The 288,358-nt window shown below is 39.7% G+C and overlaps 4 protein-coding genes, 1 long non-coding RNA gene, 1 other non-coding gene and 1 pseudogene across 7 annotated transcripts; 4 read left to right on the forward strand and 3 right to left on the reverse strand.

Annotated features, from left to right (window-relative positions):
• Positions 1-571: 571 nt before the first annotated feature.
• C5H12orf66 (chromosome 5 C12orf66 homolog) lies at positions 572-25,956 on the reverse strand. The gene is made up of 3 exons (XM_027542432.1): positions 25,698-25,956; positions 16,289-16,574; positions 572-4,288 (listed from the first exon to the last, which is right to left on the reverse strand). The coding sequence occupies exons 1-3, from the start codon at positions 25,930-25,932 to the stop codon at positions 3,472-3,474; spliced, it is 1,338 nt and encodes a 445-aa protein (XP_027398233.1). The 5' UTR covers positions 25,933-25,956; the 3' UTR covers positions 572-3,471.
• TRNAF-AAA lies at positions 5,454-5,525 on the forward strand. Its single transcript has one exon. It is a non-coding gene; the product is annotated as a tRNA-Phe (tRNA).
• A 180-nt stretch (positions 25,957-26,136) lies between the features above and the next one.
• On the forward strand, positions 26,137-55,250 carry LOC113892922. The gene is made up of 3 exons (XR_003511174.1): positions 26,137-26,233; positions 46,749-46,810; positions 55,198-55,250. It is a non-coding gene; the product is annotated as an uncharacterized LOC113892922 (long non-coding RNA).
• A 5,973-nt stretch (positions 55,251-61,223) lies between these two features.
• On the reverse strand, positions 61,224-137,892 carry C5H12orf56 (chromosome 5 C12orf56 homolog). Its single transcript, XM_027542436.1, has 13 exons — positions 137,453-137,892; positions 108,692-108,854; positions 102,285-102,357; positions 94,303-94,705; positions 90,547-90,620; positions 81,803-81,947; positions 76,348-76,454; positions 75,639-75,728; positions 70,855-70,978; positions 68,578-68,652; positions 67,975-68,049; positions 65,100-65,278; positions 61,224-61,987 (listed from the first exon to the last, which is right to left on the reverse strand). Exons 1-13 carry the CDS (start codon positions 137,702-137,704, stop codon positions 61,861-61,863), a joined length of 1,887 nt encoding a protein of 628 aa, XP_027398237.1. The 5' UTR covers positions 137,705-137,892; the 3' UTR covers positions 61,224-61,860.
• LOC113893023 lies at positions 82,120-82,646 on the reverse strand (annotated as a pseudogene).
• A 15,738-nt stretch (positions 137,893-153,630) lies between the features above and the next one.
• Positions 153,631-194,219, forward strand: XPOT (exportin for tRNA). 2 transcript variants are annotated; one of them, XM_027542434.1, is made up of 25 exons: positions 153,631-154,043; positions 156,770-156,903; positions 160,481-160,563; positions 162,637-162,693; positions 163,519-163,588; positions 164,265-164,483; positions 165,330-165,514; positions 165,616-165,784; positions 167,356-167,592; positions 168,691-168,729; positions 168,861-168,923; positions 169,921-170,045; positions 170,425-170,569; positions 170,727-170,846; positions 171,193-171,287; positions 171,861-171,930; positions 174,020-174,258; positions 175,175-175,460; positions 176,727-176,916; positions 183,357-183,473; positions 183,912-184,027; positions 184,732-184,779; positions 189,075-189,146; positions 191,458-191,514; positions 193,888-194,012. In XM_027542434.1, the coding sequence occupies exons 2-25, from the start codon at positions 156,844-156,846 to the stop codon at positions 193,912-193,914; spliced, it is 2,889 nt and encodes a 962-aa protein (XP_027398235.1). In that variant the 5' UTR covers positions 153,631-154,043; positions 156,770-156,843; the 3' UTR covers positions 193,915-194,012. The 2 variants fall into 2 exon arrangements, with proteins under 2 accessions (XP_027398235.1, XP_027398236.1); XM_027542435.1 differs by lacking the exon at positions 163,519-163,588 and having other exon boundaries at positions 153,636-154,043; positions 193,888-194,219.
• Positions 194,220-198,993: 4,774 nt separating this feature from the next.
• On the forward strand, positions 198,994-243,089 carry TBK1 (TANK binding kinase 1). The gene is made up of 21 exons (XM_027542437.1): positions 198,994-199,099; positions 201,791-201,908; positions 205,980-206,120; positions 209,203-209,332; positions 211,244-211,425; positions 216,171-216,331; positions 219,180-219,290; positions 222,043-222,222; positions 224,696-224,892; positions 225,753-225,811; positions 226,208-226,299; positions 227,788-227,889; positions 229,166-229,244; positions 233,337-233,458; positions 233,557-233,633; positions 234,234-234,273; positions 235,078-235,179; positions 235,308-235,404; positions 236,308-236,414; positions 236,638-236,709; positions 241,529-243,089. Exons 2-21 carry the CDS (start codon positions 201,822-201,824, stop codon positions 241,578-241,580), a joined length of 2,190 nt encoding a protein of 729 aa, XP_027398238.1. The 5' UTR covers positions 198,994-199,099; positions 201,791-201,821; the 3' UTR covers positions 241,581-243,089.
• The last annotated feature ends 45,269 nt before the right edge of the window (positions 243,090-288,358 follow it).

Raw genomic sequence — 288,358 nt, forward strand, 5'->3', positions numbered from 1 at the left:
TTGATACATGAGAAAGAAAAACTATAAATGTGTATGGGCACAATAAAATGATTTAAAAATGCAGAAAACTGACAAATATAAAGAAATCCACAGTCACAACTGGAGATTTTAATTCACCCTTCTCAATAATTGATAGAGCAACCAGACTAAGAAATATCAGTAAGAAAACAGAAATGAAATGATGCTTTCACCAATGATAAAAATTTGGGAAGAACCACAAAGATTCTAAGGGCTTCCCTGGTGGCTCAATTGGTAAAGAATCCACCTGCAATGTGGGAGACCTGGGTTCGATCCCTGGGTTGGGAAGATCCCCTGGAGAAGGGAAAGGCTACCCACTCCAGTATTCTGGCCTGGAGAATTCCATGGACTATATGGTCCATGGGGTCACAAAGAGTCGGATACGACTGAGCGACTTTCACTTTCACTTCACAAAGATTCTAAAATAAGTAGAGCAGGTGGGTTGATTAGACATTTATCTGCCACCTCTTCTAAACTAGTTCTTTAAGTACCAAACTTAATGTCGAAGTACAGGTTTGTCACCAATCTGAAGAGAAAGATGAGAACAGCAAAGTTTAAAGAAACAGTGGTTCATCTTTTATTTTGACAGCATTCAAATTCAAGTAAGTTTGCAAAGCATTTTTACATGCGTGATCTCAGTTCATTCTTACACATCCTTTGGAAAAAGCAGACCATGTTTCCTTATTCCCATTTTACAGATAAGGAAGTCAAACTCAGAGGCCAACTTGCCAAAGAAAATTGCAAGTTGGCTGTTAGATCAAAGGGTGAACTTATTTGGACAATCACCTGAGTGACTCTACTGGGAGTGAGGTTGAAATAACAACTATTTTCTCTAGTATCTTCAAATGTACAGAGCAATTATAAACAGGATATTGGCTCCTGGGTTAAGAATTTAGCTTTACTGTCACACTCCCTAAGATGACACAATCAGACACACCAGGTTGGACCCAAAGAACAAAGTCATAATGTTCACCCTCTGTCCATACAGCGTTCTGAAATGAACACTCGTTGATGGGCTTGTTGGCAAACTTGATAAGTGTTCACTACACTTCTGATTACCCATAAACATTGATCAAGTTGTGGTTTAGAAACATATTTCAAAGCAAATGGTCTACAGAAAATGAGCATTTATTCTTCCCATTAGCAAAGCATGGGGCTTCCCTGATAGCTCAGTTTGGTAAAGAATCTGCCTTTAATGCAGGAGACCCCAGTTCAATTCCTAGGTCAGGAAGATCCCCTGGAGAAGGGATAGGCTACCATCTCCAGTTTTTTTGGGCTTTCCTTGTGGTTCAGCTGGTAAAGAGTCCGCCTGCAATGTGGGAGACCTGGGTTCGATCCCTAGGTTGGGAAGATCCCCTGGAGAAGAGAAAGGCTACCCACTCCAGTATTCTGGCCTGGAGAATGGGGTCACAAAAAGTCAGACACGACTAAGCAACTTTCACTTCACTTCACATTAGCAAAGAATAGACTTTATAGATCATTTCATTACTGATTTCAAAGGACAAATCTCAGGAGTAAAATGACTTTTTTTCCTAGCTTGAACCAAAATAGGTTTAAAAATAAATATACAATTCAAATATTTTCTAGGCGAGGACTCAGTATTTAAATATTGTATATATGTTGTATTTACACTCTCTGCCATGCTCCACTGAGGCCTATTTCTTTTAGGTAAATGGGACACCATATCATTAAGGCTAATGGTGGTTTCATCTAGGGGGAAAAAAAAATTCATGAACACCAAGGAATATTTTTCAGCTTCTTGGAAAAACACGGAAAGGAAGAAAAATTATTTGACTAATTAGCTCCAATTGTTTTCAATTTTTTATGTAAGTTAAATGTTGTGAAATCGGCCCAGATTTTTATTAAACCTTAGTGAATAAAATGCAGAAGTAAATCTCTACTTCCTATGTAAAGCAAACTGGCTTTTCACAAATCATATTTTTATTTTTTTAAAAAAAGTTAAAACAAAAGAAAAACACATGTTCTCCACAGAAAACAGGCCAGTGGGCTCTTCTACCAGGGAGTCCAGTCTGAGATAGGCAGGCCTCCTACATGGATTCAAGAGACTCTCTGGTCTCGGCCAATGCTGCCAGCTTGCCTGCTGTGGCCACCCCGTAAAAAACCGTGACTCCGTGCAATCATGAGAAATGCTCTGATCATTATGCTGCACACAAGCTTTGAAGGAACTATCAAATAGTAACAACTCAATTACTCTTTGTGGCTTATTTTTATTCTGAATCAATAACCTAGAAAGGGAAGGTCTCCACAGTCCATTATGGCTTCACTCATCTGTCTCCTTCCCCATGAACATCTACTGAAAGGAAGCGTTAAGGAAGCACGTGTTAAGATGTATCACTGCTTCTAAAAACAATGTGGAGGAGAGAGGAATGAAACCCAGGTTGAGATGTGCTTAACTGTAGGTGGATTACTCAACTACGAAGAGGTCTTTTGAATGCACAATAGATTTTTAGCAAGTAAAAGATATCAAGACCTCCATTTTGACTTTATAGAAGTAGGTTAAGTTGCATAAAAGTGGCTGAAAAATCAAGACTGCCTGCTTTTTCAGCCTAAAGATAACCAGGGAGGAGCCAAACATGAGCATGCATTTCAACAGAAAGGTGATAAACAGAGAGCCAAATCGCTCCTTTCCTGAAGAAGGAAGGAACGACCACTTAATGGCTTACACTGACTTTAAAACAGTGAAAAATTCAAACTTTGTAAGGGTAAAAACAAATGCAGCTAGATGTGCAGGTCATCCCCAAAGCAACCTTGGCTATTAAAGTTGCCCTGAGAATCTTCGGAATTGTTAAAAAAAAAAAAACCAGATGCTATTGCTACCATTCTGAATCACTGTCAATTTCAAAAATTGATAGAACTTTCTCATCAAGACCCTAATTGTGGCATCAAAAATATTAATTTGCTTATCACAAAACTTAAAGTTTCATGTTAATTTGCTAATTCATGAGCAGAAAATATTCCTTGATTTTAAAAAAGCTGTTTTACATAGAATCTCAGTTACTCATCCAGGAAGGAGGGGAGGGAAAGACAGGGCGTTTGAAATTACATTGGAATACAATGTTTGGGACAATATAAAACATCTGGAAAGAAGAATCAAAGGCCAATAAATATTAGTCTACATGAAATACAGGAAAATAGAAGAAAACGCCAAAAAAAAATACCTTGCTGTACTGCAGAGACCAGCATCCATGACCACCTCCTAGACTACTCTTTGGATATGTAATTCAGTTGGCCATAATTGCTTATAAAGGGCGCAATGCAATCAGGCAGGGTTTGTCCTGAATTTAGAAATGCAAGAAGCATGGGGTAGGGGAGGGGTGGGGAGGGGTGTGGAGTTGGGGTGGGGTGGAACCTCTAATCATAGACCACTGTAGATCGTTAGAGCAATTAAGAACACAACACCCAGTCTTGAATACCTTTCACACAAACCACCTGCTAACCTTTGGATCCAGGTTTTAGACTTGCAAAAACCTTGGGGTTCTTAAGGGCAAGTGAGATCTCACTAAGGAAAGAAATAAAGTGGGAGTCTCTCTCCGATTTCTTTGACTCAAAAATGACAACAATGGTAAAGTGAGGTTCTGGGCGGGTGAGGAAGTAGGTGCTCTGAACTTTGTCATCATAGAAGTGGACCACTTTCTCCAAGCTGTTCAGGTCAGACGTGCGGTCCGTCATGATCATGATGACATTGGGCCAGTGCATGACAGGCCGGTCGCTGGGCAAAGACACCACAGCCGGATATTGATCCACTCCCTTGGGGGCCTCTCTGTAGGAATGGGGGTGGTGATAGCCGTGACCCTGAAAGCTCTCAGAACCTCGGTTGTCGAAGATTAAGGACACGTTGGCAGCGTCATATTTCCTGATGAAGCTGGAAATCTTTCCAAAGAGGTCGGGGCTGGCTTTTGCAGTCAGCGCTTTCATTTCTGAAGCAGTCGTTTGTCGGCTCAGCGCCTCGTGAAAGTAGAAGCTAAATTTGGCAAGAAGCATGTTTTTGAGTTTCATCAGCCAAAGGAAAAGGTGTGGGGGCTGAACGGCCTTCTGAGACTGCCCTCCAAACAGATGTTTCTTGGTCTCCCGTTGCTTTTCAAAGATCTGGCCCCAAGTCTGCAGCTTGGTGTGAGCGCTGTGCAAGTTCACCAGGGACGGGAGGAACTTCCACTCGGAGACCTGGGCCTGGGCCTTCAGGAGGTGACTCAGGACGTCGACCTCCAGCTGGAAACTGCTCTCCAGAGGACTGAGGATGGGGTGGTGAAATCTAAAGTGGGAAGGGAAATGAACACGTTAAGTGGAAATGTGACCCCACGGTGACACTTTCTATCCTCAAAAAAAAAAAACCCAGTGTGGTCAGACAAACAATGTTATGTTTGAGAGCAGGGAAGGGAAAGACAGAAAGATTCCATGTTGATTTATTTAAACAATCGTTCTGACAACTTCACCATCTCAGGATTATATCAGTGTTATAATCTCCCATGGGAAGAGCCTGATGTTACAAAAAGAAATTGAGAATAGATGCTACTTTCTTTTCAAATAAAAACTGAATTAGCTGTAAGTCTTTCTCAGCTTTTGTTTGTTTCATTTTGTTTGTTTTGGGGCATGCCACACAGATTGTGGGATTTTAATTCCCTGATCAGGGTTGAACTCGGGCAGTGAAAGCACTGAGTCTTAAACACTGGACTGCCAGGTAATTTCTGTTATAAGTCTGTCTGAAGTTTATTTATTCCAGGAATTGTATGACAAAACACGACATTCTATTTCAGCCTTAGATCCTAAAGAGGCAAAGAAAAGGTCACTGAAATATCTCTTAAATGTGCACATAACACATATCACCTTATTTAATGTTCACAGTAACTCCAAAAGGATTATAAAACCTATTTTGCAGATGGGAGTAGAGACGATAAACCAATATCTGAAACATAGTATGTAATCAATAAGTGTTTATTAAAGGAATAGGACACTTACCAGAAAGCCCTTATTCAATCCTAGTTCCCAAATTCCCTTCATAATTTAATCACAGTTACAAACAAAATGGTGCCTAAATTTAAAAAATTTTATACTTCAATCACTTTCCATTTATCTCAGGATAAAATCTAAAATCCTTAACAAAGGCTTACAAGGCCTTTTAATAACCTGTGCAAGTTCACCTTCCTTGAACTTAAAGACCCTCCTCAGTTTGATCCACATTCCCATCCTCCTCAGTTTCCCCAGAAATTACATAACTAGAAATGAGGCGATATCACAAAGAAAGTCAAGGTAATACTGTGATTCCATTCCTTTTTGTCCTAGACAAAATGTTTTTTAAAAATTTTAGCCATGATCTACAGTAAGAAATACAGTTTATGCTGTGACTTAGTACTGTGACTATACTATACTTTATACATATACCTATAGATAAATTTCATATTTACACTTACTATGGGACTTCCCTGGTAGCTCAGACGGTAAAGCGTCTGCCTAAAACGCGGGAGATCCAGGTTCGATCCCTGGGTAGGGAAGATCCCCTGGAGAAGGAAATGGCAACCCACTCCAGTACTCTTGCCTGGAAAATCCCATGGACCGAGGAGCCTGGTAGGCTACAGTCCATGGGGTTGCAAAGAGTTGGACACGACTGAGCTACTTCACTTTACTTCACTTCACACTTACTATGCACAATGTACTCTTGATATTTATTATACATATATATTTGTAATTAGGTTGCTGCTGCTGCTAAGTCACTTCAGTCGTGTCCGACTCTGTGCGACCCCATAGACGGCAGCCCACCAGGCTCCCCCATCCCTGGGATTCTCCAGGCAAGAACACTGGAGTGGGTTGCCATTTCCTTCTCCAATGCATGAAAGTGAAAAGTGAAAGTGAAGTCGTTCAGTCATATCCAACTCGTAGTGACCCCATGGACTGCAACCTACCAGGCTCCTCTGTCCATGGGATTTTCCAGGCAAGAGTACTGGAGTGGGGTGCCATTGGTTACTACTCACTAAATTGGCTTAAAGCTCAACATTCAGAAAACGAAGATCATGGCATCCGGTCCCATCATTTCATGGCAAATAGATGGGGAAACAGTGGAAACAGTGTCAGACTTTATTTTGGGGGGCTCCAAAATCACTGCAGATGGTGATTGCAGCCATGAAATTAAAAGACGCTTACTCCTTGGAAGGAAAGTTATGACCAACCTAGATAGCATATTCAAAAGCAGAGACATTACTTTACCAACAAAAGTCCATCTAGTCAAGGCTATGGTTTTTCCAGTGGTCATGTATGGATGTGAGAGTTGGACTGTAAAGAAAGCTGAGCAAGGAAAAATTGATGCTTTGGAGCTGTGGTGGTGGAGAAGACTCTTGAGAGTCCCTTGGACTGCAAGGAGATCCAACCAGTCCATTCTAAAGGAGATCAGTCCTGGGTGTTCTTTGGAAAGACTGATACTAAAGCTGAAACTCCAATATTTTGGCCACCTCATGCAAAGAGTTGACTCATTGGAAAAAACTCTGATGCTGGGAGGGATTGGGGGCAGGAGGAGAAGGGGATGACAGAGAATGAGATGGCTGGATGGTATCACTGACTCGATGGACAAGAGTTTGGGGGAACTCCGGGAGTTGGTGATGGACAGGGAGGCCTGGCGTGCTGCGATTCATGGGGTCACAAAGAGTCAGACACAACTGAGCGACTGAACTGAACTGAACTCACTAAATTAATTTGATGACTCCAGTATGCTCCAGTCACCATGGGATATGATTTACAGGCTTGACCCTATGTAATTTAATTGCTACACTTCCAGTAGTCAAGTACGGATGTGAGAGTCGGATCATAAAGAAGGCCGAGTGCCAAAGAATTGCAGTGCTGGAGAAGACGCTTGAGAGTCCCATGGATTGCAAGATCAAACCAGTCAATCCTAAAGGAAATCATCCCTAGTATTCATTGGAAGGACTGATGATGAAGCTGAAGCTTGAATACTTTGCCACCTGATATGAAGAGCCAACTCACTGGAGAAGATCCTGATGCTGGGAAAGATTGAGGGCAGGAAGAGAAGGGGACGACAGAGGATGAGATGGCTGGATGGCATCACTGACTCAATGGACATGAATTTGAGTAAATTCAAATAGTGGAAGACAGAGGAGCCTGGCGTGCTGCAGTCCATGGGGTTGCAAAGAGTCAGACGTGACTTAGTGACTGAACAACAGCAACAACATACTGTCAAAGAGACAGAAGATTCATACATACCTGTTTTGGCCCTGGTTGAAGAGGACAATTTTGGTTATCAATTAAACAATTCGGAAAAAAATCATCACAAATATATCTAGAGTTTTTAAAACCCTAAAAAAATGAGATGATTACGAGATCCCAAACTAGGTTGAATATTATAAGATAGAAACTGATTATCATGTGATAGATAGGATGCAGTTATTCACATAACAATAATACATTGTTTTTTGTATTACTGGCATTTTATAGTCAACATCCTCTAGGAAAGGGAAGCTAAAACATGGATGGAGGGTGTAGTCTAATAAGGCACTGAAAGAATCAGAAGGATAAATTCAGTTCAGTCGCTCAGTCATGTCCAACTCTTTGAGACCCCGTGGACTGCAGCACGCCAGGCCTCCCTGTCCATTACCAACTCCTGGAGTTTACTCAAGCTCATGTCCATTGAGTGAGTGATGCCATCCAACCATCTCATCCTCTGTTGTCCCCTCCTCCTCCCATCTTCAATCTTTCCCAGCATCAGGGTCTTTTCCAATGAGTCAGTTCTTTGCATCAGGTGGCCAAAGTATTGGAGTTTCAGCTTCAGCATCAGTCCTTCCAATGAATATTCAGGACTGATTTCCTCTAGGATGGACTAGTTGGATCTCCTTGCAGTCCAAGGAACTCTCAAGAGTCTTCTCCAACACCACAGTTCAAAAGCATCACTTCTTCGGCGCTCAGCTTTCTTTACAGTCCAACTCTCACATCCATACATGACTACTGGAAAATAAACCGGATCTCAAATCCTCTAGCTCAGGGACTTCCCTGGTGGTCCAGTGGCTACAACTCCGTGCTCCCAATGCAGAAGCGGTCCAATCCCTAGTCAGGAAACTAGACCCCACACACGCCAACTAAGAGTTCACGTGCCGCAATGAAAGACCTGGTGCAGAAAAATAAATAAAAGTGTCTTTTAAAAATCCTCTGGCTCAAGTACTCAATTAACTAATTTGGACTCTTCAAACATTACATGCTTCGAAATAAACACTAGGAAAGTCTAACACACACAGACACACACACATACACTATAGCATGTCTCAAAATCTTTGCATTCTAGGAAATGCTCCTACCACCTTATCCTTTAGGCAACTTGACACTTAACAAGCCTTAAGCATCACAATATTCTGTAATCATGGGTAACAAGAAAAATCTGCCAAGGAACTATGAACACAGTAAGACTGTTAATAATGGGAAAATGGTATCATTCTATCACAAGTAACAGTACTCAAAGTGATTTTTCTGCTTCCAATTGGAAATCATTTATATCCAATATTCTCCTTGAAAGAAAATGAATTCTCTGTACCAACCTTTAGAATTCCACACAAGCTTTTCCATAAACATATTAAAAGTGTTTAAATGTTCAATGTTGATTAGGATGAATGTGAATGGCAAAGCTACTTTTCATCTTTTCAAGAAGAGCTAAAAATTTATATTGATGTTATTCTGCCAAGACTTTGAGATTAGCATTACGTTGTATCATCTTTCCATTCCTGCTCTGTGCCTTATACCTATTCACATCTCAGGCCATGGGGTGGGTGGTGGTGGTGGTCTGTTAAATCGTAATCCAAAAACACACACCTCAGCTATGGCAGCAAGTTTGAAAGAGTCTGAATACAGAATACACTGACAACTATTTGCAGAGAACATCTGCTCCAAAAAAAAAAAGAGAGAGAAGACAGAAACAGAGAGAGAGAACTCAAGCATGCACTGCTTCCTTCACAGATCCCCATCAAGCAGCTCCTTCCAAAAGAAGTATGGAGGTCCACGCATGTGAGAAGTCAGAAGTCTGATGAAAAATAAAGCTGTAGCACAATGTGAATATAGGATATGTCACAGAACTGTACACCTAAAAATGATTAAAGCAGTAAATTTTATGTTACGTAAATTTCACCACATTAAAAAAATCTATAATCCCACTTAAAACAACTATTTTACTAGTTTTTAGATATAAACACATTGACGAAATGAAGATGAATTAGCCAAAGGTTTGCCCTACAAGACTTAACCTGGTGGAAGGAGGCGTTTATAATGGGTACAGGTATCTCTTAGGATGGGTACAGATCAAGTTACTGTTTAGAAAAAGGAACAATTCGTTTTGGTTGAAAGGTTGTGCAGGCCATGGAGGAGACAAGTTTAAATTGACCCACAAAGCTCAAAGAACTAGTAGGAGTTAGCCATGTGAAGATAAGGGCTTAAATTTCAGGCCCCAAATTCCTAACTATCCCAACTCCACCTCCTTTGCTGTGTGATTTTGCAGCCCTCCCACCAGAGGTGGCACACTTTCCCACCCTGAACCATGGACTGGTTATGTGATTTCCTTTAGCCAAAGGGATGTTAACAGATCTGATGCAGGCAAAAGCTTAACATGAGCTTGACTGGGCTTGTTCTTTTGCACTTGGGGCCTCACCACTAGGTAGCTGCTTCCTCTCTAACCTTGGGCTCAGAATGAACACACATGTAGCTGACTAAGCCCACAGCTCACAACAAAAAGCCAAGCCCACTGAGAGCTGTGTGTTCAGCACCGCTACCCAGCTGAGTCCAGCCTACATCAAACAACTCCCAGTAGACCTGTCTGCCTGAAAGTGTGACTTTGGGGATGGTCTGTTATACAGAATGATTGTGGCAACAGCTGATACAAGATAGAACTCTATGGCATCCTGGTATATTGACTATTTTAAGCTGAATGAATCTGACCAATGACAAGTGCAGGAAGGAGTTTCTGGCCCTTTCCTGAAGCAGGTAATAAAACCCTCAAGTAAGAGGGCCCCTCCTTGTACCCTGAGGAAAGGAACATTCTTATCTCCAAAGACAAAAGGTCACAGAGAGAAATCTGAGCTAACAGGCCTTGCTGTTTCTCCCAGTTCAGGAAACTTGGCTCATACCACTTTTTCCCACAACTCCCACTCATCATCAAGTCTAGCATAAAGACACAGATTTAACAACTTATTTGGGTCTTCATTTCATTAAGAAGACTCCAGGTCACATTGTTGTTTGGTTGCTAAGTCGTGCCTGACTCTTTGCGACCCCATGGACTGTAGCCCACCAGGCTCTTCTGTCCATTTCCCCGGGCAAGAATACTGGAATGGGCTGCCATTTCCTTCTCCAGGGGATCTTCCTGACCCAGGGATTGAACCAGTGTCTCCTGCATTGGCAGGTGGATTCTTTACATCTGAGCCATGAGGGAAGCCCCCAGGCCACATTAAAACTATATTAAATACATTTGTATGCTTTTTTCTCATTAATCTGTCTTTTGCTAAAGGGTCCCCAGCTAGAAAAAGGGTAAAGGGAAGAGGCAGTATTTCCTCTGATACAAATTCAAGCACATTCTAAGCGAACTAAGTAACAGGCTAAGGTAGGAAATAGCAAATACTTATGGGGAATGCATTAGATTGTGGACTGTTGGTTTTTTTAGGGGGGGGACTTCTGCTTAAAATCCTGTTTTCTCTTTGAAGCTGCTTTCCTTTCACTCAGAGTTTGAATGCAATTTAAAGCATTTGATGGGTCTTAGATAATTTGAGAAGTTGGGTTGGGGCAAGATCACAGGAAAGCCTCGAGTCTTCACTGTTAAGATCTAGGCATGTCAATTAACAAGAATAGAATGTGTCCCACATAAATCGCACTGTTGTTGGTTTTGCTTATGAAAATTTCAGTAGGCAATAGTTAACCTTACTGAACTACACACATGCAACCAACTGTTTCATTAACAGTGTTATCATTACAAATCTTTTTTGAAGGAAAAAGGGCATCAGTTCAGTTCAGTTGCTCAGTCGTGTCCGACTCTTTGCAACCCCGTGAATCGCAGCACGCCAGGCCTCCCTGTCCATCACCAACTCCCGGAGTTCACTCAGACTCACGTCCATTGAGTCAGTGATGCCATCCAGCCATCTCATCCTCCGTCGTCCCCTTCTCCTCCTGCCCCAATCCCTCCCAGCATCAGAGTCTTTTCCAATGAGTCAACTCTTCACATGAGGTGGCCAAAGTACTGGAGTTTCAGCTTTAGCATCATTCCTTCTAATGAACACCCAGGACCGATCTCCTTTAGAATGGACTGGTTGGATCTCCTTGCAGTCCAAGGGACTCTCAAGAGTCTTCTCCAACACCACAGTTCAAAAGCATCAATTCTTCGGCGCTCAGCTTTCTTCACATAAAGCCTAATAAATCAAATCACAGTTCTGCCTATGGTGAGAATTCTGTCATTTGAAGCATTCAGATTAAAAAACAAAATGGGCTTCCTAAAATGCAAACAGGAAACACATAGTTTTTCCAGGCAGAAGAAGCCTGGTGTGTCTATCTTTGCCTGGCAAAGGTTTAAAGCTATCCTTCTCTACTTTAACCCTCCCCCCCAAAGGCAAATAAACTTATGTAACTCAATTTTTTAAAATGTCCTTTAAATACTAGCTATAAAATTATGATTAAAGAATAAAAATCATTTAATAGAATATTATTGCTATACCAGATGGACTTTAAAAAGCTGTCTAGAATGAATAATTGCAGATCCCTGGTTGGGGAACTAAGATCTTGCATCCTGCATGGCGTGGCATCAAAAGGACACATGGCACCACACAAGGAATACAGCCAATATTTTATAATAACTATAAAAGGGACGTATCATTTAAAAATTGTGAATCACTGCATTGTATATCTATAACATAAAATACTGCACTTCAATTAAAAGCTCTTGCTTTAGGAGAGTATATATTAATTTGCATTTATAATCAATATTCTAGTTTTGCTTTAACCATGAAACAGAAGGATTAGCCAGATTTTTCTCTTATGCCCATTGTACATAACAGGTAAATAAATTCAAAACAAATTCTACAGAATCAAAAAATGTTCCACTGATGCTTCCTTGGGGGAAAAAACCCAAGTTCTACTTCCCTTTAAAAGTATTCAAGGAATAGTAGACACCCTGACCCTGAACTCAACATTCAAAAAACAAAAATCATGGCATCCGGTCCCATCACTTCACCACAAATAGATGGAAAACAATGGAAACAGTGACAGATTTTATTTTCTTGGGCTCCGAAATCACTGCAGATAGTGACTGCAGCCATGAAATTAAAAGACTCTTACTCCTTGGAAGAAAAGCTATGACCAATTTAGATAGCCGACAAAGGTCCGTCTAGTCAAAGCTATGGTTTTTCCAGTAGTCATGCACAGATGTGAGAGTTGGACCATAAAGAAAGCTGAGCGCCAAAGAATTGATGCTTTTAAATTGTGGTGTTGAAGAAGACTCTTGAGAGTCCCTTGGACTGTAAGGAGATCCAACCAAGTCTATCCTAAAGGATATCAGTTCTGAATATTCATTGGAAGGACTGATGCTGAAACTCCAGTACCTGATGCAAAGAACTGACTCACTGGAAAAGACCCTGATGCTGGGAAAGACTGAAGGCAGGAGGAGAAGGGAACAACAGAGGATAAGATGATTAGATGGCATCACCAACTTGATGGACATGAGTTTGAGTAAGGTCCAGGAGTTGGTGATGGACAGGGAAGCCTGGTATGCTGCAGTCCACGGGCAGTCAAAGAGTCAGATATGACTGAGTGACTGAACTGTACTGACCCTGAAAGAATTAAATCTGTATTATTCTTTCTATAGGGCACACAGAATGATTAATGTTAATGATTAATCAAATGATTAGTATTAATTGTTCAATTTGAAATGCAGCATCACAAATGACTATGATTCTTAAACAAGAATTTGTATTTGCTTAACAATGTAGTAAGTTTGCCAAAAGAGGAAACCTTTAGCACCATTCTACTCTGAGCACAACTGGCTTCCAGGGGAAAAAAACAAAACATGCTTCCTCTTCAACTCTGAAAGCAGAGAGTAAATCATGTTACTTTGTATCTAAAATAATTCCACTTTCTCCCCCGAAATCAATATATTATACAAAATTTCAACTTTTCAGTAATTCTAAAGAATTTATATTGCTCAAATTAACCCAAAGCATCTAAATGTAGGTCATTTTTGGACTAGGTTGTGTCTGTGATCAGTAATTCCCTATCAAGCAGACAAAGGTAGTATTGGTGGAGAATGTCTATAGCTGAAAATACTTACTGATCATGTGTTATCTTACAGCCCAACTCCATCAGTGTCCACTCAGCAGGATGAGGGGTACAGACAAGTGCCCTAAGATCTCCAACAATGAAATCTGGGCTTTTGCTACTGCAGTGGAAGAAACTCCCAGGGCTTTGAGAAGTTGGGGTGTTTCAAAGAAGATTCAAGGTTGATATATCACAATTCTAACAAAAACAGTTAAATAGTAATAACCTTTCATTACTATGGGGAATTTCTGGAACTCAGTGGTAAAGAATCCACCTGCAATGTAGGAGATGTGGGTTCTATCCCTGGGTTGGGAAGATCCCATGGAGAAACAAATGGCAACCTACTCCAGTATTCTTGCCTGGGAGATCCCAGGGACAAAGAAGACTGGCAGGCTACAGTCCATAGGGTCTCAAGAGTTGGATACAACTGAAGTGACTAAACCACTACTACCTTCATTACTATGATACAACAAACACACAGGCACTTGCACACACACTGATAAGGCTCCATACCCCATATATCCAGTATCGGCATCATTCTCCTACTTATTCAATTTTTCTTGCCGACTTATGTATCAGTATCACAGGAATCTTTTAAAACAGACAGGTGTCTGGATACCCAATCCAGAATTGCTAGATCTTACTCTCTTGGGAAAGAAGGGCCCCGATATAAGTATTTTTCTTAAGCTCCTGAAATGGTTCAACAAAACCACTTTCACATTAGCATTTGGGAATCACCACATAAGATCCTTCATCCTAAGAATCATATCTCCAGTTATACTATGGTTTTGGCTTATAAAAATTATTAAGAGACAACATATACTAATCAGATTTGAGGGAGAAATAAAACAATACTTCCAAACATAAAAAATTTGAAAACATGTAAAATTTGTTTAAAAAAAGAAAATATGTGTATTGATATGCATAGACTATCTCTTGAGAACGACAGAAAAAAGTTGTTAACATTCACTGACTCTCAGGAAGGGAATTTACCTGAGGAACAGGGGCAGAAGGTGAATTTTCACTACTGTATTCTTTTGCACTTTTATAAATTTTGAGCCATGTTAATATATTGGAAAAGACCCTGATGCTGAGGAAAATTGAGGGCAAGAGGAGGAGTGGGCAACAGAGAATGAGATGGCTGGATGGTATCACTGACTTAATCAACATGAGTCTGAGCAAACTCAGGGAGACTGTGATGGACAGAGAAGCCTGGTGTGCTGCAGTTCATGGGGCTGCAAAGAGTCAGACACAACTTAATGACTGAACAGCAACAATATATTACCTATTAAAAGTAAATAAAAAGATAATTTAGAATACAGTTTACCCTTGGATGACATGAGTTTGAACTGCACAGGTCCACTTACGCGCAGATTTTTTTCAACAGTAAATACTTTGCATCCTTGGATATGGAGTCACAAATAGGGAGAAACCACAGATGTGAAGAAACCTTTCTACCAACCTTTGCTTTCAAAATCCTACCTGCCCTTAAAAATCTTCTCAGAGAGGGACAGATTGGGAGTTTGGGATTGACATCTATATATCTATTTTAAATATAGCAGTGTGTATCAGAGAAAACCATAATCCGAAAGGATACATGCATCCCAACGTTCATTACAGCACTATTTACAATAGCCAAGACATGGAAGCGACCTAAATGTCCATCAACAAAGGAATAAAGAAGATGTGGTACACATATGCAATGGAACATCACTCGGTATAAAAAAGAAAATAATGCCATTTGCAGCAACATGGATAGACCCAGAGGCTATCATGTTAAGTGAAGTAAGTCAGAGAAGGACAAGTATCACGTGATATCACTCATATGTGGAATCTAATTTTTAAAAAGATACAAATGAGCTTATTTACAAAATAAAAGCAGACTTAGAGGTATCAAAAACAAACTTACGGTTACCAAAGGGGAAAGATGGGCAGAAGGGATAAATCAGGACCTTGAGATGAGCATACACACAAAACTACAAATATAAGATAAATAATCAACAAGGACCTAGTATAGAGCACAAGGAACTCTACTCAATATTCTGTGAAAACCTATAAGGAAAAAGAATCTAAAAAAGAATAAATACATGTATGTGTATAACTGAATCGCTTTGCTATACACCTGAAACTAACACAAAACTGTAAATAACTATACACCAATAAAATTAAAATATTTAAAAAATAATAAATAAATAAAATAAAATAGATAACCAACAAGGACCTACTGTACAACACAGGGAACGGTGCTCAATATTCTGTAATAATCTAAATGAGAAAAGAATTTGAAAAAGCATAGACAACATATATATGTGTAACTGAAACACTTTGCTGCACACCTGAGACTAATACAACATTGTTCATCAACTATGCGCCAATATAAAATTAAAAAAAAATTTTAAGTCTCCTCAGATTCTACCTCCTCCATATAGTCTCTTTTAATCTCTGTACTTTGCCCACTACTCATCTGTTAATCAGATGAGCATTAATTAGCCTTCATTTGGGAATATAAATTAATATATCTGCCTTTCTTTTTTAAGCAAACATATCTGAACTCATTATGTTCAAAGGAGTGGTATCCTTCAAAGTCATCACTTTCCATTTAGCTCATCATAAAATTACTGAGCACCTACTATGTGCAAGGGTCTATGCCAGGTTCCAAGGACCCCAAATAAAACTGAGTCATTCACAGTCAATGATGTCCACAGCACCATTCAAATTCTTTTGGAATTGCTTTTTGGATCTGACAGTAAGTAATACATTACAACCAATCTCACTTCTTTATAGGTAGCTTGTGTCTCCTGCACTGGCAGGCAGATTCTTTACCACTGAGCCAGCAAGGAAGCCCTGCTTAATGTATACCTGTTGACTAATTAACATATATAAAATGTAATACAGCCATTTTTCCTTCACAGTTATTCCATGAGACTCTGCATGGAATTGCAAGGTTGCCACATCCCATCCCTCCCTCCTCACCTACACTGACCTGGAGCTGTATTTCTTGAGGATGGTGTCCAAAAGGCCAACAAGCTCTTCAGCATTGATGAACTTCTGTGTGCTGAGAGTGTACATCTTCTCATAGAAGTCTGCAATCTCTGTGCGAGCCTGAACAAAGAAGCAGAGCTGCTCTGACAGGTGGGAAAGGAGCTCTTCCACGTGAGGAGCAGTGCCCCCAAAGGCACCACGGCCGGTCACCACCTTCTTCAGCTCGTTGTGCAGGGAAGTATAGATGGTGCGAATGGAATCCTTCCTGCTGAAGAAAGACTGGCCCCCTGGAAGGCAAATGACAGAAGCAGGTAAGGAAGAGAAACCAGACCCACGAAATGCTTGCCAGCATCCAGAAGGAAACAATCCAAGCCACTGAGCTCAATGACTTTTCATCTACTGTATTCTCTGACTTCTACATATTTTGTGACTCATAATTTCACTGGAGAGTAAGTTAAGTGGATGCCTGGTACCACTCCTTTGTGTAGCCATGGACCTGTGTATGATTTTCCTGTTGCCTTGTTGTTTAGCTGCTAAATCATGTTTGACTCTTGCAACCCCAAGGACTGTAGCCCATCAGACTCCTCTGTCTATGGGATTCTCCAGGCAAGAATGGGCTTCCCTGGTAGTATTCCAGGCAAGAATACTGGCGTGAGTTGCCATTTTCTTCCCCAGGGGATCTTCCCAACCCAGGGATCAAACCGACGTCTCCTGTATTGGCAGGTGGACTCTACCACTGAGTTTTCCTTACCCACATGCCAATCCCACTTCAATGAAGGATTCAGATCTAATTCAGAGGATAGTTAACCTAGCAAGTGACATGAACCTGGTTCTAAAAAGCCCTCTTTCCACATTTAGGAATTTAAAACAAAAGAGAATACCCAATTATGAGACACTGTTGTTATTCCTGGTATATTAGAAAACTTCATCTTGGCTTTGGAGTTGTATTTTTCTTTTAAGCTATACTAGAAAATGGAAAGCACAGCCTACTGGGACCCCAGGAGAATAAAAGGAAATGTTAGTGTTCTTAGCAAGGTTGACACTATAGGTTACATCACAATAAGCACCACATTGTGAATTATTAAGAGTAGGAAGCAATTATAAATAACTGCTGCTGTAACTCAGGGGTTCCAAAGGAAATCAGCAAAAAGTAAGGCCAAATACATTCTTTACAACAGTTGAAAAGGTTCAAATGGCATATACATCATTTCTTTACTTCTGTATGAATACATGAAAAACTATATTTCTGGGGCCAGTTTCATAGATGTTGTCTGAAGCAATTCTGTACCCTAACAAAGGCTCAGAGGCAAGACACTAGGAGAACAAAAAGAAACATCAGGTTTAAAACAGGAAGTCTTAGGAATATTAAAAATCTCAGAGACAAGGACAGTTTAAATTCTCTGCTAATAATTCACAGAAAGCTTTAATGAATGAGTTAGTATTCTAAATAAGTTAGGAGGGAAAGTTACATATCAAGCCTTTTGTAAAATGTTCTCTTAATGAATGAAACATTTCACAATTTATTGCCCAGTTTGTATTTCAAGAAAGGATTCTTATATCCCTTACTACTATGGCAACCACTTTGCCCTGGTTTATCTGTTTATCTGGTTTATCTGTCCAGGTTTTAGTACTGAAAATCCAGCTTCTCAGGAAACCCTTAGTGTCATGTCCTGAAAAACCCCTCAACTTTGAGCAAACCTATACCGATGGTCAGGCTTCCCTGATACCTCAGGTGGTAAAGAATCTGTCTGCAATGCAAGAAACCCTGGTTCAATTCCTGGGTTGGGAAGATCCACTGGAGAAGGGACAGGCCACACACTCCAGTATTCTTGGGCATCCCTTGTGGCTCAGCTGGTAAAGATTCCATCCGCAATGTGGTGACCTGCGTTCGACCCCTGGGTTGGGAAGATCCCCTGGAGGAGGGAAAGGCTACCCACTCCGGTATTCTGGCCTGGAGGATTCCATGAACTGTATAGTCCATGGGGTTGCAAAGAGTCGGACACAACTGAGTGACTTTCACTTTCATGTGGATGGTCATCCTACTTAACTTCTGATTCCACAGGCAAACTACTGATACTTAAAAAGTGTTTTCTCCAATACACTGCCCAATCACACTGGCTAGCATTCACATCATTTCTCTTACTAATAGCAGCAAAAACGATATGGTACAGGTGTATCCCCAGATGGTACCAATGGTAAAGAGCCCATCTGCCAATGCAGGAGACCTAAGAGATGTGGGTTTGATTCCTAGGTTGGGAAGATCCCCTGGAGGAGAGCATGGCAATCCACTCCAGTATTCTTGCCTGGAGAATCCCATGGACAGAGAAGCCTGGAGGGCTACAGTCTGCAGGGTCTCAAAGAGTCGGACACAACTGAGGTGAGTTAGCACACACAGGTGGATCCAACATCCTATACAGGACTGTATTCTGGAAGGTTTGCCTTCCTTCTCCGTCTGCATTCAGTCTAGCTTTGCAGATTTCGTAAGGTGATGGTATGAAATAAATGGACATTTGTGCCGAGGTCTAGGACAAAATCTGTTAGGTTAGGAAGGTAACAAGAGTACTGAGTAAAAGCTGAAAGCCCTGGAAGGCTGAAAGACTTGGTTCCAAATCCCAGCTTCCAAATTTACAAGCTGTGTGATGTGCACTAACTTAGCCACTTTGAGCCTTAGTTGTTTTAACATGAAACTAAAAAGACACAATGAAATAACACTTGGTTTGTAACAAGCCTGGAGCAAAGCACATAATCAGTAATGCTAATCCCTTTCCCTTTCATTTGGGCTTCCCTTGTGGCTCAGCTGGTAAAGAACCGCCTGCAATGTGGGAGACCTGGGTTTGATCCCTGGGTTGGGAAGATCCCCTGGAGAAGGGAAAAGCTACCCACTGCAGTATTCTGGCCTGGAGAATTCCATGGACTATATAGTCCACGGGGTCGCAAAGAGTTGGACACGACTGAGCGACTTTCACTTTCCTTCCGTTTCTAACTGATATAAGAAACTCTCCCAATAAACACATGAAAGATGCTCAACATCGCTCATTATTAGAGAAATGCAAATCAAAATCTCAGTGAGGTATCACCTCACACGATGCTGAATGGCCATTATTAAGAAATCTATAAACAACAAATGCTGGAGAGTATGTGGAGAAAAGGGAACCCTCTTGCACAGTTGGTGGGAATGTAAATTGATACAGCCACTATGGAGAACCATAGGGAGACTTCTTAAAACACCAGGAATAAAACTACCATACAACCCAGCAATCCCACTACTGGGCACAGACCCTTAGAAAACCATAATTCAAAAACACACATGTACCCCAGCATTCACTGCAGCACTATTTACAACAGTTATGACATGGAAGCAACCCATCAACAGATGAATGGATAAAGAAGTTGTGGTACATATATACCATGAAATGCTGTGTGTGTGTCTGTGTGTGTGTTGTGTTAAGTCGCTTCAGTCATGGCTGACTCTTTTCGACTCTATGGACTAAAACCCACCAGGCTCCCCTGTCCTTGGTATTTTCCAGGCAAGAATACTGGAGTGGGTTGCCATTTCCTTCTCTAGGGGATCTTCCTGACCTAAGGATCAAACCCACGTCTCTTACGTTCTTTATCACTAGCACCACCTGGGAAGCCTGTAAAAAGGAATGAATTTGAGTCAGGTGAACTAAGATGGATGAATCTATAGTCTGTAATACAGACTGAAGTAAGTTAGAAAGAGAAAACCAAACATTGTGTGGGTGCTAAGTCATTTCAGTCGTGTCTGACTCTTTGTGATCCAATGGACCATAGCCTGCCAGACTCCTCTGTCCATGTGATTCTCCAGGCAAAAATGCTGGAGTGGGCTGCCATGCCCTCCTCCAGGGGATCTTCCCAACCCGGGGATCAAACTCGCATCTCTTACGTTTCCTACATTGGTAGGTGTGTTCTGTACCACTAGTGCTGCCTGCTGCTGCTGCTGCTGCTAAGTCGCTTCAGTCGTGTCCAACTCTGTGCGACCCCATAGACGGCAGCCCACCAAGCTCCCCTGTCCCTGGGATTCTCCAGGCAAGAACACTGGAGTGGGTTGCCATTGCCTTCTCCAATGCATGAAAGTGAAAAGTGAAAGTGAAGTCGCTCAGTTGTGTCTGACTCTTAGCGGCCCCATGGACTGTAGCCCACCAGGCTCCTCCATCCATGGGATTTTCCAGGCAAGAGTACTGAAGTGGGGTGCCATTGCCTTCTTCGTTAGTTGCTGAGTCATGTCCAACTCTTTCTATCTCATGGACCCTAGCTTGCTAGGCTCCTCTGTCCATGGGATTTCCCAGGCAAGAGTACTAGAGTGGGGTGCCATTGCCTTCTCCTAGGAAGCCCCAAATATCATATATTAACACCTAAGTATGCAATCTAGAAAAACAGTACTGATGAACCTATTTGCAGGGCAGGAAAAGAGACAAAGACATAGAGAACAGACTTGTGGACACATCGGGGGAAGGAGAGGGTGGGATGGATTGAGAAAGTAGCATTGTAAAATAGAAAGCTAGCGGGAAGCTGCTGTATAGCACAGCGAGCTCAACCTTGTGCTCCAAGACAATCTTGAGGGGTGGGATGGGGGCTGTGGTGGGACGGAGGTTCCAGAGGGAGAGGACATATGTATACATATGACTAATTCATGTTGTTGTGTGGCAGAAACAAACACAACATTGTAAAGCAATTATCCTCCAATTAAAAACAAAAGAAGCTCTCAATACTACAGAGTCAGGCTTCTGCAACTCTGTGGTCAATTGGGAGCTTCAAGTACTGGAAAAAGAACAGCTAGCGGGTTATCTAGGGGGTATGGAAGGGCTTCCCTGGTGGCTCAGATGGTAAAGAATCCACCTGCAATGCAGGAGGCCTGGATTCGATCCTTCGGACAGGAAGATCCCCTGAAGAAGGGAACAGCCACCCACTCCAGTATTCTTGCCTGGAGAATTCCATGGACAGAGGAGCCTGGCGGGCTACAGTCCATGGGGTCGCAAAGAGTTGGACACAACTAAGCAACTGAACACACACACAGGCATTTGGTGTGGAAACACCACATAAATATAAAGAATACTTTCTAAAGCTTATCAATAAACATACACTACTAGTATGTGAAAACAAGCTAACTGACACTTTAAGGAAGGGAAAGACCACCAATTCATTTCTTTTAAATGAGTCTTTTTTCTCAAAGCTCTCAGGAGCACAAGCCTATCTGGTGACTGTCCTGCTGACGAATGGGAAGCCCAGGTGGCTCAGTGGTAAAGAATCCACCTGCCAATGCAAGAGACTTGGGTTCAATCCCTGGGTGGGGAAGATCCCCTAGAGAAAGAAACCCGCTCCAGTATTCTTGCCTAGAACATTCCATGGACAGGGGAGCCTGGCAGGCTACAGTTTAGGGGGTTGCAAAGAGTCCGACATGATGAGCACATATACACACACAAAGACTGGAATATCCAATGGGGAGTGGCCTTTCTTCATGCTGGGAAACAAGGAACCAGAGACACCAGGCTTCTTTCTTGTCTCAGTTTTTTGAATTTACAAAATATAAATATTTTGAATTATTTCTAGAAGTCTATTTTCATGAAAGCTCATTATTTTTCGAGATTTCAACAGTCTATCTCATATCAGGAAATTTCAAGTAGCAAGTATATTAAAGGAGTATGCAAAATTTCTAAGCATATCCATTAACTTCTTGCTAATGATAATCTTTAAACATCAGTTCTCAAGGTAAGTCATTTTCTACCATGGAAACTTCCAGCAACCAGATGTCGAGGAAACTCTCCAACAACAAAACAAAGGGGAGAAAACTATGACCTTCTAAAGTCCTCCACAAGCGATAGCGACAGAGTGAAAGGGCAAAGTAGGGAATTAAATGGTTAAAACCACTAGGCAATTATAAGTAGAAAAATATGGAGACCCTCGTAAGTTACTGATTATTCAAAAAAGTAGGTTTGCTTAACCACAAAACCACGCTGCAGAAGCATGAGACATGCCCCCAAACAATAAAACAATGGAGGCATGAGACTCACATATTGTCCAGTGAGCTCAGTAAGTTAACGATCACCACTTTGACACACTCTCTGACACATAAAAAACAATGATTTGTAGACCTAGCTTGACCACGTTTGGACAAGAAAACTCCCCTGCCCAACCTGGAGGAGGAGCCGATGATGGAAGCATGATGTCTACTCAAGGAAGACAAGGAAGTTCTTCTCCTTGCTATTTTTCCTTTGATTATAAAACTATAGCTCAGTTAAGTTCCCAAGGGGCAGCTTTTCTCGCCCACCCGCTTGTAAGCCTCACAAGAGTCCTATTCTTATAAATCACTTCTTATCTCTCACTTTGCTCTCGTTGAGTTCTCCGAGCTGAGACATAAAGCACTGTGGTATGAGAACTCTTTGGAGCCCCCGGAAATGACACCAGTTGATTTTGGTTTCACAGGTATTGAGTCACCATATTTTCTTTTCCCAAATGAGGGGAGTATATTCTCCCCTGAGAGTATGGAGAAGGCTATAAGATAAGCACTTCCTCCAAAGTTCAACTGAGCCAAGTCAGGAACAGAAGGCTCCCTGTCAGTTCTGTCCTTTATCTAAAGTCCCAACCTTTCATTTATAATCAGGATTCACAGCTAAGGCCTCCAATAAACAGTCACAAAAGTAGGGTCAAAAAGACTTACTTTTTAAAACAATGCTTTCTACATGTTTAAAAGGTATACATAAACTTTTTGTTTTGCTTTTTAGAGAAACCCAGATAATTATTCTGTAGTTGAAGAACATGGGACTGTGTTAAGTGGCAACACAAAAATTTTCCCAAGTTTTTAAGAAAATGGGAGCGTCAACTCAATGAAGAACTCAATCAATGGGAGCGTCTACCAATCAAGAAGTCATATTGTAAGCACATTAAAACCACAAACATTCCCATGCCGAAAAACCATAAGGTATTTGCAAAGTTAAAATTTTACATCTGGAACCTACATTTACTGTACATGGTAATAAGTTATGAGGCATTAAACATGCCATTTTCAGAACATTTTTTCTGAAATGACAGATCAGCTGGGAGCCTCAATAGCCCTGAGGATGTTTCATAGTGTAAATTGCTCTGTGGATCAGTTTCAAAGCACAGCCCTCAGGCTCACCCATGCAAGCTGGGGTCCTTGCAGAACTAATCACTTTACATAATGAGAGCCACTTCACAGAATCCAAGTCAGAGACAGTGATAGCCTTGTGCATGTTCTTATGCACATCAAGCACATAAAGCCAGGCACATACAACGTAAACTAGAGTAGATTCTTTCTTTTTTTTTTTAGAAATCTACTTTAGAGTGGATTTCTTAACTGAGGTCTATACACAGGACACGACTGAAGAGACTTGGTGGCAGCAGCATACATAGGCTATGGGTTTCCCAGGTGGTTCAGCGGGTAAAGAATCTGTTTGAAGATGTGGTTTCAGTCCCTGGGTCAGAATGGCAACCCACTCCAGTATTCTTGCCTGGGAAATCCCATGGACAGAGGAGCCTAGCAAGCTAGGGTCCATGAGATAGAAAGAGTTGGACATGACTCAGCAACTAACGAAGAAGGCAATGGCACCCCACTTCAGTACTCTTGCCTGGAAAATCCCATGGATGGAGGAGCCTGGTGGGCTACAGTCCATGGGGCCGCTAAGAGTCGGACACAACTGAGCAACTTCACTTTCACTTTTCACTTTCATGCATTGGAGAAGGAAATGGCAACCCACTCCAGTGTTCTTGCCTGGAGAATCCCAGGGACAGGGGAGCTTGGTGGGCTGCCGTCTATGGGGTCGCACAGAGTCAGACACGACTGAAGCAACTTAGCAGCAGCAGCAGCGACTAAACAATAACAACAACATACATAGGCTTTAGGAAATCCGACTGAATACTTTCATGTTATATGCAAAATTGTATTACACATATATTTTTCTGGGGAGTGAGGCCACAGGTTACCAAATTCTCATAGGTGAGCTAAAAGAAAGAACCTAAGAAACATGACCCTGGGATCAATTACCAATCTTCATGAGGCAGAGGAATCTAAAAACACCAAAACTGCCAGAATATTACCCACCATCAATTTTATAGCCAGGATCGTCTCCATTTTCATATATACATAATAATATGTAAATTACACAATACATAGTATGTAAATTACAATACATCTACAATTTTTTATAAATCATATGGTTACAAACACAATCTGACAGTTCAAAGATAGGTATTCTGGTACAGGCTCTATCACCTACTCACACAACTTCACACACACACACAATTTGCCAATCCATAGAAAGGGAATTACAATAATGCAACAGCAATTGTAAATTTATGAAAAGTGCCACTGTAGGAAAGAAGGAAAAAATACAGAAGGTGAAACTACCTATTTCTTGCCAACAAGTCCACACACTAAATAACAAGATACTGTTTGAAAAGCTAAAGCAAAGATCTCAGAAAGTCCTGCCCCTTGGGTGTTTACAGAAAGCAAGATATACAGGGTCATCTTCTGGCAATATAAGTGGGGGAAAAAACTCAAACTGGAATCTGCACTCAGTTGTAGTCTTCAATTTTATATTGTACATATGTCCTTCGTTCATACCAGACCCTGTGCCTCTGATATTAAAGAGTCTAAAACAGGCCAAAGCACTAAAAAGACTCTTAAAAACTCTGGAATTCATAATATCGGTAATTATTAGTAGTAATACTTTATATGTATAGCCTTTGGCTTTCACATATATTATTTCCTTCTGATCTACTCATACTGTTTGTTTCTACTAGTGAAAATCAGCTGAATCAGCTCCTGCATTTGATTTTCAGGGGCAAGATTTATCATGGGACGATAAGCGTGTTTACCATTTTCTCTGTAAGACCCCTCTTGTTAGTTAGGCATATTTCTTGCCTTTCCTGTCCAGTATTCTTTTTTTTTTTTTTTTTTTCTTCATTCATTAAATGTTTATTGAGGGTCTACGAAGACGGGGTAGGACTCCATCTGTAATTCTCTGGGGCCTTAGCCTTAAGAGGCCAGACAATAGTGTTTATTAATTCTAACTAGGTTGTACTGCCAAGTTTTGCTCCTCTCGCCGCAGTGTCACTGGTTAGAAAGCGAGTTTGCGTAACTTCTCACTTATGGCACCAATCCATGCATGAGAAAAATGGATACAGCCATCCGTCTGGAGCACAGCCCTGCAAAGAACATCCACCCAGTTGGCCAATCTAACTGCCGCGCAGGCCCGTGGGCGGGGTTTGTGGAAGCCGAGGGAAGGAAGGGATCGGTGGGAGGAGACCTGGGAGTGCAGAGTTGAGCCAGCGGCTACGAGTGACAGAGACTGGGAACCCAAGCCCCTGCCGATCGGGGAATATACTCCCTTTCCTTCCTCCTCCAGGGGCACCGGGGGGCGGGGCGGAGGTACCTAGTTTCTGCCCCAAGTAGGTGAGGCTGTGATAGACCTTCTCGGCCGCGGCCAGGTGGGCCAATGCCGCCAGCAGCGACAGCCAGCTGCCCCCCGCGCTCTTGTTGGCCTCTCGTTCCTTCTCCACATTGTCCTTGGCCTTGTCGTAAGAGAAGATACCCAGATGAGAGAAGAACGTCTCCAGCACCGCCTGTTCCACCGGGACCGGGGCGGCCAGCGGGATAGACTCCCCCATGCGAGCTGCGCTCCAGCTCCACCCACGTGGCTCGCCTCTCCCTCGCACTTCCGGGTTCTCAGGGAACGTGCGCACGAGTGTGCGTGCGCGTAACCGCCACAAGCGGCGGACTCGTGAGCGCGCTGCTCCCTTGACCGAGCCTGGGCCTCAGAGAGGACGAGGATAAGAGTTCAGGCGAGAGACGGGTAACGGCCCCTCAGCTCCTGAGCCGCTTCGGCGCTTCTGTTCCCGCAGCTCTGACTATTCGGACCCTCAGGGCAGAGCGCGCCAACTCGCTGCTCCGTGGAGCTGACGTTCAGAGGTGAGCTGAGAGGCCCCTCCCTGTGAGACTGCGTCAGTGCTGATGACGTCACGTTTATTTGACGTCAGTAGTTCTTGTGCTAACATCTGGCCTGGGCTCCACCGAGCCTGAGGCGCAGGGCTAGGACTTAAGACTGCGGCCTGGAAGTGTGCTGGCTGTCACAACAAGGACTCTGTAGTCATTGCTTTCAAACCAACCCCAGTAAGTGGTTTGTAGAAGCCTCACGTGGGTAAAAGTTTACTTCTTTTCCTCATGTCTGATTTTCACCCAGTCCCACGAGTTAATTCTCGCCTCTGTGGGTTTCTAGTCATCTCAAGTTCGTGCTAACGAAAGGGCTTCCGAGCAGAGCTGCTCCTGGGCTTGGCCATACTTCATTAGGCTTCCTTAAAAAGTTCTCAGAATGAAGTCTACCTTAATGTAACTTCTGTTAAAGAATCTGAATTGATCCACTTTGCCATTCAGGTTAATTGCAAATTTTTCTGACATTTAAGAAACTCCATAACCCAGCTCATGTGTGTGTCCCCTGCTTGAGACACTACCCACTGCTCACTTAGCTTTTACTTTTCTCTTTCCTTGTACATGCTTATTTATTTTATACTATTTAGTTATATTGTGTTTAGTCACATAAATTTACATGTCTTTTTCCTCTACGAAGTGGTGATTTCCCTAAAGCAGAATCTAGGGTTCACTAACCTTTATAATCTTCATCATGGATGGCACAATGGTGTTCCTTAATCAAATGAGGGACTTGCCTGTTTTCATTTTGTTGGTCAAATGAGATCTCTTCTGCCATTGTTATCTTTTAATATAACAAATCCCATAATTTGATTTTAATGAATATATAGTGTATGTGTTGCTTGCTCTCAAGAATATAATTGAGTAAGATCAACTCTGTTAATGATACAAGGCAGAATTTTATATGTTATAAAGGTAAAAAGGGAGGCAGCAGTGGTGTCTTTTTGGAAGAATCAAGGCTTCCTGGAAGACAATGTGATGGTTCTAAATGAATGAGTAGAAAAGTAAGTAATCAAAAAAAAAATGTAGTACTAGCCCCAGAACCGACAGACAGTAAAAGACAGTTTTAAAGCTCATAAATATACTCAAGATATGTAAGAATTCTTTAGATAGTAAAGGTAGCATCATAGATGAGTGGGGAAAGGAAAACTGAATTAATAGTGAAGGAGACATGATTATGGGGAAGAAAAAAAACTTTCCCCCTGTATCCTACAACAAAAAATAATTGCATATGTAAAAAACAAAATCGTAAACAAACTAGAAAGAAATACAAGTAAAAATTTAATTGATCTAGAAATAGAAGAACGTAATTACGAAAGAATTGGAAGAAATGACAATTACAAGAAGGGATTGAATTGTTTGTAAAAATTTCAAGAAAACACTGCCATCCTGGGGGAAAGATCTTTGTAACTGTGTCAGGCAGAGGTCTGATGTGCTTAACATATCAAGATCTAGTCATCAGAGAAATGCAGATTATTATATTTTTCACCTACCAGATTTTGTAAAAATCTTTTTTTATATGCTGGTAAACATGCAGGGACTCTGTTCTTATACCTTACAGATGGGAATGTAACTTGGTATGACCTTCCTGGAAAACATTTGGCAATATATATTAAGGTTGTATGTTAGTCGCTCAATCGTGTCCAACTCTGTGATCCCATGGACTGTAGCCTGCCAGGCTCCTCTGTCCATGGAATTCTTCAGGCAAGAATACTGATATGGGTTGCCATTTCCTTCTCCAATATATTAAGGTTAAATGAGGTATATGCACAGTGTCTAAAACACTAAGTGTAGATGCTTAATAAATATTAGTTAACACTTACTGTTGGAGAAGGCAATGGCACCCCACTCCAGTACTCTTGCCTGGAAAATCCCATGGACGGAGGAGCCTAGTAGGCTGCAGTCCATAGGGTTGCTAAGAGTCGGACACGACTGAGCAACTTCACTTTCACTTTTCACTTTCATGCATTGGAGAAGAAAATGGCAACCCACTCCAGTGTTCTTGACTGGAGAATCCCAGGGACGGGGGAGCCTCGTAGGCTGCTGTCTATGGGGTCGCACAGAGTCGGACACGACTGAAGTGACTTAGCAGCAGCAGCAACACTTCTGTTATTATTGTTGCTTTTATCGTTCACAACATCCAACCTTTAATCAGCAGAGCACCTAGAATAATACCTTGAACTTATTTAATAATAGCCAATTATTTTACCTGCCAAAGAGTTTACTCAGAAATAGCCAGAGGAATTGCAGTTCAGGTAGTGGAAACTATGGTGGATCACAGGCAAGTCCAGAGGACATGGAAGGGCTTCCATGGTGACTTAGATGGTAAAGAATTTACCTGCAAGGCAGGCAGCCTGGGTTCGATCCTTGGGACAGGAAGATCCCATGGAGAAGGGAATGGCTACCCACTTCAGTACTCTTGCCTGGAGAATTCCATGGACAAAGGAGCCTGGCAGGCTACAGTCCGTGGGGTCGCAAAGAGTTGGACACAACTGAGAGACTGAACTGAACTGAAGAGGCTGTCATAACTAAATAGTTCTCGGGAGGAAGCAGGGAGTTCAAAGTATGGGCTATGGAGGCTTTTCATTGTTTGTGGTGCTACAGTCTTTGATTGGGCAGTGGTTGGCCAGAAAGATGGTTTTATTCTTCCTGCTAAATAGTAAAGTAGGCAATACCTTCCTGTGGGAAAGAGGTAGGGGTATGTCTCTTACAGTTTGGAGTAACTGATGATGCACAGCCATGAGAGCTCTCCCTATAGACATATTCTGACTCCAGCTTCAGCTGAGGTTCTTTATTTCTACAAACGTAATGGATGTTTATTAATGTCTATTTATATTTGATTGGCTGATTCTCCTTGTCTTACAGGAATTTTGTAGGAAAAAGATACTGAGTCAGTGACATGATAGGCTATTAAAACATTGATGCTGTAAAGATACAAGTTACCTTAAAGGATCAGCTGGTTCAGTCTATTAGCAAGACACTTTGGACAGTAGCAATAAATGTTAGCTGTTGACGATATGCTTGCCATCTACTGCTGCATATTAAATAACCCCAAAACTTAGTGACTTTTGTTGTTGTCGTTCAGTCACTAAGTCATGTTCAACTCTTTGCAATCGCATGGACTGCTGCTTCTTGACCGCATACAGGTTTCTCTGGAGACAGGTAAGGTGGTCTGGTATTACCATCTCTTGAAGAATTTTTCATAGTTTGTTGTGATCCACATAGTCAAAGGTTTTCACGTAGTCAGTAAAGCAGAAGTAGATGTTTTTCTGGAATTCCTTTCCTTTCTCTATGATCCAACAAATGCTGGCAGTTTGATCTCTGGTTCCTCTGCCTTTTCTCAACCCGGCTTATACATCTGGAAGTTCTCAGTTCACATACTACTGAATCCTAGCTTGAAGGATTTTGAGCATTACCTTGCTAGCACTTGAAATGATCGGTAGTTTGAACATTCTTTAGCATTGCCCTTCTTTGGGACTGGAATGAAAATGGACCTTTTCCAATTCTGTGGCTGATTTATTGAGTGTACCACTTTAACAGTATCCTTTTTTAGGATTTGAAATAGCTCAAGTGGAATTACATCACCTCTACTAGCTTTGTTCATAGTAATGCTTTGTAAGGTACACTTGACTTCACACTCCAAGATATCTGACTCGAGGTAGTGACCACACCATCATGGTTATCTGGGTCATTAATATTTTTTGGTACAGTTCTGTGTATTCTTGCCACCTCTTCTTAATCTCTTCTGCTTCTGTTAGGTCCTTACCCTTTCTGTCCTTTATCTGATCAAATAACCCCAAAACTTAGTGACTTAAGAGAGTAAAAATCATGTATTCCCTCTCACGATTTCTGTGAGTCAGGAATTCAAGAGTGTCTCAATTGCGCATTTCTGTTTTAGTGTTTCATAAGGTTACAGTCCAATGTTGGCTAGGGTTGTGGTCATCTAAAGACTTATTTGAAGCTGGAGAGGCTGCTTTCAAAGTGACTTCACACATCCAGCAGTTGTCACAGACTGTTGGCCACATGGGTCTCTCCATGGGATGGCTTGAGTGCCCTGCTCACAGCATGGCCACTGGCTTGTCCTCGAGCATGTGATCAATCTGATAGACCAAAGCAGAAGCTTCACGACTTTTTATGACATAGCCTTAGAAGTCACACTTGGCCACATTCAAGGCCATCCCTGATTGAATTTGGGCAGACTAGGAAAGGGCACAAAGGCTAGGCAGTAAGGTTCAAAGGAGGCCACCCTGGAAGCTACCACAGATGCCGATGACATTTCCAGCATGGAGGATTATCTGTCTTCGTAAAAATATCTAAGGATGGAAGCTCTTAACTGATCCTTTTTAGTAATATTGCTTAAGAAGTTGTCCCTTAATTTCAGCCCTAATCTTTCCTGTTAACTCTAGAAAAGACCACTGATTTGATGCTGCTCTTTACAGAGTCTTTGAAATATCCCTACTGACAATGCCAGTGACAAAACTATTTTAGTGATAACAACCCATTTTGGGGCCAAAATGATATTTAAAATGGGCAAGGCATTCATTCATTGATCCAAGTTTTTTTTTTCATTCATTTGATAAACAGTTGATTAATTTTTGTGTGTTGAAAATGCATATAAAAGAACATATACCAAAACTAATTTTACAGTTTAATGATTATTCCAGTTAATTCCTACCCCAGTTTTTAAGTATTTCAGCTTACTTTCTTTTTGCTGATTTGTTTTCTTGACTTTCACTTTTTTCACTTTTCTTGACATTATGCTAATATAATAGTAAAATTGTTATTGATTTAGCACTTACTATATACCACGTCTTTAACGTATGACTAATCTTCCAACAGATCTTCACGGCAGGTATAGTTATTACCATTTGATTACAGAGAATTTAAGTAACTTGTTCAAAGTACTCACAGCCAGTAACTGGCAGGGTGGGATGCAAACCAGGATCTGTCTCTCTTTTCTTTATAACATGGCTTCTGTTTGTGAGGTATCCCCTTATGCATATGCCTCCTACCTAAGAGGTAAGAGACTTCCACATTGTTACTCAGGCATTTTCAAATTGTTTCTGCAGTTAGCTCCCTTTTTATATGGATAGTAGGGATGAGAGGTCTGATTTCAATGAGAAGTCTTTCTTAATTTACTAAGAAGAACCAGATATTTGATATGGAACAACCTCTTTCACTTTCTACTTAGATTATTTACTAAAAAAATACCATACAGTTAACAATATATAGCTCTTTAGCACCTAACTTTCAATTAAATTACTCTCCCTGTTGTATATTTTAAAAATCTGACCAATAACAGCCCCCTTTTTTTTTTACACTTAATTAGCTCTTGCCATTTTGTCTTTCTACCCGTAAATATAATATGATTTTGAAGTCATAAGGTGGAAATTATGTAGGGTAGTGAGTTGAAAAAGAAAACCAAACTTCAAGAGAGAAAGCATATTTTAAATCTGTGCTCTAAATAACCATTGCCTAGAATTGATACGGAGCTGCATTGTGCAGTATGGCAGTCACTAGCAATATGTGGCTGTTTACATTTCAGTGAGAAACTAAATAAAATTTAAAATTTGGCTCTTCTTCAAATGCTTAGCAGGCACTTATGGCTAGTGGCTACCATATTGGAGAGCACAGACACTGAATTTTTTTTTTTTTTTGGCTGTGCCTTGTGGTGTGCAGGATGTTAGTTCCAACCAGGGATGGAAACCATAACCCCAGCATTGGGAGCTCGGAGTCTTACCCACTGGACCACCAAGGAAGTCCCTGAAGTATCTGTCATCACACAAAGTTCTGTTGAACATGCTGGAAAGAAACAAGGTCATAAGAAAGAATTTCACAGTTAAAAAAAAAATAAGCCAAAAGGAAAAGAACAGAAGTTCTGTTATTTTAATCATATTTCATACTTTCTTCTTGATTTTCTCCATATTTATGTTTTCTCTTTAAAATGTTATGTGTATATGTGTATATATGTATATATATATATATATATATCAGTTCAGTTCAGTTCCTCAGTTGTGTCTGACTGTTTGCAACCCCATGGACTGCAGCACGCCAGGCTTCCCTGTCCATCACCAACTCCTGGAGCTTACTCAAACTCATGTCCGTAGAATCGGTGATGTCATCCAACCAGCTCATCCTCTGTCACCCCTTCTCCTCCCACCTTCAATCTTTCCCAGCATCAGGGTCTTTTCCAATGAGCCGGTTCTCCGCATCAGGTAGCCAAGGTATTGGAGTTTCAGCTTCAGCATCAGTCCTTCCAATGAATATTCAGGACTGATTTCCTTTAGGATGGACTGGTTGGATCTCCTTGCAGTCCAAGGGACTCTCAAGAATCTTCAACACCACAGTTCAAAAGCATCAATTCTTCTGCGCTCAGCTTTCTTTATAGTTCAACTCTCACATCCATACATGACTACTGGAAACACTATAGCTTTGACTAGACAGACCTTTGTTGGCAAAGTAATGTCTCTGCTTTCTAATATGTTGTCTAGATTGGTCATAGCTTTTCTTCCAAGGAGTAAGCGTCTTTTAATTTCATGGCTGCAGTCACCATCTGCAGTGATTTTGGAGCCAAAAAAAAAAAGTAAAGCCTGTCACTGTTTCCACTATTTCCCCATCTATTTGCCATGAAGTGATGGGACTGGATGCCATGATCTTAGTTTTTTGAATGTTGAGTTTTAAGCCAACTTTTTCACTCTCCTCTTTCTCTCTCATCAAGAGGTTCTTTAGTTCTTCTTTGCTTTCTGTCATCAGGGTGGTGTCATCTGCATATCTGAGGTTATTGATATTTCTCCCAGCAATCTTGATTCCAGCTTGTGCTTCATGATGTACTCTGCATATAAGTTAAATAAGCAGGGTAACAATATACAGCCTTGATGTACTCCTTTTTCTATTTGGAACCAGTCTGTTGTTCCGTGTTTAGTTGTAACTGTTGCTTCCTGATGTGCACACAGATTTCTCAAGAGGCAGGTCAGGTGGTCTGGTATGCCCATCTCTTTCAGAATTTTCCACAGTTTATTGTGATCCACACAGTCAAAGGCTTTGGCATAGTCAATAAAGCAGAAATAGATGTTTTTCTGGAACTCTCTTGTTTTTTCGATGATCCAGCAGATGTTGGCAATTTGATCTCTGGTTCCTCTGCCTTTTCTAAAACCACCTTGAACATCTGGAAGTTCACGGTTCACGTATTGCTGAAGCCTGGCTTGGAGAATTTTGAGCATTACTTTACTAGCGTGTGAGATGAATGCAATTATGCGGTAGTTTGAGCATTCTTTGGCATTGGAATGAAAACAGACCTTTTCCAGTCCTGTGGCCACTGCTGAGTTTTCCAAATTTGCTGGCACATTGAGTGCAGCCCTTTCACAGCATCATCTTTTAGGATTCGAAATAGCTCAATTGGAATTCCGTCACCTCCACTAGCTTTGTTCGTAGTGATGCTTTCTAAGGCCCACTTGACTTCGCATTCCAGGATGCCTGGCTCTAGGTGAATGATCACACCATCATGGTTATCTGGGTCATGAAGATCTTTTTTGTATAGTTCTTTTGCGTATTCTTGCCACCTCTTCTTAATATTTTCTGCTTCTGTTAGGTCCATACCGTTTCTGTCCTTTATTGTGCTCATCTTTGCATGAGATGTTCCCTTGGTATCTCTAATTTTCTTGAAGAGATCTCTAGTCTTTCCCATTCTGTTGTTTTCCTCTATTTCTTTGCATTGATTGCTGAGGAAGGCTTTCTTACCTCTCCTTGCTGTTCTCTGGAACTATGCATTCAAATGAGTATGTCTTTCCTTTTCTCCTTTGCCTTTAGCTTCTCTTCTTTTCTTAGCTATTCACACACACAAAATAATTACAGCTAAATTTATTGAGTACTTAATAAATTCCAGAAACTGTACTAAGTGCCTTCTGTGTATTAACTCATTTAATCCTTAGAACAATGTTATATTCATTATGGAAAATATTTTTAAAGAGAGAAAACCAACCTTAATCCACAAACCCAGAGGTAATCACTGTTGACATTTCTGGTGGACACTGTGGTATGCTGCCTGGAGCTTAGGATACAGCTGCCAGGAATCTTGGCTGCTGATGACTCACAGTTGAGTTGTTCTCCAGAATTACCTTCTGTGAAGGCAACTGCCTCACACTAGGTTACATCCCCGCCCTGGGGACAGCCCACATCCCATGACCGGTCACTTGTAAAGGTACAAGGCACAGTCCCTCAAAGATAAATAGTTGCTTATTTTTAAAAAAATGGGGGGTGGGTTCAGTGTGGGCTAGATCCCTGGTGGGAGATACTGCATGCTGCAACTCAGATCCAATGCAGCCAAAATAAATTTTTTAAAAAGGTACAAGGGACGGTCTGCGACATGCGGCTTCAGAACTCACCTCGTACACAAAGCTTCTGTGCCATCTGCCCTCTGGTTCACCCTCTCCCTCTGCCCAGTCCTGCCTCCCCTACAGGTGCTGACTCTTAGACTATTCTGTGCTAAACCACCTGCATACAAATCTCTGCCCCAGAGTCAGTTTCCTGAAAAACCCAACCTCAGTCAACATTTCAGAGGATCAGTTCCAGCTTTTTTATTTTTGCATATATTTATGTAACTTTAAAAAAACCTATCCAAACTTAGGTCACCCCAACAACTTTGATGTTTTCTCATCTGTTGTTTTGTATGTTAACTTTCAGTTGATAACATTTTATGAATAATTTTGCATGCCACTAAGTATTTTTTTATACCACAGTTTGTATAAAAACTGAGCATGTATTACATGCTCCCCGGGATTCATGTAATACATTATACTCAGTCTTACATTCTTGAATATTTTGATGTTTCCTGGTTTTCACTGTGGCAAACCCTGTAACTTAGACCAACATTCATCCCCAACTTCTCTCTCACTTGCCTGCCTATGGGATGGGAAAACCAAATGTTCCCATGTATTTTGTTTTCCTAACCTTGCTAGGAGTGGTGTAAATTCCATCCTTCAAGAAGTCAGCTGAAGATGTCTGAAGCTGAAGGGAAGTTCCAGGAAACCTTTTGCCTTCCAAATAAAATTGCACAGCCAAAAATGGTATCATCTCCTCCCTGTTCTTTCTGCTTGGTAAGGAATAGGATGTCTGGAGCTGTGGTAGCCATCTTTCATCCACGAGTAAAAAGTCAAGAAAATGAAGGGCTTCTGGCCTTAAGATCATTGAACATTTAACCCAAGGGACTTCCCCAATGCAGGAGATGTCAGTTCAATCCCTGGTTGAAGATCTTGCATACTGCAACTAAGACCCGATGCGGTCAAAATACATTTTTTAAAAAAGCAACTACCTATCTCTGGACTTCTCATTATGATGAGGAAAAAAACTATATTTTTTAAAATGTGCTTATGTTTGGATTTTCTGTTACTTATAGCTGAAATAATTTATAAATGTCACTATCCTTGATGTTCATGATTAGAAGTAATACAGTGATAAACACTTGAATAGCAATGGTTTAACCTAAAAGTCAGGGGAGAAGAATCAGGATCCTTCTCTTCCAGCGTTTCTTCTTTTTGACCTTGTGCAGCTCTGTCCTTAACCATCCTGTTTTCCTTTTCTTGTGGGGACCAGAAAAGGCGATAGTAGTTAGAAAAGGAAATAGACCTTTTATAGATCACAATCATATCTCTTCAAATAGGATATTTTAGCAAAGGCAGCATACCACTGAGTTCATACCCACCACTGCAGAATCAGCAAGAGTTTTTTGGAGCAGGTGTTGCATGAACTGGGTTGCATTAAATGCATTAATTTTCTCTACGTGCTGTGCTTAGTTCTTCAGTCATGTCCGACTCTTTGCAACCCCATGGACTGTAGCCCATCAGGCTCCTCTGTCCATGGTGGTTCTCCAGGCAAGAATACTGGAGTGGGTTGCCATACCCTCCTCCAGTGGATCTTCCCAACCCAGGAATCAATCCCAGGTCTCCTGCACTGTAGGCAGATTCTGTACCATCTGAGTCATGCTGCTGCTGCTGCTGCTAAGTCGATTCAGTCGAGTCCGACTCTGTGCGACTCCATAGACAGCAGCCCACCAGGCTCCCCCGTCCCTGGGATTCTCCAGGCAAGAACACTGGAGTGGGTTGCCATTTCCTTCTCCAATGCATGAGAGTGAAAAGTGAAAGTGAAGTCGCTCAGTCGTGTCTGACTCTCAGCGACCCCATGGACTGTAGCCCACCAGGCTCTTCCATCCATGGGATTTTCCAGGCAAGAGTACTGGAGTAGGGTGCCATTGCTTTCTCCGTCTGAGCCATGAGGAAAGCCCAGTTTTCTGTATATTTGTCTGGAAGTCATTAAGGTCTCTAAGGTTGGGATATTTTATCCTTTGAGGATAAACAGAGAATCAAAGATGAACTTTGAAGTGAAAGGAGCAGTGCTAAATTACAAAGCAGATGTGAAGATTGTGTTTGATTTCAGCTTTCTAGTGGCAGGCACTTGACATTGGCAAAACCTAAATCTAGTGAGTCTACCTCCATGACTCCCATTTACCCTGTCTTGAGGCTGTTTCTAATTTGACAGCTATAGAAACCTCAGACTGGCTGGTTCGAGTTCAAAGCATGGGAATACTTTACAGGTCTGAGGGAATCAGAGTATCTAAGACCTGGGGTGTCAAAGATAGAGATGCTCTAGCTCATTCCCACTAGTGTCTTTAGGATGGAAGATGGCTCTAGATCTGGCCAGACTGCCAGCAAGTTGCTACAAACTAGACTTCCATTCATGAGCATGAACTAAAACTGGCCTGACAAAAGCAGCAGAGTGACAAGGCAGCCTAAGGAAATCATGTATCTAATAAGGGGATAATATTCAGAATCTATAAGGAACTCTTACAACTCAACAACATCAAATAGAATCCACTTTAAAAATGTGCAAGAAGATACACAAATGGCCAAAAAGCATATAAAAAGATGCTTAACATCACTAGTGATTAGAGAAATGCAAATCAAAATGGCTACAATTGAAAGCAAACGAATAGAAAATAACAAATGTTGGCGAGGATGTGGAGAAATTGGAACCCTTGTGCCCTGTTGGTAGGAACATAAAATGGTACAGCCCCTATGCAAAACAGTGTGCTGCTGACTCAAAAAATTAAAATAGAATTACCGTATGATCCAGTAATCCCCCTTCTAGGTATACATCCAAAAGAACTGAAAGGCTTTCAAAGAGGCACTTACACACCCATGTTCATAACAGCATTATTCACAATAGCCAAAAGGTGGAAGCAAACCAGGTGTCTATAAATAGATGAGTGATGAAGAAAATATGGTATATGCATACAGCAGAATATTTTTCAGCCTTAAAAAGGACGGGAGGGAGGGATTCCTGTCACATGCTACAACATGGATTATAAGGACATTATGCTAAGTAAAATAAACCAGTTGAGAAAAGACAAATACTCAATTACATTTATGTGAGGTATCTAGAAGAGTCAAATTTACAGAGACAGAAAGTAGAATTGCAGTAGTTGCGAGTGGCTGGGAGAAGGGAATGGGGATTTGCTGTTTAAGGAGTATAGAGTTTCAGTTTTGCAAAATGAAAATATTCTGGAGATGGTTGCACAATCATGTGAATGTACTTAACACTTAGGAGGGATGGAGAAAGAAAAGTAGATCAAGATCACAGGGTCCCTCAATGCCTAAGATACATATTTACTATCTTGGTCCCTTATTTGATGACCCTTGCAAATAATATTACTCATGGCACAGTGTGTATTTTGGTATTTCTTTGGTGTATTTGGTGCATGAAATAGGACCCACTCAGATCATGTTAAGCAACAGGAGATTTAATACAGGGAATCAGGAACTTACAGAGTTACTGGAAAGTCTGAAGAGATAAAAGTGGGGCCTCCAGGAGTGCTTACTAGGACAAGACTGCTGGGCTGGTTTACCAGGCAAGAGGCGATCTCTGCTGTAGACAGAGAGCTGGGGCGTCCGGGGACACCTTTGGTGCTGTTGAGTTCAAAGACTCAACACTGTCACTGTTATCAGGAAGCCACCGCTGCTCCTGGGACTACCTCTCAGCATCCATGAAGTTAGTACCTAGACTAATTAGTAAAGCCCAGCGTGTTCACAGCTGAGTTTACTGGCAGAAACAGAGCAGGTGGCTCCAGCCTTCCATCCATCTTCCAAGTGGTTCTAATTGGCAGAAGCAGAACCCTAACTGCACGGAGATGGGGGAGGTGTGGTTTTTATTCTTCTTTAACACCTGCAGAGCGCTGAAGAATTGATGCTTTCGAACTATGTGGCATAGTCTTCTCCAGAAGACTCTTGAAAATCCCTTGGACAGCAAGGAGATCAAACCAGTCAATCCTAAAGGAAATCAACCCTGAATACTCATTGGAAGGACTGCTGCTGAAGCTGAAGCTGGAATACTTTGGCCACCTGATGTGAAGAGCCAACTCATTGGAAAAGATCCTGATGCTGGGAAAGATTGAAAGCAAAAGAGGGCAACAGAGGATAAGATGGTTAGATGGCATCACCGATTCAATGGACATAAACTTGGGCAAACTCCAGGATGGTGAGAGACAGAGGAGCCTGGCATGCTGCAGTCCATGGGGTTGCAAACAGTTGGACACCATTGGTGACTGAATAACAACAATGACACCTGCAGTCTCAGAAACACTAGAGGACTTCCCTGGTGGTCCAGAGGTTAGGAATCTGCCTTGTAATGAAGGGGACATGGGTTTGATCCCTGGTTGGGGAACTAAGATCCCACATGCCACAGAGCAGCTACTGAGCCCACGTGCTCTGGAGCTCACCTGTCACAACTAGAGAGTCTGCACCTCAGCAAAAGATCCTGCATGACACAACTAAGACCCGACCCAACCAAATAAATATTAAAAAGAAAAGAAATACTAGAGGTTTGGCATAAATGCTGAGAGCCAGTTCAGAGCACCCATCACAACTGGGTTGTGGCTTTAGGCTCCTTCCGCCTCTTCTTGTCTTTGGCCAATTCCTTATTCCTTTACTTGAGAAATCTCTGACACTCCCTTCTCTACCTCCACCCCTACAGAATGGAATGCCCTTTGTGAACTTCCCTAGGTCTTAGCTCTAGCTGTGTGACCTGTGTAGTTCTCTATATCATAATAGCCCGGTTTCTTCTTTCGAGCTTCCCTGGTAGCTCAGCTGGTTAAGAATCCGCCTGCAATGCAGGAGACCCCTGTTCGATTCCTGGGTTGGAAAGATCTGCTGGAGAAGGGATGGGCTACCCACTCCAGTATTCTGGCCTGGAGAATTCCATGGACTATCGGTGGGGTCGCAAAGAGTCAGACATGACTGAACGACTTTCGCTTTATTCTTCAACTAGACTATAAATGCCTTAAAGGTAGAAACTTGGTGTATTATTTGTTAAGAATAATAAGTAGTTCCTATATTATAACATCCCAAATAGCGTTTCTTTTCCTGTTTTCTTTGCTCCATACTTTTGTGTGCTGATATTTATATGGTAAAAGCAAAAAAAGGTAACTTTCTGGCTTTTTGGCAGAGCAAAGAGTAGTTCCACCAATACTCTCTCTATATGTATCCTTATTTGACTGTCTGTGTACCTATATAGGTACAACTATACTCCAATAAAGTGAAAGTCGCTCAGCTGTGTCCAACTCTTTGTGACCCCATGGACTGTACAGTCCTTGAAATTCGCCAGGCCAGAATACTGGAGTGGATAGCCTTTCCCTTCTGCAGGTGATCTTCTCAACCCAGGGATTGAACCCGGGTCTCCCGAATTGCAGGTGAGTTCTTTACCAACTGAGCCACAAGGGAAGCCCCATATTCCAATAAAAATTAATTTTAAAAATACTTGAAGTTCTAAACTTCCAGAACTTCATGAATAAATTCTACTTTGTTTTTCACTTAATAATTATTACTTCTGTATAGTAAAACTTTCTTCACTCTCTGAAGTCTAAGCTTCTGTGGGATTTCAATTTTGTTTCCTCATATCTTCCATGATACCTAGTCCAGTGTCCTGCATAGTACGAAACAGGCTCTTAAGAGGTAAAAAATAAATATATAGATTGAGATCTTTCCAAGGGGAAATATTCATCAAGTTTTCTCCTCTTTACTGTCATATGTTACTTTCTTTTGGGGGTGACATTCAAATGTAATTTAAGTATGCCTCCGAGAAATCAGACCTCAACATTTTTGGAAATGTTTCTGTAGTCAGAGCTGAGATTCTTTTCCTCAGAGCAGGACTGTGTTCACTGCCCAATTGTCTATTCCTGTGACTGAATGTGAAAAGGTTTCTTTTATGAAAATTGTGTTGCATGCATATAAAATAATCTTGGCCTGTGGATAATGCCAGATATAGTAGGGAGTTTTCTCTAGGGGACCAGTTTTTATTCTGCTCCCTGTCTCTTAACACAGGGCAGTCATAAAATCACAAGATCATTCAACAGTTTTTCTCAATCTTGGAGGAATCACTTTTTTAGGAAATGAAGTTTAAAAAGAAAAAAAAAAGGAAATAAAATTCTCTCTAAACATATAAATAACCTATGGACAAGGCATAATGTTTCTAAAACTTTGACTTACGTCAGTTGTTCAGTCTCAAGAAAAAAATTACCATGAATGCAGATTAAACAAAGCCCAAAAGCGTGTGAAAGGGAAAGAAAATAAGTACCTTTTTAAAAAATAATTATATTTAGCTGCTATTTTACATTATAGCTTCCCTGGTGGCTCAGATGGTAAAGAATCTGCCTGCAATGCAGGAGACCTGAGTTCAATCCCTGGGTCAGGAAAATCCCCTGGAGAAGGGAATGGCAACCCACTCCAGTATTCTTGCCTGGAGAATATCATGGACAGAGGAGCCTAGCTGGCTAAGTCCATGGGTTCACAAAGAGTCAGACACAACAGAGTGACTTTCACTTTGATATTCCATTCTAGGGGAAGAGCAAAATTCACCTCTGGAGTAAATGGAGATTCAGTTTGAGGAGAGAAAAAAAAAAAAAGCCTTTGGGATTGTGAGCTAGTCTCTATGGGGACAATTTGACAATGAGAATTTTTAATACTCTGTTTGGAGTAATAAAATTACAGTGATTTGGACCTGTGGAACTCAGAAAAGAGATGAAGGAGAAGGAAATCTGAGCAAAATGGCAGCAGGCAGTACCTGAGAAGAAAATATAGTGGTAAATTCCCTGTGTTGAAAATAACCATAGAACTTTTGAATACTTATATTTTCTGTCCTGTGCTTACAGTATACTAATTCCTCTTGTAATTCGCAGACCTTCAGTAAGTCTTTTATGAACAACCACTTGTACAGAATGGTGCTTGGGGAGTAAATGAGGGGGCAGTGGTGACAAGTGGGATGAAGTGGGGCAAAGAGGAGATAGCAGCCACTAAAAAGCAGAAATTTAGAAACGATCGAGAATTCCTTCTTAACCTTGGGGTAACCTTGGGGACTCATAACCTCTGTATTAAAGAGCCAAGTAAACCTAGAGGCCTGGGACACTTGAGGTCTTTTGACGCTACACATGAAAGGTTAAAGCCTGATCCCCAAGCAACAGGAACAACCCCCAGATTGTGCAGGATCTGCCTGGATGGGCTGAGGTGCTCTTTAAGGACTTGAATACAGAGAATTCATAGAGAAAATTGGAGACTGATATTAAGACCCATTCATCTCACTGAAGAAACTGCATATTTAGAAACAAGAACAACGAAACAGAACTCTGTAACCTGTTCACATGTGGATCTGTGCATTCTTAGTAACTGTCACCATGGTAGCAAGGCAGTTTGACAGGGTGCCTTCTTAGCACAGTATATACAAAGGAGAGAGATAACAGCTCATCATGTACTGTCTTATACCTTCCTTATTTATTTGTGTTGATCCTGTACCTCTGACTATTAGCCTTTGACACTTCTCGTCCTGATAGCATCAAACACAGTGCTAAGAATATATTAGGCGCTAAAACACATATACTGATTGACTGAATTGAATACATTATATTTCTGCTGTGTCTTCCTTTCTAAGCTATAGAGAGAGTCACCCAGCAGAAATTTGATTTTAAAAATGACTCCTGGGAATTCCCTGGCAGTCCAGTGGTTAGGAGTCTGCACTTTCACTGCCGAGAGGGTGGGTTCAGCCCCTGATTGGGGAATTAAGATCCTATAAGCCTTGCAACAATCCCCCCACCCTGAAAAAAAAAGAAAGAAAAAAAACCTCCTATGTTTATCTAGAGGATCGAAACTAGGCCATTTTCCTAATTGGACTGACCCAACGTGCATTTCAGATTGGAGGGGGTGAAAGGACAAAGATTAGGTCCTCTAAGACTCTTTATCTTATTAGAAGACTAACATGTGAATAGTAGATAGATGAGTAAGTAAATTCACTTGCACTAGTAAGACCGTTCAAGGCCCAGAGGCTTTCTGTGAGGACTTGCAGTGCTGTTTTCTGCTTGGATGCAAAGACAAGGTTGGCAGCAGTTCCTGAGTGAGTAATGTCAGGCCTGGGTTAAAGCCCAGAGGACAGGGAGTTCCCCAGATTTGAACTTCAAACTGAGAAAGCTTTTTGGGCATCTTATATTCAATGAACACTCAGCCTGGGAAGCCTTCTTATTATAATGTTTTGAATGAATGATAATTTTTAGTGTAGCCTTTTCCCTAATATATTCTTACATTTCATTTTAATTTTTCATCTGTATAATTGCCCTGCATGTCAATGACTTTCATTTCTACTCTTAATGTTTTGTTATTTCACATTTCTTTTTTAAAGTATTTAAATGTGGACATAACCTCTTTGTTTTAATAGCCAGGGGGAGTGCCTAAATTTGCCACTTTTAAATCTGGGTTCCTGTAGTTTCAACAGATTCTCAGCATGTGTCACCTCCAGCTTACAGATTGATATTCCAGTCATGTTTGAGGCTGAAAACAGCTGCAAGAATTTGTCCTTAGAATTCTTTAGCAGTTGCTTCCAGTTGATAAAGTCCAAATTTGGCTGGTCAGTGGATCAGCTACTGGGATGTGATTATCGTCGTGATATCACCCCACTGGGACAAACCACATGGGACCAGCCTCTCATGGGACAAGCTGCGGAGGTTGCCATTGCCAGAGAGGAATAGGTTAAATCCTTCCAAACCTGCTAAGGAATTTGACCTAGTTCCTGGAAATTAGAGTGTATAGTTAAAAGTATATTTGGTTGCAAATGTGTTTCCTTCCCAAAATTACTTTTGAAACCCTGTGAGACAGGGATCTCATGGACTCAGGTACCACCATTAATAAGCTTGACTAATTCAGTATGAAGTTTGGGGAGCAGACAAATAATATGACTTCATTTTATGAAAAGAATGTTTAGGTTTATAGTGGTGAATGTTTGTGAAGACACAGCTGACATGCTTCCAGCACTCTCCTCTCCTGTTTTTTGACCCTTTGTTTAAAACAAGGGCAGGCACAGGTGCTCAGTCAGTGTTGAAGAAGTGAGGGAACAAATTTGAAAAGCTCCTCACAACCTGACTCCAGCCTACTTGTCCAGTTGTCGTATATCCAACTGCCCTCTCCCCAAAACATCCAATTTATACTTTGGCAAAATAGTTACTGAGTTGCCTAAAAATCTCTCCTGCTTTCCCAGTTCTGTACCTTTGCTATTACTGTACCAGTGGCCTGGAATACTCTTCTCTCATATCCCAGAATATGAAAAAGGTTTTTCAAGCCTCATTTCAAATGCTACTTCCTTCATGAAAATTTTACTGATGATCTCAATAAGGTAAAACCAAGCCTCTTTGCCTTCTAACTCATAAAATTCTGTACCTCCTGGTCATTTATTCTCAATTATTTTATCACATAATTATCTCTATAGTTAATGTATTACAAGCTTGCCATGTAGTAATCTTAAAGATTGGCACTGGGTCTTATTCATCTTTACAGTAACTCGCACATAGTTGATACTCAGTAATTGTTGTTGTTGTTATTCAGTCACTCAGTTGTGTCCAGCTCTTTGTGACTCCATGGATTGCAGCATGCAAGGCTTCCCTGTCTTTCACCATCTCCCAGAGTTTGCTCAAACTCTTGTCCATTGAGTCAGTGATGCCATCCCACCATCTCATCCTCTGTCTCCCCCTTCTCATCCTCTGTCTCCCCCTTCTCCTGCCTTCAATCTTTCCCAGCATCAGGGTCTTTTCTAATGAATTGGCTGTTTGCATCAGGTGGCCAAAGTGTTGTAGCTTCAACTTCAGCATCAGTCCTTCTAATGACTATTCAGGATTGATTTCCTTTAGGGTTGACTGGTATGATCTCTTTGCAGTCCAAGGGACTCTAAAGAGTCTTCTCCAACACCACAGTTCAAAAGCATCAATTCTTCGGCACTCAGCTTTCCTTATGGTCCAACTCTCACATCCATACATGACTATTGGAAAAACCATAGCTTTGACTATGTGGGCCTTTGTCGGCAAAGTAATGTCTCTGTTTTTAATACACTGTCTAGGTTTGTCATAGCTTTTCTTCCAAGGAGCAAGCGTCTTTTAATTTCATGGCTGCAGTCACCATCTGCAGTGATTTTGGAGCCCAAGAAAATAAAGTCTGTTACTGTTTCCACTATTTCCCCATCTATTTGCCATCAAGTGATGGGACTGGATGCCATGATCTTTGTTTTTTGAGTGTTGAGTTTTAAGCCAGCTTTTTCGCTGTCCTCTCTCAGCTTCATCAAGAGGCTCTTTAGTTCCTCTTTGCTTTCTGACATTAAGGTGGTGTCATCTGCATATCTGAGGTTATTGATATTTCTCCCGGCAGTCTTGATTCCAGCATTTGCTTCATCCAGCCCAGCATTTTGCATGATGCACTCTACATATAAGTTAAATAAGCAGGGTGACAATATACAGCCTTGATGTACTCCTTTCCCAATTTGGAACCAGTCCATTGTTCCATGTCAGTTTTAACTGTTGCTTCTTGACCTACATACAGGTTTCTCAAGAGGCAGGTAAGATGGTCTGGTATTCCCATCTCTTTTATAAGAATTTTTCAAGTTTGTTGTGATCCACACAGTCAAAGGCTTTAGCATAGTCAATGAAGCAGAAGTAGATGTTTTTCTGGAATTCTCTTGCTTTTTCTATGATCCAGTAGATGTTGGCAGTTTGATCTCTGGTTCCTCTGCCTTTTCTAAACCCAGCTTGAACATCTGTAAGTTCACATACTGTTGAAGCCTGGCTTGGAGAATTTTAAGCATTACTCTGCTAGCATGTGAAATGTGTGCAATTGTGTGGTAGTTTGAACATTCTTTGGCGTTGCCCTTCTTTGGGATTGGAACGAAAATTCACCTTTTCCAGTCCTCTGGCCACTGCTGAGTTGCCATATTTGTTGGCATATTGAGTGCAGCATTTTAACAGCATTGTTGCTTAGGATTTGAAATAACTCAGCTCGAATGCAAAAGTAGGAACTCAGTAATTAGTTGTTGAAATAATTATGGTATTCAATTTTACTAATGCTGTACTGTAAACCCCAGAAAATTTTATCAGTTTTCTTAATAGAATATAAATGTTGTTCTCATAAATGGACACTATTTAAACTCCCAAATAGATTGGAGTTGTATTTGTCAACATTTTCTTTCTAGTCAATTCTGTAAAAGATTGGAGCCCTCGTTAAGACAAAAGGACTCTCCCTGTGTTTTAAATGATGATGGACTTGTTTAGTTCTTTTAGTAACATCATTAAAATTTATATCTTGTGTTCCTCAGAGATCTTTTGAGTGTTTTTTCCCTAAGTATGTGTGTATCATTAAATGTTAATTCCTCTGATCATTCAGTTCTGTTGTTCTCACCTGTGTCACTTAAAGTTGGCATTTCCATCCATTTATCCATTTACATGTAGGGCAAAGGTCTTCATGGAGACTTTTGGAGCTGTGCTTTCTGCATATTAGTAAACATTTTTTCTACAAATGACCTTGTCTTGACACTTAATAATAAAACTAAATATTCTCTCCCGTTTTTAAATAGTTAGCTACCACCACATGCAGAGGTTGAAGAGAGAGGGGATTGAAGCACAGATTATCCAAGAATTAAGGCTGGAAGTGAAGTGAAAGCTTCCCTCTTAAAAGTAGGCACACCACTACGTGTTTTATTTCCTAAAACTTCTAGTTCTCCTGAGGAAGGCGTGTAATATCTCATTCAGAAGATTCTAAAGATTTAAGACAAAAGATGCGAAGAAGTGGAAAAAACTGTCCTTTTCAAAAATTTGAGATGGTCTTTATTCTGACCGCTACCTGAGTAGCAGTCCTAAATTATAACTTTCCAAGTCTCGTAAAAGCATTATTCCTAAAATAAATGATGCTTCAGTCACACCCTCACCAGTTTTTATTTTAAATGAAATTCTGTTTTTACCACGCTTCTTCTCTTGCTTAGAGCCGTGACTCTATGTCCTCTCTTTTTGTCACTCTCTCCCCAACTCATTTCCTTCTTTTCTAATCATATTTCTATCCTTTTTCTCATTCTCTTTATTCTAAGTTATAATGTATGTACTTAAAATACTTTTACATTTTTAAAGTAATTTCATAGTCTTCCTGTCTTAATTGATGTTTTTCAGAATATCCATTTCTTATTGAAAACATCTGTTGAGCATCTGTGATCAGCCAGATCCTGAGCTAGGTAAGGAGATATAATCATAAGCAAATGATATAAGGCCCCTGTAAGGAGCTCATAGTCTACTGGAGATGGCATTTATTAAGTAAATAATAACATAATTTATTTGTCTAATAACTCAAAGTCTATGATAGAGTGGAGTCGAAGGTAGCTTTACTGAGAAAGTGAAGCTGAATTTTGTGAATACAAGTATGAATGAGGTATGAAGGGGCTTGGCATACTCCAGATAAAGAGAAAACAGGGTGGGGAAGGATGGGAAAAAAAGAGAGAAGACCAATGTGGTGGGAAAATTTTGAGCCAAGGGTAGAGTGATTTGAGGGGAGGTAGGTAGGGACCAGGACATGTAACGCCACTATGGGCTAGGTTATATATTTTGGCCTTAATCCTAAGAAAAATGAAAAAGCTATTGGAAAGTTTTAAATAAAAAGGATATAATCAGATTTTATTATTTTAAAAGTAACTGTGGAGAAATTTAAGATTCAGAAGACCCCTAAAAAGGCTATTGCTGTAACATAGGTGTTAATGATCTTGGTTTGGACTAGTAAAGATGGGAAGAAGTATGTGTTTTGAAATTCTATTGTGGACAGAATTCACAGGACTTCGCTGTGGATGAGTATAGATCTGTCCTGTCTAGAAACAGAGGGAGAAGTGAAATGACTTCTCTTGAAGTATAGGAGTCTTAATCAAGATTAATTCATGATAATACAGTAATTCATGATGGAAAGATGCAGATAAAAGAAGAGGAGACTTCAATTTATTAGAATATAAATGCCATGCCTTGAAGTCAGGGGTTTTTAATTTCTTGTTTATAACTGTATCTCTAGTGGTTGGAATAGTGCCTGACACATACCTACTAAATAAATATTTGTGGAATGAATGTGTAGTGCCACAGTTACAGTACAGAAACTATCTAAGCAGTTGCCTTGGCCAAGACTCTAATTATAAGAAGAAAAATTTAGATTAAATTTACCGTCACACCTCACATTGCCCCTCTAAAGAGGTAATGAGAGAAAGCTTTGTTTTTGTTTATTTATTTACTTAATTGTTCCTGGTCTTGGTTGTGGCACATGGGATCTTTAGTTATGGCATGTGTGACCTAGTTCCCTAATCAGGGATCAAACCTGGACTCCCTGCATTGGGAGCGTGGAGTCTTAGCCCCTGGACCACCAGGGAAGTCCCAAAGCTTTGTCTTTTAATCATGGGACGCTGGAGAATTTAAGCTAAGCAGACAGCTGGTCTATAGGAATAAAGAAGGACAAAATACTTGCCTGGGCAGCTCGTCTGGGACCAGGTGAAGGTCCTCGAAGCCTAGTGGCTTTGCAGGACCACTCTGTTGGAAACCACAAAGAATCTGAGTGTATCTGAGTGTGTGGGCTAAATTCCTGACTTTATAAACGGAAATTCATCGTTGCTTGTATCACACATCTGTGAGACTTATAGACTGCCTCATCAGCAGGACCCAAGAACAAAAGCCTGTCTAGTTATCTTCCAGCTCTCCTGAACTGAATTTTCCAAGTTGAAATAGCCGAGTCTACTAGTAAGCTTCTGAGAGCAGCCAGTTCACCCGGTGTCTACTGCAGAGGCTGGAAAACTGCCACCTGCGGGACCAGTTAGCCTGCAGCCCATTATTTACGTTTTAACAGCTTTATTGAGATATAATTCACATGCCCTGCAGTTGCCCTTTCAAAGTGTACATTTCAGTGGGTTTTTTGGTGTATTTATTGAGTTGCACTATCTTCACCACAATTGATTTTATAACATTTTCATCACATATCCCCAGAAAACCCTCACCCATGAGCAGTTCCTCTCCCTGTCGCCAAAACCTGCCAGCTCTCATATTCTTTTTTGTTTTTTGTCTATAGATGTGTGTATTCTGGACGTTTCTTATAAGTGGAATCATACAATAGGTGGTTTTTTTTGCAACTGGCTTCTTTCACTTAGCACGTTTTCAGGATTCATCCAGGTTGTGGCACAGCAATGCTGCTTTCTTTCTTACTGCCGAAAGAATGAAATGGATGTTTCCACATTTTGACTATGATGAATAATGCTGCCATGAACATTTGTGTACAGTGTTTTGTGTGGACATATACTTTCATTTCTCTTGGGTATATACGTAGGAGTGGAATTGCTAGATCATATATAACTCCCTGCTTAGATGTTTGAGAAACGGCCAAACTGTTTTCCAAGGCTGCTGAGAATTTTATAATTCTCACAGTAATGTATGAGGGTTGCAGCTTCTGCATATTCTTGCCAACATGTGTTATTATTTGTCTTTTTGATTATAGCCATCAAGGGGTGAGGAATGATATCTCATTAGGTTTTGTTTTGCATTTCTGTAATTTACAGTTTATTTTTATACAGTGTGAAAACTATGAATGGTTTTTACATTTTTTTAATGTTGAAAAATCAAAAGAAGAATATTTATCTGAAATTTCAATTTCAGTGTCTATAAATAAAGTTTAAGGGAAATTCAGTCTCACCAGTATATTTTGTATTGTCTGTGGCTGCTTTTCTCCCTGCAACAGAACTGAATAGTTACAACATTGACTGCATGGCCTGCAAAGCATAAAATGTTTACTGTCTGTTCATTTACAGAAAATACAGTTGCATGAGACTTGTCTACAAAATAGTTGATGAGACTGCAAAGAATATAGGATAGGAAGGAGGAAATATCACTGCCCAGTAGAAATGAATTTTTAAAAAATAAAAATAGGGGGTGCAAACGAGCAGAACAAGGGAGCAAATCAGGATGTTATGGGTCTTAGGGAGGCTACCATATTTTCACTTGAGTCATTATTATAAGATCCTTCCAAATCTGGGCTCTCCACATCTTGCAGTTCTCTCCCAGAGTTCCATTCTTAATCTACTTCTCTGGTTATATATTGTTCATCAGAAACCTCCAGGGATGTCCCATGCCTGCAGACCTCTTCTTCAGGAACGCTTAGCCAGTGTCCCGCATGATCTGCCACAACTTAATTTTCTGACGCTTACCTTCTATCAAAGATGTGCATGTGCTAAGTCGCTTCAGTCATGTCCAACTCTTTGTGACACTGTGGACTGCAGCCTACCAGGCTCCTCTGTCCATAGGATTCTCCAGACAAGAATACTTTACAACTGCACCACTGGGGAAGCCCTCTGTTGGAGACACCTCACCTGAATTTCAGGATTCTGTGCTTTCACTCATACTTTCTTTTCTACTTGGAATGCTTTTCTCTTCTCCAAATCCTAGACACATTTTATTATTATCATAAAATATTTCCAGCATACAGTCAGTTCAGTCAGTTCACTTGCTCAGTTGTGTCCGACTCTTTGCGACCCCATAAATCGCAGCACGCCAGGCCTCCCTGTCCATCACCAACTCCCGGAGTTCACTCAGACTCACGTCCATCGAGTCAGTGATGCCATCCAGCCATCTCATCCTCTGCCGTCCCCTTCTCCTCCTGCCCCCAATCCCTCCCAGCATCAGAGTCTTTTCCAATGAGTCAACTCTTCGCATCAGGTGGCCAAAGTACTGGAGTTTCAGCTTTAGCATCATTCCTTCCAAAGAAATCCCAGGGCTGATCTCCTTCAGAATGGACTGGTTGGATCTCCTTGCAGTCCAAGGGACTCTGAAGAGTCTTCTCCAACACCACAGTTCAAAAGCATCAATTCTTCAGTGCTCAGCTTTCTTCACAGTCCAACTCTCACATCCATACATGACCACAGGAAAAACCATAGCCTTGACTAGACGGACCTTTGCTGGCAAAGTAATGTCTCTGCTTTTCAATATACTATCTAGGTTGGTCATAATTTTCCTTCCATGGAGTAAGTGTCTTTTAATTTCATGGCTGCAGTCACCATCTGCAGTGATTTTGGAGCCCCCCAAAATAAAGTCTGACACTGTTCCACTGTTTCCCCATCTATTTCCCATGAAGTGACGGGACCGGATGCCATGATCTTCGTTTTCTGAATGTTGAGCTTTAAGCCAACTTTTTCACTCTCCACGTTCACTTTCATCAAGAGACTTTTTAGTTCCTCTTCACTTTCTGCTATTATAGTGGTATCATCTGCATATCTGAGGTTATTGATATTTCTCCCGGCAATCTTGATTCCAGTTTGTGCTTCTTCCAGCCCAGCGTTTCTCATGATGTACTCTGTATATAAGTTAAATAAGCAGGGTGACAATATACAGCCTTGACGAACTCCTTTTCCTATTTGGAACCAGTCTGTTGTTCCATGTCCAGTTCTAACTGTTGCTTCCTGACCTGCATATAGGTTTCTCAAGAGGCGGGTCAGGTGGTCTGGTATTCCCATCTCTTTCAGAATTTTCCACAGTTTATTGTGATCCACACAGTCAAAGGCTTTGGCATAGTCAATAAAGCAGAAATAGATGTTTTTCTGGAACTCTCTTGCTTTTTCCATGATCCAGCAGATGTTGGCAATTTGATCTCTGGTTCCTCTGCCGTTTCTAAAACCAGCTTGAACATCAGGAAGTTCACGGTTCACATATTGCTGAAGCCTGGCTTGGAGAATTTTGAGCATTACTTTACTAGCGTGTGAGATGAGTGCAATTGTGCGGTAGTTTGAGCATTCTTTGGCATTGCCTTTCTTTGGGATTGGAATGAAAACTGACCTTTTCCAGTCCTGTGGCCACTGCTGAGTTTTCCAAATTTGCTGGCATATTGAGTGCAGCAATTTAACAGCATCATCTTTCTAATATAGGGATTATCTGTGCACTCATCACCAAGCTTTGTCAAATCTTTTGCCATCTTCTTTAGTTTGAAAAAAAATTGTACACTTATGAAACAATATTACCCACGTGGATACTTTTAAAATCTCCACAAATACTAAATCTTCTAAGTTCAGCCTTGTTAATGAACCCAATCAGAATTAAACTTCTTTCTGTGATTTCCTGTAACCCTTTCTTTATACCTGTACCATCTGACTTATTCTACCCTTGTAATATCTTCTTTAAGTGTTCCTTACTGTTATCATTCCCATAGAGTGGTACAAAGATGATTTTAGATAGTCCAAGATAAAGGCATTTAAAATTTTTAGAATTGTGTTTATTTAAAAATACATATTAGAAATATGTAAGCACAAATATTTAAATATATATTTCTAGAACATCAACTCCATGGTTTCCCAGATACTCTAAACTAAGTAGAGGTACTAGAAATGATGTTAGAAAAATATGGAGTAAATAAAAATACAGATGATATGGCAAAAGTTTTGAAGGTTGTACTCAGTTTAGCTTAGAGAATTTAGCTTTTTAGAACAGAGACCCAGTTTTATTAATTTTGTACATCCTAAGTATCTAACTAACTCCAAATTAGTCCAGCTAAATCCAAACTCTCTGGGATGGCGAGATCCTTGAAAATTGTGTGAAACTTCCCAAACCTCTGACAGACCACATTTAGACATTGTCGCCACATTGAGTGTCCCCAGCACATATGCCAAGGACAGATGGTGCTTTTTTCCCCTTCTCTCTCCCTGTCCATTATGACAAGTTGCTCCAGTTGGGGCTTGATAAATATGAAATAATGCTAATAATAGTCGTCATCTGAAGGAATGAGAACTCAGAGTTGCCAGAATGCTGTCATTAGTATCCACTTCAACAGACCAGTCTCAGCAAATTTGTCTATAGGCCATTTTAGAGAAATATTTCTCCGCTTCCTTAAAAATCACTATTTTGTGGCATCTTTTCATTATTGCTAACACAGAACCATCTGAAGTCTCATTGGCAGCTGAATTTGGTCTTGAGACTTGGCGACGAGGAATCATTTTGTTGTGTAGCAAGCCCAAAGCATCATGCTAGCCAAATTATGTATCATACACTTACAAAACTGCGGTCCAGTCTTCCAGCTCCTCTGAGTAAATGTGGCCTTCTCAGAAGTTTCACCCCTCCTACCCAAAAATGACCTTGTATGCTCTCAAATATCAGAGAATCCTCAGTGTGATGAAACCTTTCACTCTATGTATTAATATTTCCTTTCTTACAGCCTGTGTTTTGAGGTGGTGTTTTGTTAATATGGGGGAGTCAGGGGAACCCCTGACGCTTCTGAGTCACAAAAGATCAGAACATGTCAAAAGTTGGGTTGAACCCCCAAAGCTTTACTCACATTAGACTGGATATGCTTCTCAACAAAGCCCGAGAAGCTTCTCTAAGTAGGTTTAACTTTTGCTTCTTAACTCCCACTGCTAAGGCACACATCTTTCCTGATCCTAAAATTCCACACCGAGCCTGGCTTCTAACCAGGGTACAGATATAACTTTATTACTTTATCATCCAAATGAGGACACTATTGAAAATATAGCAGAGGTGCTGGGGGAAAAAAGCGTAAACCATCCAGGGACACCATGATGTTAAGTCACCATACTTAAAACACGGTGAGCCCTTCAGCCTCTGCAGCAGAGCCTCTCAAATTGGGGTCTGAACTTCAGCTTGAAAGGCTGTGGAGTTTCTTAGCAAGTTTTGAGTTTCATTTTTACCTCAGTGGAATGCCTGTGTTTGCATTGTTTATGTTGGGCCATTGTTTGTCCCTAAGTGGGGGAACTTTGAGTGTTCTCAGCCAAAAAGAGAATAGAAGCAGGCACTCTCCTGGTGGTCCAGTGGTTAAGACTTCTTTGCCTTCCCAATGCAGGGAGCACCGTTTGATCCTTGGTTGGGGAACTAGAATCCCACATACTGCAGGGCGTGGCAAAAAATAAATAACACTGTGGCTGTGTAAATCAACCATATTTCAAAATTTTTCTTTTAATTTAAAAGAAAATTTTAAAAAATAGCAATACATTGGGGAAAAAAAAGAACACAAGCAGATTTCAAACATAGTGAAATGTTCAAGCGAAGGGACAGTCCGAGGTTAGCGTGGCCTGTACGTAAAGATGCGTAGTAGTTCAGAAGAGCACAGTGAAATGTGATGCCAGGAGACTGAAGAACTTAAGGGCCTTTGTGGTATATTCTACCATCTTCATTTTGCGAGCAGAGGTGAAGTTTGAGCAAAACATCACATGTGACATTGATATTAATTTACATTTAATTTTGTAAACTTTTAAATATACATTTGTGCTGATTTTATAAGAACATATGGGGGCTTCCCAGATGGCTCAGTTGGTAAAGAATACACCTGCAATGTAGGAGCCAGAGGAGCTGCAGGTTCGATCCCTGGGTCGGGGAGATACCCTGGCAGAGGACATGGCAACCCATTCCAGGATTCTTGCCCGGAGAATCCCCCAGAGGATGACAGAGGAGCCTGGTGGGCCTCAGTGCATGGGGTCACAAAGAGTCAGACACGACCTAAGCGACTGAGCACAAAAGAACAGTTTTCTCACACCTAGATTTATGTTAGTACATATTAAAGAAGGCTGACAACGAAAATTAATTTAATTTTGAAGATCAGCAGGAATTAAAAGTTTATCAATCAAAACTCCTAGAGCAGTTGTTTTTCTGTCTTCCTTGTCCAATTTTGCCCCCTGGTGGTTATAGTTGGGAATAGATGTAAAATGTTTAGTTGCCAAGTAGTGTTTGACTCTTGCGACCCCCATGGACTGTAGCCCACCAGTCTCCTCTGTCACTGAGATTTCCCAGGCAAGAATACTGGAGTGGGTTGCCATCTCTTTCTCCAAGGGATCTTCCCTACCCAGGAACAGAACCCATGTCTCCTGCATTGGCAGGTGGATTCTTCACCATGGAGCCACCTGTGAAGCCCCAGGATATAAAATACTCCCTTTATAAATGAGTCCTTTCCAAATTCATTTGCAGGTTAGCTGTGCTGAAGACAGAGTAATTTCCATGTAGGACCAATGTTCTAAATAATGGCTAATATTGCAGAATAGCCCACAGAACCCCACAGTGGCCCTCTTCCACTTGATCTACACCCTCCACCTCCTGTACTGCCCTGCTGCTTCTGCTAAGTCACTGAGTCATGTCCCATTCTCTGTGACCCCATGGCCTGTAGCCCACCAGGCTCCTCTATCCATGGGATTCTCCGCAAGAATACTGGAGTGGGTTGCCATTTCCTTCTCCAGGGGATCTCCCCAACCTGGGGGTCGAACCTGTGTCTCTTTTGTCTCCTGCGCTGGCAGGCAGGTTCTGTACCACTTGCACCACCTGGGAAGCCTCTACCATCCTCCTTGCTGGCAAAACACACCACTAACCACTGTCACCACCACTGCCACTAACTGCTCCGTCTGCGTCACCACCACAAGTGGAAAGAGGAAGGAAGGGAATTAGTGGCTCCATCAAATCCAGCATCTTTATTTATAGGCACAACTTATGCCCTGAAATCCTACACCTCTCCTGGGGTCTTCAAAGGAGTGGACCACCCAGAAGGAAACTTAACGGTCCCCTTTGCCTCTCAGAATCTTAGGGCAAATATTAACCTTGCTTTTCTTTTCTCTTGTTCCACCTCTAGCCCCTTAATTCTGCAAAGTCACCTTCCAAGTAGAAGACAACAAGAAAGGAAAAGAAAAATAGAAAAACAAAAGGAAAGAAAACCCTTTGCCCCAAGGTTTTTCCTAAACCCAGAAGCCATAGATCTCTGATATATAACCAGTACACCTTCAAAACCTTATCTCCTCCAAGTTGTATAACTTCCTCATCAGTCCCTTCTAGGGACTGGCTCAGAGATCAAGGGTTGAAGGCAGAAGCAGTCTTGGTCCTCCTGGTGTTCATCATACACTGTCAGCACTGAAGTCGTCAGCTGTTATTTGTGCTGTGAGATTCCAAGGGCTCCTCCCCAGTAAGGGACAGTGACAGTGTGGACCCTGTTGTGCTTAGACAAATACAAATCCCATTTTAAAAGGATCAGAATTCTGTGGGATACTGTCTAATCCATTTAAAATGACAAAAGGGAAAATGATTTTATGATTTTAGCCATGTTTAGCCAACTTTTAAGGACTTCCCTGGTGGCTCAGACGATAAAGCGTCTGTCTACAATGAGGGAGATCCAGGTTCGATCCCTGGGTCAGGAAGATACCCTGGAGAAAGAAATGGCAACCCACTCCAGTAATATTGCCTGGAAAATCCTGTGGATGGAGGAGCCTGGTAGACTACAGTCCATGGGGTCGCAAAGAGTCGGACACGACTGAGCGACTTCACTCACTCAGCCAACTTTTAGAAAAAAGTTGGAAGAACAGATAAGTAAAATACTTATGCTGGTTAGAGTGCTTGATTGTGGCAAATGATCTAATTTGGAATTACACTAACATTGATAGAATGTATTTAAAATAAATGAAAATGTCCTTGTTCTGTTTACCCATTGCTACATAATAAACCACCTCAAAACTTAGAGGCTTAAAATCACACTTATTTTTTTTTTTAAAGATAAGCTCATAGAATCAGATAGAAAGTGGTTGCTAGGGGCTGGGATGGGGAAATAGGGAGAGGTTGGTACGTCTCCAAACTTTTAAGGGTATAAACACTTTCAATTATGAGATGAATAAGGTCTGAGTACCTGATGTGTAAAAACACACACACACACACAAAAACTTCCCTGGTGGCTCAGACGGTAAAGCGTGTGTCTACGATACGGGAGACCCGGGTTCGACCCCTGGGTTGGGAAGATCCCTTGGAGAAGGAAATGGCAATCCACTCCAGTACTGTTGCCTGGAAAATCCCATGGACAGAGAGGCCTGGTAGGCTATAGTCCATGGGGTCGCAGAGTCGGACACGACTGAGCGACTTCACGTTCACGTTTACCTGATGTGTAACATGGTCACCGTAGCTGATAACACTGTATTATATAATTGAAATTTGCTAAGACAGTAGCGCTTGAATGGTTCCCCTGCCCTTCAAAAAAAAAAAAAGATACCTATGGGAGGTAAGGGATGGATTAACTTGAGTGGGGGTGAGGGGTGAGGGTGGGGAAAATCCCTTCACAGAGTACAAGAATATCAAGTCATCACATTGTTTACTTTAACTGCCTTACAGATTTATTAGTCAATTATACCTCAGTAAAGCTGGAGAAAATCCAACCCTTTATTATATCTCATAATTCTGTGGCTTGCCTGGGTGGTTCTTCTAGAAGTCTTACTTGGGGCCTTTTCATGAGTTTGCTGTTATGTGGCAGCTGGGGCTGGCGCTCCTGTCTGTGGTCTCCTTCTACATATTTCTTTAGCCCATGCTAAACTCAGCATAGATTAGGCACTTTGTAGAGTAGCCAGATATTGGGATAGCACTATCCCAGATGTTGGGATATAGTCATGAATAAGACGAATGCGGGCCAGACCCTCATGAAGCTTACATTCTTAAACTCCTGCATTGCAGGAAATAAGTAAGTAAACAAATATAAGTGAAGTAAGTGATTGGGAGGCCACTTTGGAGTGATCGGAAAAGCCCTTTTTGAAGTGACACTTGACAATCTGGAGGCGCGGTGGGGGGTGGGGGGATGGGGGGGAAGCATTTGCTAGTGCAAGTGTCCAAGCCTTGAAAGAACTTGGAGGTTTAAAGGAAAACCATAAAAGGCCCATGTGCTTAGGGAGTAGTGAATGAGAAGACTGATTGGATTAGGTCACAAAGGTAGTCAAAGTTCATGAGTCCTGAAAGCCATGGTAAGGACTTTGGATTTCATCTTGGGTAATGAGAAGAAAAGAGGTTTAAAGTCATAAATTGTATTGATTTCCTTGTTCAAAAGAATAGTCCACTCTCACCTTAGAGAAGGGTTTTGTAGGAGGGTCAGGGTGAAAACAAGGTAATGAAATAGTTTATTGCATTAGGTGATGGAGGTTTGGATAAAAATAGAGTAATTATGAGGAGTCAGTAGGTTATTCATATATTTTGAAGGAATTTCCAATAAGCGCTGCTGACGGATTGTGTTTGGAGGATGAAGAGAAAGGAGAAAACACAAAGGTCTCCCAACTGTCTCTTTTTTTTTTTTTTTTGACTTTTTTTTTTTTAATTTTATTTTATTTTTAAACTTTACAATATTGTATTAGTTTTGCCAAATATCAAAATGAATCTGCCACAGGTATACCTGTGTTCCCCATCCTGAACCCTCCTCCCTCCTCCCTCCCCATACCCTCCCTCTGAGTCGTCCCAGCGCACCAGCCCCAAGCATCCAGTATCGTGCATCGAACCTGGACTGGCGACTCGTTTCATACATGATATTATACATGTTTCAATGCCATTCTCCCTAATCTCCCCACCCTCTCCCTCTCCCACAGAGTCCATGAGACTGATCTATATACATCAGTGTCTCTTTTGCTGTCTCATACACAGGGTTATTGTTACCATCTTTCTAAATTCCATATATATGCGTTAGTATACTGGTAGGCTGAATGAAGTAAAATTCACTGAGGAGGAGCTGACTGGTGGAAGAACAGATTTCTTTATTTGGGCAGAAGGCAGGAAAGAAAATTTTAAATTCTATTTGAACATTTTAAATTATATTATGCCCACTTAATAATTTGTAATTGAACTGTTAATACATGATTTAAGGTTCACCCAAATCTGTGCAAGAATAAGCCATGTTATAGCAAAGTGCCATACTACCTGGAAAATTAGAATTAATGACATGTATTTAAAGTATAAGTTCTTAAAGTGAGTTAGTGTTTCTAGAGTTTAGAGTTAGGATAATTGCTACCATCGATTGAGGGGTTTTTTATTTGTTTGAACCATATGAGATTGCAGATATTGATAATTTTGAACTTGAAAATGGCAATGCCATATAGTTTGTCTCTGTATTCTGGCCATAGAACTATTTGTTTATATATGAATGAATGAGTATTCACAAAAACCCTTAAGGTAGACTTTCTATTAACTTATGCTTGACAAAATGGAAGTTCTGAAAAAAGTTAAATAACCTGCTGAAAGTCAGATAACAAGTAGATGGGCAAGAATCAAAACAAGGTCTTGCTGACAAAGCATCTGGACTCTCGGTCACAAGGTTATACCACCCCTATTTCCAGCCAGAATCATTCTGCCTTCCTCTCAATGTAAAAATCTTCAGGTCCAAAAGACAGATGTACAGGCACAGAGGGCTTGGTCTGATGGGATGAAGAATTGCTGACTGTCTTCCTCCTACAGGGAGCCAAGTTCAGGTGGAACTTACAAGTCAGTATTGCATTTTAGAAGTAAATATAGTGAACAAAAAGAAATCAGAGTGAGTTAATACTATTAAAGTTTGCTCAGAAATTCCCATTAAATTCATTTTTTAAAGAAATTTCCAGCTTCTCTTCTACATTTATCACTGAAACCTCTCTACTACACAAATACATTAAATAGAAAACAAGTGATTCTAACCTCAGAGAAAATACAATGCCACTGGCTGAAACATATCACCAGTCAACAAGCTGTGACCACTTTTCGCAAATGCCTTATAGCATGTTTAATACCATACTTAATACCATACTCAGGCATTTCTATACACCGAAAAGTGGCACTACCAGTGAGTGAGAGTCAGTGTGGAAATAAGTAAAATACATCATCAATCAGAGAGACTTTAGGCTTTTCCCTCTTAACATAGTTTCTGGATTATCTAGATTTCACTAAAATGAAGAAACTCTTGATATGTGTATTCTCACCCTGTCTATAATCAATTAGGAACACTATAAGGACAGAATGGCAAAGTCTGCTTGATCAGTTAGTAATTAGCTGTTTAAATCAAAGGTTAAAAAAAGTTTACATGACTGAAAATCTTTCTGTCCACCCTTGGGAAGTATATTTCCCACACAGCTCTTGTGTTGTGAATGTCAATTAGAGTCTACAGTCCTTGGTGATGAGCAGTAGAAATAGTCACCTAATGAAATCATACTCCTGCTGATATAAAACTGAATTTTCAGTATAGTAATGAAATGAATCTGTTCTTCATTGCTGTATAGATTAGGGGCTGAGTATAATAGCTAGTCCCCAAATTGGTCCTGGAAATAAGGGCAGTACTTACTAATCTCTAAGTTCTCAGCCAGCTTTGATAGTAGTTTAATAAGTACCAAAACCTAAAACTTCCCGGGTGGCTCAGTGGTAAAGAACCTGCCTGCCATTTCAGGAGACACAGGAGACATGGGTTCGATCCCTCGGTAGGGAAGATCTCCTAATGGGGAAAATGGCAACCCACTCCAGTATTTCTTGCCTGGATAATCCCATGGACAGAGGAGCCTGGCAAGCTACAGTCCATGGGGTCACACACATGGGGTCACAGACATGACTCAGCAACTGAGCACGCATGCACTGAATCCTTACTACTTCCATATACCATGCTACGTGCTTACACAATACCTTTTCATTTAAATCTGACAACCCTCTGGGATAGGTTATATTTTTGTTTTGATTAAGGCTTAGAGACGTTACGGAGAAGGCAATGGCACCCCACTCCAGTACTCTTGCCTGGAAAATCCCATGGATGGAGGAGCCTGGAAGGCTGCAGTCCATGGGGTTGCTGAGGGTTGGACACAACTGAGCGACTTCACTTTCACTTTTCACTTTCATGCATTGGAGAAGGAAATGGCAACCCACTCCAGTGTTCTTGCCTGGAGGATCCCAGGGACGGGGGAGCCTGGTGGGCTGCCGTCTATGGGGTCGCACAGAGTCGGACACGACTGAAGCGACTTAGCAATAGCAATAGAGACGTTAAGTAACTTGCCAAGGTCCAAAACTAATGGGAGAGAAGAGGCAACATGGACAAGAAGGCACGTGGGAGAGAGACCCCCAAGCCCTCTCCAGAGCCTCGCCACGCCTAGCCCAAGGCCAGGGCACTGCCTGGAAGCCGAGGCAGAGCTGAGTCAGTCCTTTTGTCATTCTGCAGGCTCCACACTCATCAGTAGTCAGCCTACTGTCCCATCATTTTTCCAGTTTCAAGTGTTGCTTGCCTTTGTTCTAAGAATCTTTTCAAATTCTCCTGTTTAACAATCTCTTGGGAATAACCCCTCATCTGACAGCCTGGGACACTCATAAACACCATTTTGCTCCCTTTCTGCCCCTAGATTAGAAAGCTTAGAAGACTTATAATCTTGGATGGGTGACAGTGCAGAAGGCTCAGACACTTTCTGGGGCAATGGTGATGACAGCCAGGAGGAAAATGCTTAGTCCAAAGAAAACAGTATTGTTGAAATCAATGTACAACCAGGCACTGAGCCAGAGTAACAGAGGAATGCACTGCCCATTACAGAATGCTAAGAAGTGTCTCATCACAGGCAGAGAATGTCAGAGCTGGAAGACAACTTGAGAACAAGTTCTACCTAGCCTTTCACATGGTAGAGTAGGCCCTGAAATGAGATCTGGCTTTCTCCAGGTCAAATAGCCGGTTAGTGGCTTAGCCAGAACCAGGAATCAGATGTCCTGAGTTTAACTCTCTCTCTCCACTGCACAGCACAGGCAAGTCTGGCTTGGGAGCTCTTTTTTTGGTGCTGGATTCTTCTCTGATTCTCCCTTAAGTAAGGTGAATGGAGGAGCCAGTTCTTGAGTTCTTAGAAACCCAACTCCAATAGTTCAGCAGGGATGCCAAAGTGAAGGTTTTTGTTGGATTAGTTTACTGCCATAAGATATAGTAAGACATTTTAGAAATAACTGGAAGAGCCATAACTGCTTATACACAGTTTCTCTTTCATAGAAACGCTACGAGACTGCTCTCATTAGCCCCAGGTTCGTTTAAGAGTGGCAGAATGCATTTAATTTTGTTGAAGCAAGTCTAAGCTTCTTTCCCCATGGTAAGTGAGGAACTGACCTTTCTTACAGCTATGCCTAGGTTCTTCTGCTCCTTCTTCCATGAATATTTATATCACTAGAATTTTTACAGGTGGTGTCATCCTGTTGCCCAGTATTTACACTCCCCACAATATATTTTTGGATATGTCGGTGGCTTCATGCCAGTCACCATTATTACACCAAAACTCATCAGGTGCACTTTGTACACTTGCTCTTCATAGGTTTCTGTTTCTTTTATGTCTTTAGAAACTTTTTCTTTTGGAAAAATGCTAGTCTTCAGCAACACTTTATGTCATTGTATTGAACAGTTTCTTTTTAAAGACTTCTCTCAGAGAGGTATTGAGGGAACCTTCAAATAAGATCTTTTTTGTAGAATACAGGAATAGCTGTATTTCTAATAAATATTAAGTTGACTTCCAATTAACATTTTATACTCTTATTAACATTTCACAGATTGTTTCTGTTCAACCAATTTCAGAACTTCATGGAAAAGTTGAGTGGTAGGTTGGGTAATAGGGTAACATAATGGGAGCCTTTTTTCCAATGCTGGCATGTGAATAAAGTACCTGCAAATCATAAAAAGAAACAAAATAGAGAGCTTTAAAAACAAGACTTTTCACACCAGTCACATCATTAAATACATACTTACTGGCATAGGGCTGTTGAGTGTGGGAGTTTAACCCACAAGACTACCAACACTTAACCCTCCAATCTCCTCCATTTGTGACCTAGAAGACCTCTGCTATGTGAGTCTTTCAGCTCACTGAAGCACTTTACTTCAGCAAAGAAAGTGAATTGCATTAATAATGTATCAGTTATCAAAGCATCAATAAGGAAGCTAGGACTGTCCTCACCACGGTGTGAGCTGAGGCTCCTGCCTCTCATTTTCACAGGCCACACACAGTGGGGAGTTGAAATGAGTCAAGCTGGGGTGAGTGAAGCTTGGCCCCCCACTAGGACCAAGTCGAGGGAAGAGGAGACTTTGTCCCCACGGCCTCAGTGAAGTACAGTTGACCCTTGAACAACATGGGTTTGAACTGCGTGGATCCACTTGGGCTTGGATTTTTTTCAGTAAGTGTATATAAATATAGGTGTAGAACACTGTGCACAGACCTGTGTTGAAGTGGATAGCCTGTCCTTACGTAGGCATGAGGTGATGCTTAATATAAAACTGATAATGTGTGAGTTCTCATATTACTGTTTATAACTTTGTTTTCAAAGACTTACATACCATACAGTATGCTTCTCTTTCTTGTAATTGGAGAAACTGTATCAGCCTATCACCACACGTGTTTTTTTTAAGTAACAATGCTTCCAATAGTATATTATGAATATAGTGTGTGCCATAAACATGTTTTTACGATTCATTCATTATTGTATAAGCCAGGTTACCATGAAGTGATCATATTGCTGCTGCTTTGTTACCAATGCATGAACCATTATGCCTGTACATAAACATAAATTTCTTTTTCACATTATCTTTTCATTTCTTTTGCCTAGTGATTGTAATATATGTAACATCTACAGTGCTTTGTACCATATAAGACAAATTAATGTAGATACATATAGATAGACAGTTCATCTTTTAAAGACAACATGAACTTCCTGTATCAATAAATATGATTTTCTTAATAATATTTTCTCTAGCTGACTTAATTATAAGAATGCAGTATAAGATACGTATAACATACAAAATATGTATTAATAAACTTTATGTTATCAGAATGGCTTCTGGTCAAAAGTCGGCTATTCGTTAATTTTAGGTGGAGTCAAAAGTTATATATGGATTTTCAGCTATGTAGGGTGTGGCACCCCTAGCTACAACACTGTGCAAGGATCAGCTACTATAGGAAAAAACCAGGGAAGAGACAAAAGTAAGAAAATCTTTAGCTAGACTCTTGGACGGCTTCAAGCATTGCTTCTCAGCCCTGGACGCACATTAGCATCACCTAGAGAGTTTATTTTAAACACCAGTGCCCAGGCGCCACCCCAGACAAACTGAACAGTTACAACATTTCTGTATGTGAGTCTTGGGTGTCACATGTAGGAAGGATAACACTAGGGACAAAGAGAGGAGACAGTGGCAAACTGAACAGTGCATTATCTACCTAAGAGGCCAGCTGCTTTTGAGCCCTGGCCAACTATTTTCATGTAGGCATGTGACACTATAGTTGCCATTGTTCTGATTTTTAAATGTGCATAACTATTTTTAAGACATTGATTTATGTGACCCATGCTACAACATGGATGAACCTTGGAAACATCATGCTAAGTGAAAGACACCAGACACAAAGGCCTATGTTGTGTGATTCCATTTGTATGGAATGTCCAGAACAGGCAAATCCACAGAGACGGAGAGTAGATTAGCGGTTGCCGGGTGCTGGGGTGTGACAGCTTCATGGGTAACAGGCTTCTTTGGGAGTGATGAAAATGTTCTGCAATTAGATAGGGGTGGTGGTTGCACAACACTGTGAAATGTATTAAAAGCCACTGAGGGAATTCCCTGGTGATCCAGTAGTTAAGACTCTGTGCTTCCAATGCAAGTGGCCTGAGTTCGATCCCGCATCCCACATGGTGCAACCAAAACAAAAAAGTAAAAATAATAATAAAGTCTTGGCAGTTCCTAGAAGTCCAGTGATTAGGAATCAATACTTTCACTGCTGTAGGCCTGGGTCAAAAAATAGTCTTTAAAAATAAAAAAGCCACTGAATTGCACCCTTTAAAATGTTTAAAATGGTGAATTTCATGCTATATGAATTTTCCTTCAAAAAAAGTGAGGAAAAAATTAGGTCCTGGGCACCAACTCATAGTGGGGCAACCAAAACCCTTTTATGGGGACCAGAATAGAACCTCTGCTATAAAACCACATGGAGGAAAAACAGGACTGACACTGGCCTGTACAATTGTTTAAAGCAAATCTTTAGGCCACAGTACATGCCTTCCCATCCATGTATGTTTGTCTCCATCCAAAGTAATAACAAAGCTGTGCCTGCTGTACCCTTTTCATCTTAAGTTAGACACAACCTGGATTTTGTTTTGTTTTTCCCTTTAAAGGTGCTAATGCAAAGCTATACCGCTAAGAGCATTTGGCTTTGCCGGCCTATAAATAGAAGTAGGAACCCCCGAGGTGCAGAACAAGCTGGCTGATGAAACAACGCGCTCTACTGTTCTTTCTTACTGTTTTGTTATTGAATGTAAGAGAAGGGTAAATGAAACAACAAAAAAGAAAACCCTAATTCCTGCATTCATCATTCCTCCCTTATCAATTGTTTTTCTTTCCCAATGACTGGGTTAATTCACAGCCAATTATATTGTCTCCTTCAGTAGGGTTTCTTACTTTCAGTTACTCACATGTTAAAATCATTACCAGTTCTGCGAAGTAGATGCTGGCTGCGATAAAGACAGTGAATGAGAAACAGTTCTTCCCAGAGAGCTTTGATGCTTCACTGGTCTCTTCTGGCCTAGGAATGCACTTCAAGTGGCAATAGTTCTTAGACACCCTCCCACCCCAAATCCTGCCTTACCACAGTAAGGTAACTGTGTTATCAAAGTAAAATGTTAAAAACAAACATTAGAATTTCCTGCTTAATCTTCTAACTATTGGGCTGTGTTGTCGTTTTGCATGAAAATAAAAAATGAGTGGATTTTGTGGAAGATGAGAGTCAGACTTTTTCTTACCTGAATTCTTCTCTGTAGTTGTTCCTAATATACTCAGCTAAAGTCTTGCTGTACTGCAGGCAGCTCTTGAGGATGTAAAACTGCTGGTACAACAAAACCGCTCGGCCAGGACTTAGCAGCTGAAATGAAGCTGAAAGGCCCTTCACCACTTGTTTCACAATACTGGCCACAAAAGTAATCTAGACAAGGGAAACACAGTTACACACGCACGGCATGCCACCTGCAAGGGCCACCTGCTTAGCCGGAACCTCAACTAGAAATCTAGGCTGAAGTCCTTGCCACCCTGCCACCCGATGCCCTTGCATTGTGCTATTTCTTACTGAGTTAGTACTAAGAGAGCACCAGACCATAGACTGACTGGGTTTGCCAGTTGCCCCCCTAAAATCTGGATCAGAACTAGACCTGACTGTCAAAGGAGTTTGACTCCAAAGCAGAAGGAGAACATTGGAAGCATAAATTTAGGCTACTGTAAAAAACAGAAAGGAATACTACTACCCTTTCAGGCTCTAACCAGAAGGTCATTCTGGATGCTCATTAAATTAGCACTGACAAAATTTCCCTTTTCTATTCACGTGGCTATTGACCCTTCCTAAGTAAGGCAGGTGATCTGAAGTTTCCCCAACCCAGATCCATTTACACATATTGACTAAATATTGTGTCAGGAAAATGTAGATTGAGATCAGAGAGTCTGGAGCAGAGAAACAAAGCAATGCCCATTTGGGAATTAAATTTTTAATTTCTTTAGCATCTTGCTGTAATCAAGAAAGAGAATCAGCCAGAGCTGACTGGCATGCAGGTATATTCAATGATTCCACCAGTTTCCCTGCTTGCAAATTTCTCTCAAATGGTCTGTTTCTACCCAGACTCTTTAGAAATAGGTTAATACTGAAGTTTTCAACACTGTTTGTGGTCCTTTTGCCATCTTTCATCCTGACATGCTTTATGGTCACAGGCTGGCCACATACTCAGCTCAGTTCCTTTGGTGAACCAACCCTAGAGGTTGATAAGAAAACTTTCCTGTCGCTTGGAGTTCTTAGGACCCCAAATTTCACACAATAGTTTAGATGATGAGGTCTGCAAACACCCCACACAAAAAGTAAGGGTCTTGCATCATGCACATATGAACTACTATCGCTGGGAGTGACTGTAACTTTACAACACTCTTTGAAGTGGGGCTGAGACTGGTTAGAGTCTATGTCTGCTAAAGGACCCAGATTCCTGGCTCAACCTCTGTATAAGGCAGTTGGCTGTACTACTGACAAGTGTACCCTTTGACTGCAGTCAGGTTTTTATACATATATGTCACAGAGATCTGGCAATTGGATTCCCTAAGACAGACTCAATATCAACATAGCTCAAAGCAGGAAACCACTGACGGTTAAAAGAAGCATGTTCATGTATGGAAGGAGAACATAATACTACATGTCAGTCCTCTATTAGCAACAAAAATTTAGTTTGCATTACTACCTTTTGAAAAGATTTCCAATTAAATCTATGTTGACTACACAGACAAATACATGAATGAATAAAGGGAAAGTAAGTTTGGGGAGATGAGAAGAGATTAATGGATAAAGCCTTTCTTAGAGTTAATTCAGCAGATATTTTATTTAACATCTATTATGTGCCTGGCACAAAACACAGAGCTCCTACCCTTATGGCCCCTGGAGTTTGGGAAGAAAGACATTGTATCAATCATGATAGACTAGATTATGTGATGGTAGTAAATCTCACAAAATATCAATGCTTTGTTTAACACAAGGAACGTTTATTATTTGCTCATGCTGTATGTTCCTTAAGGATCGGTAGGGGTTTCTGCTCATTGTAGTCACTGGTCCACATTCCAGAACCAACCTAATTTCAAGTGGGTAGGGAAGTGTACTGCTACTACTTGCCTGAAAGGAGAGAAACCCAGAATATATATGGACACTAATGGCTACCACAAGACAGAATCAAATAATAACACAGTGTAGACTGCAACAGTAACAAGTCCTATGTAGAAAAGGAAAAAGTCGCCATGCTCTGACAATGTGTGCCTGTGATGGAAGAATCTGATATAATCAGAATGAGAGAATCATCACCTCCACCCCACACAAGCAAGGGGCACTGAGGCCTGAGGATGAGTAGGAGTTAATTAGGTGTAAAAAGAAGAAAAAAGCACTTCAAGCAGACAGACAGAGGGAATGGTAAAGACCATGTGATGGAGTTGGGAGTATCAGGGTGGGCAGTGGGTATGAGACCCACATAGCTGGCAGAGTGAGGGACCAAATGAGGCTGTAGGGTTATAACATGCACAGCCTTGTAGGCCATATTCAAGTTTCTAGTCTTCATTTGTTGTCTTCATTTATTATGAGCACGTGATTTAAAGCAAGTGATGACATAATCAGATTTTTTATTTTGAATAGATTCCTTTGACTGTAGTTTGGTGGAAGGACAGGACAGACCATGTAGATGCAATTAGAGTGTCAAGGAGAGAGGTGGTGATACCACAGACCAGGATGGCGGCTGCCAGGACAGAGTGGCCTCAGCACTAAAAGTGTGCTACTCATACTCGCCAACTCACACTCACTGTTTAAGATGAATGTTCGTGTTTTTCACTTAATTATACAGCCAGTGTTTTAAAATTCTATTTTCTACGTATATCTTAGGGCTTTTCATTAAATAAAAATCACATTTAAGATGTTATTTCAATATCTTAAACATTCAGGCCCCAAATAGAAAAGTATTTTATTTTGACTAATAAAATTATCAAATGTACATTTTCTTCTGTTTTATAAACTTGACCCCTTATAGAGAAATAGTCATTAATTAAGCACAAGAGCATCTGTTTCATCAGCCTTGAGTGATAGTTTTGTTTCTGCTTCTAGAAGGTACTTACTATGGGAGGACAACTTTGTAGAAAGGACATTATCCAGCTAATAGCAAACTTTGTTGACTCCAATCCAATATTTCCCTAAAAAAAAAATGCAAGGAAATAAGCAAGTTATATTCATGAAGGTAAAACATAGCTAAAAAGATATTCCTTTTCAAATATATTTTATCCTGATTAATCAGATCTTTAAGATGAGTATTTAGGAACATAAGCTAGATGAACACTTAGGAGCAATAGTAGTCCTATCATTTACATCACCCAATTTTGGAGATTATCTCTAATACAAGCATTTTAATTATAGAATATATATATATATCATATAACAGGGCTTCCCAGGTGGCTTGGTGGTAAAGAATTAGCCTGCCAATACAGGAGACGCGGGTTTGATTCCTGAGTTGTAAAGATCCCCTGGAGAAGAAAATGGCAGCCCGCTCCAGTATTCGTGCCTGGGAAATACCATGGACAGAGGAGCCTTGAAGGCTACCATGCATAGGGTCACAAAAGAGTCAGATGTGACTTAATGACTCAACAACAACAGTATACATCATATAATGATCATGACATACAAGATAATGACACAATATAGTATGTATAATAAAACCATTGTACCTGCTGAAAGACAAGAAGTATCTCATACAAAAGTGCTGTAGCTGTATCTGTATATTCCAGGATAAGCTTCTGTAACTAGAATTTTAAATAGTAATCAATGCAGTATCATTGGCAGAGCCAGAAAATAATCATTTCTTCTGGTTCTCCTTAGGTATTTATAAAAAGAATTTATGATCAGTAGAAAGTATTAGTGTGGTTAATTTTCTTGTTCTGTTTGATTCAATCATTCTCAAAAAAGTTGCTCTCATAAAATGACTGCACATATAATAATGGCTAAGAAACTGGGTCAGGAAAAGAAGGTACAGCCTACAGAATACTGACATGCAAAAAAAATGCACACTGATTTGCAGTGTCATTCAGATCAACCATCCTGCTTCCTTTCAAGAATGTAGACATATACTCCCCAGAATTGAAGTAGGAGATTCTCCAGGGAATTAAGTCTTATGCCCAACTTGAAGGATAACTCCTTCTGTGGTATGGGTAAATGTAGAGTTAGAGAAATTTTGTGGTGGTTGTTCTCAAGAAATTCAAACAGTTGGTGAAGCTGTCTCCTAGCCCACAGGCCACTTGGTGCATGAGAACTGTGTCTGTAGGCATGCTACAAGGCCCCACATTTTCCCTAACTATCCTTTGCAAGGAAGAGTTCTAGTTTGAAACCACCTGCTCTATTAGACCTTGGAACCAGAATTTATATAATCTGCTCATGGTTTCATTCATAGCCCAGGTGCAAAAGACCAGCAGGTCCAAAAAAAGGAAATTCAGACCTGTCTACACTGCTCACTGGATGTTTTCATATGGAAATATCAAAGGCAAATCAAATAAACTAATCTAAAACCAAGCTCATTATTTCCCCTTTAAACCTACTATTCTTGTTATGTTGTTATCTGTCACCCAGACCAGAATCTAAAAGTCATCTAATATTAATTCTTTATATTTTTATCCACTCAGATTCCTAAAAATTTCTGGAATCTTTCCTCTTCACAATTACCATCTTTCTTTTTTCATTTATTTATTGAACAAACATGCATCAGACACAGTACTCACTGGAGTCCCGTACTGTACTAATGGAGAGTAACAGAGATGTGGTTACTGCCCTGGTGGAATATACAAGGGCTTCCCTGGTGGCTCAGAGGGTCAAGCGTCTGCCTGCAATGCAGGAGACCTGGGTTCGATCCCTGGGTCAGGAAGATCCCCTGAAGAAGGAAATGGCAACCCACTCCAGTACTCTTGCCTGGAAAATCCCATGGACAGAGAAGCCTGGTAGACTACAGTCCATGGGATTGCAAATCTAGTGGGGAACAGATATCAATCTAATAATCACATAAATAAATACACAGTTATACACTGAGACAAGGGCTGTGGAAGAAAGGCACAGGAAGTTGGGAGAGCTGTAAAAAGAAAGCCTAGTGTTGTCTGGGGGTCAAGGAAGGCTTGCGTCTTGGCCCCTGTCATCCCTCAGCTGGACTACAGCACTCGCTTCTTAACATCTCTGTCAGTCTTGTTTCCATCCTCCTCTTTTATCCCTAATCCACTCATTCCAGTGTTGAAACTGGTACTGCAGATACTCCATATACAGTCTGTAATAATATTTGATGTTATATTTGACCAATTAATGCCTGTCTCTTCAACCTATGAGGGCAGAAGTTGTGTCTATTTTGCTTTTTATTTGCAGCCTGCTGCCTAGCACACTGTTTGGCTCATAACAGACACTCAATAAATATTTATTGAATAAATGAGTGAATTTAAGACCTTTCTAAAACATAACTCTGATTGTGTGTTCAAGAACTATCAAATCATGTCCACCCTTTAAAGAAATTCTGTGTTGGCCTACTCAAACTAATAATAACCTGATTTATTCTCTCAGAGTAATTACATTAGGCACCTCTAATGTTTTAGTAAAACTTTAAACAACTAATGCTCTTTGCACTACTTAGATAGGTAAGGAAATGATAAACGAAAACAAGAACGTTAACCCTGATATATCTCTAAGACAGTGCTTTTTTACCCATTAGACCCCTGCTGTGGAATTATATACATAAATATTTTACAGAGACAGATGTTAAACAGATTTATCTAATATATACAGAATACTGTTTTCTCAGTATGCATACTTTAAAACATATAAAATGGATATAATATTGACAAATAGCTAAGTTTTGAGGTTAATAACAAAATATTAACTTTGATTTAATTATATTTCTATATTCTAAGACTCATGGTCCACATAGAAGAACTCCTATATATTGTAATTAGTCTATTCCAAAACTTTCATCTCACCTCATCATCCAAAGACATCTCAACTAAAGTTGAGTCAGCCACCAACTGGATGTCAAACACAGGACCGGATTTTGGAATCTGAGGCTCGCTAATTAAAATTACCAAAAGGTTAAATAGTGTTCCCCTGAAAAAAAATAAAGGCAATTAGTGAGTTAAGTTTAAAAAGAAAAGCAGTGACACCAAGTTTGCAGGCACTGAGTGTAATTATATTTAAAAGTATGAAGCACTGTGGACTGTTTATTTTAATTGAGGTATAATTGATTTATAATATTATGTATACAGTAGTGATTCAAAAAATTTTATAGGTTATACTCCATTTATACTTATTACACACTATTGGCTATATTCCCTGTCTTGTACAATACATCCTTGCAGCTTATTTATTTTATACATAGTAGTTTGTACTCTTAGCTCCCTACCTCTATTTTGCCCCTCCCTCCATCCCTCTGCCCAATGGTTAGAGCACTTAGTTTGTTCTTTATATCTGTGAGTCTGCTTCTTTTTTGTTAGATTCATTAGTCTTATTTTTTAGATTCTACATATAAGTGATATCGTAGAGTTTTTTGACTCTAGAAACCGTTTGTAACAAACCGTCTCAGAGGTCTATTGTTAACTAAAGATCGCTAGCTATTAGTGAATAAAAGTAGTATTAAACTTCACGTCTTTCAAATGCAGTGTACAGTCCCCTAACATATACTAATAACCCACTTAAATGTTACTGCATATTTGAATAATATATCATGCTGTTTGAAAATAAAAAGGCTCACACACACAAAAATCACAATTCAAAACATGCTTCCTGAGAAGCTGGGTCAGTAATCCCATTTTCATATGTATAGTACAACGCCTGTAAGGTTGAAAAAAAGCTGAAGGCAGACCACTAGAAAAATCCGTTCCCTAATTGAAGACAATATCAGAGAAGTTTTGACATAGAGGAGCAATAAAAGAATGTACATATAGGACTATATAAAAATCCTCTATATTCTTAAGCATTCCTTTCATAAGGGAATAAAGAATATAAACAATCTTATTTAGTAATATTTGGAGGCTTCCTAATCTTTTTACAGTCATTTAAATCATTACCATGATAAGTTTACCAAAATTCTAATAAAAATGCAATTCCCCTCCTTTCACCAACTCAAAAAACAAATCTAGTTCTCATATCTGCAAAAGAAGTTAGCACATTGTCAGTTACCACATTGCTCAAAAAAAGCAGGATATGTCCTACAGGATATTTGCTAATGTTTTATTCAGGCTGTTTTAAAACAGCCAGTCTATTTTCAGAAGATACTTCCAAAATCAACAAAATAATCTATTTAGAAGCTTTCCTGATACTAAGTTTGAATTGATATTCCATTCACTGTAATATTTAATTATAGTCCTTTATTTTCAGCAACAGCTTCTTTTCAAACTATCATATATCCTAGGCTAAAGGGAGGTACTCTCAAATTCTGAGTCACTGTGGTAAGTTGAATACATGACTTCAACCATAAGAGTACTGAAAAAAAGGAAGGGTTATGGCATATTTCAAGAATACAATGAAGTGGGTTGAACTAATAAAATCTCTTTATGAAAGAAATAAAGAGGAAAATGCTGAAATGAATAAAAGTTTTTTTATTTTCTCAAATGGAATTTAATTTTAAATCTATGCCTTCTGCAATCTGTCCCTTCTGCCAACTCAATTTAAAATCCATAAAGTCAATAACAGATAAAATAAATTTTATTCTAAAATGGTATTTCATCCTGACTCATTATAATAGACACCTTAGGGTTGACATCACACCCTTAAAAATGGTACCAACAGTTTGATACTTTTATTGTTTAGATTGTTATTCCCAGTGTAAGATTTTTTTTAATATTACAGTATCTTAAAGTACAGACTTTGAAGGGCACATTCATGGTCTCATAAGTCATTCTGTGTTATTTTGTTAAGCAGAGTTTTAATATGGCTTCCGAGATTTGCATCCTGTAGTATATACACTCTATATGATCCCTTCCCTAAAGTATGGTCAGGACCTGGGAACATATTAGGCTTTCATTCTCGTCATTAAGTTATGTTAGATGAGAAAGGTGAAGAAATTTTGCAAATGTAATTAAGATCCCCAGTGAGTTGACTTTTGAGTTAATCAAAGAGAGATCATCCTGAGTGGGCCTAAGCTAATGAGGTGAGTCCTTTAAAAGAGAGTTTGGGCCTTTTCTGAGCTCAGAGATATTCTCCTGCCAAGAAGCAAGCTGTCATGAGTTTTACAGCTATAAGGAAATTAATTCTGCTAACAACTACCCAAATGAGTTTGGAAGAGGGCCCCAAGCCTGAGACTGCAGCCCCAGCCAACCACCTTGATTACATCCTTGTGAGACCCTGAGCAGAGGAGCCAGCTAAGCTGTATCCAGATTTTCTGATCCACAGAAACTGTCAGATATTATTGAAGCCACTAAATTTGTGGTATTGGGTTGGTCAAAAAGTTCATTTGGGTCTTCCTGTAAGATCTATGGAAAAACCCAAATGAACTTTTTGACCAACTCAATAATTTGTTACATGGCAATAGATTATTAGTTGTGCTAGTTAATGGTACAGATAACATGATTTGACCACTATGAATATAAAAATTGACTGAAAAGTTAATATTACAACCAACTATAGCAATATACTATATGTACCAAAGAACATGAGAAGAATTTGTTGTATCAGGAAAGAAGCTTGATACAGTAGGGCTGATGTGGCAGAACCAAGTTAAGACAGAGCAATTAAAATGCAACACTTTCCAACAGAGATTGGTAAGAATGATTTTCTCCAATTAGGATAAAGAAAAGTAGAGACCAAAAGGTGGACCAAGGGGGTAACGTGATTTAGCAATAACTTCAGTGTGGGAGAAGACATAAATATCAGACATAATTTTGAATCTCTCTCTTGGATATTGGGAAAAGGGCAGTATTGTCAACTACATAAAGAAGTATGCAGAGAAAACAGCAGTATATTTTCCTTGTATGCTGTGGAGTAGGGGTCAACAAACTATGGCCTGCAGGCCCAATAGCCCAGAGCCTGTTTTTATAAATAAAACTTTATTGGAATACCGCTGTGCCCTTTCCTTTGCATATTGTCTATGGCTGCTTTTGTGACAATGGCAGAATTAAGTAGTTTCAACAGAGACTATGTAGCCTTTTGCAGAAACATTTGACCACCCTGCTGTAAAGCACAGTATGCCTATAGTCCTTGACCCACAGCAAGTTGCTTAAGATATGCTAATGACCATTATCAGTAAAATTTATTTGTAAAAGTCTCTAATAAATAGCCTGGACAAAATAGTACTAAAAGTTCTTATTCTTCCTTCCAGTTCAAATGTTTCAGAGTCCATGGCGCTCCTCCTTCTTTCCACTTTATGATGCAAGAAATGTAGATAAACAGTTGATTAAAAGGGTGGGAGGAAATTAAGATTTTAGCCAGACCATTGCCCAGGGATATAATTCATAGCCTATAAATCTCATAAAAAGGTCCAACAGCTAATATGCAAACACACACTTTCTGTGGCAAAGAATGCTATTGTCCCACACTATACATTCTCCCATTCTTCCTTTGAATAACAGCTGTCCCATTGCCATCTAAAGTTTAGCTAGGCATATAGAAGTCCAACTACAGACACATTTTGCAGCCTTTTTTGTGGCTAGAAATGCCGTATGCCTAAAATTCTCACCAATAGAAGGAAAGCAAAACTATTATGCAGTCCATGGGGTCTCAAAGAGTGGAACATGACTTAGTGACTGAACAACAACAACAAAAGTCTTCTGTGCCTTGCTTTAAAAAGAAATTTGGGAAGCTGCTATATAGCACAGGAAGCTCAGCTGGGTGCTCTGTGATGGCCTAGAGGAGTAGGATTTGCAGCAGTGGGGAGGGCGGAAGGGGGAGCAGACGAGATCGAGAGAGGGGATGTATGTATACTTACAGCTGATTCACGTCGTTGTACAGCAGAAACTAAACAACATTATAAAGCAATTATACTCCAATTAAAAAAACAAGTAAATAAAAATATATTCCTAAGTAAAAAGAAGAAGAAATTTATTTGCCCTTCCTGATTCCCACAGGGTGTGGTGAAGGCAAGAAGTTCAGCCAGCTAACCATGAGGACAAAGATAGCATATGATAGAAGACAGTAGAGCAACAAAAAGGAGGAAACCTAGGTCTCTGGCTGGTCTTATAGCAAAAAGCATGGCTCTTTACTCTGGACTAATATGTAAGAAAGATGTAAATTTCTCTCTTCTCTGGGACACATATTTTGGAGTAACTTTATTACACCTCTTACCCTCCAATATTCACTCCAAGATTGTATGTATCCTAAGTTGTTTTGGTCGTGTCCAACTCTTTGCGACCCTATAAACTGTAGCCCACCAGGCTCCTCTATCCATGGGGTTCTGCAGGCAAGAATACCGGAGTGGGTTGCTATGCCCTCTTTCAGGGGATCTTCCCAACCCAGAGATCAAACCTGTGTCTCCTGCAGTTCCTGCATTGCAGGCAGATTCTTACCACTAAGCCACCGGGAAAGCCCCTTGGTCTTCAGATGATGACAAAAGATAAACTTAGGATAACAAAATCTTTGTGCCCTCAGTAATCAGAGAGAACTCAGTTTGCACCAGTTAATCTGTTCATCACAGAAGGAAGTGAGAGACAAAAGAGTTTAATATATTTACAAAGGGATCAAGCAGAGAAGTCAGAGAATTATGAGTTCTAGAAGACACTTGAAAGAGTAGTTAGTGGGTTGCAGCTACAAGATCTCAATTTTTAAAAGGCCTTACTTCTTAGCTGCTAATATGTTCAGGCGCAATGACTCAGTTTCTGTTTCTCTGAACATCCGTCCCAGAGTCTGTATAATTTCAATGCACACCCTGTAAAACAGAGAGGAAAAATGTCACAGAAATGGCATGACTTCATTATGAGTTCAGAATTTCACAAAATCAGTAATCCTTAATAGAATTACATTCAGATACCCATTTAAAAAAAGTATAGGAAGGAAATTCTATATATCAAATCGCCAGCATTGGTTGCAAGCCTACTCTGTGATGGCTACATGGTAAGCACTCAGAAATATTTGTTGAATGAATAAATTAATAAGTGCATGTCAGGATTACAAGTCATTATCATATTGATTTTTGTACTTATTTTTTGCAAAGTTTTAATGATAATCACACTATTTTAAAACAAAATTTAATCATCTTAACTGTTTCAAGTAGGTAATTTTTCAAAATTTCAAATGTAAAAAAATGTAAAATTTCAAATGTAAAAAAAATTGATTTTTTTCCCCTTTGGGGACAGCCAGTATTACTAGTTCCTTGTGTAGTTTTTGACCACACAATTAGAACAAAATAAATGCTATTTTAAAAAATCTATGTGAAGCAAAATTTGCAGCACTATTTATCATTAAAACAGTACATATTTTGCCCAGTGCCTTCTATTTATTTAACATCCTAAGGAAAAAATATCTGTGATTATCCAGTTAGTACTTACACCAGCTCATCAGCCCTTTGGCTTCTATTGTGAAGTGCATTCTTATCCCTAGACTCTGGCAAGTATTCATGAAGTTTGTTCACTAGGAAATAGAAAAGGTCACTGGTCTGTGAAAGCAAGCAGGAAAGAAATGGTAATTCAGTTCAGTTCAGTTCAGTCGCTCAGTCTTGTCTGACTCTTTGCGACCCCATGGGCTGCTGCATGCCAGGCCTCCCTGAGTTACCTGTTGGCAAAACTGTCGATTCTTCCATAATAAAAATAAGAAATTATTTGTTCTTTGATTAGGGAGAAAGGGATTTATAATCTCTGTCATTAACGTTAGCATAACCCAAATTGAAAACATACCTTTACTTAAAACCAGGAGACCACTGTCCTACTGAACAGAGCCAGAGCTAAAAATGAGCAGGTGATGCTGGGAGACAGCTTCACCATTAATACTGAAGATCATCCAGAAGTAGGTATATAATTTAGGCAAGTCATTAAGTCACCTGGAATAACAAGGTGTTAAATGGGGGCCTCTATATATCCAGCCTTTCCAAAGTAATATGGCTTTTGTGAGAATATGTCTAGAAAAGCACTCATTGTGAAACGTTTACTAATTCAAAAACAAATGAATGGCAGTGGTACAGCCTGTGAAGATGGTGCAGAATGATTATAATACTTCTGTTAAAACAGTGGAAATGTAGATTGCCATTTCTGCCAAAATAAACACTGACTTAAGAGTGGGGGAACAAATTTTTTGTGTGTGTTCCTATCCAGTCTCATGAGATAATCGAGCACGACAATAAGCACTGGCCCATGAAATGAGGCAAGTTGGTACTAATGAGAAATAGGATGTAATTGCTTCTGTTTTCTATCTATCTGTTGTTCCTTTTCTCCCCAGGACTTTTTCATTTACTTGTGGCAACCTAGACTCCTTGTTTAGACAGGTACATGTTTGCTCTTATGTAGTTAATGTGGCATGAGAAAAGGCCGGGATGGCAAATGGAGAATGGGAAGGAGAAGAGGGGCAAATGGACACCTTGGCCCACTGAGAAGTGCTGGGATTTGCCCAGTGCCCTGGTAAATTAGCAGAGTATGGTAGCTTTACACGCTGACTCTGGAGCCAGGCTGCATGTGTGCTCAGTTGTGTCCAACTCTTTGCGACCCCATGGACTGTAGCCCCCAGGCTCCTCTGTCCATGGGATTCTCCAGGCAAGAACACTGGAGTGGGTTGCCATTTCCTCCTCTAGGAGACTGTCCCAACCCAGGGATCAAACCCACATCTTCTGCATTGGCAAGTGGATTCTTTACCACTTGAGCCACCTAGGAAGCCCAGTTCCGCCACTGGGTAGGTGCAGGATGTTTGGCAAATTACTTATATATTCTATAGCTCTTCATCTCTAAAATGGGATTAATAGAATCACCTCATGAAGTTGATGTTAGGATTGATAAGACATTATTCGTAAAGCCTGAACTGTACTCAACATATTATACATGCTTAATAAATATCAGTGATTATTGTAATCTCCCACCTGCTCAGTGGTTCAGGAATTTTCACGTTTAAAATATCTTCCACCTACTAGCAACAACATGGAAGAATCTCAAAAACATTATGTCAAAAAGAAGCCAAACACAAACTCCAGTACAATTCCATGTAACTGGAATTCTAGGAACAGCAAAATTAATCTATGACAAAAAATACAATAGTTGCCTGAGGACGTGGGCCAGAGGAAACTGAGTGCCAGAGGGCACAATTTAGCCCTAAGAGGTGATAGAAATGTTCTAAATCGTGATTGGGTGGTGCTTATACAGTTATATACCTTTGCTGAAACTCTTTAAACTGTATGTTAAAACTCTTTAAACTCTTAAAATATATGTGCATTTAATTATATGTAAATTGGACCCCAGTATTTCTCTGAAGAAGATATACAAATTGCCAGTTAGCATGGGAAAAAATGCTCAATGTCACTAACCATTAGGGAAATGTGAATCAAAACTACTGGACACACCCTAACACCCATCAGAATGACTGCTTCAAAAAACCAGTAAATAAAAGGAGTGGAAAAACTGGAGACTTTATGCACTGTTGGTGAGAATGTAAAATGGTACAGCTGCTGTGCAAAACAGTATGGCAGTGCCTAAAAAAATTAACAATAGAATTACTATATGATTTAGCAATTCTGCTTCTAACTGGGCTCCAAAAAGAATTGAAAGCAGGGTCTTAAAGAGATATTTACACATCCATGTTCATAACAACATTATTCACAATAATTAAAACACAGAAGCAATCCAAGTGCTAATCAGTGGATGAATGGATAAATAAAATGTGGTATTACATGTCTGGAATATTATTCAGCCTTAAAAGGAAGGAAATCCTGACATATCCTTTCACTTCAGTGAATCTGGAAGACATCATGCCAAGTGAAATAAGTCAATCACAAAATGATAAATGCTGTATGATTCCACTTACATGAGGTGTTTAGAATAATCAAACTCATAGAAACGCAAAGGAAAATCATGGTTGCCGGGGGCTGGGGGAGGGGAAATGAGGAATTATTGTTTATTGAGTATAGTTTCAGTTCTGTAAGATGAAAAGAGGCCTGGAGATGGATGGTAGTGATGGTTACACAACATGGATACATAACATTGATCTACACACTTAAAAATGGTTAAGATGGTAAATTTTATATGTTTAAAAACTGAAGGAAAAAAGCTTCATGAATAAAAAATGAAGGGTTGGGAAAAAACATATCTAGACAACTCTTTTGGGACTTCTTTGGCAGTCCAGTGGTTAAGACTTCAAGCTCCCAATGCAGGGGACACGGGTTTGATCCCTGGTTGGGGAACTAAGATCCTGTATGCCACATGGTTCGGCCAAAAAAAAAAAAAAATAGAGAACTCTTTCATTCATTCATTGAACATATAACTATTTAATGCAGCCATGTGGCAATACTATGCGAAGTAATGCAAATAACATCTTAAGCAAAACAGACTAACTGGACACGATATCTGTATTCCTGAAGCTTTCAGTTTAGTCAGTCTATGAAAAAGTGTTTTCAAAATTTTAAAGTTTTATTGTAATAGAAGAATAAAAATTACCTAACAGAGGAAAATTATACCCCAATAAAGTTGATTTTTAAAAGGGAAAATGATACACAGTTGATCCTTCAACAACAAGGGGTAGAGGTTTGGGGGGAGTTAAAAGTGCTCATCCTCTTCACCATCAAAAATCTGAGTATAACTTACAGTCAGCCCTCCATATCTGTGATTCCATACCCATGGCTTCAACCAAATGTGATCATGTAGTACTGTAGTATTTACAATTGAAAAAATTAACATATAAATGGACCAAGCAGTTCAAACTAATGTTCAAGGGTCAACTATATATATTACTATAATTATATAATATTATGTTGTTTATTATATTATTATAATAGTATTATTATAAGAATATGGCTATAATTATTCAAATTATTGAATACAATTATATAATTATAATTATTCGATTATTCAAATTATACTAATTTTATTATAATTTACAAATATATATATAATTTCCTATCCTCTTACCCAAGAACCAAAAATTAGAGCTGGCTCTAAGCTAATAATGTGGTGTATTCCTAACAGGGTCTGTCTAGCACAAGCATTTTAGATGATACAGCACTACATCATCCCTACCTGCCTCAATGCTGGGAACACTTGACAGACTATCCTCTATAGCTACTGTGCCCTCTGGTTAGGGTAATCAGCCATCCCAATTTGCTTGCAATTGGTCTAGCTTTTGCACTACAAGCCCCAAGTGCCATGAACTTCCTCAGTCCCAGACACACTGGAACAGTTTGTTACCTTACTCTGGGTAAACCAGGATGGTTGGTCGTCAGACATGTGAAGCACTCAGAATCTAAGAAATAGCCAAGACTGTCTTGTATGGTGGGGGAAGCTGTGCACCTCCCAACTGTGCAATAAAATGGCAGCAACTATGTATGAGGCCAGTAGCCTCATTAGCACAGTACCAGGACTCACCTGGGCTTCTCAATGCCTTTACCTAAAACTGAATGACACTAAGTCAGTCTTCCAGAGTAAGTCTGTAACTTGCCGAGTGGGAGAGCTAGATTGCTTTGACTTCTCAGAAGTCACCTTTTTAAAAAATTATTTTATTTATTTACGTCTGTCTGTCTGCTGCTGCTAAGTCGCTTCAGTCGTGTCCGACTCTGTGCAACCCCATAGACGACAGCCCACCAGGCTCCCCTGTCCCTGGGATTCTCCAGGCAAGAACACTGGAGTGGGTTGCCATCTCCTTCTCCAATGTGTGAAAGTGAAAAGTCAAAGTGAAGTCGCTCAGTCGTGTCCGACTCTTAGCGACCCCATGGACTGCGGCCCACCAGTCTGTCTGTCTATTTATATATTTGTTTATTTATCTGGGTCTTCGTTGCTGTGCAGTCTTTTCTCTAGTTGTGGCAAGCAAGGGCTACTCTCTAGTGATACTCAGGCTTCTCATTGCTTCTCTTGTTGTGTAGCACAGGCTCTAGGGTGTGTGGGCTCAGTAGTTGTGGCCTGCAGGCCTAGTTGCTCCACAGCCTGTGGAATCTTCCTGGATCAGGGATCAAATCCATGTCTCCTGCACTGGCAGGTGGATTTTTTACCACTGAACTGCCAGGGAAGCCCAGGAGTCATCTTTAACAAGGTGAATGTACTTAGTGCCACTGAACTGTACAGTTAAATATGGTTAAGATAGTTTTGTATTGGGAGAAGACAATGGCACCCCACTCCAATACTGTTGCCTGGAAAATCCCATGGACGAAGGAGCCTGGTAGGCCGCAGTCCATGCGGTCGCTAAGAGTCAGACACGACTGAGCGACTTCACTTTCAATTTCCACTTTCATGCATTGGAGAAGGAAATGGCAACCCACTCCAGTGTTCTTGCCTGGAGAATCCCATGGATGGAGAAGCCTAGTGGGCTGCAGTCCATGGGGTCGCACAGAGTCGGACACGACTGAAGCAACTTAGCAGCAGCAGCAGCAGTTTTGTATTATGTGACTTTTACCACAATAAAAATTTTTTAAAATATATCAATCCTACACTTAAAAGTGTATTTAATTCTATTTTTGTTTTAGGGGAACATGCACATAAAACTTCTTGATATCTGCTTTATCTCACTGTCTTATACTTGCATGCCAGGAGCTTCCCCCGACCCTCTCTCTTTTTTTCATTCTGTCAACCCAGCCCATGTGAGCTACCATCTTTTTGCTACTTCTCTCCTCTCTTCCATCTCCCTGGCTCCAGCATACACATATACACTGATTACATCACAGCATTTCAAGCATCAAGATGATTGCATTAAATTTAATCAACATTTTTTTACAGCATCAGAATACAAGATATTTATTTCTATTTTACTTTATGCTTGAATATGCTGCATTTGATAAACAGGTAAAACAAGTTTTAAAGATTAAAAATAAGACAAAACACCTACTTTCCAGAAAAGTCTTTTCAGAATGAAGTTTTTCTGGGCTGTTACTTTAAGTTCTGTAATTAAACAAAGTATCTTCCTCAACGTGTTGTCTTTAAGAAAAAGTTCAGATTTAAGCTGACCAAAGTGCTTAATTTTCTCCTCAGATCTACAGAAAGAAAAGAAAATTTGCCATGGGAAAAAAATGATAAGAAACAGCAGTTGAGAAATATCAACAATTATTGACAGGTATGTAAAACTTTGTTACTAATGGAATTTTTTTCTTTAGTTCCCTGAGGCATTTTATTTGCATGTATGTATTACATCCCTAAAAAAAGAATTCAAGGACTTTTCCCTGCTGTGTGTTTTCATCTTGCTTATTCATGGTCCGTGATGCCAGCTGAGGTTGTTGGTACAGTGAGATCAAACTGATGTGACAGGAGCAGGTTATTCTGCCCTTTTTCCACATCTTTGAGTTGCATATCAAATCTGAAGCTGATCACTCCACACTTATTTAGCCTGTCTGTGAGGTTCCCAACAATCTCCCCAGCCCTGTGATCATCGATTATTTCAAATTCGCCAATGTAACCATGCTTCATCATGGAAGATGACTTTGGAGCACAGCCTAATAAGAACTTGATGTTTGCCTCTCTTTGAGGCATTGTTGATACTCTTGAAAGCATGAGCCAGGACATTCATGGTGCCACCATCATGGCAGCATGGGAAGATGGCAGAAAGAGGACTAATGGAATATTAATATAATTTTGCACTTCTAACTTAATTACTTATCAGTAATGAAAACTGCTCCTTGTAGCCCTCCAGGCTCCTCTGTTCATGGAATTTTCCAGGTGAGAATACTGGAGTGGGTCACCATTTCATCCTCCAGGAGATCTTGACCCAGGGAACGAACTCTCATCTCCTGCATCTCCTGCACTGCAGGCAGATTCTTTACTGCTGAACCACTGGGGAAGCCTCTAAATTGAACTGTTTATTACTCTCCAAACACATTTCTTACCATGCCCCTTTACTCGAGCTGTACCTATCCCGAATCTTCTGTCCCTCTTTCTTAGTCTCTCTCAGAGTTTGTTTGTATACCATTTACCATAATCCATGAATCATATGTAATATTATTTGCATACTATTTTTCCTTTAAATCAACTCATTTTTTCTTAGAGAAATTTCTTTATGAAGAAAACTTTTTATTACTACTTCACAAGGGAAAAACCAGTACTGTTTGCTATAATTAGCAGGTAACTGTAAAAACAGCTTGAAACCAACCAAGTAGATGCTCCCTATTTTGAGCCTGAAGTCTGCTCTCCCTTTGACAAAAGGGCAGATGAGTGTGTTAGAGAGCTGCCTCTACTGGCACCAAGTCAAGAGATTCTCCCTGATGAGATCAGACGAGTTGGAAAAGAGAATCACTTTTTTACCGTGGAATTCAAAGTCATTTCATGCCATGTCAGAAAACCACATGAAGTCACCCCACATCATTGCCCCACGTCCATTCCACACTTCAGGAAAAGCTGGCTTCGCTGAAATGAGTTAACACCTTCTCCTTAGGGCTTTCCCTAATTCTACCAACCATGGAGACCCTCTCCCATAGCCTTTTTTCCATACTTCACTCCATTGCAGTTCTTTGTGTACTTGTCCTGGCCCCTCAGCTGATTTGCAACAACTTGAAAAACCATTAACAGGTTGGATGTTGTTTCCATCTCCCACTGTGCTCAGCAGTAACAACTGCACTTACCTGAGCACTGACTCTGTGGCAGGCTTTGGCCTGGGTACTCCTCATGGACTAGCTCACTCAGTGTCACTAGGTGGCTGAGCTGGGAATTACTATCGCATTTACAGGACATTAAGTTAAGTAGCCTGTCCAAGCTTACACAACCAGTGATTCAGAAAAGCAGGGTGTAAAGTAACAGTAAGAGAGCTGTTTCATGTTCTGTGTAGATCAATGGAAATGTCTTAGAATTTCTGACTCAAGGTAAAAATATTTTTACCACTTATTCTAGAAATCTTGTTATCAGCCATTTATTCTAATACTACTACATAGAATCTTGGTTCTTGCCCACTACCTCCCACTTTATTTAAAAAAATAAATCTAAGATGCTCTCTTCTATCCAATCAATGAACCTCTCTTATTAACATAAAAATTAAGACTTCCTGAAAAATAGTCTCTTTTCTAGTGAAGACACCAGAGTAGAAATGAACACGAAGAGATCAATCTTAGCCATCAAAAAGGCCACAGATAACAAATGTTGGCAAGGATGTGGGAAAAAAAGGAATCCTTGTACACTGTTAGGGCTTCCCTGATAGCTCAGTTGGTAAAGAATCCACCTGCAGTGCAGGAGACCCCAGTTCGATTCCTGGGTTGGGAAGATCCCCTGAAGAAGAGACAGGCCACCCTCTCCAGTATTCTTGGGTTTCCCTTGTGGCTCAGCTGGTAAAGAATCTGCCTGCAATGAGGGAGACCTGGGTTCTATCCCTGTGTTGGGAAGATCCCCTGGAGAAGGGATAAGGCTACCCACTCCAGTATTCTGGCCTGGAGAATTCCCTGGACTGAATAGTCCATGGGGTCACAAAGAGTTGGACATGACTGAGCAACTTTCACTTTCACTTTTTTCACTTGTACACTGTTGGCAGGAATGTAAATTGGTGCAGCCACTATGGAAAACAGGATAGAGGTTACTCGAAAAACTAAAAATAGAACTACCATGTCACTCAAGTACCCATTCCTGGATACTTAACTGAAAAAAAATTAAAACACTAATGTGAAGATACATGTACCCTCAATGATCATAGCACCATTATTTACAATGGCTAATGGATGTAAGTAACCTCTGCAGATGAATGGATAAAGAAGATATGGTATGTATGTGTGTGTGTGTGTGTGTGTGTGTGTGTATAGTTTTAGTTGCCAAATCATATCCAACTCTTGTGACTCTATGGACTATAGCCTGCCAGGCTCCTCTGTCCCATGGGATTTCCCAGGCAAGAATACTGGAGTGGGTTGCAATTTCCTTCTCCAGGGCATCTTCCCGACCCAGGGATCAAACCTGTATCTCCTGCATTGGCAGGCGGATTCTTTATCACTGAGTCACCAGGGAAGCCATATATGTGTGTATGGGTGTACACACACACACACACACAGGAATACTACTCAGCCATAAAAAAGAATGAAATCCTGCCATTTGTAGAACATGGATAGACTTGGAGGGTATTATGCTAATTGAAATAAGTCAGACAGAAAAAGGCAGATACTGTATGATATCACTTATATGTGGAATCTAAGAAATAAAACAAACTAATGAATATAACAAAAAAGAAATAGACTCACAGTTACAGAGAACAGACTAGTAGTCAGCAGTGAGGAGAGAGAAGGCACGAGGGGCGAGATAGAGGTAGGGCATTAAGAGTATAAACTACTGTGTATAAAATAAATAAGCTGCAAGGATATATCATACGGCACAGGGAATATAGCCAATATTTTATAACAATTTTAAATGGACTATAATCATTAAAAATTATGAATCACAATGTTGTATACCTAAAACATATAATATTATAAATCAACTATACCTGAATTTAAAAAAGAAAAGAATTCAGTAATAACAGTCATAGAGGCAGATGAACATGATTTTGAGTATGGGGGCACGGTCAGATAGACTGACCGGTATCCTAGATCTGCCCCTGCTCCTCTGAGTGAGTACCAAGGACAAGTTTCCTAGTGTCTCTATACCTCAGTTTCCCCATCTGTAAGATGGGGATGATGATAGTACCTATCCCACTGGGCTGTTTTGATACTTTAGTTACTTTGATATTTAGTTACATGTGCTTAGCATACAGTAAATATTTAATAAATATTATCTAAATAGGAATAAGCTTTGAGATCTTGCTTCCCTATATATACCCATTTCAAATTATTGCCATATTTCATATGGCAATAAATATTTCATATTTTAAAAATAACCATAAAATCCCTTTGCTGAGAACTCAAAAAAACAGCAGAAATGTAGTTTTCACAAACAAATGAGCTTAGAAAAGCAAAAGCCCAGAAAAAATACAGTATCAGCACAATCATTTTGAAATTGAGTTTCCAGTTTTTCCCACTGGGAGTCAGCAATTTGCTAAGATTCATATAGAAATGAACTGTTTTTAATCTTTTGGCACCTATGATAATAGATTATAATATCAAACTATTTTTTTCAAAAAGGCAAAAACAAATTTCAAAAGAAAAAGCACACTAATCTCTTCATACTGAAAATCAATTCATATGTAAAGTGAGGTCTTATCTTACCTCATAAATTCAAATTAGATTCAGTAGTCTATATTTCTACAGAGAAGTTATGGATAATCACAGTTTCTCTGAAAATTCAGAGAATATTTGCTTTTACATAGATGACAAACTTTGACTAATTTAAATAAGAAAAAGTCTAGTGCCAGAAGACTCCATTGTTCAATTTAGGAATAAGAGGAAATTTTATACTAAAGTCAACAGATATTCTGTATTTCATGAGCCAGAAAACAAAACCTCACCCATACAACGTGGCTGGAGAATTCTTGATTTAATGATAAGTTCTATTTTTCCTGTATTTTTTTCATTTTTACAAACATTTAACATCAGTTATACCTTACATTCGGAGAAGGCAATGGCACCCCACTCCCGTACTCTTGTCTGGAAAATCCCATGGACGGAGGAGCCTGGTAGGCTGCAGTCCATAGGGTCTCGAAGAGTTGGACACGACTGAGTGACTTCCCTTTCACTTTTCACTTTCATGCATTGGAGAAGGAAATGGCAACCCACTCCAGTGTTCTTGCCTGGAGAATCCCAGGGACGGGGGAGCCTGGTGGGCTGCCGTCTATGGGGTCGCACAGAGTCGGACGCAACTGAAGCGACTTAGCAGCAGCAGCAGCAGCATACCTTACATTTGTATCATACTTTATAGCTGGAATGGATTTTCATACATTATCTCAGAAGCCCAGTGTATATATTCACAATAATCAGATTACAGAACTCACAACTGTGACAGAATCCTAACTTGAAAACCCAAAGAATATTTACTTTTTTTTAAACTGAAGGTGCCTTGTAGGTACAGACCATTTCCTATGTGTCTTGTACATATATTTGCATCCTTCGTGGTACATTAAATTACTATACTTTAAATATATTTATTGCCTTTAGTAATTAACTTTGCAAGAAATATGCTTTTCCTGAGTCCAGATAGAGGCAGACCTCTCCTTGCCTCCAGGGATAAATTTCAAGCCACACAAAGTGAGAGCCTGTTTTATTATACAATTAACTTTAGAATCACTTTATACAATATAGCACCAAAATTAAAACGGATACTTTTTTAGAGTAAACATATGAAAACATGTAGAAATTCTAAGCTATCTAGATAATCATCTTTTTAAAAAAGAAATCCCAAACATTATGTTATTTAACCCCTATACCTCAGAACATATCTCAAAATAAAAGGAACATTTCCTTGCAAACTCATCATTATCACACAAACAAACTTATCAGTAATTCTATGGTATTGTCTAATACCCAGTCTGTATTCAAATGTTCTCTCTTGCGTTAAAAATATTTTTAAGACTTGCTAAATATATTGCTTGCTATATATTTGGCTTGCTAAAATCAAGATCTAAATAAGATAATGGTTATATTTGCTTGCTGTGTTTCTTAGGTCTTTTAAAAACTTTAACTATGGAAATTTTCATACACAAAAATGGAGAAAATCACATAAGAAACCCCACATACACATCACTGAGCTTCAGTAACTTTCAACATTTTGCCAGTCTCGTTTTATCTATTGCCTTACACACACACAGACACACACATACCTTTAAAAATTCTGAGATAAAATATACATAACATAAAATCTGCCATTTTAACCATTTTCAGGTATATTAATACAATTCAGCAGCAGTAAGTGTGATCATAATATTGTGCAACATCACTACTACCCATTTCCAGAACATTTTCATCATCCCAAACAGAAACTCTGAATCCATCAATCAGTAAGTCTCCATTGCTCTCTCTCCCTAGCTCCTGGTAACCCATATTCTGGTTTCTGTTTCTATGAATTTGCCTATTTTAGGTATCTCATATAAGTGGAATCATAAAATATTTGTCCTTTTATGACTGACTTATTTCACATAGCATTATGTCTTCAAGGCTCATCTATATTGTCACATGTATCAGAATTTCATTCCTTCTTAAGGCTGACACACCCACACTTTAAGTCAGATTCCAATTTAATTGTGGAGAAGCAATTTCTTGGCTGGGCAATCCCATGGACAGAGGAGCCTGGCGGGCTATAGTCCATGAGGTTGCAAAGTAGTCAGATACAACTGAGGGACTAAACCACAACAAAGCAGTTTAATTGTCTGAGCAAAGATGTGCCATAGGTGGTGCTCTTTGTTTCATGTTATGTCAAATAATGAGGCACAAAATTTTTAAGTGCCTCATTAGAGCATCCCAGTTAAGTGATGCTAAAACTGATCAATGGTTTAGTTATTTACATGATCCCTCGATTTTGAAGTTCCACTTCACCTTTCTATCTAATAGTTCCATCCATTGAGATCATTGCATGAATCTTTTATTTCATTTGCGGTTGGAAAAATGGTAATTTTCTATTTCTCTCAAACCTTCCACATTTATTAACTGGAATTCTGTAAAATTAAATTTGTTCTCATCAACTTGAGCTACTTGGTTACCCTGAACTAACTACAGTTTATGCAGGAAAGGCAGGATAAATGCTTAATTCTTTGCATTTGTTTGCTTATTTGCAGAGAAATGAATTAATGCCCTATTTACTTCTAATGGAATTTAATGTATTTTTTATTTCTTAACGGAAGAAGGGTAGGAGAGAGGACTTTCCATGATACATCATTATACACTTTGGAATTTTTATATATTCATTATGTTTTAACCATCTCATTCATTATTTTTTCTGATCTCATGTTGTCCTATCTTTGGCTAAATAAGGAGCCCCTTCATGGGTGCTCCTGTGCCCTTTAGTTTGGGCCCTGTTGCTCTTTGCATTCTGCCTCAAGCTGTTTCAAATTCATTTGTGTATTTCCTGCCACAGGCCTAGAATTAGTCATTCTTCCAAGGAACTTTGGGTCCTTTTAATGGGGAATGAATTGTAACTTTTAAAATTAAACTTTCCCTTAGTTTATTTGCATCACCCCCAGTATATGTCACTTATCGTAAATCTCTCAAAACTCACTTATGACTTAATATCAAAGTTATTGGAATCATCAATTCACAGAGTGTTTTCTTTGTGCAAAGCACTGTTTTAAGTAAGAAAAATACAAAAATTAATAAGACATCCTTCTTACCTTCCAGGGTGGCAGTGATGATTTAGTTACTAAGTTGTGTCCAACTCTTGTGACCCCATGGACTGTAGCCCTCCAGGCTCCTCTGTCCATGTGATTTCCCAGGCAAGAATACTGGAGTGATTGTCATTTTCTTCTCTAAGGGATCTTCCTGACCCAGGGGTCAAACCCACGACTCCTGCATTGCAGGTGGATTCTTTACCCCTGAGCCACAAAGGAAGTCCATTGCCTTCCAAAAGCTCAAAATCTATTGGCAGTAATAGTCACATCACAAGTAACTGCTTCAATGTAAGGCTGACTGTGATGAGAACATAGTAGTACTATGAAGTCTGGATAAAATCCAAGTTCCTTTGTCTTGCATATAAGGTCCAGCCTCTATCTTATTTCATTCATTCATTCATTCATTCATTGTATAAAGCTTACTGGCAGTCTACTATGTGCTAGTGACCAAGGTACAGTCTCCCCTTAAGGATCATATTTCCTAATGGGGCAGCATGTAAACAAGCAATCCATAATACAGAGAAGACAGTGCTACAAGTTGTGTAACCACAGGATGTTATGGAGGGGCCCTCTTAACTTACTTTGAGAAATGATTTTTAGAAAAAGGGATAATGAGTTAAGACTTGAGCTGACATTTCTATGAAGAGGAAGAAGAGAAGTAGGTAAGTTCTAGAATGGAGACCATCATGTTAGGATCCAGATGAACAGGGAGCTTTTTGAGACCTACAAGTTCTCTTGGATCAGGAATTTAAGGTAGGAGTGTGGGAGACACAACAGTTGAGGGGAGAAAAATAAAGAGATATCAGGAAGATTTGTAAAAAGGTGTTGTAGAGTGTAGACAATTCTAAGGGCACTGGGGAGCTCTTCAAAGGCTTTAAGGGAGAAGTGACATGATCAGATTTGTGCTTCTGAAAGATTCCTCTGTCATGCTGAGGAAAGGTCTATCAAGGTGCAAGAGTGAAGGCAGAGACGAGCAAGGAAAATACTGGTGGGAGCCCAAAACAGAAATAATTGGACATGAGCATATGGCAGTGGAAAGAAGTGGGTGTTATCCAGATATATTCAATAGGTACAATAAATCATGTGGTGATGACTGGATGTAGAGGGTGGGCATCTGGGGATCCAAGACCCTGGCTTAGGCTGTCTGGAGATACTGACATCATGCCCTGTTTAGGAAACATAGACAGAAGGTCAGGTCACAGAAGGAAGAGGCTGAGCCCTGTTTTGAATATGCTGACGTTTTGGCTCCTGTGACACATACAGGAAGTGATGTCCCATAGAGATTATAGTATTTGCAAGTCAGGGCATGAAGTGATATAGATATAAATGTGATGGTCAGCAACTCACAGAGTTAGGAGAGGCAAAGAGAACAACACCCCCACCCCCAACCTCCTATGTAACTCTGACCTGTCATCACTTCTTACCTGTATGGCTTTTGACTTCCAGTAGCAGGACTGAGCTCACTAACATATAGGGGATCTTGTAAAAGAGTAGCTTTCTGAAAGAGGAAAAAAGTGGGAATAGTTAGAATTTTTGTTGAATGAAAATCAATTCTGCTTACTTTTAGTCAATATCATATATCTATTCTTTAATCCCTTCTACAGTACATGATTTGTAACTCATTCCAGTATTTGATAATACCACAGGGAATTTTTCCTTACATAGTTTTTTAAAAGTTTAAACATAACACTTGCTCATTGTATCAACATCAAACAGTACAGAAATGTATAAATGATAAAAAGTTCCCTATCCCTCACCTCTTCTGTCTCAATTTTCAAAACACCTTGCTGTTGTTGGTTTGGTTTATATTCTTTCAGGCAGATAAAAACATATTAATTATAACATACATTTATAATATTTACACATTAGATGATATATATTTATAATATTTATTTAATACTAGCCACATCATATCACATGTTAATCCGGGGTCTTTTTTTCACTTAATACGTAGTGGACAGTTCTTCATATCTATATATAGAGATTTACTTCAGTCTTTTTAATAATTACAGTATTACATTGCCAAGATATACAATAATTTTTTTACCTGTTCCCCCTTTAATGGGGTTATTTTTTCCTTAAATTGTTAGTGTTGCCATTTCCCATTCATTCTGGGTCTTAAAACAAACTGGCATGTAATGTTCGGCAAGTTCTCTAAATAATTTTTTGTTTATTTTGAGGCTTAACAGACAGGTCAGAAGGGATTTCTGAAATGTTTCTGATTTACAGCTCCAAACAACTCCTGTCTTACTCCTTATAAACAGAGTATGGTGGTAGGTGGTGTGTAGGGGGGGATTATGTGCTTTGTCTTACTAGTTTTGTCATTATTCTATGTTTTTTTCTTTTTTTAAAAAAGCTGCCCTTTTTTCCTCTCCAAATTTATCCTTGCCTTAAATCTAGAATTTTAATTTGAGAATATTCCTTAGTTATTAAGCTTTCTAGCAGTTATCTTCACAACATAAGCGCAAAGAATTGCCATATTTTGTCTTCGTAAAATTTGAGATGCTAAACAACAGAGATCATAATTACTTTTGGTAAAATTTACAGATAAAATGGCTTATTCACAGAGACAACTCTTTGGAAACCCTTAAAATCAGAATGAGTGCTAATTTCTAACTGGATGGTTTAGGTTAATTTTACCTGAAAGTATACAGAGAGTTAAGATGTCTTTTCCCAGGAGCATTTCCATACCTCAACAGGAAAGAAATGTCAGACGCAACAGATCAATTACCCAAGATAAATGTGCCTGATTTAGGAGATTATTTTTTTTCCATTTCCTAAAATCTATGAAGATAGCCAAGACTAACCAAGGGTAACCACCCTAATTAGAGAATCCAACAATGTCACAAAAAAAGTTACATTTTTTTAAATGTTTATATTGAGTTAATACCGTTTTCACTAGAATAAATGCTAGCCTAATTGATTCATCATTTGTATATGAAATATTTGCTTACTTGTTTTCCTTCTTTCAAGGGATAGAACGTTGTTTAATAATAATGTCTGCCAACTCATAAGGATAACCCCCTCCATCCACATTATTTCAGTGCATAGAAAAAAAATCAGTCTATCTGGGTTCAAATCCCAGTTCTGTGTTAGTTGTATAACCTTGAATATATTATTTAACTTCCCTATACCTCAGTTTCCTCATCTATGAGATGAGAATAACAGTCTTCCTCATAGGACTATTGTACAGATTAAATGAGTTAATATACAGAAAGCATCAGCACAGTTAATAACATTGATAATAACACTGCATGTTAGTTATTTGTTGTTGCTTTTATCATCAGAAGGGCTATGAGTTGGCCCATCTGACTTACCCCAAGCATGCCTCTACTGCAGAATTTTAAAGTAGTACTTAAAACTAGGAGTTAGTTAATTCTGGAAGTATAAACAGTTATTTTGAAATATTTACGCAGATTTTTAAAAGTCAATTAAGTTTTGGGTTTTCTATTAGAATATATAAGGCCTTCTCTTAAGAGATCAAGATTTTCCCTCTATTTATGATTCACATACATTCTTAATTTGGAGAAAGCTGTTTAAAATTTTACAGATGAATTTTAAACATTTAGCATTTAATTTAAACATTAAATATTCTGAACTGTGTTATGAGAAAAAAACTAGAGTTGCCTTGCAGTCTTCCAAATTTGGGCCTCTTATAAAACCCCTCCTTCCTAGCTTCTTCTGAGTGATAAGAGTCTTTCATACCTCTTAACAATGGCACCCCACTCCAGTACTCTTGCCTGGAAAATCCCATGGATGGAGGAGCCTGGAAGGCTGCAGTCCATGGGGTCGCTAAGAGTCGGACACGACTGAGTGACTTCACTTTCACTTTTCACTTTCATACATTGGATAAGGAAATGGCAACCCACTCCAGTGTTTTTACCTGGAGAATCCCAAGGACGGGGGAGCCTGGTGGGCTGCCGTCTATGGGGTTGCACAGAGTCAGACACGACTGATGCGACTTAGCAGCAGCAGCAGCAACATTATTATGAAAGACTCTTTTCACTCAGAAGGGCTTCCTTTATGGCTCACCTGGTAAAGAATCCACCTACAATGCGGGAGACCTGGGTTCAATCCCTGGGTTGGGAAGATCTGATGGAGAAGAGATAGACTACCCACTCCAGTATTCTTGGGCTTCCCTTGTGGCTCAGCTGATAAAGAATCCATCCACAATGCAGACCTGAGTTAGTCCTGTATAGTCCATGGGGTTGAAAAGAGTCAGATACAACTGAGTGACTTCCATTTCAACATTATTATATTTGAAGATCAGTAATAAAAATTATGTATCACTGAAGGGAACTAAAAAGGGTCATATTATAAAACTGATCCTGGCGTTATAAAAAGATTACTAAATGAGAGTTCTGACTCTGCCTCTAAACTTAGTACACAATGTTGAGTAAGTTACTTAGAATTTTTTTTTGCTTCAGTCTCTTCATTTATAAAATAAAGGACATAAGCCAGGTGATCTCTGTAAAATTATCTGATCTTATGACAATGACTCCCACTAACCTACTTTCAGTACCACAGCTAAGAAATAATGAAACATATTGACAGTGTTGAGCTTTGTCCTCACTGAAAGCTGAATGGTTAAGAAATCACCCCTTGTGTGCGTGCTAAGTCACTTCAATTGTGTCCAACTCTTTGCAACGCTATGGACCATAGCTCACCAGGCTCCTCTGTCCATGGGATTCTCCAGGTGAGAATACTGGAGTGGGGTGCCATGCCTTCCTCCAGGGGATCTTCCTGACCCAGGGATCGAACCTGTGTGTCTTAAATCTCCTGCATTGGCAGGCAGGTTTTTTACCACTACCGCCACCTGGGAAGCCTGAGAAATCACCCCAGCTAACTGTAAAAAGAACCACACTGCTCACAAATATTCCAAAATACGACCTGTCTCCAACCTTCCTCACTGATTCCTATGAGACTTATGGCCAACTCCCCTATTTATTACCTGCCTCATGAAACCTCAGGCCCATCACCTTTTCTTTAAGACACTTTTCATTAATGAGCATTTTCCCTATTGCAGTAGCCTGATAAAATCATCACCTTAATTGTCCAGTGCATTGTGTCTTTCACTATCTTAAATCCCAAGGTTAAGTTTCCAAAATGGGGAGGAAGAGCAGGGAAGCCTATCCTAAAAAATAATACTCAAGCTGAGGTTAACTTAGGAGGGTACTTACTATAATATAATTGTTCCATGAACTTTTTAAGTGCAGAAATATTGATGACGTTGTGGAAATAACATACAAATGAAGTTCTGACTCCTTTCTCTCTAGGTTTGGGTTGCTCTGTAAAGGGGAAGCCAGGGTGGAATTTCCTAAGTAAAACTCATTTCCGTTCCCATTGCACTTGAAAGGGATTTCACTTAGAGAGTCTTTGTGATCTGAAAGCCCCTGGGGTTCTTTTGTGTCTGTTATACAAAATGGCCCACTAGCTTTTCTACTGGCTGATGTGAGCTGACAACTTCTGGAGGGGTTAGGTAAGGGTCCACGGGCTCTTTGGCCATGAAGGGACAGCTTCTTCAGGTCTGAAGGAGGGCCAAGAATTGAATCCTTGGATGCTGTGCTGCTCTCCTGGTGGTACCTGTCAGGTAGAATTTAGAGTTAAACATAATATTCAGAATTTAACAGAAAGGAACAAAGAGAACCCAGTGGCCCATTGCAGCAGTTCGAGTCTGAAAGTAAAAGTCTTCACATATAGGGAATGCTTGTTAGGAGAAAGGAGCGATTTACTCTCACCTGCTGTTCACCACTGACCTAGAGGAGTTATGGTATAATTCTTCAGTATATATTCCTGCTTTCAGAAATAGAATTTTACCCTATGTCATTTAAAGAGGCATTTTTTTTTTTTACATCTAAAGCATTATGCCTGTCCTTCACAGAACCCAATACTCCTAGTGAAAGGACTTTTCATTCAAGTTTTGAAACTTGATTGTTCTTTCATTGTGCATTTCTGATGGATACCATAAAGAAAAAACTATTCATGTGGAGAGATGTGAAGAGAGATTTTCTTAAATGGTGTTTTCTTTGACTCATGTTTTGCTAATACTCTTCTGATCTTTCCAATATCATTGCAATAGCATCAGCAGTTTTTTTTCAGAATCAATCTTTGTCCCATCTTTTGTCTTCCCTGTTCTCTCCAGCTCACCATGACCCATTTCTTTTCTCTGCAGCCCAAGGAAGCAAGGGGCAGAGGCTAAGAAGTTGCAGAGTATGAGATCCAAGTTCTAATCCAGGCTCTGCCACTCAGTGGTTATGTGACTTTGATTGACCTAAGCCTTAATTTCCTAATTTTAAAATAGGAACCAAGAGAACCACGTTATTGGGTTTCTGTGAGGATTAAGTAAGAAAATAGATGCAATACTCAATAGATGCTAGCTATTAATCACTCAGTAGGTGCTAGCTATTAATATTACCCTATATTGTCTTGAATTGCTATTTTATCATTTTATATTAATTAATCTTGTCTCCCTTATGAGACTGGAACCTCTATGAAAGTTGGAAACCACTTTGTTTTTATTTGTTCGTAATTTTAAACAGGTGTAGAATTCATTCGTCATCTATACAATGCTATGAACTAGGCTGACTGTCAATTCTCAGCTCCCTCTTCCACTGACTTTACATATGTGTACATGTATGCACGCACATACACACGCACGAACATGCAAGTGCTCAAAAGTGATAGCTTTTCTTTATTCTTGTAGATGATATTTTCTAAAATTTTCTCTATGGGAATTGAATTAAATAGCCAGTGCACAGATTATGTTAGATAATGTTATGAAATTAGGTTAAAATGTTCATTTTAGGCACTACATATGTTAAACTAAGATCATGGCATCCAGTCCCATCACTTCATGGCAAATAGATGGGGAAACAGTGAAAACAGTGACAGACTTTATTTTGGGGGTGCTCCAAAATCACTGCAGATTGTGACTGCAGCCATGAAATTCAAAGACGCTTGCTCCTTGGAAGAAAAGCTATGACCAACCTAAGCAGCATATTAAAAAGCAGATACATCATTTTGCCAACAAAGGTCCATCTAGTCAAAGCTATGGTTTTTCCAGTAGTCACGTATGGATGTGAGAGTTGGACTATAAAGAAAGCTGAGCACTGAAGAATTGATGCTTTTGAACTGAGGTGTTGGAGAAGACTCTTGAGAGTCCCTTGGACTGCAAGGAGATCCAACCAGTCCATCCTGAAGGAAATCAGTCCTGAATATTCATTGGAAGGACTGATGCTGAAACTCCAATACTTTGGCCACCTGATGCAAAGAACTGACTCATTTGAAAAGACCCTGATGCTGGGAAAGATTGAAGGCAGGAGGAGAAGGGGACAACAGAGGGTGAGACGGTTGGATGGCATCACCGACTCAATGGACATGAGTTTGAGTAAGCTCCGGGTGTTGGTGGTAGACAGGGAGGCCTGGCATGCTGCAGTCCATGGGGTTGCAAAGTGCTGGACACGACTGAGTGACTGAACTGAACTGATCTTAAAGGTCAGCAAAATGATTTCAGGTAATTACAGAAAGGTCCACTTGAAGTGACTGTAATTTACTCAGTTGTATGAAAAATGTATTATTTTAGAGAGTTAAAAAGAGTTTCTAACAAGGATTACCTTTTTGACAGCATAAATTAAAATGCCACAGACATTATAGCTTCACCAATTAAGCAAGCCAACCATAAAGCTAAACTGTATTTTTCATTTAAAATTCAGTAATACCCACTCTTAGTAGTCTGATTAAAGAGTAGTTCATTATTAAGCAAGAGTTCTAGAACCTTGAATTTCCACACTTGTCGACTTCATATTTATAGTACTAGGTTGCTAAAAGTCAAATGTTTTTCTAATGAGCTGATTATGTATCTCTAGGGAGAGCCCAGCCATAAAGGAGTAAGCAATGAGATAACTGGAAAAGATAACTCCAAGATCAAAATTATGCACAAATGACTTTTCTCCTTTTCCCCTCCACATCAAACACAGCTACATTCACTCCTTGAGGCTGAAACCATCAAGTTAAAGCCACAGGCCAAAAAGCAACAGGCAACATTAAACAGCTTCAGAAAAATCCATTAGATGCAAAGTCGACTAAAAATACAAAGTACATATATGCTAGTGTATTGATTCTATCAAGAAATGAGGAAAAATGTTAAGTAGAATTTATTTAACTTCTTTCTCATCTTTTTCAAAAGTTTTAAAATCAAATACAAAAAAATAATTATTTGATTTTTAAATTCTTAAGAAGGAAGAGAAAGAAGTTAAATACGAAAATGGGGAATTTAGTTTTCATGGAGAGCAAAGCACCTATTCAAGGAAGTAGTCAGATTAATGTATAAAATAGAAAAAACAAGCAGAACAATAAAAACAATGATTCTTCCATAAAAAAATTATATAAGCCTAGATCTTAAGATGTAGAATTTCAGCTCTCCTGAATTAAAAAATTCCCCATGAAGGCTCTACTAAAGCAGAATTGGTGAGATATAAGCAATTTTATGTAAAATAATTCAAAACTGGAAAGCAATTATCAGTATTTAAGTGTAATCAAGAGGCTGGCAGAGACCAGTACCAAACGTATCATGTGACCCAGAGTCACATAACATAATATTCAACACAGTTAGCACTCTGAATAGTACATTTTATGGCAACCTACTCCAGTATTCTTGCCTGGAGAGTCCCAAGGACAGAGTTGCCTGGCAGGCTACAGTCCATAGGGTCAAAAAGAGTCAGACATGCCTGAAGCATCTTAGCACACACACATGCCAAATTATTGCACAATAGCATTTTTATTAGCTTTTAAAGAAAGTACTTATTTTAATTTTGGCTGTGCTGGGTCTTCATTGCTGCGTGAGCTTTTCTCTAGACGGGGCAACCAGGGGCTCCATTCCAGTTGTAGTATACAGGCTTCTCCTTGCGGCAGCTGCTCCTGTTGTGGACCACGAGCTCCAGGTGCACAGGCTTCAGTAGTTGGGGCACGTGGGCGCAGTAGTTGCAGCTCCTGGGCTGTAGAGCACAGGCTCGGTAGTTGTGGCACACCAACTTAGTTGCTTCTCAGCATGTGGGGTCTTCCTGGACCAGGGATTGAACTCATCTCCTGCACTGGCAGACAGATTCTTTACCACCGAGCCACCCGGGAAGCCCACACAATAGCATTTTTATTCTTTAAATACTATATTATTAGTGGGAGTAGAAAAGAGGGAAGTTATTCTGTTCCAAGACTTGATCAAGGATTCTGAGGATGCCGAATAGGTTATTGTTTAGTGACTGACTTGCAGATAATTAGCAATAACAACAGAGCTAAGTTTAATAGGGATTTACTAAGTGTCACACACAGTTCAAGCACTTCACATGTACAGTTGACCCTTGAACAACATGAGGTTGGGGCGCTGACCCTCTGCATAGTTGAAAATGAACACATAACACTTTAGAGTCACCCCTCTGTATCCAGGGTTCCATATCTGAGGATTGTGTAGGACTGTAGTACGTACCTATTAAAGAAATATGCATATAAATGAACCCGCAAAGTTCAAACCTGTGTTGTTCAAGGGTCAACCGTACGTGATTTAGTTCTTTATATATCATCCCCATGGGACAGGTACCATTGTGAGCCCCATCCTACGATGAGGAGTGAAGCCCTGGGAAGGTGAAATAGTCCAAGACACAGTCCAGACTTGAGGTCATCCAGTGTGACTACTGAGCCTGCATGATTTTCTCTACTATGCAGAAAAGAATAACACAGCTCCCTTTTTCTAGTTTCTGCCAAGAAATGTTTCTTCTTAGAGAAAGATATAAGGTTCAACTTCTTCATTGTTTTTTTCCCTTCTATTTTGCTAATGATATTAAGTGCAACACATTCTCATATCATAAGGGTGCCAAGGTGGTCACCTCTGTCATGTGGTGGCGGTTTAGTCACTCAGTCACGTCTGACTCTTGCAACCCCATGGACCGTAGCCTGCCAGGCCTCTGTCCATGGGATTCTCCAGGCAAAACTACTGGAGTGGGTTGCGATTTCCTTCTCCAGGGGATCTTCCCAACACAGGGATTGAACCCGGGTGAATTCTGTTTATTAAACAGACCGATTTCTTCAGTTCATCCTTCTACTTGCCATGCCCTATTAGCTAGATATCAGTAGAGGCTATAAACAGATGTAAACTTAGATCAAAACCCACCCTAGTGGGTATAAGCTGAGCAGATCTAGACTGAGGGCTAAGCATTGTCACTCTGCTCCTTTTGGATTATTCAGGGTGAACTCAGTTGAATTTATATAAATCTGACTCTGTGCCAGCACTGTAAAAATGTTCCGTTGATCTCTATGTTTTCCTTTTATATGTGCAAGCAATAGGCAGTCTTTTCCCTGCCAGCGTTAGGGGACTCTTAAGTAGGTCACAATAAACTTTTCCTCAAGGAGCATTTTGAGGAGACATCTGCTTGGCTTTTCTCCTGTAAAATGTTTGAGTACACGGAACTATGCACTAATGAAGAGCTATACTAAAGATAGAGGAACCGAAGTACTGAATCTCATTATCAGAGATCATCACTAGTCTGTTTTCCATCCCTCAGGTGTTAAAAGGTCTGTTGTTTACTATTACCTTGAAAAGTAATCATATTTATGTAAGTCTGATGTCCCAAGATAACTGCTTCCTTCTTACGACCTGCAGCTTCTCATAATTAGGCCTAAAACTTTATACCACAGAGGTGTTTCAAAGCCCTCTACACGATAACATTCTTCAGCCCTCTAATTAGTGTTTATCATAGCCTGCCTTTTGTTTACACTTCTGACTCAAATGTTTAATTACGAAGATGGTAGTCCTAGAAAACTATGGATAGCAGACCTAACTCTCCCACCCCGACCTATATTCACTCCTCTCCTCCACACACGGAGCACACAGAAGCTGCCATGTTTTTAAACCTCTTGGTTATGGTAGATATTTTTAGCAGTGAATCATTTATTCAAGCTAGGAATCAGAGACTTCCCAGGATGTTTTTTTTTTTTTGGTTGTGGTGGGTCTTCAGCTCTTCTAAAACTCTCAGACTCTTTGTTGCTGTGCGTGGGCTTTCTCTAATGGAGGCATGTGGGCTTCTCGTTGCTGTGGTTTCTGTTGTTGCAGAGCACAGGCTTTAGGGCACATGGGCTTCGGTAGTTCTGGCACACAGGCCTAGTTGCCCCGTGGCATGTGGGATCTTAGTTCTCAGACCAGGATTCAAACCTGTGTCCCCTGCACTGGCAGGAGGATTCTTAACCACTGGACCACGAGGGAGGTCCCAGGATTTTTTAATTTGGTGCAAGAAAGTATGTGAGTTAGCCACCATGTAGTGGTGGGAGCAATAAAAAGTGAATTTAAGACAGCTGTTGACTTTGCTGTCCCAGAGAGGACATGTTATTCAGTGAAAGAAAATGAAGCTGATCCACAAACATCCAAGGACACAGAGACAAAGTTCTGTGGCACTCAAGTCCCCAGTTCCAGGTATGCCTCATCCACCTTCATGCTTACCATTCCTACATTCCTGTGGTGTGGTTTCTAACTTTTGCTGATTTTTCTCACTGTTGTACATCTGAAATCAATCACAGAGCCCAACAAACAGAATATACCAGATTTAACAGGTAAGATAGATGGATCTACATTTATATCTATATATATCTACTGAATGAATGTTGAATAAAATGCATTGCCCTCTAATTCCAATATTGCCTAAATTCCCCTTTTAACCTATGTTGGACGTCAGCCACTTTTAACAGAGTTCTAACCTCCGAGATAACCTACAACTACAACACCTACTGCATACATTACTTATACATCTCTTTTATTTTTCTAAACTGGAAGAAAACAATGAGGCTATCAGAGAGTGGTCTAGAAAAATTAGGGCACTGTACACCAAATGTGAAATAAGGAATGTTGAACTTGAGAGCATGTGGGGCTATCCACTGGCACGGCCCCTCCCTCAATACTTCCATTTACGCAAGCCATGTTAGAAACATCACTTAGTGCCTTGAGACAGGAAGGCAGAGACCGCTCCTCCAAGAATCTAGTAACTTATGGTGCTCAGGGTAACAATGGAATTGCAACCCCTTGAAACATGGCTTCTGATCACATGGATTTATATCAAATCATGCTCCTCTAAGCCTATCTGACACAAGCCAGGCTTCCTAAACCAATTCTTTTTCTTTTGGTGAGGAAAAAAAGTTATAATAGTGACATTTAGGTTTAGAAGACCTTTGTACATCATTGTGCAAGGAGAGAAGGTGAGTATGAAAGTAAGTACAGTGGGAAAAGGACCCTGCCCAGTATCCTGAGTTACTACACAGCATGGTGCACCATGGGTCTGTGTGTACTTCTCAAATACAAGTTCACTTTTTCTTTGCACCATTTTACAATGTTTTCCTAACCTGGCTATTCCTCCCATGTCATACCTGACTTTCAGGGCCCCAACACACCTTAATTTTCCCCCTGCCTGTCATCCCCTGAATCAGAGCTCTTAGAATCCTATGCTCCCCTCCTCTTTCTAGTGTCTAGATACTTAAAGTGTGTAGTAGAACCATACTTTGAGTTGTGCAGCTTAGGAAACTCCTTTTAAAATTTACACATGTTCCAGTTTTCCCCTGCCTCTATCGTAGCTTCTACCATTCCCACAACTGCAATATCTGGATCACCATGTATGATTCCTTCAACAACTGTCATCTGACATCTTGACTCCTCCCCCAAACTCAATAAAACCTTTCTCCTTATTAAATCTCTCTGACAATTTGCTCAAACTCATTGAGGACACTTAGCATGCATACTTTGCAGTATCTTCATTTATGCAAATATCATATGTCCTGGTTAGAATCAGCTTCTCAAGGGTAGGAACTATATCTTACTCATTGTTGTATCTATTACAGGGACAAACTTCCTACTACACAGAATCAGAGTTCAGTAAGTGTTTTCGAATTTGATTTTAATCATTTACTTATATTGAGACACTGTATAGTCCATTGAAATGGGAAAATTTATAGTTTATAACTAACTGGATTTGAATTTAGAAGAAAGCCTCCCCAAATACCTTCATAATTATATATATGAGATAAACAGAACTCAATTCGAAGATTTTAGTAGAGTAAAAGCACTTTAAAAAGCCAATTGAAATGTAAAATAAATTTTGGTCAGCAAGTTAAAAACATAAACCAACAATCTCACCTGAAAATGGATTCATTCAGACTGTTAGACTTTTTGCCTCTCCAAAAGATAGGCCCATTATTCTCTTCTTTGACTAAGGAAAAAAGAAAAGTTAATTGGTCATTAATTACATAGTTTGAGCTTATAAAGAAGCTATAGTTACAGGTACTGATTTGATGACTCTTGCATTTATTTATTTAGCTGCGTTGAGTCTTAGTTGTCTCATGCAGGATCTTTCACTGCAGCGCACGGACTCTCTAGTTGTTGCTCAGGCTCAGTAGTTGTGGCACTTGGGCTGCCTGAACCCTAGAGGGAGGTTCCTCACAGGCTCTTCAGTCCCTGGAGCAGGCCCCCAGGTTTCTTCCACTATTTGGCTCTTCTCTTCCCCCTTTGGATTCCCTAAGAGGCTCCAAAATCTTTTCAATAAATTCTCTTTGGCATTAAGGCAGAATCAAATTGTTTGTACTTGCAAGCTAATAACCTTTACTAATACGTAAGTGTTTAGGACCCCAGTCATCACAGGCGCTTGAAATGGTAGGCATTTCACAAATTCAGTACTAAATGTGATACAAATAACACCTTTGGTTTTTGTTAGAATTAAGTAGAACATATTAGTAGAACACCTGTGGCCTAGGGGTCAGACAAGTTTGAGCTTATCTCTTCTTCAGGACCACATATTACAGGATGTCTAGGAGGTGAACCACAGGAGTCATATGTACAAACTCCTTTCCTGGGCAGTACCCAAGCCACGAAACAGGCAGCTTGGAGAAACGGAAACACAGAGTACAGCACTGCCGGCATGCTGGAGGGGAAAGAGAGTGCTGGGGCTGCTTCACTGAGAAGCTGATACTACCCACAGTCAGCCTGTACCTAGCTAGCTTCAAGTCATCTCTTAAATCTGATTTCATCCAAGTTCACCAACCAAACTTGAACTTTGTCTTTTTGTGTATGAGGACACTAAGAGGTTGTGACAAAACTTTAGTGTCAGTGTCCCTGCCTCTCTATATTAGCTTTTTAATTTGTAACAATGGAGTGGCTAAGCTTAGGATCATCTGTTCTCCACTGAGAAATGAAGTATGGCTAGAGTTGTGTTTCAGCACTTGGTGGGATGTCTGGTCTCCTGGATGCCAGTGATTGGAACCTGGCAGGGCTATACTGGCAATAATGACAAGAGAGCCTGAATACAGATAATAGAGAGATCTGCCCCTGTGTTATCTCGTGTGCACCAGCAGTCTTCAATCTTCTTCAGTAGCTTAGGTAGGAAGTCCTTCAGCCAGTTCGGCACAGTGTGTGTCTGATGGTACATGGTGCTGGTCAGCTGAGGAATACTTTCAGAAGCAACATGCCAAAAAGAATGAACCTGCTGTTTTGCCTGTAGGAGGTTTGATTATATTTGTCAAATCTTATTCCTCTGGGGAAGACCGACAAGCTTATGTATTGATAAAAATTATCCAGAGACTTCCCTGGCAGTCCAGTGGCTAGGAGTCTGCGCTCCCAATGCAGTGGGCATGGGTTCCATTCCTGGTCGGGGAACTTTTATCCCACGAGCTGCATGGAGCAGCCCAAAATTTTTCTTTTAAAAAGTTATCCATTTAACCTAAGAGACTCATCAGTGTCTTGTTGTTTTGGCTTTACCCCACATCACTAGTTTTAAAAAACATCTAGGTTTTAGGTTTAAAATAAAAATTATGCACATACACATGTATACATATGCACAGACATATAAAAAACTTTGATTCTGTTTTTGTTTCATTAAATTATTGTGTCTTGTTCTGGTTTGGGATTAGTCTACCTCACTTTATGCCAGTGTTTCAAAATATGCCACTAAAACCTTTAAGGTCTTTTCCATGATTCTAGAACTGCAGTGATCAATTTGGTAGCCATGAGCTACCTGTGGCTATTAACATTAAAATTAACTAAAAATTCAGTTAGTAGCACTAGTCATCTGAGGTCCTCAACAGCCACAGGTAGCTGATGGATACCGTTTAGACATAATGAGACTAGATATGGAACAATTCCATCATTGCAGAAAGTTCTATTGGATAGCGCTATTCTAGAATGTACCTGAAACTAATGGGCATTGATAACCCCATTCATTCTAGAGCTCGTACTGTTAATACAGCTCACCACTGGCACTCTGCTGTCACCAAGGTTGTTCATTCAGAGTTTACTAATCATGCCCTTCATCTGTGCGCGCATACTAAGTCGCTTCAGTTGTGTCTGACTCTTTGCAACCCTATAAACTGTAGTCCGCAGGCTCCTCTATCCACGGGATTCTCCAGGCAAGAATACTGGAGTGGGTTGCCATAAAATGTGCAATTCAGAGTGCTAACTGTGGCCCATACAGGTTTACATGTGTACTATAGAGAAAAGCCTCTTTGTAGCTCCAGAAAAGTTGGGCCTAATTAGAAATCCTGCTTTAAAATATGGTAATTAAACTCAGTATTTATATTAAAAATGATCTGAAATTTTGAGCCTCCTTTGTTAAGATGATCTACTTGATTGGAGTGGGAGCACCTTTACCACATGACACAAATATTCCCTAGGCTTTCACCCAAGAGATTTGGAGTTCTAATAATTATCTTTATTTAAATACTCAGTAATTAATGTGAGTGGCTTCTCTAGGCATGGCATCATCATTATTAACATGAAGGACTCTAGTAATGACTACCGTCAAATAGACGCTTAGATAGGTTTGAGCGTATCTCTTGCTTCAGAATTACATATTACAGAATGTCCAGGAGGTGAACCACTGGGGTCCTGTGCACAGAGCAATACCTAACCCAGGAATAAGCAGCTTGGAGGCCAAGAGGAATCTGAGCACATCAGTGCTGACTTGCTGGAAAGGGGGCATGTTTTTTATCCTCCAATGTGTGCTACGTATGACTCCTTGAAACAGCAATCATTTCCTGTTTTTGAAAATCCCTTTGCCAAAGTGTCAGATGGTACCTTTGGAAATGAAAATAGAGGAGAGGAGGGGAGAGGTGTCATTCCATGAATGTGTGTGTGAACAAAGGATACGTTTTAAAAGACTCTTCACTGTTTTTAACATCATTTGCAAAGTTTCTAGGAATTTAAATTTCATAAAACTTCTACCTATAATTGGCTTCTTTAATGCATGTTTTCATCTTCTTATACGTGTTAAGGGAAAGAAGCCAAGAATAATTATGCTGTGGACAAGGATAAATATGCATTTAAGGCAACCAACACCAGTTAGATATCCTAATTAGTGTGACAGGAGACCTGGTGAGCAACCAGGGATTTAACAAGTTTGCTAATTAGAGCAGCTTTTAAAAACAGCCGCCATGCTCTAGAGTGTCGATGTGGTAAGGTCCTTATCCAGGACAGTGTACAAACACTGGACATTTTTCTCACACTCAGTAGCTCTTCAGTACTCCAAAAGGTTGACCCTGATTTTGAGTGGAGTCCAGTGAAGAGTGAACAGGCTGATACTGGTTGGTCTGTCTACACTGGCTAGATGCCAGAGGTGGAAGGGCCTATCCAGTGAGCCACCGTGGATCTCATTCTTTCTTTCTCTCTCCATGCTAAGCATGCAGTCTTCATAGCTGCCTACTTTCCTGCTGTGTGCCCAGCCCTGGCCACATGATTTCACATAATGCAATGACCTTGTGACGCTAGTAACAGAGACAAGGACGCTGAGGCTCACAAAAAAGTTGAGTGACTTGCAGACAGTCATACAGCTGGGAAAAGTGAGAACCAGTATGCAAATCTGGCTTAGCTGAGTCCCAAGTCTATGCCTTTTTTTCTGCTTTTCACCAGCTCCCAGTTATAGGGATGGATACTTTAAAGGACTCCTTTGTATACATGTACATTTCATATACATATATCAAATACATATATATGTGTATTTTTCATGCACAAAATAAGACCAAGAAAGTAAGCAGTGCCATGCTGAACTATATAATCTATTTTTATCCAGTCACCCTTGAATTTTTAAAACTTCTCCATGAGAAATGTTTGGGAAGGGCCCAAAGCGTGAAACCTAGAAACAGGCTGCCAGGAGTCCGGACTCCCCACCTCCCTTTCTCTAGATCATCTGCATCTCCTTAGGCACAACTGGAAAATCACACACTGAGCTCCCTAAAAACAAGATCTAAAGGTGACTTTTCATGTTTTTAATCTAGATGTGAATCATTCTTGGGAACAGATTTCCAACCAATATTTTTGAATGAAGAGTGAATGCTGTTGCTGCTGCTACTGCTAAGTCACTTCAGTCGTGTCCGACTCTGTGCGACCCCATAGATGGCAGCCCACCAGGCTCCCTTGTCCCTGGGATTCTCCAGGCAAGAACACTGGAGTGGGTTGCCATTTCCTTCTCCAATGCATGAAAGTGAAAGACAAAGTGAAGTCGCTCAGTCGTGTCCGACTCTTCGCAACCCCATGGACTGCAGCCTACCAGTCTCCTCCGTCCCATGGGATTTTCCAGGCAAGAGTACTGGAGTGGGGTGCCATTGCCTTCTCCGGTGAATGCTGTTGATAAACCACAATTATCAGGGCAGGGCTGGTGACTCCCTTGCTGGTAAGAGGCCCAGGGTTCAGAGAGATGACTATAAGGAGTTTTCCTAAAGCCAGGTGTTCACAATCTTTCTGGTTACCCCCTCACAATCTTTCTGGTTACCCCCTGCACTTCTTCACCAGGTCTTTTCATTAAAATCTCTGATTGTTGATAAGGTTACTAAAATCAAACAAGCACTGACCAAAGGGAATTCAGAGTCTAACTCATTCTTTTTTTAAACCAATATTTAGTGAAAACACTTTCCTCTCTTTTTTTCTTTCTTCTTTTATTTTCCTTCCTCCCTTTCTTTCTTCCATACATTTCTTTCCTTCCTTTCTACTCATGGCAAACTAGGCCCAGGCACTATGCTGCTGATCATGGATAGCCAGCTTATCCTCAGTGTGAAGAACCGAATCTTCTCAACATCGTTAATCATAGGGAAAAGCAAGTCAAAACCACAGTGTGCTGTCACTTCACACCTGCTAGGATGACTCATCAAAAGGTCAAAAGATAACACGTGTTAGCAAGGATGCAAAAAAAGAGAACCTTCATGCACTGTTGGGAGGGAATCTAAGTTAGTACAGCTATTCTGGAAAATGGTATGGAAGTGCCCCCCAAAATTAAAAGCCATCCCACTTCTGGGTATATATCTGAAGGAAATAAAATCACTGTCTCAAAGAGATATCTGCACTCCCATGTTCATAGCAGAATTACTTAGAGTAATCAAGAATTGTGTAATGGGGCTTCCCAGGTGGCTCAGTGGTAAAGAAACTGTCTGCCAATGCAGGAGATGCAAGAGGTGTGGGTTCAGTCCCTGGGTTGGTGAGTACCCCCGGAGAAAGAAGTAGCAACCCACTCCAGTATTCTTGCCTGGGGAATCTATGGACAAAGGAGCCTGTCTAACCACAGTCTATGAGGTCACAAAAAGTTGGACATGACTTAGCAAATGAGCACACACAGTCAAGAATGGTAAACACCCTAAGTGTCTGGCAATAGATGAATGGATAAAGAAAATGTAGTGTGTGTGTGTGCGCGTGCGCGTGCGTGCTTAGTCGCTCAGTCCTGTCTGACTCTGTGACCCCATGGATGGTAGCCCTCCAGGCTCCTCTGACCATGGAATTTTCCAGGCAAGAATACAGAGGCAGGTTGCCCTTTCATACTCCAGGGGATCTTCCCGACTCAGGGATCAAACTTGTGTTTCTTGCATCTCCTGCATTGGCAGGTGGATTCTTTACCACTGAGCCACCTGGAAAGCCTGTGTATGTATATATGTATGTGTATATATGTATACATATACACACACAATGTAGTATTGTCCAGCTTCTAAAACAAAGGAAATTCTTCCATTTGCAACAACATGGATGAACCTGGAAGACACTGTACGAATAAGCCAGGCACAGAACCTGTAAATACTGTATAATCTCACTTGCGTGGAATCTAAACAAGGAACTCACAGTAACAGTATAATGGTGGTTACTGTTGTGGGACTTGGAAGTGGAGGTAAGGGAAAAAGGTAGGTGTGCATCAAAGGTTACAGAATTTCAGTTATAAATAAGTCCTGGAGACTGAAATGTATACCATGGTGACTGTAGTTAACAACAACATGCTGTATATTTGAAATCTGCAAAGAGAGTAGATCTCAAGTGTTTTTTTAAAAAAAAAAAGCAAACAAAAAAGTAACTGTGTGTGGTGATGGATATCTTAATTAGCCTGACTGTGGTGGCCACTTCACAGTGATGACTTTGATATACATATTTCAAAACGTCACACTGTACACCTTAAATATCAATACATAGATTTGTATTTGTCAATCATACTTAAGTAAAGCTGGGAAGGAAAAAAGAACATTATCTTTTTATCTCCTATAGAAATGTATCTTTTCTTATGTCACCTAAAGAAATATATTACATACCTTTTTTGTTGTTAGCATTGGCATGATGAAATGGAAATAAGAATTTCCTGACACCTTTTGATTTTTCACACTCTTTTTTTAAAATAGTTGAATAATAAATGATACGAATGTGTTGGTTGGTTTCTCTATCTGGTGGACTTAGAAATTCTGGGTAATCATCAATCTGAAAAACAAAATGAATAGAGCTAATTAAAGACAAATACAACTGCTCATCTTTTCTGGGATAATAAATCCCCCAAAGCTTATGGCAATTTTAAACTGCATTCTTTCTTTTTTTTTTTTTCCCCTGGGAAATCTTTCCTCTTATTGTTAGGTTTCCCAATTCCTCCTCTATTCATTTTATTCTTTACTAAAAATGTGCTCAGCAACAAAACCTAAGAAACTAATAAATAGTAAGTGTCTTTATTTGTTAAAATATACCCTACCACTTCCATTTTAAAATTTTTTTAAGAATTTTAAAGGCCTTAAAATGTATAATTAATTGGGTTTAGACTAGGATTTTTCTCTGCAGAGGACAATAGCCATTTGTAGAGAACAGTCTACAAAGATTCTGTGAATACAAATGTCAAGGTTTAAACTATTGGAAGTTTCCTACTTCTACACAGCTTTTTCTTCTCTCCAAAGTGCTTGTTTTCTATTCTTGGCTGAAAAGGAGAAAATCTCAATAAATATTTAGGACTTTTAGATCTTATTTATTTATTTTTTAAAATTTTATTTTATTTTTAAACTTTACATAATTGTATTAGTTTTGCCAAATATCAAAATGAATCCGCCACAGGTAATCTACTTCCCTTTTTATGACAGATAGGCAGCAATAGCACATGATTGAAAAGCTAAGAGTAAAGGGAATCACCTGTGTGTACCTGTGTGCTAAAAGCTTCAGTCGTGTCGGACTCTTTGTGACGCTATGGACTGTAGCCTGTCAGGCTCCTCTGTTCATGGGATTCTCCAGGCAAGAATACTGGAGTGGGTAGCCATTTCCTTCTCCAAAGGAGAATCACCTGACACATACTTAAAACTATTAATTCAAATGTCAGGAGGGATTGCTCTGTACTTTTTACAGGTGCTTAGAATTTGGGTAAAAATGTTTCCTGTGATTGTTTAGTTCCATCATTTTCTTTTCACAAATATAAGAAGGAGATTAATGATAATAATTAAAAATCTTAATTCTGATACAGAGTAACCAAAGATAGGAAGATGGAATGAAAAACTGTCAGGACCTACTTAAATTATTTTCAAATATGTAGGGTAATTCAAATCAGGCTAATGAAACAAGGCCTAGTGGAGAATGTGCTTTAGTTGATACAAAGTTTTATAGTTAATAAAGGAATTCTGCACAAGAGTCCTCAGAAATGCCTTTATTTTGGAACCTGCAAAGTTTATAAAATTAGAATGTTACACATAAATAGCTAAATTTTATGATTTGTGTAACCGTATTCTGAATATTTTTCCCTTGCTTTAGTCAAGATAAATTATGAAATGCTTTGAAATAGGCAAAAAAGATTACCTAGGTGTTCTTCTTTTATCATCTTTAAGCTATTTTAAAACTGTAAGTTGTAAAAAACTGATAATAATTCAAATGATTTTTGTTCATAATGATACGGATTGTTTGTGTCCAGTGGAATAGAATTGATCATTGCCATCTGATACAAAGAACAGCTATTGGATATCTGCACCAGTGTGAATTTGTTTTCTAACTTTACTGATCTGAAACTATTAGCTCTTTCTATATCTGCTGCTGCTGCTGCTAAGTCACTTCAGTCATGTCCGACTCTGTGCGACCCTATAGACCGCAGCCCACCAGGCTCCCTGACCCCGGATCAAATCCGAGCTGCCTGATATGGGAGTGCAGAGTCTTAGCCATTGGACCACCAGGAAAGTGCTAATTAGTAATACTTTTTGTTTTTAATTTTTAAATGTATTATTTTTGCCTTGGCTGGATCTTCCTTGCTGTGCCCAGGCTTTCTCTAGTTGTGACTAGTGGGCTTCTCACTGTAGTGGCCTCTCTTTGTTGGGGAGCTTGGGCTTCAGTAGTTTCAGTTCTCAGGCTCAGGAGTTGTGACTTAGTTGCTCAAGGCATGTGGGATCTTCTCCAACCAGGGATCAAACCCTTGTCCCATGCATTGCAAGGCAGATTCTTAACCACTGGACCACCAGGGAAGCCCCTACATTAGTAATTCTTAAAAGAACTCTGTTCTCATGGCTTGTAGAGATAAGTAAAACCACTTATGTAAGTAAAATGTTTCTGCCCCAAAATAAGTACATTTAACATCTAATATTTTAAATGAGCTGTGCATATTCATTGGAAGGACTGATGCTGAAGCTGAAGCTGCAATACTTTGGCCACCTGATGCGAAGAGCTGACTCTTTGGAAAAGACCCTGATGCTGGGAAAGATTGAAGGCAGGAGGAGAAGAGGTGGCAGAGGATGGTTAGATAGCATCACTGATTCAGTGGACATGAACTTGAGCAAACTCTGGGAGATAATGGAGGACAGGGAAGCCTGGTATTCTGCAGTCCATGGGGTCACAAAGAGTCGGACATGACTTAGCTACTGAACAACAGTTCTTTATATTGTATTTGTATAATGTGTGCCACGTGCTTAGTCGAGTCTGACTCTTCGTGATCTCATGGACTGTAGGCCGCCAGGCTCCTCTGTCCCTGGAATTTTCCAGGTGAGAATAATGGAGTGGGTTGCCATTTCCTCCTCCAGATCTTCCTGACCCAGGGATTGAACCTGAGTCTTCTGTGCCTCCTGCATTGCAGGTGGATTTTTACCCACTGAGCCATCAGGAAAGCCTTATTAGTATAATATCTCAGTGTTATTAGCTATATTTAAGCATTATATAAAATCATGTTCATTCATTCATTTTTACAAATGAGATGTAACTTTTACGATGTCTTTGAAAACAAGCTTCATCACTACCCTTAGAAACATTTTGTCTAGTTTTTTGGCATGGCTTTATTATCTTTGTTTTGCATATCATCAGTTCAGTTCAGTCGCTCAGTTGTGTCCAACTCTCTGCGACCCCATGGACTGCAGCACGCCTGGCCTCCCTGTCCATCACCAACTCCCAGAGTTTACTCAAACTCATGTCCATTGAGTCAGTGATGCCATCTAACTATCTCATCCTCTGTCATCCCCTTCTCTTCCTGCTTTCAATCTTTTCCAGCATCAGGGTCTTTTCCAGTGAGTCAGTTCTTTCCATCAGGTGGCCAAAGTATTTAAGTTTCAGCTTCAACATCAGTCCTTCCAATGAACACCCAGGACTGATCTCTTTTAGGATGGACTGGTTGGATCTCCTTGCAGTCCAAGGGACTCTCAAGAGTCTTCTTCAACACCACACTTCAAAAGCATCAATTCTTCGGCATTCAGCTTTCTTTAGAGTCCAACTCTCACATCCATACATGACTACTGGAAAAACCATAGCCTTGACTAGATGGACCCTTGTGATAATGTAATATCTCTGCTTTTTAATATGCTGTCTAGGTTGATCATAACTTTCCTTTCAAGGAATAAGCATCTTTTAATTTCATGGCTGCAGTCACTATCTGCAGTGATTTTGGACGCCCCCCCGCCCCCCGTTTCCACTGTTTCCCCATCTATTTGCCATGAAGTGATGGGACCAGATGCCATGATCTTAGTTTTCTGAATGTTGAGTTTTAAGCCAACTTTTTCCGCTCTCCTCTTTCACTTTCCTCAAGAGCCTCTTTAGTTCTTCTTCACTTTCTGCCATAAGGGTGGTGTCATCTGCATATCTGAGGTTATTGTTATTTTTCCTGGCAATCTTGATTCCAGCTTATGCTTCATTCAGCCCAGCATTTCTCATGATGTACTCTGCATATAGGAATTCCCTGGTGGCTCAGATGGTAAAGTGTCTGTCTACAATGTGGGAGACCCGGGGTTCGAGCCCTGGGTTGGGAAGATCCCCTGAAGAAGGAAATGGCAATCCACTCCAGTACTATTGCCTGGAAAATCCCATGGACAGAGGAGCCTGGTAGGCTACAATCTATGGGGTTGCAAAGAGTTGGACAAGATTTAAATAAGCAGGGTGACAGTATATAGCCTTGACATACTCCTTTTCCTATTTGGAACCAGTCTGTTGTTCCATGTCCAGTTCTAACTGTTGCTTCTTGACCTGCATACAGATTTCTCAAGAGGAAGGTCAGGAGGTCTGGTATTCCCATCTCTTTAAGAATTTTCCAGCTTTTTGTGATCCACACAGTCAAAGGCTTTGGCATAGTCAATAAAGCAGAAATAGATGTTTTTTTGGAACTCTCTTGCTTTTTTGATGGTCCAGCGGATGTTGGCAATTTGATCTCTGGTTCCTCTGCCTTTTCTAAAACCAGCTTGAACATCTGGAAGTTCACAGTTCAAATATTGTTGAAGCATGGCTTGGAGAATTTTGAGCATTACTTTACTAGTATGTGAGATGAATTTTCTTGTCAGTTGCCTTATCAGACTTTCTATTTGAAAGGTCTGAGTAATAAACTAATCATAGTCATTTAACATCTCTGTCTTCTACAGATAGTTTTTGTTTTATTGAGATGCTTGCTTGAGAGTTCTACTATAAACTAAAGATCAGAGTTTGTGTCTTCAACAAAGAAGGCCAGTTTCAGAGCCTCCTGGGAAAAGAATTGAGCCAGGTTCTCCAAACTATTTTTAAACATATTTTTATTGAGGTATAATTGACATATAATTCTTCAAAGTATTAACACTTCAACGCTGACCTGATATTACATAGTCAACCCTCAAGACTGTACCAGTGGGCTGAGTCAGGATTTCCAGGATTCTATTATATCAAGAAGCAGGTGACTTCATAAGACTCCCAACCCAATATTTATCAGAATAAGAATTAACAGTTTAGGACAAGATGAAACTGATGAGGGGAAGTTTATTTTTATTATTTCTTTGGACTATTATTAGTATTGTTTTAATGTTCTGTTTTTCTGGATACGAAAGGAAGCTCTTTCTCTTTCTTCTTAAATAATAATCAGTATGTAACATAGCAATTTAGTAGATTCTACTTTTGGAAACTGAAAATGTTTAAATATCAGATCTTTACTGACTCCCCCAGAATTCAGAAACTTTTAACTTGATTGAATAAAGATCTGCTTTCCTTTTTACCAGGATATAACCTGACAGACACATTGATTGTATAACTACAGCCTTACATGAAGCGTAATATTTAAGTAGAATGCTGGTTTAACCAGGTATGACGGGCCATTTTAAGGGCCAAAGTTTGGCTGTACCTCTGGAACCAATGTTAACAAAGACTTCCTAGGAAAACTGGCCTGGTACCTAGGTGTACCAGCCTCACAGGTATTAGGAAAGTCACTCCCTGGCAGACTAGAAAACTCAAAATTTTTGAACCTCAAGAAGACCCTCCAGAAGAAATTTCAAGATCCCAAAAATTACTCAAATTTTATTGGTACCGCAGGAGAAATCTGGTGGAGTTTCTTAAGCTTGATTTCCTAGCTTTGGGAAAGCAAATACAGGCTTTTAAAAGTCTAACCTGCATTCATTATGGAATTTCCAGATAGAAGTTAAATCTACAGCAGTGGTAGTTGTTCAGTACCCTAGATTTGCAAAGTATTTTTAAGGAGGCCTATCTGGTAAATTAACCGTCTTGTTGCACCTATGTAAATAATCTGGCCAGCCTGAAGAGTCTTATTGTGATAAAGAATCTTTTCTCAGAAATTCCCTGGTGATCCAGTGGTTAGGACTTGGTGCTTTCACTGCAGGAAGCTGAGTTCAGTCCATCGTTGGGGAAAACTAAGATCCCACAAGCTGTGGGGCTTGGCTGAAAAAAGAAGAATAACCTTTTTTTTTTTTTTTTTTAGATTATTATGATAGTGGTGGTGGGAAAGACTTTGAAGTGGGGACAGGGGTGATTAGTAGAAATTCTGCTGGGGGTAACCTATCTATGTGTTTCATTGTCTTTGACATATTTTACAATGCTGTTATTTGTAGAAAACTTTGCTGTGTTTTTTAAAAACATACAGAAACATAGCGTTTCTAAGAGGTAAATCTATCAACTTTTGTCCTCATTTCTTCCTTTGTTTATGCTTAGAAATGCCTTCTATACCCTAAAATCAGATAAATATTCACCTACAATTTATATTTCCTTTATGGTTTTCTCTTTTACAGTTAACTCTCTAATACTTCTGGAATCTTTATTGGGAGTGTTCCTTAAGACTTCAGTCTGTGATTCCAAGTGTATTTAGTGTTACTCTGATGAAAATCATGCCTAAGTAGAGACTGAATGCAAATAAATATGTAAACATTTCTGAGTCAAATTGCTTACTAGCAGTTTTGGGGAGAGAAAAAGTATTTATAATTTTTGAATAATTACAGTTCATGAAAAACAGCACACATTTTATATAATAATACTTGCAGCGAATCTATAAGGTAGTCATTATTAACTCCATTTTGCAATGGAAAAATCCAAGATTCAAAGAGTTAAGTTCACAAAACTAGTAAACAAATGGTGGAACTAGAATTACAAATCAAGTTACTCTGTCTCTAAACCCAACTTTATAAAAAAACAACTAAGGTTTAAGTGCACAGCCCTATTAGTGGTCAGAGGTGGGGGTTTTCTCAGAGAAGAATTTCTTTTAAAAATAAGGCAGGAATCCAAAAAGTAATCAAGCAGCTGGATTCATTATTGTGTCAGAGTTTCAGTCAAATTATGCTAATTCCTTCATTTGGAAGTAAGTAGAGTCAGACCTCTTTTTTAGTTTCTGTAATCATCGAATTTGCTTAGCTCTGTCATTCTAGAACATGGTATCTTGCTTAAATACACTAAGGTGACATTGTATACAAAGAAGTCATTTAAATTTTTTCTGTATTCATTGGCATCAAAAAATGTCCACGATATGCTGGAAACGAAAAAATAACAGATTATAAAACAGTAAGTGGAGCATATGGGCTTCCCTGGTGGCTCAGGGCTTCCATGGTGGCTCAGACTATAAAGAATCTGCCTGCAATGCAGGAGACCCAGGGTTTGATCCCTGGGTCAGGAAGATCCCGTGGAGAAGGGAATGGCTATCCACTTCACTATTCTTGCTTACAGAATCCCATGGACAGAGGAGCTTGGCAGGAGGAGTCCATGGGGTCACAAAAGAGTCACACATGACTGAGCAACCAACACTTTCACTTTTCATGTGGAATATGGTTCCATGTGTGTTAATTCATTGATCAGTTTGTAATATTGTACTCCATATTTTCTTGGCTGTATGGCTAACTGTGGTTATCTCTGGATGATGGAATTATATGTATATAATTTATTTTCATGTATTTATAAGAATCATCTTGTTTGCTGATCTTTTTTAAAAAAATATTTCAGCTGGTAGTCTGGCATCTCATAGTCATAAAACACAGATGTGTGCATTCTTCCCTGAAAAGTCTGTCACCAAAGAGTTCGGGTTGCAGGGGTGGAACAGTAAGCACAACATCTAATATGATTAACAAAAACAATTTGTTTACAGTAGCCTCACTTTTTAAAAAAGCCATTTTTACGCACACTGTGACACCCCATCACAAGAACAGAAGTGTTAAATGATTCCTGATAGCAGTCACACAGCTAAAGGGATACATCTGTGTTGGAAAAGGTGGGGGGAGATGACAGATGTGATAAACAGTAACTGTGAATAGTGGTAGTGCCAAAATGACCCATCACTTTTCACCTTCCCTCTTCTCTCTTATTGGTTCATCTAACAATCATAATCTCAGTTGCAGATCCTATGAATACTAATGTATAGACAGAGCAAGACTCTGACATACACAATTAATTCACTTGGACTTTAATTAACAGGGCAAAGTGTTAAAGGAAGGTGGTCTCTCTTTTTACTTTCACATTTAAAAATTAAAAAAAAAAATTTAATCAAGATCTTTTTTTCAAGACCCACAGCATGCTTGTGAAGCATGAGAGGACCACCCTGGAGCCAAACAAGGCGAATTTACTCATCCATGGGGTGTTGGCCTAGTTTTCTGACTAGAAAGCCTCTCCACTGGCATCAGTGAACAGGGCAAGGACACTTAGTCCAAATCAGCGCCTGAAGAAAGAAAAGAAAGCTCTTAAAGGGGATAGAACTGAACTCCGTCCCTTGTTAGCAATTTACTTTAGATGTGGTGTTATCTGAAAAAAAAGATATTTGCCTTTGCACTGGACATCAGAGGCATCTTTAGGAAATTCAAAAGCCAAAGTTTTAGCCCAAAGGAGAGAGAGGAATGAGATGGGGATGGCAGAGGGGAGGAAGAGGAGGAGGAGGGGAGGGAGAAGGCAGGAAGGAAATTATAATGATCCTGCAGAATTACCTTTGTTTAAAATTTTCTAACTTTATGTCCCAAATAAGCTTAAATATTATGACATATTCTATTTTGTAAACTCTTAGCTAATTTAGGTTGGAAAGAAGATTATCCATTGTTTCATACAGCATTGAATTTATGTTTTTAGGACCATTTTTCAAAGCTGAAAGAACTGCTTTTACTTCTAGCACAGGTAATCATACCTGTAGAATATCTACATGAAAATAACCATAGAACTCCAAATTGAGACACATGACAGATTTTTCTTTCCATGACTTGTTGACATAAAAACTCTTAGTAAAATAATTAAACCACACTATTTATATATAGGTCCATCTAGTTAAAGCTATGGTTTTTCCAGCAGTCATGTATGGATGTAAGAGTTGGACTATAAAGAAACTGAGCGCCAAAGAACTGATGCTTTTGAACTGTGGGGTTAGAGAAGACTCTTGAGAGTCCCTTGGACTGCAAGGAGATCCAACTAGTCATTCCTAAAGGAAATCAGACCTGAATATTCATTGGAAGGATTGATGTTGAAGCTGAAATTCCAATAGTTTGGCCACCTGATGCGAAGAACTGACTCATTAGAAAAGACCCTGATGCTGGGAAAGATTGAAGGCAGGAGAAGGGGACAACAGAGGATGAAATGGTTGGATGGCATCACCAACTTGATGGACATGAGTTTGAGGCAGGCTCCGGGAGTTGGTGATGGACAGGGAAGCCTGGCATGCTGCAGCCCATGGGGTTGCAAAGAGTCAGACACAACTGAGCGACTGAACTGAACCAATTTATATATACTCAATAAATCACCTCTTTTAAATAAAATTGTATTAAATTATTACTGATCCAGTGCTGTACTTCTGCTGTTCCACTTATATAAATGATAACTTTAGCTGTCTGCGTTTTCTCATTAGACACTGAGGCTGACAAGGTGGAGTTATTTCTCAACAGCCTCCTATGTGCTCCCTCTCAGTCAATATTATAAAAACTCTAAGACTATTTGAGGAGATCAAACCAGTCATTCCTAAAGGAAATCAGTCCTGAATATTCATTGGAAGGACTGATGCTGAAGCTGAAACTCCAATAGTTTGGCCACCTGATGCAAAGAACTGACTCATTGGAAAAGACCCTAATGCTGAGAAAGACTGAAGACAGGAGGAGAAGGGGACGACAGAGGATGAGATGGTTGGATGGCATCACCGACTCGATGGACATGGGTTTGAGCAGGCTCCGGGAGTTAGTGATAGACAGGGAAGCCTAGTGTGCTGCAGTCCATGAGGTTGCAGAGTCAGACACAATTGAGTGACTGAACTGAACTGAAGACTATTCATCAATTGTAGTGCTTCCTGATATATGACCTTTCTTTGCCTCTGAAAAAGGTGCTGACCCCCGTCGCTACAAATATGGAACCCCATGCTCCAACCATGTCCAAGAGCACCAGCTGCTATCCTCCTATTAAAAGCTAGGTCTTGGGGGGAATTCCTTGGCAGTCCAGTGGTTAGGACTCCACACTCACACTGCAGGATACACAGGTTCTGGTCAGAGAACCAAGATCCTGCAAGCCACATGTCCCCCCCCCCTCAAAAAAATTGAGTCTTGGGGAAAATCTTAAAAAAAAACAACAACAAAAAACCTGTATTACTGATGCTGAAAACTCAGCCTCTGTGTACTAGTGCCAAATTGAGTTTTGGGTGAAGTAGAAAAGAATAGCTTTATTGCTGTGCCAGGAAAAGCAGGCTTGTGCCCCTGAAAAACTGTGTATCCCAACCCAGGAAGATTTCATGAGGGGTTTTATAGCATTGGTTCAAGGGTCAGGGTGTTTATGAGGATCAGGGTGTGTAGGGCCTATACTTCTTTAATCTGACCTCAGGTGTTCCTCTCTGGAATGAGGAATGCTAACATCTTCCATTTATGGGGAGTTTGAGTTCTGTAAGGTGCTCAAAGAAATTGTTCTGTATATCCCTTAAGGGGGAGCTTCCCAGGTGGCTCAGTGGTAAAGAACCTGCCTGTAGTGCACGAGCCGCAGGAGACATAGGTTCGATCCCTGAGTTGAAAAGATCCCCTGGAGGAGGAAATGGCAGCCCACTCCAGTATTCTTGCCTGGAGGACCCCATGGATGGAGGAGCCTGGCAGGCTACAGTCCATAGTGTCACAAAGGGTCAAACACAACTGAAGTGACACAGCACTCACACACGCAGGCATCCCTTGGAGAGGAACACAGACCCTGCCCCAAGGTTGCCATATTGTTTCTTGGCTGCTCCTCCCTTGTCTCTGCTTCCCCTCCCTTCCCTGATTAGCAACTGTCTGAAAGGCTTCCGTGGCCAGGAGCCCCACAAAGTCCTGCTAGGTTTCACTGCTTATGTGATGGGGGGGGGGGGGGGAACCATGCTGGCTCACCAACCAGGAATACCGTCTCTCAATCTGTGAAGTTAAAAAAGTAGGTAGGTGTGCAGGAAAGGGTTAACTCTCCAGGTCTGAGCTGCTCATACCTTGCATCTTGGGAGATGGAGGAGCCTGGCAGGCTACAGTCCATGAGGTCACAAAGAGTCGGACACTACTTAAGTAACTTAGCACATACACATGCTACTCCACTGGACAAGGACACCTGGAAGCTTGCACCTGGTATCTCCTGGATTCCATCCTACACACCTCCCTTTGCTAAATGTAATCTGTACTCTCTCACTGTAATAAACCATGTCTGAGTCCTGTGAGTCCTTCTAAGATCCATCAAGCATGAAGGTAGTCTTGGGGACCCCCTACACAGTTGGACAGCCATACCCAAGCATTAAAAGGCAAATACATCAGTTTGCCAGCAAAGGTCTATGATAGTCAAAGCTATAGTTTTTCCAGTAGTCATGTACGGATGTGAGAGTTGGACCATAAAGAAAGCTGAGCACCAAAGAATTGATGCTTTCAAACTGTGGTGCTGGAGAAGACTCTTGAGAGTCCCTAGGACTGCAAGGAGATCAAACCAGTCAATCCTAAAGGAAATCAACCCTGAATACTCATTGGAAGGACTGATGCTGAAGCTGAAGCTCCAGTACTTTGGTCACCTGATGTGAAGAGTCGATCCATTGGAAAAGACCCTAATGCTGGGTTAGATTGAAGGCAGGAGAAGAGGGGGCCAGAGGATGAGATGGTTGAGATCACGATTCAACAGACATGATCTTGGGCAAACTCCAGGAGATAGTAAGGGACAGGGAGGCCTGGCATGTTGCAGTCCATGGGGTCACAAAGAATCAACACGACTTAGCGACTGAACAACAGCAACCCAAGCATAAGGCCATTGGCTGCCTATACCACTGGTTATACCTCCTTTGGGCACTGCAGAGCCTTGCCCTTTCCCAGGCTATTAAGTCCTGAGGAGTCAGCCCACCTTCTTGTCCTTCCTTTTCAAAGAACTCATAAGATTCTGATCCTTGAGGCCAGATTTGCTCCAGAGTGAAGATGGGAAGAAGAGATTAAATGTTCAAACAGTACCTTACAAAATGTAATAAAATTTAACATTTATTGAATACTTATTACATGTTCTTTATAGGTATTACCTCACTGAATCCTCATAGAACTCCTAGTGTAGGTAAAACTATTCCCATTTTACAAGGGAATTTGAAGAACCTGAGGCTGAGAGAGTTAAGCGGCCTGCCCAAGGTTCCTTTGCTAGTAAGTAGCAGACCAAAGATTCAAAATGAATCCTGTGCTCTTAACTTATGCAAAAGACATGCAAAGTATAAAACATATATGCACACAAAAGAAACATACTGTGGGTCTAAAAATAAAATTGCTTCTATTATGAGATGGTGCAATGGTATGATGAGGTAAATTTTTGTGTTTCTGTATTTTGTAATCTTATTGTGAGTGTTTAAGGACAAAGACTGCTGTACAGACATTATTACTATGGTAATAAATGTCACAGAAACCTCAAAAACTCCAAATTTTCTAATTACTAAATGGACCCATTTGGCTCTCATTTCTTTTTTTTCTTTCTTTTTAAACTGAAGTTTATGTGTATTGGATATTAATCCTTTATTAGTCATATCAGTTGCAAATATTTTCTCCCATTCAGGAAGTTGTCTTTTTGTTTTCTTGAAGGTTTCCTTTGCTGTGCAAAAGCTTTAAAGTTTAATTAGATCCCATTTATTTTTGCTTTTATTTCCTTTACTTTAGGAGAGATAGGTAACTCTCACTTCTTACCCATTTTCATGAATTGCCCACCTACAGAGTTTCTATCAAAGGCCTGACATCAAAGAGGGACTGACACATGAAAGAGAACCTCAGACCTAGAAAGCCTTAAAAATGAACATAAACTCATGTACAAAGGTCAGGATTAAAATCACTTGGAAGTCAGATTTCTAAGTGGAAGGTACTAAAATGTCCTAAAGAAAAGCCATCAAGCAGGCAGCAATCAGGTTAACTGGTATGAATTATTCTCATTAAAGTCTTATGAACCAATTCGTTGTTTTGTTGTCCTAATTATTAAGTACATCATGACCAAACTAGGTCACCTTGACAGAAATTTGGAATGCTGGGGAAACACTATGAACTAGCAGTTAAGAAATCTGATTTCTAATGTGGTCTCCATTATTTAGTTATTATGTGGCTTTGGTCAAGTTATTTATTCTCTTTTGGCTGTGATTTTCTCAGGTTAAAATGAGAAATGTGGAATCAATTAAGGTCTCTTTCAGCTTGAATATATATATTTTAAAACATGAAATTATAACATTACAATATTAAAACTTTGTTAATGACTGTACTTCAGGAAATGTATTTGCATGATCAGAAAGAACCACAAGAGCTTCCCTGCAAAGATGCAGGCAAAGGGTATCTACTGAGTCCTGTTTTGTGGGAGGAGAATATATGTAAATATGTAATTTACCTATGCATTTTGTTAAGAATATTCCTTATAAAAAATTCTGTATCTATATCCCAGAGAATCTTGTAAGAGGTATTGGTACTTGTGGGAGGAGAATATATGTAAATATGTAATTTACCTATGTATTTTGTTAAAAATATTCCTTATAAAGAATTCTGTATCTATATCCCAAAGAATCTTGTAAGAGGTATTGGTACTTATAGGTATTAGCCAACCTATAAGAAATATTAAATGCAGTCCTTTATTCTAGTTTCTTTATGCTTGAGATTTTCCATATGAAAAAGTAAATATGAGAGAGATGACAACCAAATGCAATGTGTGATCCTTGATTGGATCCTAGTTTGAACAAACTGAAAAGACAGGTAGAAACAGAAAAGCTATGTGACCTTCGCTAAGATAGGCTCCACTAGGTTCCACTGATTTGGCTAAAACATACTGAAGAAAGGCCTTCCCAGGTGATGCTAGTAGTAAAGAACTCACTTGGCAGTGCAGGAGACAAGAGACGCAGGTTCAACCTCTGGGTCGGGAAGATCGCCTGGAGGAAGACGTGGCAACCCACTCCAGTATTGTTGCCTGGAGAATCCCATGGATAGAGGAGCCTGGAGGTCTACAGTCCATAGGGTCACAAAGAGTCGGACACAACCGAATCAACGTAGCACACACACATATTGTAGAAAGCTGATGAAGCACATGTTATTCCCTCCTTTTATGAATACTCTGTCCCCTTTTTTTTTTTGCCTAGAAACTTCTAATCTTCCTTCAAGATGAAACTCAAAGGTTACTTCCTTGGTGAACCATTACCCATTCATCCACCTAAAAGAATATGTCACTTTCTCTTATCCCACAATATTCTATTTAATCTGCTTTCATATTCCATTATAATCATCTGCGTATCATTTTTCTTCTTTTCCATCTGGCTTACCTTCCTCTCTAAATTATGAGTTATTCAAAAGCAGGTTCCATTTTTTATGCATTTATACATCTGTAGTATAAATGAATACTAGTAATTCAAAATACTGGTAAAATGCTCTCTATAAAATCTAACATACATTCAGTAGAACTATTCAGTGTAGAAATAAGAAAGACATAAACCAGAAGAAAAGGCAAAAACTGAAGGCAAACATCTGTTTGGAGACCATTTTACTTAATAAGCTTCCCAGGTGGCTCAGAAGGTAAAAAGTCCACCTGCAACGCAGGAGACGTGGGTTTGATCCCCGGGTGGGGAGGATCCCCTGGAGAAGGGAATGTCTTCCCATTCTTGCCTGGAAGACTCCATGGACAGAGGAGCCTGGTGGGCTACAGTCCATGTGGTTGCAAAGAGTCACACACGGTTGAGCGACTAACACTTTTACTTTTTTTCACTTTTACTTAATGGGACAGTGGGTAGTTGAAGTAAGGCCTTGATACAGGTAAACTGTGAGACATTTTTCCGCTTCCATTGTCATCTCAGGACCTAACTTCCTCTGCACAGCACATTCCAACTCTACAATCTCCCAAAAAGGGAGGAAAGCAAGTAAAAAAAATTTACTCAAATTGCAATGTAATGAATCACCTGTTCCAAGATTATTTCAGAGCAAATCTGAAGGAGGACCACTGACAAGCCCAAAATATTTAATATCCTGATGAAATGGCCAATCAATATATGGAGAGGCCATCAATGAACCTCCCTCAAAATTAAACCACGTTAGCTATCACCTACACATTAGCTATCACCTATGTCACACTGTACTTAAGCTTACTCCCAAGTGGAAGCTATTTTTATATTTCAGTTCAGTCGCTCAGTCACGTCTGACTCTGCGACCCCAGGGACTGCAGTACTACAGGCTTCCCTGTCCATCACCAGCTCCCAGAGTTTACTCAAACTCATGTCCATAAAGTTGGTGATGCCATCCAACCATCTCATCCTCTGTCATCCCCTTCTCTTCCTGCTTTCCATCTTTCCCAGCTTCAGAGTCTTTTCTAGTGAGTCAGTTCTTTGCATCAAGTGGCCAAAGTATTGGGGTTTCAACTTTAACATCAGTCCTTCCAATGAATATTCAGGACTGATTTCCTTTAGGATGGACTGGTTGGATCTCCTTGCAGTCCAAGTGACTCTCGAGGCTTCTCCAACACCACAGTTCAAAAGCATCAATTCTTCGGCATTCAGCTTTCTTTAGAGTCCAACTCTCACATCCATACATGACTACTGGAAAAACCGTAGCCTTGACTAGACGGACCTTTGTTGGCAAAGTAATGTCTCTGCTTTTGAATATGCTATCTAGGTTGGTCATAGCTTTTCTTCCAAGGGACAAGCGTCTTTTAATTTCATGGCTGCAGTCACCATCTGGAGTGATTTTGGACCCCCCAAAAATAAAGTCTGACACTGTTTCCACTGTTTCCCCATCTATTTGCCATGAAGTGATGGGACCAGATGCCATGATCTTAGTTTTCTGAATGTTGAGCTTTAAGCCAACTTTTCACTCTCCTCTTTCACTTTCCTCAAAGGCTCTTTAGTTCTTCTTCACTTTTTGCCATAAGGGTGGTGTCATCTGCGTATCTGAAGTTATTGTCATTTCTCCCAGAAGTCTTGATTCCAGCTTGATTCCAGCGTTTCTCATGATGTACTCATGATGTATAAGTTAAATAAGCAGGGTGACAATATACAGCCTTGACATATTCCTTTCCTGATTTAGATCCAGTCTGCTGTTCCATGTCCAGTTCTAACATTTAGCATTTGGCAAAGCCTTCCACTGTGGTGATTGTGCAGCCTCCACCAGGTGGTTTTTTCCCATTGTACTCTCCTTGGGCTTTAGCATACCAGTTCCTGAGGAAATCTGAGTAGGTGAGCTATTTTTGGAAAGTGTGAATATTGCTGGCATGAATGATCCACTCATAGATTTCAAAAGGAATTACCCATTAGGAGAATGGGGCCCTGCCTTCGCATAATATTGGAGAGTCCCTAGATTATTTTAATGTTCGCTTGAAAAATCATTGCCTCAGGACTGAGAGCCACACCTCAGGAATACTAAAAGAAAAAAACAAAAACAAAAACAAAAAAACACCTTGCAAATCCTGGCCCTGTGAAAAAGATACTATATTCCATCTGGGTCTTTGCAGCCAAACCTGTCCTTGAACCTCATCAGCAGCAATGACACCAGCCTCAGTTGTGAAGGACAACAATCCTGAATACAGATCGGTGGTGTGGGAGACTGGAAAAGGTGTTCTGTTTATCCACTCCCCTCCTTCCTGACACCAGATACTCAGAAACCATGCAATGTGCATACTGAGGTAACTCTGTTGTCCTATTGCAAAACCTAAAAGCTTCTCAAGAAATAGTAATACCATAAGTTTGCAGGAGGCCAGTTGTTACTATATGCATAGTGGTTAAAGAATGCTGGCTATGATGTCCAAAGGTTAAGTTTACATTCCAGCTCACATGTTTTCAGATTATGCAACTTGTACAAGTATTTACCCTTTCTCTGCCTCAGTTTTCTCATCTATGCAAGAAAGAGAACATCACCTTCCTGAAAGAATCTATACACTGAAATGAGATAATCCACTTAAAGTGGCTGGCACACAGTACATACCCAATAGGTGTCTGTTATAACTCTTGATATTTGATTGTTCATAAGAACTTCAGTAGTGCAATGCTGAGCCAGATTCATGGTCCACTCAGTCTGGCATTTGTCTCTGATGATGGCAGCAAAAGGCATTTGGGGAGAGAGATGAATGCTCTTTCTTGTTATTAAATGAATAGGCATTATTTGAAAATATCCCTAATTTTTTTGACTAAATCTCTAAGAATAAAATGGGCTTCCCTGGTGGCTCAGACAATTGGCCTGCAATGCAGGAGACCTGGGTTCAATCCCTGGGTCGGGAAGATCCCCCTAGATAAGGGAATGGCAACCCACTCCAGTATTCTTGCCTGGGAAATCCCATGGACAGAGGATCCTGGTGGGCTACAGTCCATGGGGTCACAAAAGAGTCAGACACAACTGAGTGATTAACACTTTCACTACACTAATAATAATATATCATTTATGAAGAAGTCTGCATCATTTTTGACCATATTTATATTTGCAACTGGTACCAATTTCTCTTATATTAAAGTACTACTTTCAAAATGCAGGGAGAGGGGAAAACCCTTCTTATTTTCCATTATTTTGTGAATAATCCTATATTTACCTTACTCCTTAGTCTTGATTTCATAGTCTTCACTCAGATTTCTTTTACCAGTTTTTAATTTCAGAGAAAAAAAGGAACCCTAAGCTTTTAGCAGTTGATTATCAAGTTTCTAATTTATTCAGTTCAACTCCTCATAGATATTTTGAGTTCCTGATACAGAGCACAAAGTTGAAACATATAAAACATAAGATTAGAGTTTCTATTTTCAAAAGAGTTTAGAGTCTTCTGGAGATCGAGTCAATGAAAACTTTTTAAAAAATGATCCGCTAGGTACTAAGGCAGCTTTAGCCCAGAGATTAAGAGCCCTGACTCTGGAGCCAGATGACTCGCGTTCAAGTTCTGGTTCTGTCACTTGGTGGATGACCGCGGGCAGACTGCTTTCAATCTTTCTATTTCAGGTTCCTTATCTGTAAAACTGAGGTAACAGTATCATCTGGGGGTTGTTGTAAGGATAAAGAAGTTCCACATCAAGCACTCAGAACAGCAGATGGGTAGCACATAGTAAGCACTCAATAAAATGTCAGCAATTTGAGGCAGGCATTAGAGCTGTTCACAAATATTCCTATCCTCTCTTCCAAACATGTGGAACACACACATGGTAGGGTCATATTTTCCTACCCCCTTTTATGTTAAGCATGGCCATGTTCCTGACTCTGGTTAATGAAATGTGAAAAGTAGGGACATGCCCCTGGGTATAAGATGAAAACCCAGTGCATAATTTGCAGAGGTAATCCCCCCTGCCCTGGTGATCAAGCAAGCATGTGGTAAAAGGGAACCTCTGATGCTAAAGTGGGTAACTAAGTATCACATACCTTGTGAGTAAAATGAACAGTCCTTGCTAATCCACCATGGACAGGTAGCTACGACTAGACTCTGTGCTGTGCGAAAGTACTCAGGCTTTGAGGTGATTTCTTAATGCAGCTTAAGCTGAACAATTCTGACCAGTCACTAGGGTCAGAGCAGTGAATCAGGCTGACAAACTGCTGGTCCTCTTAGAGTTTCTCAAGACTTGAATACAATATCCAAAATATTTTATGCAAACAAACTCTTAAGAAGCAGCCAAAATGACTGATAAGAGTTTACCACTTTTTTCCACCTCCCACAGTGAGATCTTTGAAATGTAACAAGTGAGTCAAAATACAGGGGGGAAAAAACGTTCAAGATGAAAAGAAGTATCCATAACATGGTCTTACCTTCTATAACTCTTTACTACCTCTCAACATGCATGATAAACAACACAGGGATCATCTCATGCAAACACACAAAAAACATGAAGAAAGCTGAACTTGAGGAGCAGGAGACCTATGAGAATTTAGTCCGACTCTGCCTTTAACTGACTATGTAACTGGCCAGTGTGATGAGTTGCCAATCTCCCAAGTCTCTCGGTATTTGGAAATAAGGAAGTATGATCTCCCTTTCTAAGAAGTGAACTGTATGATGTACCCGAGCATCCATTTATTCACTTACTCATTCTTCCAATTTACAAATAGTTATTGACTATCTGCTATGTGTCAGAGAATATAACGTACAGTGATAGAGGGATGAACAAGACCGACAGGGTCCTGCTCTCATGGAGCTTACATTTACTGTGGGGCATTTGTTATTGTTGTTGTTTAGTCACCAAGTCATGTCCATGTCTTTTGTGATCTCATGGACTGTAGCCCTCCAGGCTCCTCTGTCTGTGAGATTTCCCAGGCAAGAACACAGGTTGCCATTTCCTTCTCCAGGATATCTTTCCAACCCAGGGATCAAACCTGCGTCTACTGCTTGGCAGGCAGATTCTTTACCACTGAGCCTACTATGGGACACAGGTGAGAATAAATCACCAAACACGTTAATCTCACAGTGCAAATAGTGGTAAGTGCTTTGAAACACTTTAGACTGGGTGGACCCAGAAGGCATCCCAAGGAATCAACCCTCTGAAGGTGTGAGGGAAAGTGTTCCAGGTAGTTCATAGTTAAATACATTTTAGCAGACAAGTGACAGGGTCCGGAACACACTACTCCAAAATATGGTTGGTACCTTAGCATACTGAATGTTCTGAGCTGAAGGCATTCAAGAAAATGCAGATGCAGAAAAGTCTTTCTGATCCCCAGCCCTCCTCCCTGAATCGGGTCATAAGGCCCTCATGAGAGAGGGTCTCTCTATACCCAGAAGAAAGGAACAACCTTATCTCTAAGACAGGGATGCTAAGATGAATCCAAATAAGCAGGCCTCGCTAAAATGTCCCCAGTTTATGACCCTTAGCTTTTTCAACTTTTTTGAACTATCACATTTTTCTATGACTCTCCATTCTTCATCAAACGTAGTGTTAAACACCCAGAGGTTTTTGCTTTGTTTTTTAAGATTTTTCTTTAATTGATGTGGGACCATTTTTTAAAGTCTTTATTGAATTTGTTACAATATTATTTATTTTATGTTTTGGTTTTGTGGCCATGAGGCATGTGGGATCTTAGTTCTCCAACCAGAGATTGAACCTGCATCTCCTGTATTGGAAGGCAAAGTTCTAACCACTGGACCACCAGGGAAGCCCCCCCACACAGGTGTAACTGTTTCTTCTTTGGAATTTCATTTCCTTCTACAGTCTCCCTTATCATATAAAATTTATGTTAAACAAGTTTGTACAGTTTTATCCTGTTCATCTATTTTTTTTTTCAGTTTAATTTTCAGACCTAATCAGGATCCCTAGAAGGGTTGAGAAAAACCTTTTCCTCTTCTACACAAATCAAGAGGATAGACTAATATGTAGGATATGGGGAATGAAAGAAAGAACTAATGTTAATGGAAGATGACGTTACTTCCTAAAATGGGAAAAGTTAAGAGAGGAACAGGTTTGGGGGTGGAGCTCAGGAATTCTGTTCAACAAATTAAACTCTGCAAACCCAGTGGGCAAGTTTTCAAAAAGAACAAGTGAGATTTTAAAACACCTAATACATAAGCAATGCTCAAAAACCAGTTCTTTTTTTTCCCCCAAATTTACTAATCTCCCAAAGAGATATGAGTCTTACAGATTCATGAACCTAAGTTGACTTAATGTATGTGGATAAAGGTTATTAATAATAATGAAACATGTATATAGCTCCTACCATGTGCCAAGTACTATTTTATTTATTTTTTAAACACATTTATTTACTGACTTATGTATTTGGCTACACCAGGTCTTAATTGTGGCATGCGGGATGTCATTCCCTGACCAGGGTTCAAACTCGGGCCACCTGTGTTGGGAGCATGGAGTCTTAGCCACTGGACCTCCAGGGAAATTCCCCAAGTATTATTTTAAGTGTTTCATTTATTAATGAGGTTAATCCTTCCAACAGCTCTATAAAGATGATGCTATCATCTCCATTTTACAGATGAAGAAATGGAGAGAGAAAGTAGAGGCTGAATAACTTGACCAAATCCACACAGGTAGAAAGCAAAAGCTGAATAAAAATGTACTACTAAATACTCCAGTGTATACTGCAAATAATAAATTGAGAAATGAAGAGACAGATTATGTTGAATATTTAACAAATAGTTATTGGCCATGTCACATGTATCAATCAGGCAGTGTTCCCGGAACCATTGGAAATCACTGTTCAGGATAGTTGGTTCTCATGCTTGAAAAATGTATCTAATCTTAGAAGTGCTTAAAGAATAGTATGGTGATACACACAATAAAAGCAGAACTCTAGAGCTTTCAAAAGTAATTTTAAAGAAAATATCAGCTTTCACAAAAGCTCTGCCTAAGCAACCTTGGAAACCCATTGTTTTAGGAGATGAACCACATCAAACACCCACTGAGTGGTGATCATTAGTAATGTGTAGAAATATTGAACCATTGTGTTGTGCACCTGGAACTAACACCAGTGTTATAGGTCAATTATATTTCAGCTTTTAAAATAATTAGTTTTTAAAAATAAATGATAAAAACTTACATAAAATTATTTAAATAAATCTGACAATTTGTTTTGGAAAAAAATCCCCTACTGAGACCTCCAAGTGCACACAAAACTTGTCTTTGCTAGAATGGAAGTCTCACTTCTGTGTTTTGTTGCTGTTCTTTTCACTTTTTTTTTCCCCCAGTTAGGGGAGAGAATAGAATTTTATCTGTATATTTGCACATTTTTTTTGTGAAATGTAACTAGAACAGGAGACATGAACTAAATGGAGAGATCTGGCCAGTTGGGGAACAAGAAGGGTGGGGGCCCAGAGGCATAAAGGATTGGCTTACTTAGGGGCTCTATTGACAATGAAAACAAAGGCCACTGGGAACCTGAGCCAACTGAAAGTTAAACAACAAGAGACAAATTTGCACAGTAAAATGAGGAGACCTTTAAGAACGGAAAAGGATTCTAAAGATGTAGCCTTAGAGAAAGACACCACCCTAGTAAAAAAGGAGATGAAAACAGTTGATCTTTCAAGAAAGGAGGAACCGGTTCTAAAAAACAAAGCTGCCTGGCACTCTAACAATGTAATCCACTGTAACAGACAACTATATATGTGAGGGGACAATACAGTTGACGTAACACAGAAATCAGGAAAATTCTCCATGTGGTATTAAGGACAGACATAGTGTTCACAGAGGGATGACAAGCCAACTACACCTGTGGATATTGACACTAGATAAAGCAATGTGGGGACACTCATTTTTCACATACCCTATGAAGCTTAGTATAAGCCGTCATCATTGTCCTTTAGTTGCTAAGTCATGTCCAACTCTTGGTGACCAATGGGCTGGAGCATACCAGGATCCTCTGTCCTCCACTATCTCCCAGAATTTGCTCAAATTCATGTCCATTGAGTTGGTGATGCCATCCAACTAACTCATCCTCTGTTGCCCACTTCTCCCCCTGCCCTCAGTCTTTCCCAGAATCAGGGTCTTTTCTAGTGAGTCACCTCTTCCCATCAGGTAGCCAAAGTATTGGAGCTCCAGTTTCAGCATCAGTCATTCCAACGAACATTCAGGGTTGATTTCCTTTAAGATTGATTGGTTTGATCTCCTTGCTGTCCAAGGGACTTTTAGGAGTCTTCTCTAGCACCACAGTTTGAAAGCATCAATTCTTCAGTGCTCAACCTTCTTTTGGAGAAGGCAGTGGCACCCCACTCCAGTACTCTTGCCTGGAAAATCCCATGGATGGAGGAGCCTGGTAGGCTGCAGTCCATGTGGTCATGAAGAGTCAGACATGACTGAGCGACTTCACTTTCACTTTTCACTTTCATGCACTGGAGAAGGAAATGGCAACCCACTCCAGCGTTCTTTCCTGGAGAATCCCAGGGACAGGGGAGCCTGGTGGGCTGCCGTCTATGGGGTCGCACAGAGTAGGACACGACTGAAGTGACTTAGCAGCAGCAGCAGCCTTCTTTATGGTCCAACTCTTACATCTGTACATGACTACTGGAAACACCATAGCTTTGACTTATACAGACTTTTGTCAGCAAAGTGATGTCTCTTCTTTTAATACACTGTCTAGGTTTGTCATTAGCTTTCCTTCCAAGGAGCAAGTATCTTTTAATTTCATGGCTGCAGTCACCATCTGCAGTGATTTTGCAGCCCAAGAAAATAAAATCTGTCACTGCTTCCACTTTTTCCCCGTCTATGTGGCATGAAGTGATAGGACCAGATACCATGATCTTCATTTTTTGAATGCTGAGTTTCAAGCCAACTTTTTCCCTCTCTTCTTTCACATTCATTAAAGGCTCTTTAGTTTCTCTTCAGTTCAGTTCAGTTCAGTTCAGTTCAGTGGCTCAGTCGTGTCCGACTCTTTGCAACCCCATGAATCGCAGCACACCAGGCCTCCCTGTCCATCACCAACTCCCGGAGTTCACTCAGACTCACGTCCATTGAGTCAGTGATGCCATCCAGCCATCTCATCCTGTGTCGTCCCCTTCTCCTCCTGCCCCCAATCCCTCCCAGCATCAGAGTCTTTTCCAATGAGTCAACTCTTTGCACAAGGTGGCCAAAGTACTGGAGTTTCAGCTTTAGCATCATTCCTTCCAAAGAAATCCCAGGGCTGATCTCCTTCAGATTGGACTGGTTGGATCTCCTTACAGTCCAAGGGACTCTCAAGAGGCCTCTCCAATACCACAGTTCAAAAGCATCAATTCTTCAGCACTCAGCTTTCTTCACAGTCCAACTCTCACATCCATACTTGACCACTGGAAAAACTATAGCCTTGACTAGATGGACCTTTGATGGCAAAGTAATGTCTCTGCTTTTGAATATGCTATCTAGGTTGGTCATAACTTTCCTTCCAAGGAGTAAGCATCTTTTAATTTCATGGCTGCACTCACCATCTGCAATGATTTTGGAGCCCCCCAAAATAAAGTCTGACACTGTTTCCCCATCTATTTCCCATGAAGTGATGGGACCGGATGCCATGATCTTCGTTTTCTGAATGTTGAGCTTTAAGCCAACTTTTTCACTCTCCTCTTTGACTTTCATCAAGAGGCTTTTTAGTTCCTCTTCACTTTCTGCTATTATAGTGGTATCATCTGCATATCTGAGGTTGTTGATATTTCTCCCAGCAATCTTGATTCCAGCTTGTGATTCATCCAGCTGGTAGCTCAGTGGTGGTAAAGAATCCACCTGAAATGCAGGAGACACAGGTAGACGCAGGTTTGATCACTGGGTTGGGAAAATCCCCTGGAGAAGGAAACGGTGACCCACTCCAGTATTATTGCTGGGAAAATTCCATGGAAAGAGGAGTTTGGGGGCTACGGTCTGTAGGGTCGAAAAAGAGTCAGATATGACTGAGCACACACACACACACACTCTCTCTCTCTCTCTTTGCATTTAAGTTAAATAAACAGGGTGACAATATACAGCCTTGTCCTACTCCTTTCCCAATTTTGAACCAGTCAGTTATTCTGCATCTGGTTCTAACCGTTGCTTCTTGACCCACATACAGGTTTCTCAGGAGACAGATAAGGTGGTCTGGTACTCCCATCTCTAAGAATTTTCCACAGTTTGTTGTGATCCACACAGTCAAAGGCTTTAGTGTAGTCAATGAAGCAGAAGTAGATGTTTTTCTGAAATTTCTTTGCTTTCTTCATGATCCAACAAATATTGGCAATTTGATCTCTGGTTCCTCTGGTTTTTCTAAACCCAGCCTGTACATCTGGAAGTTCTCTGTTCACATGCTGTTGAAGCCTAGCTTGAAGGACTTTGAGGATAACCTTGCTAGCATGTGAAATGAGGGCAATTGTACAGTGGTTTGAACATTCTTTAGCATTGCCTTTCTTTGGGATTGGAATGAAAACTGACCTTTTCCAGTCCTGTGGCCATTGCCAAGTTTTCCAAATATGCTGTCATACTGAGTGCAGAACAATGCAAAGAAATAGAGGAAACAATAGAATGGAAAATACTGGAGATCTCTTTCTAGGAGTCATGAATGGATGTGAGAGTTGGACTATAAAGAAAGCTGAGCACTGAAGAATTGATGCTTTTGAACTGTGGTGTTGGAGAAGACTCTTGAGAGTCCCTTGGACTGCAAGGAGATCCAACCAGTCCATCCTAAAGGAGATCAGTCCTGAATATTCATTGGAAGGACTGATGCTGAAGCTGAAACTCCAATAGTTTGGCCACCTGATGTGAAGAAGTGACTCATTTGAAAAGACTCTGATGCTGGGAAAGATTGAAGGCGGGATTAGAAGGGGACAACAGAGGATGAGACGGTTGGAAGGCATCACCGACTCAATGGACATGAGTTTGAGCAAGCTCCAGGAGTTGGCGATGGACAGGAAGACCTGATGTGCTGCAGTCCATGGGGTCCCAAGGAGTCAGCGACTGAGCGACTGAACTGAACTGAGAGATCTCTTCAAGAAAACTGGAGATATCAAGGGAACATTTCATGCAAGGATTAGCACAATAAAGGACAGAAACTGTAAGGACCTTACAGAAGCAGAAGAGATTAAGAAGTGTCAAGAATACACGGAAGAACTACACAAGAAAGGTCTTAATGACACAGATAACCACCATGGTCGTTGAGATGGTCAGTGGTCATATTTGGAAAACTCAGTGGTCATTCACTTAGGGCCAGACATCCTAGAGTGTGAAGTCAAGTAAGCTTTAGGAAGCATTACTACAAACAAAGCTAGTGGAGGTGATGGAATTCCAGCTGAGCTATTAAAAAAATCCTTAAAATGATGCTCTTAAAATGCTGCACTCAGTAGGTCAGCAAATTTAATACAAGCCACTGAACTATAATAATAACTATAATAAAAACTCAGCAAAAGAGACTGTCAAGGCATTTGTGCCTGGCATGACTGTACTTATTACTCACTGAAATAATATTTTTTAAACAATTACCCATTTTAAAACATCATAAGAGAAAACACTTCTGTATTGATTTCCTATTGTTATTGTAACACATTTTCATAAACTTGGTGGTATTAAATAACACAAACTTATTTTCATAATGGTTCTGGGGTCAGAAGTCTGAAATGGGTTTCACTGATCTAAAATGGGTATCAGCAAGACTGCATTCTTTCTGGAGGCTCTAGGGAAAAACATGTTTCTGTGCCTTTATCAGCTTTTAGAGGCTGTCCACATTCCTTGGTTTGTGGCCCCCTTCCAACTTCAAAACCAGTCTTTCTTATAGTGCATCACTCTGCTGCTGACTCTTCTTCTGCTTCCCTTTTCCAATTTTAAGGATGTAGTGATTACATTTACCTTATGCATATAATCCAAGATAATCTCCCAATTTTAAGGTCAGCTGGTTAGCATATGTGTGCAGTTGCTCAATTGTGTCCAACTCATTGTGACCCCATGAACTGTAACCTGTCAGGGTCCTCTGTTCATAGAAGTTTCCAGGCAAGAATATAAGGTTGCCAGTTCCTTTTCCAGGGGATCTTCCTGACTCAGGGATCGAACCCACGTCTCCATCTCCTGTACTAGCAGGCAGATTCTTTACCACTGCATCACCTGGGAAGCTCTGCCACTGTAATTCCCCTTTGTTGTATAATATAATAGAGGAAGTAATATAAAATAGAAACAGGTTCTGGAGATATCTTTGGGGAGCCATTATTCTGCCTTCCACAGCTTTAACCAGAGTTAAACTATATTGTGTAAGATGGACATTCATTGTACCGACAGGGATTTCCCTGGTGGTCCAGTGGTTAAGAACCCGTCTTTCACTGCAGGGGATGTGGGTTCAATCCCTGGTCAGCAAACTAAGATCCCACATGTTGTGGGGTAACAGCCTGCATGCCTCAACAGCAGAGCCCTCATGCTCTGGAGCCCACACCCCGAAACTTGAACAGTCCCACATGCCACAACAAAGACCCAACATAGCAAAAAAAAAAAAAAAAATTCTATCAACAATGCTGAAATCTTGAGACTTGTTCAGTACCTTTATAGACATTACACACTCTCCTATATGCCAGAAAGGCAAACTTTGTACATCAAGCATGATCAGGTATGCCTTTCTGTAGTATTCTTGGCTGGGGAGACCTAGGGAGCTTTACTGTACTTTGCAGATTCTAACAGCTTAAAAAGAAAGCTATATGACACCTATTGACATGTGTATACTGTCTCTTTAGGGAGAGAGTAACAATATCCTAAAATCATTACTCCCAAAGAATACATGTTTACACTGCAGACACTAGAAAAAAAGTTGAACATTTAATGTTTTCTAAAACATTTGGTCAGAAATTTAAATCTTTTAAAATTTTAGTTCAAGAGAATGCAAATAGTAGCAGTGAGGAAAAGGTAGTTTTACTTCCAACTTTTGCTCAGATTAAGGCAGGAGATAGATAAGCCCCAGGCTGAACAGCTGGAGTTCATCCCCTATGGACAGATACTCCAAAATAGCAGAATGAAAGAGAAGTTAAGCCCTGCCCAGATTAAAGAGACCACATATTTATCAATCTTGAGGATAAGGAGACCTTCTTGACTATATATGTGCAGAAAGGCTTCTTAGAGGTCTAAAGGGAGGGGGCACCACCCCATATCACATATAAAGTGATATCAACCTATGGATCGGCCTCTTTGCTAGAATCCATCTTGGCTAAGGGATGCATGCACACACATGGAAAGACCTTGATGCATACCAAATATGGACTCAACCAGGCAAAGCAAGATGATTGGCCAGAGGAAACCTGGAAGAAATGCCCCATTAAAGCGATTCAAACTACCACAAGGGCGCAACTCTCTGAGACCACCTGTGTGTCTATCCACAGTACCCTTTTTCTCCTAATAAATGCTTTACTTGTTTCACTACTTTCTGTCTCTATGTGGAAATTCATTTCTACACAGCTGACAGGCAAGGGCCTTGTCACTGACCACTGGTCCCTGATGTTCTAGTCTAGGATTCAGTGCTGTCACTTCGGTGGCTGACTTCAATCTCTGGCCAGGAATCCTGCTTCAATCCCCTGCAGGCTGAGGCCACCTGAGATCAAAATGAAGCAAAGAAATCAGCATAGCGCTATCAGCCCACGGAGGTATTTTAAGTAGAAAAAGCTTTCACTTTTTTCATTTGATTTCATTATTTTCTTACAGACATGTTCCAAAGAAGCTATGATTTTCTTGACCCCATCAAGGCTTGCTAGCTTCTCCCCTGGGAGACACAGAGAGTCAAGTGAGGGAAAGAAACAGGAGGCTAGACACCTGTCCCCAGTGGAAAAAGGAAGAACACACCCGGAGAGCAACTCAGACAAAGGGAGCCAAGGGGGGAAAAACAGTAATTGGAGAGGAGACTGCTTCCAAGCTGTTGCTGGTTTATAAGGTAAATCTATTGCTGGATGAAAGGGATACAGTAGCAGCAACTAAAAACTGAGACAGACTGTATCTCCTTCAAGGCTCCTGATCTAATGACTCTCCTTCCAGGAAGTTTTCCCAGCATGGCCTGAGCCTGGATTGGATGAAATACCTGCCAGAGATTGCCATGCGTCCCATACAAATCTTATCAATGCATGCACTTATTCATTCATTCACTTACTCATATTGAGTACCTAACATAGTCTAAGCCCTAAAGATAAAAAATAAACAAACAAGGCATATTCGCACTTCTCACATGGCATTTATTTGCATTGGTTTTGGTTTTCAGTCTTTCCCACAGAATCTTCTAGGAAGGCCCCCTGTTTCAGTTTCTCATCCTCAGAGTCTAGCACAGTGCTTGGCCTACTGTGGGTGCTTAATTAACGAAAGAACGACCTTAAAGCGTACTTCTGGTAGGAGACTATGTTCTCAAATCTGTCGTCCTATTTGAGGGGACAGGGATGACCGGTACACAAAATAAGAATGGGAAAAGCATCTTTATTCGGAATGCATACAGCAATCCAGTTTTCCTATGTGGCTACTAGTAGAAAAGTATATGTTAGAGAGAACAAGAGTCCCGGGCAGGGTGGGGAAGCTCCTCCTCCTCCTCCTTCCCGCGTGTAACAGGGATTGGGGAGCCCAAGAAAGGGGTTCTCGCGAGCCCGTCTGCGCGCCTCACCAGGTCAATGGCTACGATGTCCCGCAGCGCCACGACTCGTCGGATGGACTTGGGCGGGTTCTCAGTCAGGTAGATGAGCCGGTCAGTGAGCACCACGTACTTTAAGGTGTGTTTCTCCGAGTCAGATACCACGATGCACTGCTCATAGGCGCGGACGGCGTCGTAGACCTCGGGCGGCAGATGCCTCCGCAGGAAGGCGTCCAGGCGGCTATTCTTGCGCGCTGGGAAGCCGCAGCGCGCGGGGCTGGCCATGCAGGGCGCCCGCGGCCCCGCCGAGTGCCGGGGTCGGCGGAGGCCTCTGTCCGACCCCGCCTCCGCGCCGCCCGCGGTGGAACCCGCGCGCGCCACAAAGCCGCCGAACCGCGCGGCCGCCTCCCCGGGCGCTGGTGGCCGGGCCCCAGGCTTCGGAGCTCCCGCGTCTGGTCCCCTGGACCAGCACCCGCCCCCCCGCTCCCAACACACACACACACACACACACACACACACACACACACACACACACCCGCGTCTGGCCCCGCCCCCCAATCTTGGTCTCAGTCCCCGACAACAATGGGCAGGGCAAGACGCTGGTCCTTCTGGGCTCGCTGCCAAGCATCCTGGGGCCCTCTGCTCACCCCGGCCCCTTTCCTTCCCCTAGCCTAGCTGTTGCGGAGCAAGCATCGAGGCCACCGGTTTGGTCTGGTTTTCTATTACAAACTTGAACAAGATGAAATTTACCGATTTATTTTTAAATAAAACAATCCTAGAGCTCTATTAAGATCAACCACCCAGATTTAGCACTTGATTATAAGATTGCTTGGCATAGCTCTCTAATTTTTCACGAGTAGAGACTTAGCTCTTCTTTCTGCAGCTACATAAAAGCTCTCTGACAAAAGAGCCTGTTATAAATTGTTTTTTGCACACCCAAGTCTACCTAATGGATATGCTTCTGTTCCCAGTGCCCAGGACAACGCCCCGTAGGCAGTCGGAGCTCAATCTGTGTAGGATGAATGAACGGGTGAAGCCTGCGTATCTAAAAAATTGAAAGTTAGAGGCCGAGAAATGCTGAACATGCAGCCTTGAGGCTTCAGAGTAGTAACAAGTACTATTTACTTTTTACAGACCAGGAATCAGTTCAGTCCAATTGCTCAGTCGTGTCCAACTGTTTGCGACCCCATGAATCGCAGCACACCAGGCCTCCCTGTCCATCACCAACTCCCGAAGTTCACTCAAACACGTCCATCTAGTCGGTGATGCCATTCAGCCATCTCATCCTCTATCGTCCCCTTCTCCTCCTGCCCCAATCCCTCCCAGCATCAGAGTCTTTTCCAATGAGTCAACTCTTCACATGAGGTGGCCAAAGTATTAGAGTTTCAGCTTCAGCATCAGTCCTTCCAAAGAACACCCAGGACTGATCTCCTTTAGAATGGACTGGTTGGATGTCCTTACAGTCCAAGGGACTCTCAAGAGGCTTCTCCAACACCACAGTTCAAAAACATCAATTCTTCAGCACTCAGCTTTCTTCACAGTCCAACTCTCACATCCATACATGACTACTGGAAACACCATAGCCTTAACTAGACGGACCTTTGTTGGCAAAGTAATGTCTCTGCTTTTGAATATGCTATCTAGGTTGGTCATAACTTTCCTTCCAAGGAGTAAGCATCTTTTAATTTCATGGCTGCACTCATCATCTGCAGTGATTTTGGAGCCCCCAAAAATAAAGTCTGACACTGTTTCCACCATTTCCCCATCTATTTCCCATGAAGTGATGGGACCAGATGCCATGATCTTAGTTTTGTGAATGTTGAGCTGTAAGCCAACTTTTTCACTCTCCTCTTTCACTTTCATCAAGAGGCTTTTTAGTTCCTCTTCACTTTCTGCCATAAGTGTAGTGTCATCTGCGTATCTGAGGTTATTGATATTTCTCCTGGCAATCTTGATTCCAGCTCGTGCTTCTTCCAGCCCGTTTCTCATGATGTACTCTGCATATAAGTTAAATAAGCAGGGTGATAATATACAGCCTTGACGTACTCCTTTTCCTATTTGGAACCAGTCTGTTGTTCGATGTCCAGTTCTAACTGTTGCTTCCTGACCTGCATACAGATTTCTCAAGAGGCAGGTCAGGTGGTCTGGTATTCCCATCTCTTTCAGAATTTTCCACAGTTTATTATGATCCACACAGTCAAAGGCTTTGGCATAGTCAATAAAGCATAAGCAGATGTTTTTCTGGAACTCTCTTGCTTTTTCCATGATCCAGCAGATGTTGGCAATTTGATCTCTGGTTCCTCTGCCTTTTCTAAAACCAGCTTGAACATCAGGAAGTTCACGGTTCACATATTGCTGAAGCCTGGCTTGGAGAATTTTGAGCATTACTTTACTAGTGTGTGAGATGAGTGCAATTGTGCAGTAGTTTGAGCATTCTTTGGCATCGCCTTCCTTGGGGTTTGGAATGAAAACTGACCTTTTCCAGTCCTGTGGCCACTGCTGAGTTTTCCAAATTTGCTGGCATATTGAGTGCAGCAGTTCCACAGCATCATCTTTCAGGATTTGGAATAGCTCAACTGGAATTCCATCACCTCCACTAGCTTTGTTTGTAGTGATGCTTTCTAAGGCCCACTTGACTTCACATTCCAGGATGTCTGGCTCTGGGTGAGTGATCACACCATCGTGATTATCTTGGTCGTGAAGATCTTTTTTGTACAGTTCTTCTGTGTATTCTTGCCACATCTTCTTAATATCTTCTGCTTTTGTTAGGTCCATACCATTTCTGTCCTTTATCGAGCCCATCTTTGCATGAAATGTCCCCTTGGTATCTCTAATTTTCTTGAAGAGGTCTCTAGTCTTTCCCATTCATTTGTTTTCCTCTATTTCTTTGCACTGATCACTGAGGAAGGCTTTCTTATCTCTCCTTGCTATTCTTTGGAACCCTGCATTCAGATGCTTATATTGTTACTTTTCTCCTTTGCTTTTCACTTCTCTTCTTTTCACAGCTGTTTGTAAGGCTTCCCCAGACATCCATTTTGCTTTCTTGCATTTCTTTTCCACGGGGATGGTCTTGATCCCTGTCTCCTATACAATGTCACGAACCTCCGTCCATAGTTCATCAGGTACTCTATCAGATCTAGTCCCTTAAATCTATTTCTCACTTCCACTGTATAATCATAAGGGATCTAATTTAGGTCATACCTGAATGATCTGGTGGTTTTCCCTACCTTCTTCAATTTAAGTCTGAATTTGGCAATAAGGAGTTCATGATCTGAGCTACAGTCAGCAACCAGTCTTGCTTTTGCTGACTGTATAGAGCTTCTCCATCTTTGGCTGCAAAAAATATAATCAATCTGATTTCGGTGTTGACCATCTGGTGATGTCCATGTGTAGAGTCTTCTCTTGTGTTGTCGGAAGACCAGGAATAACATTGTAAATTAGGTTAACGAGATTAGAACACAGCAACAGAAACTTATCTCCAGTAACCCTAGGTGAGAACTTTCGTTTTAAATTCAAATCCTTGAAAAGTCATTCTCTCTCCCTTCCGATTTACCCAGAGATCCAGAGACAATGCAAACAGTATATGTATATTTTGTTTAATTTGTTCCAGTTACCTGCAACCCAGTATTGAATTATGTATTCTTTATTGCATTTTACATTTTCATTCTCCTCACATTTTACTATTGCATACTGTATGTTGTAAGCAATTTCAAATCCTTTGTGGAAGCAGTATAAATAAATTAAAACATAAACATAGTGTAGACTAAATTGCTACAAACTGAGGGAACTGAGGAAAAATGTTTAGATGTAGCTAAAGAAGTCTGAGAAACTCAATAGCAGCAAAGGAATAGAAACAATATTTCTCTTTTGGAAAGACTGTATTTGGTGAGTAAGGAGAGAAGTGCCACCTGCTGACAAAATCTTAAATGACCTAGCATTTGAAGTTTTCTTAGGATCTGATCATACATCTGACTCTTCATATTCATACCTGGATGAAAAGGGAGCCCCAGGGTCATGGCTATTTCCTCTGAAGTAAGGATTATTCCCATCTAACCCATTCTGAAATTCGTTGCCTCAAACCAAGAGAAGGAAAGGCCCTTCATGTTTGCCAAAGACTCATACCTCAGGAGAGTGTTTGAGAGGGAAATGGCTACTGCAGAGTTGGAATGGGAGGCCCAAGTGGGGAACAGGCCTCAGTCCAGACTGCTGTCTCATGTGTCATGGGCTCCCTGTTTCATAGCCACTTCCCAGGACTAAGAAACAGAATGACTGGATCAGGACCAGAAAAGAAAGCATATCTGATACATCTGCCATGAAGCCCACCATAAACAAGTTTCTGGTGAAAAGGGTACTAGGCTTAACAAATGTGAAGATGATGCACACAAAGAAGGGAATTTTACAAAGAGTCTGGTGGTTAAGGTGACCTCAGTTAACTTTTTAATTGTGTATCATGGTTTCCAGGCACTCATTGTTCTGTACTGTTGCCAAGGTAACAGCAAAGTTCAGATCACAGGAAAGGGCTTTAATATAGGAGAAAGATCCCTGGATTTGGAGTCAGGAGAACTGGATTAGAGCACTAATCCTGTTGCTTAGTATCTGAGATTTTTGAAAAGTCACTTCACCTTTTCAGCTTCATTTCACCATCTGTGTAATGAAACTACTACTAAACATATGCCCTGCTAACTAGAGAGTTGGTGGGAGGACCAAAGGCAGTGACTTATGAATTATGAAAGGACTACAGACATGAAAATTGTCTGTATTCCCTTATCTTTTGGTAAGCTTTATGAGAACAGTTAACATAAATATAGGCCTCTCAGGTGGCTCAGTGGTAAAGAATCCTTCTGCCAAGCAGGAGGTGCGGATTTGACCCCTGGGTCGGGAAGATCCCCTAGAGAAGGAAGTGGCAACTTACTCCAATATTCTTGCCTGGAAAATCTTATTGACAGAGGAACCTGGCGGGCTCCAGCCTATGGTGTCACAAAAGAGTCAGAAACAATTTAGTGAATAAACAACAACAACATAAATACACCCTACACAGGCATTTGCTCCTTATCTTCTAAATCCAACCAAACTCAGGAAGCATTTGGTACAGATCCTGTACAAGATCCCTGGGAGGAGGGAACGGCAACCCATTCCAGTATACTTGCCTGGAGAATTCCATGGACAGAGAGCCTGGTGAGTTACAGTTCATAGGGTTGCAAACAGTTGGACATGACTTAGTGTCTTTGTGACCCCATGGACTATAGCTCGCCAGGCTTTCCTGTCCATCACCAACTCCTGGAGCTTGCTCAAATTCACATCCATCCAGTTGATGACTCCATCCACCATCTTATCCTGTATCGTCCCCTTCTCCTCCTGCCTTCAATCTTTCCCAGCATCAGGATCTTTTCCAGTGAGTCAGTTCTTCACATCAGGTGGCCAAATATTGGAGTTTCAACTTCAGTATCAGTCCTTCCAATGAATATTCAGGACTGATTTCCTTTAGGATGGACTGGTTGGATCTCCTTGCAGTCCAAGGGACGCTCAAAAGTCTTCTCCAACACCACTGTTCAAAAGCATCAATTCTTCACCACTCAGTTTTCTTTATAGTCCAACTCTCACATCTATACATGATTACTGGAAAAACCATAGCTTTGACTAGATGGACCTTTGTTGGCCAAGTAATGTCTCTGATTTTTAATATGCTGTCTAGGTTGGATAGACATCTGGATAGAGCCAGATGACCTGGGTTCAAATTCCAGCTCTCACTCAGTAGTTAAAAAAATCACCTTGGACAACTTTTTTATTTGGCTGTGTTGCACAGCATGCAGGAACCTAATTCCCCAACCAGGGATCAAACCTGGGCCCTTGGCAGTGAGAGTGAGGATTCTTATCCACTGAATGCCAGGGAATTCCTGGACAGCTTACTTTAAATGCTCAGTGCCTCAGTTTCCTGATCTGAAATGGGTAATAGTACCAACCCACAGGGTTATTATGAGGATTAGCAATGTTTCTGAGTACTTAGAACAGGTACTTGGAACAGAGTGAACACTACATAAGTCTTTTAAAAATAAATTGAACCAGTATGTGATTTTCTGGTACATATGTAGTCATTCAGTTCCCCTTATACAAAGTAGTAATATCAAATTCTTCTTTGTTGGGTGATAGCCTAACAAGTGGGCTTTAGGAAGCATCACTACAAATAAAGCTAGTGGAGGTGATGGAATTCCAGTTGAGCTATTTCAAATCCTGAAAGATGATGCTGTGAAAGTGCTTCACTCAATATGCCAGCAAATTTGGAAAACTCAGCAGTGGCCACAGGACCGGAAAAGGTCAGTTTTCATTCCAAATCCCAAAGAAAGACAATGCCAAAGAATGCTCAAACTACAGCACAATTACACTCATCGCACATGCTAGTAAAGTAATACTCAAAGTTCTCCAAGCCAGGCTTCAACAGTACGTGAACCATGAACTGCCAGATGTTCAAACTAGATTTAGAAAAGGCAGAGGAACCACAGATCGAATTTCCAGCATCCACTGGATTGTCAAAAAAGCAAGAGAGTTCCAGAAAAATACCTACTTCTGCTTTATTGACTAAGCCAAAGCCTTTGACTGGGAGGACCACAACAAACTCTGGAAAATTCTTAGAGATGGGAATACCAGAACACCTGACCTACCCCTTGAGAAATCTGTATACAAGTCAGGAAGCAACAGTTAGAACTGGACATGGAACAACAGGCTGTTTCCAAACAGGGAAAGGAGAAAATCAAGGCTGTATGTTGTCACCTGCTTATTTAACTTATATGCAGAGTACATCATGAGAAATGCTGGGCTGGATGAAGTACAAGCTAGAATCAAGATTGCCAGGAGAAATATCAATATCCTCAGATATGCAGATGACACCACCCTTATGGCAGAAAGTGAAGAAGAACTAAAGAGCCTCTTGATGAAAGTGAAAGAGGAGAATGAAAAAGTTGGCTTAAAGCTCAACATTCAGAAAACGAAGATCATGGCATCTGGTCCCATCACTTCATGGCAAATAGATGGGGAAACTGTGGAAACAGTGACAGACTTTATTTTGGGGGGCTCCAAAATCACTGCAGATGGTGACTGCAGCCATGAAAGTAAAAGACGCTTACTCCTTGGAAGAAAAGTTATGACCAACCTAGACAGCATATTAAAAAGCAGAGACATTATCACAAAGGTTCATCTAGTCAAGGCTATGGTTTTTCCAGTAGTCATGTATGGATGTGAGAGTTGGACTATAAAGAAAACTGAGCAGCAAAGAATTGATGCTTTTGAACTGTGGTGTTAGAGAAGACTTCTTGAGAGTTCCTTGAACTGTAAAGAGATCCAACCAGCCTATCTTAAAGGAAATCAGTCCTGAATATTCATTGGAAGGACTGATGCTGAAACTGAAACTCCAGTAGTTTGGCCACCTGATGCGAAGAATTAACTCATTTGAAAAGACCCTGATGCTGGGAAAGATTGAAGGCAGGAGGAGAAGGGGACGACAGAATATGAGATGGTTGGATGGCATCATCAACTCTATGAACATGAGTTTGAGTGAACTCTGGGAGTTAGCGATGGACTGGGAAGCCTGGCATGCTACAGTCCATGGAGTCACAAAGATCGGACACGACTGAGCGACTGAACTGAACTAAGCCTAACTTTTTACATTTTAGATTACAGCTCAAGAGAAAAATATAATCTACATACACAAACATACAAACAAAAGAATGGAATTTTTACCTTTTCTTTTTTAGTTGCATTTTTGGTGGAGAAGTGAGCAGTGGGCCACAGGTCATAAGAACCTTGTAAGGATTTCAAACTAGAAGTACCCTTCAATGGGTGTTAGGATCTCAAGTGTTCGTACCTCTCAAGCTGAAAATAAGGACAGACAGTATGTAAAGAGAGATACTTGAAGTCTGCAATAGGTAAATAAAAGCTGAATTTTTCAAATGTCTGAATTAGGAATCCCTTGGTATTTCTACTTAGTATTAACAGATACTGACCATTTAAATTATCTACAACATTTAGCAATCAACTGAAATATGGAGGAGACATGTCATTATAATGAAGTCTAAGGAACCATACAAAGCAGATTAAAACAAACATTTCTTTTACTAAATAATGCCCCAGTGCTCTGTTCTGCCTCAGGCTTCCTGCTTCACACTCACTTCCTATAAAACAAACCAATAATTGAACTGCTGCTGCTGCTAAGTCGCTTCAGTCATGTCCGACTCTGTGCGACCCCATAGACGGCAGCCCACCAGGCTCCACCATCCCTGGGATTCTCCAGGCAAGAACACTGGAGTGGGTTGTCATTTCCTTTTCCAATGCATGAAAGTGAAAAGTGAAAGCGAAGTCAATCAGTCGTGTCCGACTCCTAGTGACCCCATGGACTGCAGCCCACCAGGCCCCTCCGTACATGGGATTTTCCAGGCAAGAGTACTGGAGTGGGTTGCCATTGCCTTCTCCGAATAATTGAACTAGAACCCAATAAAGACAGCTCACCTGACCTATTTTCCAACTTCTTTCTCTGCCAGGAAGCCCATTACGAATGACCTTTGGCAACAATGGCGCTAGGCTTAATAAGCACTGAGATGAAGAAAATTTGACACAGAACTCAGTGTTTATCAGCTCACATTATATTATTTCGGGTTCAATTCAATACATGTCACAAATACTTACTGAGAAGTTGTTATCCACAAACAGAATCAGAAAGAACTTATTATCAGTCTTCAAGAATTGACTACTAGGTGAGTAAGACAACCATACAAATTTAATACAAAACAAAAATATATTAATGACATGAGAGGTATGAAAAAAAAAAAGGCACATCAAAGAAAGGATGGAATAAACCTGGTTGTGGAAATGTGGTCACTTCATGAGAGAGACAGCATTCAATAAATTCTCAAAGTCAATGAAACTATTCCTTTTTTCCCTTTTATTACAGTCAGTTTTTAAAAATGTTTTTTAAGAATGTACTACATATTCACGGTGGGAAAAAAATTGTTTTAATCCAAAACGGTACAAGAAAGATAACAGAAATCACCTGTGGTCTTACCACCTAAAGATAACTTTCAAGTAATGGATAAGTTTCCTTCAGTAAATCCAGCAGAGAAGCTTTGAAAGCCTAATGTCAGACAGAGGAAATCAGGAACAGAAAGGACAGATGTGATAGCGCTACACTGAAACTGAACTGGGTCATTGAACGTGAAAGCAAAAAAGTGATCCCAAGAGCGCTGAGTTGTGCTGAGGAGCTGGATGCATTGGCAGAAATCAGATGTATTTTGTGGGGAAGGTCTCGGCTTTGGTTTCCGGATGTGTTAGACTTCGTGTACGGGTTGAGATGTGTAGCTGTCTTGTAACACAAGTTGAGAGTACAAAATCATAGAGCCAGAAGTAGAGAAGGGGAGATCTTCATAGAAATGAGTGCTGAAGATGTGGAAATAATTACTGAGAGCAAGGACAGAAAACAGAAAGCCACGTAGCTAAGAAGGCAGCCTTGGGGAAGACGTGGTAAGAGAATAAAAGTAGGAGGCGTCATCAGAAAAATGAAATAGAAGAGTTTGAGGATAACGCAGTGTCAAAGTCAAGAGGACATAATTTCAAGGAGAAAGGAAATAGTCAAAAGAAAAGTTGAAGTAAATGAGTAAAAATGGTAACAGATCAGATCAGATCAGATCAGTCGCTCAGTCGTGTCCAACTCTTTGCAACCCCATGAATCGCAGCACGCCAGGCCTCCCTGTCCATCACCAACTCCTGGAGTTCACTCAGACTCACATCCATCGAGTCAGTGATGCCATCCAGCCATCTCATCCTCTGTCGTCCCCTTCTCCTCTTGCCCCCAATCCCTCCCAGCATCAGAGTCTTTTCCAATGAGTCAACTCTTCGCATGAGGTGGCCAAAGTACTAGAGTTTCAGCTTTAGCATCATTCCTTCCAAAGAAATCCAAAGGGCTGATCTCCTTCAGAATGGACTGGTTGGATCTCCTTGCAGTTCAAGGGACTCAAAGTCTTCTCCAACACCACAGTTCAAAAGCATCAATTCTTTGGCGCTCAGTTTTCTTCACAGTCCAACTCTCACATCCATACATGACCACTGGAAAAACCATAGCCTTGACTAGACGGACCTTTGTTGGCAAAGTAATGTCTCTGCTTTTCAATATGCTATCTAGGTTGGTCATAACTTTCCTTCCAAGGAGTAAGCATCTTTTAATTTCATGGCTGCACTCACCATCTGCAGTGATTCTGGAGCCCCCAAAAATAAAGTCTGACACTGTTTTCCTATCTATTTCCCATGAAGTGATGGGACCGGATGCCATGATCTTCGTTTTCTGAATGTTGAGCTTTAAGCCAACTTTTTCACTCTCCTCTTTGACTTTCATCAAGAGGCTTTTTAGTTCCTCTTCACTTTCTGCCGTAAGGATGGTATCATCTGCATATCTGAGGTGATTGATAATTCTCCCGGCAATCTTGATTCCAGCTTGTGTTTCTTCCAGTCCAGTGTTTCTCATGATGTACTCTGCATATAAGTTAAATAAACAGGGTCACAGGGTTGGATAATTTTAAGTATCAGTAGAATGATTTGAGGATAGAAAATATATTACAAAAAGTGAGAGACTGGAGGATTAAGTGTAGGCAAAACTGTATGGTATCCTGAAGACAGGAAGCCTAGATTCAAGAATTTAGGGTTCTAATACAACATTTAGTAGCTATGCGACTTAGGTGTGTGCATGTGCTTAGTTGCTCAGTCACGTCTGACTCTTTGTGACCCTTTGGACTGTAGCCTGCCAGGCTCCTCTGTCCATGGGATTTTTCAGGCAGGAATACTGGAGTAGGTTCTCATTTCCTCCTCCAGAGGATCTGATCTTTCTGACCCAGGGATCAAACCTGAGTCTCCTGTGTCTCCTGCATTGCAGGTGGATTCTTCACTGGCTGAGCCATCACGAAAGCCCCATGTGACTTAGGATAAGTTATTTAAAATACATCCACCTTGGTTTCCTTAACTGTAAATTAAAAATGATGATGATCATGATGATGACGATGATATCTGCTCCATCCCTACAAGATAAGAGGAACAAATTAGAAAAGTTATATGGAGACATACTATAATCCATAATGCAATATATAAATGTTATCTACTATGCTTCTTTCAAGTACTCTGGCAATTGTAAGAAAAGGGAAATATGGGACAGAAACAATATGTTATTGTTATAAGAGAGGTGCCTCAGCATATTTATAGGAAGAACTAGTACAGTAGTTCTACAGTGTCATCATCCTTTAATGAACCTTCATTTGAGAGACAGGGGTTGGAAGCATAGACTCTAGAGTCAAGACTGTGAATCCCAGCTCTGCTACTTTCATTTGTTTCCATATCTATAAAATGGGCATAATGATAGTACTGTGTTGTGAGGATTAATGTCTAAACACTCAGAACAGTTTCTGGCACATAATAAATGCTCAAAAATGTTCAGTTCAGTTTCTCAGTTGTGTCAGACTCTTTGTGACCCCATGGACTGCAGCACACCAGGCCTCCATGTCCATCACCAACTCCTGGAGTTTACTCAAACTCATGTCCATAGAGTCGGTGATGCCATCCAACCATCTCATCTTCTGTCGTCCCCTTCTCCTCCTGCCTTCAATCTTTCCCAGCATCAGGGTCTTTTCAAATGAGTCAGTTATCCGTATCAGGTAGCCAAAATATTGGAGTTTCAAGTTCAACATCAGTCGTTCCAATGAACATTCAGGACTGATTTCCTTTAGGATGGACTAGTTGGATCTCTTTGCAATCCAAGGGACTCCCAATAGTCTTCTCCAACACCACAGTTCAAAAGCATCAATTCTTTGCTGCTCAGCTTTCTTTATAGTCCAACTCTCACATCCATACATGACCACTGGAAAAACCAAAGCCTTGACTAGATGGACCCTTGTGATAAAGTAATGTCTCTGCTTTTTAATATGCTGTCTAGGTTGGTCATAACTTTTCTTCCAAGGAGTAAGCGTCTTTTACTTTCATGGCTGCAGTCACCATCTGCAGTGATTCTGGAGCCCCCAAAAATAAAGTCTGTCACTGTTTCCACGGTTTCCCTATCTTTTTGCCATGAAGTGATGGGACCAGATGCCATGATCTTCGTTTTCTGAATGTTGAGCTTTAAGCCAACTTTTTCACTCTCCTCTTTCACTTTCATCAAGAGGCTCTTTAGTTCTTCTTCACTTTCTGCCATAAGGGTGGTGTCATCTGCATCTGAGGATATTGATATTTCTCCCGGAAGTCTTGATTCCAGCTTGTGCTTCATTCAGCCCAGTGTTTCTCATGGTGTACTCTGCATATACGTTAAATAAACAGGTGACAACATACAGCTTTGATGTACTCCTTTTCCTATTTGGAACCACTCTGTTGTTCCACGTCCAGTTCTAACTGTTGCTTTTTGACCTGCATACAGAGTTCTCAAGAGGTAGGTCAGGTGTTCTGGTACTCCCATCTCTTTAAGAATTTTCCAGAGTTTGTTGTGATGCACACAAAGGCTTTGGCATAGTCAATAAAGCAGAAATAGATGTTTTTCTGGAACTCTTTTGCTTTTTCGATAATCCAACAGATGTTGGCAATTTGATCTGTGGTTCCTCTGCCTTTTCTAAATCCAGCTTGAACATCTGAAAGTTCATGGTTCACATGCTGTAGAAGCCTGGCTTGGAGAACTTTGAGCATTACTTTACTAGCGTGTGAGATGAGTGTAATTGTGCAGTAGTTTGAGCATTCTTTGGCATTGCTTTTCTTTGGGATTGGAATTAAAAATGATCTTTTCCAGTCCTGTGGCCACTTTTGAGTATTCCAAATTTGCTGGCATATTGAGTGAAGCACTTTCACAGCATCATCTTTCAGGATTTGAAATAGCTCAACTGGAATTCCATCACCTCCACTCTGGTGGCTCAGACAGTAAAGCGTGTCTACCTACAATGTGGGAGACGGGGGTTCAATCCCTGGGTCGGGAAGATCTCCTGGAGAAGGAAATGGCAACCAACTCCAATACTCTTGCCTGGAAAATCCCATGGATGGAGGAACCTGGTAGGCTACAGTCCATGGGGTCGCAAAGAGTCAAACACGACTGAGCAACTTTACATCACTTCCTAAGGCCCACTTGACTTTGCATTCTAGGATGTCTGGTTCTAGGTGAGAGATCATACCATCGTGATTATCTGGGTCGTGAAGATCTTTTTTGTATAGTTCTTTGGTGTATTCTTGCCACCTCTTAATATCTTCTGCTTCTGTTAGGTCCATACCATTTCTGTCCTTTATTGTGCTCATCTTTGCATGAAATGTTCCCTTGGTATCTCAAATTTTCTTGAAGAGATCTCCAGTCTTTCCCATTCTGTTGTTTTCCTCTATTTCTTTGCATTGATCGCTGAGGAAGGCTTTCTTATCTCTCCTTGCTATTCTTTGGAACTCTGCATTCAAATGAAGAATCTTTCCTTTTCTCTTTTGCTTCTCTCCTTTTCACAGTTATTTGTAAGGCCTCCTCAGACAGCCATTTTGCTTTTTTGCATTTCTTTTTCTTGGGGATGGTCTTGATCCCTGTCTCCTGTACAATGTCATGAACTTCCATCCATAGTTCATCAGGCACTCTGTCTATCAGATCTAATCCCTTGAATCTATTTCTCACTTTCACTGTACAATCCTAAGGGATTTGATTTAGGTCATACCTGAATGGTCTAGTGGTTTTCCCTAGTTTCTTCAATTTAAGTCAGAATTTGGCAATAAGGAGTTCATGATCTGAGCCACAGTCAGCTCCTGGTCTTGTTTTTGCTGACTGTATAGAGCTTCACCATCTTTGGCTGCAAAGAATATAATCAATATGATTTTGGTGTTGACCAGCTGGTGTTGTCCATGTGTCCACGAGTCTTCTCGTGTTTTTGGAAAAGGGTGTTTCTATGCCCAGTGTGTTCTCTTGGCAAAACTCTATTAGCCTTTTCCCTGCTTCATTCTGTACTCCAAGGCCAAATTTGCCTGTTACTCCAGGTATCTCTTGACTTCCTACTTTTGCATTCCAGTCACCAATAATGAAAAGGACATCTTTTTGAGGTGTTAGTTCTAGAAAATCTTGTAGGTCTTCATAGAACCGTTCAATGTCAGCTTCTTCAGCGTTACTGGTCGGGGCATAGACTTGGGTTACTGTGATATTGAATGGTTTGCCTTGGAAACGTTGAAAATGTTGGCAGTTAGTAAAAACATTGTCATATGCAAGCACATATGTCTAACTCTTTACAACCCCATGGACTATAGCCTGTGGACTCTAGGCTCCTCTGTTCATGGAATTCTCCAGGCAAGAATACTGGCATGGGTTGCCATTCTCTTCTCCAGGGGATCTTCGCAACCCAGGGATTGAACCTGGGTCTCCCACATTCTAGGCAGATTCTTTACCATCTGAGCCACCAGGGAAGCCCATATGCAAGCACACATACTTTAAAATAATGACTGTTCTTTTTCAATATTTTGATAACTGGCATCTTATATTAGTTTGAGATGAGAAACTGTCCATTCCTTTATAGGTGGGGGAACCAGAATATGGAATGGTCAAATTTCATATCCCTCTCAGATCTTCTTCTGGTGGAGTCCAAGTAGTTCCTTATTCGTTATGAAATAATGTGTCTACAAAATGGAAAGACTTTTACAGTCCTAGGCATTTGAACTACCATGAAGGGCCAGTGTTACTAGATAAACTGTAGATAAGGTATAGATATTAGATAAGCTGTAGATAAACTTCATGTGATAAAAATTTGACTATGAAGTATTCACAAAATGAGTTTACAAATGAAAAAGGCAAAGATAGTAGCAAGATAATAGACTGTGTTTTGAAGTTCTTTAGGATGACACAGTGGAATATACTGAACACAATATAGGCTTTGGAGCCACTTGGACCAGGATTAGTATTGAACGTCCATAGTCAGTAGTTGACCCACACAGCTAATGTAAGAATCCATGCAATGATTCACTTATTGAATTGTAACTACAGGGTGGCACCGGGATACACTGAAATAGAACAGGAATCCTAGCCTGACATTTTGAACAAGTAAATTATAAACGTGATGCAAAAATGACTCAAGATACTTTATATATGAAATGCCTGATGCAGTGTTTTGCACGGGGCAGGTCACGAAATAAATGTAGCTGTTATATGGTTCCATGAATTTTATTCTACTTTTCTGTCCATTCTCTTCTCCCAGGTTTTGTTTTTCACTGTTGTCCCACTGAGGGTAACCTAGTCTATATTCAGTACATACTTAACCATCAGTAATGAAACCTAAATACAGAGCACTTATTGTATGTCAAACATAAGGATTAACTCAATTCTCACAACAAGCCTTTGAGGTAGGTACTATTAGCATACACCGTTTTACTGATGAGTAAACAGGGGCATCCCAGGCGGCTGAGTGGTAAAGAATCCGCCTGCCAATGCAGGAGAGGCGGATTCTGTCCCTCGGCGGGGAAGATCCTCTGGAATATGGAATGGAAACCTACTCCAGTATTCTTGTCTGGAAAATCCCATGGACAGAGAAGGGTCCATGGAGGTGAAAAGAGTCGGACACTACTGAGCGAGAAAAGTCAAATCGTACTGAAGCACAGATAAGATTATGTAACGTGCCTGAAACTGAGGTTAACAATCAGTGAGCGGGGTAACGGGTGTGGGGCGAGCTGGGATCCAAATCTATGCAGCTTGAGCCTGTACTATCTCTATGCAGTATTTTAAACTAATCGGTGAATGAATAAACCAAGTAACAGTATCACACGAAGTAAACAGTATCTTTTCACGAATGACAAAAATACTGGTACGTTTAAACTGACAAAAAATTTTCAGTGCTCGTCGGGGGATGCTCACGCGGGGAACGTGTGGGATCATAAAAGAAAAATTAAACAACTGACTCACACGTGGTTTGGACCACGACACGCGGCTCTCCGGGACTCCGTTCTCTAACCTACCAACTACCTCCTTAAGTCTTTATGGAACATGCTAACCAAACCCGGCCCCGTTTGGGGGTGTGGAGGGGGTGGTTACGGATCTCCGCCCCGGCGCAGAAGGCACACCGGACTTCACGACCGGGAAATGTTCCGGCCGGACCCCCATCCCGGCATGCACCAGAGGTCCCGGCGACCACGCCTCCCGGCGAGCGCCCGGTGCGCGTGTGCGTACCGTCGCCCGGAAGCGTCGCCTGCACACTGCATGCTGGGAGTCGTAGGCTCCCGGTCCGGGCCCTCGGGCCGTCTTCAGCCCTGTCCATGAGGCTGCTGGCTTTGGTCCGCGCGGCACCGACGCGGGGAGCGCGCTTCGCGCTGACTCAGCGGCGACGGCCGTGGCGGCGTTAGCCGGCCCTCACGCTCTTATCCTTCCTGGGGCGCCAACCCCGCCCGCCAGCTTGCTAGCTTGCCTGCTCGGCGCCACGCAAGAAAAGGCGCCAGGAGACGCAGAGCTGCGAGAGGTGTGCGGCCCCGGCCAGCTCCGTCTCCAGAGTTAGCGCCGCGGCCGTGGCGGAGGACGACGGTGACGAGGACCAGGGCCGCTCTTCTCGCTCCCTGCTTGCGGCGCGGCTCCACTGACCGGCCCTCGGGAGTGCAGGCGGGCAGGCGGGATGGAGTGATAGGGAAGGTGATTCGGGGCTTGGGGCGGGACTCGGACCCAGGTCGGTCCACGCGAAGCTGCGGGAAAGTTGGCCGGGAGGACTGGCCCGGGAAGCCCCCATGCTGGAGAGAGGTGCGGGCCGGGGGCTCTCCATGGCGGTGCGTCCCGAGGCTGGGCTGCCTGGGTGGGGGTAGTATGAGCTGCGGCGGAGTGCGTCCCCAGTGCGTGGCCGCTCATTGCCCGGTGTTTCATCACTCCAGTTGCCACGAGGCTTCTTTTAGGGGAGGGATCCGGGGGAAGGAAAGGTGCAAGGCCGGCGGAGGAGGGCCCCCATCGCCTGTGGCTCCCACGTAGTAAAAGTGGCTTAAGCCCATTTGTAATAGTTGCAGCGTATCTCAGCAGTTTCAACTGCAGAGACCTCAAACTTGATCCCCACCCCCAACCCGTCCCAGGACAAAAAAGAAAAAAAGTATTATTTCTGTGCAGTAATTTGCCAGCACAGACACGCCATTTTTGCTCTTCCCTTCCTCACAATTCTGCAAGAGTAGAGAAATATGATGTTTCCTTGTAACCAGGAAAAAAAATTACTTTTTGAAAGTGCTAATTAGTTGTTACTGGGGGAAGTTACGTTTGATTAAAGCGACTTGTCAGCGTGATGGTAAAAGGCTGGAAAGATTCAGCCTTGGAACTGAAGAACAGTGTTCTGTAAGTGTAGTGGAATTTTTCCAGGTTGTTTTGATTCTTGATTTAATGGGTATCCATAGTAAAGTTAGGGCTTAATATTTTAAGTATTTTGCTTGCCTTCCCCCAGAACATTTCCTAGATGCGTGATTGAAGGGTTTATCATATTGTAACAAATGTTTAAGCCAGCACCTCTATACCATGTTAGATATGTGTTCATGCACAACCTTTTGCTAGGAAAATTGTCACTTTTTTGCACAGGTTACAACTTTTCAGGTTTTTTGCGTACATGTGGGTGATTTACCATTGCACATTATTATCCAAGTGCCTTCTCCGTGGGAGATTGTTTTCTACTGACAACTGTAACAAGTTCGTTTCCTTAGATTTTATTTGCAATGTTTTTTCCTTAGTACCGCTTGCTGTTTGCCTTGATAGAATCAAAGTGACCAAGTTTATGAAATTTTCCCTAAAGCCATGCCATATTCAAGAAATCTTTTACCGAATTTCTCGATCTGGGATTCATAGAAATTCAGATAGTCTTTTCTTTCTGTGTGTGCATTTTTCAGGGGAATTGGCATCAAATTTTTAACAATGCCTTTGTTTTTCCATCTGTTCAAAATGCCAGGTTTGTAGTGTGATACGATAAATCAAGAATGCTCCAAGTAGTTCCATTCTCCCATGTGCCTAGCTCTGAATTATGAATTGCAGGCCTACTATGTGCCAGTCATGCTTTACATACCTTGTCTCATTGAAGTCTTTACTGCTTTATGAGGCAGGTGCTCTTTTTTTCCTGTTTCACAGAAAGGGCTCTCTCAGTTTTTGTAGTTGTCCACATGGCCCCAGTTTGAAAATAAGGTTAGAGTGCCAATCCAAATCTTTGCAAATCCAAAATCTGTTATATTATGTCCTAGGAACATAGTGACAAATATTCAGTCACTCCTTCTGTTTAAGGTTAATGAGAGAAAAGTAGCAAGCAGACAGTGACAACCTATCAGCACTTGGAGGGGCATCTCATCCAGTTTGGGAAAGTTGAACAGTAGGGGTCAAAGAAGTGTTCTTGAAAGAGGTGACCTCTAAGCTGAGTTCTGAAGGACAAGCAGGGGTTAACCAAGTAAGGAGCAACGTGTGCAAAGATGAAAGGCAGACTACCACTTGTCTTGCGCGGTTAGAGTACAGAATGGTTACAGTCATTGAAAAGTGTTTGGATCTTAATCCTGAGGGCAGTAGGGAGTTACACTGCCTTGATGTAATCTGCAAGTATGACCTTAACTATAAGAGAAGGAGCTGAGCTTTCTTCTCCAAGGCTCTCAGAACACATCCTGATTTATCATTGATTTGGGCAGAACCAGGGGGAGACAGAAAAGCATGTTGTAGTAAGAATCTTTTAACCTGGATCCAATCCTGGCCTCACCATTCCCAAGAAAGGCTGTGGCCCCTTCCTCATCACCCCCTGCGCCCCCCACCCCCAGGTTCTTGCTTTTTAAGAGTATTAAGACCAGCCCTCCTTACCTCAGGTAGAGCTTGTTCTTTATTTCTGCAAATAAATGCACATTTTATCAGAAACCAAGTTGCCTTTGGGGCTGATCATGTTCTTACTTGAAAATGTTAGACTCTAAATTGTGAAAAAGTGCAGTGCTTTCCAGAGACTAAAAAAAGTTCTTAAATAAGAGCAGTCAGTGTTAAATCATCAGCAACATAATCTGAATTTGTATTTTTTTTTAACTTAATGTGGTTGCACAGTTGCACTTTATTGTAGATAATAACAATGGAAATTAGATGCTTCTATTTCAAGTAAAAATAATTACTTTCTATACTTTATTGATGATCTTGAAGAAAAGAAATTTGAGAACCTTAATGGCATACCTTAAAAATTACACATTAGTGGAGTATTTAGCAGACCCACTCTTCTGAGACAGGCTCCTATACTTGTAATTTGGATTGTTTCAAAGGAAGTTCTTTGAACTCTTATTAAATGTCTTTGTATAATGTTATCTGCTTGTAATGGTATTCAGGATAAGCGTCTATTTTGCTTATCAAGTGTTTTTTTCTTTCAACTTTGTGTGTGTGTACAGATGTTTGCGGATTCTTCTGTGGAATTAGAGGGCACGCCTATTGTAATCAGAAAACTCCAAGTATAGCAGCAGGAATGGATGAACAGGCTCTCTTAGGTCTAAATCCAAATGCTGATTCAGACTTCAGACAAAGGGTAAGTCATGTCCACTTAATCATTTTTTAAATCATGTTACATAAACATTTTCATTAAAGGGCTTGAATCAAAAATACACATCTGATGAAGGTTTAATTTGGATGCAAATGAACAGAGAAACAAATCTGAGGTATTTCACTATATTCTGAATACGGAAACAGTGAATGATTGTGATTTATGTTCTCTGTAGTTGGCTTAACAATGGCATTAAAATCTCTTGTAATTTAAGGCAAGTCTTTATGTCACATCATTATAATTATTTGAAAGTTATGCAAAGTATTGTTCAAGGGACTTTGCCATAGTAGCAGGCGTATTATATATGATATTTTTCCATTGCTTGGTTTAGTCTAAACAAGTTGCTTAACCCTCATGTTAGTGGTAGTTAACATTCTTGTTGCTTCTATCAGGCAGACATGTAAATAAGCAGGTATTATATACCATGTCTCAGGTTACATAAAATGATTACATGACAAAAGAATCCATTATGAGGTACTGGGATATTTGGGTAAGTATAAACAGTTAAACATATTGTAGCATACACTTGTAATCATGGCTGAATGATAAAAGAAGAATCTAAAGAACAAACATGTAATTAAATTTTTTAAAGATGTGTGGGTGGTTTGAAGTATGAAGTAAATGAAGAGTCATTTTCTTTCTGCTCTCATAACAAAGGATATTTTTTTAATGAGCTAAATGAAGTTAACAATTTACAAAATATAAAAAATTTTACAAAATATAAAAGTCAACAATTTTACAGAATTTTTTTAAATAGTAAAAAAAAAAACTGCAGGGATTTCCAGGATAGTACTGTGTACTTGTCTCTGCTGTTAAAAGAAGTAACCAGCCTTCCAGATGGAGGTAAATGACAAGAATTGAGATTTAAATAGCTAATTATAAGATACCTATCAAACCGGTTAGGACATGAAAAGTCATTAAAAGTCTATGTCTTGTGTATATGGACAAATATTTCTTTTCATCAGAGCTTTAGCTACCTACCTTCAAATCCTTAGTCATGAACATAGTTGAAGCATAATAAATCTGTACCTTTCGTTTAGCTTGGTGTTACATAGCTTTTGACTATTTGTTTAGTTATTAAATAAGCTTCTCTGTTATTTTTTATGTTCCTTTTTTGAAATCCTTTGTTTTATAATTAAATTCCACCATCAGAACTTTTTTTTTTTTAATGTGCCATGATTTTCTTTTTCAGAAAGTAAAACTAGTACATTGACAGTGGTTTTAATATTATAGAAGTTAGGCTTTTCAGCAATAAAAATGGGTTCTGTCAGTCATAGGCGTATGTTAGACATCCTGATCCAGGCCTAATTTGATACTCCATTAAGCCAACCCAAGTAATAATTAGAATGAAAAATAAGGAATTGTAAGGAAAAGTAAGTTCTGATAGTCCTGATGCTGAAATTGAGGAGTAGTAGGAACTTAATTCAGTTTTGTAATAAGATAAGTGACTACCAACCCTGATTCCCAGTTGTCTGTCTATAGTTCTCTGTTTTCTACCTGGGCACTAAGTAACTGAACTGACTCTGTTGCCACTTAGAGACAGTAGAGCATTAGAAAAGTATGAGATAGAAGAACTGGGCGATGAAAACTGACTTGTTCATCATTACTACAGTGTTGTTGTTTTTTTTTAAATGCTAGTATCACATGGATTCAGACTGCAAAGAATAGTTAAAACTGAAAAATTTCAAGTTATTATCACTTAAAAAAATAGAATTTCTGTCTTTGGCTTGAAACTTAGTGACAATTCTAGCAGCTGAATCACACCTCCCCCACCTGTTTTGGTAAGTGAACTATTAGATGGTAACACAGTCTGCAAGACTGACTTCAAACTTGGCCCCGCCCTGGCCCCTGAGATACTCCTAAAGGAAACTTGAGGCTTTATGGAATCAGTATTGTTAGACACCTGAACTAGATTTTTTTCTGCTGCTTGAGCTCCTATATTCTTAATTCTAAAGGCAGCCATTATTTACACTTAAGATAGTATTTGGTGATCTTCATCTACTCGCTTCTTTTACCTATTCCTCTCTCAGTGGGAACAGCCATTGAGGCAGCATATAAAAACTCATTTCCTCATGCATACAATTGCATAACACAGGAAACCATCACCTAACTACACACGCATCAATCACTCAGTCATGTCCAACTCTTTGCAGCCCCACGGACAGTAACATGCCAGGCTCCATGGTTCATGGAGTTTTCCAGGCAAGGATACTGGAGTGGGTTGCCATTTCAGTAGCTTTCCATTATTATTGCAGGTTTTAAAATATATGTATATTTATAAAATAAATAAATATTTATTTGGCTGCCTTGGGTCTAAGTTGTGGCAAGCAGAATCTTTTGTTGAGTTGTGTGAGATCTTTCATTGTGGCTCAAGGACTCTAACTTACTTTTTTTAACCTCTAACCCAGAAGAAAAAATAATTTAATATCATGACCCAGTATATGTGTATGTATATGTATGTTTATACACATATGAATATATGACATGTACACACATAAGTAAAACAAGTCATACAAAATAATCGTTATTCTTGCTAGGTGCAGTGCACTCTTAATATCTCTATTCTGTTTCATTTTTTAAATTGCTGATCAAGACTGATAACATTGTTTTCACACTGATGAGGCACAAACCACATTTTAAAAAAATATATTGGCTAATTGAAATTAGGTTCCTCAACTCATTTCAAGGTATGTGCTTAATTGCTTCAGACTCATTTAGCAATGTTTCTAGAGATTATGTGTTATTTTCTTGACTGAGATATTTTTTGCAAGTTACTGAGGTTACTGTTTGTTGTTATATGTGAAACTGGCATCTGTCATTGATCTCCATTGCAGCATACAAATGGAAGAGTATGAGTCACCCCTATTTTCCCAGCAGTGGTAGATAGGCTATGGACTTGGTGCTGCATCTGTTCTAGAGGATACTTGCTCCTATAACAAAACCCAGAATTCATGAATACAGGGATGAGAAACGCATTTCCTAAAGCTTTGACTTTTTCAGTTATTTGGTGCTTCCTAAAATTCATATCAAGCAGTTGAACTCTGATTTTAATCTCACCATTTAGGAAACTTACTGATGCAGTTGAAAAATGGAAATAATTCTCTTTTTCTGTCAAATGGTAGATCAAATGATAATACAGAATATGTTTCATCCTTTATAGTCACTTCGTTAATAGCACGTTTGCTATTAAATAGGAAAAGTATTCTTTATATCCCATTTTATAATTGCATGTACCTCAGGAGTATAGCACTTGACAGAGCACTGGAGTGTTTTCTCTTGATTCTTCTAATAACCCAGTGAGGTCTGCAGGGCATTTTTGTGTTGTTTCCTTTCCCATAAGGAAACAAGTTAGAAGTATCCAACTGATGGAATTTGTTTTTTACTAAACCTTTTTCCTAAGAATAATCATTCAGTTGCACCTACTCAGAAGCCTGAATTCAATGTTTAGCTGTTATTTTTAGTCACTGTAGTTGGTTTGCTACTCTCAGTAAACTTTGTTGAGTATTGGCAGAGAATTGAGATTGACTATTCCAAATGCATATTCTGCTTTGCAATTACACAGGCCTTGGCCTATTTTGAACAGTTAAAGATTTCCCCAGATGCCTGGCAGGTGTGTGCAGAAGCTCTGGCTCAGAGGACATACAGGTAATTAAAGCAAAATTTGCATAACTTGTAGAAGACTTTAAATTTTTATGAACTTCGTAAGATTGTTTTATTTATCTGTTTGAAAAAGGCTTTCATAAAAACATTTTATGACTTAGTTTTAAAAAACTATTCCATGTAGAATGAGGAAAATAGTAAACTAAAAATTTTGGCCAATTCTGAATTCACTTTTTATTAAAACTATCCTTTCTTTGCCTTATTCTGAGTACCTGACAGCAGATTCCAGCTGGCATCTAGTACAGTAGAAATTTCCGTATTTTCTTATGATGAGGAGGGAGGGATGGTTTTCTAAAAACTTGGTAAAGAAGGTAATCAGAAATTATCTGGCTTAATTTTTAATTTAAGTGCATAAACATTCAGTTACTAATCTTTTGATGTTGGACCAACAAATTTTCTTTGTGTATGTGCCACAATCACTTTGTGATTCTTAATGTTGAAAATATTGATTCCCCCATAATTGATCCTCTCCAATTTCTGTTTTGGGTCCCTGTAGTGGATTGAGGAACAGTGAATGTGGCTTTCTAAACCTTTTATTTATTTGTTCCCACATCTCCAAGTCTTCTGGTTATCTGGCCCACAATACACACGTACAAGGTTTTTTTTCTCCCATGCAAAGTGACTTTCTATGAACTCTTTCTAAAGCATTCAACTTAATTTTTACAAAAATAGAAACTCATCATACTCACTGCATTATTTTATATAGTAGTTAATTAAGTTACTTAAATATAGAAGAAGTACAGTGCACCTAGTGAGACTGGGGAAAGCACACTGACTAGTTGTAAACAAACAACTCTGCTAGTAGGAGTATAAATAAGTTTCTAGGGGTCAGTGAGAATTCCTACCTAGATTTCTTGCATGCTGGGAGTATCAGTCACTACATTTTATAGCTGAAAGCAAGTGTTCCAGTTTAGTGAAAGTTAATTTTGAAGAACATCTATATGTCTTAGAGTAAATGAAGGCTGGCTTTTAATTAAGGGCTCCCTGTAGTTTATATTTTGAGTGAAAAATTTCAGTCTTATATAATTCAAGCTTCAGTGCAATCCATGATAAGAATAGAAACCCTAAGGTCTTAGAAAAGATGCTAATTAAATGTAACTTTTAACAAAACTTTTAAAAATTAGGTTTTATTTTCTTAAGTGTGAATTTTTTTTGGTGGAGGGGTTAAGGGATGTAATCAGAAGGAAGACAATACCTCCATTCTTACATTGACTATAGTTAGCTGTGTATATGAAAGATTGTTCCTTGACCATGCCTGACTCAAACCAACTGTCTAAAAAGAACATTGTTGTTCATTAAAGGGACTTGGTCAGAGCTTGTAGCTAGCTCACTGTATCTCTGTTGTCACTCCTAGGGAGACAGTTAGAAGTAGACATCGGATGGATATTGATTTTTACTCCCCCCACCCCTTTTTAAGGTCATATATTTGTTTTTACTTTCTTTTTTTTTTCTTTAAATGTAAGCCTTGCCATGCAGTATGCAGAATCTTAATTTCCCAACCAGGGACTAAACCCATACCCCATACAGTGGAACTGTAGACTCCTATCCACTGGACCACCAGGGAATCCTTAAGGCAATATATTTGTAACCTGGTTTTCTATATGCATTTCGGGGCTGGACTGCCAGTCTAGGAGACTTCTCTTGTTTAAGTATGACTTTGATGACCGTCTCTGGCTTGACTTAGCCTCTGGCTGTTGTACCATTTGTCGTTTTACATCTGTCCTTTCTGTTATAAAATGTAAGAATTGCTTTGGGAATCCTAACATCTAGAATTGGGGGGAGTGCTCTCTATTTGCAAAGGACTGTATGTATTTAAAGTGAATCTTAATTTGGGATTATTCTGTTATTCTGTTTGGAAATTGATTATTCAATTTCCATTGAATATTATATAAAGTTCTCTTAGCTTACAAATGGATGTGAATGTAACACTTGAGAGCAATAAGCCAAAGGTCTGGTTTGAGACACTTTCAACTGAGTTACTCATTATTATTTACCTTTGATTTGCTTTCCCCAATTCATATTCTCCTTATCTAATTTTTCTTTTTTTTTCTTTTTCAGTGATGATCATATTAAGTTTTTCTGCTTCCAAGTACTGGAACATCAAGTTAAATACAAGTACGGCTTTTCTCACTGAGATTTGTGGGGAGAGGCTAATTTTGAAATTAGTTTTTCCTTCTTTGGGGACATCATAACATAGGCTGTAAATTGACAATATGTGTCACATCCAGCTTTGAGATGTTTTGATTTATCCCAAGGTGTTTTAAAAATACCAAATTCATTGGCTACATAAAAGAATCCAGTCAGTACACAGGAAAAAGTTAAATTCCAGTTTCTCTGGGAAAGAATGAAAAGATATAGCAACACCACGCCTGTATCACTGCATGACCACTCTCTGTTAAATTGAGTGGCAGTATGGGCACTTGCATTTAGAACCCCTGCCTTGTTTAGTCTCTCATTCGTGTCCAGCTCTTTGCAACAGCATGGACTGTAGCCCGCCAGGCTCCTCTGCCCACGGGATTTCCCAGGCAGAAACACTGGAGTGGGTTGCCATTGACTTTTCAAAAAACCCCTGCCTAATTTAAGCAGAAACAGTGAATTGCTGCCCCAGGGATCCTTAGTTTGCCTCCTAATTTATTCTGTAAATCACAGACCTGAGACCGTAGACTTGAGACCATTATTTTCATTTGAAAAATTGTGTAGCTGCCATTTTGTTTTAGCATAAACTGGACCACAGATAAAACTAAGATAAATATTGATACCCCTCCAACCACTCCCACCCCTGTCTTTAAAGTGGTAATGAGAATTATTACCAATTTATCATAGGGAATTTTAGGTGATTGCTATACAAATTTTCTATTTCAAATATAAGAGGCCATTACTTTTTAAAAACCACATACACTAAATATTACCATTATTGTTTTTCTTATGTATTTTGAACAGATATTCAGAACTAACTACTGTTCAACAACAACTAATTAGGGAGACGCTTGTATCTTGGCTTCAAGCTCAGGTAAAATAGTAGCTTTTACATTTAATACCTCAAATTGCCAGATGTTTCAGTTTTTATTTTTGGAAGAGTTTGCAACTTCACCTCAAAAATGTCACTCATTTATCCTCCATTTGATCATGTAGCTTTTTTAGAAAGTGCTGGCTTTGAAGATAACAAGTGATAAAAACTTAGCAGTAACTTGAAATTATATCAGTAATTGAATCTGTCATTCTTTCTGTGACACATGGTGGAAACTTTTGGTTTTAAAATATAATTTTAACTGCTAGACAAAAGTCAATTTTCACACTTAAGGTGAGCCCTCCTGGAACAGATTCTTCACAAAGAGCCCTTTTTAAAGGAGCCAATAGAGTTCTTTATTCACAGTATTTTTTTTTCACTAGTTTTAGCTAATCTTAACATATTAAGCAGTTGTGTAGCTAGAATATTTATTTATCTTACAGAGGAAGCAGCTAGAAGAAAAATCATTGAATTTGCTTTCTTAGAAAAGGTTATAGAAACTACTAAAACTCTGCCCATGAAACTTTAATACTTTGGTAATTCTCAAGCATATTCGCTGCACAGCTGTTGTAGATCACGGTGCAGTTTAGTGGGATTTTGCCTGTTAATGATAAGTAGAACACTGTTTGAGTCTTTTCCATTTGTATTTAATTTTATGCACTGTATCTCTGTTTGTCAGATGCTGAATCCCCAACCAGAGAAGACCTTCATACGAAATAAAGCTGCCCAAGTCTTCGCCTTGCTTTTTGTTACAGAGTATCTCACTAAATGGCCCAAGTTTTTTTTTGACATTCTCTCAGTAGTGGACCTAAATCCAAGGGGAGTAGATCTGTACCTCCGAATTCTCATGGCTATTGATTCAGAGTTGGTGGATCGTGATGTGGTTCACACCTCAGAGGCAAGTAACCTCTTATTAATAAGTTTTTAATTTAGATACTGCAAGAGATAAGGGGTACATAATAAAAGGAACAAGAAGGAATTTTTGTTTTTGATAAAACTTTATTAGGAATACTTACAAATTTGCTCAACATTTTGAATTTTGTTTTACAAAGGAACTTAAATTGGGGTTTTTTCCCCAGGTATAGAGTGAAATTAGAGCATTTAGCTTTTTTTTTTTAACCAGAGAGAAACTTCCTCTAGTGAAATAAATCAGTTTTTTTCCTATGAATTTGTAGAGAAATGTGGCCTGTATTTACTATTACTTTATAGTTGCTGACTGAGGAAAAAGCCTTGCTATGTACCAGTGCTGGGTTCTTCTGTATTCTCAGTTAGTCACATAGGCCATGACCTTAGTCTTTCTCTATTTCTTTATTACCCAATTTAACTTTCTCCTTTTTCTTAAAGAACACAATGGAAATAGCTTAATTCAAATGTGTCTGACAATTGAAGGTTATTGTGTGTTAAATATGACATCTATAAAGAATATTGTTTACATTATTGCTGTTCTCTTAAATTGTTTGTATAATACTGAGAAATAACTTTTATCTCATGGTTAAAAATTTCTAAGCAGTGTTTTTTTCATAGTTTGTGTTTAATAAATTATGTCTAAGTAAAATGGAAGGAAGAATTAGAATCACAGGTTATGATTTTAGGGCAGATAAATAGGAAGTACCGGCAGGGAATGTGTTAACAAGTCGGGAAATGTAGTGTTGAGGAAATTACTGTGTGCAACTATTATACGAATATCAAACATTATCTTGGGAGGTAATCTGATTGTACATACGGTATTTTTTTTTTTTTTTAGGAGGCTCGTAGGAATACTCTCATAAAGGATACCATGAGGGAACAGTGCATTCCAAACCTGGTGGAATCATGGTACCAAATCCTACAAAATTATCAGTATACCAATTCAGAAGTGACATGCCAGTGCCTTGAAGTAGTTGGGGCTTATGTCTCTTGGATAGACTTATCCCTTATAGCCAATGATAGGTAAGTAAATCTATATTTTAAGAATAGAAACCTGCAGAATACAGTGTGTAAAACTCATGAATTTGAAAATATTGTAAGAATTTTTGTTTCTCCATTGCCAGGTTTATAAATATGCTGCTAGGTCATATGTCAATAGAAGTTCTACGGGAAGAAGCCTGTGATTGTTTATTTGAAATTGTAAATAAAGGAATGGATCCTGTTGATAAAATGAAACTGGTAGAATCTTTATGTCAAGTGTTACAGTCTGCTGGATTTTTCAGCATTGACCGGGTCAGTAAATTTATGTATAACGTTTTGAAAATTGTTAGAACAAACTAGGATAGGCAGTAATTTAAATATACTTTCCTTTTTCTTTATTTATGTTTTTAAGCGTTAGAAACTTCCTTGGGCTTATAATAGTGAAACATATAATAGTGAAACATATAATAGTGAAAAATAGTGTCCAGAAAGCCGTAATGTCATGTGTAACATTTTCCTTGACCATGGATTATATAACGTTTTGAAAATTGTTAGAACAAACTAGGATAGGCAGTAATTTAAATATACTTTCCTTTTTCTTTATTTATGTTTTTAAGCGTTAGAAACTTCCTTGGGCTTATAATAGTGAAACATATAATAGTGAAAAATAGTGAAAAATAGTGTCCAGAAAGCCGTAATGTCATGTGTAACATTCTCCTTGACCATGGATTAGATCAGACTTAAACTTGAAGATCTGGGATAGTACTTACTTTTGTGCTTTCTAATAGCCTCTCAAGTGATGCTGTGATACAGCTCTTCATGGACCACACTTTACGAAGCATGGCAGTGCATTTTGACCTAGACTCCATTATAAATGTTATATTTTCATCATATTCATTTGATCTATTAGAGTTTAGCCTCAGCAGAATTAGGGCTCAAGTGAGTGTGGTAAATTAATAATTTAGAAATTGAATTTGAAGGTTTTTACTTTTAATTTTACCTGTGACAGTGATAAAGAATTACTAAGAAGTCTTTGTATTGTTGATATATCAGGAGTATACCTCTGGTAATTTCCTAACTGACAAAGTGTAGCCAGTTACACTGCGAATAATGGCCTTATTAAAAAACTTAAAATGGTGAAGCTAAAAAATCTTTCTGTAGGAGAACATCATAAGGATAATTAATGAAAATTAACCTGATTTTGAGTTCTAACACTAATGCTGATTAACTTTAGGCAGGTTATTTTAATAGCAGTTTTATTTCTTTGTGGTATAGTTGAGGTTCAAATTAAATAGTGTCAGAAAGGACTGTTGTAAATTGTTGCACAAAGCATAATATGGCAGCATTAACTTTATTAGAAGGTATTTACTAAATTCATCAGTTTAGAGAGAAGGTTTTGAAACCACAGATCTCTTTTTTTAAACTTTTATAATTTGACAATGTCTACATGACTATAATCATTAAAGATAGTTATTTTGAGAGTTAGTGGATAATAACAGTAGAATTCAGACTCTTAAAACTTCCCAGTCAAAATGGTAGTATTGTTTATGTCTAATGTTAGTTTAAAATTGACTCCTCGCCAGTCCAGGTTCGATGCACGATACTGGATGCTTGGGGCTGGTGCACTGGGACGACCCAGAGGGAGGGTATGGGGAGGGAGGAGGGAGGAAGGTTCAGGATGGGGAACACAGGTATACCTGTGGCGGATTCATTTCGATATTTGGCAAAACTAATACAATATTGTAAAGTTTAAAAATAAAATTAAATTTAAAAAATAAGATAAAATAAAATTGACTCCTATAATTGGCACTTGATCCGTTCTGAAATTTAGAGTTTTTCCTCTCAGGTAGTTGGTTTTAAATTGAGATCTGTATTGTTTGTAGGAGGAAGATGTTGACTTCCTGGCCAGATTTTCTAAACTGGTCAATGGAATGGGACAGTCATTGATAGTTAGCTGGACTAAATTAATTAAAAATGGGGATATCAAGAATGCTCAGGAGGCACTGCAAGCTATTGAAACAAAGGTGGCGCTGATGTTGCAGCTCCTAATTCATGAGGATGATGACATCTCTTCTAATATTATTGGATTTTGTTACGATTATCTTCATATTTTGAAACAGGTAAGTCCTTATGTTAATCTTTGTTGTAGATAATATAGAAAAGCCATAGAGAATTGGAAAATACAAGAAAATGAAAATAAGATACTCAATTCTACTCTAATGATATTTACTGTTAATTATGAGTATATTTTCATCTTTTTTCTTTCCTTTGAACTTCTTAGCTGGAAAACATAAATGGCCAGGTTCTAAAATTCACTAGACTAAAAAGCTTCAGAATTAGTTATAGGTTTAGGTTGTTTCTTTTATTTTTAATCTGTGTTTATTTCTTTTTGGCCTTGTATCATGTGGCATCTTAGTTCCCTGACTGGGGACTGAACCTGTACCCCAGCCTTGGGAGCATAGAGTCTTGGCAGGGAAGTCCCATGTGTTTGTTTTTAAATACAGTAGAAATTTTGTTAAAGATAGTTTATTATTTTAATTACATATGCATCATTTCTTATGAAGTTATTTTATAATTAAAATTTACCCCCTAGAGAGTTGCTGCCAATAATAGAACTTAAAACGTAGAAGGTATGAATCTCATATATTATACACGTAGCCTTTTAAAGAATTAATAACTTTTCATTATGACATTAGGTGAGAGCTATGCCTACTTTATTTACATTGATTTAGTTGAATTGAGTCAAGCTTAAGATAATATGTTTCCAAACTGAGTTTAGCTTCTGTTATAACATGTTTCTGCATGTATACTTTAAGAAATTTTAGGCAATGTGAAAAGGTATGAAGAAAGTTAAAATCACTATTGGTAATCCCACTGTGTCTCATAGTGGATTTCTAGGCTTTTATGGCCTTACTTAATTAAAAACAAGGTGAGACATACTTTGCTTTCTGTAATCTGCTTCTTTGCTGAGTACATTCATAAGTATCTTTAAAAATCAAGTTTATCTACATGTTTTTGCCTGTATGCCAAGTTACTTACTAGAAGTGAAATTGATAGATTTTAGATTAGGTACATTTCACATATAGAAAGGTACTATCAAACTGCCCTCCAGAAAAGCTGTGTGCATGTTTGAAAAGATACTAACTGATTAGAAAAATATTTTGATAAGCAAGTATTACTTTAGGAAACCTAATAAATGATTGCTTTCTTTTCAACAGCTTACAGTGCTTTCAGATCGACAAAAAGCTAACGTAGAGGTAACTAACTTCTTTTTACTTCTTTTAAACCAATAGTAGACTCTGTATCTGCAGTCTGCCTTGAAATACAGCCTAATTTCAAATTACATGAATTTAGAGACTGACAAAAGATACTTTATTCTTAATTTTAGACAATCATGTTGGCCGTTATGAAAAAATTAACCTATGATGAAGAATATAACTTTGAAAATGAGGTAAGAATTTTGGATTGAGGAGAAAACAGTTTTAATTTTATTATGTACCCACATCAGATTAGTATTTCAAGTTTTGAGTATCTTAGAGTCCTTTAAGACAAGAAGTGTTTTAAAAATTAGTCTTATTTATATTGATGACTTCTTAGATTAATGGAAACTTCATTAATTCTTCATGTTTTTGTATTTTGTCCTCTAATTCTTTAAAATGACCCTTTAAGGACACTTTGTAGCACTGAACTTTGTAAAACATTGACAGTATTGTTCGTGATCATATTTCACTTTATATTTAATAAGAGAGGAATTGAGGCCCAATTGGTGGACCTCATATTGTCTGTGGGAGAGTGGGAATGAGGTACTTCACCGTCTCTGGATTTGTTCTGGTTAAAGTCCTCTCCAGGGTTGTCATGAGTCAGCTTTCCATCAGTCACAAGTGTCATGAGTGCTTTCTGGCAATTCAGTAATATTCTGTTACCCACTTCAGACATCAGAAACTTTGAACTACACGAGGATACTGGTGATGATCACCAACACACCATGCACTTGCAAAGTGCCAGGTTCATTACATATAGTATCGTTAATCATGTGATAGTATTACAGTTCTTAGAGTGGACAGTAAGATACAAAGAGTATACATAAGGTGCTAAGGTTCTCATAAAGCCCTATGTGAACCCATCGTAGCTTAGACTTTTGCTTTTGTTTTCCAAGCCTTCCATTATCTGGTGTTTGCCTAATCATCCCTCAGTCACTCTCTTCTGTTATAATGACTCTTGATTTTAACCTCCTCCCTGTGCTGTTTCTGGCTCTAGGCTTTCATAGTCTAGGTCTGGGAAATAATTGTGAGCAGGAGGGGAAAGACTACTGCATTTTCCTACGTAAATATTTATGAAAAAAATAAAAGTGTATTAAATTTGTAAATATAAAAAACTAATGAGAACTCACCATTTTATGTGTCTTAAGGTCTTTTAAGTTTCTTAATGGAATTTTTAAAATACCATAGGGTGAAGATGAAGCCATGTTTGTAGAATATAGAAAACAACTGAAGTTATTGTTGGACAGGCTTGCTCAAGTTTCACCAGAGTTACTGCTGGCTTCTGTTCGCAGAGTGTTCAGTTCTACACTGCAGTAAGTTTGTTCGTCTCTTTCTAACAAGTCACCTCTTTCCTCTTCTCCCTGATGGTGGCCTACCATAAGTGAGTCACATGACTTACTTGTTTGTTTTACTTACTAAGATCTTATGTGTATCTCCAAAACAATGCCCTTGACTCCTTAATTTATCTTGATCCTGGAGGGGAAATGCTGCTCTTCGGAACATAAACAATAAAATGGATTACATTGGTTATTTATACTTCTGTGATATGAATTATGTTCCCTGGCAGAATTAACAATTGCTGTGACTTTTTAATAATTAAAGAGGATTTTGTTGGTGTCTTTTTATCCGGTGCATCACTAGTTGTACAGAGGGTTTGCATTCAGATCTCAGTGATGTGTTATACCTTGGTAGGAATTGGCAGACTACACGGTTTATGGAAGTTGAAGTGGCAATAAGATTGCTGTATATGTTGGCAGAAGCTCTTCCAGTATCTCATGGTGCTCACTTCTCAGGTGATGTTTCAAAAGCTAGTGCTTTGCAGGATATGATGCGAACTGTAAGTATACTAAGACAACTTATTCTGAACCTAATTTTCTGTTTTCATATAAGCTAATGTGAGTTTCTTAATTGTTAGAGTTTAATATACATTATTACAGGGACAGTTTGATGTTGCAGTAAATGAAGACAGATTTCTTAACTTTTTCCTGCTCTAGCTGGTAACATCAGGAGTTAGCTCCTATCAGCACACATCTGTGACATTGGAGTTCTTCGAAACTGTTGTTAGATACGAAAAGTTTTTCACAGTTGAACCTCAGCACATTCCATGTGTACTAGTAAGTATACACTTTACTCTCAGCTTTTGTTATTTTCCATATGTTTCAGCTAATGAACAGATAGTATTCTATCTTTCTCTTATCACTTTTTTCCAGAGCTCTCAAAAACTCCTGAACATGCTAAAACTCCTCCATTTCTTTAAAATGGAGTTTGTGTCTAGTCAGTTATTTAAAACAAATATTCAAGGACCTATTAACGTGTAGTGTAGGCTCACTTGCGTGTACCTGGTTCCTCTCTTCCAGAGCTAAAAAGTAAAATTCGATATGAACAAAAACATGTCATGACATTAGCAAAAAAAGATGTTAAATAAATACAGAAATAGTAAAAGTGTCTCTCTTTCTTTAGATGGCTTTCTTAGATCACAGGGGTCTGCGGCACTCTAGTGCTAAAGTCCGGAGCAGAACCGCTTACCTATTCTCCAGATTTGTTAAATCTCTTAAGTAAGTAAAACATTTTGGCTGTTATGTTTAATTCTTATTTTTAAGATTGTTAAGTAAGATGTAACTTATTATCTAAGAGCCTATGGTAGATTTAGTTCTTTCTGTTCTTAGGCTTTTTAAAAAAATGTTCCTTTTTGTATTGTGCTAAGATTTCTTTTCTTTCTCTTTAGCCAGGTACTTTGTTCATTATTAAACTGATTTGTTTGAATATTTTTATATATAACACTTGTCATTACTAATGGCATTAGTTATTTCACAGTTTTATTGCTGTAGATAGTACAACTATATGGTTTCTTTGAAATTCTAAAGATGATATTCCTTGGAAATACGTTTTTAACTTAATCCGTCATATTGTTCTTTACTAGTACCATTTTTTTAGGTATGAAAACTACTTTTTCTTAGGTTATAATATTGTAATTTAAAAAAATTATAGCTAGTCTGAATGGTGACATGTGACTACCTTAGAACTGAACGTTTTTTTTAGTTCTGCCTTAAAGAGGAATTTGATATTTCAGCACTACTCCAAGCACTATTATTTATGTAATTGTGGTTTTCCTTTTTGCCTTTATTCAGTAAACAAATGAATCCTTTCATTGAGGATATTCTGAATAGAATACAAGATTTATTAGAGCTTTCTCCACCTGTAAGTATCTTTCTTTCTAAATGAAAGTTGGGGTGGGGGGCATGTAGGGCTTAGATCTATTTACTAAAACTCTGTTGAGATATAGTAAACAAACATAGCATTAGAAATAAAAGAGGAAAAAAGAAATAGAAGGGAATCAAAATTTGATTGATAAGATTTAGCAGTGTGAGATATGGTCTGCTCTCTGTACTATTAAATAACGGGTATTTTTTGGAGAAGGAATATTCAGTTTCAAAATTATTCTCTGTTTAGTACTGTGATCACACGAGCCATTCTCAGTAACTTCTAGTAGACTGAAATTTTATTGTTAAACTTCTGGCTTGAGGTAAAAAGAATTTAAACACTGCTTGATCTGAATATCTCAGTTACTTATTTCACTAGAAAGATTTAAGTAATCTTTAAAAGATACCTTGTAAGCACATTTTGATATCTGTTTTTGTGTAAAATACTGGCAATCTCAGCAAACTACTGACATTGACTTTTTTTTTGTCATTTTGGTGAGAGTTATTAATGGAGCCACACTTGAAAAATGTTAAACATAAAATATTTTCTTTTTTAAAATAAGTATATGGGTTAATTTCATTGTGTGAAAGGTTACTAATGAATTATATGGTTAAATTTGCCTACATACTAAAGAAATCTATATTAAAAGATTTTTCACAGAGCCGTATTTAGCCATGCCATATTTATGGATATTGGAAATTTTTTCTTATTGCACATGGAAACAAGAACTTGTACTATACCTGTAACCTTTTTTTAGTGTGTAAAAAGACTTGATTCACAGTGCTTTTACTGAATGTTGACTGCTTAGTAGGGGTATAAATACTGTGTATTTATCTAGCAACTTTAACTTTATGATCTCAACTCCTAGAGCAGTGATTGGTCCTAGTGTTACTTAATAAGTGTTTTAGTTACTTCTAAATAAGGACATTCTCTTTTAAAAGATAAAAGATTCTTTTATACACACACACACACATATAATATATACATATTTCATTGCATGAAAGGTTACTAATGAATTATATGGTTAAATTTGCCTACATACTAAAGAAATCTATATTAAAAGATTTTCACACAGCCATATTTAGCCATGCCATATTTATGGATATTGGAAATTTTACATATATGTATATATTATATATATATAAATATATAATAAGGCCTCCACACAATTTATCTGTTTTAAGACTAGGCTTGTAAATAATTTCTTAACAGGGAGTTTTGGTAGAAGGGCCTCTGATATTTTCCCCTTCCCCCTGGCCTCTCAGATTGCATAAATGTAAAAAATAATAAAACTTACTGGGAGAAGGCAAGGGCAACCCACTCCAGTACTCTTGCCTGGAAAATCCCATGGATGGAGGAGCCTGGTAGGCTGCAGTCCATGGGGTCGCTAAAAGTTGGACACAACTGAGCGACTTGACTTTCACTTTTCACTTTCATGCATTGGAGAAGGAAACGGCAACCCACTCCAGTGTTCTTGCCTGGAGAATCCCTGGGACGGGGGAGCCTGGTGGGCTGCCATCTATGGGGTCGCACAGAGTCAGACACGACTGAAGCGACTTAGCAGCAGCAGCAGCAGTAAAATGGGTCAGTGTATGGATGGATGTTTGCTTACACTTGAATAAGATCTTTTCTTTTTATTTCCAGTCTTATTTTCAAACGTGCAAAAGTAACAACTTGTGTATGTGTTTATTACGTGGCATTTGTTGTTATTTAAATCTTAAACACTTTAAAATATTAATCTGTGTGGCATTTGTCTTAACCTTCAAAGCATTTTATAAAACTGATTTTTAGCATCCTAATAACATAAATTTTATAAAAGTAAAACAAGTTAGAAAACTGATTATTATTATAATAATAATAATAATAATACAGTATTATAAAACTGTATTATTATTACACGACCATTTATGAAGTCATGTCAATAGACCCCTCATCTTTTGACCTCTAATTCAGTTTATTTACAAGTACTCAATCTCCTTTTTATTAATGAGTTGGTGTGATAGATTACATCTTCTGTCCCTCTTTTACTTTTAAATGGGAGGAACTGAACAAAGAAAAACTTAAATAAGACTAAATTTCATTTTAGGAGAATGGTTACCAGTCTTTGTTGAGCAGCGACGATCAATTATTTATCTATGAGACAGCTGGAGTGCTAATTGTTAATAGTGAGTATCCAGCAGAGCGGAAGCAGGCATTAATGAGGAATCTGTTGACTCCACTCATGGAGAAGTTTAAAATTCTGTTAGAAAAATTGATGCTGGCACAGGACGAAGAAAGACAGGCATCTCTAGCAGACTGTCTCAACCATGCTGTTGGATTTGCTAGGTGAGTGTGATTGGTGAAAATTGGCATTTAAATTGGTGAAGTGATTTTCTCAGTATATACAGAATCATTTACTTAGATTTTTCTGGAATTGGGCATGTGTGTCATGTTTCTGAAACTGGATTGTCCAGAGATTTGTGTAAACATTTCTTTTCTAAATTCATTAAATTAGGAGATTTAGCTGAAGAAGGGAATAGATCTCATAACATTCTGGATTTCTGACTTGACATCTTTTTAAATCCTTAACTTGTCTGATTTCTCTGGTTTAAGTTGATAATGTATTTAAGGAGATTCGCTTAAGTATATATACCAATGACATCAGGGGATCTGTTATGGAATCTTAAGGAGAAGGTGCTGAGGCTTCTTATTAGTTGTTGCATTGTGTCCCAACCACCCAAGCCATTGTTTCTGTCTCTACACATACTTCTTTATTGGTAAAGAATAATAGTATGAAAGTTTGAGTGATTTTTAATTAGAAGCACTTAGAGAAATTGCTCTATAGAAGACTTCCATGCAAAAGCTTATGTTAGAGATATTGTATAAATAACTCAATTCTAAGATTGTTTTCTAATATAAATTGGTGGTTTACAGTTTGTGTAGTATAGCCTATTCATAGTAAATATTTTTTTTTTTCCTCTTTACTGCATATATTGTCAGCAGGATTTTAGCAAAATATTGAGGTGGGCTCACATTTGAGAGATTGTATCAATTACATTTCATTCATTTAACTTGGGCCCTTTCTGGAATGGTAACTGGAAGCAACCATTAACTAAAAGTGGACATAACTGTGACATGGAAAATAAAGAATTGGCTGCTTTGTTTTGTCAGTTTTATAATTTGTTGTGCATTGTTGTTTATTACTCCATAAACCACTTGAAGAATTAACTTAAAACCAGTTACCTGATCATTGTTTCTGTAGTCGAACCAGCAAAGCTTTCAGCAACAAGCAGACTGTGAAGCAATGTGGCTGTTCCGAAGTTTACCTGGACTGTTTACAGACGTTCTTGCCAGCTCTTAGTTGTCCCTTACAAAAGGATATTCTCAGGAGTGGAGTCCGCACTTTCCTTCATCGCATGATTATTTGCCTGGAGGAAGAAGTCCTTCCCTTCATTCCATCTGCTTCAGAACACATGCTCAAAGATTGTGAAGCAAAAGACCTCCAGGAATTCATTCCTCTTATCAACCAGATTACAGCCAAATTTAAGGTACCATACACCTTCAGAGGTCAGAGAATTTCCTGACTTTAAGATCTCCTGACTTTTGTATTTCTCTTTAGATATATTTTAGCATTTGACTTTTTTTTTTTTTTTTTTTTTGAGTATGAGTTATCTGAGGGCATGGATCACACATATTTTTATCATCCCAATGTCTACAATACTCCCTGACACTCAGGGCCTGATCGATAGATATTTAATAAGAATAGATCTTTTCTGTTCTATGCAGCAGAAGAAAACTATTAGTTTGGTGTTTTAGAAAAGCAAATGAAACAGCATTGGATACTAAATGTCTAACAAATAAGTTAAAAGCACTGTAATTTGGGTATCCAAGTAGTTTAAAAGTAATTCAATGTCAGTTTTATGTACAAGGAAATTTAAGCAAAGCATAAGCTAGCTAATGAAATTGGCTAACACTTAACATAGTGTTTTCTGTGTTCAAAATTTGTCCTGAGCATTTTCTTATACATTCATTTGAATTTTGTAACAACCGTGAAAGTTAAGTATTGTTCTTTTATAGATGAAGAAACTGAGACACTTAACTGAGAGGTAAGGAATTTGCTTAAGGCCATGTAAAGCCTTCACAGAGTTCAATCGTATAAATTCATTTTTAATTTAGCAGTGAAAGTGAAAGTCACTTAGTCGTGTCTGACTCTTTGCTACCCATGGAATTCTCTAGGCCAGAATACTGGAGTAGGTAGCCTTTCCCTTCTCCAGGGGATCTTCCCAACCCAGGGAGAGAACCCAGGTCTTGTGCATTGCAGGCGGAGTCTTTACCAGCTGAGCCCCCACAAGGGAAGCCCAAGAATACTGGAGTGGGTAGCCTATCCCTTCTCTAGCGGATCTTCCTGACCCAGGAATCAAACCGGTTATCTCCTGCATTGCAGGTGGATTCTTCACCAACTGAGCTATCAGGGAGTCCCTAATTTAGCAGTAGAATTCATTTATTGAGAATTTAAATTTGACAGTATTCCATGACAATATTTGATTGTGGAATATGTTTGATTCCATGTTACTTGAACCTCAATCTTGAATTGTAGGAAATGGTTTGAACTTAATGATTTTTGAGGCTTTCAATACTGTATATGCTATGTACATTTTTGTCTTAATATTGATATTTGCTAGCTGAATTATATAAATATGTATCCTAAATATAGAAACTCTGGAAAAAGGCTTTATGTAAAACATGTTTTTCCTAAATTTTAAATTAGTAATTTTCTTATTTCTCAGATAGTAATAGTTGTTTCCTCTCTTCAGATACAGGTATCCCCATTTTTACAACAAATGTTCATGCCTCTTCTTCATGCAATTTTTGAAGTTTTGCTCCGACCAGCAGAAGAAAACGACCAATCTGCTGCTTTAGAGAAGCAGATGTTGCGAAGGAGTTACTTTGCTTTCCTGCAAACAGTCACAGGCAGTGGAATGAGTGAAGTCATAGCAAATCAAGGTGTGGATGCATGCAGTGCCTAAATTGTCTATTATTTGTCACAGTTCTGTATCTGTATGCCCAAGAGCTAGTTGAAGTAAACACTGAACTTTTTTTTTTTTTATGATTTTATTTTATTTATTTATTTTTTTACTTTACAATATTGTATTGGTTTTGCCATACATCAACATGAATCCGCCACGGGTGTACACGTGCTCCCCATCCTGAACCCCGCCTCCCTGCTCCCTCCCTGTACCATCCCTCTGGGTCATCCCAGTGCACCAGCCCTAAGCATCCTGTATCCTGCATTGAACCTGGACTGGCGATTCGTTTCTTATACGATATTATACATATTTCATTGCCGTTCTCCCAAATCATCCCACCCTCGCCCTCTCCCACAGAGTCCAAAAGACTGTTTTATACATCTGTGTCTCTTTTGTTTCTCACATACAGGGTTATCATTACCATCTTTCTAAATTCCATATATATGCGTTAGTATACTGTATTGTTGTTTTTCTTCTGGCTTACTTCACTCTGTATAATAGGCTCCAGTTTCATCCACCTCATTAGAACTGATTCAAATATATTCTTTTTAATGGCTGAGTAATACTCCATTGTGTATATGTACCACGGCTTTCTTATCCATTCGTCTGCTGATGGACATCCAGATTGCTTCCATGTCCTGGCTATTATAAACAAACACTGAACTTTTGATGTAGTTATATGTTGGCCACAAGGATGACAGTTCATTATTATCAGAGTGGCGATCACTTTCACTTCAGCACCCTTAAAATTAATTTGTATTCAGTTCCTGTTTTCTTAAACCAGTGTTCCTTTTTCTTTTTTTTTAAGTTGACTAGCAATGTATTAGCTTCAGATATACAGCCAAGTGATTCAGTTATACACATATCCTTTTTCAGATTATTTTCCATTATAGGTTATTATAAGATACTGAATCTAGTTTCTTATTCTATATAGTAGCTCCTTGTTGGTTATCTATTTCATACATAGTAACGTATATCTGTTAATCTCATCAGCTCAGTTCAGTTGCTCAGTAGTGTCTGACTATATGCGACCCTATGGACTGCATCATGGCCAGGCTTCCCTGTCCATCACCAACTCCTGGAGCTTGCTCACACTCATGTTCATTGAGTCGATGATGCCATCCAACCATCTCATCCTCTGTTGTCCCCTTCTCCTCCCACCTTCAATCTTTCCCAGCATCAGGGGCTTTTCAAATGAGTCAGTTCTTCATATCAGGTGGCCAAAGTATTGGAGTTTGAGCTTCAACATCAGTCCTTCCAATGAATATTCAGGATGCATTTCCTTTAAGAGGACTGGTTGGATCTCCTTGCAGTCCAAGGGACTCTCAAGAGTCTTCTCCAACACCACAGTTCAAGAACATCAATTCTTTGGCACTCAGCTTTCTTTATAGTCCAACTCTCACATCCATACATGACTACTGGAAACACCATAGCTTTGACTAGACAGACCTTTGTTGGCAAAGTAATGTCTCTGCTTTTTAATATGCCGTCTAGGTTGGTCATAGCTTGTCTTCCAGGGAGCAAGCGTCTTTTAATTTCATGGCTGCAGTCACCATCTGCATGATTTTGGAGCCCAAAAAAATAGTCAGCCACTGTTTCCGTTGTTTCTGCATCTACTTACCATGAAGTAATGGGACCAGATACCATGATCTTAGTTTTCTGAATGTTGAGTTTTAAGCCAACTTTTTCACTCTTCTCTCTCACTTTCCTCTAGAGGCTCTTTAGTTCTTCTTCAGTTTTTGCCATAAGGGTGTCATCATCTTCATATCTGAGGTTATTGATATTTCTCCCAGCAATCTTAATTCCAGCTTGTGCTTCCTCCAGCCCAGTGTTTCTCGTGATGTACTCTGCATATAAGTTAAATAAGTACGGTGACAGTATACATTCTTAACATACTCCTTTCCCAATTTTGAACCAGTCTGTTGTTCCATGTCAGGTTCTAACTGTTGCTTCTTGAAAGTGAAGTTGCTCAGTTGTGTCTGACTCTTTGCAACCCCATGGATTGTAGCCTACCAGGCTTCTCTGTCTGTGGGATTTTCCAGGCAAGAGTACTGGAATTGGTTGCCATTTCCTTCAGGGGATCTTCCCGACCCAGGGATTGAACCCGGGTCTCCCACATTGCAGGCAGATCTTTACCCTCTGAGCCACTGCATACAGATTTCTCAGGAGGCAGGTCAGGTGGTCTGGTATTCCCATCTCTTTCAGAATTTTCCAGTTTGTTGTAGTCCACACAGTCAAAGGCTTTGGCGTAATCAATAAAGCACAAATAGATGTTTTTCTGGAACTCTTGCTTTTTTGATGATTGAACGGATGTTGGTAATTTGATCTCTGATTCCTCTACCTTTTCTAAAACCAGCTTGAACATCTGGAAGTTCACGGTTCACGTACTGTTGAAGCCTGGTTTGGAGAATTTTGAGCATTATTTTGCTAGTGTATGAGATGAGTGCAATTGTGTGGTAGTTTGAACATTCTTTGGCATTGCCTTTCTTTGGGATTGGAATGAAAACTGACCTTTTCCAGTCCTGTGGCCACTGCTGAGCTTTCCAAGTTTGCTGGTATACTAAGTGCAGTACTTTTACAGCATCATCTTTTAGGATTTGAAATAGTTCAACTGGAATTCCATCACCTGCACTAGCTTTGTTCTTAGTGATGCTTTCTAAGGTTCACTTGACTTTGTGTTCCAGGATGTCTGGATCTAGTCCAGTAATCAGACCATCATGGTTATCTGGGTCATGAAGATCTTTTTTGTATAGTTCTCCTGTGTATTCTTGCCACCTCTTCTCAATATCTTTTGCTTCTGTTAGGTCCATACCATTTCTATTCTTCATTGTGCCCATTTTTGCATGAAATGTTCCCTTGGTATCTCTAATTTTCTTAAAGAGATATCTAGTCTTTAGAGGTTAATCTCATACCTCTAATTTATTCCTCCCCACTTCCTCTTCGGTAACCATAAGTTTTTTATGTCTGTGAGTCTTGTTTCTTTTTTGTAAATAAGCTCATTTGTGTCATGATTTAGACTCCACATATAAATGGTATCATATAATACTTGTCTTTCTCTGTCTGACTCACTTTACCTAGTAGGATAATCTCTAGGTTCATCCATGTTGCTGCAGATTGAAATATTCCACTGTTTTTGATGACTGAGTATACCCCACTGTATATATAACCTACATCTTGTTTATCCATGCCTCTTTTGGTGGACATTTAGGTTGCTTCCACGTTTGGGCTTTTGTAAATAGTGCTGCTGTGAACATTGTTGTGCACGTTTCTTTTCAAATTAGAGTTTTCATCTTTTCTGGGTATATGGCCAGGAGTGGGATTGCTGGATTACACGGTAAGTCCACGTATAGTTTTCTAAGAACCAACATACTGTCTCCGTACTGGCTGCACCAGCGTCCATTGCCACCGTCAGTGTAGAAGAGCTGCCTTTTCTCCATACGCTCTCCAGCCTTTGTTATTTGGAGGCTTTTTGATGATGGCCATTCTGTGAGGTGATAACATCATTGTAGTTTTGATTTGCATTTGTCTAATAATTAGCAATGTTGCACATCTTTTTAATGTGCTTCTTGGCCATCTGTTTGTCTTTGAAGAAAGGTCTGTTTAGGTTTTCTGCCCAGTTTTTGATGGGGTTGTTTATTTTTTTGTTATTGAGTACTATGAACTGTTTGCATATTTTGGATTTAAGCCCTCCTCAGTCTCATAGTTTATAAATATTTTCTTCCAGTCTTCTCATTTCATTTATGATTTACTTTGCTGTGCAAATGCCAATAAGTTTGTTTAGGTTCCATTTATTTTTGCTTTTATTTCTTTTGCTTTGGAAGACTGACCTAAGAAAGTATTGCTGTGATTTATGTCAGAGAATGTTTACTTAACATTCTCTTCTAGTTTGATGGTATCATGTCTTACATTTAGGTCTTTAAGCCATTTTGAGTTTATTTTTGTGTACAGCATGAGGGAATGTTCTAACTTGACTGATTAACAAGTAGCTGTCTAGCTTTCGCAACACGACTTACCAAAGAGACTGTCTTTTTCCATTATATAATCTTGCCTTTGTAGATTAATTGACTGTAGGTGTTTGTGTTTTTTTTCTGGCTTCTATTTTGTTTCATTGATCTGTATGTTCGTTTTTGTGCCATTATCATGCTGTTTTTACTACAGTAGCTCTGTAGTGTTGTTGGAAGTCTGGGAGGGGTGTGCCTCCAGCTTTGTTCTTTTTCCTCAGGATTGCTTTGGCAATTCTGGGTCTTTTATGGTTCCATATAAATTTTAGTATCATTCTTCTAATTCTTTAAAAAATACCATGGGTAATTGATAGGAATTGTATTAAATCCATAGGTAACTTTGGGTAGTATGATGGCCATTCTAACAATATTCTTCCAAACCAAGAACATGGGATATCTTTCCATTTCTTTGAATCATCTTCAGTTTCTGTTATCAATTTTTTATAGTCCTCAGCATATAGATCTTTCACCTCCTTGGTAGGTTTATTTATTGGTTGTGGTTTTTTTAATTTTTTTGGACACAATCTCAAGTGTGATTGTTTTTTGCTTTTTCTGGTATTATTAAAGAAATGTGACAGATTTCTATATATTAGACTTGTATCCTGCTACCTTGCTGAACTCATTTATTCTAATATATTTTTTTATGGAATCCTTAGGGTTTTCAATATAGAATATCATGTCATTTGCCTATAATGACAGTTTTACCTCTCCCTTCCAGTATGGATACCACCCTTTATTTCTTTTTTATCTAATTGCTGTGGCTGAGACTTCTAATACTATATTGATTAGAAGTGGTGAGAGTGAACATTCTTCTCTTGTTCCAAAATTGAGCAGGAAGGTTTTTGGCTTTTCACCATTGAGTATTACATTCACTGTGGGTTTGTTATAAATGGCTTTTATTATGTTGAGATATACTCCCTCTGTACTCACTTTGGTGAGAGTTTTTATCATGAAGGGATGTTGATTTTACCAGATGCTTTTTCTGAATCTACTGAGATAATCATGTGGTTTTTGTCTTTTCTTTTTTTGGGGTAGTATGTCACATTGATTTGCATATATTGAACCATCCTTGTGACCCTGAAATAAATCCTACTTGATCATGTGTTTTTATGTGTTATTGGCTTCAGTTTGCTAATATTTTGTTGAGGATTTTTGTGTCTATATTCATCAAAGATACCAGACTATAATTTTCTTAAGACAGATTCTGTTTCACTTCTAATGATCAGTCTGTTGAAGTTACCTGTTCCTTCTTCATTCAGATTTGGTAGGCTGTATGTCTCTAGAAATTTTTCCATTTCTTCTAGGTGGTCCATTTTGTTGCCATATAACTGTAGTATTATAATTTTTTTTTAAATTTCTTTAGTACTGGTTGTTATTTCTTTTTCATTTTTTATTTTGTTTATTTGAGTCCTTTTCCTTCTTGATGAGACAGGCTACAGGTTTGTTGATTTTGTTTATCACTTCCAAAAAACCATCTCCTGCTTTTATTGCCTTTTTCTATTATTTTTTTAAATCTATTTAATCTGTGTCTTCTCTCTGATATTTATTTCCTTCCTTCTGTTGACTTCAGGATTTGTTTGTTCTTTTTCTAATTCTTTTAGGTGGTAGGTTCCATTGTTTGAGATTTTTCTTGTTTTTTTGAGGAAGGCCTATATCACTATGAACTTCTGTCTTAAGACTGCTTTTGATGCATCCTGTAGACTTTTGTATGGTAGTTTTACATTATCACTTGCTTTGGTATTCTTTTTTCTTCTTTGATTTCCTCATTGACCCATTGGTGTTTTAGTACCACATTGTTTGATTTCCACATAGTTGTTTTTCAATTTTATTTCTGTGGTTGATCTCTAGTTTCATACCATTGTGGTCAGAAAAGATACTTGAAATTATTTCTATCCTTTTATATTTACTGTGGCTTGGTTGTGTGTTCTAGTATGTGTTTTATTCTAGAGAATGTTCTTTGTTTGCCTGAAGCTATATTAGTTGATTCCTTCATAGTATAATACTGTGATGGCTTCTTGCCAGAATTGACCCGACAATTCAATCTTACTGGCCACTTTGCTTTTTTTTTTTTAATTAACACATTAGTGTCTGGGGGATTTTTGCAGAAATTTAGTGCCTGTGGCCTGCAATTAGTTATATAACTGAATATTGAATTGTCTCTGGTCAATAAGCTATTAAAAATGGACTACAGGGGTCCACATAGAGAATTTTGCTATATGGAAATCCAGAGGGCGGGATAATGAGGGAATAGTAATTTTTCAGTGTTTTATACTTGAAATTTAGGAGCCAGGATAATAAAAATTGAGGGATCTTATCAACCCTGTAAATGCTTTTGTCTTGTTACTATATATGAACTCAGAACTTCAGATTGCCTTTCTAGTTCCTTTTCAGATTGAACTCCCGTTTTTCTCTTCAGGTGCAGAGAATGTAGAACGAGTGCTGGTTACTGTTATTCAAGGAGCAGTCGAATATCCAGATCCCATTGCTCAGAAAACATGTTTTATTATCCTTTCCAAGTTGGTAGAACTCTGGGGTAAGATAATTCTTTTTAAAAAAATCTTGGGGCTTCCCCTGGTGTCTCAGTAGTAAAAGAATGTGCCTGCCAGTGCAGGAGACACAGGTTTGATCCCTGATCCAGGAAGATCCCACATGCCTTGGAGCAACTTAGCCTGTGCATCACAACTATTGAACCTGTGCTTAAGAGCCCAGGAGCTGCAGCTGCTGAAGCCTGTGTGCCCTAGAGCCTGTACCTCGATAGAGAAAAGCCCACGTAGCAACGAAGACCCAGCACAGTCAAAGATAAATATAATTAAAAAAAAAATTCTTCATTCCCCGACCTGTTTCCTAAGACAAGAGAGATGAAATGGGATCCTAGTCCTATCACAGACAGGCGCTGGGAGTTGATTTTCACTGGTAATAAATTAAATGACTTCATTATTATACAAGATGAAAATTTGAATTTTCTTAACAGGAGGTAAAGATGGACCAGTGGGATTTGCTGATTTTGTTTATAAGCACATTGTCCCCGCATGTTTCCTAGCACCTTTAAAACAAACCTTTGATCTGGCAGATGCTCAAACAGTATTGGTAAGCACCTAGGAATTTCTTTAGACCTTCTTAGATCTCATGTATTCTAACTCACAATTTCTTCCTTAATGCCAGGCTGATTATATTAGATTTCAGTGACTTTAAAAAATAATAATAATTTCAAATTAGAATATTAATTAAAAATTTTTTTTAAAACATTGATGATACCTTTTGGACCTTTTGTGAATTCTTACTAAATCTTGATATTAAAGTTGACTGTATAAAATGTAGCTCCTCCAGTTTTAACAACCAGGACTTTTTCTAGGACTGTGAAAGGGTACATGATGCAAGCATTCTTTAAAGCTTGGTTGGGTTACTAGTTTCCTACCACTTCTTTCATCCTAAAACTTGTGCTTAATGTTGTTTTTTTTTTCTTAATCATTAAGAGAGTAACTTTCTCTTCCTCATTTAATAGTTTCCCCAAATCTCATCTTTAGAATGCTTAATGTCAAGCAGTTGCCCTTTACTCATTTCCCTAGGAACAAGTAAAAGCTTGATTTCTTAATTATAATGCACTACATTAAGACAGTATTTTTGTATTTTTCTGTCTAACTCATTTGTTCCTTTTGCCTGTCTGTTACCATTCCTTTCTCCATCTTTTCTTTGGCAGTAAATGTTAGTGAACAGTGGCAAGGGAAAGAAGTGTAGGTTCAGTATTTAAGAATTGACTACTATATTAAATTTCATAAACTTGCTTTTCATAGGCTTTATCTGAGTGTGCAGTGACACTGAAAACAATTCATCTCAAACGGGTAAGCTTTGTACTTCTTGCTCCCTTATTTTCAGCTTGCATGTTTATTTTTTATAGTTTTAATTGAGTATGTCTTGTTCTTGAAAACTATCTTTTATGAAAATTGATTAACTTCGCCTTCGACTATCTTGGATGTGAGGGTGGGGTCGAACAAAAGTAGTAGCATCCTTTATTGTCTTTCACATTTGGGATAACCAGAAGGTTAAATGTATATTTGTTTGGTTTGACAAACAATAAGAAAAATCTTAACCAGAATTTCACAATCCCAGGTTTCACTGCCTGGTAGGTTCTTCACAGATTTGTCCAACTTCTTAGTGTTACTGATTGGTTAGAGCACTTCACTACTTCAGAAGTTTGTAGTCCCCTTGTTAACCTAACAATTTGTATAAATCATAAGTGATTCTGGGCTGAATCTAGCTGGTGTGTTGTTTGCTTTATATAGTGTTTTTAACTAAGGAAAAATTTCAAAATTTCAAATGCCAGCATTTGAAAATCAGGTCCTTTTTTTTTTTAAACAAAGATTTCTGTCTCCGACTTCTCAAAGCCAGGATGCCAGCACATGACTAGCAGTCCCGCATAGCTGAAGTCATCTAGTGAGCAGCAGCTTCCCTCAATCACCCAAAATAAACACATGAGGTTTTGTTCAGAGTCTCCGTACATCCCACTCCCTTGTCTGAACTTGAATTTTTGATTCCAAGAGAGACTTGAAGAGTTTTCAATCCAGCATTTTCTCTACACCTATTACGTGCTAGGGAGGAAGGTCTCTGTGTTTGGGGCAGCAAGGGTCCTATATAAACATGAATAAAAAGTGTCCCAACATTTGTGGAGCTTAGAATTGGGCTTCCCTGGTAGTTCAGCTGGTAAAGAATCCGCCTGCAATGTGGGAGACCTGGGTTGGGAAGATCCCCTGGAGAAGGGAACAGCTACTCACTCCAGTATTTTGGCCTGGAGAATTCCATGGGCTATCCATGAGGTCACAAAGAGTCGGACACGACTAAGCAACTTTCACTTAGAATCGGGGAGACCAATACTTAAAAACTCAATTGGATATGTTAAGTAAGTACTTTAATAGAGGTATAGTAAATTAATCCATTTGTATTAAATGGAACATAGTGGGACTAAAGATGAATGAGCAGATCTGCCCAGGCAGTATATAAGTCAGTACCGAAAAGAGGAAGTATTTTTCAGTTTTTTTAGAGACGGTGAAACAACTGTGGATTCATTAGACTGACCAGGAGGAGCTGGCCCTCTGGACAAAGATACTGTGACAGGTGTAGGAAGACAGATCAGGTGTTCAGTGTAGACTTAGTGAAAAATAGTTATCCTTTTTAACTAAAGTATAGGGGTTCAGTTCAGTTCAGTCGCTCAGTCGTGTTCGACTCTTTGCGGCCCCATGAATCGCAGCACGCCAGGCCTCCCTGTCCATCACCAACTCTCAGAGTTCACTGAGACTCACATCCATCGAGTCAGTGATGCCATCCAGCCACCTCATCCTCTGTCGTCCCCTTCTCCTCCTGCCCCCAATCCCTCCCAGCATCAGAGTCTTTTCCAATGAGTCAACTCTTCACCTGAGGTGGCCAAAGTACTGGAGTTTCAGCTTTAGCATCTTTCCTTCCAAAGAACACCCAGGGCTGATCTCCTTCAGAATGGACTGGTTGGATCTCCTTGCAGTCCAAGGGACTCGCAAGAGTCTTCTCCAACACCACAGTTCAAAAGCATCAGTTCTTTGGCGCTCAGCCTTCTTCACAGTCCAACTCTCACATCCATACATGACCACAGGAAAAACCATAGCCTTGACTAGACGGACCTTTGTTGGCAAAGTATAGGGGTAGAATAGCTAAAAACCAAATTGGGACTAGGTATGTGTTACATGTGAAAAGTTGGGAAGTTAGTAGGCAGTGATTGTAATTTAGAATAGCTAGGTAGAAAAAATGTACACAGAACACTTAGAAATGTGGGTCAAAAGAAGTTAGAACTAAATACTAGTTTTGGAGTTCTCAGGTTGTAGTTTAAGATGGAGTAGTAGAAATGAATGAGACCTTCTTAGACCAGGACAGAAAGAACTTTGGCTAAAGCAAGAGTTAGCAGAAAGCTAGAAGTAGGGCCAAAGGTATGAAAGTTAGGGGACTAGAGTCATGAAAGAGAAGACTGGTTAACATTTTAGATGCTAGAGAGTCAAGGAGAATGAGGAATAACAAACAGGAAGAATGATATTTACAATTTGGAAGTGTTTATCTTGTCCTCAGAGTTGTTATTTAGACACACACAGAATTGAATCAAGTGGAACATTACATTTATATGAAATTAAAAGGCGCTTAGTCCTTGGAAGGAAAGTTATGACCAACCTAGATAGCATATTCAAAAGCAGAGACATTACTTTGCCAACAAAGGTTCGTCTAGTCAAGGCTATGGTTTTTCCTGTGGTCATGTATGGATGTGAGAGTTGGACTGTGAAGAAGGCTGAGCACAGAAGAATTGATGCTTCTGAACTGTGGTGTTGGAGAAGACTCTTGAGAGTCCCTTGGACTGCAAGGAGATCCAACCAGTCCATTCTGAAGGAGATCAGCCCTGGGATTTCTTTGGAAGGAATGATGCTGAAGCTGAAACTCCAGTACTTTGGCCACCTCATGTGAAGAGTTGCCTCATTGGAAAAGACTCTGATGCTGGGAGGGATTGGGGGCAAGAGGAGAAGGGGACGACAGAGGATGAGGTGGCTGGATGGCATTACTGACTCGATAGATGTGAGTCTCAGTGAACTCTGGGAGTTGGTGATGGACAGGGAGGCCTGGCGTGCTGCGATTCATGGGGCCGCAAAGAGTCGGACACAACTGAGTGACTGATCTGATCTGATCTGAACATTATATTTGAAAATTATTTACTTCATTTTTCTATTTTCTCATTTATTTACCTGACTGATATCCTCTAGAGGTCAAAGTTTACGTTTCCTCGTTAAAAAAAAAAAACTATACTCCATTTTTAAGTGATAACAGTGGAGTTATATGCAGTGATGAGCAGTGAATGGGCATTTAGTACCGGAGAGTAGTAGAATAAAGAAGTGAGAAGGAAAGTAGAAGTGATACGAGAAACTTGCACAAACAGTCCAGTATTATCTCCTCTCAGGAACAAGTTTCCTTAGAAGGATCATTAAATTGTGACCTGGATTGATCGGGCTAGTGGGTCAGGAGTCAAGGTGGATAAGGAAACATAAAGAAAGCCTTTGATTCAGGAGCAATAATGTTAACAGGAAATCCAGATATTAATGCAGGGAGAAGTACATTGAAGAGAGTTGGATTGCTTTTGTTTTGATAGCATCCTTTCAGTTGCACTAGGTTGGAGTAATCAACATATTAAAACATTTAAGTTAGATTCATGTTTGAAGATGAAATTAGTAGAGATTTTGTTTGTTTTCTGAGTATTGATTGGATTTATTGTATTTGGTTGAGGCCACCGTCTCAGCAACAGAGTGCTGTAAGAAAGCCGTTCTCAAACTGTGTCCTAAGTTCTTTGTAAGTGTTGAGAAGGGGCAGAGATTGGGGTTAAGTCTGTGGAACTCTTCTCCCCTCCCTCTGCCAAGTTTACCCTTAAAAAGCCAGATAACTTTCCGAAAGTTTTAGCATCTAGAAGTACTAGCAGTTGGCAACGAAGGACAGTGGTTTAAGATATCAAATGACCTGCTCTTTATTTAGTATTTAGTACAGACTTAATTAACAGCAAACTGGACAAATCACCTTATCTTCCTGTGTCTTAGTTTCCTCACCTGGCTACTAAATTCCTGTTTCCTAGTTTATTGAACAGAAGAAGGAAGTGTGCTTTTATTGCTATTATCTCCTATGTAGCATTTTGTTATTTCCTGCTTATATTTTCATTTCTAAAGATGTTAATTTTCCTGGCACTACCCACAGGCTTCCCCCAGCGTGCCTCTAGTCCACTCTGGTAGATTGGGAGCACCTCTCTTTGCTTTCTTTTTCAGTCCTGTGAGTCAGACTCTGGTTTTATGATCTCTTGCATTTAGAAGAATATTTGTTTAGTCTCTAGCACTGCATAATACTGCGTAATGTTAATGTGTCCTGAGTGCTAAGTGTTATTCTAGCAGCTTTACGTTTGTTAACTAATCCAACCCTCACAATAACTCCATTTTTTCAGAAACAGGCTCAGGGAGATTAAGTAACCTACCCAAGTTACTAGAAGTTAGCCAGAGCCAGGCTTCAAAGCAGTCTGGCTTTAGAATCTGTGTTCTTAATCACAATACCATATTGTATTTAAAGTATTCATATATTGTTCCAATTTAATTTTCAGGGCCCAGAATGTGTTCAGTATCTTCAACAGGAATACCTGCCTTCCTTGCAAGTAGCTCCAGAGATAATTCAGGTAAGAGCTGTCATAGCAGATTTTCCTCTTAATCTTAATTAAAGAAGTTGTTGTTTAGTCCCTAAGTCATATCTGATTCTTTGTGATCCCATGGATTGGAGCCCACAAGGCTCCTCTCTCCATGGGATTTCCTAGGCAAGAATACTGGAGTGGGTTGCCATTTCCTTCTCCAAGGGATCTTCCCAACCCAGGGATTGAACCTGCATCTCCTGCTGGCAGGTGGATTGTTTACCACTGAGCCACTGTAATTCAATTTAAATTTTGATTGGAGAAAGCCAAACCTGGAAGTTCCTGGTGGTCCAGTGTTTAAGACTTCACCTTCTGGTGCAGGGGGTACAGGTTCCATTCCTGGTCAGGAAGATCCCACATACCTCTTGGCCAAAAGACCAAAACATAATCATAATTGTAACAAAATCAATAAAAAGGCTTTAAAAGAAAAAAGAAAGCCAGAACTATTACATTCACCTTGACTTAATACACATAGGATAGCCAAAGTCCAAACATCAGAGGGTCTGTGAAATTGAATGGGGGAAAAAATGTCTTTTTCTTTTCCATCTAACAGAAATTTAATTTCCTCCCATTGTGTGGGTGACAGATCATAGTAGTATTCACATTGCCTGTGACTTTGTCACTCATAGCAATCACAGATATTTTTATATCACATTACATTGTTCCAGAGATCTTGAAATAGCCACTAGACCTTGTTATCTAAGTCAGTAAGTCTTATTATTCTGATATATAGCAGAATATATCTGCCACAAATATATTTCATAAGCATAATTCATTATCATTAGTTTGCTTTGTAACCCCATGTATTTTAACAGTATTTTTTAAAACATTCTGAAAGTGGTCTAATAGGCTCCCCCAGCCTGCCAGCGGGGGCTGTGGCACATGAACGCATGGTCTGAAGGTTTGTGCCAGGTGGTTAACTTTACACAGGCCAAGCTCACCTGTGCTTAGCTTGTGAATTTGAAATCATATTTTGAGCTGAGCGGCACAGTCATTTTTATGATGGCATTCAGTTGTTTTCTGAGCATCTAGGTATCGAGACCTCTTGTGCAATAGCACATAGTTCTAATGAAGTATCAAAATCCCGATTGAAACTAGAGTTAGGATGTCTTGTGTAGATTCTAAGGATTGTTTCTTCATCAATAGTATTTTATAATGCTGTTTTTTAAGAGGCACTGAAAAAACTGAATGAAAAACAGACCTCACATAAGAGTACTTACAAAATTAATTTTCAATGAATTTATGATCTCTAATTTTATAACATATCTTTAACTTGGATATTAATTTTCTCATTTACCATTTGTTACATAAGTAAATTAATATTTTATAAAAACAGGATGTTACTAATTACTTATGATCTTAATGCATCAGAAACAGAAATATACCACTCAATTTTGAATAGCTCAAATAGTTTCCTAGATTACTAAATGAAGCAAAGTTATTATATTTCTATCTAATAATTTGCTTGTAAAAGATAATGATTCCCAGTTTTCCCTTTTCTCATATGCCGTCTGACTGCGCTTCTTGCACAATTCTATTGAAGAGAATTTTCTCTTTTTCGTTTGGTCTGGCTCCTCACAATTACCCTTTTACTAGATGAGAACAGCCATAGCCATGTAATTTTTGTCCCACTCATGCTTCTGAGGCAAGTCTATCTTCCCCAGAACATCCATGTTCTCCAACATGAAAACAGCCTGTCTGAAAAGTATCACATTTGAAAATGTCTTATAACCTTTTTGGTGAGGAACTGTTCAGGTTAATTTTGATAAATTATAATATGAATACTGGAGATGTGAAGCAACCTGAATGTCTGTTGACGGGTGAATGGATAAGCCAAATGTGGTGTATACATAGAACAGATATGGTTCAGCCTTTAAAACAAAAAGGGAAATTTTGTCATATGCTACAACATGGATGAACCGTGAGGACATTACGCTAAATGAAATAAGCCAATCACAAAAACAGATATTGCATTATTCCACTTAAATGAAGTATCTAAAGTGGTCAAACTCTTAGAAACAGAAGGTAGAATGTTGGTGGCCGGGGGTGGGGACTGGGGAGAAAGGGGGAACGGGGACTTGTTCAATGGGTGTGGAGTTTTAGTTTTGCAAGATGAAAAATTCTTGAGATCTGGTGCATGACAGTGCATATAGTTAACAGTGCTGTACTGTATATGTGGTTAAGATGGTCAGTTTTATGATTTTATTATCACAATTTTAAAAGAATATTGTGGTTTTGAATTTTGATGAATTTAATACAAATGACTCATTCTTTTCTCTCTCCTCCCCTCCTGGCCCCTCAGGAGTTTTGTCAAGCGCTTCAGCAGCCTGATGCTAAAGTTTTTAAAAACTACTTAAAGGTAGGTATTTGGAAGACTTACATATTTTCATACAATTAGGTGATATTTCAGAGTCAATACATACTACAGCATACTGTATCATACTGTAGTTTGACCAACAGTTACATAGTTACATATTTGGGAATCTCTTTGCTCTAAAATCTGCTTCTAAGAATCCACAATTAAAAACTATTACTACATTTCAGTTTTAATGTGAAGGCCCTTTCAGCTGAGCTCCTACAAAAGGTTAGAGTAAGATAAGCACACTGAATTGTATATGCCTGACCATGTTGATACGAAAATGTCATTTCCTTTTACAGTTTTGTGATGTAACTAAATAGGAACTAGAGAATTGAGAGAGCAAGTAATATTTAAGAACAGCTACCCATGTTGAGTTGAAAGTAAGGAACTAAAAATAAAGAAACAGAAGTATGTGTTACTTGGTTATATCCTATCTTGAAACTTTCAAATTTGCAAAATGGACAAAAAGTAGAATCCTCAGATTTGGCCATGAAGGCTCTTTTTATAGTCATAAAACCATTGAATTAACCAAACCAACCTCCAAGTATTTATTTGGTATTCATTTCTACAGTTAAATCCATGAAACAGCTTTCTTGCCCTCACACAGCTAGTCACTCAGTCAGCACTCTGTGACTGCCTTGTTATGTAACACATACTGTCCTAACTGCTGCACATACCGGTATGAGTGACTTTCTCTGCCCACAGGGAGCTCATGGTCTGGAATTAAAGTTATAGTGTGACAGCTTGAGGAACTGTTCTTTACTTTATTAATTATTTTCAACAAATTTCAAGGTAAAGCACGTGCTGAATTTCTTAGTGATAAGTTACTTAATGGCTCCCTGGTCCTTTTGCCAAAGGCATTCAAGTCAAGGGACTTCACTGATAAATAAGTGTGCTACCCTTCAACTTTGGTTCTACCATCTTCCCTTGCCAATTTTTCCCCTAGTAATAGTTTGTCAGCTTAAACTGACCAAAGAGTTTGTGAGAAGAGAGTTACTGTTTATCATTGGGAACCCTCCCCTTTCCCAGTTCCCCATAAAAGTACCTGTGGAAGTAACTTCTGTTAAGTAACTGATCATCACACTGGATTAAAGGACTAAAAATAAATTGTAACTCTGTTAGAGGTATCTGTTCCAGCAGGTCTAGGTACACTGTAGGAGGCTTGTGCTCCAAGTATATTCATCCCAACAGCATTTATAGTCTTCCTCCCAAGCGCAGCTTCTCTATGGCATTATTCTTCTAGTTGGAAAAAAAATGAAGTTCCTTCTTTTGAGCCTCCTCTGTTCCTGTCTGATTAATCCTTAGATCTTCCCGATTGTTTGCTCCTCACTGTCTCACTTGTTTTCTGTCTCCCGTGCTGCCACTCTGGTGTCGGCTTCTGTTCTCTCACTCTGGTTTCCCTTCCCTTGTTCTATCCAGGTTGATCCATTTGAAAACATTGAAAAGTTTTCTGAAATTCATTCCTCTTCTTCATGATCTTCATAGGCTTAATTGTTGACTAAACAGTAACAAATTCTTTAATTTGGCATTTAGGTGCCTTTTTTTTTTTTTTCAGATTCTGAGCTCAAGACTACCTTTTTGTTTTCTCTTGCAGGAATATCCCTTACTATTCCTGCTGTTCTTCAGATATTCTGCCTTATTAGCACTCTTTCCCTTTAGGAATTCTACCCATTCTTCAAGGCTAACCTTAATCGTGGCCTCTATGTTTTGTTTATATAGTGATGATTCTTTTCTCTCCACTTAGTCAATAGATAGTTAATAATTATTATGTGAATGTCTGATCTACTAGGTGTTACAGATACAATGACGAATGTGGTCCTTATCCATAATGAGTTTACTGCCTTCTATTTACTTTCTGGTGCTTACTTAACATGAACCCAACTATGGATGGGAGTAATATTGAGCCAGTGCTTAGCACAGCCTCTAGCCTACATATTCATAGTCTTAGATGTTAAATTGGAAGTACTTTTTTATAATCAAATAAATAGTCAAGGGATAACACCTGCTGTCTTTAGCTTTGACTTGTTTGTTTCTTCCTCAGAATTTAATTTCCTCCCATTAACTTTGACAGTAGTGCCAGTCAGCAAACCATTGTCAAGAGCATGTTCCCCTCTCACTGCTTGACTCTCATAGCACTGGAGGGAGCACCATATTTTCACTAGTTTCCCAATTGAGTAATGGCAACATTAGTTATCTCTAGACTTACCAAGTTGTCCAGAAGAGACAGTTTTTGGCTTGTATTATGTGTGATTTATGGAGTATATGAAATGTTTTAGAATAGTGACTAGCACCCAGTAACATGGAGCCCTTCTTCAGGTAAAAGGTGATAATCATCTGACATCAGTACTAAATGAACTAATACCTTATTTACAGGTGTTCTTCCAGAGAGCAAAGCCCTGAGGACTAGATCTCCCCGTGCCTACTTCATGATCAAGAATTCCAGTTAATAATTTATAAATAAACAATTTTTTGTGTGCTGTTCACACTGGTCTTTTTAACATTGCTTTGAGCTTATTGCAGTATATGTTTTGGGATTTTTTTTCTCTAAAATGGGTGTAATTTCCCCTAAATTACAGGTATGTGACAACATAGAGAAGTTGCATGCCGATTAAATCGTTCTATATAAAAGTGCTGTTGTAAGATACAGCAGAGTTATCCTAGTACCTTTTTTTTTTTTAACTTGAAACTTTTAAGTCCTTTATAAAGACCATAGCAAGAAAACAGTGTACTTCTTTTTCATTACTGAATATAAAATGTTTGAAAATTTAAATTTTTGTTTTATGTGTGCAGACTCATAAACTTTCATTTATGTGTGCAGACTCATAAAAAAGTGGGGGGAATAAAATCAAAATTAACTTTTTTGTAGATAGCTATTACATTTCCTTAAACTGTTTCAATGCCAATGTGTATTCTACAAAACAGAATGGTTTCATAAATTAACTGATTAAAGAGTAGGTGCTGGTGTTATACATTTTTTATTAAAAAAAAAAGCAAATAAATTTTATGTAGTGAAATATATCGAGTCTTTTGGAATTATTTTAAATACTTGAGCCTTATTTTTTCATCTCTCCTTGATTTTCCATTTAAGGGACTGCACATACTGTATGAGTGTTTGGATGATTTAATTATGCTCCTAAAAGAGTATATCCTACTTTGTTCTATTAAGCAATTTAGAATCTTTTTTCAAATGCACTACAAAAAGCCTGTATGCATATGTTGACAGAATTAAAAATCTAATATTTTCCATCTTAACCGGATTTACTTAGGTCACAATATACCTTTGTGTTTATAATGCTTACAAGTAGTAGCTGCCGGTTTAGTTCCCCTGCCTTCCCCCGTTTGTATTCATAACTATGCAAGAAACCTTCCCTGGTGGCTCAGACAGTAATGAGTCTGCCTGCAGTTCGGGAGACCTGGGTTCAATCCCTGGGTCGGAAAGATCCCCTGGAGAAGGGAACTGCTACCCACTCTAGTATTCTTGCCTGGAGAATTCCATGGACAGAGGAGCGTGGCAGGCTACAATCCATGGGGCTGCAAGGAGTCGGACACAACTGAGTGATTAATGCTTTCACTTTCATGCAAGAAACCAAGACGATGAGACCAGTAGCACTATTGGAAAATTAAGAAAGAATGGACAAAACTGAGCAGCAGAATTACTATAGTCATCATTTAAGTTTAAATTCCAAACTCCCAAGTAAGGTTTTAGGGTGGTTAAGGGTTTTTTCTAACCTTTGGCCCATGTGGTCCCTAGAGGTTTCATGGATGGGCTTCAGTGGTCTTCTAAATTCCCTAAAATTGTATCCTTAATTTTACATAAATATTCTCCTGGGGTTAATTCCAGAAACGATTTTAAGCATTTTCCTAACATAGAATAAAGGTGCTAAACTAAGTTAACAGTTAATTGTAAAAATAGATCAATGAGATGTATATTATACAGTCAGCCCTCTGTATGTGCAGGTTCCACATCATGGATTCAACCAACCTTAGGTCAAAAATACTTGGAAAAAACAATTTCCAGAAGGTTTGAAAAATCAAAACTTGACAGTTAATTGTAAAAATGGATCAATGAGATGTATATTATACAGTCAGCCCTCTGTATGTGCAGGTTCCACATCCATGGATTCAACCAACCTTAGGTCAAAAATACTTGGAAAAAACAATTTCCAGAAGGTTTGAAAAATCAAAACTTGAATTTGCTGTACTTGAGAACTATTTATATAGCATTTACATTGTATTAGGTATTGTAAGCTAGAGATCATTTAAAGTATGTGGGAGGATGTGCATGGATTACATGCAAATACTATGCTATTTTATATACGAAATGAGCATCCAAGGATTTTGCTATCTGCAGGTCCTGGAGCCAATCCCCTGTGGATACTAAGGGATGACTGTACTTCAACAAAAATGATTTTAAAAATAGATGAGTGAGAGCTATTGTTCCTTTGACAAGTTCCCCTGTACAGTGGGAGAGATCATTGTGTATGTTGCAATGATCTTTGAACTGATTGTTCAGAGTATACTGAATTGCATAGCATAGTAGTTAAGAGCTTAGACAGGCTTGGGATCCAGATTGAGTAGGTTCAGATAGCAGTTATGCCAGTAATTGGTTTTAAAACCTTTGATAAGTTCTCTCTGCCCCAGTTTACCCATCTGTAAAATGAGGGAAATAATGGTAACTACTTTATAACTAAAAATTCAGTAAGTTAAACATGAAAAAAGCTTACTGCAGCATCTGCTTATTGATAAGAACTATTGTTTAGTCACTAGGTGGTGTCTGACTCTTTTGTGACCCCATGCTATTTTATATACTCTCTTGTAACCTGCTGGGTTTTCTCTGTCCATGGGATATTCCAGGCAAGAATACTGGACTTTCCTTTCCTTTTCCAGAGGATCTTCCTGACCTAGGGATTGAATCCAAGTCTCCTGTTTGGCAGGCAGATTGTTTACCACTGAGCCACCTGGCAAGCCTCGAGTAGCCATTGTTACTGCACTGTTTATTCCATATATGTAAAGGTGACCCCTCCTTCTTCCTTCCTGGCTCTTTAAAGCCCTTCAAAAGATTCACAAGTGTTCAGAGCTAAGAGAAATCAAAACGGGCATTAAGAATCTATAATAGAGATTAAAACTTCATGGTACCTGCTGCTGCTACTGCTGCTAAGTCACTCCAGTCGTGTCCGACTCCATGCGACCCCAGAGACAGCCTCCCAACCAGGCTCCTCCGTCCCTGGGATTCTCCAAGCAAGAACACTGGAGTGGGTTGCCATTTCCTTCTCCAATGCATGAAAGTGAAAGTGAAGTCGCTCAGTCCTGTCGGACTCCTAGCGACTCCATGGACTGCAGCCTACCAGGCTCCTCTGTCCATGGGACTCCAGGCAAGAGTACTGGAGTGGGGTGCCATTGCCTTCTCCATCATGGTATCTAATCATGTGTAATAATTCACACTTTGCTTCCTTGAAGTTGTCTAGAGCACTTCACTTAGGGGGTGCCATAGCAATTAGGAAACTTTCATCATAAATTGCCTTACCTGTATTGTATAATAGTCTCCAAAAGCAAACACCCCAGTAATTGTCTCAAGGGTGAATCTCACCTTAACAAAGCCTCACTGAGGCAAGAAGACAGGGATTTGTATGTCTTAACTATGGAACTACAAGTTTTATGAGGCCTGGTATAGTTTCGGGCCTAACAGTTTATTTAAATCTTAAATACTAACGTTAAATGCTTCACAAACAGCTTGATCTTCCAGAAAAAGTATTTCAGTGTTCCTCTATGCAGTAAACATTTTGAATCAAGGCCTTCAGCTAATCACATTTTCTCCCATTCAACTTTGAGATGTAGGTTATACTGTTATAAGGAACTTGGACTCAAGGCCTTCTCCTTGGCATTTAGATAGGGGTGAACTAAAATTAGTGGGAATTGTAAGCAGTGAATAGACCGTTGTTAGAATGATTCCATCATTAAACATTGTTTAAAAGTTTAATAATGTAAATTCCTTTGTAACATTATAGTGGATTTTGTTTTCTCCGTTTTGTACCTATGATATATGATAAAAACACGCTTAAGGACTTAAGTATTAGTTGCTGAGTCTCTGTGACTCCATGGACTGTAGCCAGACAGGTTCTTCTGTCCATGGGATTTTCCCAGCCAAGAATACTGGAGTGTGGTGCCATTTCCTTCTCCAGGGGGTCTTCGCCACCCAGGGATCGAACCCAGGTCTATCTCATTGCAGGCAGATTCTTTACCTTCTGAGCTACCAGGGAAGCCCTAAAAAACAGGCTTAGGTTAAAAAACAAATTGTCTAAAGCCAGTTCAGTCGCTCAGTCGTGTCCGACTCTGCAACCCCATGAACCGCAGCACGTCGTCATTAGCAAAAAGCGCTGGGACTGCAATCCAGGTCAGCTCCATTCAAAGGCCTCTGCTCTTAAACCACTCTGCCACAGTTTCCTTCTTTCACTCCTGGCACCTGTAGTTCTCACCTGGAAAGGACTCCCGCCTTCCTCCTCCTTCCCTCCGGAATTTATCCCTCAGCAGCAAAAGTCTCTTGAGCCTCTAGTGCTGAGAAAGGTTGCAGTGCTGTCAGTGGGCCAGAGGGATCTCTAGGGAATAGCTGCTTGAACTCTCAGCGGCACAAATATTGCAGGGCACCTGATTTTAGTCCCTAGATTCTCCACTATTGTCATTTTCCAAAGCAAGAGTACTGGAGTGGGTTGCCATTTCCTTCTCTAGGATATCTTCCTGATCCAGGGATCGAACCTGGGTCTTCCGCGTTGCAGGCAGACACTTTACCGTCTGGGCCACCAGGGAAGCCCAAAAGTGAGTGAAGTCGCTCAGTCGTGTCCGACTCTTTGTGACCCCGTGGACTGTAGCCTACCAGGCTTCTCCGTCCATGGGATTCTCCAGGCAAGAATACTGGAGTGGGTTACCATTTCCTTCGCCAGGGGATCTTCCCGACCCAGGGATCGAACCCGGGTCTCCAGCGTTGGAGACAGACGCTTTAACCTCTGAGCCACCAGGGAAGCCGGGAAGCCCAAAATACAATCTAAGAAGATGGAATTAAATGAGCTTGTTTACATTCGATAATCTGGCTCCCCTGCAGCCAACGTGGTCTTCTTTACGTACGAATCTATCCCTGCAGCGATGGCCCCGCACGTGTCAGTATTCGGCATAGTTGTGATTATTATATGTTTGTAATCATCGGTCCCTATCTGTCTGCCCCACTATCACTGCACTGGGGGACGCGGCGGAATTTGCCGCGTGGGAATCTGAATTCTTGCGCTCACTGCGCAGAGCTCTCCGGCTTTACCCTCAGAGTAAGCGGGAGACAGGCGGTGGATGTGGACTGGGTCGGACTCAGACACCCACCCAGCCTCCTGGATCCTCGTCACAGAAAATCGCGGAGCCAGCCGTGCGGGCAGCCTTGGCAGCGGAGGCTGAGGCCCAGGCCGATCCGGCGGGAGTGCGCACGCGCACCCGCGCGCCGGCCGTCGGTCACGTGGCCTCTGTCCAGGGCTTGCGAAGCCGGAAGTGGCCTGAGGCGCAGGGAGGCCGCGGGAGCCCGCTGGCGGTAGAGCGGCGGAGACCGGGCAAGGTAAGCCGGGACGGCTCGGGCGGAGGGGTTGCAGACGCGTGGGGCACGGGCTGCGGAGCCAGGCATGGCCCGCGAGAAGCAATCCCGCCCCCGTGGGAAACTGGTGTGCTGAGTCAGGGCGGAGGCGGGGCGGGCGACCCGAGGAGCCTAGCGGGACCCGAGGCCGAGCCCTCCCCGACCCTGACTGGGCGGACACCGCCTCCAGGGTGGCCGGGGCGTGCGAAGCCGGCCGGAATGGTCTCGCGGGCCGGTCCGCTGCGTCTGGACTCTTCGCCCCATGGCCGGCCCTTTGACCCGGGCCCTCACGGGTCTGGTGTCGTTGGGCACCGAGAAAGAGGATGTATCCGTTACTGGGGTTGGGCCCTGGCCGCCCGGGCAGGCGGGCATTGATGCCCCTTTCCCTTGGAGTTAGACTGGCTGCTTTCTCCTGTCTTTCCGAGCGTGAACGCGATCGTTTGATTTTTCAGACGATTAAAAAGACATGTCATTAGGGTTTTAATGAAAACAGCAGGGGTTGGCTCACCGGAAGCTAGAAGCCGAAAACGTTTTTAATGAACATACATGTAATGCAAATTCCCAAACGTTTCCTTTGGGAAATGGCTTACGAGTGTATTTTCCAGCCCGTTTCCCGGGTGTTTTCAATAGGTGTCCTCAAAACAAGTTCTCCCCAATAATTGTGTGCGTAACCGAAGGCCGGCTTTTTTCGCTGTAGAACGCTGAATGTTATGTTTAATAAATGATTCACTTAGTGGTAGAGTTTGGAAATCCTGGAACTTTGTCCATATGCGGCGTCACCAAGCCGGTTTTCATCTATGGACAAATGGTAACTTTCAATTTGGACGGTATAAGGAAGTAGACTTAAGGCAGGATCGCCAATCCGTACTTGTTGAGTGCCTGCTTATGTTGTGTCAAATTTTTGGAAAGATTTATATAGCAAGCATCTTCTAGGTGTGCTGAGTCATGTTTTAGCATGCTGTTGTTGTGGGATAATTGGTAGATAGTTTGAAAAGGCATTTCCCCAATCATTGTGACACCGTAGCTTAATATCTGCATATGCTGCTGCTGCTACTGCTAAGTTGCTTCAGTCGTGTCCTACTCTGTGCGACCCCATAGACGGCAGCCCAGCAGGCTCCCCCATCCTTGGAATTCTCCAGGCAAGAATTCTGGAGTGGGTTACCATTTCCTCCTCCAATGCATGAAAGTGAAAAGTGAAAGTGAAGTCGCTCAATCGTGTCCGACTTGTAGCGACCCCATGGACTGCAGCCCACCAGGCTCCTCTGTCCATGGGATTTTCCAGGCAAGAGTACTGGAGTGGGGTGCCTTTGCCTTCTCCATCTGCATATTAGAGAGCCTCATATCTTAGCTGATCAATGTGTTTTATATTACCCATTAGATGTACATAGGTACCTAATGATATTATTTGTCAGTTATAGTTAGCTCAAGCAGCAAAGTTACATTAATTAGGGAAGCTTTTCATTCTTGAGAAATACTTGAAGATATTATTGAAAAGATATTTGACAATTTTATTATATCAGTAGCTGATATATGTGTATTTCATATTTTGAAAACAGAATCTTATTTTTACTGCTTATTTCCCATAAATTACTGTATATAAAATTATTTATCTGAATTAGTTGGGGGTAAAATTATATTCATATATCTTAATATACAAAGATTGTTGAAGTTTGGACCTTGTCCATTCTTTGTGTTCTTAACCCTACTTGGAATATTGGCATTCATTAATTCATTCCAGAATATCTATTTCTGACTTAACTGTGAAAGGATGTTAAGATTAAATGTGACACTACATCAGGTTTAGATTGGCATGGTGGAACAAGTGTTTATGCTATTTAGCATACCTCATTTTTACTCCCATCATGGAGCACAAATATTTACAATATCCTTATAGATACACAGTTTTAGAATATTGAAGGACAAGGGTAGGGGTATTGTTTGTTTTTTTTTAAAGACTTTATTTTTTTAGAGCAGTTTTAAGTTCACTGCAAAATTGAGCAAAAGGTACAGAGATTTTTCCATATGTTTCTTGCCTCTAAACATGCATAGTCTCCCCTGCTTATTTTTAAAGACTTGTTAATATACACTAAGTATGTGTTTATTTATATATTTGGAGGTTGGAAAAACTATCCTTAAGTTAATTTCAGAATTTGTGGCTGAAAGGTCTCTTTTGAATCCTGGTTGTCAGGCTCTGGGTTGAGGAAATTTTAAATTAGGAAAGGTTATGTAATGGCGACAATTGTTTTCGTTAGTGTTGCCTTGCACCTGAAAGAAACAAAGTTTTTTTTTTCTATATTTTTGTTGTATTTTACCTTATTTTATTTAAAACACTTTAAAATATGATGCATCAGTGATTAATCTCTCAAAACATTTTAAGGAGGTAAATTATCACTTTCATTGACAGAGAAAAAATTAGAAGGAAATAAATATTTTTTTCAGCCCTGTGAATTAAACTGAATATATAAGATGTCATTAGTTAAAGCTTTTTCAGAGCCCACACAGCATTTTAGTCTTTACTATTGCTGGAAAGTTAGATTTTTATTGGACTGTTTGTACACTTCAATTTAGCAGTAAATTATAGGTGCTCTTTCTTGAGAATAAAAGTAGCTAACATTTGTTTCTTAAATGTATTATTCCCTTAAAACAAGCATGCAATTTTTTTTTCTTTTCTCTTAGTATAACAGGAGGATCGCCTGAGCACGCCGAGATGCAGAGCACTTCTAATCATCTGTGGCTTTTATCTGATATTTTAGGCCAAGGAGCTACTGCAAATGTTTTTCGTGGAAGACATAAGGTTGGTACGGAGAATTCTGTGAAAGCACTGTATGTGTAGTTTTCTGAGATGCACGCTTACACTTGGTGGGTTTGATTATTTTGTCTAAAGAGAGTATGTGTTTCTGTGGTTATTAAAGGTATTGCTGGTGTCAGAGGCGGTGTTATCTACCTAGGAGTGGCAGAGGTCATGTGCTGGGGAAAGGAGAAAAACAGAAGGTTCTATGAAAAAAGGAACTAGGGAAAATTAGTGTTGGCCTTTTGGCTCTCTCCTCCACCTGGTCCTCCTGCGGTAGAGAGTGAGCTCACTGACAGAGTTCAGTGTGGCGGTGATTTGGGGTAGGAGGCAGTAGAGAGAGGCGTGGTGAGGAGCAGATGGGAACTTTTGAGGGGAACCCCCAGATGATTCTGCTGTGCTGTAGTAAGGCTTCTTGCCCCTGAAGTAAACCAGCATTCTACAGAGTAGATTGGTGTAAAGTGAAGTTATCAACAAGGAGCCCAGGTTTCAAAGGCTATATCCTGGTATGAGGTAATCAGAACTGGTTAGTGCAAGGGAGAATAGAATAAAAGGGCTAATCCCAGAGGCATTTCAGGAACCAAAAGGACTCTGTGTCAGCTTCTATACTGGAAAATGAAATGAAAGATAATTGAAGTCATTTAAAAATGAAGAAATTTAAAATCATTAAAATTTCTGTTCTGGGAAGGAAGCTGCAAAAATAATAGAATAAAAACATCCTTTTATGATGCAAATAATCATCTACTAGTTTTTCAGCACTAAGAATTCAGCCCAGGAGCTCAAAACACTTTAGTAAGGAGGAGTTTCTATATATTTTTCTGTAGCCTTGAGACCACCAGTCAGTTCTGTCTGTGACAATGAAATAAATGTTCACAGAGGGGTGCTATTTCCTCTGTGGCTCTTAGGGAGTGAATCAGAAGTGTCGAACAGTTTTCAGCTTTTTTTTCACCTCCAGTTTTTAGAATTATCCACACATTCCAGTCCTTGATCAGATTCATGGTGATCAGCCTTGAATATTCCTGTCCTAGAAATTGTTTTTGTTTCGTGCAATGTGCCAAGAAGAGAAAATGGGTGGCAGCACTGAATTTAGCAGTGAGACACATCTGACCCTCTGTCTTCCTATGACCCAAATTAACTTATCAGACTTACCTGGTATATGTCAAATACTTTGAGTGGACCTAGTGATTTTAGCCACAGAATTTATTAAAATCACTAAAATTTTAATGATTTTAAGTACAGTTCCTGCACGAAGAGTTTTGGGTTTAGTAGCAAGGTGGCATTGGAAGGAACATAAATTAGAAACTGAGGGAGTGACAGGTACTCAGTAGTGGTAGGAACTGAGGGAGGCATATTTAAAGTGCCTGAGGCTAGTAAATATCTATTTACTAGTGCCTTTCCTTACTTCCTTACTTAGATATCCAGTGTCCTTCATGTTAGTACTTACATTTAGTAGGTGGTATAAATGCCTGATGACTGAAAGAATGAGTGAATGAGGACGAACTACAGTAGACTACCCTGACACGACCTAAAGTTCTTCAAAGGAAGTAAAAATGTTCTTTATCCAATAGAGTTCAAAAACCTCAAATAAGGATTTGAGAGGCATAAGAATTGACTTATAATATTGCCAACATCTAGTTTAGTATTCAAAATGTGTTTTGAGAAACCATATTTGTTCTCAGTGACATCAGTTGGACTATACCCCCAAAATCCTGCTTCCCCCTTAATTACTGCTTGTTTAAGGATCTTTAATTGTATTAGCTAAACCCTTTTTATGTTATTGCTGGGAGTGACCAGGTCCCTAAATTTACTATTTGTTATTCAGGGTATTTGTTGTTGTTATTGACTAGTTGCTAAATCGTGTCCAACTGTTTATGACCTCATGGACTGTAACCCACCAAGCTCCTCTGTCCATGAGATTTCCTAGGCAAGAATACTGGAGTGGGTTGCCATTTCCTTCTCCAGGGGATCTTTCCAATCCAGGGGTTGAACTCATGTCCCCTGCATTGGCAGGCAAATTCTTTACCACGGAGCCACCAGGAAGCCCTGTACAAAATATGAAAGTGAAAGTGTTAGTTGCTCAGTAGTGTCAGACTCTTTGTGACCCCATGGACTATAGCCCGCTAGGCTCCTCTGTCCATGGGATTCTCCGGGCAAGGATACTGGAGAAGGTAGCCATTCCCTTCTCCAGGCAGTCTTCCCAACCCAGGGATCGAACCCAGGTCTCCTGCATTGTGGGCAGATTCTTTACTGTCTGAGCCACCAGGGAAGCCCCATACAAAGTTTATTACCTACTTAATTTGTCTCTTTTTCATTAAGTTGCCTGGAGCTGCTACTGTGTGTGGATGAATGTATATGCATGTGATAACTAGGTGAAGTTAAAGGGGCGAGAGCTTTAGGAAGGACATGTTGACCTGCACGTTGTATATATGTGTACTCATGAATCTCTAAATATTATTCGTAGTGCTTTGACTTAAGGACAGTGACTGATAGGTGACTGTGCAGTTGAATGGAGGGAAACTGGGACATGCTGTCACATATCCCAGTGAACTCAGGGGTATGTTTAGACCACAGAAGAGTGGAAAATACTGGCCTTGGTCACAGTGGATACATTGCAGCATTGTGTTATTTCCCCTGCTTGCTCCTTTCTTAGGATTCTCCTCATTTCAGACTAAGTTTAAGACAAATGTTCTCAAGAAAAATCTCTGTCGGGTGGTAATAGATTTGATAGTGTTCTTATCCTAGCTGATCAAATGGTAAAACAGTATGAATGAGCCCTGGTTAAATTGTTCCATTTTCATTCTGTCTGAAAACAGTCAGTGGGTCTTTTCCTCTGGAAAGAATATACGTGTATTTGGTGTGGAGGGAGCATGGGAGAAAGGGAGGAGTGATCTCATCACACAGATGATGGTCTCTACAGAGTGCACTTAAGACTGAGCTTGTGAGACAGCTAAATGGTCTTAAGAAGAAGATCATGAAATTCTAAGATGAGGGGAGGAGGGCAACGAGATGTAGGTGGTTAATCTGGGTGGGAAGCTGTAGAGAGGGCTTCAAAGCAGGAAAAGCGCAGGGTCCTCGAAGACAGAGAGCCATGAGAAAGCTTTACGTAAGGCATGCTTGAACCCCAGGCTCATAGAGGAAACGAGCTTTCCACTAACTCTAGGCGGGTTCAGCCTTGGGTTGTGGGAAAAGTAAGGTTAAACTCAGAGAATCTGGCCTGAGTGATTGGAAAGAGGTGAGAGGGTTTGCAGGAGAGCCTTTAAGGTTAATTCTGTGAAGAACATGAGAATGTGCTGTTCACCTGGAATGAAGCATGTGTTTTGTACTTCTAAGATGCCTTCCCAATTTCGGCTGTGCTTTGTAATTCTGTGTTTGATGTACTTCAGTGGACCCTGAGAGAGTGAGAGTTGGGCTACCGCAGCTGTTTTGGTGAAGGAAAGGAAATGCCTTTGATCCTTTAGAAATTATGTGGGAAGCAGCAACCTGCCCTAGTCATCTAGGTGAAGTTGCAGAAAGTCCCCAGCAGCAGCCATGGTGCAATCCAGCAAGAAGGGTGTGCTCTAACCTTACTCTTAACTCCTCTACTTCCACATACACACATTTTATCCAGCTAGGGAATCTTAAAAGTTAATTGCCTTACTTTGAGATTCTTACTGAAAATTTCATATGTGGAATATAATCTTTATAATCTTTCTCTTCCTGCTTTGATTAGTTTAAAACTATTAGTTCCCAGAGAAACCTTGTGAGTTTCACTATTTCTCAGTCAAAATACGTGTTTGCCTTTAGTATTGTTGGCTGTCTTTGCCACATGTATCACAATGGAAGCTTTATTTATAATATGAAAGAAAATAGCCTTTTCTACATTCCAAAGCATACTATTTGAAATAAATATTGAGCAGTTGATTAATGTATTTTAGATTAAAAAAAAAAAAAGATCAAGAGTCCTAGTACAAACTACCAATGCTTAAAAATATTCAGGGTGTTCTACAAAAAAGATAAATTGCTGTATCTTGTTCTAATGCTACCTTTTTTATTTTCTTTATATTATAAGTAAATAAAAGCTTTCTCTCCTTTTCTTAGAAAACTGGTGACTTATTTGCTATCAAAGTATTTAATAACATAAGCTTCCTTCGTCCAGTGGATGTTCAAATGAGAGAATTTGAAGTGTTAAAAAAACTGAATCACAAAAACATTGTCAAATTATTTGCTATTGAAGAGGAGGTAAGTCATCAAGCTTTAGTTAATCCTGTCATGTTTATTGTTGTTAATACAATTCAGGAGAAATAATCTAACATAAAAATTGTTCTATAAAGAGCGGGTTTTTTAATGCTGAAAATTAAGGCTCATACCATCAAATATTTATTCTCAGAAACAGATATAACAATGGAAATTGTTGGAATGGAATGGACTATAACAATGGAAAATCTCATAGAATCAGAAAAAGTAGTTGAAGTAATAAAAGAATATACAATGTGGTTACCAGTATTATTACTAACAGCAAAACCTAAGCGAAGTTAAATTGACATAATTACATAAAGAGAAAGTCAAACAATGCAAGGAAGGCTTTATAAAAAATCTTTGGAATCCAGAGAGTGATATGTGAATCCAGTTGTCAAAGACAGAATTGATTTTAGTGGGAAACAGTGAAAATAAAAATGTCTTTAGAAAAATAGAAATCTCATTATTATGGGTAATCAAATCACACCTTTTTGAAAAACAATTTGGCAGTTTATATTCCTTATATCAGTGATTTCATTTTTAGTGATTACTTCTTAGAAAGTAATCAGAAATGTAAGCTATAATTTTATGCACGAAGATGTTCATTGCTGTCCTGTTTATAATACAAAATGGTTAAATAAATTAGAATGGTTGATGGATAGTTAGCCAGAGTTAGCGATACTGAAGATTAAAAGCATAGCCCTCTGGACTGCCAAGTCTGTTCAAGACTTCTTACACGAGCCACAGAGGAGTTTGACAAACCGTGCAGTCAGAGAAGTCCCTCCAGACTGCTCATTCAGACACGAGCTGCAAGTTCAGGCGTCTCCAGGGCCATCTTCCCTTAAGATCAGCTGGCTACAAATTTGGGGCTTCCCATGACTGCCCTCAGATTTGATAGTTTGCTAGAATGTTGAATGACTCACAGAACTCAGGAAGGCACTATACAGTTGACCCTCAAACTGCACAGGTTTGAACTGCACAGGTCCACCAATAATAATGTGAATTTTTTTCCACTAAATATGTACTACAGTATTACACAATCCGAGATTGGTTGAATCTGCAGATATGGAGCTACAGATACAGGGCGTTGACTGGAAACTACTTTCTACTGCATGGAAAGTCAGCACCCCTAACCCCTGCTTTGTTCAAAGGTCAACTCTACTTACAAGTTAGTATCTCAGCAAAGCAAAAGGATATAAATTAGAACTAGCCAAAGGAAGAGATCCATAGGGCCATAGGACAGAATATAGGAGGGTTCTAAACATGAATCTTCCTTTCCACAAGGATACATTATCCTCCTGGCATTGATGTATGATATGATAGTACACACAGAGTACTGTCAACCCTGTAAGCTCACCCAAGCCTTTGGTGTGCACAGTTTTTACTGAGGTTCAATCACATATTCCGCATGGCCGAACTTTAGTCTCCAACCCTTCCTGTGGGTTCTGGCTAATTCCTTAGCCTCCAGAAGTCGAAACGGAAGTGCACGTCCTAAGATCCCCATCATAAATTACATTTTTAGACCATCACATGGCCAAAGCCCCCAGATAGAGACACTTTTAGCAGATAGGACATTCTAGAGGCCTATTGAATCAGCTCCCAGTAGCCAAGGGCAAGCGCTTAGACCTCTCTAGCTAAAATTAATTCTGTACTGCACAGTGGTTCAGTTCAGTTCAGTCGCTCAGTCGTGTCCGACTCTTTGCGACCCCATGAATCGCAGCACACCAGGCCTCCCTGTCCATCACCAACTGAGGGAGTTCACTGAGACTCAACATCCATCGAGTCAGTGATGCCATCCAGCCATCTCATCCTCTGTCGTCCCCTTCTCCTCCTGCCCCCAATCCCTCCCAGCATCAGAGTCTTTTCCAATAAGCAGTAATAAAAAGAAATATTTAACAAAATTTCAGTCACCTGGGAGCATGCTTATATATAATGTTTTGTGAGAAAATGAGTATTAAAAATATATATGCAGTATGATCTTGATAAATACTGTATGGTGTACAAAGTGTTATGTGTCTATAATGTGATTTGTTACGTAGAAAAAAGACTGGAAGGAAACATACCAAATATAATTATCTCAGTGATGAAATTAGAGATATTTCTCAAATTTTCAACTCCTCAAAACTCAGTTATTTCATTATTTAAAAGCAACAGCTTTTTTCTTTTAAAATTATTTCTTTCATACTACTCAATAGTAAAGAAGTTTTTTAAATATTTTATAAATTTATTTTGGGGATATATAGAAAAAAATTATAAAAGGAAGAAAGAGTAAAAAATGATAATGACTGCTGTACTTAAGATTCATTCACATTTTCAAGTTTCTGAAATGGGCATTATGTTATAATCAATGTGTATTTGTAAGTTGGTAATGCTTCTTTTTTTCCTCTATAAAGCTATTGTTAAATTGATGTTGTATCTTATAATCAATGGTACATTAAAATCATGGTTTAAAACAGATCAGCAGCTTAGATTCCTATGAGCTGACTAGAACTTTGCTCCAAGGGGACCACTCAATTATTCTGCTACCTATTTTTTTTAAGGCTAAAACTCGGGGAACTCTCTGGCAGCCCGGTGCTTAGGGCTCTAGGCTTCCACTGCCTGGGGCGCAGGTTGAGTTCCTGATCTGGAAACTAAGATCCCACATGCCACATTGTACTGCCCCCCAAAAAAGCTATAACTCCCTTCTTTGAAGTAAAAGTAGTGAAAGTGTTTGTCACAAGAAGAACTCAAGTGTTTTAAGAGATTCATGACAAAAGCTCATATCCTAAATGTACTATTATGTATTAGAAATTAAACAATTTTGAAAGATCCGTTATAACATTGTAGCAGTGATTTTCTAATTGGATTTAGCCAGCTTTTACTGTGGTTTGTCTTTAAAGAAAAATCCAATTTTAATATTAATTTTGGAAAGTGTTAACTCTCATCTGTACAGTCAACAAATATTTAACAAACCCTAGGTAAAAAGCAGTTCAAAATACCTTCATTATTGTAGCAAATCCAACTTTTAAATGAAATCAGATGAGTATTGGCATATATTGAAAATTTATTTTTTCGATTTCCCCAGTCAGTGATTTTTTTTTTCCAGACAACAACAAGACATAAAGTACTTATTATGGAATTTTGTCCATGTGGGAGTTTATACACTGTTTTAGAAGAACCATCTAATGCCTATGGACTACCAGAGTCTGAGTTTCTAATTGTTTTGCGAGATGTGGGTATGTTTATTTGTTTATATGATTATATATGTGTGTAAATATAATTTAATGACATAAGAATTTTTAAAAATACATTTATTACATTCAAAGCTAAAGACCTTTATGGAGTGCTTTCTTAGATATGATATCAAAAGCACAAGTACAATAAGAAAAAAGTAGATAAATTTCATCAACATTAACTTTTGTGTGTCTAAAGGACAGAGTCAAGTAAAAAGACAGCTCATAGAATGAGAGAAAATATTTGCAAATCAGATGTCTGATAAGGAATTTTTATACCATCAAGTCAACAATAAAGAGACAACCCGATTTAAAAATCAGTAAAGGATTTGGTAGACATTTCTCCAAAGAAGATATGCAGGTGACCAACAAATATATAAAAAGATCATTAGGCATTAAGGAAATGCAAATCAAAACCGTAAAGAGATGCCACTGCATACCCACTAGGATGGCTAAAATCAAAAAGACAAAACAAGCGTTGGTAAGGATGTAGAGAAATTGAAACCCTCGTATACTATTGGTGGTATTGTAAAAAAAAGTGCAGGCACTTTACACAGTAGACTGACAGTTCTTCAAAAAGTTAAACAGTTACTATAGGACTTATCAATTCCATTCCTAGGTATTCATCTAAAAGAATTGAAAATATTTCCACACAAAAACTTGTGTACCAGTATTTATAATAATAGCAACAACAAAAAAAGGAAGCCCAGTATTCACCAACTGGTGAATAGATAAATGGGCTACATACAGTGGAGTGTTATTTGTTTGCAACAAGAATGAAGTAGTGGTACATGCTGTAACGTGGATGCACCTTGAAAAATTATGCTTAGTGAGAAACACCAGACACAAAAGGCAACAGTATTTGTATGATTTCATTTATGTGAAATGTTCAGAATAGGCAGATCCTTAGAAACAGAAAGCAGAGTAATGGTGGTCAAGGCTTTGAGAGGAGAGTGGAGTCAAGGAGTGACTGCTAATAGAGATGTGGGGGTTCTTTTTGCATATGATAATGTTCTGAAATTGGTGTGATGGTTTGTATACTCTGTGGCTCTATACTAAAAACTGCTGAATTGTATACTTTAAAAAATGAGTTTTATGATATGTAAATTTTATCTCAATAAACCTGTTATTAAAAATAAAAAAGAATATGGCAGCCACAGGGAATAATATCTTCTTGGAAAGAAATGAATCAATATTTGAAGAATAGGAAAAGCCCAGTGTTTTAAAGTATGAGGTTAGTGGGAATTCTTGAAATTGATACTGGAAGCAGTAGAGACTACTTAGGTTCCTAAGTATACTGGTAGTCCTGAGTTTCCATAATTGAATGTTGATATCTTGAAACTTATTTTTATATGTCATGCTTGGACATTAATCTGTCAGCTGTCAAACAAATGGTTCAGACTATCATTCTATGACACTGCATGTCAGTTAGCCCAAACAATTTCAGCAATTTCTATTAATTTTTTTCTTTACTATATTATGTATTGAGTCTAGTTTACTATTTTATGGAATTTTTTTCCCCAAAGTAAAAATTTTAATTATGGTGAAATATTATTTTTCTTGGAAATTTGTATTCTTGGGTTTAGGTAGATGGCCCACAGGTATATAACAAAAAGTAATTCAGGAAGTCATAGGCTTAAGATCATTGTGTTCCATTTTCTTGACAGTATTTAAGAGAGACTGGACTCTTCCTTAGACCATATTGATCCCTGTTCTTCTAAAATTTCTCATTACTCAAGCATGAAATACAAAATCTAAGTATAATCTATTACTTCTTTGATTAAGATGACTTTGGACCAACTTATGTAAAAACTTACATTGAGTGAATAAGAATATATTAATGTTCATTAGTGAATCTGATGCACACACACATACCTACTTATGATTTCCTTTGTTTTATATTTATTGTTGAAGTGGGTGGAATGAATCATCTCCGAGAGAATGGCATAGTTCACCGTGATATCAAGCCAGGAAATATCATGCGTGTGATAGGAGAAGACGGACAGTCTGTGTACAAACTCACAGATTTTGGTGCAGCTAGAGAATTAGAAGATGATGAGCAGTTTGTTTCTCTGTATGGCACAGAAGAATATTTGGTAAGTCATGCATCACTAATAATTTTATTTTAAGAAGCTGGATATATTATAAATATGGGTAGTTGGTCAACCAGATCACTGTATAAAATGTCTTAACTCATGGCAAAAACTAAATTTTCTATTCTAATGAATATGGTATGTAATGTGGAATTAGGTATTGGTTTCTAAGGGTGTTGCTTTCTGTTAAAAAAATTCTTGTAAGTTTTATAATACTCTTAAATAATTTTACTAATGTTATGCATCTATGTTAAAAGAAAGAACTATCTGTACACTCCAGAAGCATCTAGCTAGTAAAGGCTTCCTTATTTGGATCAGAGCAGTTAATATATTACAAGCTTGTTATAATACAGTTCCCTGTAGAGCAAACTTCATTATAATTCTGAAGAAGACTCTCTTCAGGGAGGCTGGTTACTGAAAGATGAAAAGAACCATTATTAGAAACACACACAAAAAAATGAAATGCCTCTAAAAGATCTAACTTGAAATACTAGAAAACTAGAAAAGCTCCGTGGTTGAAACAGTTTATATAGATGTGTTTGTGTGAAGTTAGTAAACATTTGAAACACTTAAGAAAGGCACTTAAAAATAAGTACATTTAACATGTAATCAGAAAGTTTATAATATATAGCTGTCACTAATTGGTTATGGCTCTGAGTTTTATTTTAAAAGTCTTAGATTCTGTGACTTTTTTCCAATTGGATTCTGTGATGGTAATTTTATAATTTGAATAAAGTCAAGGTGCCCCTATAACTTTATTCAGATTGTTCTAACTCTGGCATGCGTTAAAGTATCTTAACTTGTTCTATCAATATGTAACCACTAATTAATCTGCAGTTGTATTTTGATAATCTTTTATTAAGAGTACTTAAAAATGGGGACTTTTCTGACAGTCCAGTGGTTAAGACTTCATACTTAGAGTGCAGGGGCACAGGTTTAGTCCCTAGTCGGGGAATTAAGATCCTGCTGTGCAGTGCGGCCAAAAAAAAAAAAAAAACCTAAAAATGGATTATATTTACCCAACAGCTATTTATGTACAAGCATTGTTGTGGGAATTGAGACTTCTGTAGTGTACCGGAAGTACATGATTTCTGCTCCTGTGGAACCTACAATCTAGTGAGGACAGTAGACAAGTAAATAAGATAAATTCAGATAATTAAGTGTTGGAAAGACAATAAGGTAGCAAAGCAGAAGAAAGATAGCTGGGGAAAGCTTCCTTTCAATCTTAAGTCAGCTGATACTTTAATGATGAAAACAAGCAAGCCATGCAAAGATCTGGGGGGAAAGCAGCATTACAAGCAACTACAAAGGCCTAAAAACAGAAGTGACCTTGGATGTTTGGGAAACAGAAGGGATGACAGAATAGCTGGACCTAGTGAAAAGGCAGGTGATAAGAATTGGAGAAGTAAGCAGAAGCCAACCAGAGCACAGACTGGTGGTTTCTACCCTGTATGGTCACCCCCTGTTAATAATAAATGTTTTACAATATTCTTTTCAGTATCTTGAAATGAAATTCTTAGATAATATAATCAACCAGCATACTTAATTAAAGGAAGAGCATAGTATCTTAATATAAAGGAAAATATGATAAAATCATAGCTATTTAATATGTAAAAGTTTACTATCAATTTCAGTAGCAAACAACTGAAATCATTAGATGCCTGTACCTGTGTATGATGTTACCCCCAGTGCACATGCAGTGATAACCTGTGTATTGAATTGGTGAGTCATATTATCATAAGTCTTGTTACTGACATCATTTTCCAAAGCACTGAAGAATTCCTGATAAAGTTTCTAACTTAACAAAGTAGATTTATGTATATTGCATTCCTATAGCTACAAAAATACTGTTTACTTTATAGTCAAAAATACACTGTTTACATATAAAATGAAGTGAGATCTTTATAAACAGATTTCTTAGCTGCACAAATATCTAGCAGGATATTCAAAAGTCATGCAGGAAGTCAGCATGTTCAACAGGATGTCTCTCATCTCTGGTCTCTGCCCACTAAATTCCAGTAGCCCTTCCCAATGACTGTGGTGATCGAAAGAAACAACGGCAGTACCATACTAGCCTTTGTGAGGGTGATCCCTATTACCGACTGTCAGTCTTTCACATAGTCTGTGAAGGCCACAATTTAGCCTCTGCCACTAACAGACTTGTAAAATGGAAAGAACACAACATTAAATAAACTAACTTCCAAGTCCATGCTGATCTCTTGGCTGAAATTTTACTGTAGTCTATTTTCCTATTTCAGGTTATTCCCAACTCTTTTTTCTAATAGATTACACCAGCAGTTATGATATAAGACACACACAGCCTGAAACTCAGCAGTCTAGAAATATTTCTGTTTTTAAATGAAAATTTTTCTCATTTTGGAATTCCCGGACCAGATGTTGAATCTTCTCCTTTTTATGTGTTAAAGACCAAAGGGAGCACCAGCATTTTTTCTTCTACTGTTTTTAATATGATGGCTTTCTTAATATGAATTACCCAAAAAGTTCATTCAGGTTTTTCCATAAGATAGTGCAGGAAAACTCAAATGAACTTTTTGGCCAAACCGATTTAACCTGAGAACCTAGAGTAGGTTTGTCCTTATGCTCCTGTCCCAGATGCAGGGGCCCGGGCACCTAATGCTAATCCCTGTGCAAATACAAGTAGCACGTTCAGGAGAGAGCCTGTGGACCCAGATATGTCAGACCAGCATGCATCAGGCCATTCCAGCTAATCATTCAGCCTAGGGAAGGCTTCCAGCTGTACTATTTAGGAACTATATTAGTGCACCTTTTGAGGAGGTCCCGCTTTGTCTCCTTCTAGAATCACTGTATCTGCTCTTCCCAGGTTGGCAGCCTCATGTTCTTTGAAGATCAGGCATGTCCAGGTACTCTTGGCCTCTTCATAGCACCATTGATAAAGTAAGAACCTTCTGCTAGGACAGAGGTCTGGCTCGTGCTTCTTTAGACAATAATGCCTTATGTACCAGGCCACAGAATCAGCAAAACCACTCAGACCCTGTGTATCTGGTAGCCATGTTCGGACATACGTCTTAAGCCCCTCATGCTTGTCACCTCTTCTAATTTCTCATTAAAATGTATTTCCCAAAAAAGTCCCATCCATCCCCCCCAAAATAATCCAGAGCTTGTGACTCTTTGAGAGATGAATTCATAAACTGCATCATTTACAGTAGAGACACCCTCCCAGCAGTGTTATCCCAGTCCCTTGGGCCACTGCCGTATACCACAGTGTCATAAGGCATTGTTTTAGTTTGGGATCATTTGGGAGATCACTCTGCTCTGGTCCAGAGTACACTCTTATAGGTTTATCTACCAAAAATCTTGATTTACAGCATGTAATTTACATAAAGACAGTGTCACGGAAGCTAAGCATGTATGACCTCTGGCTGTCCTTTGCAGAGCTTAATGTCCAGAAGAATCTCTGTCTGGATCTGTAAGCTCCTAAGCCATGCCCTATAAATTCCATCTGTTCTTCACAACTGTATCATAGTGTCTTCTGTGCTTAAGGACCATGTGGTGAACATCAGACCAGCTACTTATCTGAGTTGCTGTATCCTCCAACATACCCAATCAGGCTAGTCCTCTGAATTCATTCTAGAAATTTAGTTTTCATCTTAGAGCCCTTATGACTTGCTCACATAGATTGCATGTGAGGTACAAGGGAAAGGAATTGAGGCTGTCTTGATATGTTTTAGGTATGAGCAACTGGGTAGATGATGATACCATTTACTTAAAGGGTAAATATTAGAAGGAAGCAGGTTTGAGTCAGAAGACCAGGAGTCTGTTTTTGATACCTTAAGTTTAAGTTATCTTTTAGACATTTGAGAAAACTGTAGGATATATGAATCCAGAACTCAGGACAAGAAATGGTTTGGAATGTTAAAGGATATAGGTAACATTTAATGCCACAGGCTGGAATGGGAGATGAAGAAGTAAGGCAATTGTCAGTGTGGATGGCTGTTTTGAGTTTTCCTATGGAGGGAAGCAGAAAATTTAATGATAGCTCGGAGAGGTTGTAAGGTCAATTTGGAGTTTTTTTTAATGGGAGATAGGAAAGCATGTGTGTAAGCTGAAAGAAATGAGCCAATAGAAAGGGGGGAAATGATGCATAAAATAAAAGGGGTAGTTTTAGGAATTGATTTCTAGATTTGATGAGATGATATGATGGGCCCCACAGCACAGAAGTGGCGCTAGTGGTAGAGAACCCGCCTGCCAGTGCAAGAGACATAAGAGATGCAGGTTTAATCCCTGGATCGGGAAGATCCCCTGGAGAAGGAAATGGCAACCCACTCCAGTATTCTTGACTGGATAATCCCATGCACAGAGGGACCTGGCAAGCTACAGTCCATGGGAGTGCAAAGAGTCAGACACGACTGAAGCAACTTGGTACAGCACAGGTGGAAAAGTTAAGCCTTTGATAAGAGCAGTTCCATTGTAACTGGTTCTGAACACAGATTCAGGTAGGTTGGCTTTTGGTAAAAGATATAAAGGAGAGTTGATCTCTGATTGCTTCCATTTTCTCACTGTAGTATGAAGTGAGGTCATCAAAATTGAGGGTCTAAGGAGGTGGTATTGGAGGTTTGAGGAGAGAGAGGAAGATGTGAAATAGTCTTTTCAGATTGGGAAAGTAAAATTATTAGTAAAGTAGAATTTCCAGACATTATTGAATACCTATTTTTGTGTAATGTATTTCATAGAACACAAGTTAGCAGCTTTTTCTTTTCTTTTTAAAGCATCCTGATATGTATGAGAGAGCAGTGCTAAGAAAAGATCATCAGAAGAAATATGGAGCAACTGTGGATCTTTGGAGCATTGGGGTAACATTTTACCATGCAGCTACTGGATCACTGCCATTTAGACCATTTGAAGGGCCACGTAGGAATAAGGAAGTGATGTAAGTGATTTCTCCATTTAAAATTAGAAATGATTTTTAAAATGTATATGTCTTACTGTATTTCATCATGTTAGAGAGGTACACTACTAAGTATTGATCTAGCCATCATTTCTGATATTTTAAACTATTTGATTTTTTAGTAAGAGTACAACCTTATAAAAATGTATAGAGATACTATTTCATACTGTGTTTAACTATCTTATGTACAAAGTATAAATGGCATCCATATTTGGTCCATCCAGTCCATATTAAAAATATTGTGCCTTCTGAAATTTATTTCAGCACTATTTAGTCCTTTTTGTATGCTTATTAGTTTTTCCCTCCATATAACTAAAAAAATTAAAAAATACTTGTATGAAGTAATAGAACCACTAATAGAATTAGTGGATCAAAAAGAAATACGAACTGACCTGATTTCTTTAACTATTTCAAAAATAACATTTAATGTAATATTATTTTTCTAGTGTTGCTGTTTCAGTCTAAAACATTTTGCTGAATGCATTTTACTAGTACATTTACATTTATGCAACTGCCATAGTTACTAGGAAATTATTACTATATATGAAGTCACTGTTATAAACCAAATAATGGAAGAAAAGAGGGGTGGATTGTTAGATGTGAAATTTATGATAAAACTCATTTGTACATTGGCCACACATCTTTCTGTTTTCAAAGAAATTAGTGGTTGATCTTGCCTCATGAGAAATAGCCAACCTCTGTACACATAAAACTATAAGGTGAGGTTATGAATGTTGTTCGGTTCAGTGAAGTATAACTCACTTGACAGCCTTAATGTGTTCAACTGTTCTTTTAGATTTTGACGTTTCTCTCAGATCTTTATATATTTAACACTGCCTTTTATAAGTGGAGCTTTCCTGGTGGCTCAGGTGGTAAAGAATCTGCCTGCAATACAGGAGACCCAGGTTTGATCCCTGGGTAGGGAAAATTCCCTGGAGGAGGAAATGGCCACCCACTCCAGTATTCTTGCCTGAAAAATTCCATGGACAGGGGAACCTGCTGGGCTACAGTCCATGGGGTCACAAAGAGTCGGACATGACCAACTAACACTTTATAAGTAATAATCACAAGTGTAAACGTAAAATCTTTGGTCTTATCTCAGAAAATTAGGAGAAGCATATTTTTTCTTTTGTTTGTTTGAGGAGGTAAAACTAGTTTAGCTGATACCATGACTTTTGCTAAAACCTGAATGTTTTCCGTCAAGGAAAGCATACATATTTGTGGGAAGAAGTTATCCATTAGTGTACTGATTTTGGTATAGCATCATCACAGCAGAGTCCTTTTTATAAAATCTCTTCATTAATGAAGGCTTAGAGTCAGTTTCTGTCTTTTTTCATTAAACATAAAGTGTGCCAAACAGTTAATCATGCTTTGCTGTCATAGGTGTTTTAAAGCAGTATCAGCATGTATTGCTGCACTAAGAATGGGTTAAATAAAAGTGTAATGCTCTTTAATAAAGGAAACGTGACTTATAAACAACTGGGAATACCTGGTACATTCTAATATCATTGGAAGAATTTTTTTCTTTAATTGCACAGAAACTAAACTTTTTATGAACATTGATGCTAATGAATGTTCAGAAGCGCTTTAAGAAATAATAAAGGATTGTTTTGCTTGACTATTGAGTGATGTATTCCTCTCACATTATAGGAGTGTTGATCCCTCAGAATCTTATTTACATGTTAATAAATATATTTAGATATGTATCTTAACAAAATAAGTTTTTTCAAGAGTTTATAAGCATTACCTTAATTAAGAATTCTGCCATTCATTCTGTTCACATCTCTTCTTGCATTATTCTCACGTATCTCTACTTAACTTCTCCACAATCTGATCCTTCTCACGTGAATGCAACTTATTTTTCACATTAATTTCCTTCTTTGAAAAATCTCTTAGTGCAGAAATCCTGGCTGTCTCTACTGAAGAAACAGCAAGCAGCTCAGATCAGTTGTTCTGGTTTCTTCTACTTTTTTAAAGAGTATGTTAATCTGCTCAGAGCACATTTATGTAGACATAAAACAAATCAAAAATTATGTCAGAAATACTGTCTATAAACTTACATAAGATTCTGATGTGTTATGATTTACATTTTCATCTTGAAGGCATGAACCTCTTATTTCTCTCCTAATTTCAGATTTTGTTTTAGAAAGGGCTGACACCTGTAAGGCTGCTTTCATTGCCCCACCTCCATCATTATTAGTATTCTTTCACTTCTTCATTCATCTCTTTCTTGACTTCATCTTTATTTTTATCACCATCATCAAGAAACAGATTAAGTTTGGCTTTTAATTTTGGTACACACATCTAATCCTGTAATGTGTATATATTTTCTCAATATGCAGAAACTTTCTGATACTGTGCTATGTATAGTTTTATATTTTTTTTTTTTTAAAGGAAGCTATTGTTCATTCTGTAGTAATTTCATGGTCCAGTTGACTGTGCCTTTGGATAATATGAGTAAGAGGGATTAGATGCTTTTTTCCTGGTCTAGAGACATTCTGTAACATAACTTTTTTTGTGTTTGCTCAATTTTTTCAGATGGAAAAATGAATATTTTTGTTGTGAACATCAAGATGCTGTTATATGGCACTCTGAGAACCCAAATGAAAATTAATTATGGCATATGTAAAATAATCGTACAGCCACTATTCTACTTCAGTCAGTCAGATTCAAAGTGTTTTGATTGTTTTATGGATCCTGTGAACATCAGTCGCAAAGTTTTGTCTAGTAGATAATTGTAGGTGCAACTGAGGAAATATTTTTGCAGAGCCCTTTGATAGGCTATGCAGTAACAAACTGCTTATTTTAATCTGCTTTTATTCCTCCCAAGGTATAAAATAATTACTGGAAAGCCTTCTGGTGCAATATCTGGAGTACAGAAAGCAGAAAATGGACCAATTGACTGGAGTGGAGACATGCCTGTTTCTTGTAGTCTTTCTCGGTAAGTACAGTGTTATGTACCCTGTTCTCTTTGGTGTTGGGATCTTTGTTGATTAAAGTCACCAATACTTAAGTGTAGTTTTGTTCTTAATTTTTCAGTAGATGTTATTAAAGCATGCGTTGATTTGTAATTTTCATCTTTGTGGAAATGTAAAGATTGATTTGAGTCTATGTAAATAATACTGCCAGATCTCTTTTAAGACATAGAGCATACATACATTTTTCAGATTGCTAATCACTGGTCTTAGAATTGTGTCCAGTGTGGGGTTCCAGCTTAGGACTTCGGTGTCTCTTGTGCTGACCTTCATTATGACCGAGCACAAATACTGGTACAGATAGGAATAACTAGAGTTCTAAGAAACAAACATTGAAGAAGTCTAATATTACCCTCATTTTCAAAAAGTAAACCTATTATTCAAAAGGTGAGAAATAACAGTTTTCTACTGCTTTTTCCAGCATTTCAAAAGTTCATATGGGTCTTAATATAGCAGCCAGAACTCAAATTATACATGAATCCTGTTATCACAGAGAGAGATTTAAGGTAAAGGAAATTAAAAGTAGAGAGTAAATTTTTTTTTCTGTTGTATATCTTTTTTTATTGATGTATATTTGATTTACAAAGTTGTGCTAATTTGAGAGTAAATTATTTTAGATTTTACTCTGAAATAAAACCAAGGCAATCATCAGTATTTAGAATTTGTAATTACTGAATTACTTTCCATTTTTCTTGAGTGTGGGGATTGTATAATCCACAAGTGAACATATAGGTTATGTTTTATTGGTTTAACGCCTTTTAGAATCTGTGGGTGCTTTTTGTATTACTTTCAACATATAAGTAAATATATTTATTCAAAATATTTAGACTGTACATATATACTATATATACCACAAGTTAATGAAATATGTTCTGTCATTTTATGTATTGATATCTGTGAAAACTCATTTAAACCAGTAGTTCCAGTGCGGAAATCATTTTTGAAAACCACTGGCCTGACAGTTTCATTTTTGTGTGTTAAAAGTCTCCAAAACTAAATTGTGTCATGCAACTAGAATTACCAAGAGAAAGTCACTTTATTGGAGAGCAGAAATTCAATGTTATAGTAGTGATCTGTGTTAAATTTTGATTTAGAAAAGTACCCATTTGGAAAATCTGAGGCAAAACTGATAAAATTTAAAGGGGTCAGGAAATGAGCACTCGCTGTTTAATGTTTAACTATATTGCTGACATTCACACAGTGTTTTGTCAGTCTGAAATATAGATTGCATATTTCAGGAGGGTAGCAGGCCTTATCTGTCTAATTATTCTTCAGTATACTAAGTTATAAATTTTTTTATAAAAATTGCTTAGGTATCAAAGTATGTTATATGATTTTTTTAAATACTAAAGACTTTGAGTACTAACAATCAATAATGAAAACAACTACCAAAAATGTAAGAACTACAGAAAAAAGATAACCATCTTCTTTCTCATATGTATTAGTCAAGACTAGATAGCCAGTGAGACAAATCTAACTCAGCTTGAGTGAAAACAGATATAAGTGAAAAATAGATTGACGTTGTAATTCAAAGTTCATGTGTGTATGTAACTCAGAGCTCCACTGAATCCTCAGATTCAGATTATCATCAAGACTTGGTGGGCTTTCCCGGTGGCTCAGCAATAAAGAATCCACCTGCAATGCAGGAGATGCGGCAAAAGACCTGGGTTTGAGCCCTGGGCCAGAAAGATTCTTCAGAGAAGGAAATGGCAACCCACTTGAGTATTCTTGCCTGGAAAATTCCATGGACAGAGTCTGGTGGGCTACAGTCTGTGGAGTTGCAAAGAGTCGTACACGACTGAGCACGCACATGCTGCGTACACATACCGTAAAAACTGTTAACAGACAATTATTTCATTGTCATGTAGTCAAGAATATATTTTTAAGATGACTTGAAATTCCATGAGTGAGTCTATTTAAACATATTTTAAAATTCAGGTAGTGCATGAGAAAGAATTAAGTTCTTTCCATTCATTTTTTTTTTTTAATATTTAAGTTTATTAGTTAAAGATTGGAGGCTTCCCTAGTAGCTCAGACGGTAAAGCGTCCACCTGCAATGCAGGAGACCCCAGATTCAGTCCCTGGGTCAGGAAGATCCTCTGGAGAAGGATATGGCAATCCACTCCAGTATTCTTACCTGGAGAATTCTATGGACAGAGGAGCCTGGCAGGCTACAATCCATGGGGTCACAGAGTCGGACAAGACTGAGCGACTAACACAGTCAAAGATTATTCTTAGTTTAATTGGCATTAATTGATTGCTAAATGATTATAGTGATTTTCCTTCTTGAAGAAGTATGCTACAAAAGGCATATGAATTCAGCATAAAAAATTAGGTGTTGGAGTGACATGTTAAAAGGACATTAATGACCCTGAAGTTAAACTATTATCCTCATGACCACAGGGTTCCAGTCAACTGATCTCACCTGGATAGCCATGTATATACAATGTTAGGATGTTTGGAAAAGTGAGGAAACTAGGGAAGGAGAGAATCAAAGAAAATAACATGTAAAAGCCAACATAAAAATACCATAACCCCTGGTTCATTGACAAGTAATATTAAATCAAGGTTACCTGGCTTTCCAAAAAGTTGGTAGATTTTTTACAATTTTAAATTAATCTTATCTGATAATAGTAATAACAGTTCCTTTGATTTGTTGGTAAATATTATGATTTTGTACTTAGATTCTTCATGTAATTCTTTTCAATACTATTTTAGGGGTCTTCAAGTTCTGCTTACTCCTGTTCTTGCAAACATCCTTGAGGCAGATCAAGAAAAGTGTTGGGGTTTTGACCAGTTTTTTGCAGAAACTAGTGATATACTTCACCGGATGATAGTTCATGTCTTTTCACTACAACAAATGACAGCTCATAAAGTTTATATTCATGGCTATAATACGTAAGTACCTCTTTATATTTTTTCCTATATCATGATGTTATATAATAGTTACGTATCTTCACAAATCAGGTGAAGAAAAGATGTACCCATTTCTGGGTAGAAAGTGTTAGAAAATGTTTTGGTGCTTAGTAAATTACTTTTCACTTATCTTTAAAGTAAAAAGATTAATTTTCTAAAATTTACAAGTAAGCTAACTTGTTCTTAAACTACAAATTTTACAAGACTATTTTCCTTTATGTGCCTTCTTTCAAATTACTTAACCACATAACTACTATTAGCATTTACTAATAAATGAGCCAGGTTTTATTAAGAGTATTGTCCTGTCACTTAAAAATATTAAAGCATAAGTCTTAAAGATAGTTCATGTAATTATCTGCATATGTGGCCTAAAGCCCTTGAGTGCTGGGGAAAGACCCATCCCTTTTATCTTAAAAAAACAGATTATACCTACGTGATAAAAATCTACCCATGTGATAAAACTACATATAACTAAATCCCACACACCTTTACATGTAGAACTAGGGAAATCTGAATAAGATAGGTGGATTATGTCAGTATCAAGGTCCTGATTATAATAGTGTACTATACTTATGCAAGATGTTACCACTGGGGGTAAACTGAGTGAAGAGTATTTAGTGTCTCTCTGTACAATTTCTTTCAATTGCACATGAACCTACAGTGATCTCAAAATGCTTTTTTTAAATGAAAGTGGAAAGCATTACAAACCCATTCTATATGCCTTAGTTTCTATTTTAACAAGACTCAGGTAGCAGTTTTGATGCCTCATGAAATTAAAAAAGAGACTTTCACTGGTTATTTATTAAGGAATAAAATCAATTAGATGGAATAAAACTTTAGACATTTTGTCTAATATCTGTATCCAATAAGGGGCTTCCCTGGTGGTTCAGATGGTAAAGAATCTGCCTGCAGTGCAGGAGACCCAGGTTTGATCCCTGGTCAGGAAGGTCCCCTTGAGAAGGCAGTGGCTACCCACTCTAGTATTCTTGCCTGGAGAATTTCATAGACAGAGGAGCCTGGTGGGCTTTAGTCTCTGGGGTTGCAGAGTCAGACACGACTAAGTGACTAACACTAACTAACATTACAATATTATAAACATTGAAAATAATGTAAATAGAATGAATAAAATAATATTAATATAACATTAGGTTCAGTTCAGTTCAATTGCTCAGTCGTGTCCGACTCTTTGCAACCCCATGAATTGCAGCACGCCAGGCCTCCCTGTCCATCACCAACTCCCAGAGTTTACCCAACTTCATGTCCATTGAGTCGGTGATGCCATCCAGCCATCTCATCCTCTATCATCCCCTTCTCCTCCTGCCTTCAATCTTTTGCAGCATCAGGGTCTTTTCACATGAGTCAGCTCTTCGCATCAGGTGGCCAGAGTATTGGAGTTTCAGCTTCAGCATCAGTCCTTCCAATGAACACCTAGGACTGATCTTCTTAGGATGGACTGGTTGGATCTCCTTGCAGTCCAAGGGGCTCTCAAGAGTCTTCTCCAACACCACAGTTCAGAAGCATCAGTTCTTTGGCACTCAGCTTTCTTTATAGTCCAACTCTCACATCCATACATGACTACTGGAAAAACCATAGCCTTGACCAGATAGACTTTTGTTGGCAAAGTAATGTCTCTGCTTTTTAATATGCTGTCTAAAATATATTAATCATCATCTATATTTTGGTGCTTAATAGCCTGAATAGAAATGTAACATAGTTAGGTGTTGGCCACTATTTCATTGTAAGAGTATATGTGTACATAGAAAGCCCACCTGAGCCCGAGCCAAAAATCACAGCAGAGGCTTTTTGGCAGAGAAAAATCACAACAGTGCTGCTGGAATGTTGGTTTGTTTCTTTTTTTCATGGATCTTTTTAGGGAGAATCTACCTTTTCCCCCAAAACATCATTTTGAAAATACCTGATTTTATTAGCTTATTTAACACATATTATATACTCATGTTGTAAGTGATGTTCTCAATTCCTTATATATTTGTCATGTAGTCCTCACAACAGTTCTGTGAGGTGAGGACTGTTACTCCCATTCTGTGGATAAAGAAACACAGCACAGAAAAGTTAAGTAGTTTAAGGTAGTAAGTAAGTGGTAAGCAAGCAAACTGAAATTTGAGCCCAGCTGTTCTGACTCCAGTCAGTAACCTCAAACTGTCTTCTGTATTGGCTCCCATTTATGAAATACTAAGACTCCTGTGAATTGCACATATCCAATATAGGTGTCCAGACATAAAAATGTCTTGGAATTGACTGCCATACCGACAGACCATGTGGAATTTTCAGTTTAGTAGACTTTATAGTGTCCACATCAACAAAGCAGCATTTCTGTGGACTGGTCACGATCTAAAGTTTTACTGAGAAATGGATGTCGTGGCACTGGTTTTAAAAAAAAGATTTTACCTCTCATTTTATCCCAATTATGTTGTCCTTTTCGATTTTTCTCACACAGTGCTACTGTATTTCATGAACTAGTATATAAACAAACCAAAATTATTTCTTCAAATCAAGAGCTTATATATGAAGGACGACGTTTAGTTCTAGAACCTGGAAGACTGGCACAGCATTTCCCTAAAACTTCTGAGGAAAACCCTATCTTTGTAGTAAGCCGGGAACCTCTGAGTACCATAGGATTGATATATGAAAAAAGTAAGTTGGGATTTTTCTTGTTGTTCTTACTAGCCATTAAAAAACAACAACGAACTGGGAATTCCCTGGTGGTCCAGTGGTTACAGCTCCACACTTTCACTGCTGAGGGCCTGGGTTCTGTCTCTGGTTGGGGAAATAAGATCCCACAAGACACACAGCGCAGCCCAAGGGAAAAAAAACTATAAAAATGATTGTCATCTTCATAAAGTTGATTAATGATGACATTAATGTGGAACTTTTATAAATATTAAAATTTGTAAGTTAATCAAATGAGTAGTAGTAAAATTTAAAATCCTCATAGGTAACAAGATTTGACAGTAAATATTTTGTTTATAAAATGATAAAATACTTTGTCATACATGTTTTACTGTAGCTCTCTGCTTTTAATATTTTACTAACCCTCAGAATAACCTTTTGTATCATAAATTTCAACAAATGTTTATTGTTTCCAGGGTGAATAGGACCCTTTGCCAGGCTTTGGAATCTAAGAATAATTAGATCTGTATTTTGGAATCTTTTAAATTATTAATTCTGATGGTGAAAAAAAATTACCTGGAATTTTACATTTGTATTTAGATCTTTGGGATTTGATTTAGATTTAAAGAAAAGCATTGAACTTGTTATGTTGGAATATATTTAAGAAAAAGAGGTGAAACTCCTTAGAAATAGTTCAGGTAGTAATTTGTTAAAGAATGAGCATGTTTTTTTTTAAACCAGGGAAAGAACATTAAAGAGTTTTTATCACTAATGTTTAATTTAAAGGTAATTTAGAGGTTAATGTTTAATTTGGAGGTTGATGTATAAAGGTTAAAATAATGCATTTTTTATTTCTGATTTAACTATTTTATTTCATATTTCAGTTTCCCTCCCTAAAGTACATCCACGTTATGATTTAGATGGGGATGCCAGCATGGCTAAGGTTAGTATTTAATTAAATTACTATCTAAACATCTGAATTAAAATTATCAATAATGGAAGCAATAAAAAGTGTATCTTTATATACACCTGTATAGCTTAGGAAATTATTCATTTAGATTGTTATCCATTACAAATTGTCTCATGTTCTCTCTTCTTTATATCTTTTCTTGAACACATAAGAAAATGTTCTTCATTGAGACAATGCATGTTTACCATTATTATATTAAGGATGAAATGTTTATTGCAGTTATATCTGTCCTTAGCTTTTAGGAACTAGTAGCTTTATCCTGTTTTTAATGATAAAAATAAGAATGTTTGAAAAATTTTATGTGAAAGTTTTTCTTACCCTATACCACAATTTAGCACCAAATATTGACACTTTGTATCTCTTCATTAGGCAATGACAGGAGTTGTGTGTTATGCCTGTAGAATTGCCAGTACCTTGCTGCTTTATCAGGAATTAGTGCGAAAGGGAATACGATGGTTGATGTAAGTAATGGATTGAAATTTGAAAATTGATCTTCACATAGACCTCACTAAATAACTGATCATCTCTTCATGGGTACTTTACCTCTTCAGACTAGGTAGGGTCACGTGCATGATTTTTACTATAGTACATTTGTTTCACATTTAGTTTACAAAATATTTAGCAGCTTTTTTTTCCTTTAATTTTATTCCTACAAAATATAAGACAGGACAAATAGTATCTGAATTTTAAAATTTTTAAAAATTAAATTTTAAATTTTAAAACAGATCAGGAGAAAATGGGACTTCCCCAGTGGTCCAGTAGTTAGGACTCATGCTTTCACTGCCATGGTCCCATGACCCTAAGAAATGTTTTGTGGATAAGTATATATGTCCTCAGAGAAGTGGAGAATGAATGGTCTCTCTTAAAAACCATGCCTCTAGTTCTATACAACGTCATTTGAAGCTTTTGGATTTTATAGACACATAATGATGGACTCGTGTGCTCCTGGGCTTTAATGCTTGTGACAGTTTGTGTATACCCACCTCACACCTGTCCTTCCCTTCTCACAAAAACATACAGGAAGCGTTTCATCATTCTTGGTCTGCTGTTTTTTTCTAAGAAGAAAAAAGTATAAGCCTCTTTTTTTTTTCTGTCACCTTTATGTTAAACCTGTCATTTATGCTTCAAATATTTTTTATGTGTTCACATACCCAACTTGTAAACCTATGCTTTTCTCTTTCTATTAAGAAGCCTGTTTATTTTTACTAAACGGTTTCTGGGAAAATCTAAATGTTGACTTCATTCAGTATCATAGCATTGTTACTAACAGCTCTTGTTTTCTCTTGCTCTTTTCTGTCCAAGTCACAGCTCTATGAACCTTTTATTTCTTTACTTATTAGTTTTTAGTTCAATAAGTCATAAGAAAATAGTTTTTCATGTAGACCACTGTTGGCATATTTTTTCAAATAGTAACTCTTTTAGGCTTCATGGGCCACAAATTTTCTTTGTTTTCATTTTGTTTTTACAAACTTTAAAAATATAGATACTCTTTTTAGCAAAAACAGGCATCAGGCCTTAGTTTGCTGACTTGATATAGATCAGAAGCTCTTCAGTTATATACTGTCTCATTATGTGTTTCCTTAGAGATCATATTTATTGATTTAAAGTATAAATCAGACAGTAGTCTACTATGAACAGTAAAAATTAATTCTGGTGGTATAAAATATAATGTTGTTCAGCTTATTTGTGTGGTTGAAGATTAATTTTTATTCCTTAATGTAATTTGAATGCCTTAGATTTCCAAATTATTGACCTGGTAATGGTTTGTGCCCTGGATAAGTGTTACAGAGATGCTTTCAGTAATAAAAAGGTAATTGGCTTTCATAATATATCAAGACTATTAAGAAGTTTGTGTGAACAGAAGGTAGTACATCAGTGTAATTAGTGAAAGACAACAGCAAATAAATAATTCCTTAGATAAACTAATAAGAATATTATTATTTTTTTAGAGAGTTAGTTAAAGATGACTATAATGAAACTGTTCACAAAAAGACAGAAGTTGTGATCACATTGGATTTCTGCATCAGAAACATTGAAAAAACTGTGAAAGTGTGAGTAGATTGCCATCTTACTGATAATAGTTAAAATGTTAACTATTATTCCATTTCTGTTTAATTTGTTTAGTTATTGTTAACATGATATAGCATGCCATGCAAGTCTTTCTGTTAAGGGACAACCTTAGATTAAGTCACTTCCTCACAAGGGCAGAAATATCCAGTTGTCTCAGTAAGAAATGAATACCATCTCTTTGGTAGCATTTTCTCCTTCCCTTTGAAAAGGAAAAGGAATCTGAATTAGAAACATTTCAATTTTTTACCTGCTAAACATACAACTCTGCATAGGAAATATAAAACCTGTAATCAAAGAAAGTAGGAAGTTATTCTAAAACTGTATTTTGAAAGTAGTTTTAGAATTTGGGGATTATTCTTCAATTTATTCTTCACTTCACTCGCTCAGTCAACCCTTTGCAACCCCATAGACTGCAGCATGCCAGGCCTCCTTGTCCATCACCAACTCCCAGAACTTGCTCAGACTCATGTCCATCGAGGCGGTGATGCCATCCAACCATCTCATCCTCTTGTCCCCTTCTTCTCCTGCCTTCAGTTTTTCCCATTATCAGGGTCTTTACCAGTGAGTCAGTTCTTTACATCAGGTGACCAAAGTATTGGAGCTTCAGCTTCAGCATCAGTCCCTCCAATGAATATTCAGGACTGATTTCCTTTAGAATTGATCGGTTTGATCCCCTTGCAGTCCAAGGGACTCTCAAGAGTCTTCTCCAACACCACAGTTCAAAAGCATATTCTTCAGCGCTATATTAATAAGTTTATTCTTACTTATATTAGTATTTAATTGACTCTTACTTATTATTCTTTAGTTTACTCTTACTTACTGTTACTTAGTTTACTCTTACTTACTATTGTTTAATTTACTCTTACTTATTCCTGAGAATGCCTTTTGAAACACAGTGATATTTTAAACTGCCCTGTTCCTAGGCTCTACTACTTGTACTGTGTAGAAAAAATAATAACTGAACCTGTATATACTGCTGACCTCCATTAAATCAGAAATCTAGTATTTTGACTATCCTGGCATAAGACTGAAGTAAAGTTGTCTTTTATAGTTTATCTCTTAGTCTGAACATTTATAAATACAAATATATAAAATTGCATTTTTATAGAGACATCACGTTTTCTTGGAATTGTTGATTGTAGGCTTTGCATTCAATATTCTATTCTTAAATCGTTATGATAATAGGTCAAATATAATTTATGAAACATCTTTTAAAATCTATGCCCATTTAATTTTTCTGTACTTGTTTTTGTACAGATATGAAAAGTTGATGAAGATCAACCTAGAAGCAGCAGAGTTAGGTGAAATTTCAGACATACACACCAAGCTGTTGAGAGTAAGTGTTTACAAAGTTATGACAATTGTAGGTTCATAGTCTATTCCTTTGGTGACAATATTAAAAATGAACTTTCCTAGAGAGATGATGTACCTAAAGATCTCAGGAGAAATAGTAGCCTTTTCCTACCGTAAAAAACTATTTATAATTATTTAAATACCCTTTACTGCCGTGAAGTTCTTCATGACATTTCCAAATGCCTTCTTTGCTTTAAGCCCATTTCTGTCTCTCTCTTCTCTTCTCTTCTCTCCCTTTCTGTCTTTAGAATTCACAGTGCTCTTGCGTTGCTTTTGTGGAAGTTAAAGCAAGTTCATAAATGTAATTTGACATGCAGAATGTATAAACTTGTTTAGAAATAGATGCAAGTTAGGAAAATACCCAATCTTTTCTAAAATAAAAAGTAAGGAAAGAAAGATTTGAGTTTCTCAAGGCAATAATTTGTTTCTATAACTGAAAAAGAAATTAGGACAAAATCTCTGCTGAAAAATGCAGTAGCATTTCAAGTAATCTCTGGATCTCTTACTAAAATGTGTGGTGGAAGAGCATGAAATTAGGTATTGTGAAATGACTCCTAATCCCAGATAGTCCCTGTTTACCCAGTGATTCCTGCCTGGCTACGTAATTAAGCAAGGCCTTCAATTCTGTGCATTCTTGCTTTTTTCTTCTTTAAAATGGGTAGTTTCGTACTCTGCCTACCTCACAGGTTATTGTACCAATTAAATGAGATAAATAAAAATGCTGTATATACTCCTGCATGCTTTTAGTATTTTAAGTATTCTGTCATGAAATGGATGTTAGAAATTTTAGAACTTGCTGTTATACTCCTTTTCTCTTTCCAAGCTTAGGCTGATTTTTAGTTATTTCTTTTCCTCAGTTTTAGATCTGAAATAATGGTTTTCAAAATATGAGCCATGAACAATTAGTAGTTGTAAAGTTTAATGGCATTGCAACCAGCAATGTTTTAAAAATGAAATAGAGTAGAAAATGTCAGAATGCATCACATATAAGGATATTACTAGTCCATGAAACTTTCTGTTCAGTTTTACTGTTTACGCTTTAATGATACTGGGTTAAAACAAAGTGAATTTCTTTCTATAGGTCATGATCAAAAACGTTTGGAAAATGTTTCTATAGAATAGACATGAAAAGTCAGAGAAACGGGAAATAGTTTTCCCCAGTATCTGTCCATATTAAAATATAGGCAGTCATATTGTTGTAAACGTTTTCTATTATTTTTTCTGCCTTTGTTTTGGAGCTTGACTTACCAGCTCATAGACCTCACGGCACTTTCAAGTGCTGCTGTCATTTCAGCACTTTGAATTGAAATTGCATGTTTTCTTTCATGGAGTCCAAAATGTTTCTCATTTTTATGACATTTTTGTGAGGATTTAGATTTCGTAGGAGAATCAAAGCATGGATGGTTAAAATATTCATGGAGTCTTACAAAGTCAGGGCTTTAACTTCAGGCCATTTATTTTTCACTAGATTTCAGTGTTTTTCCTCATACATATTGAGTTGTTGTGGCTCCTTCCCTAATGGAGACCTCAAAATTTTTTCCCACCATAAAAGTAAGATATATAAGTTAGAAAAGGTTATGTATATACATACCAATCAAAAATGATTATTAAAAGTTCTGTTCAGTTACTCTGATTCAGTTACTCTGATTCTCAGAGTAATTCTTGAAATAGCAGCCTCACCTCACATGAGAACTTGTTAGAAATGCACATTTTGGGGCCCCACCTGTTGAATCAGAAACTGATGGTAGGGCCCAGCAGTCAGTGTTGCAAGCTCTCCAAATGATTCCGATGGTGCTAAAATTTTGTCAATCACTGTTTGGTTGTCTTTTTATATATATTATTAAATGATTTTTTTCCCTATGTATATACAGTTTTTTTTATTTTTTGTATGACATTATAGTAAAGGCATTTTCCAGGTTTTTTTTGCTGGTAATAGTACTTTTTATTGTTTTTGACTATACTTCAGCCTGTGGGATCTTAGTTCCCCAACCAGGGATCAGACCCACACAAACTGCATTGGAAGCACAGAGTCTTAACTGCTGGACGGCCCGGAAGTCCCACTACTTTTTAAATAGACATTTAATAACATTACAGCCAATTGATTTATTATTAGTTTTATTTATTACCCCCCTAATGTTGGTCCTTCAGGTTGCTTGCTATTTCACACACTTTTGTGCTGTAAAAAAAAAACTTTGTCCATAAACTATTTTCCATATTTTAGAACTATAAGGTAACACATTCTTAACATTAGTGTTAAGAAAGATATAAAGCATGAAAAGCAAGATATGAGTTTGGCTATATAAGAATTTAAAATCTTTTTTTTTTCCTTTGGTCTGCTCCACTTGGCTTGTGGGTTCTTAGTTCCCTGACCAGGGATTGAACCCTGGCCACTGGCAGTGAAAGCATGGAGTCCTAATTACTGGACTGCCATGGAATTCCCAAGATCCCTATATGTTAAATGAAAAAAAAAATGTTAAAAAACAAATAGATTGAGAAAATGAGATAAAGAGGCTTTTTCTGTTGTTGTTTTTTTTTTAAATAAACACAGCTCATAGAAATGCATAAAGTGAAGTTAGTCATGTCTGACTCTTTGTGAACCTGTGGACTATAGCCTAGCAGGTTCCTCCATCCATGGGATTTTCCAGGCAAGAGTACTGGAGTAGGTTGCCATTTCCTTCTCCAGGGGATCTTCCCAACCCAGGGATTGAACCTGGGTCTCCCGCATTGCAGGCAGACTCTTTACCGACTGAGCCACCAGGGAATTTTTTCCCTAACAAATGCATAAGGAAAACATTAAATCTGTAGTAAATAGACATAGAACATTTATAAATGATTTAAAAATGAGTAGATCTAAGTGAAACTCTTGGGGTAAAAAGTTCAACCCTGATAGTAATAGAAAATTGCCTATTAGGATAACAGTAAGATACCATTTTGTCTTTCAAATTAACAAGGCTTTAAAAATTATCCCTTCTCTCCAACCTTACCTCAGTCTTTTCCTGTCTCTTTTCACTCTGTGTTCATTTATTTCTCTGCTCATTTAAACAAATGAGCACACACATAACTCTGGGCCAGACCTGTTCCAGGCAGCAGAATAGCCACGATGACCAAAATCCCTGCACTCCTCGAGTTATGGGTGTTTGTGAAATATTCAGTTCTTACTCCCTGTCCTGAACTGGCTTAAGGCTTTATCTCCTTTTCCTTGCTGTGAGTGATGTTATGGGCTGGCTTGTGCCCTCTAAAATGATACACCGGGAATTCTCTGGCAGTTCAGTGGTTAGGACTCCATGCTTTCACTGCTGAGAGTTACGGGTTCAATCCCTGGTGCCGTAACTAAGATCCCACAAAGCATGCAGCACAGTAAGCAAGCAGGCAAATAAGTAAAACTGTATAATGCCAGTGCTAACAGAGTAGGGTGAAAAGGGCACGTTTGTTTGTTGCTAGTAGCTGCCTAAACCATCACTTAAAACTTCGAAAAACAATAATATGTATCAGGACATTTAAAATATTCAAATATATTTATCCTTTAAGTCTAACCATCTTTTCTTTGTAAGTTATACTCAGATCTTTGGTAGATAAGTGATAAATTTATTAAGCTTAAAATGAACAGGGTCTTAGATGAAGTTTCTTTGCATTTTTTGTTTTTATGAGGACTTCCTTTTTTTAATCTCTAAACAATTTTGCATACCTACATTTATACCTGGGGTTATGCTAATAGTTCTCCTGTTTGATTTTCATGAGATAGAGTACTAACCATACTTTGTAACTAAAGAAACAGAAGCTTAACTGAATGATTACAAGTATTTTGTGTGTGTTTTTAAAAAAGAATATTTGATGTAAGCAGTGTTTATAAAATGTATTCATACTCATGTTTAATTACATATTGTCATATGATAATTATCATTATCATACTGAATACAACCTAAGAAACTGTCCTTGCATTTAAAGGTAAAAATAATTATTCTGACTTTGAAGTAATCTACAAAAGAAATACTATTCAGACATTCAGCTCATTGGCATTGTGATTTTCGTATCTGATTTTTGGTAATCTGGATCTAAACACTTTGGTTTTATTTAGCTTTCCAGTTCTCAGGGAACAATAGAAACCAGTCTCCAGGATATTGAAAGCAAATTGTCTCCAGGTGGATTGCTTGCCGATACATGGACCCATCAAGAAGGCACTCATCCCAAAGATAGACAGTAGGTTATAAGTGCATTGGTAGTTTCTGCTCTTATTATTAAATGTCCTTTTTCACATAGACTCAATTAATTTATTTGGATTTTTCTTCCTAAAACAGTGTAGAAAAGCTACAAGTCCTGTTAAATTGCATCACAGAGATTTACTATCAGTTCAAAAAAGACAAAGCAGAACGTAGTAAGTAAAATTTCCCATTTGTTAATCTAATGAGTCAGTCCTACTGGTTGTAATTCAGTTGAATTATTTGCTATATTTAATAAAGATGTCTACATAAAGTGATTTATTTCAGAGACTTGATTTCTGTAAGGCAAGAGGTTGAATGTATTAAAAATTCAACCTTTTGAGTATTTCAAGTCAGGGATCATGGTCTCTAAAACCTCTAGTGGCGATGCATGTAAAAGAAAGGAATGAGATTTGCCAATAGAGACTGAGGGGAAGTAGAGAGGAGCCCCTCGCCAACCCTGCCCCCATCAGAAGGGGAGAGCCAGTACTCAGATTCACCTAATTGTTTTTCCAGTCTTCCTAGATCTCAAGAGAAGCTAGAAATAGACTTTACTAGAAATATCCTGATTTTTAAATGTTGACAATTAATTTTTTTTAATGTTAGCAATATATAGACCAAATAAAAAAATTTGTGGGTTATATCTACCCATGGGTCACAAATTTGTAACATCTGCTTTAAACTCGTAGGCTTTTTGAAGTAATAATCTCAGAAAACAGTTGCATGTGATTTTATGATTCTACATTTATAAAAGTAATATATATTTTTATTTTTAGGACTAGCTTATAATGAAGAACAAATCCACAAATTTGATAAGTAAGTGTCCAGATTATGGTTTTTTAATTATATTTATTTGTTTTAATTGATGATTGCTTTACAGTATTGGTTTGATTTCTGCCATACATCAGCATGAATTAGCCATAGGTGTACATATGTCTCCTCCCTCTTAAACCTCCCTCCCACCTCCCGTCTCCCACCTTTTCCCACCCCTCTAGGTTGTGACAGCCTCAGTTTGAGTTCCCTGAATCATAGCAAATTTCCATTGGCTATCTGTTTTATGTGTTAGTTTATATGCTTCCATGCTACTCTCTCCATTCATTTCACCCTCTCCTTCCTCTCAGATTATGTTTAATAATTATTTTTGGTTATATTGTTAATGAGATTCTTCTTAAAGTTGTGATTAATCACAATAAAAAATACATCTTGATATTGGCTTTATATAGAACTGTTACTGAATGTGCACATATTTGAGGCCTACTCACCTGGCTCCCTGGTTCAGAGGTTACAGAGATAGGAGAATAAGGGGGACAGTCTTCTTCCGCTTCCTGTGCTCTGATTACAGAAGGACAGATAATAGAGAACATAGGTGAGGGCACACCTAACCACCTCTAACCTTAACCTCATTCAGTAAATAGATTTTGACTGTTCTCCCCTATGAACCTTCTTTTTCTTTTGCTGCTAAAATGTCTGTCTTAGAAACCTTAGGCGCTTTCTACTGTAAATATCCTAAACCCACAACAGTCGTTACAGGAAATAAATTTCATATATTTTAAGACTCTTTAATATTGGAAATAGAGACAGTGACATTGCTTTAAGCCCCTAATCATTTCTAAATTACAGGCAAAAACTGTATTATCATGCAACAAAAGCTATGACCCACTTTACGGATGAATGTGTTAAAAAGTATGAGGCTTTCTTGGATAAGTCAGAAGAATGGATGAGGTAAGTAAACTTTTTGGGGGGCGATTAGTGGTTGGCTGCACAATATACAATCTAATCTATATTACACATTTTAAGTAAGGGTAATATTTCCTTAGACTGCTTATTAATCGATTCTTTTTGGTTTTCAGAAAGATGCTTCACCTTAGGAAACAGTTATTATCCCTAACTAATCAGTGTTTTGATATTGAAGAAGAAGTATCAAAGTATCAAGAATATACTAATGAGGTATAGCTTCAAAATTATCTAGAAAAAAAGCCTTTTTCCTATTAGGGAAAATTAAAATTCTTCTCAGTTTAAATCTGATAATGATTAAAAAGAGAGAAATAGGATATAATATGCCTGTATTCAGCTCCACTTGCTCATTTGTGATATGTATTTTTTTAATGTACATAGTATAACATTTACCATTTGAATCATTTTTAAAGATATTTATTTATTTATTTAGTCTTCCCTGGTGGCTCAGACAGGAAAGAATCTGCTTGCAATGCAGGAGACCCAGGTTCTGTCCCTCAGTCAGGAGGTCCCCTGGAGAAGGGCATGGGCAGCCCGCTCCAGTATTCTTGCCTGGAGACTCCCATGGACAGAGGAGCCCGGCAGTACAGTCCATGGGGTGGCAGAGAGTTGGACACGACTGAGCAGCTGGCGCGCCTGTTTGTGTGCCTGTGTCTCGTCTCAGTTGTCGCAGGGGCTTTTCCGTTGTGGTGAACACACTCTCTAGTTCTGGCACTCGGGCTCTCCAGTTGCGGTGCAGACTCTAGAGTGAGTGGGCTCAGTAGCTATGGTTGCTCCACAGCAGGTGGGATTATTAGTTCCCCAACCAGAAATCAAACCCATGTCCCCTGCACTGCACAATGGATTGTTAACCAGTGGACCACCAGGGGAGTCCATGTGATACATATTTGGAGCCAAGTTTCAAGAACTTAGATGTTTTTAATTATAAAACATCTAATCATTTTTTATCATCTAAAATTTTTTTAAAAAGAGTTTTAGTTTAAGTATTATTGATAGTTTTGAAATTACAGCATAAAGTTATAATAGGCTTATTAAAACCTGTAATATTTGTTCCAAGATCTGTAGTAAGTATTCTGTTCTGTGATTGATGTGGTTTTTTTGTTTTTGATGTTTTAGTTACAAGAAACTTTGCCACAGAAAATGTTCGCAGCCTCCAGTGGAATCAAACATACCATGACCCCAATTTATCCATGTTCTAACACATTAGTAGAAATGACTCTTGGGTAAGAAATTTATTATTTGGTAACTGTAATGTTTCTATTTGTTTTTATTTTGTTTTACTTGCTCTTTTATTTTGAAATGTTTTATATTTGTTAGGAATACATTTGCTAATGTTATTTAATGGCTTAGATCAATCTAGAGAACTAAACATACTGTAAATATAATCGTAGAACATTTGCTTACTTTTTTTAAGCAGAGATACTTTCATTTTTATTTTGAATATAGTATGAAGAAATTAAAGGAAGAAATGGAAGGGGTAGTTAAAGAACTTGCTGAAAATAATCATATTTTAGAAAGGTGAGTAATTAAAAAATCATTCTGCCTGGTGATTATGCAATTGAGTGCATACGTACATATCTATACTTGTATCTGTCTTCCTATATCAATAGGTTAAGCAGTGAGAAAGGAGTATTAAGTTAGAACCCTTAGGTTTTGTGAATTTCATGATACCTTTTAATGTTTGGGATTTTTTGGATAAAGAAATAATTATGATTGATTTCATTTTATAGAAGTGCTGGTTAATACTAGATTTGGTGCAAATGTAATTGCAGTTTTGGGTCATGAATGTTAAATCATAACTAGGCTCAAACACATCTTTATTAGTCAAAATGCTGCTGCTGCTAAGTCGCTTCAGTCGTGTCCAAGTCTGTGTGACCCCATAGATGGCAGCCCACCAGGCTACCCTGTCCCTGGGATTCTCCAGGCAAGAGTACTGGAGTGGTGCCATTTCCTTCTCTAATGCATGAAAGTGAAAAGTGAAAGTGAAGTCGCTCAGTCATGTCCGACTCTTAGCGACCCCATGGACTGCAGCCTACCAGGCTCCTCTGTCCATGGGATTTTCCAGGCAAGAGTCCTGGAGTGGGTTGCCATTGCCTTCTCCATGTTAGTCAAAATGCTGCTGCTACTGCGAAGTCACTTCAGTCGTGTTCGACTCTGTGTGACCCCATAGATGGTAGCCCATCCCTTGTCCCTGGGATTCTCCAGGCAAGAACACTGGAGTGGGTTGCCATTTCCTTCTCCAATGCATGAAAATGAAAAGTGAAAGTGAAGTCGCTTAGTCGTGTCTGACCCTCAGCGACCTCATGGACTGCAGCCTTCCAGGCTCCTCTGTCCATGGGATTTTCCAGGCAAGATAGGCACCATTAAAATCAACAAATATTTACCAATGAGAGATAAGTGTGTTTATTCCTATAGCATACAAATCCATGCTTCGGGATTTGACGAACCCTTGGAAAGAATTTTCTGCTTCCTACTGGTAGCATTTTCCCTGCAAAAAGTTGTCTAGATGCTTGAAGAAGTGGTAGTCGGTTGGCAAGAGGTCAGGTGAATATGGCGGATGAGGCAAAACTTCATAGCCCAATTTGTTCAGCTTTTAAATGTTGATTGTGTGACATGCTGTTGGGCATTGTCGTGGAGAAGAATTGGGCCCTTTCTTTTAACCAGTGCTGGCTGCAGGTGTTGCAGTTTTCTGTGCATCTCATTGATTTGCTGAACACACTTCTCTCAGATGTAATGGCTTCGCCAGGATTCAGAAAGCTGTAATGATCAGTTGGGCAGCAGACCACGAGACAGTGACCATGACTTTTTTTGGGTGTAAGTTTGGCTTTGGGAAGTGCTTTGGAGCTTCTTCTTGGTCCAAACACAGACCTGGTCATCGCTGGTTGTTTATATAAAATCCATTTTTCATCCCACATCACAACCAATTGAGAAATGGTTTGTTGTTGCATAGATTAAGAGAAGATGACACTTCAAAACGACAATTTTTTTTGATTTGTGGTCAGCTCATTAGTCACCTGCCTGCCAATGCAGGAGACTTAAGAGATGTTTTAGAACCCCCTGGGTTAGGAAGATCACCTAGAAGAGGGCATGGCAACCCACTCTAGTATTCTTGATTGGAAAATCCCATGGACAGAGGAACCTGGTGGGCTCCAGTCCATGGAGTCTCAAAGAGTCAGACACAACTGAAGTGACTGAGTACGCATGCACATGAGGTACCGACTTCTCGAGGTTTTTCACCTTTCCAGTTTGCTTCAGATGCCGAATGACCATAGAATGGTTGAGGTTGAGTTCTTTGGCAGCTTCTTGTGTATTTGTAAGAGGATCAGCTTTGATGATCCTCTCAGTTGGTCATTGTCAACTTCCAATGGCCGACCACCACGCTTCTCATTTTCAAGGTTCTCATCTCCTTTCAAAACTTGTTGAACCACCACTGCACTGTAGGTTCACTAGCAGTTCCTGGGCCAAATGTGCAACTTATGTTGCAAGTTGTCTGCTCTGCTTTATGACCCATTTTGAACTCAAATAAGAAAATCACTCAAATTTGCTTTTTGTCTAACATCATTTCCATAGTCTAAAATAAATATAAAATAAACAGCAAGTAATAAGTCATTAGCAAAAACATGTAAGGTGAGACATGCACATTAATATGATGTCTGACAACGTAACCACATTTATTTAAGAATGTATTCCAGTATCAAATGGCAAATTTCAACAGTGTAAAACCGCAATTTTGCAGCAACCTAATAGAATTCTTTGAATCAGTCAGTGAAAACAAAAATCTTTTGCATATTATTTTTCCAAACATTTTCTCATTGGAATCATCATTTTCAGTTCTGAAATCAGATTTGCTTAGGAGATGGCAGCACTCTGATAGTGTAACTCACAGAACCCTCTGCACACCTCCTTGCACGTGAGCATCATCTGTTCATTGAGTTATTGGAGGAGCTGAGTGTCTGCTTATCTGCAGAATCCTAATAGATCAAGGAGAAAAAGTTGGAAAACATATAGAGCCAATAAAGCCACTTTGTTGGCTATTTTTCTCAGATTCCTTGTCTGTGTTTCTCAGAGAAGTGAAGTCATATTTGGCTCATGAAGGAAAAGCCTTCTTTTTCCAGCCCTTAGGTGTTTCTCCAGAGTCGTCTCACCACCAAGATGTTAATGCAAGGACATCATGTTTATGTGGTGTTTTGCATACTTGAAGAGCACTTTCATGCTGTATGACCTCACTAAGCATGCATTCCAGCCTTGCATTCCAGAGTCTAGCAGATTTGTCAGTGTTCCACAGATGCTGACGTTCATACCTGAGAAGATGAACTGGAGCTGGAACCCAGCCTCCTATCTCCTCACATCATCTTCCCCCCACTAACCCTGTTCTCTCAAATAAAAGACCACACAGCTTCCTAAGGCTTGAAAAGATTAAATGTCAGGAAATCACATGATATTTGAGCTACATGCAGAAAGTTATCAGACACTTCTGTGGTATCATCGGCCTTCTTAATGAATTTAATGAATCGGTAAATCAACTTTTAGCCGTATGTGATTGTAAAAATTGAAATAAAAGTCTTCATCTACTGTCTCATACTTCTCCACCCCCATAGAAGTAAACAATAGTTTGTTGTGCATGTGTATTTTATAAGAATGGAATCATTCTGTTCACACTGGTTTAGTCTTTTTTCACTTAAGGCTATATATCAAGAGCACTTTTTAATATCCATACCTATAGCTTTAGTTTTCTCATTTTCAGCGGCTGCCTGGTATTCTAGCGTATTCATCTACCATATCTATTTAGTGCATCCCTATTTATTGGGCATTTAAATTGTTTCTAATTTTTCACAATTACAAACCATGTTTCAGTGAACATAAATGTTCATATATCTCTTCATGTGCTTGTGTAAGAATTTTTGAAGGGTTGATTTCTTGAGGTTTCTAGATATGGAATTGTTGGGTCTAAGGTTATGCACATTTAAATTTTGATAAGCTTTGTTAGTTTGTTCTCTGAAAGACTTGCTTATTATCCCATTGAATGTTACCACTTTTTCAAGTGCCAATTTGTTTAGTAGATGTTGGTATCTTATTTTAGTTTGCATTTCTTCAGTTAATAGTGATATCAAACATCTTTTTATATGTTTCTTCTTTTTTTTTTCTGTGAATTGCCTGTTAGGTTTTAAAGTCTTTTCCTATTGGTTTATAGCATCTACATAGAAATTATCTCTTTATAACTTCATAAATTTATTCAAACTAGTTTCTTCACAACTTTAGCTAAATTCTAAATTTATCCAGAAAGGCTGAAGATTAGCAAGTAGAAAAGATTATTAAAATTTTTTAACAAAATTTTATTGATATATTGAATCACTTCTGTTTTGTGAAAGAAAATCCCCACTTCCCAAAGCATGTCCAATAAGTCATGTTTTATGTGCTGGCTTGACAATTCATGGGTAACCAGACCTGGCAGAATCATAACTTAAATATTTGAGTGACCACTTAAGGATTTGTGCCAGAACAAGTAATAGAAACCAAGTCTTGTGCACTGTCTCCACATAGATATCTGTCACTTCAGATTTTTTTGTATCTAAAATCACTTGTCATCCTTCCCAACTCAGTTTCCCCTGTAATTTCCTCCTCCTCTTCCCCTTTCTTCTCCTTCCATGAACATAAATTGTTCTAGACACTAGCTCTTTTTTTTGCTTCCTTTCATCATGTTTGGTAGTCTTCCTTCAAACTGTCCCCTGTTGCCCTCATCGGCCTCGTTTAGATCTCCTTCCCTCCCTCGTGAGCCATGGCCATCATCTCCTACTTGTATGCCTGACCAGCCCTTCTCCTCTGCAAACTAATCTTCCCAAATGCTGATCTAATCATACCACATAAATTCCTGCTACCTAAAAAGTCAAATATAAATTTGTACTGAATTCAGAGAATATAATAGTCTGATGCCAGCCTAATCACCCAATTTTATTCCTCCAAATAACATTCTGTTCTAGCAGGATTCCATTCCACACTGTCCCTGACTCCCAGCTCCACATCTTTGTTTATAAATCCCATCCCAAAGAAATTACCCAACTCTTTCTAATGCTTTCTAGATTATATCACTCCTCGTTTTCTCTTAAGAAGTCTTCCCAAGCCATTGAGTTGTATTTTTTCCAATATTTATAATAATACCACTGTGTTTCAAATTAGAGCAAGTGTATTTTGCTCTATTTTCAAAATAGAGCAAATTATAGTTGGTTAACTCTTTAAAAAGAATAGTTTGTTCATCTAAGAAGTATTTTATATTCTTTAAAATGTTAGAGGTCAAATAAATGAATCTTGTGAGATTGCCTTTTCTTCTTTTGTGTTTTAGGTTTGGCTCATTAACCATGGATGGTGGCCTTCGCAATGTCGACTGTCTTTAGCTTTATAAGAAGTTCGAGGCAAGTTTCAGTTTGCACAAGAAAATAATGTCGAGGCATTAAATGAATGCCTGTATAGGTGGTCTCTTGTTTCTATATTTCACTATTTGATGTGGTCATGTAAATATGTATAATATTGTAAATACATAAAAATATATAAATTTTTGGCTGCTGTTAAGATGTAATTTTACCTTTTAACATTCGTAATTATATGAGGACATTTGACCTCAGTTAGCACTTAGAAGAAAGCCATGACCGATATTCTGAGATACTGATGGTCGACTTTTCTGAGTAAGGCCAACTAAGTCATGTATCTCCGACTGCCTGCTGAAAACATTTTTTAAGTGGAACCAAAATTGGCATCCTTACAATCAGTAAAGGCTGATTGTTGACACGTTTGTAAGTGACAGAATGGTGAGATAGCTTCTGTGAGTGGAGAGCTGAGCCGAACCACTGTTGTACTAAGATCTCAGTTTTTTTGAGAAGGATAAAGTGGCATTATCCCAGTTATCCTCCTGTCTGTTTAATTTCAGGTAAATTACTGAGCAAAATTTTTGAAGTGATGAATTATTAAAAACTGTTCATTTTTTATTTTGGCCATAAATGTATAATTGTCATAAAAATTTTAGGATCATTTCAACTGTTTTAGGCTGTACATTTCTTCTTTACTTTAATTCTGCTTACTATTTCATGAAGAAATATCAATAAATTTCTCGATTTTAATGTAACAGTTTGTATTTTTCTGTGTACAACAGTTTGAGAAACAAAAGTTATCTTTTGAAAAATAATGTGGATGGTAATGGTCAATTAGCCTTAGAAATTGGATGAGGGACAATTCTGTGTCTCTTCTAAACCATTGATTCCAAATTTAGTAGAAGTTCTTACATAAACATACGCTGTACAAATCCAAAAGAGAGCCTTCTCTTTGAAAAATGTACCCAAGGTTCTAGACAAAAGAATTGTGCTCAATACGAAATTATTTTATCCCAGAAGGATTAGGTTTTGGTTTTGGTTTCTCATTTCTTAGATGATTGAAGTATGATCGTGTACAACCTGTATATCATGAAGAGACCATGTTTTAAAGAGTAAATAAATTTTGGCTACTATGGACACTGGAAAACTGAAAACGGATTAGGATGTTATTTGAAATCTCAAATTGATACTTTATTGTGGTAGGGAATTTTAAGTGTCACATGTACACATTATAGAAATAAATACATGGGTAAATGACATTACTTTGATTGTGACAGTTATCACCATCAAAAATTGTTTAGTCAGAGAATGTGTGGGGCAAGGGGGTGTTTAATCTCTTATAATTTTAATTTTCCATTTGACCATCTAACATGAATGTCTTTAATTGTGTAGTTTAAAAGTTTATGTCACTGAATACTACGTAATAATTTTACCTAAGTTATATGGTCAGTTAATATATTGGAAAATTTCATTTTTATTCAAGCACCTCTAGAAAAGAACATCAATAAACAAACCCTTGCTGTGGGGACTGTATTTGTATAACTTGTGTAAGTTGTCCTGGTAAGATCAGTTCTTATCCACGCTAATAATTGGTTAAGACTTACTGTTCTGTTCCTCATTACAGCAGCATGTAAATCAAGCACACTTGCTTTCAATAGACTACTCTCAAGAATGCATCTTCATTCAAAACACCTTATGTCAATAAATGCATAGTGACTGCTCTGCTAACCAAATTTTCAGAGTTACTATGTAAGTAAAATTAGCTTTAAAATAAGTTACATCTCTAGTTTAGTAGCTTTTTTTTTTTTTTTCCAGTATTTGGATATATTTCCAAAAGACGGAGATTAAAAATATTAAATGTAACAAGTGAAAGAGTTGGTGGATTTAACTCTTCTTTTTTTTTTTGGTGGTTTTTTTAAGTTGATGTACAGTAATATACAATATTATATGTTACAGATGTACAATATAGTGATTCACAGTTTTAAAGGTTATATTCCATGTGTAGTCATAAAGTAGTGGCTATATTCCTTGTTGTACAGTATACACTTTTAGCTTATTTTATACACAGTAGTTTGTAGCTCTTCATCCCCTACCGTATTTTGCCCCTCTCTGCTTCTCTCTCCACACTGATAAGCACTAGTTTGTTCTCTTTATCTGTGACTCTATTTCTTTTCTTACTATATTCACTAATTTGTTGTATTTTTTAGAGTCCACATAAAAGTGATATTGTACTGTATCTGTCTTTTTCTGACTTATTTCAGTCATAAGCATAATACCCTCCAAGTCCATCCACATTGTTGCAAATGGTAAAATTTCATTCTTTTCTTATGATTGAGTAGTAGTCCATTATGTATGTATACACCACATCTTTATCCATTCATCTGTCGGTGAACACTTAGGTTGCTTCTGTATCTTGGCAACTGTAAATAATACAGCTGTGAGTGTTGGGGTGCACATCTCTCTTCAAGTTAGTGTTTGGGGGTTTTTTGGATGTGTACCTCAGGGTAGCTTGCTGTCATATGATAGTTCTACTTTTAGTTCTGCTTTGGTTTTCCGCAGTGACTGATCAGTTTACATTCCCACCAGCAGTGTACAGGGGTTTCCTTTCTCCACATCCTCACCAACGTGTGTTATTTGTGTTCTTTTTCATGATAGCCACTCTGACAGGTGTGAGGTAGGATTTAATTCTTAATGTAAAAAAGAGATTATGGTTCTAATAGAAGAAATAGTCAAAAATGAAATAAGTGAATGTAAAGTATGTGGGGAAAATAGGGATATCTTTTAGTAAATAAAGAAATTAGAGGTTAGGGAAGAAATGTGGAAAATAATCCCATCATATCTTCTAAAGCTCCCATTTCCATTATTCTGGAAATGACCAAATACTGTGTAAGTGGCTTATAGCCCTTGTTAACACTGTCAGAGTGTCTCTTATTAGATATAAAAGATCTTTTCCTCAAAATATTCCTTTAAAAAATATAATACCTACATCAGTAAGTTATCCAGAATGTGTTTTTGTTTGTTTTTCTGGGGTTTCTTTAAGCGATGAAGTTTGCTTTTTGTGGTGTTCTATGCTGAAAGAGGTTTGTTATTTGGAATTAAGAAAGGAATTACAAATTATCAGTAGGTATAAACAGTCTTAAATGAAATGTCAGAACTTTTATTGTCCCATCAGAATCACAGCCACAACAAGAGCTAGTCTTTTTATCTTTGACCTGACTCCACTCAGAAGGGCATTTTTCACCTTGTACTTTTTGTCTCTGAGGAAGTGCTGTAGAAAAGTTACAGTTACTCAAACATTTAAAATGTGCGGGGGCAGACACTGAAAACATAAAGAAGTCTTAATGCTGTCATTTTGGGCAAGATCCACCAGCCTACATCCTATTTTTAGGAAGAGGAGAGTATCAGAAAGTCTTACACTATGGTTTTAATTGGATTTTCTCCCCCAATTGTCACTTATAAGCAGACTCCTAAGCAAATTCATAAGAACTCATGGAAGTAGAGTAGGAAACAAAAACATCTGACTTGGAAACAGAAACTGGTAATAAAATAGTTTCCTTTTGTGGGTGTGTATAAGTCAGCTCCAAAAATGTAGTGTGTCACATAAAAAAAGCACTGTCCAAACGTTACATCAGGCTGTTTTAAGGACTAATGTATGAATAAGTTTATTTCTTTTGACATAAACAGAATGCACAAAGATCAGTTGTTAGATGTAGTTCCAGGACTGATGATGGGTCTTTATCTTTTATACACTACTTGACTTGTAAGAATCAGTCAAATTCATTCTTTCTGCGATAGATTCCTGCCAAGGTTTAAAATACATTTCATTTTTCCGATAAAAAAATGTGCAAAACAAATGGGATCAAGGCCATGGCTTTTAGAAGTAGCTTGTTAAACACCAGCAAGTCCTGCAGACTGCCGTTGCCAATTCTGTTGGATGCTGTGTTAGTGGATACTGGTGACTTTGTCCCTGTGAGAAAGTAATTGTAATTCTTTGGAGGAGGTGGGGCAGGGGTGGTGTCTATACTTAAAAATTATCAAGTGTTGCATTAGGTTAGAGTTTCTGAAGCTTAAAACTCTTTCTTTAGAAAGAACATCTATTAATACAGTTTCTAGTTATGAGGGCTAAGGTCCAAAGGACAGACCGAAGGAATGACAGAGGAAGGGGATTTAGGGCTGACAGGTGGTCCCCAGACATATTGGCTGAGAGAGAGTTCACAGCTAAAGTGTCACATGCGGGTGTTACTGTGTTTTCCTCATCCACGCTCTCGTGGAGGGCTGTTCTGAAGCACTCAATAGTACTGGCTATGGCCATCAAAAGTGACTTTAACAAGACATTCAGAAGAATAGCCCGGCTCTTTTACTGGTTCCCCAAGTCACTAACCTGCTCAAAGAATCGGAAATCCAAGTTGCTCTGGAGCCAGGGGCGAGGTAAGATATCTGAGGCTAATGCTTCATTTGAATACATTTTCTTCTGTTAGTAAAATGGAGCCTCTCTCAAGTAGGGAGGAAAAAAAAAAGCTCTTAAAACCTTTAAAAAGTTACTTAACATGGTTTTCTGAGAGAAAATTAAGAGAAAGCAATCTGAAGATGAGATATTAAAAGCCATGAACATTTTATAATCCAGTTTTGCTCTATAGGCATTTGGGTTTGGAGACGTTTTCTAAAGAGAGATGGAGAATGCTTAGCTTTTTTTAAAAAAAAAAAAAGGAGCTCTTATCAGTGAATCTCAATTTGCTTGTGGAATTAAAATACCTTAGAATAAGCAAAAAAAGAATAATCAAATACATTCCCCTTCTCACAGAAAATTTAAAAAGTCAATGGACCATTTTATTTCTTTGGGTCAGTTTATACAGCATATTTTAGTCAAGCATTAAGGTAAGATTTTAAAGCACCTTCTGTGTACCGCTGCATTTCCATCTGGTCCTGCCTGGCTGGAATATGAGGAGTCCTAGGACGGGGTGGAGGGAAGAGGATACCTGGCCCCTTCTGCAGAGCCCAGCTCTCACTTTCCTAGCCTGCACCTGGGGGAGGTCTGGGAGTGCCGCTGGGAACGAGGTGAGCAGACGCTCTTCCTTCAGTGTCTCATCTTGCAGCGGACTCAAAACTTAGAGCTTTTTGACACCCATGTGGCTCTGCATGTTATATAAGAGCTTAACGTTTACCCTTTGTCTGGTAGGTAATCCAGCATAATATGATGATATGATAGAAGGGCCACCACCACATCTTCCTTTAACTGATGCAGAAATGACTGTGGGTATCTGATTAAGAACTTTACAAAATGTAGGGCCTAGTACATTTCAGTCATCTCTTTTTCCTTAAACTGGTAATTCCATTCTTTTTCACTATCAAAATGTGTATAATCTAGCTTAATAGTTTAAAACTCTCAGGGGATGGGTGTGTGTGTGTGCACGTGTGAATTATACTGCAAGGAAGTTAATCTAAATTAAAAGTTATTATATCATTAATAATTATTAAGCATGTTGATGGAAATAGCACATCTAGATCAAAACCTGCCACACAAGTTCTGAATAGATGTCTGCTTCTATTTCTAGTCCTAATGGTGCATTCAAGAAAGCTAATTTTTGATCCTTGAAAGCAAAAAAAAAAAAAAAAAAGTGTTGTAGGTTCTCCAAATGGGAGCCTAGATATATGTGTTAAATATGAATGTGGTGTTTCACTCCTCTGGATTCCTGTTACTATTCCTGCTAGCTGAGAAGTATTGAGGTCATTACTGAAAAGAGGACACTGAAAAAAAAAAAATGACTGATTGAAATTGGGGGTGTTGATGTAGCCTCTGGCTACATTAATGTCGTAGAATTAGACGGACCTTAAATGTCTGTGAGCCCAAGAACAAATGCAAAATTAAACAACTGGGATTTCTTAAAGAAGCGTAATAATTTGCCCAAGACACGGAGCTGAAAAGTGACATAGTCCGGGGAAGTGAATTTTGGTTTCATCTTTGCCTGAGTTTGAGCTCTTCACCCCACTTCAGAGCCCTCCTGGATCTGTTCCCCCAAATCATGAGAACATAGCCCTTCTACTTGCTGCATTGATCTCATCTCTAGAAGAGAGGGGGAGTCTGTGAAACTACGAGAAGTTCAACTTACGAAGCTTCAAATTTTTAATTTCGTACTTATAAGTGCTTTAGAAACAGCAGACCTTTTTGGAACACCAGGAGGCATGAAAGCAAGTACTTTTGGAAATGCAGTGTTTCCTGTGACATGGTTTTCTAGACAGATCCGGAAAGTTCAAAGTAGAACACCTTTGAAAATACCAAAAAGCCTATGTTACAGGATGAATCTTCTCTAGGCTCAAAACTTTCTTTTTTTGAGAGCATATAAAGTAATAATAGAAATTGCAACAAAGCTTCTGTTTCCCAGATGTCAAATCTATTATTTTCATCTCAGCTCCTGCTGGAGGACATAGGGAGAAATTGGCAAGGACCCGCCTTTAGCTTCTTTTAGTCACCAAAACACCAGCATGGTGATAGACCCATGGTAGGACATGCTCAGTGCTGTTGATGAAATGTGTGGTTAAGATGTTTTAATTCTTCATCCCACCCTCGCACCTGACCCAGCAGGCACACAAAAGAACACAAACATGCATAGGTACACACAGCATCTAATCAAGTCTTGTCAACGGCGATTTTAGGACTGGTCACTATCAAATGATTTGGATGATTTGTCAAGAGAATTGAGAACTCATTCATGATAATGACCAGGAGTGCCAACCCAAGAAATTAAGGGACCAGAAGTCTCCCCCTCTCCCACCCCCCAAACGATTTGGCTGTGATTTCTATAGCCATCCACCTACTTGGTTTCAGCTAATGAAGCTGGGGATTCCACAGTTTCTCTGTCCCAGGAGGGGTTTAAAATGCAACAAAACAAAACATTTGCAGGACTAATCCTGAGAATCTGGTTCCCTGGGGAAGAAAGAAGAGCAAGGATTTCCTCAATTCTCTCCCCTCCCACTGCTTTGAGTTGCTGAACCCCCTCTGGGAATCCAGAATAGTGTTACTTCTAGAGCAGCTACATTTTCCAAACCCAAGGTGTCAGGCACAGGGACGTGGTGTGAAGGGATGGGAGCTGACCATTGACTGATTGCAGGGGAAAGAAAGATGCCCACGTTTTTTTCTCTGAGATCACTTCTCTGTTCATTTGCTTAAAACCACATGGGCTTCCTTGTTTGGACGCTACTGTGTAGATAAAAATGTCCCTGTAGGTCCAGAAACCCCTCTTTGCCCCCCAGGTCTGCCAGGCTTCAGCAAGTGCTCTCTCTAAAGATCAGCTCCCAAATTTGTATATGATCCAGAGTCACTTATAGCCTAAGACCAAAGACTGAATTTGGGGATGGAAAAAGCAAGCTGCAACAAGCACAAATGTTTTTAACAAAGTGGCCTTCACCTCGGGCTAATCTGCCCACAACCCAGTTCTGAGTGGGTCAGTTGACCAGGGAGGGGCTGGAAAGCTGGTGGTGGGAGGGAGGTCCAGAGTCCCATTGGATTGCTGTTGTCACTTGCTAGCTGTTCTGGCTTCAGTCATTCTTCCTTCTTCCCTTCCTTCCTCCCATCATGCTCCCAGCTTCCCCCAGAGTGAGGTTTCTAAAGCACATGTATGCTCCCGTCACTGTCCCTCCCGAGTCACACACTGCATTGTAGCTTCCTGCTGCTTACAGTTTGGTTTTTTTTCTGATTCTCCTGCACCACTTATGCCCAGAACACCTCTCATGATGCTCCATGGTGTCAAGGTGCAGGGTCTAAAGAGGGCGCCAATGCTCTATTTGAGATCCGCTGACTTTTAAGGTACTGACTCCTTTGTATGCCATTCAAGGCCCAGCTCAATCCAGCCTACATAGCCAGTCCCATCTCCACATACTTCCTACATTGCATCCTCTGCAATAACTACATCAGCATCCACGTCGTGCTGATATACAGACTCAGATGCCTGTAAAATTCCAGGTGTGACTTAACCAAAAGGAAAGACTTCCCTCGCGGCTCAGCTGGTAAAGAATCTGCCTGCAATGTGGGAGACCTGGGTTCAATCCCTGGGTTGGGAAGATCCCCTAGAGAAGGCAATAGTTACCCACTCCAATATTCTTGCCTGGAGAATTTCATGGATAGAGGAGCCTGGCGGGCTACCCACAGTACATGGGGTTGCAAAGAGTAAGACACAACTGAATGACAAACACTTTCATTAACCAAAAGGAAAAGTATCGGGTATAAGAAAAATGGGAAATGGGGGGATTCTGGCAACCTGAAGAGCTCAGGTTCCGACTTCATCCTGTTGATCCAGTTGTTGGGCATCAGGTCTTAGAGTTTCAAATACCTTTTTGTTCATCTGCTCATCAAACTTTATACCTGTTTCAAGATACTTGTACTTCTCTTATGGCGCTTGTTACCATCTTGTACTTTGATTGTCGTTTGTGTACATTTCTTACCTCTTCTAAACTGTTCATCTGAGAGGGACTAACCAAAAGTTCATGTCCTCCTTTTCAGAAGCTCTGAAAGCATCCTCTCCTCTTTTTCCTCCTTTTTTTCTCTCTCACTTTTTGGCAGACCTGACTAGCAAAGCTGTCCTGGGGCACAGGCATCTCTTGTCCTCATTGTCTCTTTGGAAGAGACATACACATTCTTCCACTATTTTCAGCCTTTTAAAGCCCCATATACTCCGCCTACTTGCGATCATAATGAGCTTCGGCTGTGGAATGGGGAAACAGGCTGGTAGGTGGCGTCAATGAGTGTGGGTGAGATTCTGCAGACCTAGAATTTATTTGATTCTGCCCTGAAGTTTTTCAAAGCTTACTTTTCTACTGTTATCCGTTCTGGAGTTTCTTTTCTTCTGGTAGGGTGATCAGGAACATAGAGATCTGCTGTCAGAACCGACTTGAGAATACAGATCAATTGATTCCTTGCAGCCACTGTGATGTGTAAAAGGAACAGTTGAAAGAGACATGATGTCAGCTCATTACTTCTGCCCCACAGGCTGCAAACAGCCACAAATATGACAAGCCGGGTGAACAAGGGAGGGAGGGAGGTCAGTAGTGACCTCATCCCCCCACAGCTACTCATTATTCTAATTGTTCTGAGGACCACAGCCACTTCTCAGTGTGAGACCACAGGTCCTCTTACTTCAGAACGTCCTGGGGTGATTGTTAAAACTTTGCCTCCCAAACCTCCAGCCTAAGGACCCGTACTCCTGGGGGGGCTGTGACGCTGCAGCTTTAACAAGCTCCCCAGGCGATGCTCATGCTGTCTTCATCCCCGGCCTACTGAACTACACACCCCTACCTTCGGGTCTCAGTAAATCCTCCACGCTGCACTGCCGTCCACGGTCGCCATCACAGCACAAGGACCAAGAACTTGGGTGAGGTCAGAGCCTGGCTTGGCCACATACTGGTAAGAAAGCAACTTCCCCTCTCTGCCACAGCATCTTCTTTGATAATATAAGGATGATAATAACAGTACTTATTGCTTAGGATATTAAGAATTAATGCTTACAAAGTGCCAGGTTCCTGGCTCAGTAAATTGTAGCTCCATTTCCCAATCCTGGAATTCCTAAACTTCCATCATTCATAGGCCATTGTTGCAATTTTTTGCCATATTTGCATAAGCCTCTACTAGAATTCACTTAATACATATATATATATATTACTAAATAATATACCCATTTTACTTAGCATCATCCTAAGAAGAAATACCTGGAAAATAATTGGCTTGGTGTACTATTATATTTTTACACATTAAAATGTGTATATGATTCAGGAAAATGTAAACTGTTCATTTCAGATACCACCATGGTAAGTCTGCCTACCACCAGCGGGAAACCCTGATCAAATCCAACTTCAGTTCGTGAAACAGACTCAGGTTAAGTGGGTTTTCAAAAGTCATACAGGGAGTGGTGGGCAAAGGCAGAACTAGAGGAATCCAGGTCTCCTTCTAACTAGGGCAATGCTCCTTCCTTCACATCAACCTGGTGCTTATACAGTGTTCTAAAAGATACATTGAAATGTACCGAAAATAGAACTTTCCTTCCTGAGTCTGATGTCAGTAAACGGAAAATACCCTTATACATTAAATTGGCTACAAAGGAAAGCTCTCTTTAGCCTTGAGAAGACATTGAAAGTGCAGGTTCATCTAATTTTATCCCTAATAGCCTCTAAGCGGGTGTTGGAGAACAACACACAAGACAGGTGAGGCTGAGAAGCCAAGCTTCTGGGACTGACCTGTGCAGCTAGGGCTCCTGGTAATGGGGCAGACAGGCCTGTGCCTGCAGAGGGGCAGCCAGGGCAGGCTCTCCTCCCCCTCACAAGCTTGACCTCACCTAAGTTACTTGACCTTTCTGGACCTCAGTCTGTAATATTCTCATAGGATTGTTGGAAATTTTAAGTACCATCTAGGGAAAATGCTTAATACGGTGGGGGTGGGGTGCTTTTCTTGTTTCCTTTTTTTTTTTGGCTGTGCTGGGTCTTTGTTGCGCATATAGGCTTCTCTAGTTGGGCTTAGTTGCCCCATGGCATGTGGGATCTTACTTCCCCGACCAGGGATCAAACCCATGTCTCCAACACTGGAAGGTGGATTCTTAATCACTAGATCACCAGGGAAGTCTCTTGTGTGTTTTCCTAGACTGAATGATCATATGCAAAGAAATACAATTAGCCTTGAAGTCAGAGCTTGAAAGGAATAAGGTATAGAAAACCTGCTACACCTGGTGGTCAGAACTTTAGTGTCTTTCCTGATCAAGTGAGTTCATAATTCTATGTATCTTTAATACAGAATGCAGCTACTCCCCCACAGTCAAGCTTTCAGGGAGTGCAATTAAGCACCATGTAAAGCTAATTGGTAGTTCTTTGCAGGGGTTCATGTTGAAGGTGCAGTGGGTCTCTGGTTTTCATTGGGAAACCATTCATCTCCTACTTGGAGTTGATCCAAGGGTGAACACATGACCCAAGCCTGGCCAGACAGCATTTTTTAACACCCAGACATAGACATGTAAGTCCATCCAACCAGAGTCAGTCCTGGATCTTTCGATGGAACTTAGGAAATCCAGAAGCTCTCTGTCTGCTAGATGCATGCCAGGAGCTGCTGACAGTCATCTTGCCACCCTGAGAGAAGACGTTCTTGAAGATGGAGCCATCACAGACTGGAGAATGAGGAGATGGAGGTAGAGCAAGGGCCAAAGATCTCGTTTGAGACCGTGGATCCAGCCACACCTGAATCTAATGTATCCTTGCATTTATAGGCAGTATCATTTGTCTGCAAAAATACAGGGAAGCCTAACCAACAGATTATTCATTTGAATTATTGCTATGACAAGAGAAGAGATAAATCTCAAGGGACTCAATTTTCGTATCTTATGGCAATCAAGCTGGGTGAGACATTTCCATTCAAGTACTATGCACATGCCCTGCTACCTGGGACCCTATACCCTTTTCTGCCAAGCCACTCCCATCTAAAGAGCTTAATCCCATAATTTCGGAGTCACCACAATCAAGATAATGAACACATCCATCACTCCCCACAACCCCGTCATGCGCCTTTATCATCCTTCCCTTTAACCCCTCCTGCCCCCACCACATAACCCCTCATCGACTTTCTGTTGCTGTACATTAGTTTGCACTTTCTGGAATATTCTGTAAATGGATTCTCACAACATGTACTCTTTTTTTTTTTTTTTTTTGGTCTGGCTTCTTTCACTCAGTATAATTATTTTGAAATTCATTTATATTGTTGTGTATATCAAAATAGTTCCTTTTAAAAAATCACTGAATAGTGTTTAAATGTGCCATAATTTGTTTATTAATCTGTTCATGGACATTTGAGTTCTTTCCCAGTTTGCTGCTAAGTCGCTTCAGTTGTGTCCGACTCTGTGCGACCCCATAGATGGCAGCCCACCAGGCTTCTCATCCCTGGGTTTCTCCAGGCAAGAACACTGGAGCAGGTTGCCATTTCCTTCTCCAGTGCATGAAAGTGAAAAGTGAAAGTGAAGTCGCTCAGTCGTGTCTGACCCTCAGCGACCCAATGGACTGCAGCCTTCCAGGCTCCTCCGTCCATGGGATTTTCCAGGCAAGAGTACTGGAGTGGGGTGCCACTGCCTTCTTTCCCAGTTTAGGACTATTAAAAAATAATGCTGCTGTGATATTTGTGGACAAGTCTTTGTATGGACAAATCCTTCCCTTCCTCTTGGGTAAATACATAGGAGTGGTATGGCTGAGTCATATGGTAGCTGTATATTTAATTTTTTAAGACACTGTCCAAATATTCTTCCAAAGTGGTCCTACCACTTCACATCTGCATCAGCAGCATGTGAGACATGGTTCCAGTAGGTTCTCCCCAGGACGTGCTATGGTCACTTTTCTGTTTTAGCCATTCTAGCAGGTGTCTGGCAGCATCACATTGTGCTTTTAACTCGCATTTCTCTAATGACTAATAATATCTAGCCTCTTTTCATGTACTTATTTGCCTGTGTGTCTTCTGTTTTTTTGTCTGTTCAAATCTTCTGTTTTTTTGTCTGTTCAAATCTTTGGCCCATTTTTTTAAATATATTTTTTATTGTTTGTTTACTCTTGACTGTGCTGGATTGTCATTGCTGTGCATGGGCTTTCTCTAGCTCTGTTGAGTGGGGGCTGAGCTCTAGCTGTGGGCGTGTGGGCTTCTCTTGTGGCAGCTCACGGGCTCAAAGCACGGGCCCAGGAGTTGTGGCACACAGGCTTAGTTGCCTTTTGATATGTGGAATCCTCCCGGATCAGGGATCGAACCCATGTCCCCTGCACTGGCAGGCGGATTCTTAATCACTGGACCACCAAGGAAGTCCTGGTCCATTTTTTATATTGACTGTTTACTTTCTGAATGTTAAGTTTTGAGATTCATTGTATTTTTCTGCATCAGATTTGCAAATATTGACTCCGTCTTTTCATTCTCTTGACAGTGTCTTTTGAAGAGAAGAGGCTCTTAATTTTGATAAAATCTGATTTGCAATTTTTCTTTTATTAATTACACTTTTGGTGTCTTATCTAAGAAATCATTGCTTAACCCAAAGTCATAAAGATTTCCTCCTATGTGTTCTTCTAGAAATTGTATGCCTTTAGGCCTCACATTTAGATCTGTGATACATTTTGAATAAATTCTTATACATCATGAGAGGTATGAAGTTTATTTTAAAATATGCAAAAAACATATGATGTCCAACTGCCCCAGCACCATTTGTTAAAAAGATTATCCTTTCTCCACTGAATTTTGTTCTTCGTTGAAAATCAGTTGACCAAGTACGTGTGGGTTTATTTCTGGACTTTCTACTCAAATACTGTTTTATTTTACTGTGGTAAATATATATATATAACAGAAATATTGCTATTTTAACCATTTTTACATATACAATTGGGTGGCATTAATTCACAGTGTTCAACCATCATCACTACTTTTTCCATTGAAAAAGTGAACATATTTAAAATCTCACTTTTTCCTTGAAAAATACTTGGAAATTTTGAACTGCATTCCATCACACTCCCAGTTTTATTTTAATGTAAAAAGTAATGTTGATGCTTCAGAAAGATGAACCATATTGGCCTTTACCTTTATGAGGATTCCACGGCACCCCTCACTCCCTATTTGTGCAAACTCCAACTCAGAGGAAATCAGAACTACGGAGACCTCACAGGTCATCTAGAAGCGCCCCTTCATTTTACAGATGCGAAAATTGAGAACCCAGATCACACACGGTAAATGACAGAGCCAGCTGAGGAATAAGAAAGGCTATTTTGGGGCTGCTGAGGGTTTGTACCAAATCCTGACCTCTTCCTTCTGTGAGATCTGCCTTTGGTGAAATCAACTCCCCTTTCTGCCTCCAGGCACCAGAAAAGTGAAGCAAGGCTACCACCATCCTCACAGGACTAACCCGAAAGTTTAACCAAGGGATAAAAATGCTTCAAAGTTGACAACGGGGTGATCAGGGACAGAAGAGCACAGCCACGCGGGAGAGAAGCTTCCAGTTCTCACAGGAGGCAAGGGCGACACTCAACAGCAGTTCATGCTCTCAGGAACTTCGGGTTTTCAGTGCAAAGATAAAACAATCCTACTGACGGACCTGCTTGAAGAAGGCAGCCTCACTTCTCCTAATTCTTGACTGCTGTTGTAAGGGGTTCCTTTTCCCCAAACAGTGGGACTTGTGACCTGACTTAGTGTATGATACTTTCCTAGTATCCTTGGAAGTCGTTAAAACCTGTTACCCAATTAACAGCCATGCTCATAAATGCATATTTTCTTAATAGGAAAAGCACAGGGCTTCCTTCAACAACAATTATAGTATCAGTGGGTAACCTGTCTGGAGAGGCTTCCTATGATGCTGGACATCATTCTAAGCAGTTTTTTCTTGTTTTGCTACACCACTCTGCATGTGGGATCTTAGTTCCCCAACCAGGGATTGAACCCATGCCCCTTATATTTGAAGGGGGGAATCTTAACTGCTGGACCACCCTGGAAGTCCTTTAAGTCCTTATCAAAAGTCAGTGCAGTGGGGACTATCTTACAGAAGACATAATGGAGGCACAGAGAGGTTAAATAAATTGCCAAAAGCCACACAGCTCACCTCGATCATCACCTCTGTGTCCAGAGGCCTTCCTAATGACAATACAGGCATCTCCAGATAAGACTGTGGACTAGGAAACCCTTGCCCTCTCCTGGCCTGATTTATAGACCTGGCTGTGAGAGTTTGACAGCCCTGACGAACAGGGCTGCTGAGCACGCTGGTGGCCAGTTGGAAAAATACACGAAGCCAGGGAGTGGAAGGAGGCCTGGCCGCCTGGTGGGCTCTGAGTCACATAGGTCAGCGGGAGCTGGCCCACTCAGCCTGTCACCCTCAGCTGTCTCTCTGCTGCACACGGAGCCAGGGCTTGGAGATGGGAACTGCGATTTATAAGCTCTCAGGCAAAATCAACTTTCGGGTGAAGAAAACCCACATACCCGGTAGGTTCCCCTGGCTTCTGACTATCTGACGGCACCCGGGCCACTGGGAGGACTGTCTTGACATTGGTTCAGTTGTTCGTGCCTTTGATGTTACAGAAGGACCCAGCTGGCCTTCAGGGCTGGGCATAAAAGCTTCAACGGGGACTGCTGTTTGGGTTTCTTGTCATCTGAGTTCTTTTATAAGCCAGCTCACAAGTAAGCTTTATTTTCTTGTAGACCAATGTGCTTTCAAATGTTGCATGAGTTAAACAAAGGGTGGTGACAGCAAAGCCCTGCAGCTTCTTTCTATTACAGGACAGCTCAGAGGTTTAATTTTCCATAACAGATGGAACAGTAACTCCAGCATTATTTTGACCAGTTATAAATATCAAAGACATGTGTTTTGCTGGCTAGATTCTTCCTAAAAGGATTCAAGGACCTCCAGGGGTTAGTCCTCGGCTCCCAAATCTTTCTTGAGGAGCAACAGAAATTGCCTTTGGGCTCACGGTGTAGACGGGGTGATGGAAGCTATCTGGTGATAGGGGCACCGGTATGATCAGGAGAGTTTCTAATAGCTTCAGCTGTCGGTAGATCTTCATTGGCAACAAAATCGAAATGAGGGTTTAACAGAGAATAAGTAAAAGAGGGGTACCTCCCACTTTTCTCTTGCCAGTGATGGATAGAGTGCCCGTCCTGAGGCTATAAAGGCCTCTGCAAGGCTGTGGGGGAGCAGGTTTCTCTTGCCAGTGATGGATAGAGTACCTGTCCTGAGGCTATAAAGGCCTCTGCAAGGCTGTGGGGGAGCAGGAGGCGGCGCTGCTGTGTGTTCCTGCGTGTATTTGGAGTGAGAAGGTGACAGGGGCTGGCATGGACCCAGAGAGGAATTCTACCTGGTTTTAAGCCATCAGCTGTCTTGTTTCTTGGCATGAGTAGCAAGATGCTGGTCTTAATGCTAAGCAATGGAAAATGTTGCCAGGGCTGTGTGTCTGCCACACGACCATATCATTACTATTGTGTAGAGGTTCTTACAAAACCAATAAGTGGTTGTGTTTCTAGAATTGCTTGCCTGGTCCTCAGGCAAATCATTGTCGTGTTTGATCATATCTAAGACACTATCGATTGTGATGCTTTATGAACCACAAAGAAAGGAAAATGCTGGACTTCCCTGGTGGTCCAGTGGTTAAGACTCCGTGCTTCCACTGCAGGGGTCATGGGCTCAATCCCTGGTCAGGGAACTAAATCCCACATGCCAAGTGGAGCAGTCAGTAAGTAAACAAATTTAAACTGATTTAAAAAAAAAAAAAAAAACAACCTTTAAAAAAGGAAAGGAAAATGTTGTCAATTAGATGATACATCATTCATTGTAAGACAGTTCACTTCAGAGATGTTTACATGTTTTTAAAAAGTGCCTTTAGTATAGATGAAATTTGGTAGATAGCCTTCCAAAGTTCCTTTTAGTCTTGTAAAACAGTGCTTCCTCATAAAAGTATCCCCATCCCATTAAAACTTTGTTTACAAGAAGTAGATAAAACTTTCCCAAATTGGGTTTTGCTTTCTCTTTTTTGAAGTATGCTTTTCATAAAAGGAAATAGTGGGCCTGCTGTAGGCTTGACATTACAGTGAAAGAGATTAAAATTAATTATGAATGAGGGACAAAAATACATCAAAAGAGAGTATGTTTCCTAATATCCTTAGTAAACCTTGAATAGCTTGTAGAATATTTGACTATCACACATCTCTCTAATTCAATTGGCCTATATTGGGTTTATTAGAACATCAACACATATACATAATAGCAGTGTCAGTCCAGTTCCCAGATAAGAAAGGAGACCTATGGAGCTCTTTAAAAAAATAAGATGGTGCACACCTTGGGAAGGAAAACCATGGAATAAGGGATTGGAGTGCATCTCTGCTCTATGCTCCAAGCTTGTCTTGTTGGCTTCTCTGTGACATGTGCCAGGGCTGACCAGCTGTTTTCCTGAAACTTTCTCCTGTCTTGACTTCCTTTTCCACACCCTTGCATCTTTCTCCTCTTGCCTCTTAGGATTTTACTTCTCAGTCTTCCTCACAGCACCCTCTTCAGCATCAGTGAGCTTTCCTCATCCTAGTTCTTACTATGGTAGGGATAGCTGCCACTTTGTGTGAGCTCCTATTCAAGAGGATTCTTGGACTTAACATGCTACATCATTTGAAGGCTCACAGGAGCATGGTGAGGCTCCAAGATGCCCTCTGCTCGAAGAGGGTCACTTGAGCTTCAGAGTGGGCTAATAATTTGTTTAGAGCTTTACAGTAAGTAAGAGGCAGAGGCAGAGTTCAAATCCAAAAGGTCTAACCAACAAACTACACTCTTTCCAGTAGGCTACTCTCCCTCTCAGATGGCTCTCAGCCATAACCCAGACCTTGCCATACATCTGAATAAGATAAGTGACTCCCCATCTCTGACCCCGTCTCAGCGCTCCCTCCTGAACTGCAGACTCACTCACCCAGCTACCAGCTGGACATCCTCCTTCATAATCCACTGGCACCTGGATCTCAAACTGCCTAGAGCTCAGCCATTCATCTTTTCTACCAGCATCCTTACCCTGTGGCAGACATGACCTGAAGGACTCATCTTAGAGTCAGTCCTCTTTCTCTGAATCAACACCCTGACAGGACTAGCTGCATTGTTCGCTAGGGCTGCCGTAACGAAACACCAGAGACTGGGTGGCTTAAACACCAGGACTTGATTGTCTCACGGTTCTGGAGGCTGAAAGTCTGAGATCAAGGTGTTGGCAGGTCTGGTTTCTCGGAGGCCTCTACTTTTGGCTAGCAGGTGGACGCCTTCTCTCTGTCCTCACGTGGTTGCTCCTTGGGCTCTGTGTGGCCTGTGTCCTAATACACTTTTTTTTTTAAATTGTATATTTATCTTTGGCTGTGCTGGGTCTTTGTTGCTGAATGGGCTTTTTTCAGCGAGCAGGGGCTACTGTTGGTGGCAGGGCTTGGGCTTGTCATTACGGTGGCTTCTCTTGTGGAGCATAGGCTCTAGAGTCCGCAGGCTTCAGTAGCTGCACGTGTGGGCTCAATAATTGCGGTTCCCGGGCTCTGGAGCACAGACTCAGTCGTTCTGGTGCACGGGTTTAGTTGCTACTCGACATGTGGGATCTTCCCAGGTCAGGGATCAAACCCAGGTCTCCGGCATTGGCAGGCAGATTCTTCACCGCTGAACCACCAGGGAAGCCTTCATATACTTTTCTTATAAGAACACCAGTCATATTGCATCAGAGTCCACCCATGTAACCTCACTTTATCTTAATTACTTCTTTAAAGGCATTATCTCCAAATATAATCATATTCTGAGATATGAGGTTAGGTCTTCAACAAAGGAATTCGGGGAGAACACAGTTTATACCATGAGACTAACCTTTAGGCATCTCTAAAATCTGACTTTCCATCTTCACCCCTTTTAGTTCAGAACAATGCCATTTCTTACCGTTATGAAACTCTCACCGTTATGAATATTATAAGTAATTTGTTTCTGATTACAAAAAGAATTAGATGAACTCTGTATAAAATGTAAAAAAGCACAAATAAAAAATAAACCCCTATAATTGGTAATTGACATATAGCCTTACCTTTTTTCTATGCATATTTTAAACACTGAATCATAACAGATTCTCCTTAGTCATTTGACCGTATCATTTAACAGTTTCTCATGCCAATGAATGTTATTCTCCAACATCACTTGTTGATCATGTCACAGTATTCCATCACATGGATGTAATGTAGTAACTGACTTCCCATTGCTTCCGCATTTCTACCATTACAGTGAAGATCCTGCATCATAAGTCTTTCCTCACATCATGATTATTTCCTTAGGGTAAGTTCTTAGAAGCAGTGTTATTGGGTGAAATTGTTAGTCCAGTCTGAAGATTTTTGATATATATGTTCACAAATTGCCTCCCCAAAAAGGCGGTTTCAGTTCAGACTCCTGCCAACACTGCTTGAAAGTATCAAATTCTCAGCATTCTCACCAGCACCATGTGTGTGCCAATTTTCTAGCTGAATATGTTCTCTGGTTCTCACTGGGTGATGACAGAGCCAGCTTCCTTACAGTGAGTTCATTTCTGTAGCACAGCAGTCTCCAAAACAGAGTCAGCTCACAGGCCAGTTCTCACGCTCCTAAAATCTGCGACCTCGGTCTGCAGCCCACCCCTCCTCCTCTTCAGCCCTCCGTTCTGTCCTGTGCACAAAAGGCCTTGCACAAGGGCCCCTGTCCAACCCCAACCAACACTACTGCTCCTGACTGGCATCTCCTGTTGAAGGAGGACCCAGGCAAGAAGACTGCATGGGCCCTGGGAGCAGGCTGGAGACCATTTGGGCAGAGAAACTCTGAGTCCTGGGTACCCAGCGAGTGATACCCAGAAGCTGGCCATGTTGGTTCTAGGTGGGCGTGTCCTGGGAGTTCCATGGGGAGAGCGTGGCCAGAGGGAGGCCAAGACAGGCATCTAGGCAATACCATGAGTACCTGCCAGTGTGCAAGATGAGCCACTAGAGACTGAGAAGATAACAGATGTTCTTCAGTATTATCCTTAAATTTTTCTATTTTATACATTTTATTGTATATGTAATGTATTAATGCAGTAATTTATGTATACAATAATAAATAAATATATTACTTACCCTGCATGCATTAGAGACATACGTTCAATTTCCTCTCTCTCTCTCTCTTTATTTTTAATGACAGCAGAGTGAGTTCAAAACAGTGTAAAGACGTCGCCATAGGAATTATATAAATTGATGGTCTGGGTTTTTAATCCATCTCCTTTCTTTAATCCTGCCAGTTCCCCTTCCAGTCTCCATACTCCTACCAGAAGGATTTTTTTTTTTAACAATATAGACCTGATTTTATCACACTTGTCCTTTAAAATATTTCTGTTGTTTTCCTTTGGTTTGGTTTTTCAGGATCTCCTGCTCCTGAATTCATCCTACCTCGCAGCTTTCCTAAAAGTAGTCCCAGGGCCAGCAGCACTGTCTCTGTCCAGCTTGCATGACTTGCACAGATATGATGCTGCTTCTGCTTGAGTTGTTCTCTCTCACCTCCTCCAGTACCAGCTGCCTAATTTGTAGGCCACATCACCTCAAGTAGCACCTCCTCTGGGAGCTTTCCCTGGCTCTCAAAGGCTGACTTAGGCGTCTATCCTGAGCCCCCACGCCTTACTGTTGTTGCATTTGCCACACTGTGTCGCGTAGTTCATTTCTTATCCGTTTCTCACACCGAAGGCCGAGACGGGCCCTCTATGACTGCGTATTGAACTGCCCAACAGGCCTGGGGAATGAAGTAGGCATGAACATTTGTTGCACGGCTATAAGAACGTGGACAAGCATGCAGAGTAAGTCCCTGCAGATTAGTTGACTCTGACTGTAGAGACTGTGGCTTCTAGGTCACCTCTGGATGCCATTAAGAAAGCTAGGTCCCTGTTACCCTCCAGTAGGTTTAATCCTGGCATCAGCACACAAAACATTTTTTATAATGATGATGCAGGCTGCTGTATCCTTGGCTAGAAGAAGAACTACCTGTAGAGCCCCACTCAGTGTTTTCCTCCAGGTTCTTCTTGCCTGGACACCACTTTCACAGAGAAAGTTACTTCATAATAAGGCCCCTTAAGTATTTCATAGTGTAAGATGCTTCTTGAATGGGTTTCATTACTAGACTACTGTTTAGAGAAGTCTATTAGCTGGTGAGTAGAGTTATAGAAGTTCTTATCGATGTGTTGTGATCTGGCTGAAAGAGACCTTTTAGAGAGATTTACATTGGAAAACAGTTTAGGAGTTCCTCAGAAACTTATACAGAACTACCATATATCCCGGCAATTCCTCTCCTAGGAATGGAAACAATCCAATGTCCATCAAGGGATGAATAGATAAAATGTGGCGCTTCCAGCCCGTGAAATTTTCAACAATAAGGTATCTTCTGATATGTGCCACAATATGGATAGACCTTGAAAGGAGCTAGACACAAAAGGCCACGTGTTATATGATCCCGTCAAAACAAAATGTCCAAAATAGACAAATCTGTAGGAACAGAAAGTAGATTAGTGATTTCCAGGGGCTAGAGGAAGAAGGAAATGGGCAGTGGCTGCTAACAGGTAGAGGACTTGTTCTTGGGATGACGGAAATGTTCTGGAATTAGATAATAGTGACTACTGTGCAATGTTATGGTTATACTAAAAATCATTTAATTTTATTTTTTAATTTGTATTTATTTTTTTGGCCACACCATGCAGCTTATGGGATCATAATTCCCTGACCAGGGATTGAACGTGGGCCCTCAGCATTTAAAGCACCAAGTGTAACCCCTGGAACTCCATGAAATTCCCTGAACTCTCTACTCTTTAAAATGGTGAATTTTAATCAACATATAGTTCATTTACAATGTTGTGTTACAGCAAACCCAGCAGAGTGTTTGCAAAGTGATTCTGTTATATATTCTTTTTCACACTCTTTCCCACTATATCAATAGTGTGTCACAGGATGTTGAATACAGTCCCCTCTGCTACACAGTAGGACCTTGTTCATCCATGCTATACATAACAGCTTGTGTCTGCTAACCCCAGACTCCCGGCCCTTCCCTGCCTCACCCCCTCCTCCACTGGCCACCACGCGTGGGTTCTCTGTGTATGTAGGTCTGTTTCTCTTTTGTACATATGTTCATTTGTATTGTATTTTAGATTCCAGATATAAATGATACAATATGGTATTTGTCTTTCTGTTTCTCACTTACTTGGCTTAGTGTGATCATCTCTAGATCCAACCATGTTGCTGCAAATGGCATCATTTCATTATTTTTTTATGACTGAGTTATATTCCATGTATTTTTATACCACATTTTCTTTATCCATTCATCCATCAGTGGACGTTTAGGTTATTTCCATTTCTTGGTTATTGTAGATAGTGCTGCTATAAACATAGGGGTGCATGTATCTTTTCAAATTAGAGCTGTATCTGGGCATATGCCCAGGAGTGAGATTGCTGGATCATATGGCAACTCTGTTCTTAGTTTTTTGAGGAACTTCCATATTGCTCTCCATAGTGCCTGCACCGATTTACATTCCCACCAACAGTATCAGAAAGTAAGAAAAGTGTTCCTTTTTCTCCACAACCTCTCCAGCATTTATTATCTGGAGACTAGACTTTTACTGATGGCCATTCTGACCTGTGTGAGGTGACACCTCATTGTAGTTCTGGTTTGCAATGGCCATCTCCATGTCTTCTTTGGAGAAATGTCTCTTTAGATCTGCCCAGTTTTTGGTTGGGTTGTTTGTTTTTTGTTGTTGGATTTTATGAGCTATTTGTATATTTTGGAAATTAAGCCCTTGTCTACTGACATCATTTGCAAATATTTTCTGAGTCAGTAGATTGTCTTTTCATTTTGTTGATGGTTTCCTTTGCTGTGCATAAACTGGTAAGTTTGATTAGGTTCCATTTGTTTATTTCTGCTTTTATTTCTATTGCCTTGGGAGACTAAACTAAGAAAACATTGCTACAATTTATGTTTTGCCTATTTTCAGAGAATGTTTTGCTTTTGTTCTCTTCTATGAGTTTTACGGTGTCATGTCTTATTATATATATATTTAATTATTTAAGCCATAAGTGGTGAATTTATATTATGGGAATTTTATCTCAATTTTTAAATTGTGAAAATGACATTGATAGTGGTCTAATCTGTCTTTGTAAAATGTATTCACTGGTATCATGTTTGGATTTCAGCGAAGGCCAGGTTTTTATAAGTGGCTCAGCATACCGCTATGAATAGGCCCTACACAAACACATGTCTCCATTACTCCACATCAGATACTGGGTTTTGGTTTGGAGGCTTCAATTTCCCTGTGCCCATCAGATGGACAGAGATTCACATACCTCTAACCAAAAACCTCCTGCACTTTCTCTTTCAGAGGGTAAATACATATGCCATTCTTACTGCCAAGACCTGGTACATCTGGATTATCCACAAAATGGGAAATTACCAAGCGGTATGCCCATTTGTGAAGTAAGACACTCAAGCCAAAACAACCCTCAGGTAGGTGCTACATAGTGCTTACAGTGTTTCAAACTGGGGATTGTGCCATCACTTGAATGCCAACAGAATGGGCTCCTTACCCCCATGGCTTACCTGTGTGTCTTCACAAGTGCTAACTCGTGTTTATCCTTTGCCATGACTCCTTTCTTCTGTTGCATCAGAAGTTTAACTGTGGGTTGTGATCCTAGAAATAATAGGATAGAATGTGCTAATAGTTTATGCAACAGATTTTGGGAAAGATGCAAGGTGTCAATCTGTACCATTGTTAGTCCACGTTTAGGATGAGGTCTGGCTGACAGGCGTACTCACTGCCAACTGACAATGGGACTTGAACTTTGAATGAGTGTGTTGGTTGTCTCTACATCTGATAAAGAGCCTCAGCATGAACACTCTATTCAGGAATCCATCATTTTTTACTGGTTCTGTTAAAGTCAGGATCTCCAACTAGTTGGTTGAGATCTACTTTTGATAGGTCCTCAGCCTGGTTTCTGGCAGACCTTCCTCCTCACTGTTTTCCCTGGTTTGTTGAGATTTCCAGAAGAATGGGGGTACCCCCAGCAGTGAAGCCTACTCCTCTGCTACCTTGACTGTTTCTAGCATCTTCTCTCCTGACCTTTCAAGACTTTTCTTTAAAAATCGTCTTTCCTCCCCACCCCAGAAAGTTGTGGGCAGTGGCATTAAATGATCCTCGAGTGTCTTGTTGATTTCTGGGAGCTCATTTTCATGTCTGAATAGGATTACTGAAATCAGGCAACGATATAAATCTTTCCTTTACATGTGTCTGAAGTCATTATTCAGTCTGGGGCCAAGAGACGGACTCTGTACAGCCCCCTGACCAATGCTGAGCACAAAAGAACAGATAGGTGATTTTTGCCACTTGCTTTTCCCCTAACAAAGTTAACTCTTGATCAGAGCAGTCATAGCTGCTGTGATGAGTTTGTTCAGCGTGTGTGGCTCTCACATCTGTTAAATTTCTATTCAGTTTAATTACACTTGGCAGGGGCATAAGGAATGAATGGGGAGTCAGTAAAGGGCATGAATAATAGCTTGTCTGGCAAACTGATGGCTTCATTTTAACTAGGGACTGATGGGACTTTTACAACGGGAGTCGATTGGAGTTCCTGCAGAGTTGTACCAGCTTTAAAACTAATTTCAGAAAATGCCTTCATCTCCAAAAGAAAAGCTTGGATTAGGGAGGCAGTTTGTAATTTAATAGGATGACTTTGGAGTGAGCAGAGAGAATAATAGAGGTATTGTGAGAGGCTCTAGGGAGAACAAATATATACTTGTTCGGCTTGAAAAAAAAAAAAAAGTAGAGTTCAAGTGTAAGGTTTAAACAAATTCTTTAGGAAGTCTCTTAAAAGGTACCTGAACTACCAATGCTGAATAAATCATACACTTCTTATATACATTTTCCAAAAGTAACACTGAGCAATCCTACTTGGCTCTAAAAGCTTTACATAATTATAAAGCAATTTGATATTTGATTTTAATTAAAATTCTTTTGGGGGGGACCATTTTTAAAGTCTTTATTGAATTTGTTGCAATATTGTTTCTGTTTTGTATTTTTTGGGTTTTTGGCCATAAAGCATGTGAGATCTTAGCTCCCCAACCAGGGATCAAAGCTGCACCTCAGCACTGGAAGGTAAAGTCTTAACCACTGGACCGCTAGGGAAGTCCCTAGTTCACTTATTTTTAAACTGTAGAATTTAAGATTTAAAAGTTGATGTTCTGGGGAGTTCCAAATTGGTTTGCTGGATAGAGCCAAAGCAGAAGATGTGAAAAATGGCTTCCCAACAGGCTAAGTATAAAATTTCTCTATATTAAAGTAAGAATGCCCCCCAACTGGGAATACCACCCTAGCATATCATTTCCTGCATATACATCTAGGGGATAATGTATACTTCACAGGAGGTGATGAGAATTAAATTCAATTTTGAATATTTTTTCTTTTCATAAGGCATATCCAATATAATACATTGTTTTAAAATTCTACCTAACCAATCTATTCCTGTGATTTGAATTGGGGTTTGATACTATATTTAGCTTTTCTCATGAGTTGTTTTTTTTTTTTTTTAAGGTTTTTTTATGTGGACCATTTTAAAAGTTCTTATTGAATTTGTTGCAATATTGTTTTTGTTTTGTTTTGTTTTGTTTTTGGCTGTGAGGCATGTGAGATCTTAGTTCCCTGACCGGGGATCGAACTGGTACTCCCTGCATTGGAAGACATAAGTCTTAACAACCACTGGACTTCCAGGGAATTCCCTCTCAGGGGTTTTAAACCTGCTAAACGATCAATATGATGGTTTCAAAGTCATTTACAGGATTCTCAGTTCTGACAATCTCTCAGGATATTAACCTTTTGGAAGTGTGTGTCAGCTGATGCTATAATCTTTGGCCACTGCTAGAGGGATAAACTTCAGAATGGTTTCAATTCTGTGGAGACCCTTAAGAAAATTATTTCAAGCAAAATTACCTAGAAGCTATAGAATTTGACCCAGAACCAATACAATTTTTTTCTCACTCACTCTTATCTTGCAACTGCTTTTTGATATGCTGAGGGCTTTGAAAGATGGTGGATGGAATAGACCCAACCACACAATTATTTTTCTATCTTACTCACCAAATCTTAAGGGACTAAGCCTTTAAAAAACACCACCAACAAATTTTGAACACAATACAATGTGCAGGAGACTGAATAAAAGTTTGAGATTTGGTGAGTGACTTGGGGAAATGATTGAACGGCTGAACCTCTTCCAGTTTTCCAAAATTGTAATTAGTCAATTCAGGACTCAGAGAGGTAGTGATTCTGTGATCTCCTACCCCTGATATCTGGTCATTCTCAGGAGGGTTACACAGAAGATGTAGGCTTCACAGCCGCTTGTCCCCTCGAGGCTCTGAAAGTATATCTTTTCCCAAAGTAAGGGAAGAAATGGAAGGTCTGAGTGTGAACTAGCAGAAAAGTAGGGTACAGCAGCCCACCACCACCTGTGCTTCTGATGCAGGTAAGGATGGGATTTAAGTATGAACGATGCTAGAAAATTTTTAGGGCTTCAGTAAAACAGCCCATCATTAAATTCGCTGAGGAGAGGTTGTCTGTTCCTCTTTCAGCTCTAGCTTCCACAGGCCACAACGCCATTCTTCAAGTTGCTGTGTCTTATTTCCTTTGTTTTCAGCATTTTAAATGATACACTCTGGTTTTGAATTACTCCCCATCTGTTGTTCAGTCACTAAGTTGTATCTGACTCTTTGTGACCCCATGGACTGCAGCACGCCAGGTTTCCCTGTCCTTCATTATCTCCCTGAGTTTGCTCAAACTCATATCCACTGAGTCGGTGATGCCATCCAGTCATGTCATCCTCTGTCGCCCCTTCTCCTCCCGCCCTCAATCTGTCCCAGCATCCAGGTCTTTTCCAATGAGTCGGCTCTTCCCATCAGGTGAACAGTGTCTTCCCATTGAATATTCAGGATTGATTTCCTTTAGAATTGACTGGTTTGATCTTCTTGCAGTCCAAGGTACTTTCAAGAGTCTTCTCCAACACCACAATTTGAAAGCATCAATTCTTCAGCGCTCAGTCTTATTTGTGGTCCAACTCTCACATCCATACATGACTACTAGAAAGACCATAGCTTTGACTATATGGACTTTTCCCAGCAAAATGATGTCTCTGATTTTTAATACACTGTTGAGGTTTGTCATAGCTTTTTTCCCAAAGAGCAAGAGTCTTTTAATTTCATGGCTGCACTCACCATCTGCAGCGATTTTGGAGCTCAAGAAAATAAAATCTGTAACTGCTTCCACTTCTTCTCATCTATTTGTCACGAAGTGATGGGACTATTGGGAAAGGAGTATATCAAGGCTGTATATTGTCACCCTGCTTATTTAACTTATATGCAGAGGACATCATGAGAAATCTGGACTGGAAGAAGCACAAGCTGGAATCAAGATTGCTGGAAGAAATATCAATAACCTCAGATACGCAGATGACACTACCCTAATGGCAGAAAGCAAAGAAGAACTAAAGAGCCTCTTGATGAAAGTGAAAGAGGAGAGTGAAAAAGTTGGCTTAAAACTCAACATTCAGAAAACTAAGATCATGGCATCCAGTCCCATCACTTCATGACAAATAGATGGGGAAACAATGGAAACAGTGACAGACTTTATTTTGGGGGGCTCCCAAATCACTGTAGATGGTGTCTGCAGCCATGAAATTAAAAGACAATTGCTCTTTGAAGGAAAAGCTATGACCAACCTAGACAGCATATTAAAAAGCAGAGACATTACTTTACTAACAAAGGTCTGTCTAGTCAAAGCTATGATTTTTCCAGTAGTCATGTATAGATGTGAGAGTTGGACTTTAAAGAAAGCTGAATGCCGAAGAATTGATGCTTTTGAACTGTGGTGTTGGAGAAGACTCTTGAGAGTCTTTTGGACTGCAAGGAGATTCAGCCAGTTAATCCTAAAGGAAATCAGTCCTGAATGTTCATTGGAAGGACTGATGCTGAAGCTGAAACTCCACTACTTTGGCCACCTGATGCGAAGAACCGACTCATTTGAAAAGACCCTGATGCTGGGAGAGATTGAGGGCAGGAGGAGAAGGGGATGACAGAGGATGAGATGGTTCTATGACATCACTGACTCAATGGACATAAGTTTGAGTAAGCCCCGGGAGTTGGTGATGGACAGGGAAGCCTGGCATGCTGCAGTCCGTGGGGTTGCAAAGAGTCAGACATGACTGAGCGACTGAAGTGAACTGAACTGATGGGACTGGATGCCATGATCTTTTTTTTTTGAATGTTGAGTTTTAAGCCAGTTTTTTCACTCTCCTCTTTCATCTTCATCAAGAGGCTCTTTAGGGACTTCTCTGGTGGTCCAGCAGCTAAAACTTTGAGCTCCCAAGGTAGAGGGCTAGGGTTGATCCCTGGTCAGAAACTAGATCCCACATGGTGCAACTAAGATCCAGTGCAGCTGAATAAATATTTGGAAGAAAAAAAGAAAAGAGGCTCTTTAGTTCCTCTTCACTTTCTGCCATTAAAGTGGTTTCATCTGCATATATGAGGGTGTTGATATTTCTGCTGGCAATCTTGATTCCAGCTTGTGAGTTACCCCGTCCAGCGTTTCACATGAGGTATTCTGCATATAAGTTAAATAAACAGAGTGGCAATTCACAGCCTTGATGTACTCCTTACCCAATTCAGAACCAGTCCCTTATTCCATGTCCAGTTCTAACTGTTGCTTCTTGATCTGCACACTCCCTATCTAGCAGTAATGATTAGGTGCTGCTGCTGCTAAGTCGCTTCAGTCATGTCCGACTCTGTGCAACCCCACAGAAGGAAGCCCACCAGGCTCCCCTGTCCCTGGGATTCTCCAGGCAAGAACATTGGAGTGGGTTGCCATTTCCTTCTCCAATGCATGAAAGTGAAAAATGAAAGGGAAGTCGCTCAGTCGTGTCCGACTCTTAGCGACCCCATGGACTACAGCCTACCAGGCTCCTCCATCCATGGGATTTTCCAAGCAAGAGTACTGGAGTGGGGTGCCATTGCCTTCTCCGATGATTAGGTGCAGTCACAGGAAATCGACATTTTTGTAGATTATAAATGGCTGAATAGCAGCTAATGTCATAAGGCTCAAACTCAGACTAAGGGAATTATTCTTAATCATTATGAGCAGATGGTAACTTTTTTTTTTTTTTTTAACTTAAATATAGTTGGCTTCCCTGGTGGTTTACAATGTTGTGTCAGTTTCAGGTGTATGGCATAACGATTTTTGCACGTTAATGGTACCGTTTTCTAATGGGAGCACCTGCAGCAGCATGGATTCTGCTGTGCTCCCCTCCTTTCGGTGCCTGGAGCGGGTCAACAGCAAGTAAGGCAGAGCCTTCCGGTCCCGACCCTTAGAGGCCAAGGTCGGGATAGTAGGTTTTGCTTGTGATATTAGAGCCACCAGAGGGCGCTCTAACACTGACTACAATACGTTTGCGCGTTTGCCTTGGACATAGGCGCCTGTGAGGCTACAGTCCACGGAATCGCAAGTCGACACGACTTAGCGACTAAATCACCACCACCACCACCAATGAAAAAAGCAATAAATATACCAAGACGGTATTTATAGAGCACTCATGGAGAGAACCAAGGTTTAGATATATCATTATTATGTTTATTGCTAACATTAGTTAAGCGTCTGTGTGCTTGTCACATACTTCATTTTATGCTTACTACAATTCCATCAGCAAGATATTTTCATTTTTACAGATGGGGAGATCAAGGCTTACAGACGTTAAGTGATTTTACAAATAAGAAAACTAAAACAGATTTTATCTAGAGGCTCAGCTCGCTGATAAAAGTCTCTTGCTTTCCCATCCTCTTTTTTCCTTTTAAAAAATTCTTTCTTTAAAAGAAAAAAGAATCAATTATACTTCAATTTTTTAAAACTATTTTTAATTTTAAAACTTAAAAAGTTGTTAAATAAATAAAGAAAGAAGAAGCCAGAGAGAGAGAGAAAGACAAAGAAGCAGAAGCTTGTGTCCAACAGGTCAGTGAACTCTCCAGTCCTGACTGCCTGCACAGCAGGATACAGTATCCTGCGCAGGACTGCCCTGCTCCCGCAGATCTCTCAGTCTGCTATTTCTATGACTCTCCCCACCCCCCAGCTTGCCCTAGACAACTATTTGATCTTGGTTTCACCCTTATTGAAATTCAAGCAGTAGGAGCAGACAAGAGGAGAAAGTTAGGAACCTCCATAGCCTCAAAGATAGCAGCTCTACTTCTATAACCCTTTATAGTATGTTCATGACCCACAGCGACCAAGGGCAAGGAGATAATCACGCAGCCCCCTACTAGCTGGGTGGCCTTGGTTACCAAGTCATGTAATGTTGCCAAAAAATTATATGTAAAAAATGTAGTAATATCTTATTCTTAGGGATGTTGTAGAGATTTAAACAGTGCATAGGAAAACACTTAGTCCGGTGCTTGGCAGGAACTGATTTAATTAATGTTGCTTGGAAGGACTGATGCTGAGGCTGAAACTCCAATACTTTGGCCACCTCATACGAAGAGCTGACTCATTGGAAAAGACTCTGATTCTGGGAGGGATTGGGGGCAGGAGCAGAAGGGGACGACAGAGGATGAGATGGCTCGATGGCATCACTGACTCGATGCACATGAGTTTGGGTGAACTCAGGGAGTTGGTGATGGACAGGGAGGCCTGGCGTGCTGCGATTCATGGGTTGCAAAGAGTCAGACACAACTGAGCGACTGAACTGAACTGAATATTGCCAACAAAGTTCTGTCTAGTCAAAACTATGATTTTTCCAGTAGTCATATATGGATGTGAGAGTTGGACTATAAAGAAAGCTGAGTGCCGAAGAATTGATGCTTTTGAACTGTGGTGTTGGAGAAGACTCTTGAGAGTCCCTTGGACTGCAAGGAGATCCAACCAGTCCATCCTAAAGGAGATCAGTCCTGTATAGTCATTGGAAGGACTGATGGTGAAACTGAAACTCCACTACTTTGCCCACCTGATGCAAAGAACTGACTCATTTGAAAAGACCCTGATGCTGGGAAAGATTGAAGGTGGGAGGAGAAGGGGACGGCAAAGGATGAGATGGTTGGATGACGTCACTGACTCAATGGACATGAGCTTGAGTAAACTCCGGGAGTTGGTGATGGACAGGGAAGCCTGGCTTGCTGCAGTCCATGGGGTTGCAAAAAGTCAGACATGACTGGATGGCTGAACTGAACTGAACATTGCTCTTTTATTTAATTCTCCCAACAACCCTATAAGGTTTGCGTTTCACAGAGAACCTGGCTTAGGCCATGATTCTTTGAGTTCTTGTGGTTTACAGAAGAGGAAATTTGAGTTGCCCAGGGGCTAGGTGACATGCCAAAGGTCCACAGCTAGTGTTACAACTATAAAATATTTTCAATAATTTTTCATTGTTTTCAGTTTTTCAGCGAGACTGAGCACTATCATTTTCACATGTGCACCTTATCACATGTGCACAAGATGTGCGCCTTACACAAGAACTAAGGCCTCCCAATGGCCTTCGGAAAATCCCTGGTGTTGGTTAATAGGGAAACAGCACCCCAAGTTTAGGGGAACCTTGAAACGGATCTAATTTAAACATCGTAATAAGATTCTCTGAACAGTTAACTTTTTCTTTATGCTTTGGTTGTTGTTAAAAGAATGTGAAAGTGTTAGTTGCTCAGTTGTGTCTGACTCTTTGTGACCTCATGGACTTCTCCATGGGATTCTCCAGGCTAGAATATGGAGTGGGTTGCCATTCTCTTCTCCAGGGGATCTTCCCAACCCAGGGATCGAATCCGGGTCTCCCGAATTGCAGGTGGATTGTTTACCATCTGAGCCACCAGGGATGCCCTTTAAAAGGGTGTGGGAGAATATAATTTTGGAGGCTGGGGAACTAGGTAGAAGGCGGAGGGAGAAAGAGAAATAAACTGTGGTGGGAACACAGAGAACTAAGGCTCAGAAGATCCTGAGCAAGAACGCTGAAGCCTGGGCTTCATTGTCCTTTTTTTCCAAAGTGAGCAACTTGTATTCTACCTCTAAGTCCTATGATTTGAATATATTCTTTCTCCCTTTATCTTGCAGATCTTTCCACGTTCTCTTTTAGGTATCACACAATGCTTTATAGTCTCAGGATCAGTGTTAAAGGTGTGAAAGAGATTCACTTTTTTTCTCCCAACAAGTTTATTATTATACTCTTTAAAGGGCTACTCAATAATGACACCGGGTTCAGTCGTTAACTGAAGAGAAGAGGTACGTTCGTTTTGTAGACCACAACTGGTCGAGCAGTAAATAGGAAGTAAGCAAGCTGTATGTCTATGATTCTGGGGTACAAGCTGCCACGAGGCAGCGAGACTGGGCCAGGGTGTTAAATGGCCCTGACCTTGGGTTAGGGAGGGTGGATAGGGCAGTGTTTGCAAACACTGTGGTGCTGGTAAGTTACTGCCAGGAAACTTGCACTTTTAATCAAGAATTACAGTAAAATATGGAGACAGTCATTGCCCTTCTGCCTGCAATGTGGGAGACCTGGGTCCAATCCCTGAGTCAGGAAGATCCCCTGGAGGAGGTCATGGCACCCCATTCCAGTGTTCTTGCCTGGAGAATCCCCATGGACAGAGGAGCCTGGTGGGCTAGAGTCCATGGGGTCGCAAAGAGTCAGATAGAAGTGAGTGGCTACATGATGATGATGAGGGGACTTCCCTGGTGGTCCGAGGGTTAAGACTCTATACTTCCAATGCAGGGGCTATGGGTTCAATCCCTGGTCAGGGAGTTAAGATCCCATGTGCCATGTGGCTTGGCCAAAAAATAAATTTAAAGAAGAATTGCAGTAAAACAGACACTGGTAATATGTCCTTCACAAAGAGAAATGTACTACCTAAGGTCACAAACATCTGATGCTCTCTCGGCGCCACAGAACCACCACATCTCTGAGGGAGACTGGACCTGGGGTATCAATATGCCTGAGAGCCTTCCCAGCCCATCTAGTCTCTGCTTAAACATTTCCCTTAAAGAGATGCTTGCTAATTTAAGAAGTCATCTTCTACACGATCAGGGCTTTAGGCTTCTTGATGCTAAACATAATATGTCTCCCTTCAGTTTTAGCATGTTGGCCCAATTTTTTTTTAAGAATTAAAAAAAATTTTTTAATTAATTTATTTAGCTGCACCTGGTTTTAGTTGTGGTACATGGGATCTAGTTCCCTGACCAGGGATCAAACCCAGGCCCCTGCAGTGGAAGCATGGAGTCTTAGCCATCGGACCACTGGGGAAGTCCACTGGTCCGAGCTCTGATCCAAGGAACAATGCAGAACATATCCTTCTTCTCTTTTCAGACTTCTGACCCTATCCCTGTTTTCTGGGTCATTGTTCCCCTTAACATGTGACTACAGAGGTTCAGGGGCAGTGCTGTCAGAAAGCAGAGGGATCTGGTGTAAAGGTTTTCTTAAGAGTGAAATTCTGGCAGGTAAAGAAACAGGCATGAGCAGGTTCCTGGGGGTATCACGACCATGTAAGTGGTAAGAGGGGCCAATAAATGGTCAGTTCCTTCAGGACCATCCTAAGGAGATGCCTAGTTTTGTCTCTGGCTCAATTCAACTAATGAGATTCAACAAGTATTCATTGTCTCCACTCTGAATAGCACACTGACTCCAACATGGCCCTATCCTCAAGGCGCTTATGGTCCAGGGAGCAATCTCATCTCCCTGTCTTCAAGGCAGGATTGTCTTCACTCGGAAAATATTCACTGAATACCAACCATGTAAACAAAATAGACAACAATAGCTACCTTTGTGCATCTTACATTCTGGTGGGGAAAAAAAAAACACCATCAACAGTAAATAAAGCATATAATTATATAGTATAATAAATGCTGATAAGTGCTTTGGAAAAAGAAAAAGTAGAAAAAGAGATAAGGGAATCTGGAGTGCCAAGGGGTAAGCTGTTTTCAAATGTTTTAGTATGGAAACTTACCTGGTGATCCAGTGGCTAAGGTTTCGTGCTCCAGTGCAAGAGACATGGGTTTGATCCCTGGTCAGGGAACTAGATCCTGCATGTCATGACGAAAGATCCTTTGCACCACAGCTAAGACCTGGCACAGCCAAATAAATAAACAAAAATAAATATTTTTTAAAATGTTTTAGGGAATTCTCTGGTGGTCCAGTAGTTAAGAATCTGCCTTCCATTGCAGGGGACACAGGTTTGATCCCTGGTCAGGGAATTAAGAATTAACATGCCATGGAGCAGCTAGAGAAGCTGCGCACAGCAACGAAGGTCTCTCACATCACAATTAAGACCCATCACAGCCAAATTAATAAATAAATATTGTTAAAGTTGTTTAAAACAATGTTTTAGTGTGGTCAGAGTAGGTCTCACTGAGAAGGAGCCATCTAGAAAAACTTGAAGAGCGAGCCTTACAGATAACTGGGGAAAGAGCATTCCAGGTGTTGGTACAAAGACCCTTGGCAGGAGTGGGCCTGGTATGTTGAAAGCCAGTGTGAGTGAGGACAAGTAAGGGAGGAGGTGCGGGTGACGGTGGGTAGTCAACTAGCCCCCTCCACAGATTCGATTTTTATTCTGAGTGAAATGAGGAGTCATCACATGGCTTTGAGTAGAGAGTGATGTGTTCTAATTTCTTTTAAAAGGATCACGGGGGTTTCTGGGTTCAGAATAAATTATAGGTGGGGGCAGGGGTAGAATTGAGGAGACTCACTGAGAGGTTATTACAGAAACCTCAGCAGGAGTTTATGGTGGCTCAGCCAAGCAACAGTAAAAGGGAGGAGACGGAATCTGATTCTGGAACATCAGACTCACACTGATGTAGCTGCAAAGTGTGGCTGACACTAACGAGCAACTGGAAGGATGGAGTTTCCGTCAGTTGAGACGGGGAGACCAAGTGAGACGTAAACAGTTGAACACGAGAGGCTGTCTCCACTGGAGTATTAGGGAGGGAGGTGGGGTTTTGTGATCCCCAGATGTGCTCACGTCTGCCTCCTTACAGGAAGCAGTAGACTTTCATTCCATCATGAGCGGGTCTTTGTCTTCCCCGTCCCTGTGATCTCAGTGTGTGGCACATGGCGGAGGCTCAGTGAATATTTGTTGGATGAGTGAAAAATGAATTTTGATATACTACAACTATAATTGAAAACTGGAAGAATTGAAAACTGGAGAATTCCATGTACGGAGAGGAGCCTGGTGGGCTACAGTGCATGGGATTGCAAAGAATTGGACACAACTGAGCGACTAACACATGGACACTTAGGTGAAAGTGAAAGTTGCTCAATCGTGTCCCACTCTGTGCAACCCCGTGGACTATACAGTCTACGGAATCCTCCAGGCCAGAATACTGGAGTGGGTAGCCTTTCCCTTCTCCAGGGGATCTTCCCAACTCAGGGATTGAACCCAGGTCTCCCACATTACAGGCAGATTTTTTACCAGCTGAGCCACCAGGGAAGCCCAAGAATACTGGAGTGGGTAGCCTATCCCTTCGCCAGTGGATCTTTCCAGGCCAGGAATTGAACCAGGGTCTCCTGCATTGTAGGTGGAGTCTATACCAACTGAGCTATAAGGGATTAAAATTTTGCCAAAAGACTAGATTTTATGTTAGGTGTTTACATCACAAAATAATAATAAAAAGGAAAATTATGGAGGTGATAGTTATTATTGGGCATAGATTGTGGTGTAGTGTCACAGGTATGTACTTACCTCCAAACTTATCAAGTTGTATAACTTCGATATATGCAGCTTTTTTTTTTTCCAATTTTCTTCTGATGTGGATTGTTTTTAAAGTCTTTATTGAATTTATAACAATCTTGTTTCTGTTTTATGCTTTGGTTTTTTGGCCATGAGGCATGTGGGATCTTAATTCCCTGGCCAGGGATTGAACCCACACCCCCTGCATTGGAAGGCAAAGTCTTAACCATTGGACCTCCAGGGAAGTCTCTATGTAACTTTTTAATATGTCAATCATACCTCAATAGTGGTTTTTAAACAAATGTAAGGGATGGAGACTTGGAAAAAAATTGATCATGAAAGGAGTTTGCATCTTGCAGGAGTGGGCCCACGTTAGTCCCTCATCTTTGCTCAGTCATTGACTAGAAGCAGCCAGTGGGAAGAGGGGCTGTGATCCAGAATGTTAGCAGCTCTGGCTCTCAGTCCTGTAAGCGCCCCGCTGCCAGAAAGCTGAGCAGTGCATTGTCATGGCCACCACAACCTCCCACCAAGTCCCTTAAAGCCTACTTACACCACTATTGCTCATTTATCTTGTGAGTTACTGAATAAGGAAGCTATCTCTAACCTCAGAAATGGTTTCATCTAATGTCTTCATTTTAAGGATGAAGAAAGAAAGAGGGACTTCCCTGGTGGTCCAGTGGTTAAGACTCCACTGTGGAGGGGATGTAGGTTCAATCCTTGGTCAGGGAACTACGATTCTGCAAGCCAGGCAGCATGGCTCCCCCACCTCCAAAAATAAAATAAAGATGAAGAAAGAGAGAGGCAGCAATTTTAAATAAATTTTCCCAAAGTACAGAAATTTTGGACTGGACATTTGTTCTTGTGCCAAGACCATCCTGGCCCCAGAGACTGGATGCCAATTGACTCCCCATCCTGACAAGTAACACTGCTCCTTCCTTTTCTATAAGCTCCTTGGAGGCAGTTGAGTCCAAGAGTACCACTGAACAACTCATTATTGATACCTGATAACCAAGACAGAATTATTATGCAGATAAGACTACTACACAATGCGCTTCTGTGACACCAAGAGCATATGTAACAAAAAATGCCCCAAGGAGCCTCCCCCATTCCTGCTTCTGCATCTTGATAGCATTTTACGGTGGTGATTTAGTTGCTAAGTCGTGTCTGACACTTTTGCAACCCCGTGGACTGCAGCCTGCCAGGCTCCTCTGTCCAAGGGATTTCCCAGGCAAGACAGTTGTAGTGGGTTGCCGATTCCTTCTCCAGGAAATCTTCCTGACCCAGGGATTGAACCTGCATCTCCTGCATTACAGGCCAATTCTTTACCACTGAGCCACCAGGGAAACCTTGATAGCATTTGTCTTTTACGTAAATGCTCCTTAGACTTGCTGGTGAGGAGGCCCATTCTAGGTAATGCTGTGCTTAGTTCAACTTGCATTCTTCGTATTGCTTCACAAGTGAGCGAAAAGTACCTCAAAACCAAACTGTGGCTTTTCCATCCTTTCCCCATAAGGCTCCTTCCTTCCCACCTCTTCCCTCATCTTTCCCTTCTAACTGTGTGACTCCTCCCTGCAGCTAGTTGTTTAAGTTAAAAACCTGGCAACCTTCCTCAATTCTTCTCTTTCTCCCCACATCCAAAGAACAGATTGAGCTGGCTCTGTCTCCAGAACATAGCAAATGTCCTCTACTCTCCTCTACGTCCCCCTGCCGCCACCCTGTCCAAGCCACCACCATCTGTTTTGCAGCACTATGATACCACCCGTGTTCCCTGCTGGGGAACGTAGCAGCCTGAGAATATCTTTCAAAACGTAAACCAGGTTTATTCTTAATTAAACTTTGCTTTAATTTGGAATATAGTGTATTTACAATGTTATGTTAGTTTCAGATATACAGCAAAGTGATCCAGTTACACATCTATCCATTCTTTTTTAGATTCTTTCCCCAGGTAGGTTATTACAGAATATTGAGTGGAGTTCCCTGTGTTATACACTGCTGCTGCTGCTAAGTCGCTTCAGTCGTGTCCAACTCTGTGGGACCCCATAGACGGCAGCCCACCAGGCTCCCCCATCCCTGGGATTCTCCAGGCAAGAACACTGGAGTGGGTTGCCATTGCCTGCTCCAGTGCATGAAAATGAAAAGTGAAAGTGAAGTTGCTCAGTCATGTCCGACTCTTCTCGACCCCATGGACTGAAGCCTACCAGGCTCCTACATCCATGGGATTTCCAGGCAAGAGTACTGGAGTGGGGTGCCATTGCCTTCTCCGATAAATTTACTTAGGTCCCATTTATTTTTGTTTTTATTGTTATTTCTCTAGGAGATGGATCCAAAAAGATTTTGCTGCAACTTATGTCAAAGAGTGTTCTGCGTATATTTTCCTCTGAAAGTTTTTCAGTATCTGGTCTTATAACAATAACCCAGACTATATCACATACCTGTTTAAACACCTACTACCCTTAGAATAAAATATACATTCTTTTAATTTTGGACGGGATCTTAGTTGCCCCACACTCATGCCCTCTGCAGTGGAAGCACAGTCTTAACCACTGGACTACCAGGGAAGTCCCTAAAATTTGCACTCTTTACCATATTTACAAGGTCCTCTGTGGCCTGTGATCTAGTCCCTGCCTCCTATGCTGACTTGGCTCACGCCACTGCCTCACTCAGCAACTGTAAACTAGCTCCCCTGACTCCTGCTCCATCGCTTAAATAGCCCAAGCTCAGTCCTGAGTTCCTCTACTGTTCTTTCTGCTTAGAATATCTCCCCGCAGGTACGTCTTAACTGGCTCCTTGATCTAGGACTCAGATCAAATGTCACTGTCTCAGTGAGGCCTTACTTAACCACTCAAACTAAATAAAGCATCCCCCGCCCCCACCATTATACTATAACATATTACCCTGTTTTATTTTCTTCATGCCACATATCATCATCTGACTTTATTTTGTTTAGTTTTGTCTCTCCGTTGTAGAATGTAAGTTTCATGAGAGGAGGGACTCTGTCTGTTTTGTTCATGGCTGCATCCCTCATGCTTATCTCATCCTGCACAGACTGTGTTCTCAAAAATATCGATTATACCTTTGATGTACACAGTCATCGAGTCCTGTCAACTGGCTAGACCTTTTGACTTTCAATATATACAACTTCCCAAATGGTGGGGTTGTTGTGTTAAACACTGCCAATTGTCAACATTGGCTTCAACTTTCAACTGACAGACAATATTGGCTATTTGACTCTGGAACATGTGTAAGTTCAAAACAATTTTTTATAGATGAACAAGTGAGGAGCCCTTGCCCTCTAACAACTTCTGTGGTATCTTTATTAGGTTGGAGGCTAATTCTTCTTGGGCGAAAGTGAAAGTCGCTTAGTCCTGTCTGACCCTTTGCGACCCCATGGACTACACAGTCCATGGAATTCTCCAGGTCAGAATACTAGAATAATGGAGTGGGTAGCTATTCCCTTTTCCAGGGGATCTTCCCGACCCAAGGATCGAACCCAGGTCTCCTGTACGGTAGGTGGATTCTTTACCACCTGAGCCACCAGGGAAGCCCAAGAACACTAGAGTGGGTAGCCTATCCCTTCTCCAGTGGGTCTTCCTGACCCAGGAATCAAAGCAGAGTCTCCTACATTGTAGGCCCTAAATATAGTAAATGCCTCCTCGTCCTCATCATGTTTCTACAAGTTGCCCTCTCTAAGAGAGAAACAATCATGTTTTAGAAATACATGATTGGTCCTCTCTCAATATATTTCCATACATTGTTTTTCTTTTCTGGGGGAGCTATGCCACATGGCTTGTGGGATCTTAGTTCCCCAACCAGGGATTGAACCTGAGCCCTCAGCAGTGAAAGCCCAGAGTCCTAACCACTGGACTGCCAGGGAATTCTCTTTCATACATTTTTAACAACCTCAAAACTAAATTCTGCATACATAAAAGAAGGTAAACTACAACTCTCCTGCAAACCAGAAACAGAAGTCCGGTTCATAAGCACAGAAAGTGTTTTTGCTTCAGTATGGTGTGTGTGTTAGGAGAACACTGGAGGAACCTCTTCTTATACTAGTCACCAATCCCCAAAGGACTAAAGTCTTACTGCTGGAACTCTATCCAGAATAAGAGAGAAGAGAAACTTCTCTAAGAATGCTCACCATCCTAGACATTTCTCGTTTTTTTCCCCCCAAGGAATGTGAACTATCTTGTTTTACATTTTTTATTTTATCATTTAATCCATTTGCATGGCACTGTTGCAGAGCAACTGAAAAACACATTCCAAAGCACAACTCATTGGAAGTAAGGACACTGACCTCAAAATTCAGTGTCCAGCAGTGCCCGGCACCTAGGGAGCACTCAGTACGTATGTTGTGTTGTTGCTCAGTTATGTCCAACTCTTTGCAACCCCATGGACTGCAGAACGCCAGGCTTCCCTGTCCTTGACTACCTCCTAGAATCTGCTCAAACTCATGCCGATTGAGTCAGTGATGCCATCCAACCATCTCATCCTCTGTCGCCCCCTTCTCCTTCTGCCCTCAATCTTTCCCAGCATCGGGGTCTTTTCTAAAAAGTCGGCTCTTTGCATCAGGTGGCCAAAGTACTAGAGCTTCAGCTTCAGCATATTAACCAGGCCAGAAGTCCTGGGAGGGTCCTGAAAGGAGACAGAGTCCCAATTCCCAATGACTCATTGATGAGTTCATTGCCAAAACTACCCAGAGGGTAGGTGGAAGTGGAGGGGACTGAGATGGTAGTAAACACATCCTAAAATGGCAATACTGAGAAATCTAATCGAATATGAATTGAGGGTTCCACATGCAAGCACCAGGAATGCTCCCAGACAGAGACCAATAGACCACAGGCTATTGCTGCTGGAAGCCCATGAGTGAAGTGAAGTTGCTCAGTCATGTCCGACTCTTTGCAACCCCATGGACTGTAGCCCACCAGGCTCCTCAGTCCATGGAATTTTCCAGGCAAGGGTACTGGAGTGGGTTGCCATTTCCTTCTCCAGGAAACCCATAGTGAGACCTAATGTAAAGATGGCGGCCAGTTTGCTGCTGACAAACAGGACTTTGCTTTTCTAACCCTTCTGTGCACGTTGCATCTATAACACGGACCTCAGTATGCATGCCTGCCCCATCCTCCCTAAGGGCTAGGGATCCTAGACTCTTGAAAGTCTGAGGTGCTGTTGTGTTGTTGCCAGGTGGGGACCAGGATAAAAAGCAGTTGTTGGAGTGATTAGGTCCAGATTAAGTACAGCTTTATGGGCGGAGGCTGAGACCTTGAATCCTACCCTCGAGCAGATCTGCAGACGCTGCAGTTCACTGAGGGAAGTGATAATTGATCCTCCTGCTACTAGTCAAGGAGTAAGAGAGCAGCTGGGGTTTGCAACTGTTGTGGCAGATCAATTTCAAATGAGATGTAGGGAGGAGAAGCCTGTGGCAGGAGCTGGGCTGGAGACAAAGGCTTGGGTGTGATTCCCAGGGGAGAACCTGGGTGACATTTTACCTGAAGCTGAGAGTCACACCCTGGTTCTTGGTCCCGCCTTTACCAGTCACAGCAACAGGAGCAACTCTCTTACTTGAACAGGTGCAAGTATAAAGAAATGAAAGGAACACCTCCCAACCCCACCACAGGCCACACACTAGAACTTCCTCTGTGCAGAGAGACAGGGACCAGCCATATTCACGTGTCCATGCCCTGGTTTTCTTCCCAGGCACGTGGCTCCCTTCTTTCCCAGATACCTGAGTTCCTGCCCAGAAAATGTGGTGGAGGTGCTGTTGGCCACGGTCAGGCCTGGCCCTACTTGCAACCAGCCCTCACTCCTCATCCGCTGGCTGAATAGAGAGGACTTTGGGAAACCCAGGGATGCTGGAGCCGGGAGTGGCAGGAACCTGGGCCCCTGAATGACTGCCTATCCATAGGCAGGGGGACTAGGATTTGGGGTTCCCTATGATGGCTAACTAATATTCTGCTTCCCAGGTGGCTCAGTGGTAAAAGAATCCTCCTGCCAGTGCAAGAAAGGCAGGAGATGCAGTCTCAATCCCTGGGTCAGGAAGAACTCTTAGAGTAGGAAATGGTAACCCATCCAGTATTCTTGCCTGGAGAATCCCTTGGACAGAGGAGCCTGCTGGGCTACAGTCCATGGGGTCTCAAGAGTCGGAAACGACTGAGCGACTGAGCACATACGCACACATAATGGTTAACATAACCTGAATAACACCCTTCTGGAACTGCATCTGCTGGAAACCTTGTTCCCTGAAAGTCTCACAAAGTCACTGAGGGAGCTGCTGGTCTAGGAGTTGGATCTCCATACACCAGACACTGGGCCTCTCATGCTGGTTCCACAGGGCTTCCTGGCCTCCGTTTGCAAGCCTGCTTCCCAGATTGCAGCTCGAGTTGATGCTGGAAGAGTCTTTGGATAGATCCTCTTGCCTTTCCCCTCACAATCTGGGCTGTGCCCAAGTATGTCTGTGTATATGTCTCTCTGTGTGTTTGCTTGTTTTGGGGGGTTTGTGAGTGTGTGTGTGAGTGTGTATAACATAAAATTTGCAATTTTACACAGGGAACTCTGCTCAATATCATGTGGCAGCCTCAGGGGAGGGGAGTTTGGGGCAGAATGGATACAGGTATATGTATGGCTGAGTCCCTTTGCTGTCCACCTGAAACTATCACAGTATTGTCAATTGGCTATACTCCAGTAGAAAAATAGAGTGTTAAAAGAAAATAAACACACACACGCATATTTGATATTCTATCTTTTTTCCCAGAAATATCTAGGCTTTACCTAACATGAAACAATGAACCTCTGGTTATTTAACTACGTTAAAATAACATAAGGTCCCTAAACACTTCATGAATCAAGATATAAAATTTGCCATTTTAATCAGTCTTGCTGGTTTCTCTTCTTGCTGTTACAACAGAGGGAGGGCCCTAGGCTTTCGGAAGGACCATTTCCCCCTGTTGGAGTTGGGATGGGGTCCTTCTGCACAGCCACTTTTCCTCCCATGACCCCCAACACACAGCGGCCATTCCTCCTAACCCTTCCCTGTTTCCAGAACAGCCTCCGGAGTCCAGCCCAGCAGGAGCTGCAGGCGCGCATCTTCTCACCTCTTTGGGTGTCCCATTGTGTAGAAAACCCCAAAGGTGTGTCATTTTCACTCACCCACAGCACCAGCCCTGTGCTGTAAGGTCACCGAGGAAGTCTCGCAGTGGAATTTGAGGACAGTTGATGAGGCCTAAGTGTTGCTCCCAGAACAGGCTCTGGTTAGGACGTGTCCATACCCACCCCAGCATTCAGTGACCCAGACACAGAGCTGTGTATGTGGGTGGCAGTTTCTCTCTTGCCCCTCCCCGCCGCCCCCAAGTGATGTCCTCTTCTGCCCAGATTTCTTCCCACTCTTGATATGCCTTCTAGAAAAGCTGTCTTGCACTGTTGCTATTGAAGCCTCCAGAGTTCCTTTGGGGCATCGCTTTTGAGCACAAATTAGAACAAGGCTCCTCCTCTGGCAGCCACAGGTGCCCCAGTTTGGCTGGTAGAGGGCGGGCTGGATCCCAGCCTCTGCCTGGGTTCAGTCAGGGATGTACAGTGTTCCCCCAGACCCTTCCACCTGGCTGCCGGAGTCTTCTCACAAACATTGCCATGAGTTATATTTTCTACTTTTACTATTATTTTTTGGCTTTACTATGCACAATGTGGGATCTCACTTCTGCCTACCAGGGGTCAAACCCTGGGCCTGGCAGTGAAAGCACTGAGTCCTAACCACTGCGCTACCTGGGAAGTTCTACTGAGAGTCTTAAATAACCAGTTCCTCCCTCCTCCAGCTATCATTGTCACCCTAGGGGCTCAGAGGCACAGGCTTTGGGATTTTAAGGTAGCCGGAGGTGACTTTAATCACACTGTGCCAAGCAGAAGGCTGTGGACTGATCAGAGAACACTACTACCTTGACACCATTGTTCCTATGGGGAAATGTATCCCTAGGTCTTTTCCAACTATCAACTTAAAAATAAATCTTAGCGGACCCTCACCAGAACTAAATCAGCAGACCCCTTGATCTTGGACTTTGTAGCCATCAAAACTGTGAGAAACAGGGAATTCTCTGGTGGTCAAGGACTTTCACTGCCATGAATCCGAGATCCCACAAGTCAAGTGCATGGCCAAAAAATAAAATAAAAAGTGGCGTGCTAAGTCGCTTCAGTTGTGTCAGACTCTTTGTGACCCCATGGACCATAGTCTGCCAGGCTCCTCTGTCTATGGGATTTCCCAGGCAAGAATACTGGAGTGGGTTTCCATGCCCCCCTGTAGGGGATCTTCGCGACCCAAGGATTGAACCCGTGTCTCTTATGTCTCCTGCATTGGCAGGCAGGTTCTTTACCACTAATGCCACCTTGGCCTTAGAAAAATAAGTCTTTGGGGACAATCTGCCCATGAGAAACACAGGACCTATAATGTAGGCTACTTCTTCTCACCCTCAGGCTTGTGAATGGCTATGGCTGACTTACTTTGGCCTTAGCTGGCTCAGATTTGATTGTGGCTCCAGAGTCTGCCCCACAAGTTGTGCAAGCTTTGGAGAACAGATTTCTGGTTGTAGGATCTCCTTTGTAACTTGAACCCCAAGCACAGGAGGTATCTTTGTACATGATTAATTTAATTAAAAAGTAGACAGGGCTTCCCTGGTGGTCCAGTGGTTAAGAATCTGCCTGCCAATGCAGGGGACTCTGTCCCTGGTCCAGGAAGATTCCACATTGCCTTGGGGTGACTGAGCCTGTGCACCACAACTGCTGAGCCCGTGCTCTGCAAGAAGAGAAGCCACTGCAATGAGAAGCGTGCACACTCTAATGAAGGTAGCTACCACTCGCCAAAACTAGAGAAAGCCTGTCTATAGCAATGAAGGCCGAGCGCAGCCATCAATAAATAAACAGTTTTTTAAAAGTGGACAGATGCTGATGATCTCATGTCTCCTTTTGGAATGCTTGCCTGGTGCCAGCCTAAAGCTGATGTTTAGTAGCTACTGGGCTAGGAGGTTAGAAGTTTTACCTTTAGCCTTTTACCCTGGGCGTTTCTCATCTGGGCATCATATTAATACCAAGGGACAGACAAAGCTGAGCTCAGCACCACCACTTGACCTCATTTCTGTTTTAGGAATTCTCCCTGCAACCATGCAGTTTGAGCAGAAAGCCATCTCTGAAGTGTTTTGAATTTTAATATCTTTTCATACTGCCTCTTTCTTGTCAAGACACCATGTGTGCCTCTGGCCTAACTTGCTGACTAGAAAACTGAAACACACTTCTAGCTGGTAGCCAGAAACAAAGGGAAAAATTGTCTGTCTGAAGAGCTATTTAGCTGTCCGCATTTCCACGCCCCCACTGTCCCACACCCCCTCCTATATGAACAACCCCCGCAAGAATCCAGCTGCTTTTCTATTAACGTCAGTCATGGCATTTCTCACAGTGGTCTGTTTAGTGCTGAAAAAGTCGGGGCTCTGTGATTTCAGTGTGGTTCATCACAGCACCTTGAAGCCTGGGTCTTGAGGGAGCCTGCCACAGGGGAGGGTCTTGAGAGGGTCTCAAGGCATCTGCCAAGCCAGACTCCAGGTTAAGATGCCTCCAGAAACCTCGCTCAAAGTTATGTCCTTTTAATCAGCCTGCTCCTCGGCTCCTTAGACACTACACAGGATAGGTTCAAGGAGTTGGCAGTGGCTTCATCTGGAAGCATTTTCCTGAAACATGCAAATATTTGTACCTCGAGGGACTCTGACTCCAGAAAGGCGTACACCAGCGTGAGTGCTGTGGAGGAAGCATAACTCATGGGACGCTCTGAGGGGAGACCAGGTTTTACCTAAGCAAGAAGAAAATTTTGAATTCCAGCAACAGGAATAACCCGTAACAGGAAAAGGGCTACAGGAATAGAGAGGCAGAGTGGGTGTGAAACAGGCAGTACCTGAAAGTCAGGCCTCCAGATGTTAACTGGCCTGTGGAAGAGGCGTGTGGGGAATGCCATCACTATCTGTCTGCTCTGTGCTTTGTAACGACATGCTGCAGATACTGGGCCCTGACCTCTGACACAGAGCAGAAAGGCTGTCAGCTCTTCAAGACAAAGGCTTCAGAAGACTGGGAGGCCACCCAGCAACCGGAAATGAGAACACCCTCCTTCCATCCTGAAGGCAGCTCTGCAGCCTCAGTCTTACCCGGCAATGGAGAACGTCGCTGCCATGAGTTCTGGCTTGAGATGGGCTGAGGCTTCAGGCTTAATGAGTCTCCTGATCATTCAACACTTTCTTCTGCACTTTCTTTAAGACACCTGTGCTTTTTGGCTACCCTGAGCAGGGAGAGAAGCCAAGCTGTTGGCAGCCTCCTCAGATCTGGTGTTCACAGCATCACAGAGGCTATTTCCAGCAATTATCTTCCCATCATAGGTGTTCTGTGGAGAGATTTGTGGCATTTTCTCTACGTGGTTCCATACAGGTCTCCAGCATTGCAGGTGGATTCTTTATCAAGGCATTCATTGAAATTGGGAGATGAATTCTGTTCAAATGGTCTACCCTCTCTTCTTGTCAGGTTCCCACACGCTGGCCAGCCTGACCATAAATGGCTGCGCACACAAACCAAGCCGTGCTGGTGAGGATGGTGGGGGCAAGCAGAGTGCGTTTCGAGATTCTGTTGGTGCTAGAATCACTCATTCTATCCTTTCTGATAGGCAAAGGGCAAATGTCCTCCTACCAAGCTCAGACTTTGTAGTTTATGATGCTTATAAACATCCTCTCACCCTGAATTAGGCCCAGTTCCCCTCTGGATTTCTCCCATGGCACCCTGAACCTGTCTTTCACAGCTCCTCTCACAGTTTGTGACTAGATTTGTGTGGGTGTGATTATTTATGTCTTCCTCTCATTAGACTGTCAACTTTATGAGAGCAGGAGTCATATCTGCTCTCCTCATGATTGACTCCCAGCACTAAACACAGAGACGGGCATATGGTTGGAGTCCAATCGATATTTATTAAACTAGTGAACAAGTAAATGAATGGATGGATGAATTAATGAATGGAGCTTAAAGAAATCATAGACAGTAAGTCTAGTGCCATCATTCAATAGATGAAGATACAGAAGTTAAATAGTTTGTTCAAGTCTATGAAACTTTTTTGATTTCACATGTATGAAGACAGATTGAGTCTGTCAATTAATTCTGAAGTATTGATTGAACATGTATTCCGTTGTGTTAAGAAACTCTAAGATGGCTAAAATTCAATACTCCTACTGTTAAAAAGTATCAGTTAAACTGATAAGAGAAAAGTAGTGACTATTCATTAAGTGCTTTCAATATATTATTTCATTTATGAAATAGGTCTTAGCATTTCCATTTAACAGATGGGAAAGACAAGCTCAGAGATAATATTACTCAATTGTGTTGAGCTTTTACTATATGCCAAAGCATTTCTACACGTTTTATCTGCATTCATAAATTAATTTAATCATCAAGACTTGACTAGGGGAGGACCCACTTCCAAGCTTGGTCATAGGAGAATTGTCAGGACTCATGTCTTTACTCGCTGTTGGCCAGAGACAGCTCCTCACTAAATGGGCCTCTCCATAGCAGGCTCACAGCATGGCACCTCGATCTTCTGAGAGCAAT

This window comes from Bos indicus x Bos taurus, chromosome 5 (assembly GCF_003369695.1).
Source record: "Bos indicus x Bos taurus breed Angus x Brahman F1 hybrid chromosome 5, Bos_hybrid_MaternalHap_v2.0, whole genome shotgun sequence".
In the NCBI taxonomy this organism is placed as follows: Eukaryota; Metazoa; Chordata; class Mammalia; order Artiodactyla; family Bovidae; genus Bos; species Bos indicus x Bos taurus.

Coding starts and splice junctions, on each gene's coding strand:
- TBK1 (XM_027542437.1), top strand. CDS start 201,822: ATGCAGAGCACTTCTAATCATCTGTGGCTTTTATCTGATATTTTAGGC. Junction 219,291..222,042: donor GTTTCTTGTAGTCTTTCTCG/GTAAGTACAGTG, acceptor ATACTATTTTAG/GGGTCTTCAAGTTCTGCTTA. Junction 236,710..241,528: donor AATAATCATATTTTAGAAAG/GTGAGTAATTAA, acceptor TTTGTGTTTTAG/GTTTGGCTCATTAACCATGG.
- C5H12orf56 (XM_027542436.1), bottom strand. CDS start 137,704: ATGGCCAGCCCCGCGCGCTGCGGCTTCCCAGCGCGCAAGAATAGCCGC. Junction 94,706..102,284: donor CTGAATGAATCCATTTTCAG/GTGAGATTGTTG, acceptor TCTACCTGACAG/GTACCACCAGGAGAGCAGCA. Junction 75,729..76,347: donor CAAAGGGCTGATGAGCTGGT/GTAAGTACTAAC, acceptor TCTGTTTTACAG/GGTGTGCATTGAAATTATAC.
- XPOT (XM_027542434.1), top strand. CDS start 156,844: ATGGATGAACAGGCTCTCTTAGGTCTAAATCCAAATGCTGATTCAGAC. Junction 160,564..162,636: donor CTGGCTCAGAGGACATACAG/GTAATTAAAGCA, acceptor TTTCTTTTTCAG/TGATGATCATATTAAGTTTT. Junction 168,924..169,920: donor AATATAACTTTGAAAATGAG/GTAAGAATTTTG, acceptor AAAATACCATAG/GGTGAAGATGAAGCCATGTT.
- C5H12orf66 (XM_027542432.1), bottom strand. CDS start 25,932: ATGGGGGAGTCTATCCCGCTGGCCGCCCCGGTCCCGGTGGAACAGGCG. Junction 16,575..25,697: donor CTACTTGGGGCAGAAACTAG/GTACCTCCGCCC, acceptor TTTGCCTTCCAG/GGGGCCAGTCTTTCTTCAGC. Junction 4,289..16,288: donor CTCAAGAAATACAGCTCCAG/GTCAGTGTAGGT, acceptor TTCCCACTTTAG/ATTTCACCACCCCATCCTCA.